At 55.8% G+C, this 255,410-nt stretch overlaps 6 protein-coding genes, 2 long non-coding RNA genes and 2 pseudogenes across 17 annotated transcripts; 6 read left to right on the plus strand and 4 right to left on the minus strand.

The window, feature by feature from the left end:
• The first annotated feature begins 14,521 nt into the window (after positions 1 to 14,521).
• Positions 14,522 to 24,606, plus strand: B9D1 (B9 domain containing 1). The gene is made up of 7 exons (XM_059908402.1): positions 14,522 to 14,648; positions 16,135 to 16,203; positions 17,641 to 17,752; positions 21,315 to 21,411; positions 22,232 to 22,294; positions 24,089 to 24,156; positions 24,368 to 24,606. The coding sequence occupies exons 1-7, from the start codon at positions 14,586 to 14,588 to the stop codon at positions 24,508 to 24,510; spliced, it is 615 nt and encodes a 204-aa protein (XP_059764385.1). The 5' UTR covers positions 14,522 to 14,585; the 3' UTR covers positions 24,511 to 24,606.
• A 954-nt stretch (positions 24,607 to 25,560) lies between these two features.
• Positions 25,561 to 94,541, minus strand: EPN2 (epsin 2). Of its 4 annotated transcripts, none has more exons than XM_059908399.1 (9): positions 94,454 to 94,541; positions 60,574 to 61,337; positions 45,214 to 45,326; positions 43,660 to 43,752; positions 42,675 to 42,864; positions 32,554 to 32,727; positions 32,190 to 32,276; positions 30,090 to 30,302; positions 25,561 to 28,228 (listed from the first exon to the last, which is right to left on the minus strand). In XM_059908399.1, the coding sequence occupies exons 2-9, from the start codon at positions 61,166 to 61,168 to the stop codon at positions 27,930 to 27,932; spliced, it is 1,764 nt and encodes a 587-aa protein (XP_059764382.1). In that variant the 5' UTR covers positions 61,169 to 61,337; positions 94,454 to 94,541; the 3' UTR covers positions 25,561 to 27,929. The 4 variants fall into 4 exon arrangements, with proteins under 4 accessions (XP_059764382.1, XP_059764383.1, XP_059764381.1 ...); XM_059908400.1 differs by lacking the exon at positions 94,454 to 94,541 and adding an exon at positions 70,497 to 70,572; XM_059908398.1 differs by lacking the exon at positions 94,454 to 94,541 and adding an exon at positions 64,430 to 64,541.
• Positions 65,081 to 67,013, plus strand: LOC132354593 (peroxiredoxin-1-like; annotated as a pseudogene).
• LOC132355555 (uncharacterized) lies at positions 69,195 to 70,462 on the plus strand. The gene is made up of 2 exons (XR_009499655.1): positions 69,195 to 69,596; positions 69,706 to 70,462. It is a non-coding gene; the product is annotated as an uncharacterized LOC132355555 (long non-coding RNA).
• A 4,635-nt stretch (positions 94,542 to 99,176) lies between the features above and the next one.
• Positions 99,177 to 109,480, minus strand: LOC132355032 (uncharacterized). 3 transcript variants are annotated; one of them, XR_009499513.1, is made up of 7 exons: positions 109,025 to 109,480; positions 107,167 to 107,265; positions 106,171 to 106,261; positions 105,719 to 105,835; positions 101,579 to 101,679; positions 101,330 to 101,425; positions 99,177 to 99,887 (listed from the first exon to the last, which is right to left on the minus strand). It is a non-coding gene; the product is annotated as an uncharacterized LOC132355032 (long non-coding RNA). The 3 variants fall into 3 exon arrangements; XR_009499511.1 differs by having other exon boundaries at positions 101,330 to 101,483; XR_009499512.1 differs by having other exon boundaries at positions 99,177 to 99,914; positions 101,330 to 101,483.
• Positions 109,481 to 118,606: 9,126 nt separating this feature from the next.
• GRAP (GRB2 related adaptor protein) lies at positions 118,607 to 138,658 on the plus strand. The gene is made up of 5 exons (XM_059906913.1): positions 118,607 to 118,755; positions 124,630 to 124,727; positions 128,873 to 128,995; positions 136,232 to 136,400; positions 138,384 to 138,658. The coding sequence occupies exons 1-5, from the start codon at positions 118,678 to 118,680 to the stop codon at positions 138,567 to 138,569; spliced, it is 654 nt and encodes a 217-aa protein (XP_059762896.1). The 5' UTR covers positions 118,607 to 118,677; the 3' UTR covers positions 138,570 to 138,658.
• Positions 138,659 to 139,714: 1,056 nt separating this feature from the next.
• SLC5A10 (solute carrier family 5 member 10) lies at positions 139,715 to 205,718 on the minus strand. 3 transcript variants are annotated; one of them, XM_059906908.1, is made up of 16 exons: positions 193,266 to 193,417; positions 192,245 to 192,316; positions 191,877 to 191,981; positions 191,497 to 191,556; positions 190,714 to 190,818; positions 184,760 to 184,865; positions 184,383 to 184,463; positions 182,752 to 182,957; positions 177,268 to 177,403; positions 147,049 to 147,156; positions 144,508 to 144,658; positions 143,302 to 143,380; positions 140,734 to 140,902; positions 140,395 to 140,610; positions 140,154 to 140,211; positions 139,950 to 140,037 (listed from the first exon to the last, which is right to left on the minus strand). In XM_059906908.1, the coding sequence occupies exons 1-16, from the start codon at positions 193,377 to 193,379 to the stop codon at positions 140,034 to 140,036; spliced, it is 1,770 nt and encodes a 589-aa protein (XP_059762891.1). In that variant the 5' UTR covers positions 193,380 to 193,417; the 3' UTR covers positions 139,950 to 140,033. The 3 variants fall into 3 exon arrangements, with proteins under 3 accessions (XP_059762892.1, XP_059762890.1, XP_059762891.1); XM_059906909.1 differs by lacking the exons at positions 143,302 to 143,380; positions 193,266 to 193,417 and adding an exon at positions 205,561 to 205,718 and having other exon boundaries at positions 139,715 to 140,037; XM_059906907.1 differs by lacking the exon at positions 143,302 to 143,380 and having other exon boundaries at positions 139,715 to 140,037; positions 193,266 to 193,415.
• Positions 155,049 to 183,234, plus strand: FAM83G (family with sequence similarity 83 member G). The gene is made up of 5 exons (XM_059906906.1): positions 155,049 to 155,666; positions 167,755 to 167,922; positions 174,754 to 174,878; positions 175,555 to 176,806; positions 182,218 to 183,234. The coding sequence occupies exons 1-5, from the start codon at positions 155,145 to 155,147 to the stop codon at positions 182,611 to 182,613; spliced, it is 2,463 nt and encodes an 820-aa protein (XP_059762889.1). The 5' UTR covers positions 155,049 to 155,144; the 3' UTR covers positions 182,614 to 183,234.
• Positions 205,719 to 205,800: 82 nt separating the features above from the next.
• On the minus strand, positions 205,801 to 239,871 carry PRPSAP2 (phosphoribosyl pyrophosphate synthetase associated protein 2). Of its 3 annotated transcripts, none has more exons than XM_059906910.1 (12): positions 239,774 to 239,855; positions 235,128 to 235,222; positions 234,735 to 234,885; positions 233,809 to 233,861; positions 231,179 to 231,245; positions 227,492 to 227,664; positions 225,160 to 225,275; positions 218,681 to 218,736; positions 213,572 to 213,720; positions 211,645 to 211,715; positions 210,327 to 210,473; positions 205,801 to 206,493 (listed from the first exon to the last, which is right to left on the minus strand). In XM_059906910.1, exons 3-12 carry the CDS (start codon positions 234,851 to 234,853, stop codon positions 206,335 to 206,337), a joined length of 1,110 nt encoding a protein of 369 aa, XP_059762893.1. In that variant the 5' UTR covers positions 234,854 to 234,885; positions 235,128 to 235,222; positions 239,774 to 239,855; the 3' UTR covers positions 205,801 to 206,334. The 3 variants fall into 3 exon arrangements, with proteins under 3 accessions (XP_059762893.1, XP_059762894.1, XP_059762895.1); XM_059906911.1 differs by lacking the exon at positions 239,774 to 239,855 and adding an exon at positions 239,182 to 239,640; XM_059906912.1 differs by lacking the exon at positions 235,128 to 235,222 and having other exon boundaries at positions 239,774 to 239,871.
• Positions 239,872 to 248,207: 8,336 nt separating this feature from the next.
• LOC132355829 (uncharacterized) lies at positions 248,208 to 252,532 on the plus strand (annotated as a pseudogene).
• The last annotated feature ends 2,878 nt before the right edge of the window (positions 252,533 to 255,410 follow it).

The following is a 255,410-nucleotide window of genomic DNA, read 5'->3' on the forward strand; positions in this document are numbered from 1 at the left end:
CCAGGGAAGCTCTCACCAGTATATTTGAGGGTTCCAATTGCTCCACATCCTCACCAACACTTGTTATTTTCCTTTTTTTTTTCTTTTTTAAATTGTAGTCATCCTGGTGGGTGTGAAGTGGTATGTCATTGTGGCTTTTATCTGCATTACTCTCATGACTAATGATGTTGAACATCTTTTCATGTGCTTATCGGCCATTTTTCTTCTTTGGGGAAATGTCTGTTCAGTGTCTAGTCAGTTCCTTTTCTGTTTTGAATTGTGTGATTTTCCTTTTTATTGTTGAGTTGCAGAGTTCTTTATATAGTCTGGATATAAGCTCCTTATTAGACGCATGATTTACATATTTATTCCCATTCTGTGGGTTGTCTTATCAGTTTCTTGGTGGTATCATTTGAGGCACAAAAGTTTTTAATTGCAATTAACTCTGATTTATCTATTTTGCCTTTTGTCACTTGTGCTTTTGATGTCATGCCTAAGAAACCATCTCATTATTTTTTAAGTTTTTCATTTTTAATTGTTACTTATTTATTTTTTTGGTGGTCACATCGCGCAGCTTGCGGTATCTTAGTTCTTGGACCAAGGACCAAACCCAGGCCCTCAGCAGTGAAAGCACGGAGACCTAACCACTGGACCGCTAGGAAATTCCCATCTCAATCTTTTTTACAGCTGCATAGTACCACTTTACAGATATAATATATTTAACCAAGACCCTACAGGTGGACACTTTTTGCTATTGCAAACGATGTAGCGCTAAAGTATCTTGAACACATCGTTTCGTGCGCTGTGAGTCTAAGCCACCCAGAAGCGGGCGTGTGCCAAGTTGAAGAGCGCTGCACTCCTGACTCTAACAGGGTGTCAAATCCCTGTCCTTACAGATTATATCACTTTAGGCTCCCACCAGCAGTGTGAGAGGAGGAGTCACACGGTGCCATTCATCACGTGCTTGTACCAGCGTAGAAACACCTTAGTAAAAGCAGGGAAATGAAAGAGGCCCAGGGGACATGACTCCAAAAGAAGAAGGGGGAGGGAGAGGGGAGGGCAGGGGGGAGCGGGAGGGGACGGCAGGGAGAAGGGGGAGGGGAGGGCAGGGGAGAAAGAGGAGGGGAGGGCAGGAGAGAAGGGGGAGGGGAGGGGAAGCAGGGGGATGGGAGGGAGCGGGGAGGAGGAGGAGAAGCAGCAACTAAGCTGTGGGAATGAAGAGGGTCTCGTGACACAGACCACCACTCAGCCCTCCTGGCCGTGCCTCCTGCCTGGCCACATGCGCATCCAAGTTCACCATTCCTGGTTTAGGCCACTGGGAGCCTCCGAAGAGGTTTGAGTAGAACGCCCTTCAGAATTGCCTTCCTGAGAAATATTTCTGGCAAACTGTGTGGAATGCATACTTGAGAAGAGGCTGGAGAAAAGGAGATTATTATGCTGTCCAGGTGACAGCCCTGACGGGGCTCTGGACCAAGCAGTGGCAGTGGATCCCTGAAGACGGATGTGGAGGGAGGTGAGAGCAGGAAGCGTGGGTTGTGTCAGAGCTTCTGGGGAGACAATGGGGGTGTCACCAAGATCCAGACCCCTGAGCTGCATGGTGGATGCGGGTGAGGCCATTCAGCTACGTCCAAGCACCTGGTGAGCCCCGTCTCTGATCCCAGCCCCGGAGGCCCTCCTGGGCTGCAGAGCCTTAACCCTCGTCATGTTGGGGGTATCGGGGAGCCCCGGATGGTGGACTCCTTCCAACAACCTCCAGGGACCCCCCCTTTGTCGATAGTCCCAGCAGATGTTCGGGGTGGCCTCTCATTGGACAGGCTAGTGGGGGGCGTGGGAGGAAGCATGCTGATTGGCCAGATCTGAGTCACCTGCCCACCTCTGGAAGGGGGAGCGGCCGAGGGCCATTCTCCCAAAGGAAACCTGGGCTTTAAGGAAGGACGGATGGATGCCAGTAGGAATGAGATGTGCCCCACTCATCTACACCCCGCTGCCGCCAGAGGAAGTGCAGGGGAAGTTTGAGGAGCAGAGAGCGGGGTCTCCGTCCGGGAAGCTATCCCGACATGACTGGCTCCCCTCCAACCCCAAAGCCCCTTAGTTTTCAGAAGACACACTTTGGGATCAGGAACACCTGAGTTTGAATCCTGCTCTGCCACATCGCAGCCAAGGCATTCTTTACTGTGCATTTCTGTGTCACAACCAGGGACATGTGGTCCCGGCCCCTCTCTCACCAGGGAGACCAACCCTCACCCGGCAGTGGCTGCCGCTGTGGTCGGCGCTGAGGAGGGGATGCTCAGGCACCGGGGGTGAGGAGGGGACCCTTGCTCAGGTGGGGAAGTCACAGAGGGACATCCAGGTTGGGACCAGCCCGGTGAAAGGACCAGGAGGAGGGAGGAGGGGAGGGTTACGCAGAGGCAGCAGCAGGTGCGAGTGAGCTCGGCACACATCTAGGCACAGAGAGACCCGCGTGGAGGTGGCAGGGGGAGGGGCACACAGAGACGGGCCGGAGAGGTGGGCAGAGGACCACTGTGCGGGACCCCTGGGGCCCTGACCTCAGTGTCCCCGTCCGCAAAGTGGGGATGTTCAGACCTCCCTGGTTGGGTTGTTTTCTGGGTTTGAGAAATGACAGCCCAGCCAGGAGAGCCCCAGGCATGGGCCTGGCCCTCTGGAGGTGCTGGACCCGACGTGGTCACTCAGGCGGACACCCCCAGGCCCAGGGGCATTCGAGCCGCGTCTTGGGTGTGTAAACAGTTCTACCCTCACCTTCTTCCAGAGGGAGCCGCTGTCCCTGTTAACAGCTGAGAAATGGGGCTCAGCAGGGGAGGGGGTGAGTGACCTAGGGCCACGTGCAGGGTGGGGGTGAGTGACCTAGGGCCACGTGCAGGGTGGGGGTGAGTGACCTAGCGACACGTGCAGGGTGGGGGTGAGTGACCTAGGGACACGTGCAGGGTGGGGGTGTGCAGGGAGGGGACTGCCTCCACCTCTGGGACTCCCGGTACCCAGCTCCACTCTCCCCGCACAGACACGCCTCTGTGGCTAAGGCCGCCAGCCTTGAGTCACCCGGTGAGCAGCTGGGGCCCCCGGGGAGGAAGCCCGCGAAGCTCACACCCGTCTGCAGAGGCCAAGGCAGCTGCGCCAGGACCCACTGGTCAGCCTGCGGCCCCTTCCCCCTTCTCCTTCCCCACTTTCCTCAGCTGGCCCTCCTGCTCCTGCTCCTAGCAGAGAGGGTGGCCTGCGGGCCCTGTGGACAGAACACCCTTCCTAAGAAGGGGGCCAGCTTAATGGATGAACCTGCAAAGGACGCTACCTGCTCTCAATGGGGCCCTCAGCACCAGTGGGACAGGTTGGTGAGGGGAGTTTGGGGGCCAGAACTCCTTCCGTGAGCCCTCAGGACCCACCACAGAGGTAACAACTGAGTTAAGACCCCCTCGGCTGGTGACTTCAGAAAGCCTCAGTCTCCCCTTCTGCGTAGTGAGGGTCGTGATTAAAAGAACATGAAGAGCTGGTCTAAATTACAACTGGTTCCCGGCCTGCTGTCAACCACGTAAACGGCAGAGGCTGGGGGCAGGCAGGACTCTGGGCAGGCTGGAGGGAGGGCCCCCAGTCAGGGGACAGGGCAAGCCAGGGCAGCTGGTTCTCCCAGCCTTCAATCTGAGACGATCAGTTAAGATTGCATCAGGCTGCAAATAACAGGAAACCACCAACCATGGCCTAAACACATGAAGATTTGTTTTTCTTTCATCACAAGAAATCCAAAGGACTTTGTTGACCTCAGTTTAGTGGCTCAATAACACCTCAGGGACTGAGGCTCCACCCTTCCGATTGGCTGTCATCCTCATGACATTTTGCCTCTCTTAACTCATGGCTGCAAAATGGCTGCTGCACTCCAGCCATCACATTCATGCTCCAGGCAGGATAAAGGATGAAGGGAGAAGGATATGGCACTACATCTGTCCCCTGTCATCACAAGAGCAAACAACTTCCTGGTAGCCCTCAGCAGATGTGCACTTACATCTCCTTAGACAGAACTGCGTCACATGGCCACCCCTACCTGCAAGGGAGGCTCAGAAATCAAGTGCTTAGATAGGCACATTGCTGCCCCCCAAATCAGGGTTTGTTAGAAGTGGAGAACAGATATTGAGTAGGTAGCTCACAGGTGGAAGGGGCAAAGCCACATCTACTGATCAAGAGGGCAGGTGGGAGGTGCCCTAGTGCCCAAGACCAAGATAGGACTCTTCTCGGGGACACTGGAGGCTGGGAGGCTGGATTCCCTCACTCAGGGTCCACGGCCTCCCAGTACAGACCACCCTCATCTCTCCCGGCCCTGGGGGCTCCACGCTCCTTCCCAAAGGTGGCGGGTGCCAAGGCCCCCCTTGGCCCAGAGCCCGTATTGCAGGTGATGAGCAGTGCGGCAGGGGTGGGGGTGAGGCAGGTGCTGGGCGGCAGCTCCAGGTGCCCCTCCCATCTGCTGCAGTGCTGCCGAGCCCTCCGGGCCACACAGTCACACTGTGACACGCACACGCTGGCACAGTCACGGCACAGTGCTCATGTGTACACGCGGTCCACTTAGGCTGCCGGATCACAGACACGCTCCTGCCCACCCAGGACGCACACAATGCGGGGCACCACTGTGCACACACATTCACACACAGGGACGCACACACAACAGCGTTCACGTACGCACAGATCTGCACACGCGGGCACGCAGGGACACACACAGATACACGGCCCACTGGGACGTACGCTCCGGGCACACGCACACTCGCTCCTCCCCCGCTCCCTCCGTGTGCATGCCGGGCCTGTTCTGCCTCAGCGCCCAGAACAGCCAGGCCAGCTCCGTCCCCACAGGTTGTAGGGGAAAGAGGAGGGAACATTTCTGCCTGAACGTGCCCGCCCCTTGGGAGAGCTGAGCCTGGGGGGCTGCCGAGAGGGGAGCCAGGACGGGCAGGGAGGGGGCTGCTGCGGGGGCCCGGCGGCAAGGCCGGTGGCCGGAGGGCAGGGCAGACCTGCCCCCAGGACGCGGAGCCGGGCAGGGGTCGGTGCCGTGGCTCGGTCCCCCGAGGCGGGGGATACTCCCCAAGGCCAGCCTGTGGGTGCGTGGAGGCGGCAGCAGGAAGCCTGCGTGCGTGGGCTGACCTCAGGGCCCGGTGGCTCTGCCTTGGGCCGTTTGCGACTCCTCAGCACCCTCTCCTCAGCCCTGCTTCCACCACCTGCACACCCAGGCCGACCAGGACCCTGGGGGCGGGTCCACGCTGTCCCAGCACCTGTGGCTGCGCCGTCAGGGTGCCGTCCTTGTGGTCCCGAGGGCCCAGTGGCTGGGCAAACGGTGGACGGCCTGGCCCCTCCCCGAGCATTCCCGAGGCCTGCACTGGGCCTGCCTGGGTGGGAGGGTGGAGCCAGGTCTGTTCTCTGTCCTCCGTGAGCGGGGATGACTGTCACCAGGATGCCACCCTCACCGCACACGCCTCTCCCGGCCCCTCCTTCTGGTGGCTTGGCCCAGGGCCCTCTCCTCAACCAGAACTCCTCCCCAAGCTCTGCACCGAGCACTGTCAACCCTGCTCCAGCCTGGCCCTCCCTCCCTCTCCTGAGCGCCCATCCAACACCTGGTGCTCCCCAAACACCTCCAGGGGACGCCCCACAAGCCCCCAAGACCTGTGACCACTACCACGCTCACCAACGCCCCACCCAGGCCCCCCATCTCACCCTCACGCTGATCGACCTCTTGCACAGCAGCCCCGAGTCCAAAACCTGTCACTCACCCCACCTCACTGAGCACCTGCTCTGTGCCAGACAGTATCCTGGGTGCTGGGGGGTTGGCAGTGAACACGACAGGAGCGAATCTCCCCCCCGCCGAAGAATGTGGATTTGGGCTGGGAGAGAGCAACAAAGCCACTCAATTACATGGCGTCTCAGGTGACAGGCCCCAGGCGTGGACTTGGGAAGTGCTGACGGTGGGAGGAGGTGGTGATTTTACATGGATGGTCAGGGAAGGCCAGTGGAGATGGTGACATTGGAGCAAGGACTTGAAGGGGGAGAGGGAACGAGCCCTGTGGAGATCGGGCAGCGGGAACAGCATTCTGGGCAGAAGGAACAGCAAGTGCAAAGGCCCTGAGGCAGGGTGTGCCTGGCCTGTTTGGGAATGAGCGAGGAAGCTGCAGCTGGAGCAGCCTGAGTAGGGGCGACAGGGTAGGAGAAGCACCGTTTCCCCTGCTAACTGCCTGGTCCCCGCCGCCACCATTTCTCGCCAGGAGCCTTGCTGTCATCTCCGAGTCACTCTCCCCTTGGTCTCCTCTCGCTCCTGTAACCGAGTCCCTGCACAGCAGCCAGGGTGATCTTTCGAGAAACACAGACAGGTTGTGTCCCAATGTCCCCGTCTCGTGGGATAAGGCCCTGCTCATGGAAAGTGCGGGGCAGATGGAGGAGGTGGCCGTCTAGAAGGGACCAGCTGCCCTGAGGCCGAGTGCAGGGCGTGGCGGCGGCCCCAGCTGTCTGGTTCCTGTGAGGTCATCCCCTGCGTTCATCTGCCTGATTTCCTCTCTCAGATCTGCTGGAAAAGCCCCGCGGAAACAGCTGACAGGTGTGTGCAGGCCCAGGGACGGCCGGGGTGTGGGCTGGTGGGGAGGGAGTGGTCAGGATCACCGCAGGAGGAAGGAATGGCCCTCAGCGAGCCTCTCAGAAGCAGCTGTGGCCCTCCACCTCCTCTGGCCTGGCACCTATGGGTGGGCTGCACATGAAACACAGGGTGCCCAGCTGTGTTTGAATTTCAGATACACAACGAATGGTTCTTTAGTTGTGGATGTCCAGTATTTTCATTTGCTAAACCTGGCAGCACCGGCCTCCCAGCTTCCCTGGTCCCAAGTCTCAGCCCCACATGGTGGCCAGACAGCCCAGTTAAAACCCCAGTCGCTTCACATCCCCCCTCGGCTCGAAACCCTCCAGGACTCTGAGGCCCTGAGTGATCTGGGCCCGGGGCACTCTCAACCCATCTCCTACCCCAGCGCTGTGCTGGGAAAGTGCTCCCTGAAAAAAAAAAATGTCAATAAAACGTAAAGCACTGAAAGCCCTAATTTTAGCATTTGCCGATTTCTGTGGCTGATTTCAAGCCCCCAGCACATCGCTGGGGGCAGAGTTGCACGGGTGTCTCTGGTGTGTCAGCACGAGGCCGTGCAAGCAGGCGCCAGTCTGCCTCTCTGTTCCTCAAGCACATTCTGCCCAGGGCCTGTGCACTTACTGTGCTCTCACTGTGCTGTGGAAATGCCTACCCCACATCCGTGCATGCTTCTTTCGGGACTTTGCTCAGAGATGCTTCCTTGTGCATCTACCATCTACCATAACCCTCCCCCATCACTCTCCAGCCCTTTTCTCTGCTTTATTTTTTTCTTCATAGCACTTACCACTGTCCCAAATTATCACAAACACGCTTACTTGTGTCCCCACAAGAAAGTCAAGTGCACTAGGGCAAGGGCTGTGCCTATCTTGTCTTCCACTTTACTCCAAGCACCTAGCCCAGGGCCTGGTACACAGTAGGTGCTCAGTAAATACCTGTTGAGCGAGCGATAACTCTTGGCTCAGCGAGCTTGGTCCCCATGACCTTGGGTGCTCATTTTGATGCTTGGCTGGAGCAATTCAGTCTGCCCCCAGCGTCCCATCGGAGGTGTTCCTTCCTTCTGCCCCGACCCCCTAGTGGCCACACCCCCCCACAGGAGCCGGCTGGACGCAGACAGACTCCAGCCCAGCTCCACTCCCGATCTTGAGCCTCCCTCAGCCTTGGTGCGGCTCTCTCCATCTCTGAGCCTCGTGGTTTTGTCCCCTGTGAGGGAGCATTTAACTTCCACCTCCTGAGCTACTGTGGGGACCATAGTGGCTGAATGGATGGGAAAGCACTTCGCAACCTACAGCCCCTAAAATTCAGGAACCCCCATCCACCCCACTATTTCTCAGAGGGGAAGAAATTTTGTAGTTATTAGAAACATCCCAGAACTATCACAAGTCCTTACAATCAGCTACACATGATGTAAAAGCATAACTCACTCAGCAACAGCATTTTAAAAAATCACCCATTTTCATCAAGTAGAAGACTGAGGAAGTGACTTTAACAATGCCATCTCCACTTCTCGACCGCCACGTGGAGACACTTACGTGGCTCTGTCTCATCTGGGACACTTTTTAAAAAAATCATCCTTCCATTGTCCCTTCCCCACCCTTGGGGACTTCAATCCATTTAAAAATGATGTCATTCTAAATGCTCCTAGCTCTCAGCTGTTACTCTTCCTAGGGAGCCTCTTTTACCATCCCCTGGACCCCCTTCTCCCTTCCCTCAACCACCTGTCTCTCTCCTGGGTGCCTGGGAAGGAATGATGTCCCAGAGGAAAGCACCATCTGTCCAGGAGCACAGAGAGTGGCCGGCACATGCCACCCCCGCCCCTCGAGCCCGTCAGGCCACGCCTCTGCCCCCGCGAGACCCAAAGATGGGGGATCAGATACCAACACCACAAATGGGCTTTCTTTGCCCTACATGACGTCATCTAAAAATTCACCCAACATGACAAAATTAGGAGATCTCGAGAAAACAGAGATTTCCCAGCTGTGGACCCCAACGCTTACAACAAGGGCTGGCACCTGCTGGTGGGTGTGGCTTCTGGCCCATCAGCAGGCATCTGTGAGCAGGGCTGGGCATATGTTTTGATCAACTGGGCATCTGATCAGATTGGTGGAGGCCTGTGCCATGTGAGTTATTCAGTATTGTGAATGCCACCTCACCCTCACCAACTGCCTGGGACTAAGCGCGCCTCATTATCCCCTGGATTATCTCCATGCCTGAACTCTTTCAGCACAGGAGGAAAACAAAAGCTAGACGTGGAGATGCGCTTGTTGAGATCAACAGAAGCAGGCATGGCTCTTCGTGGGAGTGAAGAACGGGCAGCTCCGCGCCTATTCTAACTGCGTCTCCCCTTCCTACCTTACCTGAGCTCAAGCTCCCAGACTCCCTTGCGGCTAGAAGAGGCCCTGAGACCCAGTTCTCGCTACTGGGGTGTGTAGGAGGTCCCGTCCGACGCCAAGTCTTGCTGGGGATGGACGGCTTCTCCCCCTGCTCCGCCTAGAACACAGCCCTGTACCTGGAGCTGAATCAGCGGTCCTGTTGTGAGGACAAAATCCACACGCTAAGCAGGTGGGGCGGGAAGATGGGGAGAACCCGGGTCCCTGGTGGTGCGGCCAAGCCAGCGTCAGTTCTGGGCTGTCTTGATGTTTGAGACAAACGAGCCTTATGTATTTAAGCCCTAATTGGCTTTTCCATCACACGCAGCCTGTCATGCCACGTGCCCAACATGTAAACTCCTGGCAAGCTTCACTAATCTGCCTGGCTTTGGCTGACACTGAGTTTATATCCAATGGATTGAAAGTGAACGGTTTTTAAAGACCTACAGTACTTTCCAGAATTTGGCCAACGATTCAACTTGCCTGTCTCCAAGCAAGCTGGACTCCGACGGCATTACTGCCTTCACCGTGGAGACCATTGCTCCCATTTGCTGAGCCCTGTGAGGTCGAGGTCTTATGATCCCCAGTTTCCTGTAAACTGAGACCCAGAGAAGTTGAGCCACCAGCCCAAGGTCACACAGCTAGCGAGGGGCAGAGCTTAGATTGGAACCCAGCTCCCCCTGCTGGTTAACCCTTGGAATAAGCTGCCCCTGGCACTTACCCCTTGAACTTCAGGGTAAAGGGAGCAAGCCGGCTCCTGGGGCTGATTTGGAGAGGCCAGGGATTCCCCCAGCCCTTCAAGTGACTCAGTGGGAAAAGGACAGTCCAGGCCATGCCCTCATCTTCCTGGTGAGACACTGGGGCCCGGAGAGAGGCAATGACCTGCCTGGGACCACACTGCAAGTCGGGGACAGGCTGGAGACAGAGACACCCTGCCTTGGGCAGCTGCCCCGACCCAGACCGGGTGATTCTGTCGTGCTGCTAGAAGCTGGGGTCCCCTCCTGCCCGACTCTAGAGCCTCCCTCTGGCTGGAACCTGAGGGCTCAGCCCTGGCCCACAAGGTCCCAGTGCCAACACCCCCCAAAGTCCTCTGCTCACTTGTTCACTCACTCACACAGTCATTCGACAAGCGCTTACTGAGTGGGCGCTCGGGGAGTTGAGTGTGGTCCAGGAGACCCGGTCAGGCCACAGCCCCTCCATGGTGGAGAATGCCCCTGCCCAGCGAGGGCTTGTCTGGAGGACAGGATGGTCCTCTGGAGCTCGAAGCTCAACAGGAACATCAGGCGGAAAGGGTGGAAGGAACAGCACGTGCAAAGACACCGTGATACACTGAATTATGCCCTTAAAAGGGGTTGGTTTGAAGTTCTGTGAATTCTACCTCAATACAAAGGAGGCACTCGTAACTTTAAAGAAGCTGGGGACTTCCCTTGCGGCGCAGTGGTTAAGAATCCGCCTGCTAATGCAGGGAACACGGGTTCGAGCCCTGGTCCGGCAAGATCCCACATGCCGCGAAGCAACCAAGCCCGGGCACCACAACTACTGAGCCTGCGCTCTAGAGCCCGCGAGCCACAACTACTGAGCCCACGTGCCGCAACTACTGAAGCCCGCGCGCCTAGTACCCGTGCTCCCCAACAAGAGAAGCTACCGCAATGAGAAGCCCGCGCACCGCAACCAAGAGTAGCCCCCGCTCGCTGCAACTAGAGAAAGCCCGCGTGCAGCAACGAAGACCCAACGCAGCCACAAATAAATAAATTTATAGAAAAATAAATAAATAAAGGAGGTGGTGTATGTGTGCGGGCATCCAGTACCGCGAGGCTGAGGGGTGCGGGAGGCAGGCAGCGGCGGGGGGACCAGAGGCACTCGACAGCCCACAGAGGACCTGGGCTTTGTCCCCAGTGACATTCCGCTGTGGGCCTGGCCTGTGCCCCCTTCTGCACGGAGCTGACAGGCGCCCTCCACTGAGAACTGTGAGGTGGGCTGGGAAGGAAGACCTACGAGGGCTGTGAGAGGAAGGGACCCCGGTTCAGATCGCAGCCCTGCCGCTACTCCCCGCGATCCTGGGAAGCCCGGCCTCCCCCCTGGAGGAGGAGCGGCGCTGCTCTCCCGGAGTCGCTATGACGTGGGTGCCGCAGAGCTTCGTGGGGTGTTCGGTGGGGGAGGGGGAGGATGACCGTGGGTGCCGGTGGCGCCGCTGGCCTCTGCTTCTCACCTGAGACGGGGGCAGGGCGGGGCTAGGGGTTCCTCCGCGCCGCAGGGGCCAAGGGCTGTCAGCAGCGCACCCCGGGGCAGGCCCTGCCCCGCGCTGCCTCTTCCCCAGGCCAGCTCCCCTTTGCCCCGACGTGGGCCTCAGGGCGGTGGTGGGGAGGGGCTGCTGCAGAGGTTAAATGTCCTGGGCTGACAGGGAGCTGCGGGCAGGGCGGGAGCTGTTGCAGGGGGGACACCCACCCCTCGAGGGCCGAGAGTCCAGACTCGGGTTCAAGTAACGGGAAGCTGTGCAGGACAGAGATGGTGACAGGTGGCAGCGGGGCCCGCGCGAGGGTGGAACCAAGCTACCAGAGCAGGGTGCTAGGAGCCCAGCTGCCTTGGTCAGTAGCCAGCTAACGCTGTCCTAACAGAAATGCAAACAGAGCTGGGCACACACCTATAGTGAGTTTCTGGGCAGGGCAAGGGAGGAAACCTCCCCCGGGGCAGACTGATCAAGGGATCAAGGGATGGGGAGAGGAGATCACGATCCGTGGGGCACAGAGAGCAGACGTCAGCGCTCTGGGACCCAGAGCTCAGCTGTGACGCCTCATTCCCAGGGTGCAGGGCCCAGGCTGGCAAACACCACAACAGGGAGGGCCCAGCCAGGTGGCCTTGGCAGGCCGGCATCTTTCTGGACAGCCGGTACCTCTGCGAGGGGGCCCTCATCTCCCAAGAGTGGGTACTCACAGGTGCCAACTGCTCTGGCGGGTGGGTGCAGCGGCCAGGGAGGGTGATGGAGAGGGGCCCCAGGAGGGGGCGCCCAGCCTCTTCACCCCCCGCTTTCCACAGCTGCCCCAGTCCCACTTCAGCGTGACCCTGGGCCCAGACTGACTGGCGCTGGACACTTGTGAGAGCAAGGCCAGCGTGGAGGAGATGCTGCTGGCCCCAGGAGGGCCCAGGGCCTCCAGGTCTGGGGGCCTGGTTCTGGCCCGGCTGGCAAGCCCACCACCTCTCAGCAGTGCTGTTCAGCCCGTCCCTCTGGCTACCCGGTCCTGGCGTTTTTTCCAGTGGCAGCCCTGTTGGGCGCAGGGGTTTGAGCCTGAGATGGTTGAGGGTGGGCCAGGCAGACAGCTGGGATGGAGCTGGGGCCCTGCAGAGGCGGAAATCCCCAGAGCCCCTGAGCCCCGAGCACAGCCCAGCTCTGGCCTGCCGCTGGCTGCCACGTGGACATGGGCCTCGGGGCAGAGGGTGGCACTGGCGCCTGCTACGCCCGGGTCAGCTTCCAGACCCACCCAGCCTGGAGGGCAGCCCTGGGCACTCTCCTCGCCCCCTCCCTTGGGCCGCAGTGTGTCCCCAGTTTCAGTGGGCGTGGCCCTGAGGAGACTGTGAGAGTCCAACGGATGACGGAGCTGCACTGAGGGGGACCTGGGGGTCCACTAAGAGAGGACGGGGAGGACTGGATGACCAGGAGGGCGGGAAGTTTTGCGGCCGGACTGGTGCCAACCTGCTGAGGGCCCCCTCCCGCCCCACCTCGCAGACCCCTACATCCCGCCCCCAGAGCTGTGCAGCACCCCGCTGAGGCTGCTGCACGCCAGCACCTGCCGAGACGCCTTCCGCCTCCAGTCTGACTGTCCTGACCCAAAGGCCAGCCTGCCCAAGGGCGCCCAGCGGGCCAGACCCACGCCAGCCCACCCCACCTGGTGGTGCAGGTTCCAGCCTGGCCCTGCACAGGCCGGGAGAGGTGCCCCACCCGTCCCCACGGTCCCTCCTAAGGCCACTAAGCCTGGTCGCCTCCCACACTCCCGGGGGACCACTGATCTGCACCCCGATGGCCATCCCAGAGACCCCGCCCCCTGGGAAGACTCCCCCTTTAGGTTCTGTGCGGACGTGGGGCAGCCTTGGACATGGCCAGGTTTGCGGTTACAGGGGGCCCCTGGTTATCTGATAATAGAAAGCATTTTGTTGAAAACTGTCTTTTGTGTAATACTGAGCCACAAGGAGGAAAGAGCTGGGCGAGAGTGGTATCATCTGTGAAGACGCATTGTAAGTGGGAGGGTGTGAGGGGTGGGGGAAGGGATATGGCCAAGGCCTGGGGGAGGCCAACTCCCACCTGAGCCGGCCTCCCGAGCCTTCAGCCTCTCTTGCCAGAGGTGTGAACACTGGCTGCCCAAGCCCCCTCCGCTGTCAAGTATCTTTGCTCACCTGAGGGGGGTGGGGGGACGGTCGGTGGGCCCAGGCTGGCTGTGACCCTTCCTTCCCTCTCCCGCACAGGTGTCCCGTGGGACCACCCTAGTCTGCTCCCAGGCTGGCAGCTGGCTGCTGCAGGGTGTGATGACCTGCGGGCCCTGCTGGGTGCTCAGCCGCCCTGAAGTCTTCACACCTGTCCATCCCTTCATTTTCTGGATCCGGGATAAGGTCTCCAACGCCACCTTTAACACCCCCGCCAAGAGGCACCCTTGGCGCTGGGCCAGGACCAGGCAAGGAAGCAGTGAGGGTCGCAAGCCCGCGGAGTCCTGGGTTTGAATCCCGGCTCAGCTCCTTACCAGCTGCTGTGACTGTGTCCCAGTCACCTCGCCTCTGAATCTGCTTCCTCTTTTGTGCACCGGAGACGTACTCAATTATTCCTCCACTCCACAGGCTGCCACCAGTGCTCACTTGTGCCAGGCAACCGGGACACGGGGTGGGCGCGGCCCCTGTGCTCATGGCGTCTGGGGGTCGGGAGAGGCGAGCATTGGCCGGAGCTGTGACAGTAATAAATGTGCAAATGCGAACCGTGCTGAGAGCTAAGAGCAGGCGGACGACCCGCTCCGGCGGCCAGGCAGTGACGTCCTGAGGCCAGTGTCCTGGCGGGGCCGCGCTCGGGCTCGCCCCTCCGCGACTGGGGGTGCTCGGGGGGCCGGGGGCGGCCCCTCCGCAGCCTGTTTCCCGCCTCACGCGGAGGAGCGCCGGCGCGGGTTTAAGGATTCTCCAGGTCCCTCCCAGGTTTGTCTCATAAACTTTTGGGAGGCGAGGGTCTCAGAAGGCCCGAGGGAGCATCCGTTGACCCCACGCAGGCAGTTGCTGGTCCCACGCGGACTCTCGGAACCGGGGACGGACCCCGACTGTCGGGGGCCTCGCTCTTGAGCCCCATGCGCGGTGGTCGTCGCCTCCGGCTCAGGACCTCCCACGGGTCTGGCGGGGCCGGGTCTGAGTGGACACACACTTCCCGCGGGGTAACCGGATCCAGGGGTGTGCTGGATCCCGCACCACCAGACACACTCTAGCCGCAGATTTCGCGCCGACAGTCCCCGCGAAGCCCCGCCTCCCGCCGCGCCGCCCCGCCTACGCCTGCGCGCCGCCGCACGCATGCACTCCCTTTCCCGAAGATCCCGCTTCCCAGAAACTTGTCCCGCGCGCCACGCCGTCCGTCTCCAGGGCAACCCGGCTCCTCCTAGCAACCGCTCAGCCCTGCTATGGCGGCCGCGGGTCCCAGTGTCTTCCTGCTCATGGTCAACGGGCAGGTGGAGAGCGCCCAGGTGAGCGGCCGTGGACCCCGCGGGGCCGCACCCGTCCCCCCAGGGCCGAGCCTCGCGGGAGGGAGCCAGCGTCTGAGAGGCTTGGCGCGAGGTCGCGCGAACCCTCCGCCCCATGTGCGGTGTGGAAACAGGCCTGGGGGGTGGAGCGAGGCTGAGGCCACGGTCGGCCGAGCCCGCGTGGAGTCACGGGCAGGGGCCTCCACCCCACGCGACCCGCGCGAGTCCGCGCGCAGCGAGGCCCCGCGCCCGCGACTCTCAGGCCCTCGGGCGCGGGTTGTAAGGGAGGTGATCTGCTTGATCTGATGCAGCGATGGTGGTGGCTGCCCCGGCCGGGGGGAGGGGGGGGAAGCGGGGCGGGGCGGGGGCGGGGTCTGTTGGACGGAAGGGGACGCTACCCTCCAGTCCCCAGCACGTCCAAAGAACCGTTTGTTATTTCTGTGTATAAGGCATAGTATATGCCAGACTCCATGCCCAGCCCCGCTCAGTCAGTCCTCACAACCACCTGTGAAGTAGGTATTACTGGCACCCTCATTTTACAGATGGGAAAACTTGCCCAAAAGCAGTGGCAGAACTGGAATTTGAAACCTGGTCTGATGTCAGAGCTTTGCTAGACTTGCCCTTCCAGGCTGTTTTTAAAATATTATGAGTATATTGTGAGGACTAACTGAGATGGTTTAGGTAAAGCTCTGCCGGGGCCTGACTCTTAGTGGGCATCTCCCGCCTTTCTGTTTCATCAGGGACGCTGCCCCAGTCTCCCACTCTGTCCACCTCCCCCTTGACCTAGTGCCCAAGACCCGCGTCCCCTCCTCTGCTCTATCCCATCAGGGCCCTCAGCTGGGCTGGGTCACATGTGTCTGTGCTCTCAGCAGCCACCTCATCCCCACTCTTCCTCCCCCTCTGCTCGGGGCCCCTCTTCTCGCAGGCCAAGCATATGCTGCTCTGTGTCCTAATAGCACCCTGCCTTCTCAGACCTTTCACTTCAGCACCATTTCCTTAGAGCTGCTCCTGTGCCTGCCCCTGTGCCGGGTGCTGGGGACACAGAAAGCTCGCACACCTGTCCCTTGCTCACAGTCTAATGGGGTTGAGAGAAATAAACAGTCAGTGCTGTGATGGAGGGAAGCACCAGGGGCTGCGGGAGCTAGGAAGTGGCCCCAAGACAGCCCGGAAGTTAGGGCAGGCTCCCTGAAGGATCAGTTTTGAAGGGTGAGCAGGAAAGCTCCAGGTGAAGGAATGGGAAGGGTATGTCATACAGGAGGCAGAGCCTGAGCAAAGGCCCGGGGGCAGTAGCGGTCCTGGACTCGCCCACATCTTGGGCCCCAGACCCTCCGCTGAACTCCATGTCCACACCCCCTGCTGTCTCTTACCCCCCGCCCCCCCTCACCAGGTGCCTCATGTGCGGAGTTACTGGTGGCCGCACCTGCCTGGCCAGCAGTCAGCCTCAGCCTGAGTCCCTGTGAGCAGAAGCTGTGTGTGCTTATTTCCACAGTTTCCTGAGTATGACGATCTCTACTGCAAGTACTGTTTCGTGTACGGCCAGGACTGGGCCCCCACGGCGGTAAGCTGGGCCCTTTGGCCTCCCAGACTCTCAGCCTTCGTGACTGGGGGGGGGGGGGTGTCTCTGAAGGCTCCATCACACCCTTTCCCCTACCAGTTCAGAACCAGTTGAGAGGTGGACACTGAGTTCAGGGGGGACCTGCATGCGAGTTTGTTCCCGGTGAAGCCGGGGCAGAGAATGCAGCGCCGCGGTGCTCCCTGACCCTCCCCCGAGGCCGTGCTCGCTCGCGCGCCCTGTCCTGGGAGCTGGCGCGTGGCAGCAAGTGGGGATGTTTGGGCAGCGCGGGTGGGCAGACCCCAGAGAGCCGGCCTGGAGGCGGCCGAGCTGCAGACACCCTGGGCTGGCCCCTTCAGTGCTCTGCCGGTCTCCTCGGCCTGTGGGGAGACTCTGGAACCCTCCTTCCAAGACTCCCCGAGGAATGGTCTGTCTCCAGGAGAGGGACGATGACATCCCTTCAGCCCGCACCACGTTACCGCCTGCGGGGCGCTGGGGCGACCCTCATGGCCGCTCTGAGCCTGGCCCCTCCTCTGTGCAGCTGAGACCATAGTGCTGTCCTCCAGGCGCCCGCTAAGCGATAACTGCCGAGTCTCCTGGTGATGGGGACGCAGTGGTGAACAAAGCCAGTCAAGCCCTGGTTCTGCTGGGTGCACGTTCTTGAGGGGGAGACAGACACGGGGTAGTAAACACTCCACGCTGTTGGCTGGTGACACGCTGGGGGAAAGCAGAGGCAAGAAGAGGAGGGATGAGAGGCCAGAAGAGGCCTCATGGAGACGGTAGCTGAGCACAGAGCTGAAGGAGGCGAGGGGACAAGCCGCGTGGAAGGCTGTGGAAAGAACTAGGCAGGCAGAAGGTGCGGAGCGTGCAAAGGCCCTGAGGCGAGGGGTGTGCCTGGCATGTTTGACCTGGGAGGCAGGGGCCAGTGAAATGGGGACAGAGAAGGGACCACATCACAGCCAGCCGAGCCACTGGTGACTTGACAGGAACACTTTGGTAGAGTGGGGGCCAGAGGTCAGATTGGGGTGGGTTCAGGGATGCAAAGTGAGAAGGAATTGGAGCTGGTGAGTGTCGACATGTCTTTTAAGAAGCTTGGCTGGGAACAAAGGGTGGGGGGGGCATAGGGCCAAGGAGCGTTGCTTTGTGACCAAGAAAGTGACACGCACACGCGTGCCGATGGTGACAGGGGAGAGGGCGACACCGTCCCCTCAGTGAGGCCGAGGCGCAGGTGGAGCTCGGGCACCGGCGGAGGGCTGGGGCCTCGAGGTTTCAGGCCCTCATGGATGAAAACCCTCAGAGACCTGGGAGCCCCTCCATTACGTCTCAGGTCCCTTCGTTTGGCAGCAGATGGTGAAGGAAACAACTCTCCCAGCTGCTGCCCAGAGAGGGGAGGGGCGTGGTAGCCCGGAACTGGGACACTGGCCGTCACTGTCGTCCTCGCAGGGGCTGGAGGAGGGCATCTCCCAGATCACGTCCAAGAGCCAGGATGCGCGGCGCGCGCTGGTGTGGAACTTCCCCATCGACGTCACCTTTAAGAGCACCAACCCCTACGGCTGTGAGTCCGCGTCCACACACGGACCTCCCCTGCCCGTGCCCTGGGCCCTCGACCAGCCTTGTCACGCGCTCTCAGCCACCTGGCTGCTTCCCCCTCCTCCCCACCCCCTTCCTGCTCATCTGTGTGCACTTGACCTTTCTGAGGTTCTGACGGAGCCGGCGAGGCCCGGCCTGAAGCCTTGGGTAGCGCCTGCCTGCGTAGGCCAGAGCCTGGCTCAGCAGTCTGGCCAGGAGGCCTGCCCTGACAGCTCTCCCCTGTCCATCACAGCTGTGCTTCTGCCAGACCCGAGCGCCCTGCTCCTCCTCCAAGTCCCTGCCCTTCTCTCTGCCCGGGGTACCTGGCCCTCATCCTACCTCTGGCCTTCCCAAAGCCCTCCTCGCCTGCAGTGTTTGCAGTGTTTGCTTTCTACCTTACCTGGCAGTTATCAGTCACTCTCACTTAATAAGCGCCAACTGTGTGCAAAGCCTGGGGTTCGCCCCACAGGGGCCGTGAATACTCTCCCTAGGTGGGCTTGGCCAGGCTTTGTAACCCTATCTGGTAGGTAGATTCTTCTCCACTTCTAGGAAACTGAGACCCAAAAAAGTGACATCATTTGCCTTCAGCTTTACACTGAGTAGCTGAGCATGGATTTGATTTCAGGTCCGTCTGATTTCACGGTCCAGGCCTTACGCTGCGTGTGGCGGGGGCTCAGGCTCACTGGGCGCAGCGGGTCTGGAGCAGAGGCTTCCTGGCTGTCCCCCTGGGCGGGGACTGCAGTCCTGCTGTCATTGTCCATGAGAAACTTCCACAGGCTTCCTGGAACAGGGCACTAGGTAAAGGACTGATCTCCTCCTGCTGAGGACAGCTAGGAAAGGTGAATAAAATATTAAAAAGCAAAACCAGAAAAACTACTTGAAGGCATCAGACAGGTAGCAAAGTAGTGGCGCTTCAGCAGGCCAAGACCCAGGAAAAAAGCAGAGCTCCAGAGACACCCCCAGCCACAGCTCCCCTGGGAGTATTTGCTGATTCCAGCAGAGGTGATCGAGATGCTGATCGAGACTTTTGTCGGCCGCTCTGGGCTGGGGACCCAGGAGCCAGGAAGATCCTGCCACCTCAGAGCTCTGAGAGAAGAGCCCGCCCTGGCCTGCGGCCCGGCTGCCCTCATCCCCGCCCTGGACGTGGTGCCAAACATCCACAAACTGCGCCTAACAGGACGCCAGAAGGGTGATCTGTCGTGAGCAAGGAGGGTTTAATCCAGAAATAAGAAGTTCGTGCAACATCTAAAATCAACCAGTGAGACTCACTACGTTAAAAAGAAAGTCGCCATTATACCCATCGATGGAGAAGATGTGATAAAATTCAACATGCGTTCATGACAAACCTGTAGCAAACCAGGAGTAGAGGAAAACTTCCTTAATCTGATAAAGGCTAGCCACAAAAACTTAGAGCAGACATCACTTATTTTAGTGAGATGTTGAAAGATTTCTCTCTCAGATCAGGATGCTTGTTATGACCACCAACATTGTACAATTCAAAGGTATAAGAATTAGAATCATGTCACCTGTCATTATTCACAGGTGACATGATTATGTAGCATTTCCAAAATAACCTACAGTAAATTATTAATAAGGGGGCATGACTGCCAAATATAAGATCAGTATACAAAAATCAGTTGCGGGCTTCCCTGGTGGCGCAGTGGTTAAGAATCCGCCTGCCAATGTGGGGGACACAAGTTCAATCCCCGGTCCGAGAAGATCCCACATGCCACGGAGCAACTAAGCCCGTGCGCCATAACTACTGAGCGTGCGCTCTAGAGCCCACAAGCCACAACGACTGAGCCCGTGTGCTGCAACTACTGAAGCCCGCACACCTAGAGCCCCTGCTCCGCAACAAGAGAAGCCCATGTGCAACAACGAAGACCCGATACAACCAAAAATAAATAAATAAGTAAATAAATTTATTTAAAAAATCAGTTGCTTTCTGTATAAAAACAAATAGAATGTGTTTTCTAGTCTGTATAAAAAGTAGAAATTGATATTTTAAAAATAAATTCTTTACAGTAATATCAAGTATAACCTGTTCTACCAGATATCAAGTTGTTATTATAAGGCACAATCACAAGAGCAGTTTTGGCACCAGGACAGACAGATCTGTAGGGGGCCCAGGGCAGAATTGAACATGTGCAGTTGATTCATGACAAAGGGGCAGAGCAGGAGGGGAAGGGAGTCTTGAGAAGTGGCCCTGGGGCAGCTGGATACAAGCAGGAAGAAAAGTGCAGCCTGATTGATCCCTGCTTTGTATCAGGCACACAAAGGCCATCCCGGATGGATACACGCACGGAAATGTGGACAGCACGGTGATACAGCTTCAGGAAGATTCCACGGAGGCGGGAACCGTGGCATCAGGGTGAGGACTCCTCACAGGAGCAGATCCGCGGGTTCCACTGTTAAAATTTAGGGCTTCTATTCATCCAAAGACATCATTAAGGGTGAAAAACCAAGCCATGGAATCCACACACACACTACAAATCAGTGAGGAAAAGACCATCCAGTTGAAAACTGGGCAAGAGGCTTGAGCAAGGCACCGCACAAAAGAGGACGTCTGAGTGACCAGGAAACAGGACGAGGTCTCAACTTTATTTTAGGAAGAACAATTACAATTAGGAAAATGCAAATTAAAGCTAAAGTGAGCGGCCATGATTCAGGACCAGAACAGCCCAGTTAGGAAGCTTGAGGACGCCAGGCTCTGGTGCGGTGCCGAGCATCGGCTCGGGACGGGAATGAGGTGGGCGTGTGGGTGCGGTGCCCCCAGGGAAGCAGCTCGAGGGAATGCGCGGCCCTGGGCAGACACGGGAGCGCGTGTGACGAGAGGTCGCGCCATCGCAAGAAGGAGACACAGCCCAGGCGTCCATGGGCTCCAGACGGGACCGAGTTCTCCTGCCCTGGAGACGTGACTCGGTTTGGATGCGTCTCATAAAGACTGAATCCACGAAGCTGGATGCAGGAATCTACGTACCATACGATTCCACTCATACAAAGTTCACAACATGGGCAGAACCAAAGGACCACGTGTGGGATGCATTCTTTGGCAGTGAAACCTTACGGAAAAGGAGTGATGACCTTTGAGACGGTGACGGGGAGGGAACAGACATCCCCCAGCACCAGGGAGCGCTTCCTCTGCGTCAGGCCCGAGCCCGGGCGTCTGGAGGACGAGGAAACCGAGGCCTGTCCGGTGGCCGCGGGTCCGAGCAGGGCAGGCCGGCGCTGGGCCTCCCCGCCTCCCGAGGATGTATCCCAGTGGAGCTGCCAACAGGGGGCAGTGGGAACTGGCAGCACTCGAGAGGAAGGGGGTGCGGGGCCTCCCTGAGCCACACGCAGACACCCCCGGTCCCGGCCGGGTCCCTGTGCGCTCCCTGGGCCTGTCCAGTGGCAGGATCGGGCAGCACGGGGCCCAGCCAGCAGGCTCGCTCCCCCACCTCCCTGCAGGCCCACACCTGGGGGCTCCCGGGCCCGCTGCCCTGCTCTCCACCCTGCACTTCCCCTGGGCTTGCCTGCGGGCTGACCCCTGCCTTGTCCTTCACAAGGGCCGCAGATCGTGCTTAGCGTATATGGGCCGGACGTGTTCGGGAACGACGTGGTCCGAGGCTACGGGGCGGTGCATGTGCCCTTCTCACCCGGACGGTAGGTCTTCCCTCCGACCTGGTCCCTCGCCGGGCCACGCTGGCTCGGGACCCGGGCACCCTCCGCGAGGCTCTCCCTGGGGCATGTGCGGGGTCCCCGGGGCGGGGGCGTGGCCCACACCTGGGAGGGGGTGTCCTGGGGCATCGAGAGGGGCGGGTCCAGCCAGAGTTCCCGGGCAGCTGGGGTCGGAGTTCAGACACTCATTCCCTCGCTGCTGGCCTGAGGACACAGATGTGTCAGACACGTGTGACCACGGGACCCTGCCCTCGGCAGCCCCCCGAGTAGTGGGCACAGATGGAGAGACGCAGCTCTCGTCAAGCACGGTGACAGGGTATAGACACGGTGTTCCAGGCACGGGGTGCGTGGCCAGGGTCAGCCGACCCTAAGCGGCGAGGACTCCCATCAGAGCAGGTGGAGGGAGGAGGCCCAGCAGGCGAACCTCTGAGGGGTGCTGAGACGGGAAGTGCAAGGCGCGAGGGGAGGGCGGAGGGGGGACGGGCGACCACAGCCGGGTGCGGTCCAGGGGACTGTCAGGGGCTTCCTGGAGGATGCCAGCGCGTTCGGGTATTTGGAGAAGGACAAGGGCCCTGTGAGGGGCACAGCTGAGCCAGGGTTGGTGTCTGTAGCCCTCGGCATCCTCCCGACCCTTCAAAGGAAACAAGGCTCTCAGGGGACTCAGCCCTGGGGGCGGGGCTCCGGCTCTGACTCGGCACTGCCTGACCTCTGGGCGCTCCTGCTTGCCGCCCCTCGCTGGAGGCTCAGAAGGCTCCGCCGCTTTTCCGTGACTCAGCACAGCTGTCTGTGAAAACATTTGTTTCAGGCACAAAAAGACCATCCCCATGTTTGTCCCAGAATCTGTGTCTAAACTGCAAAAGTTTACCAGGTGAGTCTCTTGCACATCCATCCCCCCAGCCACTCCTGGCCTCAGCGGTCGGGTGGAGGGCCGTCACGTCCCCCGCTGCCATGTCGTGCTGGACGCCTTCACACGAGGGCCCTCTGCCAGGAGGTGACAGCTGAGCAGGGACTAGAGCGGAGGGCGGGGCCGGTGGGGCTCGGGGCGCAGGGAGCAACACGGTCTCGAGGAGGTGGTGACCTTGGCGGGGCAGCCGGCGGGGCCCGGACACAGGCCTGCAGGGAGACCAAGCCCGAGGCTTCCGGCCCCTTCCCTCATCCGAGTAGGAGCTGGAGGGCTGGCTGGGCCTGGCTGACCGACTCGGGTTGGGTCAGCTCAGCTCCCCGGTGGTGGGCCAGGCCGAGGGGAACGTGTAGCACCGCCTGGGCCCCCTGGCCGGCACCCTGCTCGGGGGAGGACACTTCCTGGGCTCTGCGGCGCCTGCCTGCTGCCCTTGGGAGCCCTCCAGAAGCCACCGTGATGGGAAGGGCCAGCGTCGGCTGGAGGTGACACCACCACCCCGGGGTCCACGCTGCTCCACGGCCCACAGGGGGAGGCCTGCGGGCCCCCGTGTGAGGTCTCCCTGGGGAAGGGGGTCCCTGCTGGGAAAGCCGTCTCCCGCCCTTCGGAGGGGCTCTCGCCTGGGCCGGGCCGTGTGTGCTTGGGTTACGGAGATGGGGGAAGGCAGCTGGATGGACAGTCGTCCCAGGAGAGGGGTCCGTGTTCCAGCAGCCTCTCCTCTCGTCCCCTCTGCTGGGCCTCCGCCTCCGGGGTCCTTCCTCGGCCTGCTGGCTGCCCGCTCCCCTGCGGCCACTTCCTCTGGCCGCCGCAACCAGTTACCACGGACTTGGTGGCTTAAAACCACAGCAATTAACTTCCTCACAGTGGGACCTAGTCTCTTTGGGGCCATCACGCAGAGCCTCCAATCCGCTCTTCACACGGCAGAAGGGTTCCCTGAGACACCGCTGCACGAGCGACTCGGGCACATCTCCGCCTCAAGGCGCCTGCGGGGCCCCTGCGGCAGCGTCCAGGCTGGCGGGGTGGAGCCGGCCCTTGGGGGCTGCTCCCCGGGCTGGTCCTCAGCGTAGCCCTGCTCCTCCGATGGGGAAACCGAGGTGCAGGGAGGTGGCGAGGCTCCCCCCGCTGCCCCCCTCCCGCCCCCCTGCCCTCCCCACCCCCCTGTGCCCCCTCCCGCCCCCCTCCCTGCCCCCCGAGCCCCTCGCTGGCTCACTGCGTGTCCGTGGCCTGCTCTGAGGTGCGGAGAACCCTCTGCCTGGGTGGGAAGCTCAGACGTCAAGAGGTTAATGCTTTATGGCCTGGAGCCCCATGGGGTAGGGGCCATTATCACGTCCCCATTAAGGCGAGAACACCAGCGCTCAGAAAAGGAAGTGACATCCTGGGTCCTGCTCTGTTAAGAGGACAGTGGAGAGCCCAGATCTGGCCCCTCTGCCCACCCCAAGGCTGGTTGTTGGGCTCTGGGATGGGGCCCTCCTTCCCCAGGAGGATGGGAGGATCACACTGTCCCAGGGCCCCCCCTTCCCCACCTCGGCTGCTGTCACCTTTCTGGGATTTCTGTCTGGGTTCAGGCTGTGCACCCTTCCCAGCCCCAGATCTCCCTCTGCTTTCATCTGCAGTGAATCCCAGCTGTGGAGGACTCGATGGGAAAGCCTGGCGTCCGGCCTAGGAGGAGGGTGGTGTGGGGAAGGGCTGGAGGGGACAGCCCACGCCTAGTTCCCGCGGGACCCCAGGCGGGCCCTTGCTCAGCCGGGTCTCCTGTCTTCCCAGCTGGTTCATGGGACGGCGGCCCGAGTACACAGACCCCAAGGTGGTGGCTCAGGGGGAAGGCCGGGAAGGTAAAGCTGGACCCCTATCCCCGGGGCAGGTGGGACCAGGCGGGCCCCCCGCAGTCAGACGGCTGGATGCCAGGGGCCCGCCAGCACACAGGTGTGGGGGCAGGGCCCGGCCTGGAGGGGTGGCCACGTCCATCCGTCCCCTTGTCCCCACCGCAGCCCCTTCTCCCGGTGAGGGGCGCGGGCCCAGCTAACGCTGCCCTTCTGTCCTCAGTGACCCGCGTCCGCTCCCAGGGCTTCGTCACTCTCCTCTTCAACGTGGTGACCAAGGACATGAGGAAGCTGGGCTATGACACCGGGCCTCCGGACACACAGGGGGTCTCGGGGCCCAGCACGCCCCAGGGCCTCCCCCGGTGAAGGCATCGGCCCCCTGGGACGGCCCAGCGACCCACCTGCCTGACCTGCTTCGAGGGTGGCGGGTGTTTGTGTAATAAAGTGTCACCTTTTCACAGAGCCCAGGCTGGGGCAGCTCCTCTCCCCGCAGCAACTCCCCTGGGAGCAGGGCCCCGGGGCGGGCGCGGGCCTTGGTGGCACCAGCCGGGGTGGAAGCTGCACCAGGACAAGATCCAGCAGCTGAGCTTTGCCTCAGCCTGACCCTGGCTCACGGCTGGCGGCCCTCACACCCCGACACGCTCGGCCCTAAAACCAGCGTGTTCACCAAACAGGCGAGCCGGGCAGAACCTCCCTTGGATGGAGAGGCCCGCGGCAGCCCAGACGATGGGCTGCAAGCCTCCCCGAGGTGGGCGGCGTCACGGCGGGAGAGCCCCGCCTGCCCTCGGCCCCGCTGGGCCGCCTGACCCCCACCGGCGGCTTCGGGGAGCCCTCTGGCCAGAACGCAGGGCTCGCTCAGCGTCTTCCCCTCAGCAGGATGTGAGGGGAGCCCCGCAGCCTGAAGAGCCCACCTTAGCCACCACCCACTGCCCGGCTGTCACGGGGACCTGCCTTTGTCCCAGTTCCCCCATAAACTCAGGGCCCCCAGCTCACCGCGCGCTCTGGAACCGTCCGCCACCCCCCCATATCCTGACCCTCTTTACGTGGAACCTCCCCTCCCCCTCTGGCCCCTCTGCTCTGCAGGAGCCTCTCCCGCGTCCCCGCCCCAGCTCCCTCGACGCCCCGCCGTCAGACCACATCGCCTGTCTTTTCGTCCAGCGGCCCCGGCGCGTCACCCACCGCACGGACAGCCCTTCCTCAGCCCCCTCCCTCTCCCTTGTAATGATCTTGGCCTGTGCCCCCGGCAGCCCCCAGCCCCCTCCTTCCCCGACGCTCAGGCTCACACAGGCACCGAGGCCGGGTCGGTGGCCTTGTGAACCGCAGGCCAAGCTGGACTCCAGGCAGGAAGCGCGCCTCTCCCGATGCCTCGGGATTGGTACGGGTGGGGGTGGGGGAAGGACACAGCCAGAAACCGCATCGTGATACAAATGATAAATTATATTTATACGGTGAATAAGTATCGACAGTCAACACAAGTTCCAAACCGGCCACCCACCCCTGGGACTGAGAAAACGGCTGGGCAACACCCCTACCACGGTGCCCGGCAGGAGGGAGCTTGATGGCATGTGTCCCACACGCGTGGCAGCACCAGTGGCTTCATGATCAGTGCAACGGGCAACACGGACGAGGCGCCTGGGGGTGGGCCTGAGCCGGGAGCTGGCATGGGAGTCTGCCTGGGCCTGGGTGGCCCACTGGCTGTAACATCGGGGCCTTAAAGTCCCATCGGCAAGGGCTCCTCACTCACGAGAAATCACTGACCCCAGTAGCGTGGTCCTGTGCCCCGTGAGGGGGTCGGCCCCTACCTCCCAGGGGGAGCACCTTGCCCCGAGCCCCGCCCTGCCCCACCCTCCTCCAGGCTGCTGGGAGAGGCCGGACCGGCCTTCGTGGGTGACTCTGGAGCCCATGGTCCAGCCCCAGGTCTCAGGGGCTGGGCAGGAGGTCTGGGCCGGAGGTAGCCCCAGGGAGGAGCACGGGTGAGCTCTTCTACGTGGCAACAGGAGTGGCCTGAGCAGGCAGTTCTGAGTCAGCCTCCCGTGCCCAGCGCTAAGGCTCAGAGCTCCCGGAACCAGAGAGGGGTGGAGGGGCCCTATCCCCCCAGGAGAGACCCCCAGCTGTCAGCTGCCCTTGGTGCTAGAGGTGAGACGTCCGCCACGTAGAGTGAGACTGAGGTGCCCGCCAGGCCGGCTGACCAGACAGACACAGGACTCGGGGGAAATGGCCCTTCCCTGGGGAGAAGCAAGTCTCTTCTGGTCTTTAATTTGTGACTTACCTAATACTTTTTTATAGTGGTGGGTGGGGCGAGGAAAGCAGGGGAGAGGGAGGTAAGATTAGTGCACGTTCGCTAAAAATCTCTTCTGGGTGAGAATGATTTTTCTTCCTCTGCCAAGTAAGAGATGATTACTTCTATGTTGCAATGGGTGTCTGGAGGGCAGGTGCGTAGGTCGGGGCCAGCCCTGGGCCCTCACTCACCCTGTCAGCCTGGGCTGCCCCCGACATGCACCGCCCCCCACACTGTCCCCACCTCTACCCTGAGTGTGGAGTAAGACAGAGAGGGTCACAGACACAGGGTTCCAGAAGTCTCCTCCATCCCACGTTCCCACTGTAAACGAAGTCTTGTTAACTGTGCATGCCTTCAGTCACAAAAAGGAGTTAGCTGATAAAACCTGGTGAGTCACATTCATATGTTAGATTTTTGTCTTTAACTTTCTTCACGTTGGTTCATCAGTAAGAAAAATAGCCTCTCTCTTAGGATCTAGCCAAAAAGGCTGAAAGTCAATCAGTTTGGTAATCCACCAAAAAAAGGAGTTAAAAGAAAAGGCAACTGGAGGCTACGATTTTTTGTTACTGTTGTAGTTTCTTTTTTTTTCTTTTAAATAAACATCATCTTTTATGCATAATCAAATTCCCATATGTTTTCCTATAAAGAATTTGCTTTAGTTTTTCCATAAGGCATTTTTTTGTCTCTTCCTAGTTAAATTTTCTTACAGAGTTAAAACCATAAATAAGAGGATTTACACCACTAACATGACACTGCCAGTATCTTAATTCAGCCAGACCTGGTAAATTCTATCAAAACTAGACAGTTAAATAAGAACGACGTTATAAAAATATTAGCCAAAAAAGACTATTCGATAATTCTGCAAACTCAAATATGAAACTGTACTAAACAAAATCTGTGCAAACGTGTACAAGCATGGAGCACGTGGCGGGGTTATGCTCAGGTTAGTTTAAAGCTTGCTCTAGTGGATTTAATTCAAGAGTTGTTCCACGGTGGTGGCGTTTACTTTGAACTCACACACGAGTCAAAGAAAAGTAAACTATGCACAACCGTGTCCCCCAAAGGTCAGTGTCTGAGGGAGCCAGCACTCCATCCCATCCACGCCTGGGGGGTCGCCAGGGCTGGGGGTGGGCGCCAGGTCCCGGGCAGGGGGGCTCCCAGAGGCCCGGGGCTGAGGCTGGGCCAGCACTGAGCACCGCCGCCTCCCCATCCAAGGCCCCCGAGGGCCGGCGGATCTCCACGGGGGCTGGGCCCGCACTGCGAGGAGGTGGGGGGGGCGGCGGCCAGGCTGGGTCAGGGGCCCTCCCTCCCGACACAGGCTCGGGGACCCACGTGCCGCGTGACGACGCCTCAGTAAGCCCGCCACCTCTCGACCCTCAGGCTGAGGGCCAGGACCGCAAAGACGCCCTCTGCACACCCACCCCGCCCTCAGACCCCATCCCACAGGCGAGAGCCCCTGCCCGGCGTCCTTGGCACGCATGCTCTGCGGCGGGTCCCGGCGCGGGCACTAGAGGAGGAACGGGTTGGTTGTGCCGGTGGCCTGAGCCGCCGACGGGGGGACGCCCAGGCTGCCCACCATGTTCATCGCGGCGGGGCCCAGCGGCGGCAGGGAGGAGCCGCCGGTCCCCAGAGCTGGGTGGGAGGCTGCAGACGTCATGGAGGCCACAGCCACGGGCTCCACAGCCGGGCCGGGCCCGAAGGACGCGCTGCTCCCCAGCACCGGGCTCCCCCGCAGCTGGTTCAGCGTCAGCGGCTGCGGCTGGTTCACCTGGAAGGGGTTGACCGGGGCTGAGGCCGCGGCGGCACCTGGGGAGAGAGCGGGCGGGGCGGCCGCGGTCAGAGCAGCAGCGTCCCCGGGCCTGGACGGCCACGGCACAGCGGCCACCGGGGCGGCCCGCCCGCCCCTCTGGGCCCGGTGCTGGGACGAGGAGACTCAGCCGTGAGGAGCCCAGCGAGGGGCCAGGCTCGCGGGGCCCAGCTCCTCCTCCGGGCTGGCACCCCGGGCGCCCTCCCTCGTTCTCTCAGCCAGCCAGCCAGCCAGCCGAGCTCTGCGACCACAGGTGCGGGGAGAGAGGGGAGCCACGGGAGAGGCGGGAAGCGCGGGGCGGCCCGCACCTGGGGACCCTGGCATAATAAAGGCTCTGAGAAGTCCTGCAGTCTAGAAGCAGATGCAGCTCCGTCCTGCCCAGTGTTTCCCGAATTTCTCTCGTACCAGAAAGCCTTGCCCCGCGTTCAACAGAAACATCTACTGATACCCTGGCCAAAAACCACGGGCGCTGCCGGCACTGAGTCTCCAACTTCGCCCAGCCCCTGCTCACAAAGGCTGCCAGGAGGGCACCCCAGGCCACCAGAGAAGATGCCGCCTGTTCCCCACGAGGGCACCCCAGCGCTCTCGCGTCGGTCGCTCCTCGTAGCCTAGGAAGGGGGCTGTGCAGATCAGAGCACCCCGGCTAGAAATGAGCAGACCAGACTACAGAGCAGGGCCAGGAAGGCGCAGAGCCAAGGAGGATGGCCCTGGAGGGCCGGGGGGCTGCCGGAACCTCCTGTGTCTTGGCTGCAGCCCCCAGGCCCTGACCGGCCCCCCACGGCCTGGCAGTGGAGCTCCTGCGGGGGCCCTCGGGGCAGACCCCCGGCTGTCGGCCAGCTCTGCCCTGGCGCCACCCCCGCTGGGGGCAACCACATTCCTCACCCACCTCAGGAGCGCACGGCTGGGCAGGACCCAGGCACAGCACACACCCCGCTTCTGCCAGAGGGTCCCCGACTCAGCCTGCCAAGTCCTCAGGCCTGAGGCCAAACACCTTGAACGTGACCTGTTCCTGCCCTTGGGGAGCCCAAGGCCTTTCTGGGAAAACTCTGGGGAAGGGCCGGGGCTTCCTCAAGGAAGAGGGTTGCCTGGACTGAGAACCGAAGGGTGGGTCCGCATCCCCACCCCCAGAGAAGAGGAGGGAGATGTCCCGGCAGAGGGAACAGGACGTGTAGCGGGGGACAGCATGTAGCGGGGGACAGTGTGAATAGCGCACGCAGCTGAGGGTCTGAGCACACGGGGCACTGGGGTGGGCGGGGGCCCTGGCCACTCACTCGAGGGCCGGGGCTTGTCCTGCAGCCCACGTGGAGCTCCCGAGGGTGGAGAGCCCACCAGCAGGGAGGAGGGGCTTGGGGGCAAGGGTGAGTTCCAGCCCCAGATAAGGCAGAATCCAGCAGCAGGGGCAAAGTGAGGGTTCTTGGGGTCCCTGGAGCACGGCCCAGCAGAGGGCCCAGTTACCCTCAACCCGAAAAGGGGGCTGCTGGGCACCAAACCCAGGCTCCTCCTCCTCAGCCCCAGCACTATCCGCCTCCAGCTGGCCTAAAACTGGCGCCCGCTAGAGGGTCTCCCTGGCTGGGGCACCAAGTCAGGGGCAGCTTCTGCTCAGTGGTCTCAACTGAGAGGACAGGGTCCGTTTTCCAGCCCCCCACGAGTCCCGGAGAGGCGCAAGTGCTGGTTCAGGACACCAGGTGCTCCGCTACTGCTCAGCCGGGGCCAGCACGCCCCTGAGCCTGGTCCCCGCCTGTGGTCCCCGAGGGAAGAGTCCCCCGCAGAGGTGGAGGGGAGGTCAGCGCCCACAGGCCTGCCCCAGAGCCGCTCTCAGGAAGGGCAGACGGCCAGAGGAAGGCCGGGAAGCAAGCATACCTGGTGCCAGGAAGGGGTTGAGGGACTGTGCCGGCGGGGCTGGCCTGGTCACCAGCGAGTCCAGGTTCACCAGGGCCGCGTTGGGGCCCAGGAAGGACTCGGGGGTTTTCCGGGTGCCGCTGGGCTTGCTTGAGGCCACGGTCGGGGGCTGGGACTCAAAGGGGTCGGGGCTGGTAGTTCCATTGTTCTGGGCCGGCGGAGAGGCCGCCTTGGCTGCAAGACAAGGACACACACGGGCTGGTGAGCCTGGAGGGCTCATCCAACCCCGAAGCGTCCAGAGCAAACCCCGATGTCCCCGGACGCCGACTCGCCAGGGACGCGCGCGGCTGCCCAAGGAATGGGGCGTTCGTTGCAGTGCTGTTTCCAACAGCCCCAACCTGGAGCCACGGTCAGCCACAGGGCAGGGCACGTACAACCAGACCTGAGTCCAGGGACGGAAGGCGCGAAGAGGAAGGAGCAGGGACAGGACAGTGCAGCACGATCTCCACAAATATTAAGATGGCATTTTGGGTTGGTGGCTACACGTGAGTAGTTCACATTTTTTAAAATGTTTTCATTTTCTAAATTTTCTACAGTGAACATGAATTGCTTGACAGCAAGAAGAAAGCAAATGACTTTTAAAAATTCAGCCAACAGAGGGTGTGCTGAGGCAGGCCGGCAGGAATGTGGTTGCTCTGCTAGGGTGTGAGATGGTGATGGGGACACAGGTCCCGAAGAACCGGCGATTCTGCACTCAGCAGCCCCACGCCCAGGAATCCAGCCTCGGGAAATAATGCAAAGTGTGAGCAGGGGTTTAAGCACAGAGATGTTCACTACAGCATTATTTACTTTAGCACAACTTGAAATCAACCTAAAATGCCCTCCCCAAAATTAACGATTAAATATTGGGTTGGCCAAAAAGTTCAGGTTTTTCTGTAACATCTTACGGAACCCAGTAACTTGTCGCTGAGCCCTACAAAGCTATTTCTAAAGAATTTGTAATGTTGCAAGAAAATGTTCTCAATCCACTTTTCCATAAAAGTGGTGGGGGCAGGATTCGACTCTCTCCGGCAAGTACGAGCTCAACAACAAAGGCTGTCCGTAAGAGCTCAGAAAAAGTGCTGGGAGGGAGCACAGTGGCCACGTGTAGATGGAAGAAATACAGATGATTTTCATTGTCTTCCATAAACTTTCCCACACTTTCTACAATGGGAACACCTCCAGAATTGGCGTAAATACTTCACAGGCCCAGGGAAGGGTGCTTAGGCTTCTCCCTGAGGGGTGGGGAGCGGGCAAGGACAGTTATGCTGTACCTTGGCCTGTGGAAGAGACACACGGAATCTTGTTGCTTTTTTAATGCGGCAAAAGAAACCCCGGGAAGCAGCAGCTCTAAGTTGCTTCTGGGCCCCTGGAGCTGAGAGGGCCCAGGGGGTGGTGAGGGGTGCGAGGCTGCTCCTACCTTAGGCCAGCCCAGCCTGGCCTGCTGGGGGAGGCGGCAGTGGGAAACTGGGAGCAGGGAAGCCGGGAGAGGAGAGAGAGAGGAGAAAAGCTGCTCAGTGCAGCTGGGAGGGGTGGCCCCCGAGGAAGGCAGGCGCCACCTGGCTCTGTCCCCTCTGCCCCACAGGGCTGTGTGAAGAGGGCATCCAGCCCCCTCCCTCTGCCCCCCGGGGCCCAGTCTCTCTCCCCCCACCCGACCCTGACCCCTCCCAGCCCAGGGGCACTCGGGGAGGAGCAGGGTCTTCTGCAGAGCGTGCGTGCGCGTGCGTCGGAGATGCCTGCCCACACAGAGACCGGGTGGTCTGGAAAAGGGGGCGCCTTTGGGGAGCCGGGAAGAGGAAGGCGGGTGGAGACGGGGCAGTGGGCTTCCGCCAGCGGCCACAGGGCCCAGGGCACGAGGCCGAGGAACAGAGGTGGCTGGAGGAGAGGAGAGGGTGACAGAAAGCTCGAGGGCATTCCTGCCGCCGCCGCCCCGTGAACCCCTGAGTCAGACCCCCGGCTCCCAGGTCAGACACGTGCACATGCGTGGAGGCGCCAGGTCCCTGACTATGATGCCCTCAGCGACGGGGCTGGTCAGGGGCACAGGACGGCCCGGAAACCACCACCACCACCACCGCTACGTACCTGCTTTTTCTGAAGTTCGGAGGTTGTCAAATTCAGAAAAGTCATCTTTAATTGTACCATTCAAATTACTGAAGAGATCAAAAGCCCCTGGGGAGAGAGTGGCAGTGACTGTGCGGTGTCCCCACTTCTCTGCCTTGTGCTTCCCCATTGGGGGGGGGGGGGGCCAGAGGTGGGCTGGCGTCCGTAGCCCTCACGGGGGAGAACTTGGAGAGTCGGGGGGCAGCGGGGGTGTGGGGTCCCTGGGTGGGCAAGGAGGGCACCGGGAGGGGCTTCCCCACGCAGAGCAGGGCTCTCGGCTGCCCCTGCCCGCCTCCCCCTCCCCAAACCGAAGCCGAGGGGCCGGGGGTGGGGGTGGGGCGCTCACCAGAGGGGGACGCGGGCTTGGCGGCCGACGCTGCGGCCCAGGGGTCGGCGGCTTTCCCGGCACTGGGGGCTGGCTGCTGCGGGGCGGCCCAGGGGTCGGAGCCCCTGGGGACGGAGTGTGTGCCGGCTCCGGTGGGCACCCCCCATGGGTCGACAGAGGTGGCTGGCTTGGCACCTGTGGGAAGGCGGGGTCGGCTCAGAGATGCTCCCAGAAAGGGCTGGGCAGCCGGGGTGAGAGGGAGAGGACCTGGGGCCACAGGAGCACCCTGGGGGGAGCGCCCGGGGAAGGGAGCGCGCAGCCCCCGCGGCCTCCGCCTCGGCAGAGCTTGCCCCAGCGTCCTCCCTGCCTGCACGCAGCAGACGCGCGGTGCCTAACGGAGAGGCGCAAACAAACACCTGTGCGCTCACACATCCGCCCCTAAAGGATGGGGCAGACTCCAGTGCCCGGGCCTGTGCCGGGTGGGGAGTGGGTCGTGCATGCACCCCTGCATCCGTCCGTGTGCACAGAGCACCCACCCACCCGCTCCCCCTGCAGAGCACCTCAGGCGAGCACTACGTGGCCCCCGCGCCCCACCCCAATCGTCCACACCTCCCTCCACGAGCTCCCGTTTCGCCACGGAGGGGGCGAGGGGGCGAGCGGTGCCGGGCCCGTGAGCCGTGTGCTACCAGACGCACCGTCGGCGTGCTCTCGGGGGCGGCTGTGTTCACGCAGAGGTTTATCCGGGAGACTGAGCTGCGTTGGCGTGCAGCTGAAACGTGCTGTTTACTGCTGTCTACTACTTCATCCTGTGACAGAAGGCACGGCTGGTGTAGCTGTCACTGTGCTGCACACGCGGCCCTTCACCGCAGACACGGGCATCCGCTCGCTCCTTCCCAGGCCCCTCACGCCTCCTCTCCCACCAGGGGCCTGGTCCCCTCTCTACCCGCCTCCCTTGGGTTTTTTGTTTTCATTGATTTGACGGGTTCCTTCCACGTCTGGGTGCTGATTCCCTTCCTTGAGTTACAAACACCTTCTCCTAACTTGTGGCCTTTCCCTTCACTCTCCTCATGGAATCTTTTGATGAACAGAGAACTTCTCGCTTGGACGGAGTAGAACGCAGCAGGATTTCCCTCTAATTTGTGCTTTTTGGGACATGCAGGAACTCCACCTCCATACGCCCTCGCATGTGCCCTGGATAATACTTTTTACTTTATCCTTTATTTCCATAAGGGATTTATACAACTTTAGGGACCGGCATATTTTTAAAACTTCAGTTTCTAGTTACTTATTACCATGCAGAGAAACAACTTAATTTCGTATACTAATTTTTGTATTCAGCAATCTTGCTAAACTCTTAATTCTAATCATTGAAATTCATCCTATTTATTCTTTTTTTCTTTTTTAACATCTTTATTGGAGTGTAATTGCTTTACACTGTTGTGTTAGTTGTATCCTATTTATTCTTACAGTAATTCTAATAACTCTTAATTCCAATCACCTCATTTGCAGAAACTGTTTGGGAGTCTATGTACACTGTCACATCCCTTGAAAACGATGACAGCTTAGTTCTTCCAAGTCCCTCATTTTCCCGTCTCGCTGTGTTGGCCGGGACCACCCGTCCCAACGCAGAGCAGGGGAACGGACTGCGTCCACATCTTGCTCTTAAACGTTTACCATTAAATGGCACCATTTACCATAATAGGCTTTTTTCTTTTCAGAAGCTCTTTATCAGGTTATGGAAGTTCCCCCTTATTCCAAGTTTGCTAAGACTTCTGCAATAAAGAGCTGGTGAATTTTGTCAACCTGTTTCTGCCTCTACTAGGATGATCACATGATTTTTCTCTTTGGGCCTGTTAATATGGTACATGAATACATTTCCTAGTGATTTGGTCCTTGCAAACAATGTTTTTCATGATGTACTGTATCATTTTTATATTTTTCTCATTCTGGTTTTGCCGTTGCTTCTTTGCTTAGGGTTTTTGCACCTATATTCCTAAGTGGGCCTGGCCCGACATGTTTGTTCTCACACTGTGCACCTTCTGTCTGGTTTTGGTGTTAAGGTTATGCTAGCCCATAAAATGAGTAGGAATACTCCCTTTTCCCACCCCCAAAGGAGTCTGTATAAAGTGGAGTTGTTTCTTTCTTTTTTGTTTTTAATATTTATTTATTTATTTTGGCTGCGCCGGGTCTTAGTTACGGCACGTGGGATCTTTGTTGCAGCACGCTGGATCTTTTAGTTGCGGCATGCGGGATCTAGTTCCCTGACCAGGGATCAAAGCCGGTCCCCCTGCATTGGGAGTGCGGAGTCCTAACCGCTGGACCACCAGGGAAGTCCCCGGAGTTGTTTCTTTTTTTTTTTTTTTTTTTTAAAGTTAGCAATATTTTCTTCATTCATTCTTTTTTTTTTTTTTTTTTAATTTATTTTATTATGGCTGTGTTGGGCCTTCATTTCTGCGCGAGGGCCTTCTCCAGTTGCGGCAAGTGGGGGCCACTCTTCATCGCGGTGCGCGGGCCCCCCACTACCACGGCCTCTCCTGTTGCAGAGCACAGGCTCCAGACGCGCAGGCTCAGTAACTGTGGCTCACGGGCCTAGCCGCTCCGCGGCATGCGGGATCCTCCCAGACCAGGGCTCGAACCCGTATCCCCTGCACCGACAGGCAGATTCCCAACCACTGCACCACCAGGGAAGCCCGCGGAGTTGTTTCTTGAATGGCGTGAGAACTTCCAGCAAAGCCCTCTGGGTGATTTAGGGGGCGAGAGGGAGGTGAGTGACTTACTCGGTTCCTTCAATGATTATAGGACTATCCCTATCTACAGGTGTCCTACTGTTCTTCCGCCAGCTTTGCTGAGTCTTCTTTTTTAGTTTACCCATGTTATCTAAGTTCTCAGCTCTGTCAGCACAGAGTTGATCAAGCACCTCTTACTCTATGTGGAATCTCGGCAGGACCTGCACCTACACTGTTTGGCCTTTTCTCTTTATTGTTCAGAACTACTCTTGCCAGAGATTTCTCTATTTTATTACTCTTTTCAATGACCAACCTCTGTGTTTGTGGATATTATTCTGTCTGTGTTCTAACTTGCTAGCTTCTGTCCTCCTCACTGTTCCGTCCCTTTCACTTGACTTGGGTGCGACACCATCCGAGCCTCAGCACCTCAACGATCTTGTGCCTTTCTTCTGGACTAATGCAAACATTTAAAGCTCTAAATTTTCCTCTTACTATCACTTCCATTGTCCTATGTATTCTGATATGAAAATATCTACATTATTAATTGGTTCTAAATATTTCTGCCACTGTAATTTCTTATTTGACTCAAGAATGTAGAAGTTATTTTAAAATGTCAGGTGTATGGAGTTTTCTACTTATCTTTTTGCTACCGACTTTAAACTTGAGTGTACTGTGGTCAGAAGGTGCGTTCTATGTGATCCAATTTTCTGACGCGGCAGAGGCTTTTTGCCTAGCACGCAATCGATGCTTTGCATCGATTTGCATAAGCCTGTGAATCACGCTGCTCCAGCTTTCTTATATTCTTATCACTTTAAACAACTTCTCCCGCCTGGTTTTGTATTCCTGATATTCTCCATTCCTTCCTGAGATCTGAGTTTCCGTCCGGTTGTCTTCCCTGTCAGCTGGAAGAGCTTCCCTTGGCAGTTTTTGGGGGGCTGGAAATGGTACCCTTTCACCTTCATTCCTGAAGGATACCTTTACCGGATGCAGGATTCTGGTGGGTGAGGGTTTCGGTGGTTTCTCTGTCTCACCGTCGTTCTCAGGAGAAGGATGTCCTCCCGGTGGTCCCCGAGGACGTCATCCCACCGCCCCGATGTTCTCGTCACTGCTGGGACTCGGCCGCCGGCCTGACTGCTGTTCTTCTCTGCTCCTGGGGCGTCATCTCTGATGTCCTCTCCCTTTGCTGTTCCCAGTCTCCTGACTGCACGTCTGGGTGTGGGTTTCTCTGATTACCCTGTGTAGGGCTCACTAGGCTCCCCAGCTCTGAGAGGAAGCCCCTCGCCACAATTCTTGAAAGCCCTCTGTCACCATCTTTTCAAACATTACTTTCCTGGAACTCCAAAAAGCTGTGTCCGCATTCTGCCTGCACGCGCCCCCAACTCCTCCGGAGCACTCTCCAGAAAGCTCCGTGGCTACTCGTTTACCAGGGGTCTCCCTGAACAGCGAGCTCCTGGGGGCACCAGACGGGGTGAGAAGACTGGGCACTGCTCCCTGACCCCCATGGACTCAGCGCCCGGGGCCCGGCCGTGAAAGGGGCTCCTTGGCTTTGCAGAAGACGCAGCGCCGCCGGCCGGCCCCCCCAGGCTTGCCACGGCGACCACGACGGACGAGCCGGGACAGCCTCCCACCTGCAAGCTTCATTCCCGCCAGCCCCTGGAGACTCACGCCTGTCACCCACCGGTGGCCGGCCAGCTCTGGTGTGGACTTGGGGCTTCTCCAGCCGCCGCCCCCAAGCCCACAACCCTCCTGAGGCTTCCAGAAGCTCCTCCGACCTTTCACTCTCGTCCGCCCAGCGTCTCACGCAGAACCACCTCCCCCGGGACTGACCCCACTCTCCCAGGCCCACTTCGGCCAGCGGGACACCTGGTCCCGGCTGGAGTCACACAGCCGGGGTGCGCCCTTGCTCTGCCCGCAGCACAGCACCTCGGGGGCCTTGGTTTCCCGTCTCAACTGGAGGGAGCTGCCGGGGTGGACGCTGCGTCAGGGAGGGCACCGGACTGCAGGTTAGAAGAGCTGGGACGCGTCTGCAGAGCTGCCGAGACGCAACGGAGAGGACGCAGGATGGGGAGGTCGCAGAGGACCCAGACCCGGTGCCAGGCTGCTTCCGGCTCCCGTGGGGCCTCAACCTCGCCCACTCAGCAGCGCCCACGAGGACCGAGGGCTCACGGTTCACGCCCCGGCGCGCCGGTGCCCAGGGGCTCGGACTGGCAGCCCTGCACTCCACCCCCGCGCCTGGCCGCTGGGCAGACGAGCGGCCGTGTCCTCTCCTGCTCGCCCCCATCAGGAGACGTTCCCCGATCACCTTCCAGCACCCGCCTCCTCTTCTCTGGACGGATCCCCTGACCTTCCTCGGGAGAACTGTCCCCTCACCACTCCCTAGTCCCGGTCTGAGTGGGCGGACCCTGCGCTGGAACAGGGGAGGGTCTTCACCAGCCCCCACCCAGTCCCAGCTCCCCACTCCTGCATCCCAGAGAGGTCCAGGAGGTCCAGGGAGATCCTCTCCATCCCCGGGCTGTGAGCACCCAGAGCCGCCAGCCAGGCCTTGAGCTTCTGAGGCCAAAGGGAGAGGGGAGGGGCCCACCGGGTGGGGGCAGAGCAGGGGGCCTGGGTCTTGGTGACGCCGGCTCGGCCACTGGGTCGAGCTGGCCTGAGGGCAGAGCTACCCGTCTCCACTGGGTACAACATGGCGTCCTGCCCATCAGACGGCCTCCGCGGCCCGCTCGGGGGCACGGTCCCCACCCTGCAGCCCCCTCACCCTCTCTTCACGCAGCCCGGAGCCCCGCACAGGCACCCGCTCACGGGGGCTGTGCTCACGCCGCTCTCCCGGGCCTCAGAGAGGACCTGACACACGAAGGTGCTGGCAACTGATGGGGCCTGAGGGACCCACAGAGTCTCAGGGCTGCGGGGGCCCTGCGGTCACCCCGACTCCCGCCATGGGCACCGTCGACGCTGGAGAGCACTTCTGGAAGGTTCCGGGTAAACGTCTGATTCGGGTGTAGAAACACAGAGCTAGAGCCGCCCCGACTCTGCAAAGCCCATGCAGAGAGTCTGCAAACGCCTCTGATTCAGAGGGATTCACTCACCACGCAGCTCAGGGGGCACCAGGCCAGCGGTTCTCAGCTGTGGCCCTTGGGAATCCCCTGGGGGTGTGAGTAGAATACTGACCCCCGCACACACAGATGCCAGGGAGGGCCTGGGCATTCGCATTTTTAGAGGCTCCCCGAGCGGCCAGGATGGGCAGCAGGTGCGGGAGAACCACCCAGCTCCTGGGCCGCTCGGATCACAGGCTGGATGGACAGACGGACGTTGGGTGGGGCCGGACCCTGCCACAGACAGGCGGCCCCCGGCACCACCTCGCCCCTCTGAGCGTCGTCTGGCCCGCACGGCCCAGGCCCAGGCCCTGCCCTGCAAGAGAAACACGGCCCCGGCGACTGCACCTAGCATGCGGGTCACGGGCAGCCGGCGACCACGGGGAGGGAGGGGTCCTGAGGACAGGGTGACCCCGTCTCCCCGAGCAGGACACCCGAGCCGTGTTTTCAAGCACAGCCAGGCGTTCACTAGCCAAACAGCAGGACACAGCATCACGTGAGGAGCCAGCATTTAAGGGGGTCCAGGCCGCCCTGCCAGGCAGAGGCCATCTTGGAACTCCTTGGCCTCCCACCACCCCGGGCCTCAGGCACTGCCCTCCTGACCGCACGTGGGACACGACGGACCCTGCTGTGCTCCGCCCACCACAGCCCCGGCAGGCCCGGCCGGGCCACACACCCGACAAATAGGCGCTTGTTGAGTGACGAGAGGAGGGGAGGCTAGGACCGAGGGCCCATTCACAGGGAGCGTGCCCGGCTCCCCCCGTCTGGCTCCCCCCGAGCCCCACGAGGAGTCTCCATGGGACAGGGAAGCAGTCACATGGCGGGTCATGGAGTGAGCCGGGGCGGGGGCTGAGCCGGCCAAGGCCGTTGGAATCACAGGCCGTGAGCCCTGCTGTCCCAGGTGGCTGCTTTGTGTCTGGCAGGTGCAGGAAGTGCCCCACTGACCTGGCAGGCGCCGCTCTCCCTCCTCCCAGCCCCCAGCATTTCCTCCCGAGGCCCCTTGGCACAAGCTGGTAAAGGCAGGGCTCGCTACCAAGGGCGGCTTTCACAACAGCGCTTCTTTCATCCAGAGGGCGCGTCCAACAGTGCTGGGGAAGAGACTCTGATCTTTCTAGCTGTTTCGGGGTGGTGGGGTGGTCCCCAAACACACACTGGCAGATTCTACCACAGACCAAGCAGTAAACCCGACACTGTCTCACTCCGGAGCGGCGTCTCGGAAGAAGGAAGCAAGTTCACGGTCACCACGGTCCAGTGAGCTTGGGAGCAGGGCTGAGGCCGCGTCCTGCAGCGCTGCTGAGGGCAGAGCGCTAGCACTGCCCACGGGAGCTGACGTCTAGAGCTTCGACTGACGCCTGGAAAGGCTCCCCGCGTACGGAAGAAAGAAATGTCTACACGTGCCCACGATGTGACCCCAACCACGTGAAAACACACGGGCCCAGGGGACACAGGAAGCAGACAAGCTAACATTTTAACACGAGTTCTCGCTCCCTGTTGCAGTCTAAGGGGACTTTTCCTGGACACGAGCGGCCACAGAAGGCCTTAGCGGCAGTCCAGGATGGCGTGACGACTCCAGGACTGGGGGCCGTGAGCACTGAGCCTGCCCCTCGCTTGCTGTGTGACCTCAGAGGAATGAACAGCCTCTCTGGGCTTTGATGCTCTGTTTTCCCCAAGTCACTGGTAAAAATGCCAAGTGCATTAGAACCAAGGAGACGGCCCTGGGTTGGGCAAGTAGCAAAAGATGGCAAAGTGGCAGTCCATGAACCAACCACACGTGGCCACTGCAGGTGCATTTTGATTAGCTCCAACCATGATCTTAAGTTTTAAAATTCATTGTCAACATTTAAAAATCTGATTTCAAAATTTCAGGTTTCAACCTTCTCTTACTGCTCAATGGTTATACAAAATGTGGTATGTCTATAAAATGGAATATTATTCAGCCATTAAAAAGGAATGAAGTAGGGATGTGTGCTATCACGTGGACGAACTCTGAAAACATGTTAATTGGGAGTCACAAGGGCCACGTGTCGTGTGATCCCGTGACATAGGAAACACCGGGACAGGCAACTCCAGAGACAGGAAGCAGACTGTTGGTGGGGGATGGGCAACGGGGAGTGACTGCCTAATGGGAAGGGGTTTCCTTCTGGGGTGATGGAAAGTCCTGGATCAGTACTGATAACCGCATGCTATCGTGAAGGGCTACGAACCACTGAACTATCCACTTGAAAATGAGTAAGATGGTGAATTTTATGTCACGTAAGTTTTATCTTGATTAAAAAAATTCAGAAGAGCAGAACCACGTGGGCAGAATTCCCACGTGATGTTCAGCTGCCTCTGGGCACCAGCCGCCTCTCCCCAGCTGCTGGCTTCCGCTGCCTGCAGGTTTGAGAACCCCAACCACTGGAGGTGGTCCTGCCCCACCCGCAGGAGACCCCCCAGCTCCCCGCGAGGGTCAGATGCCTGGTCAGTCAGGACACCCAGCTCCAGGGCCCAGGCCTGTCCACCAGCCAATGGGAGGGCTGGGCAAACTTGCTGGTTGAAAAAATATGTATTCCCTCTCTCCTGACCAGATAGTACTTACCCCTGGTAAATAAGTCAAACAGTTAAAGAAAAAAAAAGGTAGAGAGGGAAAAGTCTGTCTCTCTCCCACCACTGCGATCCCCAAACCCCTCCCCAAAGCAGCCACCGACTGGACTCAGTGCTCCTCAAGCTCGCTGGCCTCACCCAGCTCCTGGAGGGACCACGCTCTCCCCCGGGCACTGAGGAGGCCGCCCGTCTGCTTACTGACCCCATACGACTTAGAAAGGGATGGAGAGTCTCTCCTGAAGAACACCCCACCCGTAACTTTACACAAGAACTGTTTTCAGATTTAAAAAAAGTCCGAGCCGCTGCCTGGAAGGGCCCATGTCCCCATGGGCAGAGCTGAGGGGCGTTTCCAGCAGACCTGCCTCGTGTGGCCACGCGTGCTCCCGGGGGGCACGGCACATAGGCGGGGCTGCTGTGGCCTCCGGTGAGCGACAGCTCTGGGACACTGGCCTGGGTCTGCCCCAGGGCACAGAGGGCTCCCACCAAAGCGGGTGTGGGGCTCTCTGCCCAGCCCTGAGGCCAACAGCATCCCCCAAGGACAAGTCCAGGGACGCCCGCCTGGCCCTCCCCTTCCCCACCCCCACCCCTGCTGCCTGTTTCACACCGGCAGGGCCCGAGCCCTGGGCCCACTACAGCACCGCATGGCCTCACGCCTGTCACGAGCCGAGCCTTCTGCGGGAACACCCACGCCTCCTCGGGGCCCGGCCACTCCTGCTCCTCCTTGAAGCCTCCTCCAAGACGCACGCCTCACGCCCGCTGGACTCCTGCCCCAGGATGCACGCAAAGACGGCCCCCGGGGCCCTGCCCACATAGCACTGCTGCTAGGCTGGCGGCCCGACTCGCCCACACCTGCCAGGGCCTGGAGGGCAGGGCCATTACCTGCTCCTGTCTGGGTCCCCGCACGGCAGGACAGAGCCTGGCATTCGGTGCACTTTGGCAAACGTCCAGGGAACCGAGCCGAATACAAAAGATGGTTCTGGTTTGGGGAAACAGAGGCCCCAAGAGACACGAACAAACTGGCACAAAATATACATTCGAGGTTGCAAGACAGAAAGCCCACTGATCAGCCATGGGCAGCAGGGTTGATGGAGCCCCCCGGGGGGCCTCCCAGAGCGGCAGGCTCGGTGGGAAACCATCCCAAAGCCTGCAGGCCAAGCCCTGTGCCCAGTGATCCAGAAGCCCATGTGCCCAAGATCTCAGCTCAAATTAAACAGAGGGCGCCACACTCCTGTCTGAATCACCTATCACAAGTTCACCTTACATTTGGCATTAAACAGAACTTTAAGATATCCATTTAGCCTCGTAAACTGATTTGCTATTGCTTAAATGACAGGTAAGAAGAATTACAGTGAACGTGTCCCCTTTTCACTAGCGATCACTTAAGCACGCTGTAATTTCTGGCTAATTACAGCACGGTGATTTAGACATTTCATGCTGTGTATTACAGTTTCTTAACCTGGGGTGCAATTCTGAGGCTGAGAGAGTTGACGCGTGTCCCCGAGGAGGGACAAGCCCTCTCCGAGGCGTGTGGGCAGCGGACAAGAAATCTCCCACAGCAGAAAACCACTCACAACAGGACGAAGCGGAGCCCTGAACCGCAGTCCCCAGGGGGGCGCTGCGGGGGGCTGCGGAGGTCTGGACACCCGCCCCACCACCCAGACCCGCTCCCACCGCTGCCAGGTGACAGGCAGCCGTGCGCCCTGCAGCCGCTGCCCCGGCCAGCAGGCGGGCAGGGGAGACGTACGACGGAGGTCTTTACCGAACGACGGCCAGGGGTCCGAAGTGCTGCCGGGGGCTGCCAGAGCGCCCCAGGGGTTGGTCTGGCTGGCTGAAGCGGAAGGGCCCCAGGGCTCCGCCTTCGGGGCAGCAGGGCCCGCGCTGGGCAGGGCGTCCATCAGGTCCAACAGCGTGGTCTGCTGCGGGTGGGAGCCATGCTGTTGAGACGAGGACCGAAGAAAGAGGACAGGTTTACCCTGCTGCCCTTGCGGCCAATGTCCGCCCGTGCCCCTCCCAGTGCAGAGGCCTTCTGGGGGGCCCAGAGGACCCGGGACTGCGCCGCCCCACATCACCGCTTCCCAGTAACGACCAGGCTCCACCCACACCGGCTATTTGCCGCGTGCCCGCCGTCTGTCGACAGGTCCTCAGGGCTTCCCAGGAGAACAGGGGTTTTGCCTCCCTCCGAGACGCGGTCCCCCGACCCACCCGGCCCGCCAGCTGCCAGCGTCATCCAGGGCTCTCTCCCGGGGCCGCCTCACCCCCCTGCTCCCACAGCCAGCCCGGCTGCCCTCAGGGACCCCGCAGCAGTGGAACAGGGAGGCCACTGGAGCCCTGGCCCTGCGGGAGGGTCTGTCTCCCAACGGGATGACGAGGTTGTCAGGGGCAGAGCCACGTCCAGTTCACCTTTAGGTCCCGGGTAGGAAGCCCGGTACAGAGTAAGGAGGACGCCGGCTTACCCTGGGCCAGGAAACTGTCCCAAAGCACTTGACACTTAGCAGCTTACAGAGCAGCGGCCGGAGCTGCGCGGGGTGGGGGTCGGGGAGACGTCACCGAGCTCAGCTGCCGGGGGATGGAACTGAGGCGGGGTCAGGGGAGGGCCCAGCCCCTCGGGCGGATGTGTGTGTCACCCGCCCTCTCCTCACTGCCGCTGGCTGTGACAGCCGCTGGGGGTTGGGCTCAGGAGGGTCTCACACACTGACTTGCCCCCCACCCCCGGCCTGTGAAGCACTCACCTCTTTTTTTCTTGGAACTTTAACTGTGTCTCTGCGGCTTTCTTCCAAGGCCATCTGCAACCTGAGGTCATCTCCCCGCCTGAGGCGCTCTTCCTGTAGAGGACAATGGGCCCTGAAGCTGGTGGTCACGGCGACAGCATCGCCACGAGTCAGGTCCTCCCGGCCAGAGCCGGAAGCCAAAGCCGTGTCGCACGTCACTTCAAAGGAGGGTCCGGGGACGAGGTGCACATCGAGCCTCTCCCACCCCAAGGTGCGCCCGGGGGGGGGGCCCCCCACCCGGATGGGGGAAGGGAAATACTTGTAAAATACTTTTTCTCAAAATGAAAATGACTTCAAAATTCTAATTATAGAAGCAATATGTCTCCTTATAAAACACAAACAACCCACAAAGGGATTAGAAAGAAGACAGAAGTCACAGGTCATTCCACCCTGCCCGCACTGTGTGTGCTTCCAGAAAATGAGTGCGTGTTTATATTTTATGATTTCTAACAGAAATGATTCGTTATACTTAATTTATATTTATTCAAGGCACAGTCAGCATATATAAACAGACTGGGCTGACCTAGCTTTTTTATACAATATAATGATTAAATATAAGTAAACACACTCACTGCGTCTTCTTTACCATAAGACAGGAGTGAGGAACTACAAGGGGCTGGCCCGTCCATCTGCCCCATTTTCCCCGTGAGTGCTCTGCACCTCCCGTCGATGGCAGGCCGCACGTCCTGAGTGGACAGAGGGGCCCTGCCGGGAGCTGGCCGCTACACGGACCTCTGGGATATTCCAGTCACCGCGGGACCCACACCTGCCTCTTCCACCCGACCCCCCACTGTCTCTCAACAGCACTGCCAAGCGAGAGGGGCCGCGGGCCTCGCTGCACTCCCTCGTCGTTTTTAACCAAAGGGCAGCAAGTCCGGCCGAAAGCGGCAGCCAAGGGCCGACCCCTTTGAAGGCTGCTCCTTTCCCTTCTTCTCCACCTTTTTTGTAAAAACCTGTATTTTTTTAAAATTTATTATTTATTTATTCATTCATTCATTTATTTGGACGCTCTGTGCAGCATGCATGTGGGATCTACTTCCCTGACCGGGGATCAAACCCGGGTCCCCTGCACGGGGAGCGTGGGGTCCTAACCACTGGACCATCAGGGAAGACCCTCTCCTTCTCCATCTTAACGTAGCGTGGGGTCCTAACCACTGGACCATCAGGGAAGACCCTCTCCTTCTCCATCTTAATGTAGCGTGTGCTTATAAAAGAAAAACTGCACACATGCCCATCTCTGAATGTCAGACTCTCATCTCCTGGGCATTTCCTCCCAGCCTCTGTCTCATCCTTTTCTGGGTCCAGATGCTCTCGACCCACCGTGCAGATCGTGGTCCGCACTCGGCGCTGAGGGGCTGTGGACACTTGGCTTGGAGCCCGGCCAAGCGCGCGGGAGCGTTTCCAGGAAGCACCTCTGACCGACGCGTCCCCAGGACCAACTAGCGAGAGCCCTTCCTCCGTGTGAGTGTGCCCGGGCCCCTCCCCACGGAGGCGCGCATCCCTGCTGGCACCCACCTGCTCGGCCACCTCTCTGCTCATGGCCAGCGCCAGCTGCAGCTGCAGCTCCTCTTCGCCGCTCGTTTGCGGCCGCGCCTGCTCCAGCTCCGAGGACACCCGTGGGGAGGTGGCTGCGGGGGAGGCAAAGTCAGCGTTAAAGACCAGCGCTCCCTGGCCAGCCGCCCGCTCCCGTCTCGCACCCACAGGGCCACCCTGGCCGGGAGAGGGGGCTCTGCGAATACGCCGCGGGCACAGCCAAGGAACGTCACAACTACGCCAGCCACGCAGCGCTCGCCAGGACAAACGCCCTGGGCGGCCAGTTCGGGCCTCTCGGGGGTCAGAGCCTGTCTCCACTGCACGGCTTCAAGGAGGGGGGCTGAGTTTTTACAACATCGAGAGCACCGTTCTTGAAAAGCTGGGTCAAAGATCATTCAAAGAAGTACAAGGCACCCCCCTCGCATGTGTAAGAATCTCACTGTATCTCCCGGTCCTAAAGACATGGAAAATGAAGACCAAACATTTCTGCAGTAACCCTGAAAATTTTTGTTTTTTAAGTAAAACTGCACGTTGACTTGAAAAAAAAAAAACCATACATAGCCATTGTTTGCTGAAGTACTTAGCTAGTTTAAACATCTGAAGCAGCACCTGCTTTGATGAAGCAGTTCTGATGAAGGGATGAGATGTGAATTCCCAGCTGATTCCCAAATGAAGGGGTCTTCGCACAACCCCACTGTGGCCAGGCTGGGCCCCCCACGCGGAAAACGCCGGGCTTTCGCACCATCACGCTTCCTGCGTCGGGGAGCCTGGGTGCCCGCAGAAACCAGACGTGAAGCTTCGGGAGCAACAGCCCAAGAGCGCGCCACCCCTGCCCGCCGCCCCCCAGGAGAGGAACTCTCAGCGCGAGGCCTGCCACCCGGAGAGGTGTGGCGCCACCTTCTTGGATGCCTCTGCGCTGTCCTCCCTCGGGGCCTCTGTGCCAGCCGCTCCTCCCCGGTCTCCAGCTCGGCTTCCCTGGCCGGTGCTCCGGGGCCGGCCTCCCGCTCTCCCAGCACCCCAGTTCTGCAGTTTGGTGGGTCACGTCAGAAGGTGCTCCTAGGGACGGGCCCAGGCTCGTCTTCCCACCATCACGTCCACCCGCAAAGTCTGACAAAGCAGCTGGCAAACACCCACCGCGTGGATAAGTGGACAGATGGATGGACAGGCAGATGGAGGGTCCCACTGCACGGCCGAGGGGTAGTTGTTAAAGATGCTCTGACTGTATACGCGTCTGCTCCCTTCTTCCGTTACGTCCCTTCCAGCAAACCCAGCCCCCAGCGCTCTCACGCAAATGCTGCCTCTGTCTACATCTCCAACCTAAGCTTGCCTCCTAGGATCTGCCTCTTTGGGAGAAAGTAAACGGTGGGGAATGATGCCTGATGTTGAGGTTTCTAGATGGCTGGTCTCTGGCTACAGTGAGTAAAACGGGAGAAGAGGCGAGATGCAGTTAGGGTCCTGGAAAAACCCACAGAAGAACGGGCGAGGCTGCAGGGGCAGTGCAGGGTGGGGGCTGTAACTGGCATCACTCTGTCCTACAGTTTAGGAAAGACACGTAAAACACACGGCAGTGAGACTTCATCTGGCACAATCATGTGGCCTGAAGCACGGTGTGCTCACTGTGATTTACTGTCAACCAAGAGAAACATTAAAAAAAAAAAAAAAAAAAGCCAGCAACCAATTGCCTCATGTCTACTCTAAGCTAGTGAACAGGTCAAACAGCAAAATGCTGCAGTTATCCAAAAAACACAAACATATTCTTCTAAATAAAATCAAGTCAAATCCCAGCCTAGTGCATCGCCCCAATTATATTTTCCAAAGCATTTCTTTAGAAATAAAGCTAGATGGTAACAGAATGTCCTCAAATCTACCTTAATAATTTGATTTCTTAACAATACACCAAAACAAAAGCGCATTTTTGGTTGGTGTGTTTCCACACTTCACCTCTGCCCGTCACAGGCGGCAGCTCTGGCCTCCTCGTGCTCTAGAAGCAACATCGCCACCCAGACCGGTGGGAACAACGGAAGCTGGCCAGTCGTGGCGGACAGTGTGGGGGGACTCCTGTGATGCACGTGGCTCTCCCGTCCAGGTCACAGCCACTCAGGCCGCCCGTTCCCAGCCTCCTTCCTGCTAAGAGTCTCTGAGGCTGCTTCACAAAACCCTCAGCTTAGAGCAAGCACGGCACATCCGACACCCTTCGTTTACTCCCAGATGGGAACCAGGAGTGAAGAAAGGGGAAGACCTCAGACCCCATCCCACACCCCAAAAAGCCCCCTGAACAGAGAGCCCCATCTTGGCAGGGAAAGCTGAACCCGGCCTAACCTGGCGGGACCGGGAGGAACGGGCCGGGCTCTGCGCAGGGCCTGCCGGAGACCTGAGGCCTCCCTGCCCTCCAAGCCTCTCAGCACAGCTGCGAAGCCGGCCCAGCTTCAAATGCAAACGTGCACGTCTGCACCCCACAGCTGACGCTGCTGGGATAGCGTGTGGCCGGCACACACGGAAACAGCTCACCACATCAGTATGGAAATTAGACAAAGGGTATTCCCCTGAACGCTGCGGTTTGCATAGGAGGAGGCACGGCTCTCGGTCACGCAGACGGAAGAATTCACAGCCACCAGCCCAGAGCATCAGCTGAGCTGCACACGGCGGTCTCAGCTGCGAGGGAGGCGTCCGGCGGAGACGTTCCTGCCTTAGTGACAGCATCTCGTCCCCACAAAGGGCCTCTTGTGCCCGAGGACAGAGGTGGTGGTGAGACGGGCCTGAATGGGCCCTTCTGACCCCCAGAGCCTGGCCCTCGCCCCACTCTGACGATCTGAGGGTCTGAGGGTCCACAACTCACGGGGACAGTGGAAGAAGCGGGGGTTCAAGGGGCCGGCCGCTCTCGGGTCTCAGGCTGCTTTCTGACCCAGCACCCTCTTGAGGGAAGACCGGCACCATGCGCACAAGCAAACCACTCCACGAGCAAGCGTGTCACCACCCTTCTCCTGCAGCTGAGACGGGCCCGTGGGGAGGAGCACAAAGCCTTCACCTGCTCGGGGGCCCCCCGTTCACCCTGTCCAGTCCACTACCCTGGCTGAGAAAGCTCGGGGCAGGGGAGGCTGAACAGGGAGCCTACACACGCCCAACAGTTCCCGCAAAATACAGGCTAAGAGGAGAACCAGAAACACGGCTGGCGTCTCCTGCGGGGCCTCCCGACCTCACCCTGCTCGCCTGCTCCAGGGACCGGCCGACCCACACCGGTCCCCAAACGCGCCCCTAAAACAAAGGCGCTTCAGATGGGCAAGGTCGGGGAATTTCGAAAGAAGAAAGCAAAGCAGTCAAGGTAACAGAAAAACAGGAAATTGCTTCTTCTCACTGGCTACGTTTTGCAGTGTTCCTAGAAAGCACGTAAGCGGTGTCTGCAGTCACGGACGCCGAGTGAAGGGCACAGACTCTGCGGACCCAGCTGGCCCGGGGGCGGCTCTGCACGGGGACTTCTCGTAAAGCGCAGGCTGTCGCCGGGTACACGAGGCACGTCTGACAACCTGGCAAGAATGCAAGGTCGCCAGGCAGCGGGGCTCCAAGAACACCCCACCTGGGTCCAAACACTGCCGCCACCCTAACAACCCCGTGCCCGCCAGCTGACGGGGGTGCCAGGGCTCCCGTCCCGTCCCCACCCTATAGCAGCAGGGGGACCGCACACGAATGGCCACCTCTCTGGGCTTCTGCTTCCACGTCTGTGAAGTGGGGGGGGGGGGGGGGGGGAGGGAGGGGTCAGGAGGACCCGAGACACAGCGGCCCCCCAACCTGGGGGCCAGGCCTTGCCCAGGTCACTGCTCTCCACTCTGCCCACAGCCACCAGACGCCCCCCTCCATCTCCCACGGCAGAAACCAGGGACTGGTACCCGCTCTGGCCCCGGGGCCTCCATGGGCAGAGGACTGCGGCTCTGGCGGCCGGGGCCTCCGCCCTCCTCTTTCTGCCGGTCTCTGAAGGAGGGGCTGGGGAGCCGGCACTGAGCCCAGGGCCAGCTTCTGCCCCCCAGTGACCAGCTTCCCGGTCCAGCTAAGTTCCTTCCTCATTACTGAACTGCAGCGAAGTGCTTACTGGGTCTTCCTCAATGTGGCGACAACTCCCTGTGTTCCACCAGCCGTTTCCTGAGTCACCGATGACCCTCGGCCACCAAGGACACTCCCACGCAGAGCTGAGGCTTTTGAGCCCGTTCCCCCAGGGAGACCCTCCAGGGCCCCCCCTCTCCCAGCTCACAGGCAGTAGAGGAAAGACTGCTTTTAGTCAAGCAAGGCAAATTAGGAGAAAATAAGCTCAGATCACCCCAGGTAACACTGAAAGAGAAAAAAGCATAAATCCATCGTGGAAAAGCCAAAGAGCTGCAAGATGTGAAGAGCCGAAAGTACCACCACAGCCAGGTGACCTTCAGGACGAGAGGGGGGTGTGACTTCATAACGGAGGGTGGGCCGTGGCCCAGCCCTGCCCGTCGCCACCACCTGGCGGCCCCGGCGACACCCCAACTTGACTGCGGTGCAGACCCCCCGTCTGGTTTCAGCTCACAGAGGTACCGGGCGGGGACTGAGGCAGCCGCTGGGCGAACCCAGACCTCGGGCCGCTCTCCCTGCAAGGCGGCCGGCCCAGCGTCTCAGCACGTCAGGGTCGCGAGCACAGCAAGACTGCCGGGACGGGACCTCCGAGCGACCGTGCTGCTGGCGGTCTCGGTGTAGACAGTCGGCTCTGAGCCGCTGTCAGGACAGTGGGCAGACAGGCACGCGGGCTGGGGTGAGACGGCCCGACGGCTGCTGTGCGCTCCGCCAGGTACGATGACGGCCTGTCCTCACCGCCACGTCGATGGGGGAGGGGAGACGCCAGAGCCTGTTTTAAATACTTCAGCGTAAAAGGAAGTGAGGGCCACCCCTCTTTTCCTGCCCCCACTCCTCTCCCCAGAGGAAACAGCTGTTGACATTTTCTTGCGATTCCACCCAGAAAACATAAACACGTGCTCTTTCCTGGCACGCACCCACGGGGCCCGTCTACTCGCTGCTGTGCCTGGGCCCCACCCAGGCTGGTGTTTCGGCCCCGGGGGACGGGGCGTCTGCGAGCATGGGCCCGGATCCAGGCCCTGCCGCTGCTCAACCCTCCACCTCGGCCTCGGCAGGACGTCCTCCACCTGCAGGACGGAGACAGAGTCCCTGCCGCCTCGGGCTGTCGTGAGGATCAGACCAGTTCCTGTGGGAGCGCCTGGCACGTGACACGTGTACCACACCTGGCGCCTCGCCGGACCCTCAGTCCAGGCGGGGTCCTGCCCCCCAACCCCCCGAAGGCCAGGGCTGAGGCCCGGAAGTGAGGTGGCTCGCCAGGGTGCCCCAGCCACGAGGGACGAAGGCTGACCTAAGGCCTTGCTCTGCATCATCAGTCCCTCCCACAGAGGAGGGAACCGGGGCCCAGAGAGGTCACAGGGCCACTCACAGCAGGAGAACTCAGAGCTAGTCTCAGAGCCCATGCCACGCCCTCCCAGAGCCCTGAGGTGCCCTGAGCACTCGGTCCTTGACACTCGCACACGCCACACCTGGCGCTTCTCCAGGCCCGAGGCCAGTCCCTGCTCTCCTGCAGCTTGTGTCCCAGTGAGGGGGGACAAGACACACACACACACAGGGGAGGTGGGCCGGGGTGGGGAGAGCCTGCCCTGTGCTCAGGTCTGACAGAGACACTGCAGAGGGGCCTGGGCGGCAGCAAGGACACCAGGCAGAAAGCAGGTGGGGGCTTCGCCTGGGTGCAGGGGGTGAGGCTGGCATAGGCAGAGCGCCCAGAGGGCCATGACGGAAGGGCCCTGGCGGTTCCGGGGGCTCTCGGAGGGCCTTCAGGAGGGTGCAAGCCGAGCAGCGACACCACCTGACCGGTCCAGGGAGGATGGTGGGAGCTTGGGCCAGGATGGCAGCTGTGAAGGAGGTGAGAAGCGGCTGGTTTCTGGATGGGCTTAACTGAGATGCTATTACACCTGGCAACGTTCCTGGACCATCCGGCCCGAGGTCACAAGAGAACGTCTGGGGCCCGGCCTGGCCTGGATGATGCCGACCCTCGGCAGCCCAAGCTCACCCTCCCGGCACGAGTGGCCTGTGCTGCCGCCCAAGCGGAGACCCAGCCCACGGGGAGCGTCCCCCTGACCGGGGGCTGGGGCACAGCTGGGCCCCGAAGCTGTGAAGCCCTGACCCCCGGCTTCGGAACGAGAGCTTATTCGGAAACAGGGCTGCTGCAGATTCATTTGTTAACGGTTAAGCTGAGGTCACACTGGAGCCGGTGGGCCCGACATCCAACGTGACAGGTGTCCTTACAAGCAGAGAAGAGACACAGGGTGGACACAAGGGGGGGGGGCCAGCAGCGAGGCCATGGGACACCAAGGAGGGCCACCACCAGCGGAAGCAGGGAAGCCACAAGGCAGGACGCTCCCCTGCGGGTTTCAGAGGAAACAGCCCTGCGGACACCCTGATTTGGGGCTTCCGGCCCCCAAAGCTGACACGACCCACTTCTGGCGCTGAAGCCCCGGTGGGCGGCTCCCAGGTCAGGGCCTCTCCCAGCGTCAAGTCTCAGGCCCCGCCTCCCTGCACACACGCCTCCACTCCCCAGGGCGGCTCACCAGCCCCTCCCCCGCACCTGGCACCTGCTCCGCTGGCCGCAGAGGGCCCTAGAGTCCTCCAGTTCCTTCCTGCCTTCAGACCACACTCCCCCTCCCGCCGCCCCCGCCCCGCCCTCAGGGAGGAAAGAGAGCCTGGGTCTCCCCGCCGCGCGGGGGCCCCGGCTCGCCCTCCCCAGCGGGACGCTCTGTGGGCAGGGGTTCTTCTTGGACGCCTAGAGCAGGGCAGGTGCTCTGTGGCCCCCAAGGTCCGCGTCCGCAGCGCGCAGAATGGGGACCTATGCCTTCTACACCCCAGACCCGCCTGTGGCCAGGAACCTCCCCACCCTGGCTTGTCCCAGGTTCATTTTCTAGTTTCGTTTCCAGCGAGCACAAAGCTGCGACTCCCAAGGGCACAGCTCACACACGCGTCACCACCACCCTGAGATACGGGTGCTGCCACCGCAGCCCACGGACGCGGAAGCCGAAGCCCAGGGAGGAAGGAGCCAGCGCGGGAGACAGTGGGGACGGACGGGGCGGGCGGAGCAGAGACAAAAGCTGCCCTGTCATCTGCTGGCAGGACTCAAGGCCCATCCTCTGCCTGAGAGAAAAGAGCGAGTCTGTGCTGCTCTCTCTGGGCTGCAGGTGAAACCCTCTCCGTTACGAGATCACCAGCTGGCGAGGTGGGGAAGGGAGGGCTTGTCCAAAACAGGAAGGGATTGTTTCTCCTCGCCCTTTTCCCAGGGGTCCCCATGGTTCCTGGTGCTCTGTCTACTCCCGTGGGAAAGTCGACCTTCGGGGGAGCACTGGGGCGAGGGCTGCACCCACAACTCCCCAGGCAGGCGCTCGGGACGGAGGAGAGGGCTTGGGACACCGGAACTTCAACAAAGACGTAACTTCTCTCTTATTAATTCAATCATAAATAAACTGAGATTAAATGCCTACATCAGTTTCTTAGGGTAATACAGACAGGAAACTCACTTTTAAAATGAGTGTTTTGATGGAAATTTCCATCTATTAAACTAGAAATGATCTTTCAAAAAATTTCAGTACCCATTTTGGGCTCAGGCGCTATCACCTGAGAACGGTCAGCCCCCCGGCTGGCAGCACTGCACCTGGGCCTGGTCCGATGGGGAAACATTTGCCAATTTCAAGAGACAGAATGATGTTCATACATTTTCCCCACTACTCTCACTTCTGGGAACTCTACATTGAAGACAATGAAGAATCCTCAGAAAAGCAGGCTTTCTGCCCGAAGACGCTTACCACGTGGTTATTTATGCCGTGAGAACCTGGAAACAACTGTGACTGGGGTGGGAATGGTGAGCGACCCCTTTGAGCAGCGGCTCCCTCAGGCACGGCAGCGGGTGCAGTGCCCACATTGGCACAGGGGACACCCAAGAGCCCAGAGAGAGCACTGCCCCGTCCCCACCGTGTGGACGTCTAACCTACCCAAACTTTAACCTTTAAAGCCACACGGAAAATGCACGCAGGAAGTGAGGTGAGAAAAATCAGGGACTGCAGTATTTCTCCTGGGAATCTGGTGGTAAGGAGTCGGCTAAGGGGTGACCTCTGGGCCACGCACCCCGTCCCACTGCACGCAGGGTTAGAACAGCCCCGGACCTGCCTGCCCGGCCCCTCGGAGCGCTACACGTGTCGCACCGTGAAGGCGTCCGCCTCTCCCGAACTGGAAGCCCGCGGAGCGCCCGGCCTCAGCTGCCGACCGTGAGCCCCCCCTGCCCAGCGCCGGCCCCGGCGCCCTCGGGCTTACAAAGTGAGCGAATGAACGCACTCACCTTCTGAGAAATGTGCTTTGAAAAAAGGTCACGTGGGTATGAACGACACGTGTGTAACACTTCTCTACTGTCTGCACGGTAGGAAACATGAGATTCCTCCTGCTCTCGTGGAACACACTTCAGACCTGTGATCCAGATCTGTCCACACAGCTGCCTCCGGGGATGTGGGTCTTGATCTGGCCTTCGCTTCCTCTTCAGAGTAAGAACCCACTGGCTTTGCTCGCAGACAGACGGCCGTGACAAAGCCGGACCACCCCCCATTCCCAAAGGCCAGGCAGCTGGGGGATGACGACATCATGATACAGAAAGCAGGGACACAAAGCTGCATTTACAACACATCTGCAACCCTAGAAAAGAAAATGCTTAGAAAAAATGTCCAGAAGGACATACACCCACATGGGAACAACAGCTGCCTGTGTGACAAGATTACGGCGTGTGTCCGTCTTCTTTTTGCATTTTCTACACCATTGGGAATGGACGGGCATTACCTTTATAATGAAAAATCTAGCAGAGCTTCTTATTTGCCGCCCAAGCCACGCTTACCAGTTAGACCTGGAGAAGTGGGCCATGGGGGCACTGGCCCGACGGGCTGGTCACCACCCCGCCAGCTGGACCACGCTCCCCACGGGGGCACTGGCCCGACGGGCTGGTCACCACCCCGCCAGCTGGACCACGCTCCCCACGGGGGCACTGGCCCGATGGGCTGGTCACCACCCCGCCAGCTGGACCACGCTCCCCACGGGGGCACTGGCCCGACGGGCTGGTCACCACACCGCCAGCTGGACCACGCTCCCCACGGGGGCACTGGCCTGACGGGCTGGTCACCACCCCGCCAGCTGGACCACGCTCCCCACCAGCAGGCCACGCGAGGAGGCTCATCCCGCTGCAACAGCCATTTCGAGCCGCTGGAAGTCGGCGAGTCGCCTGCTGACTGTGACTCTCTGAAAGGGCGTGGCCGCCGGTGGTCAGCGGAAGCGACGGGAGGAAGGGCCCGCACTGACCAGGCCCGGAGCCCCCCGGGAGCTTCGGCGCCACGCTGCCCGCGCCCGCCCCGAGGCTCCGACCTGTCAGATGTGTGCCGGGGCTCTGGGACACCTCGGGAGATTTAAAAGCTCCCGGGGCAGTCAGCTGGAGCCAGTGGCTTAGGGAACAGAGAAAGGGCAGCTGGCAAAATCGGGAACAGCATTTTATTACCAAACAAAATCTAACAACTAGGAATCACACTGTTCTAAACTCAAAGTCTCAAGATACGGTACAACATTTCCACATTTCTGGAAAAGCCCACAAAGTGTATTCGCAAAAGGCTAACGGGGCAGACACCAATGGAGATAAGCACATCACGTCAAACCACCACCAAGAAAAAGAGAATTCAGGTCGATTTAGCATGCGTTCGTTCACTGCTTACTGAGCACCTCGTGGGTCAGGCACTCGGCACTGAGCACAGGCTCCTGCTCCGTCAGTGCGAGGAGACAGAAGATAAAAGAGAAAAGTACTCTGAAGACAAACACAGAATACGTGATATACAGAGATTATCCATAAATTATGTGGTCTACTTTCCAACACAAAGAAAAATTATTCTTAGACCTTCCCTCTTATTTTTATTTATACTATAATTTTTTTTTTTTATACTATAATTTTAAATGCCCCCTTCCTTCAAGCTGGCCATTGGAATCTGGCCACCAAGCATTCATGAATCAGACATGGCCCTGCTGTGTAACTCTTACTGAGCCTGACTCAACACCCCCTTTGCTTTTTTCACATCCACTACTGACAGTCTATAAAACGACAGTTTGTGTACCTACACTTTTACGAAGGATGCTTTAAAGACAAACGGACAGGTGTAGCTATTGCAGCCACACCTTCCGTCTCCCCTGGCACACGGCAACATCAATCGCCTAACTGATAACCCCCATCAGCAGCTCTGACAGCTGTTTCAACCTCACCCTCTCTGACAACCAGAGGGCCCCGTGGAGTAACCAGCGTTACACGAGGTGGACCACACAACCGTAAAACTGCCAGGGCTCTGGGTTCAGATCCTGGCCTCACTGCTACGACCGAGTGGATCTGGGGGAGCAAGTCCACCTCAGTGTCCTCGCCAACGACCCCCGCCCCGCCGCCTCCTACAGGAAGTGAACGGGGACCGCCAGCCTCCCGCTGTTGCAGGCACTGCAGCCCCGAGCAGCCCAGCCACGCGGAGGCCTCGCCACGGCACATTGAGACCCCGCTGGGGGCCCAAGCCCAGGAGACGAGAACGAACACCTTTGACATTTGCCGCCTGGACAGACGTGTCACTAAAACTGCCACCTCCGAGGGTCTGCTGGCGCTACCAACCAGCCTCTTGATTCGATTTCCCACCTGAAGACATGACAGCCAGCGCCGGCCTCTGCCGGACACTCGCTGCCATCGAAGATCAGGGCTCCCGCGACGTGCAGAACACACCGGCTCCGGCGAGACGGGCTCCCGAGTGAGTCCCGTCTCCCGCCAAATTCCTCGCCCAGCCCCTTTGGGAGCAATCAGCCGACATGGGGCCCAAAGCCGGGTGGAAGGCCCCGGAGGTCCGGGCACACTCCCCGCCAGCTGGCTGGCCCTGCCTTCCCGATAGCGGGGACCACTGGCCGGCAGTCACCACCTCTCAGCCCTGGGCGCACCCACCCCGTTCCTTTAAAGTGTGCCCAGGCCTCCTCCGCCCCATCAGGTCCAGCACCGTCATCTCCCACCTGGGGAAAGGCAGGGGTCTCCCACCAGCCTCCCTGGGCCCGCCTGGCCCCCCACACAGCCAGAGGGTCCTCGTGAGCCTTCTCAGCCTTCAGCAGGATCCAATCCCTCCTCGGTTCCAAACCCTGCCCTGCTCCCAGCTAACTGAGTAAAAGCCAAAGGGCTTTGGATGACCCGGAGGCCCTCCACCCATTTACCAACATGTGGCCGCTCCCCGTCCCTCGGGCCCAGCCTTGCCCACCGGTCCAGCCCTCCGCCCTCCACCTGCCTGGGATGCCCTTCCAGACCTTCCACAGCCCAGCCCTCCTCCTCCAGTCCAGGCTTGTTGTGGGCCTTCCCAGCACTCGGACCACCCTCCCCACTCCTCACACGCTGGGCGGTGCTGGGTTTGGGGTTTCCAGAGCATTCATGGTGCAGCGTGCAGTACAATGCCGACCATTCACTGTCTCTCTCCCCGTTAGTGGGAAGGGGGCACACGACAGAGGCACACGGTGGGAGCTCAAAACGCCCCTTGCTGAGGGAACGAGGGACTGTGGGCGCCCAAGGCCGGCAGCAGCACGGCTAACCCGGCAGGGGGACCTGTCTGTGCGTCCAGGGCTCTGCGCCGGACCCTGCGGGGAGCCCTGGGACGGACGGGCGCTCTCTGCGAGCCGGGATCAGGGCGTCATTTCTAAGAGGGGGGTGGGTAAGAGCACGGAAAGCAATCTGAAAGCGGGCACTGAACTGCAGCCACGCGCTGCAGAGGGAGGAAAGAACTCTGCAGCTGTGCGCGGGAGACCGGAAGGAGTGAGGAGGCCCGGAGAGGAGCCGACGGGCGCAGCTCACGACAGGAAGCCCTCCTCAAACACGATCACGGTGGGCAGAGCAGCAGCCGCGGCCAAGAGTCGGCACCGCGCCCACCAGGCCTCCCCTGCGGGGCCTGGGGTCCGACTTGGGCCCCTCACGAAAGTCCGCCCTGAATCACAGCCCGCACTTCACGAGACCAGTTTCCGACAGCCAGGTCAGTGGGACTCCTCGTGCTGGATTCCAAGCCAGTGTGTTCAAAGCAGACCCACCGTGTGCCCATGTCAAGCCCGCACCTTATGCGTGGCACTCAGCTGAGGGCTCAGCAAGGAGTCACGGGACAGCCCCGCAATGCGGAGGGTGTGAGATACCGAGAGGAAAGCACTCAAAAGGGTGACACCGCGTAGCACGTGTTTGCCTAAAACTCATCCAGGGTTCGAGAAACTGTCTAAAAGCAAACTCGCTCACCCATTTTACCCTTAGTTTCTCCAGAGCTGAAGGAAAAGAGAACTCCGTGTGGGCTGCGGGCGGAGCAACTTGCCGGACGTGCGTATGCGAGGGCGCCGAGTGGGGGGACCCACGGGCCCAGGCGCGGGGCGGCCCGGGCCTGGGCTTCACGTGCAAGCGTCCCAGGAGAGCTGGGGGCCAGGGGGACACACACAGACCCCCCAGTTACTCAACGGGTAGGCCCCGGGGGCACTGGGAACCTGCGGGCGCACCAGCGGGCCCTCCGCGGAGCCTGTGAAACACGCCTCCCGACACTGCAGAGCTGGTCCTCCCTGCGGAGTCCAGTACAGACCGTGAGGGGAGCACAGGCGCGAAGGAAACATCCCAGAGCTCAACAAGGCGATCACACGGGCACCTGGGGCGGGAGGGTGGCGATGTGTGTGAGGCACGATGAGCGGAACCGTTTTCAGGTCGTCGGGAAGCGGCACAGAGGCGCTTCGCTGGCGCTCCTTCCGGTAAGAGCAGAAGAGAAGGGAAGACTTTCTTCTCTGAGGCAGGGCCCCTGGGGACTGAAGGCAGATCAGACTGAGAGCACTTCCTCGTGGGCAACCCTGAGAACTGTTTTCAGTTTAACCTGCCCCAGCTGGAGACTGTCCAGGATACACCATTAATCAATCCAAAGAGAAGCCTCATTTTCGTTACCCATTGAGTTAGGGACCTTCAAACACCGTGACCTAGAATCGCAGCACAGCTAACTCTGTTCCCCACAGTCACGGGGATCTCGGGAAGGACGGCAGTTCGCTGAGAAGCAAAAGCCATCCCATCCCATTTTCAGGTCCTCCACCTGGCACGTGTCCCCGCAATGCAGAGATGGCTCCCGGCCACCGGCGCCGAGGCCCGGGTGTGCCTGGCGGGGCGAGGCTGGAACCACACACTGCGGCCAGGCGGCCCGGTCTTCCCCACACCCGGGTCTGCGGCCAGCATGACCCCCTCCAATTCCTCAGGGAGCGGGACACAGGGAGCGCCCAGCGGTCCCCCAGGCCCTAGGTGAACAGCAGCCCCCCGAGGCCCTGGCAGGACTCCGGGCGGGCGAGGGGCAAGGGAGTGCGGGGCCGGGCTCTGGGGAGAGGGGAGGACACGGGGCCTCGAGAGGCGGGGGGAGCACCGGCTGCACTGAGCGACGGCGAGCGCACACAGCCGCAGGCCAGGCCACCGGGCCCAAGCGAGGCAGGGCTGGACCTGGGCGCCAGCGCAGCAGGAGGGCAGCCCCGGGACGGGCGGGCAGGGCAGGAAGGGCGGGCGCTGGCTCAGCAGCAGCGGCTCCTTGCTCTGACCCAGCGGGGCCCCTGTGCGGTGCTGGGGACACAGCAAGGCCTCCGGTGCTGTGGGGCAGGGACACACACACACAGTGAGTGACAGGCTGTTAGAGGGACAGGCAGCAGCAGAGGCCGGGCCCCGCGAATGGACCCTGAACACGCAGCTCGAGCTCAGGGTCTCAGGGGATGAGCCGGGACCACAGCAGCGCCGGGCAGGGCGGGGGAGGCCAAGGCCGGCAGGACTGGACCCGAGGCCCCACCCACTCCTCCCTGCCCCGGAACACCCTCGGACCGATGGACGGGCCGCCGCCTCACCTAGACGACAATGACCGCAAAAGGCAGGCCAGAGGAGCAGCCCCCAGCGCCCATACGCAGCCACTCCCCCAAGAGGAGGCTGGGGGCCCGGGACTCAGCCCACCTGCAGGGGCCTTTCTCGGGTGGAGAGCGGCTCCCTGAGGGAAACACACAACTTCGCTTCTTAAGGGCAACCTTCCTTTTATGGTGCAACCTAGCGCAGGGGCAGCCCCTAGAGCCCCTGGGGTGCAGGTTCCATTTCTTTCAAGGGGTTTCACGAAGGTCACAGACTTTGCCTCAGCAGAGCCATTCAGCTAAGTGGGAAAACAACAGGAACTGCAAATGGGACAAGCAACGCGGACCTCTCTGAGCTCGACAATCCCTGAGAAATCTCAGAGGTGGGCAGTCTGACCTTACTATGCAAATCTCCTATTGCCACTTCTCGAAATGCTACTGAAACCTGCTGAACTAATAAGCAAGGTCGACAGCGGTTTGTCAAACTGCAAACAACTGCCTTAGAAAGTAAAAAAGTTTTATGCTGACTGTTACTTATTCCAAAAACAAAGGGTACAGTGACCTGCACTTTTGTTTTCACAGCCAGAAGAGACAGTTTCTGCATCCCCCAGCCCGCAGGCCGCCAGGACCCCCGCCTCGCCACCACACTGCGAAAGCAGAGAGGCGCCATTCCAGGGACCACGTCGGCGAATGACAAGGATGCCGACGCGGCTCCCGGACCAGCCTCCGCCAGGCCCCGAACCCCACTTCTATCTTCTGAGGTCTCTTCCAAACGCTGGGCAAAGACCCAGAGCCATCGACATGCAAAACGAGAGAACAGAGCAGCCCCAGCCAGCACGGACCCAGCCGTGCGACCGAACCACTCTGGACCACAGGTGGGGAAGGCCTCGCCCACGCCGGCTACTGCAGAGGCTTCTGCCCTCTCCCTCTACAAGTGAGGCAGACACACGCCATCTCACCCCAAGATGCTCAAGCAGAACAGACACTGAGCCAGTCAGGAGACCCACAGCCCAGTCATTAGAAAGACACTGCATATGAGATGAAAGAAAGCAGATTATCCAGAACAGCCAACCCCCACTGCCAGGCAGCAGGAGCAGGCCAGGCCCTTGGCTGCAGACCCGCCCCAGGAGGAAGCAGGCGACTCGGCCTCCACACCCGCCTTCCCCGCGCCCCCCGCGCCCCAGGGCCAGCCCTGCCCACGCATCCAGAGGGTCTCAGGACCCCCGAGCCAGAGCGGCCCGGGGGCCAAAAGCGCCTCTGGGACCATAACCCCAGGAAGACTGAGGGCGCTGCCGTCGGCTGCCGGCAGCGAGAACGCAGCGAGCACGGAGGGGCCGCGAGCTCCGGCTCAGCCCCGGTGCCCAGCGCTCGGCCACTACTCACAGCCGTGGTAGGAGGCCGGCGACCCCCCGGCCTTGCCGTGCTCCTGCTCCGAGTAGCTGGTGGAGAGGTTGGGCTGGCTGGAGCCCCGGCCGAAGGCGAGCTGGCTGCTGCCCACGCCGGTGGCCACCTGGGCCATGCGCTCCTTGGTCTTGAGCGCCTGGGCCCGCTCGGCCTTCAGCCGCTCCTCGTCCTTCAGCAGGGCCACCAGCTGCTTGGCCTTCTCGCGCACGTTGACGCCCTGGTCCTTGCCGTCGCGGTCGACGTACTGGAAGTCCTTCAGGGTCTGGATGGCGAAGATGTTCTCGCGGCACTGCTGGGCCACGCGCTCCGAGCCCGTCTTGATGAGGTAGTCGAGCAGCGTCAGCGCCTTGTACACGTGCCGCCAGTTCTTGCCGTGGTCGTTGAGCCGCCTCCACACCATGCTCATGATCTCCGAGAAGGCCACCACGTTGTAGGTCAGGTCAGCGACCTCCGTCATCAGGGAGCTGGACGGGCCCCACGGGTCGTTGGAGGTGGCTTCCCGGACTTTTATTTCGGCTTCCGAGTAATTGTTCACGATGTTTTTCATCTGCCGTCTGATAGACGAAGTCGTCATCTTTACTTTCTCTGCGACAAATGTAAAGCCCTTCAAAGAGAGAAGCTTCCCTGTCCCAGGCAGGTTCACACCCCGTGAAGGTTCAGTCTCCGTAATGGGTCTGGAGCAGGGTCCCTGATGGTCATTTCCTCTGTTGGAGCCTCAGGTCCGAGAAGCCGGAAGCCATGACCTAGAGAAAGAAGACAAACGTTACTGTGCACGAGCCCCCCACCCCCAGGACGGCAAGCATCTTGCAAACAGCAGGCACTGGTCAGCCAGGGCGGTGAGTGGACGTCCTCCAGCCCCCAAGGACAGAAGAGATGCCATCTTCCCTTCAAAACTAAGATAAGATCAATATTACAAGTTAAAAACCAATAAAGTTTGGGACTTCCCTGGTGGCGCAGTGGTTAAGAATCCGCCTGCCAATGCAGGGGACACGGGTTCGAGCCCTGGTCCGGGAAGATCCCACATGCTGCAGAGCAACTAAGCCCGTGTGCCGCAACTACTGAGCCTGCGCTCTAGAGCCCGCGAGCCACAACTACTGAGCCTTTGTGCCACAACTACTGAAGCCCACACGCCTCAATGAAGAGTAGCCCCTGCTCGCTGCAACTAGAGAAAGCCCACATGCAACGAAGACTCAACGCAGCAAAAATAAATAAATTTTTAAAATGGTTAACTTTAAAAAAAAAAAAAAAAGGAATAGCGTTTAAACTCAAGTTTAAGCCTCTGGAAGGAAAGCAGTAACACTAACTACTGTTATATTTTCAAAACACTTCCACTGGATCGGCTCTGCTGCGATTGTGTTTTTTTTAATAAATTTATTTATTTATTTAATTTTATTTATTTTTGGCTGCGTTGGGTCTTCGTTGCCGCGCGTGGGCTTTCTCTAGTTGTGGAGAGTGTGGGCTACTCTTCATTGCAGTGCGTGGGCTTCTCATTGCGGTGGCTTCTCAGGAAAGTCCCCGATTGTATTTTGATTGTATTTTTCTTTCACCGCCGGGCAAAAGCCAGCTAGAACAATCTAATGCTTGTCTACACCGGCTTGGGCACCACGCTTCTAACTGCGGGGGATTCTCCGTGACCACCTCTTCTGACTTCTTATAAAGTCTCCCAATTCCCCTTCTAGAGCAGGGCTTGGGCCCTCCACTGGGCTTTCAAAAGCCTCCGGCATCTGGCCCAAGCTGTGCAGTACAACCTTACAAATAATCTGGTTCTACTCCAATTTCCTCACTTCACAGAGGAGAAAACTGAGGGTTACACATGAACAGGTCCACCCAGCTCTTCGCCACAAACACATCTCTCCAGGGAAGAAAATTCTGTGGAGCTGGAGTGAGGGCCACGCCTCCGACCACGGGCTCTGGTCCAGAGTGTGGGGATCCCACCTGGCTTGGCCACCAGTCAGCACCCAGCACTGTGCCTGACGTGGATAATAAACACTGCTGATAGATTTATGCAACAGGTTAGAAACAGTGTCCCTTCCCTCAGGAAGGCGCAATCTGGCAGGGGACAGAGGACGCAAATCCAGAACAACTCAGCTGGCTGCTGGGGGCCACAAAGGCAGGCGCGGAAAGCACTTTCTGCAGAAATAACCTTCAGGGAGGTCTTCAAAGGGGGAGACTTCCGGGAGGTGGAAGGGGAGTGGCTGCTACGTGATTCCTCTCCTGGAGAAGGAGGAGACAGCCCAGAGACCACAGGGGCCACCAAGGACAGAGCAGTGCAGCCGGGCCCGGGGACAAAGCCAGCAGCTGCCCCACACTCCACCCCACCCCAGCCGCCTCTGGGCCTCTGGCCTGGGAAGGAGCCGGGTGGCCTCGGGCCCGGCTGTCCACAAAAAGCCTTCCAGGTAAGGATCATTCCGGCCCTGGTGCAGGCGGGGAGCCCGGGCCCCCAGGGAGGACCCGCCGCCTCGCCGCGGCCCCTACGCTGGGCTGCTCCTGAAAGAGGGACGACGGACGGCCCCCCCCCGGCCCCATCCACAGCCTCAGAAGTGAGGGAACAGAGTGTCAGGAGGGGAAGCCGCAGGAAACGCCCACTCCACACAGGGAGCCAGCGGACGGGGGGGCACAGAAGCCCACCCTAGTGACAGTTGCACACGTGGCCCTCAGCAGGCCAGGAGGGCTGCTTCCTTCTGAAGCCACAGAGCGCACGGGCTTCCGCGTGGGTGGGCACAGCCTGCCCCCTCCCTGACCGACCGGCTCTCACAAGCCCTCTACCGTGTGTCCCAGGACCAGGGCCAGGCGCTCTGATGGGGACCTGCGTGCGTGATGTGACCAGGCTGGCCGTCCACGCCGGCGAGAGAGGATGGGCCTCCAACGGGAAGGGCTCCGACGTCCCAGGGCGAACGCTCGCCAGCGTCACCAGTCACACCCGAGGTCCCCAGGGCCCGCGCCCACCCGGCACTTGGTCTGTCACCCACTGGGGGCTCGGCAGGCACGAGCGCCCTGCTCCTCGGAGAAGCAGGTGGGCTGGAGGGACCCCGGCCACCTTCCTCCAGGTCAGGAGGCACTCCGAGGGAGCACGAGAGCAACGGTCCTGGGAAACAGGCCTCAAATGGTTAAAGATGTAATGAAAAGAAACCACTTCCTGGGGGAGAGATGCTGCGTCGGGCTCTGCCGCCCGTCCTCTAGGCCGGTGCCCTCCCGGGGGAGGCTGCGAGGCCCGGCCAGGGCACCCCCCGAGCCTCCCAGGCCTTTGGTGGCAGAGAAAAGGCAGCCGTTCTCGCGAGCAAGGGCTGGGTGCCTCCGCCCTCCCGGACCCAGGCTGGGAAAGGAACCCTGACAGCTGAGAAAGAGGGGCCACGGCCCAACTTGCAAGGACACCTGGTAGCAGTCTCTCTGAAATACTTAGGCTCTGAGAGGGGAAAAGCTAATGAAATACTTGTTACAGTCAGAGAAAGCACAGGAATGTACTGCGAGCAGCTGCGTGCTGTTTTCCTAAAGCTACAGAAAGGGCGAGATGGGGGTAAGCAACTCCCGAAGGGGAAGGGGCCCCAAAGGTGCCTCCGAGGAACCACCCTCAGGGCCCACCTGCTCCGCGCCTGCCTCACCTGAGACCGCAGGTGAGTCTCTGGCGCTGTGAGGGGCCGCCTGGGCCCTCAACGGAGGAGGCGGGCACTGTGGGTCCATCCCACCCTCCCCGCAGACCTCAGACCTCGTTTTCCCATTTTAAAACCTCCCCCCTCAACCCCAGGATTGACTGTAAACGCCCAGACACCTTCCTGCCAGCAAACACCCGCCGCGGCTCCCCTCAAAGCCCCGACACTCCCCAAGTGCACACCCAGACCTGAGTTCTGGTCTGTTCTCGCTCTTTTCTGAGTAGCTTGCAGGCTCCACTGTCCGAACCTTCCTCCTCGATTCGCCTTCCGTTTCCAGCTTGCTGAGCCCGCACAGCAGCAAGCAGGGGCCAAGGATGGAGCCGGAGCAGGACAGGACACTGCCCGAACCCGTGGGCCACCTGTGCCCGAAGCCCCTCACCCTGCACTTCACAGCTGCAGGAGCCCCCGCGGCCACGTGTCACCTGCAGCCTGTGCGCTCCGTCCTGGGCAACAGCCGAAGAGCGCGCTCAGAGCCTCCAGGACAGGCGCGGGGACTCCAACCAGGCCCCCAGGCACAGCTGACCCGCAGCCCAGGCCGACCGCGGAGCTGCATCCCTTAGTCGACACGCAGGCAGCCCAGCCGAACTCCCGGATCATCACCCTTTTTCGAGAGCAGCTCGTAATGGTGACCATAAAGTAACCGCGGGATCACATTTGCCGAGGACAGGCTAGGGCAGAAAAATTCTGGCGTATCTGAAAACACAACCAGAATTCGAGCGACAGTGGAGACTAGAAATAGACGGAATAAAACAGCCAATAGAACAAAACTAAAAAAAAACAAACGAAAAATTCCAAGGCTGGAGTGATGCCCCTGGGGGCAAGAAGAATTCCATAAAAACATGCTCCGAGGGCCTGCAGAGCGGGGTGGGGAAATTCCTTCCAAATCTAGAGTCCCCGACCCCAACCGTGGGAGGGAGAAGCTCTCCGTGGTCCCGCAGCCCAGGTGGGTCCCTGGTCAAAGCCCACGTGTGCCTCGGCTATCGCGCTTCTGTGATGGGGCATGGCTGGCCAGGCGCGGAGAAGATGCAATCGGTCGGGGTTTCCACCAAACCCCCACGGAGATTCTGGGGGCTTTTCAGGGATCAGGGATCATGATCAGGGACCAGGACCAGCTATGAGGGAAAGGCGGCAAACGCCCCTCGCCTCCCCAGACCTAACAGTCGCGGGCCAGGCCAGTCACAAGCAGTAGATCCCACTGAATGAACGTTCCCCAGACGGCAGCTCACACTATCTGCATCTGGCAGCCTCCTGCGACTTTCTCAAGGCAGGTGACAGCCTTCACACCCACGGGGTGGGGGGAGCGGAGGGCCAGCCAGAAAAGGAAACGTCCTCCTCACTCACTGAACACGGCATCCATATCCCAACGACTCCTCGTTGGGTAGAGAAATCAAATTTTATATCTCTATCCCAAAAGTGGGCTTAAAGAAGACTTTGCATTCATATACTGAAAGAATTGCAAAAACGAACATGAGACTTAACTTCTAGATGATAAAGCAGGTACAGTGAAACCGCCCACACAGGAAGAGCCCCGGGGTGCCAGTTAACTGGCTGTAGTGGGGTCTGACGGCACTGCCCCCATGCTGGATGACCCCTGCCCCCTCTAACCACCCCCTCAAAGAGCCACCTGGGGGCTTCTCCCAAGACACGACAGTCGTGGAACAAGCACAGGAAAATTCAATGTCAGACATCCTCCTATGACTTTACCTGTTCTTGATTTTGCTAAAAGTAGAAATCAGTACTGAAAACACACATGAGGAATTTCGTTTTTCTTTACCAATGTGGCCAATCATTCAGTCTCTGGGAAGAGCAGCCCTGGGTGCAGATTACACAGGTGTTGAAATGTGGTCATTTTAAAAGATGATGTGAAGCAAGGACCGGGGTCGGGAGACATGGTTCTGGCCATCCGACAGTGCAGTCACTTAGAAATGGGGGTGCGACAAGCTGCACCTCCCTCCCAGGGTCGAGGATCAAACACCCTGACGGCTGGGCCAAGTGGATGCACAAACGTGCCACAGACGACAAAGAATTCCGTAACGCTCCCTCACCTCTGCCACTCCTCAGAGCAGTTTTGCAAATGACCAACCACGGACAACATTCTTAAAAAACCCGGCCAGCGTGTCTCCTTCCTGACTGTCCTCTGTGGTTTGTCTGTGAGAACTGCTGCGAGCAATAAGTCTTCAGGAAATGCCAAAATCGGGCACCGTGCCCCCCAGTTCAAAGCAACTGCTGTAATGCCAGATGGTCAGTTCAAAGATACCAGCCTATCTGACTACAAAGGAAAATATGTTGTGCTCTTCTTTTACCCTCTTGACTTCACCTTTGTGCGCCCCACGGAGATCACTGCTTTCAGTGATGGGGCAGAGGAACTTAAGAAACTCAACTGCCAAGTGACTGGTGCTTCTGTGGATTCGCAATTCTGTCACCTGGCATAGATCAACACACCCAAGAAACAAGGAGGACTGGGACCCAAGAACATTCCGTTGATATCAGACCCCAAGTGCACCATTGCTCAGGACCATGGGGTCTTAAAGGCCGATGAAGGCATCTCATTCAGGGGCCTTTTTATTATTGATGATAAAGGTATCCTTCGACAGATCACCATAAATGACCTTCCTGTTGGCCATTCTGTGGATGAGACGCTGAGACTAGTTCAGGCCTTCCAGTCTACTGACAAACATGGGGAAGTGTGCCCAGCTGGCTGGAAGTCTGGCAAGCGATACTATCAAGCCTGATGTCCAGAAGAGCCAAGAATGTTTCTCTAAGCAGAAGTGAGCGCTGGGCCATTTTAGGGCCAGGCTGCGGTAGGTGGCCATGAGAGCAAAACCTCTTCTGTACTATTGTCATGCTTCAAACACAAGACCTTACACTCAGCCCAGATGTGCTGTGGGACAGGACGGGCCTTTCCGGCAGGGGTTGGGGACGCCAGCCTTGCTTCCTCTGGAGGGAATGGCCTGAGCAGTATTATGGGGCAGGCAAACTGATGTAAATAGTAGTAGGGTATCACTTTTGGTCTTTTGTAGTTTTATTAAACTTGAGCCGAGGAGAAAAAAAAAAAAAAAAAAAAAAAAACCCGGCCAGAAAGCAATCAGCGTGGAGCTGTAGAGCACACAGAAGCAGGAGCCGGGCGAGCGGGGCCCAGGCCAGGCCCAGCCTCCCGCTCCTCAAGTGACGGGGCAGGCCAGACCGGACGACCTGCCCAAGCCTCCCGTCCCCAGGCCCTTTCCGACAAGTGGCTCAATTCCCTGCCGTCTCCGTGGTGTCACGGGCAGCCCCTGCCCCAGGTCAGCCACAGAGAGGCTGGAATTCCGGCCAGAAGCCTAGCGGTGGATGTTTCTTTGGCCTGTGCGGCTTCCCGGGGGCCGTGGAGTATGAAGAGCGGCCCTCGCAACGCGCCCCCCCCCCCAAGGAAGGCAGCTGGCACACGTGTGACCCCCGGGCCAGACTCTCCATTCTAACATGCTGTGACTCTGCTGCCAGAAATGCCCACTAATGGTAGGTGGCAATGCCACCCAGAGACTGGGGGGGGCAACCGACGGCTTCATACCCACCCCACCGGGCAGGCCCAGCGATGGATTACAGTTTGATCAGTAGAATTTTCCAGCTTGAGACATTTGGGAAAAAAAAAGAGCTACATGGGAAAATTTAGAATTCCCATGATTTCATGCTTAATTTAGACCTGGCTGGTCACTGTGGTGGCGCTAAGTGCTGAGCTGTCGCCATGTCCTGAGGAGCCCGCGGGAGAGCGGAAGCCAAAGGGGGGGGCTGTGGACCCCGCAGCCAGAATCCCACAGACCCGGTTTCAGGCTCAGCAGCAACGTGACACTGTTCTCAAAAGGAGCTCAAGATGCTCGCCCAGAGGAAGCCCGCGTGCGGGTAAGGAACAGGTGCCCGCATGCTGTGTAAGTGCAAACCAAGGCCGTGAGAAGAAGGGGCAGTTGCTCACCTCGGCCCTTAAACCAGCAGGGCCGGGAGGTCACTTCCAACTCTCCCCACGCGGCCGTGCAGGAAGGGGGCTCCCACGGCTTCAGGGAGTGACGGCTGATGTCCACGGGTCCTCAGAGGCCCAGCCCAGGCCGCGCGGGGGGTGCACCAGAGCCCCAGAGACCAGAAGACGGGCGCACTGGGAAGGTGAGCTCTTCGTGTGCCACCCACGTGCTGCGCCCTCTTCCCCGTCACGTCCCTGGTCCCTGGAACGACCTGCCTGCACCTGCTGTCTCCTCCGCCTGCCACCTCCCGGCACTGCCGCTACACCGGCTCTTTCTTGTCAGCTTAGACCTCGCCTCCTCGGGACCACGCGTCACTCTCTCAAGTCACCACTTTCCACGTGCGGCAGAGCCCCTCTCTATGTTGGACAGCTTCCTGCTTATGCCCCGTTTGTCTGCTCCCCCGCGAGCACCGGACCCTGCCCCTCTTCACCGCTGTGTCCTCGGCGCCGAGGACAGAGCCCGACCCCGGGAGCGCTCTGACATGTGCTGAGTGAATGAACACAGAGGGAAAGAAAGGAAAACAGCACCCCCGCCCCCCCTACTCAGACACCGGGGTTCACACCTCGGGCCAGTCTCCCACTCAGTCTCCCTCGGGATCTCTGTCACTCGGGGCAGAACAGCTGCTCCGCTCACCAAACACGTAAAACCAAACTACGTGGTTGAAAGCTCACGACGCCAGACCCGAGGACAGGGATGGACAAGCCTGCACCGAGCACACCCCGAGGGGAGTGGAGGCCCCGAAGCCCCGCCAGCCCGGGCTCAGGAGCAGCAGCCTGGGCAGCGTGCGAGGCGAGGACGGACGCCTCCTGTCTAGCCACAGGGACCTACACCCTGCCTTTCCAGCGTGACCGGAGGCCAGGGGACGCAGCGAGGACGGCCGCTGCTCGGCGCAGCGTGACAGGGGTCCAGACACCTGCTTGCTCCCGGCTGTGCCAAGGTGAGTGTGTCTCTGAGGGTGTTTCTCAGCAGCCCCCCCGAGGACAGCCTGGAGACAACGTCCACGGCAGGGGGACGAGCCTACAGAAGCACCAAGGGCCCAGGGAGAAGGCGCTGGGCAGAAGGTGCCTGACCACACGCACAACCTTTCAACACGGGCACCGGCTCCAGCTCTTCTCCTGTGCGGCTGGCATTTCCAAGCAAGGTCTCAGATGTGCTGCTAACCCTCTGATACTAGCAGTCATCGTAAGAGAACAGGCTTAGAATAGAAACCGAAAACAGAAGAGGCTCTCTAAACAGAAACTGGAGAGTCCTGACTGAGCCCTGACTGTATGCCAGGCGCATCCACTCACTGAGCCGCGTAAGAATTCTGCGGGGAGGAATTCTCCTTCTCACCCTCATTTCATGGGCGAGGAAGTCGAGGCACAGAGAGGTAAGTAATTGGCCTAAGCTACAGGCCAGCAGGTGGCGGGACCAGGATTTGATCCCAGACCTCTGGCTTCTGGTCCCACCCTCTTCATCTCTATTCTTATTCTGTTCAGCTTCAGACAAATCCAATGCTCAAAGTCATAAGAACAGTGAATTTTTCCTCACTGAATCCGGAGGCCTAGAAGGGCCCCTCCTGTCTAGGTGCTGAAGAGGCCAAAAGATGGCAGAGAAGCAACTGTTCTCCTACGCCCTGTTCAGCTGGCCACAGGACATCCTGTCCAGCTCACCAAACCAAGCGGGCAGGAGCAAAGGTGCCGCAACTGGAAGGGGCCCAGCCCCGGCCGCGTGCGGACGTGAGTTCTGAGCGGTGTGGTGCTGTCGCGGGATCGGACCCTGGCGTTCCCAGCTTTGTGCAGCCCACAAAGAAGGGGGCCTTTAACGCTCTCCCGAGAAAGCTTCACCCTGGGACATGTCAGGTCCCACAGATGGCAACACGACGAAATCCGGCAGGGTGGGAGCCTCAGGTACCAGAAACTCCAAAATGATTTAAAAATGAGCCCTCCTGGAGGACTTCCCTGGTGGCACAGTGGTTAAGAATCCGCCTGCCAATGCACAGGTCACGGGTTCGAGTCCTGGTGCGGGAGGATCCCACATGCCGCGGAGCAACTAAGCCCATGCGCCACAACTACTGAGCCCGCGTGCCTAGAGCCCATGCTCAGCAAGAAACAGAAGCCACCGCAATGAGAAGCCCGCACACCTCAACGAAGAGTAGCCCCCGCTCACCGCAACTAGAGAAAGCCCGCGCGCAGCAACAAAGACCCAATGCAGCCAAAAATAAATAAATAAATAAATTTATTTTTAAAAAAATTAGCCCTTCAGAACTCACACCCTTAAGAAACGGTACCTCTTTGGCTATAACCGTGTCTTCTGCTAAATCAGCCACACGGGCTGTAACAACCCGAGAACGCTGATTATTCCTTTAAAACAGCCGTCATCTGAAACACCACCAGGAAAAACCGGGTCTCGCGGTGATGAAAGGTAAGCTTCCTCTTTTGGTTCAGAATAAAAGTGCAACTTCCCTCCTTCCCCTCTGCTGGAGACCTGCCCAGGGTGTTACTCTGCAACACTCACTGGGCTCTCAAATGTCACGGTCGGCCCAGAAAAGGCGCACCCGCCCGAAGCTCTTCCTGCCCCTCCTCTGTCCTCTTAAGTGTTTGTGACATGCTGTTGGGCATATACAAAAGCAGAAGCGCCAACCCCATGTGGGGCACAGACGAGGCACCCCTGTCCCCCAGGCCCCTTCCCCCTCCCAGCAAACAGCTCGGGTTCTGAGTTCCTCTGTCCCCTGCTTTTTAAAAAAGAAAATGATCTTACCACACATGTTGTACCACTTCCACAACCTGCTCCGGTGTCGATACTACGTCTCTGAGACTTGTCCACACGTGTGGCTGCGTGTCTGGGTAGCTCATCCGTGTCCCTGCCGTATGGCAGCTGCCTGTGCTCATGTGTAAGTCTCCCCACTCCCTCTCCTGTCCATGGACACCTAGACGGAGTTCACCTTTTCACCATCGTGAACAGTGCTGGTGTGTGCACGTGTGTCCCCTGGGACTCGTGTACCAAGTGTTCTAGACCACGTTCCTGGGAGCAGAACTACTCCACAGGGTGTACAAGTGTCCTCTGAACTGTATTTTAAAAATACTTTTGCTCTTATAACATCATTTCATCATCACAGCGCAAAGAGAGATGAACGGTTTAGCTGATACTAGATTCAACAAGTACTTTTCACACACTCGGTGCTTAAAGAACGGTGCTCACGGGGAAACAAACATACGACGCGGCTCGTCTGGGTTGGGACATCCACGCAACCAAGGCAGAGCCGCGGGAGGATGGGGGGACGGCAGGGCACGAGGGAGGCGGTGACGAGGCGTGGGGACGTCTGCGGGCCTCACTCGGCGCGCTAAGGAATCTGGACCTGCCGACCTTGGTCACTCACCTTCCAAATTTTTGCCAAATCCTCCAAGTAACAGTAATAATGGTTAACACTCACAGGGCGTCTCCAACGTGCCAGGTGCTGTCTTAGGAATTCTCTCCTTCATTCTTATTGTAAGCTGCACTATTGTTTGCTTAATATTTTTCTTCAAATCAATTTTTTTTTTTTTTGGTCATGCCTTACAGCTTGTGGGATCTTAGCTCGTAGACTAGGGATCGAACCCAGGCTCTCGGCAGTGAAAGTGCTGGGTCCTAACCACTGGACTGCCAGGGAAGTCCCTAAATCAATTTACTTTTATTTTTTATTTTTTTTTCCCTATCCCACAGTCTTTTTTTTTTAACATCTTTATTGGAGTATAATTGCTTTACAATGGTGTGTTAGTTTCCGCTTTACAACAAAGTGCATCAGTTATACATATACATATGTTCCCATATCTCTTCCCTCTTGCATCTCCCTCCCTCCCACCCTCCCTATCCCACCCCTCTAGGTGGTCACAAAGCACCGAGCTGATCTCCCTGTGCTATGCGGCTGCTTCCCACTAGCTATCTATTTTACGTTTGGTAGTGTATATATGTCCACGCCACTCTCTCACTTTGTCACAGCTTACCCTTCCCCCTCCCCATATCCTCAAGTCCATTCTCTAGTAGGTCTGTGTCTTTATTCCCGTCTTACCACTAGGTTCTTCATGACTTTTTTTTTTTTTTCCTTAGATTCCATACATATGTGTTAGCATACTGTATTTGTTTTTCTCTTTCTGGACTTACTTCACTCTGTATGACAGACTCTAACTCCATCCACTTCACTACAAATAACTCAATTTCGTTTCTTTTTATGGCTGAGTAATATTCCATTGTATATATGTGCCACCTCTTCAATTTACTTTTAAACTCAAATACCTGCATTAAGTAATAACGTACATGAAATCAGGTATCACTGTTACGGCATTTGGGGGAGGGGTTGTTTTTCTATTGTTTTGTTTTTATAGAGATAAAATTCACCATTTTTTTTTTTTTAATTCACCATTTTAAAGTGTACAATTCACACTCAATTTAGCACCCTCACTGTGTTGGGTAACCGTGGCCGTGGTGGGCGTTCTCATATCTCCAAGGAGACCCTGCATGTCGTCAGTCACCGCCCACTCCTCCTTTCACCCAGCCCCCGGCAGGCAACCAGCAGCCTGCCTTCTGTCTCTGTGGATTCACCTATTCTGGACATTTAACGTACATGAAATCACACAGTATGTGGCCTTTGTGTCTGGCTCCTTTCACTTAGCATATTTTAAAGGTTCATTTACACTGCACTATCTATCAGTACTTCACTCTTTTTTATGGAGGAGTAATTTTCCATCGTATGGATAGACCACATTTTATTTACCCACTTGTCAGCTGGAGGGCACCTGGGTTGTTTCCATTTCCTGGCCGTTATGCATAACGCTGCTGTGAACTTTGCGTACAAGTTTTTGTGTGGACGCACGTATTCAGTTCTCCCGGGCAGATACCAAGGAGCAGGGCTGCTGGGTCACGTGGCAGCTCTCTGTTTAACTTTCTGAGGAACCGCCAAAGGCACCATGGCATTTTGTAGATAAAAAACTATTAAGATGAGTAACGTTCAACTGCTACCACTTAAAATTATTTTAAGATACACTGCTGCAGTCAAAGCTACTGGAGTGGGTTTGCGTGTCGGGGGCAGAGAGGTGGCGCCGCCGAGGCGGGGCTTCTGCAGTCCCGATGGAGCCGCGGCAGGCAGACTGCGGGGCGGGGGCGGCAGGAAGCACGCGGAGCCCACACCGGAGGCCGGCGGGAATGGCAGGGACACAGAGGCACCTTTAACAGGATGTCAAGGTGCGGAGGGTGAGCCGGTTTCAGGAGAAGGAAAGAGGCAGAACAAGTAGTTTTATTTCAGGCGAACGTAGCTGGAGGTGCTAGCAGGACAGGCATGGAGGATGGAGACGGCCAAGGGGCAGATGGTGCCGAGGGCTGGGAGGGGCGCTGGAGGAGCCCAGGAGAGCAGGGATGAGGGCACAAGTCAGAGGAGGCGAGTGGCCATCAGTGAAGTCCAAGAAGGGCCAGGAGCGGGGCAGAGACACAGGAGAACCATCCAGCGCAGGGGAGGCAAGAGCCGAGGGTCTCAGGGAGCGACGCTAACTGACAGGGGCGCGGGGAGTCCAGAGGATGTGGCACGAAGCCAGCCTCAGGCTGGGAGAGCCGCACGCGTCCTGTTACGCCGACCAACAGCTCAGACACCCTTGTGTGGGAGCGCACGGCCCGCCCAGGCCTGCTGCATGGAGGCCCAGGCCCCCGTGGCACGACACTGAGCCCATCGCCACCACCTCCCCCTCCCGGAGCGCCCCCCGCCTGCCGCGGCCGGCTTCCGGCCCTCCCCCGCCTCTCCCTCCTTCCTCCCCCGACCTCTGGACTGCGGGCTCTCGGGGGACAGAGGCCCCGACTGTCTGCACACTGGGCTGCCTCACAGGGCCTGGCGCGGAGCCGGGCACACATCTGCCGCGGGAAGGAACGACTCGATCCCACCTGCTCACATGCCGCCCCCGATCTCGGCGGCTCTCCCCACCCTCACCTGACGCCCAAGTCCAGGACCCACAGACGTCTTGCGGAGCAGGACACACGGCCTACGATACTGCTGCGGTTTAAAAACAACAGCCGGTCGGAGTGGAAAGATGGCTGGCCCCAGCGTCACGGGTGGTCACCTCCTCCGGGAAGCGCAGTGGCGGCCTTCGAGGCCCCACAGATGCCAACCTGAAAGAGCCGCGTGGACGGAGGTGGAGCCCTCCGCCCCTCCTACGGGGTCCGCAGCGCGCCTCCGCCGGACCCTCCTCGGCCCCGCGGTCCCCCGCCACACGCTCCAGGAGAGGCCGAGGTCGGGCAAGGCGGGCGCCGAGTCCGTTTCACACTAAGTGAACACGCAGAAACAAACCGCGGTTTCCACAACGTGTGATTTTTTCAAATTCTTAAAAGATTAGAAGTACGCTGCTAAATGTCAAAACACAAAAGCCAGAAAGAAATTAAAGTTGTTATTTTCCTTTTGGTTTTATCTCCATTAGCCAAATGCGTTTGTTCAAACAATGTTTACATTGCCTTTGTGCTACTTTGTTTAGAAAAATAATAAAGGAGTGCGCTTCCAGCACGGAGGAGGGCGCATACGCAGGTCTGTCCAGAAAACACTGCATTTTATGGGAGAGCTGTCTACTTGCCCCAGAATACTCACTGGCCACCAGCCTCCTCCTCCCTCAGCCAGCCCGGGGTCACCAGGGGGAGGGCAGGGCGGTCCTTCGGCACATCCGTGCTTCCCAGGGAAGATGGACCAAGACCCGGGGAGGCCAGGCCCGTTCACTCCGTGACCGCAGGCTCCACTGCTGCTGGCCAAACTCACCAAGGTGACAGCTGCCTTTCATAACAGCCCACTGTGTGCCACATCCCGCAAAGGAGGCATTTTACAGGCGAGAAGAGAGGGTGGGTGAGCTCTGCGCTCCCTCTGCTGAGCCCCGGCGCCTGCCGGGAAAGCTCAGGGAGCCCGGTCCTCAGCCCCGGAGCTCAACGTTCCTTCCATGAGGCTGCCCTTGTCCTCTCCAAGACCGCCACACACTTCTAAGCTGCTCCTTGGAAGACTCAAGGTCTCTCCACCAACCAGCTTTCAAGGCGGACCCATCCAGTGGCAGATAATTCTCACCCTGGAGCTCCACCTTGCTAGTGACCCCTCCAGACAGGATCCTTCCCCTGGGCCCCCGGATGCCCGCTTCCCCTCTCTGCAGTCATTAGTTCTGTGCGCCAAACATTTCTAGTCCGCGGCTTCCAGGGCCTGGGACAGAACTGCGTTCCCCACCCCCCACTCTGGGTCAGCCACGGCCCCGGCCAGTAAAATGTGGCAGAAGTGACGTGTGTCGCTTTGTGTCCAGCACTTTAGAGGCCAGTGTGCCGTTCTCCACGTTCCTTGCCCAGCATGGGGGCGGTGCAGGCCCGTGTCTCTACCCAAGAGAAAGGACACGGTGCCCACGGAGCCCACAGCAACATCGCTCGTAACAGCCAGAAAGTGGAAAGGGCTTCCCTTCAACAGAGGAATGGGTAAACAGAATAATAAAACGTGGTGTATCCATACAGCGGAACAGCATTCAGCCTGAACGCGTAAGGAGGTGCAGGCACCTGCTTGCACACAGTGAACTGTGAAAACATGCCGAGGGAAGCACACACGCAAGGCCACACGCTGCTCCATTTCTACGAGTCGTCCAGGACAGGCAAGTCCAGAGACAGAAAGCAGACCGACAGTGGCCAGAGGCTGGGGGACGAGGGGAAAGGGGGTGACTGCTTCATGGGTACGGGGCTTCTTTTGGGGCTGATGAAATATTCCAAAGTAAGTACACGGATGGTTGCACAACGTTAAATGTACTAAAAGCTTTTGATATATTTCAAATGAGTGAACCTTACTGTGTGGTACATAAATCACGTTATCTCTAAGGCTGTGAATAACAACCAAAAAAAAAAAAAAAAAACGGCCTTCCATCAGCCTGCTCCACAAATGATGATGGTGACCACACACACCCTGGACACGCAGCCTCCGCTGCCAGAGGGCCACTGTTACCGAAGGAGGGGCTGGCCGTTGTCACAGCCCACACCCACACAGATGCAAACACGTCCACACCACTGTATGCTCATGCAGAAAACCTGTCTGCGGCCAGTTAACTTAAAGTCCTGGAAGGAAGCCAAGGTCACGGTTCTGTCCCAATAGGACCATACTCCATCCCAAGGCCACAGTCTGAATCTTTAAGAGGAGATGGGGGGAGGGGTACTTAAAAGAATCTGGCTAGATTAGAATAATTCCTAGCCTGAAAAAATATGTACATGGACTTCCCTGGTGGTCCAGTGGTAAAGAACCCGCGCACCACAACTACAGAGCCCACGTGCCCTGGAGCCTGTGTACCACAACTAGAGAAGAGAAAAACCTGCACGCCACAGCTAGAGAGAAGCCCAAGCGCCCCAACAAAGAGCCCGTGCACCGCAATGAAAGACCCTGCATGCCGCAACTAAGACCCAACGCAGCCAAAAACAAACAAATAAATAATAAAATTTAAAAAAATATTTACAGCTCATTACACAAGGAACCAACCTTCCAAAAATATAAAGAACTCACAGAAATTGAGAAGCAAGCAACCAATAACTCAAGAGAAAAATGGGAAAAGAACTGTCCACCAAAAAATGTAAGTGGTCCCTAAGCATATGAAATGATCAGCTCCCATTTCAGAAAAATGCAAATTAAAGCTACATCGAGGGCTTCCCTGGCGGCGCAGTGGTTAAGAATCCACCTGACAGGGCTTCCCTGGTGGCGCAGTGGTTGAGAATCTGCCTGCCAATGCAGAGGACACAGGTTCGAGCCCTGGTCTGGGAAGATCCCACATGCCGCGGAGCAACTAGACCCGCGAGCCACAATTACTGAGCCTGCGCGTCTGGAGCCTGTGCTCCGCAACAAGAGAGGCCGCGATAGTGAGAGGCCTGAGCACCGCGATGAAGAGTGGCCCCCACTTGCCACAACTAGAGAAAACCCTTGCACAGAAATGAAGACCCAGCACAGCCATAAATAAATAAAATAAAATAAAATAAAATAAAATATTAAAAAAAGAATCCACCTGCCAATGCAGGGGACACAGGTTCCAGCCCTGGTCCGGGAAGATTCCACATGCCGCGGAGCAACTAAGCTCATGTGCCACAACTACTGAGCCTGTGCTCTAGAGCCTGCAAGCCACAACTACTGAGCCCACGGGCCACAACTACTGAAGCCGGCGTGCCTAGAGCCCGTGCTCCACAACAAGAGAAACCACCGCAATGAGAAGCCCGCGCACCGCAACGAAGAGTAGCCCCCGCTCGCTGCAACTAGAGAAAGCCCGCGCACAGCAACAAAGACCCAATGCAGCCAAAAATAAATCAATAAAAATAAATCAATCCAAAAAAAACACAAAACTACATTGAGATACTCTTTACACCCGTCAGGTTGGCAAAAATCCAAATGTTTGACTCTACCTTCTGCTGGTGAGGCCGAGGGGAAACGGGCTGGTGGGAGGGCAGGGCGCGATAACCCCCACGGCCGGCTTTCGCAAAATCTATCAAAATGACAACTGTGTATTACCCTCGGACCCAGCACTGTCCCTGGGGAATGCTACCTGCAAATCCACCTGCTTACATGGGGAAGGACACGTAGGTAAGATTGATCCTCTCAGGAATGTTATGAAACAGCACGTGGGGAACAGCCGGAAGCTGCCGTATAGGGGACGGGATTTAAAACAGTACAGGAGGAGAGCATCAGGGCACTACGCTCACAGAGAGGACATGGCTCTCCACGTAGCGACATGGAAAGTCTCTAGGCTACGCTGCAAGTAAACAAGCAAGGGGCAGAATGTGTACAGGGTGCTACAAAGGGAGAAATAAGAATATAAATTTGCTTTTGCTTTATTTGCAATAAAAAACACTGGAAGGCTATTCAGTTACTAAAAGGGGTTGCTATTAGGGAGAAGGGGGTGGGGCAGGGGAGGTCAGAGGTAAAGGGTAGGATTGCTCAGAATGTACCTTAACACCTTCTCAGTTCAGAACTATGTGGATGTATCGTCCATTCAAAAGCATATATTTAAGAAAAATAAGTCCCATCCTCATTTGGCCAACAGGTCCCTTGGCCAGCGCTGGGACAGCACCAGCGTAGGCATCAGCCCGGGCTGCGCCCTCCCCCGTGAGCTGTCAGCCCTCCACCGCCAGCCGGGGCAGCTGGAGGCCACACAGGCTCGCATCTCCCCCTTCCCACCCTCAGCGTCCACAAGCCCACCCGACCCGCTCCCCCCTGTCCGGCTGGTTGGAGTGGTCCTTCTCCCCACTCTCCCCAGCGTGGCCCAGTCTGGCCTCGCCCACCACCAGGTGCGGCACCTGTGTCCTCCGCACCTGCCACCTGCCGGGCGCCGCCAGATGCAGCCCCTGGCTGCAAAGTGCTCGCGTGGACACAGATGGATGGTGCCCTGGGCAGGAGCCTCCGGGCCAGGCAGGGGCGGCGTGCGGGCAGAGCCTGCTCCCAGCAGGACAGCTCTGACCACAGCCCCCAAGCACGGAGAGGGACACTCGGGGCCGGCCCTGGAGGCCAGCGACAGAACTGCACCCTCCCACAGGGCCCTCCCTGGGCCTCAGTGAAACTGAGAGAGACACAGGGCTGCGGGGAGAAGGAGAGGCCCTCAGAGGATGACAGCACTGGTCTGGGAACTTCCTCTGAAGTGACCTGATGCCCAGAAGACGCCACATCAGTGGGTGCCGTGCCCCTTCCACATCACCTCCTGCAAGGAGAGGCACCTTAGGGTGACCAATTCCAGATTACATGCTATGAGCCTCACGGGGCAGTTTCTTTTCTTTTAAATCTCAACTGAGAGCTTGATTCAGAAGCAGTGTGCTAAAGAAGCGTTTTTTCTTTTGAAGAAGACAGTATTTGTTTCCCTCTTCCTAGTTTGAAACCAATTTTCTTTTTCTTCCCTTGCAGCGGCCTTTAAATTTCTACTGCAAGGATTTCTTCACCATCCACCGGCTGGCAGAGCAATGCAGCACTCAAATCGACGCACGCCTCCATGTGACAAGCGCGCCAGGCCGCCCCCCGCCCGGCGCTGCGCTGGCCCTCATGCGGCAGGCCCGCCGCCCTCCCGGGACGGGCGGCCTCGGGGGCAGGCTGACATCTCCTTCCCGCGGTGACTCTGTGACCAGCCAGGCGGGCAGGGAAGTGGGGACCTCTCCCCAGCGCGGCAGAGCTGCTCACGGGGCCTCTGGCTGGGCACCAGCTGCGTCCACGCCACGGGCCCCAGAGGGAACTCACTTGGCACTGACTCGTCCCGGGCCACCGTGAAGTGACCCGTGGACACACAGCCTGCACTGGAGCAGAGGGAGCCGGTGAGCCTCGGGCGAACACGCTCTTGAGGAACTGGCCTGTTTTCTCGCCTGGAGACTCCGGAAAGGAGATGCATGAGGAGGTTCATTCAGAAACGCAGGAACGATAGCGGCCCGGAAGTTGCTCTCAAAGACACAGCACCCGGCATTCGGGCCCTGGAGGTCACACAGTCCCACTCTCTGATCTACATCATAAAGGGGAACCTGGGCCCAGAGAGCAGCAGGTGACTGCCCAGGGGGGGCCGAAACGCCGGTGTTGGGCTCCTTTGTCCAGCCCTGAAGTCCTCCTCCCCACCAGGCCGCCCCGCCTACACGCCCCATCCCTCCCTCCCTCCCGCTCCCCGTCAGGGTGCCCTCCTCCCCGCAACATCCGACTGCTGAATAAGCCCCTCGTTCCCTACAGCCTCTCCCTCCCGCCCTCCAGACCCCACCACCCACGGCAAGGGAGGAGGGGACAAACCACAGGGGGCAGCTGGCCTCTTCCCAGCGTGGCCATTTGAGAGTAAGCTCTGTGCCACCCCGTGATGGTCACACAGGCCACAGAGACCCCTGGGCACTAAACAAAGAGCGGCTCAGAGAAAATAAACCAAAATATTAATAGCGATCACAGTGACAAGGCTAGCTCTAGTTTGGTCCTTCCACTCATACGAGCTTTCCAAATTTTCCTCCATGACCATTAAAACAGGCGTCCTAAACATTCCCCCTGAGACTTGGTACAGAAGAGACACCCCGCTTGGAAATCCTATATTGCATCATCTATTTCGGTCGAGCTCACTTTAGTCTTTGGAAACTATTGACAATCAGATGGTAAAGAGGAAAAAAAGTTACCAAGATTTTTGTTCAAAGTTAAAAGAACTAAATGAAAAAAACCTGGGTTTTTTTGGAGGGCGGGGGAAGAAATAATAAAAGGTTTGGTTTGGTTTGTTTAAAGAAACATTTGTTTCTCTTCCTTCAAATGTTAAAACCTACTTACTTAACATCTTGCAGTCAGGTTAGATAGTGATTTCTTGTGCTACTTACTTTATTCTTTCCTTCTGCCAATAAATTATACTTTTTAAATCAAGAAAGAACGCATTTTCTCTCATAGTTTCTTGTTTCTCTTTGAAGCAGGGAGAGGGCTCCTCTAACACACAGGTGGGGTCAGATGAGTTGCGAAGACCATGTTTCAAGTGCTCTCCTTATCCACTGGGTCTTTTCTAGAACTACATTCTATAGCAAATGGTGTTAAGCGTGACTGGGTCCCATGCACGGGCTTGTGTCCTGAACGGCCCGCAGACGCTGTCACAACGCCGTGCTCCCACCAGGCAGGCCCAAGGCCCTCAGAGCAAGATCTCCAGTCGCTCATCCCCAGCCTGTCCAGGAGTTGAGGCTTCTGCAGCGCTGGCCAAGGAGAGCTTTCCCACTGGTTCCACTGGCAAGACAACGACATAATCCACTTGACTCGGCTTCTCTGAGCTCAGACCACCACCTCTGGGTTGGCTCTCCTCCCCGACTCCATCCTTTTTGTCTATTTATCCTGCCTTGTTGCTAAAAAGATGTGAAACGGACAACAGCGGTGGCCCCCAAGCCCAGCCACATGCTTGAATCTCTGGGGAGCTTTGGAAACACACTTATGCTCAGGGCCCATCCAGCACAGTTAAAACAGAAGGCGGTGGAGATCCAGCATTTGAGAATTACTGGCCGAGAGAAAGCCAGGGAACATAGTGAAAAGCGAGTAAATGAAGAAACCCAGGCAATAGGGAAATAGAAGGGGAGGGAAAAAAAGCTGGGCCAGAAGGCAAGGTTAGAACCCAAAGTGCAGACCACACCAGAGCTGGGACAAATGACTGGCTCTGAGCTGAGCTTCCTGGTGGCCAGAGCAAAAATGATTCACACTGCCCACAAGATAGAAAGAAACCAGATTCACAGGAGAAGCTTCTCCTTGTCCTGGGACCTGAGATGAACACCTCCCTCACGTCCTCCAAAAGCAGACACACAGCATGACGCACATGAAGGCGTGCTCCCAACACCAGGACCAGAACCACCTGTGAAGTGGCCAAGGGTCCCTCTGCACCCAACACAGCAGCCCTTGACCCACACTCTGCAGCTGGGCTGCCCACTGACTCCTCGCCGGAAATAACCTCCTACCAGGAATCAGCGCCCACATATACACCATGCTACCGAATCACTGCATCGTCCAGCCGACCGCCAGGTATGTAACCAGCCATCCTGAGCTCAGCACGTGGTCACGAAGACGCAAGGGCACCGACTCTGACCATCTCACTGAGAACACGAGGAAAGGCGCCGAGCCCCGTGCCAGTGGCTCTCGTGAGAACACCCAGTCTGTCCCCGTCACTCGGGGGCAAGCCCCGCGCCTGCCCAGCACTCCCCTCACCGCCGTGCTCAGAGAGGCCACCATCCAGCCCAGGCCCGCGGCTGTGGCCACTCAGGTCGGGAGGGGCAGGGCCAGTCCTCGGACGGCAGCCTGCTGAGCGGGCCTCGAGGCCACCAGAAGCGGAAGACGGCCACGCGGGCCTGGGCGCCCCGAGCACGGCGCCGCGTGCGGTGCGCTTCCCTGATCCGTGTGTCGCGCTCCGCAGTGAGCGCCTTTAAACGTGCGTGTTAAAATCAGCGGAGTCAAGAGTCAGTCACCCTCCTGCCCCCTCATAGATGACATTTTCTTTCTGATCCACACGCCACATCACCACATTTCAAATTAAGTACTGACAAGTTAAAGCAGCAACTATGCACCACTGCCAAAGGTGGAAACAAACCAAGCGTCCATCGACAGATGAACGGACAAACAAATCGTGGTCTACCCACACGATGGAATATCATCCAGCCATAAAAAGGCATGAAGCCACTGACACTGGACCACAGGGGTGACCCTGGAAGACACGACGCTGAGTGAAAAGAAGCCAGACGCAGAGGGCCACGTGCTGCGTGGCTCCAAATAGGTGAACCGTCCAGCACAGGCAAGTCCACGGGTGCCGGGTGGGGGCGGGGAGGGAGAGGGAGTGACTGCTGATGGGCACAGGTTTCCTTGGGGTGACGGAAAACTCAGGAACTAGATGGTGGTGAGGACTGCACAACACGGAGAATGTGCCTAATGCCACTGAGTTTTTACACTTTAAAATGGTTACCGTAGTAAATTTTATGTTATATGTATTTTGCAAAAAAAAAAAAAAAAAAAACTAAAATAGCAAAATTCTCATTGTTTTGCCTCAACAGAAATGCTAATAAAATTCAACCTACATCAACATCAAGATTTTGTATAAAGATGATCGTTATTCTACAACTGAAAAAAACAGTTTCAAACTCACAGAGTATGAACATCAGAACTAGGATGGCTGGTGGTCAGTCCTCACTTAAAAGCAAGTGGCCAAAGAGTCCACGTCTGTGAGCGATACACACTGAGGCACTTATCAACCAAGTCAAGTCTGGGATTTGCTCTGAAATAATCTGGGGGCGGTGGAGAGGGGGAAGAGCCTAGATCAAAACAGTCAAAGCTGAGTGATGGGGGTTCACTGAACTATTCTATTTTTATAAGTTGGAAATCCTCCGTAACGATAAGTCTTGCTTTGTTTTCAAGCAAGTTTCCAAAGACCTCTGACCCGCTGGATCATATTCTGTGTAGACAAAAGCACTAGATGCCCCTAAGCTGTCAAACCCCAGGGGCTCAACCCGGCGCCCCCCACCTGGGCCCCACAGCACGGGGTCACCTGGGGGCAGGCCCGGCCACAAGAGGCCACATAAAGGGCTCCCCGAAAACAACCAGAGCCCCAGGTCAGACCACCGGGCAGCAGCACACGGAGGCGTCCGTTCTGGTCCTTCACGCTGCCACCCAACATGCCATCTGGGCCTCCGAAATGCCTGCCCCAATTCCGCTGTCAGCTGGGGTCCAGGCGCCGCCTGCAAACACGGGGAGCTTTCACTGAAATGCCTTTGCCAGAGCCCCAGCACCTCGCAGCACTGCGGACGGAGCTCGCCTCCAGGCCCAGGCCAGGGCCCGAGCAGGAAGCTGCCAGACCTCCCTCCCGAGACGCAGGAGGAGGCTGACACTTGTCTCTCCTTCTCCCTCTTCTAGAACTAGGTCTGCAGGGGAGGCAAGGCAGGTGTCTCCCTCCGCCTCATCCCCCATCGTATTCCCAGTGTCTAGGAAAGCACGGGGCACACGGCAGATGTTCAACTAAATGCCGCTGGGTCGTCCTGACTCGATGGATACGGCTCTGAAGGTGCACTGCAAAGACTTGCTTTTCACAAACGCCAATGCAAGAGATAGGATGGAAGGCACCAGGATGTACCAGCGTTGGGCGCCAGAAAAGCAGGGGACAGGAGACGAGGAGTTATGGTACAAACAATACCACCTAAAATAGCACCAGAGTTGCTCTGGAATGTAGAGCCTGGGGGGGCCGGGCATGGAGAGGAGGGAGGGGGCTGTGCCGGGCAGAGGAGGGTGCAGGACAGGGTCTGGAGGTGGGGGAGGGGAGTCTCGCAGGGACAAGGAAGAGGCCACGGCAGAGGGAGGTAGGAAGCTCCACCACCCTGAGTACGGGCCTGCCATGATGGGACTCTGTGTGAGGCCTTGGGTCCCCAGAGCAGGGCCCAGGCAACGAAGGGAGACGAGTGGGCACCACGGGAGGGGCGGGGGCTGCAAAGAGCTGGCGCACGCAACCCCATCCAGAGATGGCGCCGACCCTGGCACTGACCCAGTGTTGCCAGGCAACAGTGCAGGCCCCCGGCTGCCAAGTGTTCTGATTTGTCAATGAAGCCGCAAGTCTGGACTGCTATGCAAGATCTCCTGATTTTCACGTTAGCATCTGGGGTAGACAGAATAATGGCCTCCCAAAGATGCCCAATCCTGATCCCAGGTACATGGCAAAGGGGAGTTACAGGAGCAGATGCGATTAAGGTTTCTAATCAGCTGACCTTAAAACAGGGGGAGAATCCTGTATGATCCGGGGGCTCAGTGTAACCACAAGGGACCTTAAAGTACAAGTGGGAGGCAGAAGAGCCCGTGTCAGAGTGACGCGCTGTGAGAGGGACAGGACTGGCTGCTGCTGGCTTTGAAGAGAGAAGGGACCACGGGGCACAGACGGTGGACGGCCTCGGAGCTGGAAAAGGCAGGGGAACAGGGCTCCCCTAGAGCCTCCAGAAGCAGCTAGCCCTGCCTACACCGTGACTTTAGCCCCCTAAGAGCCGTGTGGACCTCTGACGCATACAACCGTGTTGCTTTAAGCCACTGCGTGTGTGGTAGTTTGTTACAGCAGCCATAGGAAACCAATACAGCAACCAAGTTTAATTTTTAACAAGAGGCACAGTACGACCCAGACAGAAAGCATTGGTGGGCTGGATCGGGCCCAGGGACCACTTTTGCCGAGCGCACACTGGGAGGGCTGAGGGCCGGGCCATCCCTGGGTACCCAGCACCAAGCCTGACACACAGCAGCCTCTCACACGCACCCCAAGGTACGGCCGGGGTCCCTCACCTTGACAATCTGGTCACAAAGGTCTCCAGGGGCTTCTGGAAAACAGAGCTGCTTGGCTGTCAGGAGGCCTTTCCCCAGGGGACCTGCTCACCACGGCATGAGGGCGCTGCCTCGGCCGCCCCCCACCCTGGGACCTGAGGAACCAGCCTCCAGTACAGGTGGGGTGGCTGAGGACCCTCTCCAACCCCACCTGCTGCGGCAAAAGAAAGGAGTGTGGACGTGCCGGGTCCCCAGCCCGCCCCGGCACCACAGCCATGACATCACCTTCGCTTGTCTCAAACCACAGAAGACCTCTGCTCACAGGAGCCTTTTCAGCTCCCCAGGCGCGGACAGAGCGGAGCTGCTCTGAGCACCCAGGGCCCGGCCGGCCGCTCACTGCCAAGGCTGTGTGAGAAGCACGGCAGGCTCCCAGCCCACTCCCGCCGCCTGGGGCCCTCTGTGCCCCAGAACTCCCGCTCTTCCTTCAAGACTCTACTTATGTACCATTTCCTCTCTGACACCCAGGTGCATTCTCAGCGTCTGACACCACTTTCTAACCGTCTCTCTCTCGGGGCTGACACTACTTGTCCCATGTCAGGAGCCACTCTCTGCAGACCATCAGCTACATGAAGGCAGGAACTTACTTTTTTTTTTTAATTGAAGTATAGCTGATTTACAATATCGTGTTAGTTTCAGGTGGACAGCACAGTGATTCAGTTATGTGTGTGTGTGTGTGTGTGTATGTACTTTTTCAGATTATTTTCCCTTATAGGTTATTACAAAATATTGAGTATAGTTCCCTGTGCTGCAAAGTAGGTCCTTGTTGGTTATTTATTTTATATATGGTCGTGTGCATATGTTAATCCCAAACTCCTAATTTATCCCTCCCAGGAACTTACATCTTGTATGTATTCCCAACCTATAGTGCATAATATATATGTGTTCAATAAACATTGAATAAAGACTGAATGAACTGGACTCTAAACTATTCTTTTCTGGAAACACCATAAATGATGATATTGTGGTATGTGTTAAATACACCAGGTAAAACCTCACTTCTGATCTTTAATCAATAAAGTGAATCTACCTAAATTAGGAGCCCTAAGTTACAGCTGTCTTTACTGTAGTTACTTTAAAGAAATGTCGTCTTATATTTTACAAGTAGTGTCTGTTGCAGTCATTACAACCAGGGGTGCAGGAAGGAACCTGGCTCCCAGGCTGGACCGGGCAGCTAAGGACCTGCTCCACAGACGTGGCTAAGAGCCAGCCTGAGGGAGGTCCCCAGACTGGTGGGCCACAGTCTCTTCTCCTGCCCTCACCTTGCTGACACTCTGCTAACCCAGCCCCGCCTTCCCAAGGTGGCTCAAAGGCAAACCTCGGCAGGCAGCCCGCTGGTCACCCGCCCATCCTCCTCTGGCACATTCCACCTAACCTGCCCCCTCCCCTCCCCTCCCCTCCCCTCCCCAGCAGCTCGACAGTAGCTCAGGGCCCCAGCGCCCCACACCTCATGACTGCGAAGGCCTCCTGCTCTCTCTGGCTCCAGCCTCCTCCCACCTCCTAATCCCTGACACTCCCAGCAGCTCCCTGAGCACACAGTTCAGCCTCTCAGCCCACACAAAGCATCAGAATCAGCTGAAGCACTTCTAAAAAACGACTGGCTCCCACTCCACGGTCTGGGGTGGGGCCCCATCACAGGCATTTTGAGAAAGCTTTCCAAGCCATGCGATCTGCAGGTGCAGCCAAGGATACGATACGAACCGCAGGCTTGAAGGGCGTCGCGTCCACCTTCCCGGCCGGCAGGGAGGCCCCGAGGTCCTTGCCTCCCCCACTCGCTCTGACACACACCCTGGGGCTGGCTCCGGGGCCGGGGCCCATCCAGCCCCAGGAAGCCAGCCTGGCCAGGCCCTCACCCACGGGAGCTATGCCACGCGGCAGGCCCCGCCAGAGGCCCCCTCGCTTGGGTCCCTACTGCCGCCGCACCCCCCAGGCCCAGGGCCGCGGCCTCGTCACAGCCAGTGGCCGCGTGGCCGCCCGGCCGCCTCGGTGCTCGCTGCTCTCAGCAGGCACTCGCCCAGCAGAGCTGCTTCTGAAGCCTGTGCCGCCCCCCCCCCGCCCCCCACCAGGCACCCACCCACGCCCGCGCCCTCTGCCTTCTTCTCCCGCCCTCTGCCTTCTTCTCCCGGACGCGGCTCCCTGTCCTGCCAGGTCCAGCTTCAATCCTACCTTCTCCCTGACTCTTCCAGACTTTTCTCCATTCCTGATTTCCTGACCAAGAATCAAAATCACAACTCAACAAACCACCAGCTTCTGTCTCACTAACATTAACTGTCTTCTCAGTTAGACTGAGTTCCTGGTGGCGAGAGCCATGGCACCTCACGAACACCCAGCCCTCTGATCCTAGAGACTACTGCCGCATACCCCCAAGGCTGACGCTGATCTCAAATGTCAGCCCTATTGTCAAGGAACTGCCCTTGATTTGATGCCCCATACTTCTACATCGACCGACTGCCTCTCATAAAGTGGCCCCAAAATTATTTCTCTGACCATCCATTTCCCAAATTTTTGGATCCAAAGTACACTCGTTATACCCCATGACAGCTCTGGGTATCCAACGGGCACTCAGGGAGGACGTACTTTCAAATAAAAATGTGATTTCTCAGCCCGTCAGTATTCCTTTATTGCCATGACTTTGGGGGAGGGGGACACAGAGAAGGGGACAGACTCTGGATAGCAACTTTTCGCTCTCATGATTTAGTCACCTCAGAGTCTTAAAGAGCTTACAGAACAACAAATTCGAGTCCAAACCTCCCGGGCCTCCCAAGAGCACAGGGCAGGTACTGACACATAGCTGTCTATCACCCCTTGACTTGGGAGCTGCAGGCAATTTTCAAACCTTGGGAAAGTGATCACACCCCAGCCTCCTCACCCATGGTACGACCAGAAAAATGACCCATTTGCTGTAAGTCATGCATTAACTGCCTGCTGAGGAAGGAGATACTTCATATTTTTACTTATACATAACGTTTTAAAACTATCGAGTTCTTCAGCATGAATTTGATCACATTTTAACAACAGCATTACCAGACCATTTTTTAGTCCTAAATTCCCATGTGTCATGTTTACAGAACAAATGTGCAGAGCTTCACGATTACAAAGTAAAAAGAAAGAGCCCCTTCTCTCAAAGAGCAATTTGGGCAATGATTTCAACACAGCTTTGCAAACACAGAAACCCTTACCAGCCACAAAGACTTCCTCCCGCAAGCCCAGCTGGGGCTCCCCCAGGGCCGTGCTCTACACACCCAGGCAGCTTCGGGTCTTAGAACTGACTTCTGCAGCCCTGGGCAGGGAGGGGAGGTGTTGCCATAGAAACAGCTTCCTGAGCTCCAAACTCAGGCAGGCATGGGACTGAATTCAGGTCCTGCCGGACACTGGGTGGGGGCATGTGAACAAGCCCAACCCCTCCGAGCCCCAGCTCTGCTCCCCCGCGAAATGCCTGCGGGGTTGCCGTGAGCGTACACTGAGGTAGTGGGAGCACCTGACACGGCTGTGGGCCGAGGCCATGGAAATAGTGTGGTTTTCCATCTGACACTGGTGGTGGCAAATACCAGCTGGGGCGCTGACTGGCTGTGTGGCCTGAGGCAGGCTGCTGAACCTCTCTGAGACTTAGTTTTTGCACAGGCAAAAAGATCAGTGGTGACAGGCCTTGGAGGATCACAATGAAAATTAAATTAACTACTGGGCATAAAAGGAGTCGCACAGGGCCTGGCGCAAAGGAGACACTCAAAGACCATCAGGGCTCACACACACCCACGTGTTTGGTTTTGATGCACTAGCTGATAATTACCTACTGGAGGAAAATAATTTTTTTTCCAAACTCTAAACACCAAAGAATATGAAATCACTCAGAATTGTTGGAGGGAGGAGTGACTTCCATTAACACCAGTGGCCGCCCCAGTGGCCCTGTGGGAGTCTGCTCCATGCCCAACGCCACACCCCCTGCCCTTTCCCAACTGCATTTCTAAAGGGCCTTGACAGTGAACATCTCGCTTGATGTGTGGGAATGAAGAACCGGCTTTTCAAACAGGATCCTGGATTTACTGCCTCTTTGAAAGGCACTGACATCTTAAGTTCCCTTCACGAAGGAAAACATCCCAACTAACCCAGAGGGTCACCACGCCTGTGACCACAGCCCAATTACAATCACATAAGAACAAGTGAAAACATCGCTTTGAGAAACCAAATTCCCTTTGCAAGGGTCATGCCATCATCTGAGCGATATACAGAAGCACCTGGGGGGCAGAACAAGGGAAAACATTGCTTTAAGAAACCAAATTCGCTTCCCAAGGGTCATGCCATCATCTGAGCGATATACAGAAGCACCTGGCGGGCAGAACAAGTGAAAACATCACTTTGAGAGAACCAAATTCCCTTCCCAAGGGTCATGCCGTCATCTGAGCGATATACAGAAGCACCTGGGGGGCAGAAGGGAGCCGCTGTCGGTGAGCCTCCGGCACAGCCAGCCCTCGCAGGCTCCCCACACGCCTTCTCACTCTGTCCTCTGGGCCTCGGTTCCCAAATCTGGCCCCGGAACTAGCAGCATCAGTAACACCCGGTAACTGGCTGAAAATGCCCATTTTCGGGCCTCACTCCAGACCCACTGAATCAGAAACTCTGGGGGAGGGGTCAGCGCTCTGAGCAGTGCCGACGCGCACCAGCGTCTGAGAAAGACCATTAGTCTATCTGCAAAGCGGTTATTATTGGCCCTCTTTAGAGACAAGGAAACCAAAGCTCAGTGATTAAAGTGCCCGAAGCCACCCAGCCAGGAGGCCCATTTGTGCCCACGTCTGATTCCAAAGCTACTTGTCACATGGCCTTTGTAGCCAAACTATCTGTACCATTTGGTGTCCTCAGCTACAGAGCCACCGAGATGTGACGATGACACTTCCTTAAGAGGGGAGGGTGGGAGTGAGAGGCGGGACGAAGCTTGCGCTCAGAAGTGATGAATTATAGATGCTTTTAAATCCACATCACGCATCAGCCCCGGATGGTGAGCCACCCCGCAGGGCGAGCCTGCTTCTCCCTGCTCCACTTGTTAGCTGGGTGCCATGAAGAGGACACCGGGGTCCCTCCACTGACCTCTGTGCCCCAATTCCTACCACTGCTTTGACCAGAGAGAGCAAGAAGCTACCCTCTCTGTCTCTAGAGGGCTGGCGCATTCCGCCCAGACCAGGACCAACAGGAAGGCACAAAGCAGCTCCAGCACCTGGGTGGGCTGGGGCTGAGTCACCGGAAGGAACCCCATGCACTCGCAGGGGGTATTATAACGGTGCCACAGACCTGCTTCAAAGGAGCCAGGCCAGGGCTTCCCTGGTGGCGCAGTGGTTGAGAATCTGCCTGCCAATGCAGGGGACACGGGTTCGAGCCCTGGTCTGGGAAGATCCCACATGCCGCGGAGCAACTGGGCCCGTGAGCCACAACTACTGAGCCTGCGCGTCTGGAGCCTGTGCTCCGCAACGGGAGAGGCCACGATAGTGAGAGGCCCGCGCACCGCGATGAAGAGTGGCCCCCGCTCGCCGCAGCTAGAGAAAGCCCTCGCACAGAAACGAAGACCCAACACAGCCAAAAATAAATAAATAAATAAATAAAATTTAAAAAAAAAAAAAAAAAAAAAAAAAAGGAGCCAGGCCAATTTTTAAAACCAAGCCCTAAATTTTGCCTCGATCAAGCAGTCCATGAAACTCTTGATATGCGAACCTCAGTACCTTCACAGATCCTAAAGTTAGGAAAAAGACAGACATCGCCTCATTCACAACTCCCAACCTTCTAAATGAACTTGATGACTTTTAGATCACAAGTTTATCCTACAATTTAAATGACTACTCATCATCACTGCTTTCTGCAGTGGCTGGTGGAGCAGCAGGGACCCAGGTTTGGTAATCACACAGACCTGAGTGTGACTCCTGGCTGGGTCAGTTCCTCAAAGGTTACTTAACCTCTCTGGGCCTCAGTTTTTCCATTCATGGATGGGTTACAATCCCTGTGTTACACATGGATGTAAAGACAAAATGAAATTATGTTCAACAGCAACAACAAAGTCTGCTCAAACAGCTTTGTATTTCAGGACATCAAAAACCTGGAAGATAGGTGTGGTCAAACAGCCCGTGGACAGAGGCTACTCAACACACCCTCTCAGCTTCACAGACACTTCACTGTGTTTCTTTTTCTAAGTTTCTATTTTTAGACACCTTGAACAAGCTAAGACCAAAGAAAATTCCATTGACAAACTTATCAGAAAGCTTGTCAATTTTCAAAAACTCAACAGATGGGGATAAACAGTCATTTCACAATGCATCTGACAAAAGCAAAACCTGCTCTCTCCCACCTCAGCAATCTTAATCAGGTCACCCCACGGTACTCCGTCCTCCTCCAACTCACAGCTGGGCTTAGAGAGAGTCTCTTCACCCCAGTACTCAGTTTCTCAGATGAGGTAACAGGTATCATAATATTTGGGGATCCAACAGACCTGTGTGAATCCCAGCCCCATCACCTATTGGCTGTGTGACCTTGAGCACAGGACTTACGCTCCTGGGCCTCAGTTTCCTCACCTGTAGAAGGGAGATAATACCCACGTGACTGACATAGGACTGCTGGACCAACAGCAGCAGTTTAGGCAAGAGCAAGACAGAACAATGGAGCCTGCAGCAGGGATGGGTAAGCGTGTTCCCTGCCCGCCCCCAGGACTCCTTACACACCTCACATCTTCAGCGAGTGCCTGCCATGCACCAGAGACTGAGCTGGTGCTGGGGAAGGAAAGGCAGGGTGATCACCGGCCTCAAAGACGTCACAGTGTCACAAGAGCCCCAGATACACAGACAGCGTGCTAAGTGCTCCAAAAGAATGCCTGGGGTGGTGAGGCTCAGGGAGCAGAGCTGGAGGGGCCCAGACGCTGGCGGAGCTGGCTGGCGAAGGCTGGACAGAAGATCTGTTTAAACAGAATGCTTGAGTGGAAAGCCCAGCAGACAAATGGGGGAGTAGGACTAGATAATTCCTCATATCCTCCCCGACTTCACTCCCCCAAATCCAAGCCCTTTGATTTCTCCAAGGCTCGGGGTCAACAGGTCCTCATGCCATAAAATGTCAACAACCACATTCATCCACGCCCCGACAATCCAACAGGAAGGTTCTGGGGAACAGTGAGAACAGCTCTCAGAAAGCTTTGAAAACTTTAACACTCTTCACAAGAGTATGACAATGGGGACTTCCCTGGGGGCGCAGTGGTTGAGAATCCACCTGCCAATGCAGGGGACACGGCTTCGCGCCCTGGTCTGGGAAGATCCCACATGCCGCGGAGCAACTAAGCCCGTGAGCCACAACTACTGAGCCTGCGCTCTAGAGCTCACGAGCCACAACTACTGAGCCCGCATGCCACAACTACTGAAGCCGGCATGCCTAGAGCCCGTGCTCTGCAACAAGAGAAGCCACCGCCATGAGAAGCCCGCGCACCGCAACGAAGAGTAGCCCCCACTCGCCACAACTACAGAAAGCCCACGCACAGCAACGAACACCCAATGCAGCCAAAAATAAATTAAAAAAAAAAACTCAAGAAGAAATAAGCTTTAAAAAATGTAAAATAAGGGGGCTTCCCTGGTGGCGCAGTGGTTGAGAATCTGCCTGCCAATGCAGGGGACACGGGTTCGAGCCCTGGTCTGGGAAGATCCCACATGCTGCAGAGCAACTAGGCCCGTGAGCCACAACTACTGAGCCTGCGCGTCTGGAGCCTGTGCTCCGCAACAAGAGGGGCCACGACAGTGAAAGGCCCGCGCACCGCGATGAAGAGTGGCCCCCGCTTGCCACAACTAGAGAAAGCCCTCGCATAGAAACGAAGACCCAACACAGCCAAAAAAATAAAATAAATAAATAAGTCAGGAGCTCTTAAAAAAAAATGTAAAATAAAAATACAGATATTAAAAAAAAAATACAGATAAATATGAGAAGATCCTGGCAACTTCTCCGACACAATCACCTGTCCCAAACACAATCGCTGGAACAAGTACCATTCAGAAACCTGCAGGCCCTTTGGGTGTTCATTTAAATAAGATGAAAACTTAATTATCAGCGCAAATTCAGTCACTGCTGTGTGGGATTGGGTATATGATTGGTCAGCACCTACCATCCATATATAGAGCTACAAGAGACACACGTTTTCTGCCAAATCTTCATTATCCTACATAACTGGGGGAGGGCATGGACAAGTAAAAACTAAAATTCACCTTTTCAATCATTGTAACCTCCTGTTCCAATCCCTTCTTTCACAGGGCATTTCCTGGAGGTGGAAAGGAAGAACTCACACTTCTCCTCTTTTCCTGTCCATTTTCTTACGTGAACGTGGAAAAGAAGAAGGGGATAACCCTGAACATCTCTCTAAAGAAAATTCTGAAACATTCCGGAGAGAGCCCTGGAACCCAAGCATCGAGCTCTGGCACTGACACTGTATCGGTGCGCGACCTTGGGCCAATCTCTCTGGGCCTCAGTTTCCCCCATCTGAACCCTCACGATGGTTAAGCCCCATCCTCCTTCCAGCACAGACTCAGATGCGTCCGCAGGTCAGCAAAACAGTGAAGGGCCCCAGACGGAGCCCGTGGGCGGAGGAATGGGTTTCCACAGGCCCCTGCCGGGGTTTCTGGGGGAGCGAGCTGCACCTCCCCCGCCCCCCCCCCCCCCACCGCCAAGCCACCGGACCAACTCCGGTCGCAAACAAAAACCTGTTGGCACGGACTCCTCTAGGAAGGGCCGGCCTCTCCCAAGGCGCTGGGCTCCTGGGGAGCCGCCCCACGGGGAGAGAGAGGAAGGGTCTCCTGGAAGACGCGGCCCCGCGCACCCAGTCACCCACCCGACCAGGCCGGCAGAATCGCCGGGCGGGGTCTCTGCCATCCCACGCGGAACAAAAGGCAGCTGGAGCCTGGCTCTGCCGCCCCCGTCCCCGCTGGGCTGTGGGGCGGGGGCGGGGAGGGAGAACCTGGTCCCTGGGGAAGGGAGGGGACCCGCGGCAGCCCAGAGAGGGACGGCCGGCATCCTGGACGGGGGATCCCTCCCCCGACTCCCGGAGGGAAGGGCCGCCTGGCCCGGGGAGGGGAGCAAAGTGCCCCGGGGAGGAGGCGCGGGGTTGTTCTAGGCTTAAAGGTAGACGGTGAGGCCTGGAGGGGCTCCCGGATCTCGGGTGGGAGGAGGGGGAGCCCCAGGCTCCGAGGATATGAAAGGAAGAGCTCCCCGAGGGGAAATGGGGAGGGGGGTCCCTGCAGCGGAACGAGGGATCCAGACGGGGAGGGGGCCGTGCTCGACCTCGTGGGGCGGGTAAGAAGGGGTCCTGCCTGAGGTGGAGACCCGGCTGGGACTGCGGGGGTGCATGCTCTGGGGGACGGCTGGTGGGGCAGCGCTCTGGGGGCGTCCGCCCGGGAAGGGGCAGGGTCCGCGCCCTGGGCCCGCTCCGGCCCCCAAGCCCCGTGGCCCCAGCTCACCTGCGCTCCTCCGGGCCGACCCGGATGCGCGGCTGCGGCCGCCACTAGCGTTGAGGAGGCGGGAGCGACGGGAGCCAGCGGAGCCGCCGCCGCTTCTAGCTCCGTTTGACACCCACACACCAGCCAACATGGCGGCCGGGAGGGGGCGCGCCGACTGCGTGCGCGCGCCCGCCGGCCCCGCCCCTCCGCCAGCCCAGGCCCCGCCCCACGCCTTTAGGCCCCGCCCCGCGCGCCCGAGGCCCCTCCGCTCCGCCCAGCCCAGGCCCCGCCGAGGCCCCGCCCCATGGTCCCGAGGCCCCGCCCCTCCGTCCAGCCCAGGCCACGCAAGGTCCCGCCCCGCGCCCGCTGGCATCCCACCCCGGCCCAGCCCGCGCAGACCCCTCGTTCCCCGACCCCAGGCCCTCCACCCGGGTACCCACGACCCCACGGAGACTACCCAGCCCTCCCACCGCGCCCCATAGCCTACGCCCCAATACTCTATAAATAACCCCCAAACCCCACACACGCGTCCCAACGACCCCAAACCACCACACAAACCCTGGCAAATTCATACCTGAACCCACGCACACGGCAAACTTCACTCAGACCCCACAAATCTCCCCACGCCTCAGGCACGTCCCACAGCTCCACACACCCTCTCCACCCCACACATGCACAGAGCACCCAGCCTGAGCTAAAACACGCTTCTCCTTGCAGTGTGCACTTGTAAACATCACCAGGTCCAGGAGGTGGAGCTGGACGAGCGGGGGCTGCTGGGGCGCTGGGTGCTGGGGTAAGTGTGTTCCCTTTGTTAAAATTCACTGATGTACACTTTAGATGTGTCACTTTAACATACGTGTTCTACTTCAATAAAACACACTCAAAAATTATTCTGAGGATGGTACACAGGCTTTGCTAGACTGCTAAAGGGGTTGTGGCACTAAAAAGGTAGGGCTCTGGGGTCACCATCCTCCCGTGAGGGGCTTATAGATCCCCTGATCAGGCTCACCCCTTCACAGGGCCTTGGGCTCTCACACAGGATCCACCTGTTCCCTTTGGTTCAACCAGTGCCCACGAGACACCTACTATGTCCCGAGCACCATGCTGGAGGAGGGGCAGACACTGGAGAGGTGCCCAGGACCTCACAGCTGCCCAACCTGCTCCAGTCAGGGTGGGGTCAGCAGAGACCCCCTCACAGCAGGGTCTGGGGACAGATCAGGGCTTGCTAGGTTGGCAGACAGCACCATCCCTGTGGCCTGTGTTCCAAGGAGGCCCTGTTTCAGGGAGGCTGTTTCCAGAAGTCCCACTCTGCCCTCACTTACAAAGACACCTAAGGCAAGTCACTGCACTTCCCTAAGCCTCGTGTTCCTGCTCCCTGTGAGGGAGCCAGATGCAGGAAGGCATCCTCTGTTCTCCAAGCTGGGATCTAGACTTCCCTTCTCTGGCAACAAGATAAGAGGGAGAGAAGATGGGGGGAAGGAGAGAGGAAAGGGGAGGGGAGAGGAGAGACAGAGAGAGACACTAACACATGTGCAAACCCATGGCCATTATTCCTTTGAAAAGTCCAATGCTGGTCGTTCTAAAGGCTAGAAACCCCTTCCTGCAGTCTGCTGCCCCATCCCAGTGCTCGGTGCCCCTTCTCCACCAGGACAGTGAATTAAGCCCTACGTGTCTGCCTTGAGGCAGGAACCTGAGCTCCCCATTTTGAACTTGGTCCACCCCCATCCCGGAGAAGCCCCTCTACCAATCCAACCCTCCTTGTGAGCCCCAGCTCTCTGCTAGAACTTCCTGGGTCTGCAGGAGAGCAGAACTTTCCCTGAAATCACGGCCCCTGCCCTCAAAGAGTTTGCAGCTCCAGATGAACTTATGCCAACATGTAGTGGGTGCCTGGTGCAGGCTTGAGTGCTTTCCATAGATTGTGCAAACCAGAGCTGCCGCTAGAACTTCCTGGGATGATGGAAGTGTTGTCCAGCTGCACCGTCCACATGTAAGCACTTGAAATGTGGCCAGTGCACCCGAGGAGCTGCTTTTTTATGACCTTATTTAACTTTAATTGATGAATTTAAATAGCCACATGTGGCTAGATGCTGCCACATGGAACAGCACTGGCCCCAAACCTCACCATAACCCCTCAAGGTGAGTCTTCTTACTGTTCGCACTTTACAGGAAGAAACTGAGGTTTGGAGAGATGCTGGGCTGGGTCACCCAGACAGAGCCCAATCCCTTCCCCACCCAGCTTGCAAGTCTGTGCCGCCACAGAGATAAGATGTGGGTTTAGGAACAAGAACTGGTTACAGATAAAGAGATGATGAGCCAACCACAGCCCAGGAAGTGAGTTGGAGAGCAATTCAGGGGATCGAGCCAGGCTGGGGAGTAGGGGAGGGCCTCCTGAGGCCGGAAGACCATCTCCCGCGTGCAAGGTCAGAGGGGACATTCCTGCATTCCTCGAAGACATTTCTCCTTCCTGCACCCCCTTTGAAGCCTATCGCCCTCTTGCACTTCCCTCTCTCGATTCATCCCCGTGAGGAGCCCTTGAGGCCAGCAGTGCTATTCCCATTTTACAGATGAGGAAACAGAGGCAGGACACAGCAGTGCTGGGATTCAAACCCAGGTTCTGCCGAATCCACAGCATGTAAGCTGTCTTGCAGAGGAGGATGCAGGATAAGCCATATGCTTTGTCCAAGGCCAAAGCTGTCCCAGGGCACAGGCACAGGAGGAAGCATGCTCATCTGCCCTTCCTAGGGTTTGGAGGTCGGTTTCAGATGCCTGATGAGGCACAGTGATGGGGGCTGGTCAGGGTGGTGCGTTTCAGAAGCGGAAAGAGATGGCTGTGCAGACGGGGATGTCTCTGGGGTTGGGGAAGGAGGGCTTCAAGGGGGAGGCACTACGGGCAGGGAGAGATGGCATGCTGTGAAGACAGCATGCACCTTCTCCTAGCGAAGATGCAGTGGGTCTCAGGGATCTTCCACCAAGGTTTGAACTCTAGATTCAAAACCATTTGTCCAGCAGGAAGAGCCTATGCTGGGAGCCCCTCAACAGCTAACTCCCTGTCTGCCAGTTCGTTGCTTGACCTTGGCCTGTCACTGCTCCCTCCGGTCCTCAGGTTCCCCATCTGTAAAGAGTAATAATCCCTCCCACCTTGAGGGATTGCATTAAGGTTCATAATGAAAAAGCGGAGTAGGAAACGCTTTGGAAACTGTAGATGGGCGTTAGCAGTGGTTCTTATTAAGATACAGAGATAAAGCTATCCTGGTCCCTCCAGGCGCTGGAAGTCTAAAAGAGCAGAGGAGTCATGAACACAAACTGAAACTAAAACACTAAAGTCACATAGGAAATCATAAGAGAAAGGGCTGTGAGAGCTGAAAAGGAAACTTCCTTCTCTCTTGCAGAGAAGGAGGGATCAAGGCAGACTTCCTGAAGTAGAGGTACTAGAGCTAGGAGATAGTAATAATAATAACAATAACACCAAAGCAGCAAGCACCATGCTTTGCATGGATTATCTCATTTCCTGTTCATAACAACCCTGAGTTTTAGACCATCGTTATCCTTAATTTACAGTTGAGGCTCAGAGACATTCAGCGATTTGCCCATAATCACACAGCTAAAAAGTGGCAATGCTAGAAAAGTCAGGCCTGATTCGAAAGCCAAACTCTTGAGAGGAATTTGAGTAGACTGAAGGGAGAGATCCCCTCTCCCCTCCAGCTCCAGGTACATTATCAAGGCCAAGCCAATCAGAGCATCTCTCCTGGTCGTAGTGATTGATTCAGCAATGGGCACATGACTTAAGATGGGCCAGTGAGACTCAAGCCCTGGACTTCCACAGAAACCACTGAAAAAGAGGAGGCTGTTCTCCCCACCCCACCCCCATCGCCCCCACCCCCGTCAGGTTGCTGAACTAGTGTGATGTAAGCCTGGAGCAGCTTCCCACTGGGAGAGCCAGGCTGAGAATGAAGCCAACACAGAGGGGGTTAGGGAGGAGAGAAAAGACAGATTTCTGCTGACATTGTTTGAACACCTGGAACCAGCCATGCCTGAAGTTTTAACCCTGGACTTTTTAGCACATAAGCCAATACATCAGTTACAACTATTTCAAAAGAAAACCCAGCTCAAGCTGGCTTAAATGATAATTGGATTTAATTGGCTCATTTAACTAAAATCTCCAGCTTCAGGTGATCAAGGTTCTGGCTCCATTTCTTTGACATATACCTCCTAGGCATGTCATAATTTTCCTGGGCTGGTGTCTTGACTGGCTGTAAATTGGCTGTAGCAGATCCATGCCTCACATCCGTAGCCAGGGTAAGACAGTGTCTCTCTCTCCAAACCAGGAAACTGATACCTGAGCCTTGCTCTGATTGGAAGAACTTGGATCACCTGCCCATCCCTGAGCCAGCTGTGGGGAGTTCGATGAGGAATCAGGGTGATTGGCTTAGGCCCATCAGGGCTCCCCCCTGGAGGTGGGGGGGCAGTTATGGGAGGGGAACACACACTGGGGAGGTGGACAGCACGACCACCACTCAGCTGAATTCTCTTTTCTCCCTCAGCCAGTTGACTTGGTACCCAGATTCCTGACAATAACAGTCATCAACCCCATTTCCAAAGAGTTTTCATTTAATTTTTTGACGGCTCCAGGCTTTTTTTTTTTTTTTGGCTATGCCACACGTGGCATGTGGGATCTTAGTTCCCCGACCAGGAATCGAACCTGCGCCCCCTGCATTGGAAGCACGGAGTCTTAACCACTGGACCACCAAGGAAGTCCCTCCAGGCTTTTATATTTGCAGCATTTACTGATAATTCTGTTGAGATTTGCATAACACCTTTCTTCCAAACCTCTCATCATGCCTCAAAAACAAGTTTCTATGACCTTCCTCAGATTTCCTCCCAAGGGCATGAAGTGTAACAGTAAAAAACAGCATCAGCTTAATATATAGTTTTCAATCTATGACCCAACATTTGTAGTTTTTATTGGCCATTACTCTTCAGGCTTTTTCCCCTATAGTGGTGAACACTGCAAACAAGACAGGCTTTTTTTTTTTTTTTTTTGGCCACGCTCCGCAGTATGTGGGATCCTAGCTCCCCAACCAGGGATCGAAACTGCACCCCCTGCATTGGAAGCAAAGAGTCTTAACCACTGGACGGCCAGGAATGTCCAAGACAGGCCATTTTTTTTGGTGGCGGGGGGCATGCTGCCCTGGGTCTTCATTGCTGCCCTTGGGCTTTCTCTAGTTGCGGCGAGCGGAGGCTACTCTTGGTTGCGGTGCGCGGGCTTCTCATTGCAGTGGCTTCTCTTGTTGCGGAGCACGAGGTCTAGGTACGTGGGCTTCAGTAGTTGGGGCACGCGGGCTCAGCAGTTGTGGCGCGCGGGCTCTAGAGCACAGGCTCAGTAGTTGTGGCACACGGGCTTAGCTGTTCCGCGGCATGTGGGATCTTCCCGGACCGGGGCTCGAACCCGTGTCCCCTGCGTTGGCAGGTGGATTCTTAACCACTGCGCCACCAGGGAAGTCCCAACAGACCATTTTAAATTGTTTTCTTGAATCTACACAGACTGAAACGTCTTACACGCATTATTTCAGTAAACAGTCACCACTGCCCTGTGAGATAGGTAGGCACTTCTGTTATCACCATTTTACAGAAGAAAAAAGTGAGGCACAGAGAGGGGAAAAATAGCTGCTGGCCCAGCTGAGGAGCGGCAGGGCTGAGATTTTCACCCAAGTCCAAGGGAGTCAGGGACTGGCATCTCCTACAGAGCACCCCTTCCTTGGAAATGTGCACGATATCTTTCTGCCAGAGACTGGCTGAGTGCCCTGAAGAGGCCATAGCACTTCTCTGGCCTCAGAAAGGTGCTGTTTTTCCTTCCTCAGAAAATTTCTGGATGAGTTGGGTGCCCTCCACCTTCATAAAGCTTTCAGCTTGGGTCAAGATTTGAAACATAATCACCCAAAGCTATAACTCAAAGACATCTGCCCAGCCAGCAGCATTTGAGCTGGGACTTTAAGGGTGGCTAATTATTGGTTATGCTGAGAGCGAGGAGAGCAACCCTGGCAGGGGGCAGGCTGAGCAAAAGACCAGGAGGCAGGAAATCATGGACCAGTGGTGCCATTTAGCTGGACCACAGGATGCACAGAAGAAAGAAGCAGGGGGTGAGTCAGGAGAGAATGGCTGGAACGAGCCTGGTCTCATGTATTTCTGCTAACTCTGCAGCTGCTGAGAGCAGCCTTCTCCATTAGCAGTCAGGGGCAGGCATATCCCTGGCTGGCCAATGAGAATTCACATCTCCATGGCCATAGTCATTGGTTCAGGGCTGGGCATGTGACCCAAGCCCAGCCAATAAGAGCCATCCCCAGGATTTTAGCTAAAACCATCAGAAAAGTGGCCCTCTCTGCTTCTGAGATTGTGGGCACCAGGAACCATAAAAGCTGGAGATGCAAGGAGCCCTCTTTGTCACTTCACAGACACAATTCTTAATTGTTCAGACCAGTTCAGACCAGCCCAGAAAAAAGTCAGAGCTGTTGAGTCAGGCTGGCGTCATCCTAGCTTTCTTAAAGGACATCTCCACTGTTGCCTCAAGCAAAGTTTTCTTTTGACAGAAACCTCAAAGTCTTTCATTCCTTTTTCTCTTCTTTCACTTATTCTCACCCTCTCTTCCTTCTCTCCTTCCTTCCTTTCTCTTTCTTTTCACATCTCTTTTTCTCTTTGTTCCTCTCTTTCTTCATTATTATTATTTTTTATTTAATAAACATCTTTTAAAATCCTTTAAAAATGCATGCACACATTCTACAAATACCTGGCCAGTACTTTTCAAAACTGCCAAGGTTGTGAAACACAAGAAAGACTAAGAAGACAGACTTGAGGAGACTAAGAACACAGGACAACTCAATGCAATGTGGTGCCCACTCATACCTGCTTCACAGTACTGAGATGATGGACAGAAAGCATTTAGTCCAGGGCCACATGCAGAGTGGGTCCTCATAGGCTCAGGCTCAGGACTCAGCATTGCTGGAAGAATGTCAAGAGGGCTGGCCTTGGCTCTGGCTGAAGGGGCCCTGGGCCAGGGCTGATGGAGTGGAGTGTCAGGATCTACCAGTCTGTCCAGAGACCTGGGAACACATCTCCAGACTGGTTCTCCCTTCACCCTCTCCTCCGACTCACCTCTGCTCATTCATGCAACTGTCCTTTTCTGAGCTCCTCCTAGTGAAGCTGGGACTGGAGCTGAAGTAGGCTTGTGCCAGGGCTGCCAGGCTGTGGAGAGGCTGACACAGACACAGCAGTTAAGAGGCCAGGACAGAGGGGTCCCAAAAAAGAGGGCAGGAGGCCAGTGACTCCAAAGGGTGAGACAAGGCAAATGTAGGGGCCATCTAGACCAGAAAAAGGCCAAAAAAAAAAAAAAAAAAAAATTCTCCCAATCCTTTTCTTTCTTCTGCTTCTTTCTCTCCTTCCTTATTTTCTTCCTCCCCTCCTTTCCTCCCTCCCTCTCTCCCTCCTTTCCTTCCTTCCACTTTTTTCTTTAATTTCTTATAAGAAAAAAAAAAGGCGGGTACATAAAGCAACTTTGTTATCAATTTTTGTAAATGTGCGTGTCTAAGAGGTACTGAGCGGAAAGATGAGAATAGAATTGCATCTTCATTCTCCTCAACTGAGCGGCCGGTTGTGATGCATCTTCATTCTCCTCAACTGAGCGGCCGGTTGTGACCGCCCACACCCCCAGACAAGGGCAGGAGGGACACCAGCCTGGGCCCTCCCGGGCCTCTCCCCATCGCTGGTCTCTCTGCTTCCTTGTGCTCCCCACTGGGTGGATGAGGGGCTGCCCTCTCCAGGCTCCTCTGTGGGCACGCCTCCCCCGATCCTGCACTGCAGCTCCACCCATCACCTGGGGTTCCCCAGATGGCCTGCATATGCTGGCCTCTGAGCATCCGTGTGTGCTGTTCCCTCTGCCTGGAGCCCCCTCTCCACCTTTCGGGATCCTTCTAGAAGTCAGCCTGGCTGAGTGCCCACAGGCTTTTAGGATCCGGTGGTCATCCTGCCCTGGGAGCCTTCCTGGATGCCACGGGCATCCTGGCACCTGCCTCCTGGATGGTGACAGTGTAGGTTCTGCACCCCGTGGTCCAGCAGCTTCTTGGAGAGGCGGAGCTGGGACTGGCCTTCCTTACCTGTGTCTCCTCCCCCTGCACGGTTCTGGCATAATTATGCTCACACGGAGCATAATGTCTGAGTATGTTTGTTGAGAGTAAACGATGGAAGACAGGCCGTCTCTGGGGGAAGGCGCTCCGCAAGCCCAGGGGTATCCGACTGTGGTCAGGGGGTGGGGGGCGCTTGTAGCCGCACCCGGCACCCCACACAAAGAGCGGTTTTGGGAGCCAGGGTCCAGCCGCTGCTCTGTGCTGGTGACCCCGGACCACGGCAGCACACAGGGACCCTCAGAGCCTCAGCTTCCTCAGCGCAATTCGGGGGCGGGGCCGCCGCGCCTTGCTGGCGGGCTGCTGGGGAGACCGAATAGCGTCACCCGTCCCAAGCCCTCCAAGGACTTTGCACCACACTTAGAATCAAATCCACAGCCCCGCCCCACCGCGGCTAGAAGGCCTGCCCACCCCGCCCCTGCCCCGTTCTCCCCTCACTGTGCCAGGAATGCCCTCCCCCACACATCCGGACGCCCCGTGCCCCATCCCCTCCAGTCCGTCTCCCCCGCGGGCTTCCCCGACCACTAAAATGGGGCCCCCTCCTCCCCCCAACCCCGAAGCCCGCTTACCCTACACGCCTGCCCACGCTCCTGCAGACTTGAGTCACAGCCTGCCCTGTCCACGGGGGGACTCCAGGGCTGTCTGAATCAGCCTGGCCTGGATTCCAGTCCCAACACCACCCCTCACCAGCTGTGAGACTCTGGGCGACCCCCAAACCCACCCTGCGCGTCTCCCATCTGTGAAGTGAGGTGTGAAGCACCTGCCTGGCAGGGTGACTGTAAGGACGGAGCAGGTCTGGGAGGCCACCTTCCCTGGGCAGGGTCGCTGCACGCAGTAGGTGTGACACCCACGCGGACATCACCACGGCGGGCCCCTCTCCTAAGCACTTCCCTATGATCTCCTTCAACCTTCACACCAATCCAATTGGAAGTCACCCTCATGATCACATTTCGCCAGTGAGGAAACTGAGGCACAGGAAGGCGAAGTGACACACGTAAGAGGTGGCAGCCTGGGGCTTGGAACCCAGAGTCTGTGCCCTTGCCCACTCCCTCCACAAATGGGGGCTGTAAACAGCACTTAGAGTCTGTCCTGTGTGCATGGGAACTGTGCTCAGGGCAGAAGCTCAGTCACATTTGAAGACTCACTACCAAATGTCTGCATTTGGCGCCCCAGAAGCCCAGCTAGAACAAGGATTCAAATGGAAGTTGTTTGTTTGGATGTGACCCCAGGAATCACCTTTAGGGGTGTGGGGAAATGAGACAGGGACGGGGAGGAGCCCACAGCTGTGGGTGCCTGACACAGCCCTTTGCTGTGTGGTCCTGGACCAGCCACCATCCCTCTCTGAACCCGTTTCCTCTTCTATAAAGGAGGCCTCAGCTACCCAGGAGATAAAGAGTGGGAGGTCTCCCGGGACTGAGAAGGGTCTCGGCTGGGCTCCCAGCCGCAGTCCGAGCTCCAGGAAACAGAGGCTGCCCCAGCGAGGGCTCTGTGTGGGCGCAGAAGCCACAGGAGGGCAGGCACAGTGCCCGGGCTGTTACCACAGGGGCTGCAGAGAAACCACATCACAGCCGCCACAGCCTCCACCATCCCACAGCGACTTCCGCTGCTGCCTCTCTCAGGGAGCGTCTCCTCCCGGCAGTCAGCTGTCCCCTCCCGGCAGTTAGCTGTCCCCTCCATCAGCACCTGCCCCAGGTGGCCCGGCAGCCTTACCAAGGGAGGCTGGCCACTGTTCCGGAGGCTGTGCAGCTGCAGGCCCGCTTTAAAAAGTTACGGACACTCCTGCGGTTGAGCTCACGTCCCTGCATTCCAGCACTTGTGACTTCGGGCCAGTCACTTCCCTGCCCTCATCCTCAGCGCCCTCCTGATCTAGTCCACTGTCCGGCAGCCGAGCCTCCTGCATCCTCTCGACTTTCAGCCTTTGCACTTGCTGTTTCCTCGTCAGTCGTGCAATGCCCTTGAGGGGTGGGGGGTAAGCCCTCACTGGCCACCCTCCTCAGACTATCACGGCACCTTTCACCTCCCATCACCTACCCTCCCTCAGTAGCTCTGAGCCCAGGTTGTGAGGTAGTGCTTATCCCTTCGCAGCCTCCTCTGACTCCCCCACTGCAAAGCCCATGAGAGCACAAACTTATCTTGCCTCCTGCCAGACCTCAGGGCCTAGCACAGGGACTGGCATACAGCAAGTGCTCAATAAATGCTTGTCGAGTAAGTGATTTACTGTCTGAAACACTTATCCTTGGTCAATGGCTTGGTCTTCCAGGACCAGACTTAAATGTCACCTTCTCCAGGCAGCCTTCCCTGATTGCTTCCCTGATTCCTATTCTAGGTTTTCAGAACCCCCCGAACCTTTTTCCAAATCACAGTCGCCTAGCCTGTCAGGCGTCGCCGCCCAGTTACCAGGACCCCAGACCGCCCCCCACCCCCCCCTTCTCCAAGCGAGGAAGAGAGAGCTCGAGGGAGAGGAAGGAGGAGGCGCAGACTGTGTAGGAGGTGGCGCGGGTAGCCAGGCACTGCCCAGGGCGGAGAAGTGAGCAAGGCCCGCGGCCGGAAGGAGGTGGGGGAGGGGCGGGGAGGTGGGTGGTGGCGTCAGGCCCGCGGACAGCGTTGGGGGGGGGGGGGTGCTGGTATTTCCTGAGGCCGCCCGGAAATGCCTGGGGCCGACCTGGGGCCCCAAGAGGGGGCGGCCGGGGAGGTCCACACCCTCCCTCCACGCCCCGCCGGGCTTAGGTCACTGCGAGCCTTGCAAGCCTTCCGAGCAGCCGCGGGCGTGTTGCGGGCGTGTTGTTCGGTGCCCGTCACAGAAAACTGAAGCCCAGAGGCCCAGGCTGCGCCCTCCAGGCACCGCCACCCCGCACCAGGCCCCGTCAGGGCTGCGTCAGCCCCAGCCCCTTCATCCCACCAGCGGGGAGGGACCAGACAGGGAGGTGGAAGGGGCGGTGGTTGCCTGGCTGACCCCGGGCCTGCTGGGCCAGCAGAGGCCAGCTCCTGGCGCTGGCGCCCCCACCGGGACCACAGAACGGCAGGCTCCCGGCGCGCCCCATTTCACACGGAGACTGAGGCCCCAAGAGGGACAGGTGGAGGAGTCAGAGCCCATCCTGGGCTGGACAGCTTCTACCTGAGTTCAAATCCTGCCGCACCTCCTGTAGCCGTAGGGCCGGACACGCTGCTTTGCTTCTCTGAGCAGCAGTTCCCTCCCCTATGGTGGGGATATAGCCGGGCCTGGCTCAGAGGACTGCAGTGAGAAATAAGTTGATCTGTGTAAATCACTGTGTAGAGCACATAGTGTGTTTTCAATAAATGCTGGTTATTATCATAGAAACATGATCAGGCCTCCCCCACCTCCAAACAGAAAGCCTCTCCCCTTGACCTTTACCCTCCACAGACTCCTGCCTAGCCTCTCCTTTTCCCATGTCTTCTGAGCTCTATCAAATACACATCTTCTATAAAGTTAAGCATGTGTTTGACTACAAAAAATAGAAAACAGATCAGAGTGGCTCAGACAAATAGGAGTGCATTTTCCCCCATCCCAATGAGCTTGGAGATCAGCTATGGCTGGCACTGCTTTACCAGGCCAGTGATGTCAGGGTTCATAACTCTGCAATTTCTTGGCTTTTCCCTCTTGTTTGCAAGATGGCTGCTACTGCACCTGGTGTTGCATCTGCATTCACATTTAAGACAGGAAGGAAGAGGAATGGTTACGTTTAGGGTGAATTGAAAGCATTTGTCCCTTTTATCATGAAGAGAAATAATTTCCCAGAACCTACCCCTACCCCCCAACCCCACCCACTCCTTAGATCTAATCAGCCAGAACTGTGTCACATGACCACTCCTAACTGCAAGGGAGACTGGGAAAGTGAGTCATTTCTCCTCTCCAGTCTCTTAAGTGGAAGGCAGCAGGGGAGGGGGGGCTGGGGATGGCAGATAGATAGGTCAGTCAGCCGATGTGGCTGCCACACTTTCCCTCCATCTCCCTCTAGCTCGACCACTCCCTAGGCCGTGTTCTCCTAGTCACCCTGACTGTCTTCCTCATCCAGTGGCCACCCCATTTCCATTTCTCTTTGGAAATCGGAAGCTCTGACAACTCTGGGTCTGCCTGCACTTCTGCAGGGCAGCAATCTGCCGATGCTGAGCAGGGCTGCCCCGTTAGGTAGGACATGACTGTTCACCTCAGTCTCTACCACTCCCTAATGTCCCACACGTATTCGTATTTCTTGTCTAGCTCTAGTTGGTGTTGGAATTTGCACCCCTGAATTAATGTATTCATTTTCCCCTCCCTGACCTTATTTCAGGGAAATAACACACAAAAACATCCTTTTAGGTATTTCATGGGTGTGTAGCAAAAAGTTTCCTTTCCACCACAGACCCCAGGCACCCAGTTCCTCTCCTTAGGGGTAAATAATCAATACCTTATTTAAAACTTTAGAGATATTTTATACACATACAGGCAAATCTACCTATATTTCCCATCCCCCAACCCCTTTTTCGCTCAAATGTGAGCATATACTACACATTGTTCTGCACTTGGTTTCCCCCCAATTTACAATATCTAACAATATCACTTACACATCACTTCCTGGGACTTCCCTGGTGGTCCAGTGGTTAAGACCCTGTGCTTCCACTGCAGAGGGCACAGGTTTGATCCCTGGTCGGGGAACTAAGATCCTACATGCCAAGCAGCAGGGCCAAAAAAAAAAAGAAAAAAGAGAGATCACTTCCTATCCACACACAGACACCCTCTTCATTCCTTTTTCTGGCTGCAGAGCAAGTCCCCCTCCCCCTTCTTTGAGCCTCTGTTTCTTCCTTCCTAGAGGGGGTCTGATAAATAATACCAACCCCAGAGGACCAGTGGGAGAATCCAGAAACATTGGTTTACGATGTCTCTGAGTCTGGGAGACGAGGTTTATTGCCCACCCTGCTGAATGTGAGGTGAGAGTTTCCAGAACCAGGAGAGTCAGAGGCACCCAAGGGGAGCCCATGGAAAACCAGCAGTCAAGTGCTTTATGTGTATTGTTTTATCTAATCCTCACAGCAGTCTTCTAAAGGAGGTGCTATGATCATCTCCATTCTACAGAAGGGGAAACTGAGGCACAGAGCAGCTAGGTGACTTGCCTGGAATCACACAGCAGAGAGTGGTACAGTTAGGATTTTAACCCACAGCTGCCCTTCCAGTGCCAGCACCAGGCAGCTGGGCACCATCCCCTGACCCAGGGCTGACCACCCACACCCAGATGAGCAGGCCCCAGGCTGAAGGCGGCCCTCCAGGTCACTCTGCCTGGGGGGAGACGTCTGGAGCCACATTTGTCTCTGTGCTCAGAGCAGGTGAGATTCAGGGTCTCTTTATCCGTGGTATGGGGCTGGGTCACTCAAGTGACATTAGGGACCCAGAGGCTCTGGAGCCAGACTGCTCCATCCCAGCTGCGTGGCTTTGGACAAGTCTCCTCCCTCTCAGAGTCTCAGTTTTTTCATCTGTAAAAGGGGACCAAAAATTGCTCTTCAGTCATGGTATTGTTGGGGGATAACTTAACTAATAAATATATACATCACTTAGGAAAGTTCCTGGAATATAGAAACATCCAAAAAAAAGTTATTATTATTATTATCATTGACAACACTGTCCCTGGAAGCTCTTGCAGCAGAAAGTGGGAGGGTCACCCAAGGAGCCAATCCTTTCTGCTGGCCTTGGACCCAGGACCTGGAAGGGGCTTCAGGCCACCCCCCGACACCCCGTTCTAAGGGGATCAGACTCAGGCCTAGGGAGAGGCAGCCTCGGTGAGGCAGGCCGGGTACCGGTACCGGTACTGTAGGCGCCCCCCTGCCGGGCCCCCAGGCCCCCTCCTGCCTGGCCCCCTGCCACCCCTCCCCCATCTCTCCAGGCTCTCAGGATGAGGTCACCTCAGCTTCTCCACCAGTGACCACAGACCTTCCAGACGTGCAGGCAGCCCCTTGACCTCTGACCTGCAGGGACTCCAGGCTCTGACCTCAGGCTGTGACCGAGCAACAGTTCTGCCCTCATCCCCCCTCCATGCGGAGCAGGGGAGGGGGCGCTGTGTGGGCCCTGGGGACGCTCCCTGGCAGGAGGTGGACCCCATTGTCCAGACCTTCCCCGGTGGGGGAGCTGGGGCCTGGGGGGTGCCAGCAGGGGGGCCCCCCCGTGGGAGCACCCATGTCCCCGTGTCCACGAGCACCGGACAGGCTAAGCGCTGCGCCTCCCCCCGTGCCTCCACCCCTTGGGGCCTGAGCGCGCATCAGCTCCGGGGGCCACTCCTGCCGTCCGCCCAGATCGCCGCGCTGCGCCAGCTGCGCGCTTCCCCAGTCTCGGGGGGCCTCCCGGGCCTTCCCGCCCCTCCACCGGCTCCACCGGCACCCCCGGCCCTGCTCCAGCCCGCCGCCCACTCATTTTGCAGGACAGTTAAAAAGTTACCTCCTGGGAAGCCTGCCCTCATCCTGCTTCCCTCCTCAGGCTGGTAAAGGTCTTCCGGCTCCGGGAAGCCCGCTCGGCAGGATCTCCCCGCCCCACCCGGTGCGGACCCTCTGGCCCTTTCCCGCGGGGTCAGCCCTCCAGCCCCGGGCGCCCTCTGGCGGCGACTCTCAGATCGCAGCGCCCGCCGCCCGCCGGGGACGCAGCCTCGGCGCCTCGGGGTGCGGGTGCTGAGCTGGGCCCTGGGATTCGGCAGATCCGGGGATGAGCAAAGTCACCGCCCCAGGACGCAGACAGGGCCTAACGACAGTCAAGCCGCACAGGGTGCGCTCTAAAGAAAGGAGGGGGACCGAGCGTGGCCGAGGAGGGGCTTCGGGCGGGGCATGCTGGGGGCGGCCTCAGAGGGAGGGGAGGACAGCGGTGTCCCCGCCTCGGGCTGTCGTGGACGGCAGTGTGTACCACACGCGTCCCTCCGCGCCTGCAGCCTCCCTCCTCCCAGTTCTCCGGGCTCCTCGGCTGGTTCCTCCTCCTCTTGCTGGTCTGTTCATGTCAGGGCGCCCCTGGCGCACCCGGGGCCTTTTCTCTGTCTACCCTAACTCCCCGGGGAGTCCAGAGGCTCTAAGCACCAGCTATGCCCTGACAGTTCCTAAAATATCATCCTCGGACCTGGCCTCTACCCTGGACTCCAGGCTCACGCATCCAACACCCCCGCATCTGGAAACAAGCTCCCGTCTTTCCACCCACCAGCTGCTCCGTCTCTAAGACCTCTGTCCTGCCCGTGGCTCAGGGCAAGAACTCTCTCTCTCTCATTCCCTGCATCGGGTCCACCAGCGAATCCCATTGGCTACCAGTAGAGGGTACCTGGAATCTGACCCTGGCCCCCTCCCCACCCCCAACGCCGGTCACCTGGACTACACAGTGCCCTCCTCACCTGCCTCCTGTCCTCCACCCGTGACCCCAGTCTGATCCCCACCCCTAAGTCGGACCTCATCCCTCCGCCTCTCAGGACCCTGTCTGGGCTCCCAGCTTGCCTGGAGTCTTACTGTGGTCTGTGAACCACCCTCAGGGCAGGGCCAGGTTTTGTGGGGCCTGAAGGTTCTGTAATATAGGAGGCCCTCTCTAAGAAAAAGAACACAACCTTACAAATACAAAACGAGGGAACCTGGGAGGAAGGGGGAGTCAGAGTGGCAGAGAGTGGTCTTAACCAGTTGTGATGAAGATAGCTTGCTTGTCTGGTACAGGCTCTTCGGAAAGCAGAATCTGCATTGTGAGGAGTGAGGAGGGTGGTCACCCAGGGGACATGCTGGCAGAAGCAGGAGGCGGGCAGGGAGCTGGGCCTCTGTGGACACCCCTCGAGCCCCTCGTTTCTGACGTGGGCCCTTTCCCGTAGGCATATGCTACTTCTGTAGAAACGTTTCCTAAGAGGACAAAATGAATTAAATACAGGAAATTAATGAAATATTATCAAAGGAAACATATTACATCTCCAACCTGGGTTTCTTGCAAAATGTTTAAATTGCCTTTTTTAATGGTTTGCTATGAACTACACGGAGCTCCAGGAAAGGCACTTGCACATTTTACAAAAGCTGTGACCACGTGAGCTCATTGCAAGGTCCCTGCCAGTGCCTTGGACACCTGGGCAGCTGAGGGGACTGCAGCTTAAGCCCTGTTAGCTTCTCGGTGAATTTGCCCCCGTCCCCCTGCCTGTCGCCTCCTGGCTTCATCCCCCACCCCTCACCCAGCTCCTGCCACACTGGCCTCCTCGCTGCTCCTCAAACCCCCGGCACGCTCCCACCTCAGGGCCTTTGCACCTGCTCTTCCCTTTGCCTGGAATGCTCCTCCCCCAGGTCTTCCTGTGGCTCCCTCGCCTCCTTCAGGTTTCTGCTCAAGTGTCACCTCTTCAGTGAGGCCTTCCCTCACCACCTTATCTAAGGTGATACCCTTCCCCTCTCCTACTCACCTCCCCACAACCCTGCCCTCTGAGATGGAAGCAGTGCAGGTGATCAAATGAGGGCCTCCTGGGAGGCCACCGAGCCTGGGGCAGGAGCCGCACTGGGACCTGAGACTGGGAAGTGGTGATTACGAGGACGAGGTGTTCAAGGCATAAGGAACAGCAGTGAAAAGCCGCAGGGGACTGAGGTTCTGCAAGCCTCAGTTTCTCCATCTGTAAAATCAACTTAGTGACACCTCAGAGGCAGGTGAGAAAATACATCTTGAGCATGTATGCAGTAAGTGCTCAATAAATGTTAGCTGTGATTGTTACATTCAGTTTGCTTCCCTCCGCTGTGAGAGAAACTGTGAGTGAATAATTATAGCTATTATGATAGTTAACCCTGGCTGAGCTCTACTGTCTCAGTTTGGGTCTCCTAAAACAGACCCTGAGACAAGAATTTGGGAGCAAGGAGTTTCTTTGGAGGTGACCCTCGGGAGTCCCTGCAGGGAGATGGGAAGTGAGATGGGGGTGGGAGGAGAGCAAAGGAGCAGGTCCTGCTGCAGGCAGCTGCTCCTCAGAGCCACGGGGGGCTCGGGGGACGGGTAGAGCTCACCCCAGAGTCATCCGCCAGGGGCTGGGAAAGGTGGCATTTGTCCTCGTCGGATGACGTTTGCTGCTTTGCCCTTCACCTTGGCTGAGTGTTCTCTGGCAGCCAGAGAAAGCCCTCAGGTGCTCGAGGTGTAGGGTTGCTGACTGCAGCAAATAAAAATACAAGCTTCCCAGTTAAATCTGAACTACAGATTAACAATGAATGGTTTTTAGTATAAGTATTTCCGGTGCAATATTTGAGACATACTGAAAAAGGACTCATTGTTTATCTGAAAATCAAATTTATCTGGTGTCCTGGGTTTTAGCTGGCAACCTTTTGAGGTGGGAAGCCAAGGGCTTGTACAGGAAATTCGTGGCTGGCTTGGCGCTAGCGGGGCTGTTAGCTGGAGACTCGGCTCTCCTTTCCCATTACTGCGCTTCCTCAAAACATGGCAGCTCATTCCAAGCAATAGGAATCAGAAGGTTCTGGTTCTCTGGATGTCTGGACTCAGAAGTCCCAGAACATTACTTCTGGTGCGTTCTACTGGTCTGGGCCAGCCCCGATTCAAGGGGTGGGGAAATAGGCTTCACCTCTTGATGTGGGAATGACGGGTGTCTACAGGGAGGAGAGACATTGGTGGTGGCCATCGTGGGGATAGTCAACTGCAGTGGGAAAGCATTTCCTTCTTTCCGTCTGTCGATTACGTCCAGGTGAATTCTCTGCACAGTGTGAGGGCAATTCAAATTTTTCCAGTTATGGGTTGTGACCCCTTAGCGAGTTGTAAAATCAATGTACCAAATCCAAACCTGTCAGTGTTAAAATATTCTTTTAATTTGCAGTTTCTGAACATGCACAAAAATAGAAAGTATGAGCCCCCTGTACCATCACTCAGCTTCAATCTCCACCAACATTTTTTACACATGTGCATCTACCTGCCTTTGAACACTTTTTAAAAATAAAATAAAGTGGGGTGAGATAAATTAGGAGTTCGGGATTAACATATACACACTACTATATATAAAATAGATAACCAACAAGGACCTTCTGTATAGCACAGGGAACTATACTCAGTATCTTGTAATAACCTATAATGGAAAATAATCTGAAAAAGAACATATATATATATATAAAACTGAATCACTTTGCAGTATACCTGAAACTAACACAACATTGTAAATTAACTATATTTCATTTTTTGTTTGTTTTTAGATTTTTTTTGATGTGGACCATTTTTAAAGTCTTTATTGAATTTGCTACAATATTGCTTCTGTTCTGTGTTCTGGTTTTTTGGCTGCAAGGCATGTGGGATCCTAGCTCCAGGACCAGGGATCAAACCCGCACCCCTTGCACTGGAAGATGAAGTCTTAACCACTGGACCGCCAGGGAAGTCCCTACTTCAAGTTTAAAAAAAGAGGGAAAAAATAAAGTAGATTGAATAAAATAGAATAGAAAATATCCGAAAAATAAGGGTATTATTTCGTGAAATTGTTGTTTCATTTTTATGTATCTCCTGGGTCGGAATGTTAAAATGTGTTTGAAAAAAACGCTTTTCTGTTACTTAGTTAATATCCGATTTGAGCAAAGAGCGGGCCGTGCACGGTTTTTGTAAGAATCAGTATCCAACAGCATTTCATAACATTGTCTTGGTTTTATCGTAGTTTCCTTGTTATTACGTGTAAAGCGACACTAATTTTCCACTTAAGAGTATCGATGTGCAAGTTCCCCCTTTCAATACATTTACTGACATTTTAAAAGACGTCCTCAAAAAAAAGTCATCTGTTCATGGAACCGTTTTCAGTTTTATTAAGTAGTATTAATTCAGGGAGGTGGGGTGCAAGTCCGAGAGTTGCACGAATGACGTGAGGGAAAGGCCGCCGGCCCTGGCCTGGCCCAGGCCCCAGCCTGGACCCCCCGCCCCGGTGGCTCGGCCCCCGTGGGACCCCAGACCCCGCCTCACTTCTCAGACAGGAAGGCGGCCTGCAGTTCCGAGAGACGCCGCGGGAGGGCAGACGCGGCCGCCGACCGAGGGATGCAGGCAGAAAGGCTGCGGCGCCCTGAGACCCGGGTTCGATCCCCGGTTCCTCCGCTACCCAGGCTGCTCCTTAATCCCTCCCCCGGTAAAACGGGTTCCTGTAAAGGTTAAATACCGTGAATATAACATATAGTTTCTGAACCCGTTTTCCCCGCAACTTCATCTCAAATCGGAACTGTGGACCTCCCGCAAGAGCTGGGGGAGGCCATTTAATGAGCTGGAAGAATTTAAGGAATTTTTATTTAACTGGTGTGTGTTACAGGAGAGCGTGGGAGCAGAGGAACGACGTGATTAAACAATGCAGAAAAAAGAAAAGAGAGAAAAAGAAAAAAAGAGAAACTACACTTAAAGAAAGCTACCTATAATCCTATTTCTCATCAGTAAGCATAAGGATATTGGTATAAAGCTTTGCGGTCTTTTTAATTTTTTAAACTGCAAACACACATACACAATTATAAATATATGAATATTTGCCCACAAACTCAGGGGTGCAAGAAATGTCACATTAGTTCACTAAAATTTTTTCTTTACTTTAAATAATGACTTGTTTTTATAAAAGTAATACATGCTCAACAGAAAGAAATCCAAGCAATTTAGAAAGTACAAAGAAAATAAGCAGTAGAACTTCATCACAAGTGGGACTGTATATTTCATGAGTATGTTATAGAGTTCTCCCTACCCAAGAAGCTGCACTCACTTCTACAGGATGAATGAATAGACAAATGTGACTATTAAGAGTGGGGGTCATGGGGCTTCCGTGGTGGCGCAGTGGTTGAGAATCTGCCTGCCAATGCAGGGGACACGGGTTCGAGCCCTGGTCTGGGAAGATCCCACATGCCGCGGAGCAACTAGGCCCGTGAGCCACAACTACTGAGCCTGCACGTCTGGAGCCTGTGCTCCGCAACAAGAGAGGCCGCGATAGTGAGAGGCCCGCGCACCGCGATGAAGAGTGGCCCCCGCTTGCCACAACTAGAGAAAGCCCTCGCACAGAAACGAAGAAAAAAAACTGGGGTCATGATCCATGTTTTTTTTTTTTTTTTTGGGCGCACCACCGTATGTGGAACTTCCCCCATCAGGGATCCAGCCCACGCCCCAGGCAGTGGAAGCTCACAGTCGTAACCACTGGACCGCTCAGGAGCAGTTATCGAATGAACAGGTCTTCTCTCCATTCTCCTGGTAAACCATCCCCCCCACCCCCGCAGGATGGAGCCCAGGGAGGCCCCTCGGGTGTTTCAGTCAGTGTCTGATAACAAAAGCTCCCACCAAGCCTCCCTGGAGCATCCGAGGGTCTGGTCCAGTCTCGTAACTACTGAGCCCCAACTTCACTGGACTGCGGTCCCCCGAGCCGCCACCCCGGCTCTGGGCCTGGAATGGGAGGGGGCGGCCAGTTCCTGCCCTCTGTCCTCGTGGCCTGGTCTCAAGCTTCCATTTCTGACTCACCCCGGACTAGCGCGAGGGGAGGGGGCGTGTTTGCTGCAGCTGCTGTGATGGGTCACCACAAGCTTCAGTGGCTTCGCAACACAAGATTATTCTCTACCTTTCTGGAGGCCAGAAGCCCCGGCTCCGCACCACTGGGCCCGGGAGAAGGCGTGGGCAGGGCTGGCTCCTCCTGGAGCCCCGGGGCAGAGACCCTTCCCTGCCTTTTCAGCCTCCTGAGCTGCACTCCTGCAGCCCTCGGCTCCCGGCCCGTCCTGCGTCTCCCAGCCAGCAGCCGGGCATCCTGCTTCGGCCACGGAACCTGCTGCTTCTGCCTGCCTCTCACGGGGCACTTGAGATCACATTTGGGGCCCACCTGGGTAACCCGGGCCCACTCCCCACCTCGAGATCCTCAACATAATCGCGTCTGCGAAGTGCCTTTGTCATCCGCGGGAACGCTCACAGGCCCAGGGGTCCGGCCCTGCAGGTCTTTGGGCCGTAATCAGCCTGTCAGAGGGGGTTAGGGCCTAAGGACTGAGATAGTCTTATGTGGCCGGTCCCACCATGGACTGGCGTGGCCAGTGGCTAACAGTGATTTCTCCTCCTGGGGGCGGCTTTTGAGGGGCCTCCCATGGAGACCCAGCTGCAGCCCGTGATGGGGCTCCATGCTCTCCCAGCTGCCAGCTCTGCCACCCCCTCATTCTAGGCCCCAGCATCCACCCTCAGTTGGGGTGCCAAACCCATCAGGGGTCCTCCCAGTCAAGCCCCACTTGCGGGGTCCTGGGTGGTCTTGGGGAGCTGGGCGCACGTGCCCTCCTACCGAGATTTGCTGCTCACGGCCCACCCCGGCCCCGCGGCTCTCCTGACCCCCTGCAGCGGCTCTGGGCCACGTTGCACAGGGATTCTGGCGCAGGCCAGCTCAGCTCTGCCGCCTGCGAGCCGCAGCCCCTAGGGAGAGCTACTCACCTTCTTGTACCTGACTCGGCACAGAATAAGTACTTTGAAAAACAGAAAATGAGCCAGTCCCCAGGCCCTCAGGCCCCAGAGGACACACACTCAGCTTCAGAAGGGGAGCCCTCCCCCCTCTTGCCTCCAGGCACCTCAGATTTGGGGCGGGGTGGATTCCCCCCCCCCGCCCCCACTGCACCATTCTGAGGCTTTGAAACCTCAGCTGAAACAGAGCCGGAAAGAAGCGCCTTCTAACATCCTGTCGTCCTGGGGTCTGGGCTGACAGAGCAGGGGGTGCTGGGGGAGAGGCGAGGATGGGCCCTGGGCTGAGCCTTGGCTGCTACCGCCCCCGGCCCTGGCCCTCGGGGGGCTCCAGGAAGGCGACGGCTTCTGCAGTCTTCCCCTTATTTTCCCTCAACTTGTTTTTTTTTTGTTTTAACTAAACCTTTAATTTTGAGATGTCTGTAGGGTCACATCTATCTTACCAACTTTGTACATGGAAAACTTTCAAACCCTAAAAAAAGCTGTGAGAATGGCACGACATCCACATGTCCCTCACCTGCATTCACCGATTCATATCTGATGGAGTTCGTGGTTTTTAATCTACTAATCTAATCTAAAATTATCCATAGCTATATAGATACACATAGAGATAAACACAGAAATATGGACTCACTCTGTCCACTAGGAGATAGGAGATATATTTATTATTATTATTTTTTAATTGGAGTATAGTTGCTTTACAATATTGTGTTAGTTTATACTGTACAGCAAAGTGAGTCAGCTATACGTATACATATAGCCCCTCTTTTTTGGATTTCCTTCTCATTTAGGTCACCACAGAGCACTGAGTAGAGCTCCCTGTGCTATACAGCAGGTTCTCATTAGTTATCTATTTTATACATAACATCGATAGTATATACACATCCATCCCAACTCCCAATTCATCCCACCCACCCCTTTCCCCCTTGGTATGCATACGTTTGTTCTCTACGTCTGTGTCTCTATTTCCCCTTTGTAAATGAGATCGTCTATACCAATTTTTTCAGATTCCACATATATGCGTCAATATATGATATTTGTTTTTCTCTTTCTGACTGACTTCACTCTGTATGACAGTCTCTAGGTCCATCCATGTCTCTACAAATGACCCAATTTCTTCCTGTTTATGGCCGAGTATACAGGAAATATATTTCTAAAAAAACAAATACATATATATATATAATGAGTTTATACATATATAATGAATTTGTGTGTGTATATATATATATATAATGAATTTGTGATATATATATAATGAATTTGTGTATATATATATATATGAATGTGTGTATATATATATATAATTTTATTTTATTTATTTTTTTCCTGCCTCTGTCTGCGGAGAGGGCCTGGAAACAATGACACCCCCGTACTGAGGAGCACACCCAACACCAGCTCAGTCCTGGCTTCTAAACACCATCCCCCACTGAAAATACCATCTTCCACCCCTCAGAGACGCCTGGTGCCAGGGCTGCGGCAGAAGTCCTGGAAGAGCATGAACGTACCGTCAGAGAGATGGGAAGAGCTCAGAGAACGGTGGGGATGAGTCAAAAGGACAAGGGGACATCTCGAAGGGGGGTCCCACTGGCCAAATCCGGGACAATGTAAGCATCAAAATTAAATAATAATAGTAATAGATCATAATCCATTGACTAAAATCTGAAAGCATGATGTAACCCTATTGATATAAATGAAGGAAGAAAAACTCTTTTTTTTTACAGAAAAAACCCAATCTGACTTCAGGCTGATTCATCCAATACCCGTCCAACAACACAGGGCTCTTCCTCACCTTCCCCTTCCAGGTCCAGGTCTCCCTCCTTCCCTGGAGAGAACCCTGGTTCCAAACAGCTTTGCTGTATTTAGTCGTTTATGGTGTTTCCCACGATACTCACACACCTGCCCCAGAATTACCACACTGATTCCACTGCCCATAGCAAACCTAAGCAAAGGTCAAGATTATTTGCAGTCCTTGTTGACCTTAGGATTGCCATCCCGCTGAAGGTGCCCGCTGTTTAAATCAGAAGAGGCACCTTCTGAACTGGGCTTTGATGGATGAATAGGAGTCTCCTGGGAAGAGAAAGGGGAAGAGAGCACCAGGCAGAGGGCCTCGCATGTGGAAAGGCTGGAGGACGAAATGGACACGTGGGGTGTCCCTCGGCTGTGGCTGGAGTCCGTGTTTGTTCAGACGGTAGGGGAGTAGCAAAGGATGAGTCTGGAGAGCTGGGGGTGGGGGTAGCGGCTTGGAAGGGCCCTGGTTGTCAGGCAAGGAGCTTGGGGTCGATGCAGCAGGCAGTGGGAAGTCACAGGAGGCATCGGAGCTTAGAAACTGTGGAGGAGACATCGGCAAATGCGGGGGGTTGGCTGGGACCGCAAGACACAGTGTTTGAGCTGGGGATGGCTTTGCAGCGTTTCTGCTCTGGATCCTCAGTTTTATCATCTGTAACGTGGGTGCAGGAGGAGGACCCACTCCCAGGGCTGCCCGGGGACTCCCTGGGGTCTGAGGTGGGGCTGCGGCTCACACCCCCTGTTCTGGGACATCTCTGCTTCCTGTTTCTCCTGTCAGGGGAAGTCTCAGTCTCAGCTTCAAAAGCACAAACACGCTCTCAAAACAAAGGAAGACGGTCCTCGACTGCAGAGGAAGCAGGAAGCTGCTGGCCCTGCTCAGAGCCCAGCTGCCGGGGCTCGGGGACAGCGGCATGGAGTCCGTGGCCCTGTACAGCTTCCAGGCCACAGAGAGCGACGAGCTGGCCTTCAACAAGGGGGACACACTCAAGGTAGGGTGGCCAGAGCCGGCTCAGCTGGCCTCGCATGGGATGGGGGGGGTGCTTAAAACCAGGGCCCGGACAGCCCCCCAAACAGAGTCCAGTCTCTGGAGGAAGACGGGCCCGGCTTCTCCAGTTATCGAGTCTGTGACTCTGGACAATCCACCTCCACCCTCTGAGCCTCAGTTTCCCCATTTGGGAAATGGGGAGATAGTTAGTGATCCCTCGTTTGGGGACCATTGTGAGGATTCAAGGAGACATTAGCACAGTGCCTGGCAGGGGTTGATTCAACACCGTTTCCCAGGAAAGAATTTGAAAAGACAGCTGGGGAAAGAGAGAGAGGAAGAGGCAGAGACGGATGCAGAGAGACAGAGAGAGGGTCTTGGGAATTAAGTACACACACTAACCTATCGGGGCTAAAACAACAATGATTAGGGGTCCAGACGAGCTTCCCTGCAGGCAAGAAAGGGGAAGATAAGCCTCAACACCGCTCAGGTCCCTTGTGTGGCCTCTTGAGGAACACACGCCTTCCGGGGCGACCCAGGCAGATGGGCTCCCGGGCTCTGGCTCTCGGGAAATGTCCCTGCTTACAAGTCTGCATCTGGAAGCAGAGCTCAGGGCCCTGATTTGGGAGGGGCCGTGCCACAAGTCGGGCGCTGGAGCTGCCACCAAGTCACGCTCAGGAAGCCCCTGCCCTTCGCTGGGCCTCGGTCTCTGCACCGGCGCAGTGGGCATGAGGCTTCCAGTCTGAGCCGGCGCCCAGGGAGGGGCAGGGCCCCCGGGTGCTGACCCCGTACAGAGCCCCAGGTCCGAGCTCGGCGGTACCCATCAACGTCCATTTAAGCTGCTGAGGCCCCATTTCACAGGTGACTAAATGGGGCACAGGCAGGCGCCACAGCTTGCCTGGTGTGGGGTCAGAGGTGAACCCCTGTCCTTTGACTCTGGAACCTGCGTTCTGAACCCCGTGACACTGAACAGCTGGGCTAGGTCAGGAGGTGGACGGTTCCAAGAAGAACCGCATCTTTTTGAGGGTGTCCCCCTTCCTCTGTGCTGGGATGCCAGCCCTGGGCCACCCTGAGTGGCTGGTGGGGGGAACCTGTTGGACGTGTGGCCAGCTGGGGATGGGGCAGGCTTGACACCAGCACCATCTAGCACGAGACTCTTGAGATCCAGGTCTGTTTCAGAGGCCTCGTTTGCCAATCCGAGAGCAGTTTGGAGTCTCTAGTTCCAGACTTTGGGGCTTGAGAGGCAGTGGAACAGTGGGGAACTTGGAATGGGGTGACCGGTGGGTTCTACCTGAGGCTCAGAGGGATGAACCAGGGTGGAGGGAGTAGATCTGTGGGGTCCCCCAAGGCAAGTGTTGTAAAAACGGTGACATCCCCGCTTCCCTCCTGGATGCCTGCACTCACCCCTGCCCACCCAAGATTGGCCAAGTTTCCCACTAAGCTTTGATAGAGCGTTGGCCGACTCCTGCTGCGTTTGCTTCTAACCGAGGCTCCTGAGGGCAGGGACATAAAACAGTGCCCGGCACAGGGTAGGCCCTCAGCAAGACACGGGGGTGTCGAAGGAAGGAAGGAAGGAAGGAAGGATTGAAATGTTAGCCGAGACCCCGGCTAAGACCCCAATGGGACTTGCTCCTTGTGTCCGTGGAGACCCAGGAGGGGACCTTTCAAGGAATGACAGGCCACCGGAGGGGCTGCCTTTTCCTTCCTTCATTCAACAAACCCTTGTCAAGCTCTCAAACACCTGCTCAGCACCAGGCATTGTCCTAAGTGCTGAGGACACAGCAGTGGACAAAGCCCAGGCCCTGCCCTCCCGGAGCGGACGTTCCAGAGGGTGAGTGCCGTCAGGAGGTGACAAATGGGTGGAAGAAATCACCTGGGGAGATGGAATGGAGAGGGTGGGTGGGAGGGAGGCGCAGGGGGACAGCTTTAGATGGGGGGGGGGGGTGGCCAGGTCAGTCTCTCAAAAGAGATGACACCTGAGCTGAGATCTGAAGGACGAGCAGGACCCAGCCACGCAAAGAGCCGGGAGAGGGGAGTGGATGGAGAAAATGCAGCAGGCGGGGCTGGGGGCCGTGGGTGGGTCTGCAGTGTGGACTCGCCCTAGCTACCTGCCCAGGGGTGGCACAAAATATCACACAGCCCCTAAGAATGCTCTTTGGGGAGGCGGGTGTTTAACGATGTAAAAATGCTCGTGAAGCAGCAATGTTAAGTGGCAAAAAGGCAGAATGCAAAGGAACAGGCACAGAGAGTCAACTGACCGATAATCAATAGATATTAGTTTTAGGGATGGGAAACTGACATTCATGCGTTGGATTTGTGCCTAGAAAAAAGCACCAGAAAGAATGTCTTGAGGAGCTAGCGGTCAATCCTGGGAGGCATGCTGTGAGCAAGTCACGCTTCCTTGTTCGCACCTCTGCCTTTCCTCACAGGACAGAGATGGGCAAGTGATCCTTCCAGGGCCAGACGTGGAGTTAGGGTCCTTCCTCTCACAGCTGTACAGGGGCCGGGTCAAAGCCTGCCTTGATTTAAGATTTTTCTTTTAATTTAAAAAAATATTAAAAACTTTTGGCCATGCTGCACGGCATGTAGGATCTTAGTTCCCCAACCAGGGCTCGAACCCGTGTCCCCTGCATTGGCAGGTGGACTCTTAACCACTGCACCACCAGGGAAGTTCCTAAATAGACTCTTTTCAGAACAGTTTGAAATTTACAGAAAAATCGAGACGATGGTACAGAGGAATTCCAATCTGACACCCTGCCCCCCCTCCCCCCGCCCACACACACTCACACACACCCACACGCACACCCTTGGTAACATTTTATATTATTAACCTGGTACATTTGTTACATTAATGGAGCAATATGGATACATTATGATTAACTAATGACCATATTCAGAAATTTTGATTAATTTTGATTTTTTAACATATTCCTTTAAAATATTCTTTATCTTGATCCCTGACTTTTTTGGAGCTCCCTTAAATTTTGTACCCAAAGTGCCTCCTCACCCATCTCAGACTAGCCCAGGGTCTGATTTCTGTAACCATGAAAATGTGGCTGCGATGTCGCCCCGTGTCCCCTCTCCCTCCCCCGGGCCGGGGACAGCGGGTGGGGCTGGTGGCTGAGCTCCACGACCTGTCCCTTCGTCCCTTCGTGAGCATGTTTCCTGCGCACTGGCTGTGGGCCAGGCCTGGCCCGGCCCAGCAGTGACCGGCGGACACGCAGATCCCGGCCTCTGGGAGCCGGTAAGCTCTTCCAGTCTGAGCTCTGCTCTTAGACGAAAGCCCGGTGGCACGTGGACGCACTCTGGACAAGGGGCCCCAAATGTCACTTCCCTGGAACAAAGGCCCCCTCGCCGACGGGCAGGCGTTTCTGGGTGCACAGGACCCTGCTGCGCCCCACTGGAGGAAAGGTGTGGGTGGTGGCTTCACCTCCACCTCCTCACACACAGCCTGGCCCCCAGGACCCAGACTCGGGGAGCCCACGGCCTCTTGGCATTTCCACGGCGATGGCCCGACCCAGCCACCCTGAGCTTCCCCACCTCCTCCCGCAGCTGTTCCGCAGCTGCTGGCGGTCACGACTGCCTGCCCGCGCTCAGGCCCAGAGCCTGGGGTTGTCTCGGCTGCTTCCTCTCTGTCTCGTGTATCCCGCCTGTCAGCCGCTCTGCCAAAACCTACCCCAGATCTGACCACGTCTCAGCAGCCCCAATCCGGGCCCCGTTCACCGCTCACCTGGGCCTGCTCCTCACGGCCCCCTTGTCCCCTCGCCCCAATCCCGGAGTACAAGACCTTCAGGTCCTCACCCTCCCCATTCAACTCACAGCACTGCCCCCCGCTCAACCGCAGACACAGGGGCCTCCTTTCTGCTCCAGGCACAGAGCTTGCTCCCACCTTAGGGCCTTTGCACTGGCTGTTCCCTCTGTCTTGGACACTGTTCCCCACATCTTCTCATGTCTCATTCCTTCCTGTAATTCGGGCCTCAGCTCATGTGCCACCTCCTCAGAGAGGCCTTTCTTGCCCACCCCCACCTGTCCCCTGTTGACAATCCCCCTGCCCCCAACCAGGCACCTTCCATCTATGTCATCCTGATGTATATTTTCAGACTACATAGCAGAACATTAAATTACCTTGTTTACTTCTGTCCTTCCTGTTTCTTGTCTGCCTCTGCCCACTAAAATGTGACCTCCTGCTTCCTGCTATATCACTGGGCTGGGCACAGCGCCTGGCACGCAGGAGGTGCTCCGTGGCCGCACTGGCCAGGGGACGGCGGCACAAGACAGCACCCAGGAGAAGGGCACTGCAGGGGCAAAGCAGGGGCAGGCCGAGGTGTGAGCTTCACCAGGGAGGGTCGGGGATTCCCATGTCTCAGAGGGTCTGGGGGCTTTGAACAATGTTAACAGCAAGAATTCAGTTAATACAACCAATCAGAACATTTCTGGGTCTTTCCTTGGAGTGGAGGTGACAGGAAAACAAAACCAAAACAAAACTGGGATAGATTAGATACGTCACATCCACATGTCCACGCAGGATTTTGCAGGTCACAAAACACTGCCATGTGCCGTGTAGGCCGTAGATGTGCCCGTTTTACAGATGTGGAAACTGAGGCCAGGGCTGTGGAGAGAGTCAGAGGCAGGCAGAGTGGTCTAGAGCCCGAGGTTCCCAAGAATCTTCACTGAGTCTGTGATCCGCAGGCCCTAATTTTCTCATTAAGTTGGGGGAGTTTTTTGTTTTGTTTAGTTTTCAGCAAAAGTTATCCTGAGTCAGCCACCTGCTTCCGGCTGTCCCTGGGGACGCTGGTCTGGCCCAGACTGCAGGGGCAGGAAGGAGGGGCTCAAGGGACCTGGCAGACAGACGAGGGAGGAGCCAGGCCTGGGCCCAGGGGGCAAATCTCAGCTCCTCTTGGTAAAACCAAATCATCTGAGTTGCTGTCCCAGCCTTTGCTCCCATGGTGCTCCCTGCTTGGGCTGCTGATCTGCGTCTGATTCTTTGTTGCAACCAATATCCCCACTGGGGTTGACCTGACGTGGGGACCTGTCCTGGGACTTAGAGGAGAGATGGCCCCCGGGTTGGGGTCCAGAGACAGTGTGGGAGGAGGCATGGGGTGAAGACTGGGGTTGGGGGGCCCCGGTCCTAAGACCGCTGCCGTGTGGCCCTGCTCCCCTCCCCTGTCTGGGCCCGTGTCCTCCTCTGTGAAGTAGCCTTTGGTGAAGGCGGCCTCGGGGGCCGGTGTGAGAAGGGGTGACACACGGCGAGCCTGCCCAGGGAGTGGGGAGGGAGCCCAAGCGTCCTGCTGGCCGCCCTCCCCGCGGCCTCCGCCACCCACCCGCCCGCCCGTAGCGGCCCCCCGCCCCGCCCAGGTTTCGGTTCCCCTCGGCCCACCTGCAAGGCGACGGGGAGTCTGCGACCCGAGCAGCCAGGCCTCGGCCTTGCGCAGCCCAGAGGCCTCTCGTTTGCTCCCCGGTGCCTGAAGCCCCCGCCTGATCGTCACCCCTGAGCTCAGACGTGAAGCTTGTAAATGCGAGTGACCCCCGTGACCACCGCTTGGCGGGGCCTCTGCAAACCTACCCCCGACCCCTGGCTCCGTGCCTCGTATCAAATGCTGTGGGCCCCCCATGCTCAGGGCCACAGCTCAGGGACTGAGGGGCCCCGGATCTGTCCCCCAGCTCCCGGGGGTCTGGGTGGCACGACCTGAGAGTCCAGCCCCAGCTCCCCGCCCAAAGCTCAACCCATCAACCAAATTCTCCTCTGTGACCCCCGGACCGTGGAATCACCCTGCGACCTCGCTCCCCTCTGGGAAGTGGGCCCCAGGGCTGGTGTGGGCCTTCAGCAGGGGACAGCCGTCGCTACTAGGTGACCAGGTGACCGTGTCTCTCCCGCCCGCAGATTCTGAACATGGAAGACGACCAGAACTGGTACAAGGCCGAGCTCCGGGGTGCAGAGGGGTTCGTCCCCAAGAACTACATCCGCGTCAAGCCCCACCCGTGAGTGGCCGGCCCCACCCCCGCATGTCCGCAGGGCCCCCACCCCGGCCCTGAAGCCAAACGTCCACACCCAGCCTGGCCCAGGCTGAGCTGAGCTGCCTGCAAGTCCTCAGCCCCGCCTCCCGCCATCTGTCTGGGGACCCCCGTCCCTTCCCCGAGCAGAGGTGGGGGACAGACATGTGGGAACTTGTCCCAAGTGGTGGCAGTCAGGGCCAGCCCAGGCCACGACACTGAGGACCTGGGACACCGGAGAGCATCCCAGTAGGGGCCCTGGAGAGGACAGGGCCTTGGGCGCTCAGCCGGCGGGGCCCCTGGCTGCTGTGTGGCCTCAGGCAGACCCCCGCTCTCTCTGTTCCTCAGTTTCCCTATCTGCAACACAAGGAGGGCCGAGGCTCCTCTAAGAGGCCGACTCAGCCCTGTGCCGGGGTGGGGAGTGAGGGGCCATGGAGGGGCGGGAAGGAGGCAGACCTGTGGGCAGGGGAGCTGGACATGTGCCGAGCAGAGTCTGGGACAGGGCAGAGCAGGAGTCACGAGGAGCCCAGGTGTCCTCGGGCTTGGGACCAGCTGGCCCAGGGAAGCCCCCGCGTCAGGCTTCCAACGCTGAAAGCCCTGTTCTCAACCCCGGAACAGGCCTAAGTGGCCAAGAATCTGGGAAAAACCAACTGGATATTCATGGAGTGGTGGCTGAAGTAGCCCCAAGTCACAGTCGCTCACTCGGTCATTCGCCAGACACTGGCCACTGCCTGAGGGGACCCACCTGGGTGATGCTGGGGACACGTGATGAGATGCTGGGGTCAGAGCAGTCGTGTCCTGTGGAAGAGACAGGACATAAAGAAACTATGACAAGGGAAGGCAGTCCACATCGAGATAATTAACCAGGGAGGGCTTCTCAGAAGAGGTGGCAACAAGTGAGGTTTTGAAGCATGTGTGTAGGAGTTAGCTAAGGAGAAAAAGAGAAGGGCATTCCTGGGAGCGCGAACAACGGGAACTCCTGGCAGTGGGACCGGCAGGAGGGCCTCAAACGCCCGGCGGAGGGTGGTGGGAGCCATGGAGGCATTTGAGCCAGGTGGGGAGTGGTACTCCTGCAGAGGTGAAGGCAGGTCAGGGCCCGTGTGTGGCTGTGGGGTGGAGGGGAGGGAGGTGCAGGGCCTGGAGGTCATTTCCTCTTTATCTGTCTTCAAGTTATTTCCAAAGCTGCCACCACCTCGGACTTCCTGTGTTGGGCAAGGACCCGACCCACCCAGGTCCCCTGCCTGGTCTCCAGGCCCGCAGGGTCCCTCTGGGCTGTGTGACCTTGGGCAGGGGCCTGTCCTCCGGCCTTAAAGACTTTCTGTCATAAAGGGAGAGAGACAGCGAGAACCTGGCCAGGGCCAGGCCAGCAGAGGACACGGGGGGAGCGGGAGCCTCCAGGTGGAGGCTGTGAGTCGGTGAAGGCCAGGAGGTTGGGAGGTGGGAGGCCGCTGAGAAGCCTAAGCAGAGGCTTCTGTTTGCTCAGGAGGAAAGAAAAGCTGATAGATTTTGGGGCCACGCCTGTCGGGGCAATGCTGGTCGTTCAGGCAAGCCTCCACCAGGGCAGCTGGGAGCCATGGAGGGTTCCAGTGTCCGATGGCCCTGGGCTCCCTGGGGCTGGCTCTGGCCACTTGTGTCTGAGACAGAGTAGGGATGGGGGACAGGCCCCATGCCCACCTGCCTGAGGCCGTGCCCAGATGCATCCTTGGCTAACCTCAGCCCCTGCCCTGGCCCCGAAATAGCAGTGGGGAAAGTCCAGCTCTGTGCCTGACTCAGCCCGTTGGGCTCCAGGGTGTGGGTCGGGGGCAGGGCAGGGGTCCCAAGGGGCCTCGTGTCTACACCAGGCCACTCCTTCCCTGAGCTCCACCGTCACCTCCGCCTGCCCAGGGAGCCCATGGAGGGGGGGGCGTGATGCAGACCAGCTGCTCCCAGAGCCTCTGGGCCTCATGGGCAGGGGTCACCAAGGCACCTGACGCAGCCACGTGGCCGGTGGGCGTTAAGAAGGGCTTCCTGGAGGAGGGCGCGGTCTGCTGGGCCTGGGAGGTAGAGTAGAAGTTTGCTGGGAGGGCCGCAGACAGGCTAATGGGTGACACATGGGAGGAGTTCACAGCAGCGGCGGTGAACACCTGCAGGCGGCAGCGCCCTCCTCCTCCCAAGGGCCCTGCGAGCTGGGTGTTCTCATCACGGTCTTGTGGGCAAGGAGGTGGCGGCACAGAGAGGTTGAGTGGCTTGTCCAGGGTCACGCAGCTGGCAAGAGGCAGGGTGAGATTTGCCGCCAGTGCTGTGGGCCCCGGCTGTGCTCACTGGGAGGGGACGGGGGAACCGTAAGAGCAGCTGGGGGAGGGGGGTGGGCTGGGGGAGAGTCGGAGGCCAGAGACTGGCGGAGCAACTTTTGGGGATCCCTGCCCTTCCCTGGGCCTCAGTTTCCACGTCATTACAATGGGGACTAATTGAGGCGTCCACGCGTGGAGCGAGCTGTGCTCTGGGACGTCGGGAGTGCTGTTCTCCCGCACTCTGTACCCGAGCCACCGAGGACCTGGTAGGGGCAGGGCGGGCCTCCTCGAGGCTGCTGTTGCAAAATCCTTTGAGGGTGACAGCCGCCCACACGCTGATGCCTCCTGTGGAGTTTTGTGGGTTCTTTGGAAACTCCCACGCAGGGCCCTGTTGGACCCCTGCTCCTGCGGCGGCACTGCACCTGGGTCCTGCTGGGGGGCTCCCCGGAGGAGCACCCTTCCGGGGCCCCCTGAGCTCAGCCTCGCCTTCGAGGCCTCATCCGGGACTCCCAGACTCCAGAGACCCAGGCCGAGCTCTCGGAGGTTCCCTGGAGCCCCGCCTTGGGCCCCCACCTCCACTGCCTCCCCTCCACCCGCCCAGAGAGGGGCCCAGGGTCCCCCCCATTTTGGGGGGCAGCGATGGGCTAGAACCTCACTTCTGGGTGGGGGGGGGCTCTGAAACACCATGTCAGGACCAGGACTTTATTTCGGACTGGAAAGCGGGCAGAGAGGGAGCCGGTGGCACTGCCACTACTGGCGGCCCCGGGCGACGGGCTCTCCCTGTGGCCAGAACCCGGGAGCCGGCACCCGAGCTGAGCTGCATGTTTGTCCTCCTCCCCTCAGTCATCACTTGAGAATATCCGGAGCCCAACCTGCCCCGCACACAGGCCAAGCACGTTAGTAAAAAGCCCTCGGAGGAACTGCAAGGGCTCACACGTGGCTGGCGGGTGGGGTTACCGGCAGGACCCGGTCTGTGTGCACCTGAGCCTCTGTGCTGGGCCTGGAGGGCTCGCTGTCAACATCCTGATACAACAGGAAAAGTTCTGCCTCACATCCGCCCGGGGCCACGCTCAGACTCAGGAAGCTCGGTTGAAGGAGGGAAGGGAAATTGTACAGGGAAGGGAGGCTCCGGCGGCCCTCAGCACCAAGGTCCCACCGTGAGACTCCACCTGCTCTGGGCCTCAGTTCCCCCACCCGAACCATTAAGGGACTGGGCTCAAATCCGGGGACCGAGAAGCCAGCCAGAGACCACCTGGATCCTCCGAGGGTGGGCGAGCCCCAAAGAGCACAGTGGGCAGGGCTGGAAGAGAAGCTGGATCCCAGCCTCTCACCCCTAGGCCCTGCCAGACTCTCAGCATTTACAAGGCACCTTCTGTATACCCAGTTCTGTTTGGTCAGAGAGAAAAGGGACTTGAACCTGTGAGAAAAAGTCCAGGTGGCCTCAGTTTGTGCATCTGTGAAACGGGTACAGGGAGAGACCCTTCCTCACCAGATCAAAGCTGCTATTTTTTTGGGGGGGGGTCATCTTTTAAAATATTTTTTTACTTTTAAGAATCTGAAATGGAAAAGCCCAGCTGGGGTTGGCTGGGTTGGGGTTCACCGAGGTGTGTGTTTGCCTGGTGTGGTGGGAAATGCTTGGGCTCAGGAGCCAGAATGCTGGGACTGGGCCCAACTCCTGCCTTTCACAGCGCATGACCTTGGGTGCGTGACCTTGGGCGCATGACCTTGGCCTCTCTGGGTCAAGTGGGTGCCGTCGTATTTCCTGTGTCTCGGGACTGCGGTGAGGACCTGGCAGTGTTGGGTGCCTGGCATAGGGGCAGGGTAGCCTGGCCTCCCCCGCCCTCACCTGCCCCCTCTCTGCAGGTGGTACTCGGGCAGGATTTCCCGGCAGCTGGCAGAAGAAATTCTGATGAAGCGGAACCACCCGGGAGCCTTCCTGATCCGGGAGAGCGAGAGCTCCCCAGGGGAGTTCTCTGTCTCTGTGAAGTGAGTTCTGACCCGGGGTGTGTGGAGGAGGGTGGCCAGGGACAGGCCTGCAGGGTGTGGAGGGAACGACAGATGCCTGGAAGCAGGCGACCCTCTGGGGGTCGGGGATGATGCAGACCCCAGGGTGTGGCCCGGAGCTGGAGGATTCGACGCAGCTTGGGCTGGCTGCGAGGCCTCGAGTGCTGGGCTGAAGGGTCGGTCGGCCATTGTTCCATGAGCAGCAAGTCACCAGGGGAGGTTGATGTGGTGGGACTGGGGGTGGGAGAGCAGCAGGGCACCCAGGGCAGGTGTCCAGGATGTGCTCCGGACAGGGTTCCCCTGTGTGTTACACAGTTGACAGGATGGACCCTGGCGCCAGGCTGCTTGGGTTCAGATTCTGGCTCTGCCATTTCCTGACTGTGTGACTTCGGGCAAGTCCCTTAACCTCTCTGTGCCTGTTTCCTCACATGTAAAATGGGTTATTGCAAAGAACATATGAGTCATTCTATTTAGAGCCATCAGAGTAGTGGCTGGCACGGAAGCAGGGTGGCAGCCTCTGGGCAGCTCAGAACCCAATCCCAAAGGTCACAATCGGGCAGTGGAGGAATCCAGGCTGGAAGGAAGGGGCAGGAACCGGGGTCGGGGGTGAAGGGGTCAGGGCCCCAGCTGGTCTCTGTCCTTCCTACTCCCAGCGCCTGGAACGGTAGGATCTAGGTGCAGCAATTCAAGGAATTGTCACTGAGCTACATGCCACGTGCCAGGCTGTTCTAGGGACTTGGGAAATGACAGTGAAAAAAAAAACAAAGTCGCTGCCCTTTGGGGTTTATGTCTTAGTGGGGGAGACAGACTGAACAAATGAAAAAAGGAGACAAATGAATATAGCAGGAGCCAGTGGGCAGGGATCTGAACCTGGCAGTGGAAGCCGCCTGGGGCCGGGGAGTGGGGATCCGGGAGGAGAGGCTTCCAGGCAGAGGGAACAGAAATTGCAAAGGCCCTGGGGTGGGAATGCGCCTGGGGTGAGTGGGGCAGAGCCAGCAACGGGGGGTCACAGCCAGAGAGATGGGCCTGACAGGTCCCGATGGGAAACCCCAGGGCAACAGGGCCCTGCAGAGGGTCCCGAGCAAGGGAGATGGGTTTGACGCCTCTGGCTGGGGGGCGGGGGGAGGCCCTGGGAGGAGCCGGGCGGAGCCAATGGCGCTGGGACTGGGGTGGGGAGGCGGCGTGGGTCTGTGAAGCGGGACCACCGGCAGCACCACCGTCGGGTCGCTGTGGGCACTGGCGCGGCGAGGCTGCCGGCCGGCCGGAAGGGGCGGGGTGCGCTCGGGGCAGCGTGGCCTCTGGGAAGCAGTGGCTGCTCGAGGTGCTGTGTGGCCCCGCTCGCGTGTCCCCTTTCCTGGAACTGGAATGCTTCACAGCCAGTGGCTGGCCGATTTTCTAAAGGATAAATGAACACAGGGTGGCTTTGATGGGTAAGGTGGGGGAAGTCCAGAGCCGGGCTCAGGGGGATCCCCACAAGGCAGCCACGGACTGGGGGGTGGGGGGGGGGAAGGGCTCCTGGCTCCAACCAGCCTGGGCCTGGAGGCTCCTGGCTGCAGAAACGTATCCCAGGGGAGGCCTTGCCCGTCCTTTCTGTGAAGAGCTCGTGGTGTGTGGTCAGCACACCGGAGCCCTGGGAGGTGGGCGTCTCCCCTTCCGGGCCAGGAGGCACCTCGTTGGGGGGACCACCAAGGTCAGGAGGGCTGCTGGGGGTGGGTGATCCCACATCCCGGGGGTCACAGCCCTCACCCGCTCCTCTCCAAGCTTTGTCATCAGCCATGGCTTTTCTCACTTCCGTTTCCCCTGGGAACAGGCTGCCATCCCGACCGACGGCAATGGCTCTCCTCCTCTTTGAGCCCCTCTTCCTCCATCTTAAAAATGGGGGCGCTGCTAGTGGGGGCGGTGGGAGACACCAGTTCATGGCCCTGACCTCCCACCCCGATGGTTGATGGTCGTGGGCGTCTGGAGCCCCTAGCTCGCCCCTCCCTCCACAGCCCAGCGGGTCGCCCACAGAAGCAGGAAGTGGCGGTTTTCCCTGTGCCGGATCCCAGGGCCTGGCATCTCTTGGGAATGGTGCCAGCCGGGCGGGCTGTTCTGGCCTCTAGTGGCTCCTGGAATCAGCTCCAAAGCCCAAGGTCACCCAGCATGGCCAGCGAGCCGATCCCATGGCCTGAACGTCCGTCCACCATGGGTGCCCCGGCGTCCTGCCCTCTCCTGGCGTCTCCCTGAGCGTGCAGCCCCGCCGCGCCCCGCACAGGGTCAGCCCAGCCAGCTCAACCCGTGTATATATATGTGTGTGTGTGTGTGTGTGTGTGTGTGCGCGTGTGCGTGTGTGCAGGACAGGGGAAGAGTCCCCGAGGGAGTGGGGGCCCAGGGTCTCCACGATGCCTGACTGAGGGAAGTTCAGTGGCAGCAGACACTCCACAGGGTGGAGGAAGTGACATCTGAGCTGGGCCCTGAAGCATGAGTAGGAGTTTGGTGCACAAAGAGGGGAGAGGGGATGCCAGGCCCAGGGAACAGCATGTGCAAAGACCCAGAGGTGGGGCGGAGAGAGGTGGGCTTGGACAGCAAGGCATTTGTCTGACCGGGAGGGGAGACAGGCAGTTCTGGAGAGCCAGCTCCAATGCTACCTTGGGAAGGGGTCTGGGAGTGTCCCTCTGAGAAACCCCAGCACATGCCCCCTCCCCCCCACACCCCAGGCACCCTGGCCAAGCCCCCTCCCCCAGCTCAGAACCGGAACCTTGGGCCCCAGGGCTCTGGTGTGCACACAGGACCACCAGGTGGCGCCCTCCAGCCTCAGTTTCGTCCCCCAGGGCCGGGACCGTGTCCTGCCCCGACTCTGATCCATCGTCTCTTAGGGGGGCCTTTCAGGGCCCTTGGAGGACCACTGGGCAGGGATCAGAGCAGGAAACAGACTCAGGGCAGCTAGGAGGGGGGCTTTTGAGCAAGAATCTCAGCTCTGGTACTTCTCCTGTATAACCCTGGGCAAGGTACCCCAGCCTGTTTCCTCGTCTGTAAAATGAACATCTATGTAAGGTGCTTAGTGTGATGCTGGCACACAGTGAGTCCTCCCCAAATGCCAGCTATGTAATCATCATCATGTTGACCCTCCCAGGGCCACACCGTGCCTCCTGGCCCACGCCCCAGGGTCCCGGGCTCTTAGAGAAGGGCCAGTGGCCACACGGGGGCGGGGAGCCCAGTTCTCGTCCTGGCCTTGCCCTGGACCTGCTGCGTAACCTCAGCAGATTCCGTCCCCCTCGGCTGTAACATCCTCATCTGCCACGTGGAGATAGTAGCCCTGGAGATCATGAAGTCCAGTGACCCGATGGCCACCCTTCTGGGTGACGGTCACGCAGATCTGTGTGTGAGAGCATTTCTGTCCTCGCTGGCTGCGCTCCTGGGGACTCTGACCCCGTATGCGTGGCATCTCCTGCACGCTCATGCCAAGCCTCATAAAGCTGTCAGAGGTGGGGTTTACGGGCCTTGTTCTGCCTCACGGAGTGATGGTGGCCACGGCTGGCTGCCCTTTACGAGTTTACAGGGGGCTGTCCCCCTCCACCTCTGGGAGCATGTCTGAGCTGGTGGCCAGTGGGCCGGGGCAGGGGCGCACCGCCTGGGCTGTGTTACTTTTGCCCCACACTCTGCTCCAGGCTGCTGTGGGCTTCTTTGTCAGAAATGATGGTTTGCTCCCAAGTGAGATGTTTTACTTCTTTTCAGGCCAGGGGTGCCCTGGAGTCAATGGTGTGTTTGCTCTGCTGCCCTGGTCGCTGAGCCCCTACTGTGCGCCAGGCCCTGTGCCTGGTGCTGGGGATTCAACCTCCAACAAATCGGACGAAGCTCCCTGTCCTTTAGGCACTCACGTTCTACTGGGGTGACTGACAATTTTATACATGTATGTATGTATGTATGTATGTATGTGTATATATATAATTTTCTAAACGATTAGTAAAATATATAAAATCTTTGAAGATGATAAAGGCTCTTGGGAAAATGAAGCAGGAAAGAATGGGGGGGGGCACAACTTTATGCCCTCAAAGACAGGGAGGAAGTGACCCTGGAAGCCCAGTGTGCAGGTAAGGAAACAAAAGCTCAGAGACGTGCAGTAACTTGCCCAAGGTCACACAGCCAGAAACAGTGGAGCTAGAGCCCACTGACCCTCTGTGACCTGAAAGACCAGGTCTACCCTTCCACTCTTCTTCCCTGAGGCCTAAAGACCCAGGAGGAGTCTGTCTCCACTGGCAGTCCCAAGGTCAGTTGGAATCTATCTCATGTCGGTTGCTGGACAGGGAATCCACCCCCTCCCTTTTCACAGACGGGAAAACTGAGTCTAGAGAAGGGCCATGCCTAACGGAGATCATCCAGCGGGCAGTTAGCACCCTGGCCTCCACCCGGGGGTCCACAGGCCCTGATTGGGGATGGGGGGTGGGGTGCTGGGGCTCCTGACCTTACCCCAGCCTTGTTTATCCTCCCTGGGCTGCCACTGTCACCTCTGCTGCTGCCGCCACCAAGCCAGAAAAACCTGCTGGGCAGGACCGGTGGCTGCTAGCATCAGGCCTTTCATCCTTGGGGTCTTCTGACAGCCCAGGGGCCAGGCCCAGCCCTCATCCCCCTGGGTAGGTGGACATGGGGGTCACACATAGAGACAAACACACCCATGGCGGCTCAGAGAGGGATGTACACGTCCGGTCCCTCCCACAGAGCAGGGAGGGACACACGCACACACCCCAGGCTCTGCCCACTGTGGTGCACCAGCTCCAGGTGCCCCCTCTTCTGGCCGCACCCGGGCCAGCCCACCGCCCCGTGCCCAGGTCTGCCCTTCCCTCCAGCTCAGGAGGGCTCACCCCACAGGGCCGTCCCTCCTCGCTCAGGGGCCATCTGGACTCAGACTCGGGCCTGGGGAGGCGGGAGACAGGCTGGCTAGGAGAGAGAGAGACTGCCCAAGTGCTGGGTCCTCAGGCCTGTCACATGGAGGCGGGTCACTGGTCAGGCCAGGGGCTGGCGCAGCAGGACGGCCACACCCGCTCACAGATGCAGCAGCCCAGCTGGGCCCCGCTCTCCCACCACGAGCCACGCACTGGCTTGGGGGCTGGACTACGAGAGCGTCCCAGGTTTGAGAATCTGCCGATTGTCAGGCTGCAAGGTTCTAGACCTCCTGGGTCCCTTGCCCCCTCCCCAGGTCTCGCCCCCTGACCTGGGTGTGATCAGGGAATGCTCCCTTCCGGGTGACCCTCTGGGTAAGATAAGCTTTTGAAGATAAACTTCAAACACCAAAGTGTTCAGGGTTGTGCTCATTTGGGGCTGAGATCTTTTCAAGCCTCCCACACTCTCGTCCGCCTCTTACCCAGAGGATGGGGGCCGCCCGCACCCCGGGCTTCTTCTCGGGGCCGGCACAGAGTCAGGGCCTTCTGCCTCCCAGAATACGGTCCAGGGACCGGAAGAACCCTGAGCCCGCCGGAACAGGGCACTAGGGAGACCCAGGCTCGGGGGCGGCCTCAAGGGCCAAGGCTGCAGCAGGCCAGACGGGGCAGGAGGCGCCTGCCTGCCCATCCTCCTCCCATCCCGGGACACGGACACGCACACCCCACAGCCGACAGCGTGGCGGCCTAGTCACCTGGGAACAATGCCTGCTGACGGCACACGAGCGGCTTTGCCTCGGGCTGGGGATGATGGCTGTGCCTGGTCACAGAGTCTCAGGCCTTCTCTGGCCTCAGTTCTGTGGATGGAGCTTGCTGCCCTGAGAGTGGACGCGTGTTAGAGGGGCTGGGACCACAGCTCAGAGCCGGGAGGGGAGGGTCCAGGAAAAGTGCAGCCCGTGAGCACTGACCCCTCGGGCCATGCTGCTTCGCCCCTGAGCCCAGCCTCTCCCGACTGGGCTAGAGCTGGGCCGCCTCCCGTCTCCCTGCCTTTGGGTGTCTGTGAGCAGCGGGTTACAGGCAGGCTGTACAAGGGGCCGAGGAACCCAAGGAGTCCCCGGACTCTGACTGAGGGCATCTGAGGCAGCTCGCAGAGGTTGGGCCATTTTACGCGGGCCTTGAAGCATGAGTAGGAGTTTGATTCAAGAAGAATTTGGGAGAAATAGTGTATGCAGAAGCCTGGAGGCATGCTTGAAAGTGGAGAGAGAGGTTCTGTGTGGTTTGGATCCTTGACTTGGGCAGGGTAGGAGGATTCCCCCCTCCTCCCATCCCAGACACACACACAGAACAGAAGGTATTTACCTGGAACAAATCTCTCTCTATCTTAAATCTTGCATCTTAACCTTTAACAAGGCAGCACACCAGCCCCAGGGCTGATAGGTGGAGGAAGTGAGCCACAGGCAGGGATGGGCAACTGGGGGGATGGACACCATACTCCTGTCCACGCCCTAGAAACACTTGGACTGTGGGCCTGCAGGAACTCAGGCTGCCCCAAGCCTGCACAGCCCGTCCTGGCCTGGAACGTGCCGCGTGTTCCAGGCAGGTCCCTCTGCCCTGCTGGCCCGTCTGGCAGACGCAGGCTATCCCTTCCACCGGGCTGGAAGGCACTTGGTGGTGGTGGGTTGCAAGGCTGGGCAAAGGCTGGGAGAGGAGGCATCAGAGAGTACTTGAAGGAAATGAGGTTGGACGTGTCATCAGAGCCAGAACTGGAGACTGAGGTGTTAAGATTTTGCCCTGAGGGCAATGGGGAGCCATAGAAGGTTCTTGAGGTGGGAGTGGATGTGGGGCAGGGAAGGACAGGAAGCATCCCACAGGCCTGAGCTCCTCTCACACCGGCAGGATGGTCTTAGGACTCACCCCTCAAGGGACTGTAAGGGCTGGGAGGGGACGAGGTGGGGGAGGGAGAGGAGTGTTGAGGCTGGGGGACGTTGGAGAGAAGAGATGCTGTCTGACCACCTCTCAGAGGAACCATTTAATGTTGCCAGTACACGAGCACTTCCCCAGAAGGGAGGTATTATGAGGAAACGGAGGTTCAGAGAAGTTAAGTGATTTGCTTAAAGTCACACAGCAAGAAAGTGGCCTGGTCCAAGGCCCACATCCTTTACTCCACGCTCCACTGCCAGGTGGGGACTCGCCGCGTCTTTCACAGAGCCGGTCAATGGGGCCTGGGACCCCCCCCCCTCCCCCCCTCCTCTCCTGACTCCAAGCCTCACCTGGAGAGCAAAAGGCCTGGTTCCGGGGGGCAGGGATGGGGGGAGGGCCCAGCCGCCGTGGGCCCCTCTGAGGTGGTCTGTGTCCTCCCCCCTAGCTACGGGGACCAGGTGCAGCATTTCAAGGTGCTGCGTGAGGCCTCGGGGAAGTACTACCTGTGGGAGGAGAAGTTCAACTCTCTGAATGAGCTGGTCGCCTTCTACCGGACCAGCACCATCGCCAAGAAGCGGCAGGTCTTCCTGCGGGACGAGGAGCCCCTGGACAAGGTGGGTGAGTGGGGCGGGCGGGCGAGGGGGCCTCTCCTCAGGGGCCCGACGCCCCCTTCCCACATGGCAGGAGGTGGGTCCAGCCCCGCTTCTAAAATTCTGTCCTGGGCATTGCAGGAGACAAGCAGGGCTGGGAAAGGGGAGGCGGGGAAGGAAGGGAAGGAGCAGGTGGAAACTCCCCGGGCAAACTGAGCCAGCCCGTTCTCAGCCAGGAGCAGTGCGGGCGCCCGGCAGGTGCTCAGTGGTTGTTTGTTGAATGAGTGAAGGTACTGACACCGGCTGAGCCTCCTGGGAGCTTCCTGGTCCCCACGTACAGGTAGGACACTGAGGCTCAGGGAGTGACGTGACTACCCGAGGCCACCTGCCGGGTGGGGTCCGCGCGGGCTTCTGCTCCGGAGGAGTCGGCCTGGGGTGGGGCGCGGGGCAGCGTGAGCGCTCGTGGGCAAGGTCCTGGCCGGGTGGAGCGGGGTCCAGCCGCCCCTGGTCCTCCTAATAACAGCGATTTGCCAGCCAGCTCTTTCGTCCAGGGGCCCCGGGGAACCAGCTCTCACTCTCATTAGGATGACGACACCAGCCAGTGGGCTTATTGGCCCCGACGTGCTGTTTTGCTTGGGAGGGGGTGTCGGCAAGGCCTGGGGCTGGAGGTCGGGACCCTGGACAGCCCAGTGAGCTTGAGCTCTGCAGAGGACGGGGAGCACGGCCGTGGCCAGGGCCTGGGGAGGGGCTGCCGGGCTGCGGCTCCAGTCCTGCCCGTTCCTAGACTCCGCCGCCTCGCCGTGTGTGGCCTTAGGGCCGGTTCATCCCTCACCTGGGCCTCAGTTTCCTCTCGGTCCAGTAGGGTGAACCCTGGGATCTGATATGTCGGGGAGTAAACAGTGTCTCAGGAGGAGCCCCTGCCCCTGCCACGCACCCTCCGTCCCATCAGCGCACTCGGCCTGCCCCTGGGGGCCGGGCCGGCTCTGAGCTCAGTCTCAGGGACTCTTCGCCCCAGTCCCCACTGGGCCTGCCTCTCAGACCTCCATCCCCTCCCTTCGCTGCCTGGGCCAGCTCTGCCCTTGGAAAGTGTGAGGGGGCCAGGATGGAGCTGGGGGCCGCCGGAGGGCTCCCCAACACCCACCGCCTCGCTCTGGCCTGGCCCTGGGGTCACCGGCCCTGCAGGGCGACTCCAGAGCTGGCTCAGTCCCCTGGGACCCACGCCCCCTCTTCCTTCCTGGGCAGAGAACCGCTAATTAGCCTGTCCGTGATCCTATGGCCCGTGCCGGATAAGATTCCGCAGGCTTGGGGCAGAGAGCCTGGTGGGCAGGCAGGGCCGGGGCGCTGGGTGTGATCCTCATGGCGCCAGGCTCACGTGCCAGCAGGGGGCCCTCGTCCAGCTGCCATCCGAAGGGGGGTGGGTGGGCAGGGAACCAAGTCCCCCAGAGGGCAGGGGCTCACCCAAGGTCACCCTGGGGCATAGATGAGACTGGAACCAGGCCTGAGAGAGCGAAGCAGTGTAAAGTGACATCCTTGCCCTCGAAGCCTGGCCAAGGGCAACAGCAGTGAACTACTCGTAGCTACGCGTCACTTTATAGTTTATAAGGCCTGTTCCTGTGGTTCTAGGGCCTGGGGTCAGAAGTTACCATGGCTGCTGCAGAGTCAGGAAAGAGACCCCGAGGCGGGCAGGGACCTAACTAAAGTCCCATGCTGACGCCCAGGACTCAGGTCCCTTGACCACTGGCCCTGTGGTCCCGACTGGGCCGCCAGGACACTGGCTGTGCCCTGTGTAGACACAGGGTCTGTGCCGCAGACATGCAGGGGCGGGCAGCGGGAGGCCCACAGGTGGGGTGGCCATCGTCTGGACCTGGATACAGAGCTGAGTTCAACCCCAATTCTGCCCGAAAGACCCCTCTCCACCTGTGGGAAATCGCTTATCTTGGGGCCTCCGTGGGGACAGCCCGGCAGGGGCTCCTGAGGAACCCCACTGACGGCTCCCTCTCCTCGCAGCCGCCCCGGGCCTGCTTTGCCCAGGCCCAGTTTGACTTCTCAGCCCAGGACCCCTCCCAGCTCAGCTTCCGCCGTGGTGACATCATCGAGGTCCTGGAGCGCCTTGACCCCTGCTGGTGGCGAGGCCGTCTCTGCGGGCGCATCGGCTTCTTCCCGCGGAGCTACGTCCAGCCGGTGCACCTGTGACCCAAGTGGGCCCAGGGGCAGAGCCAGTGGACCGGCCATCCACCGGGCACTGAGGTCCAGAGAGAGGACACGGGCACCCCCAGCCCAGGGCCTTGGACTGGAACGTGGGCCTCCTGACTGTCCGGCCGGCCTCCTGTGCTTCATGTCAACTGGGACGGGCCCAGCGCCCCGGAAAGACCGCCGCATTCAGGGCCCGTAGGTTAGGGGAGCTCCGGGGCCTCCGCCGGCCTCTTCCCATCGGCTATCAGCTGTGTGATGTCACAGGGTGGCCGGTAGGGCCTGCCCACTCCAAACACCAATGGCACCACCCCCAGGGAGGGCTGAGGACCCCTGGGTTCCACCCGCTGGGGGCTCAAGCCAAGGAACCACGGGCTGGGTGGGTGACCACCCGCTGGGCCTGCCCTCCCCTCCATCCAAAAGCCCCAAAGGCTGGCTACTGGGGAGGTGGCCAGGGCCCCGCACACCTGTGCCTGGACTTGCTGGACAGACTCGGAGACTTTGGGCTCCACCTGGGATCCAACGCCCCTGCCCACCACAGACACTTCGGGGGAGGCTGGAGGCCCTGAGGGAGGGCGGGCAAGGGTGCACGAAATGGAGGCTGCTGCTCTTCTGCTGGCCCCGCGGGACGGACGAGTTCTGAGGGGCCAGCCCTGGACGTGGCCACCTGGGAGACATAGCTGCACCTGCCCTTACTCGTTCAGGCCCAGGTTCTGCCCAGACCAGGGCCTCGGGAAGCGTGGGGGACTACAGGCCAGGTGGGGAGTTGGGGCCAGAGCTGGGCTCTGAGGGCCAGCGGCACCCAGAACGGGGCGGGCAGCCTCGGTGGAGCCCCAGCTTGAGGAAAGGCAGGGTGTCCACGGGGAAGGTGCCGTCAGCGCGGTCCTAAGCAGGGCAGCCTGGGGCCCTTGGGGAGCAGGCAGACTGAGGGGGCTCGGAAAGGGCTTTGAACGCCAGGCCGGTGGTGGAGGGGCGGTGAGCAGGGAGAGGGGAGCAGGTGGGATGGGGGTGGAGCCAAGGGAGGGGGCGGTGAGGGGCTCCCTCTGCCCAGCGCTGGCCCGAGACCCTTGGAGCCCTGAGCTCTGGCAGATTCGCTGCTCACGACCTGGGCCCGTGAACTCAAAATAAAAACAGTAGAAGAGTAGAAGGATGTTCATCAGAAATCTCATTTTCTTTCCAATTACGACTACTATTTTTGAAGTATCACACATTCTTTTCTCCCATTTTCTCCCTAATTTTTCAGAGCTCCTGCTTTGCTGGCTCAGCCAGCCCCTGGGCACTGACCTGCCCTGTGGCCACGAGGGGCGCACCCTCCTCTGGGCCTCCGTATCCTTGGTGGGGAAGGGGGGCGTCTGGGGACAGTGTCAGGCGAAGTAGGCGTAGAAGAAGATGTTGACGCACATGAGGAGGATGGCGTTGAAGCCACAGACGCGGGCCCAGAAGGCATGTTTCTGGGATGCTCGGTGGTCACCTGGAGGGGGCAGGAGGAGGGGACAGATGAGGGCCACAGGGTCCCAGCCGGGGCCCTTGCCTCCAGCCCCACCGTGGGTGGGAGTGAGGGGGAGCGCCTTAGGGTCACACACACACCTGTCTTGGCTCCTGAGGGCAGGTCCTGAGCCAGGGTCCACCAGGTAAGGTTCTCGATCTGCAGGGAAGGGTGAGGGTGAGGGTGGCGGGACGGGGGTGGGCCCAGACGGGATCAGGGGTCCGTGATGGAAAGAGGGCAGCCAAGTTCAAAAAGGGCCAGGAACCAGGGCCAGATGGGGTTACGGGTCCAGAGCTAGAAAATTCCTGAGTCAGAGAGGGTCAGGGGTCAGGACAGGCTCACCTGGACGCCCTGCGGGGGTGGCGTCAGCAGGCTCCCAGCCACCACCACAGCCCCGCTGAGCACGAAGAGAGCCACAGCGAAGTGCAGGTAGTGGACGCCGCGGAGGATGGCAGGCCGCTGCTCGGGGCGGCCACAGGGCGGGGCCGGGTGCAGGAACTCCAGCACCAGCCTGGTGGCACCCACCGCCAGCCCCGCCATCAGGCCCCAGAAGGCCCCCTGGGGGGAGAAGGCAGGGCAGCTGGGGCCTTGGGAGGAAGGCCAGGGCTCCCCCGCACCCAGGCACACGGGCGGCGGGGGGAGACGTGCGCCCAGCCCCACCCCAGCTCTCCGCATCCCCACCTGCTCGTTGGCCCGCCGCCAGAAGATGCCCAAGACGAAGACCGCGGTCACCGGGGGGGCCAGGGAGCTGGTCACCGACTGCATGTAGATGAAGAGCTGCCCACCGTTGGAGCCCTGCAGGACCGGGATCCAGGCCACACTCACGCCAATGAGCACCACGATGACCAGCCTGCGGGCGGCAGCAGGCGGGCCGTCCCTCGAGGCCTCGCCTCAGCCCTCCCTCGCCTCCCCCTGGCCCCAGAGGCTTGCTCTCCATCTGTCCCCTGCGGCTCCGGCTCCGGCCTCCTCCCTGGCCCCTGTCCACTCCTCCAGGGACGGGGCCGATCTTGCCCTCTCCGGACCCTTCCATGGCTCCCTGCCGCTGGCAGGAACCGCCCCGACTCAGCCTGTGTTCTCCCGCTCATCCCTGGGGTCTCACAGTGGCCCCCGCGCCCCCCGCTTCGCCTGCCCACCTTGAAGGCACCGTCCCACCCTCTCTGTGCTTGCCGTCCGTCTCCCACTCGCTGTGGCGGCGGCAGCCTCACACTGTTAGATCACTGCTGCATCTCCCGGCACACAGCAGGTGCTCAATACACATCCTTGACGGCACGAATGACCCCCTGCCCTCACATTCAGGCCAGACTGACCTCCCTGCGTTCCTCTAACCCTGGTGGGCCTTTGAAGGAGCCGTGGCCTCTGGCTGGCACCCCCCCACCCACCCCCGACAGCCCTTGGCTGTGGACTCACATCCACTACTGGACGACCTCCAGCCCGAGTGCAAGGTTTGGAGCCCAGCGGTCTCAGCTGCGAAGCCCCTTCCCTGCCCCACCCTGCGTGGAATCTTCCTCTCAGCTCCTGCCTGCCCCCCGCTGGGCGTGCCCCCCCCTCCCCCGCAGCAGGGACACCCTTCACTCGTTCCTCCACAAGGCATGCATGAGGAGCCCACCGGAGAGCAGGGCGCTGGGTTAGGGACCCGGACGTGGTGACGAGCAGGCCTGGTCCCTGCCCAGCACCCAGAGTGGAGCAAAGAAAGCACGAGCCTGTTATCCTGCGCTCAGGCCTGGGCTGAAGGAGCCCAGAGGAAGCATCCAGCCAGGAAGGCTTCCAGGAGGAGGGGGCCCTGCAGCTTTGAAGGGGTGTGGAACCTGGCTCAGGGGACAGCGCTGGGGCGAGGTGTCCGTATGCTCCTCCCTCGGCTGTGTCCTGGGTCAGCTGGACGCCCCTCACCCCCAGAGGTGGGTGATGCGTGAGAGCCCCTGGCACCCCAGACAGCACAACAGGAGTGACAGAGGCCCTGTGTGCAGCTGGGGCGGGCCCGCCTGCCTCCTGGCCTTCCCTTCCAGGCCTGAGGGAGAGGGTGGAGGAAGGAGGCGGCCCCTTGATTAGGGCTAATTAACCCTCCGCCTGGCAGGCGGCCGGCGCTGCCCTCTTCAAAGGCACAGGCAGGCTCCACCCCGCGCCCTCCTCCAACAGGCCCCGTGTCCAACCCCAGACTCAGCACCTCTTGCGGGGCTGGTCCCCTCCAGCCCGGCCTGGAGCGGGGCCCTGGCCCTCTGACTGCCCTCTTGGGTTTGGTCTGATGACTCAGCCACCAGCAGGCTGTCAGAGGGACCCCAAACCCAGAGGCTGTTCCTTCTGCCTGGAATGCCTCTCTCAACTCCTCCCCCAGCAAAACCCCTTTGTCCACCAAGGCCCAGCTCAAGACCCTCCTCCTCCAGGAAGTCTTCCTGACACCCTGCCCCCCAACCACCACTCTGCCGTCAGGATGACTGGCCCCTCCATTGCCCCTGGGCTGCAGCCATGGTTGCAGGGGAGCCCCTCAAGGGCTGGGGGGGCTCTGAGACCTCTCTGGGTCCCCTATGTTGCCCAGTTTGATGCAGGGTCCCAGGGAGGGCCAGCAGTAGTCGACTGAATAACAGAGAAAGGTGGACAGAAGGGGCTGCAGGGGAGGACCGGGGGGTGGGGCTGGGGGCTGGCAAAGATCGGGGCCCCAGGCATGAGGTGGTCACGCCCCCAGGCTTATGATAGCTCCTCTGGCCCCCCCAACCTGAGGAGACCTGGGTGGGGGGGGTCCCCAGCGTCCCCATGATGGCCTCATCCCGGGCTCAGGGTGCCCTCTGCTGCCCTGTGCTCTGGGAGTCCCATCTCTCCTTGGACTGAGGCTCCAAAAATCCAGACCCCACACAGCTGGAAACACAGCTTGAACAGTGCTGTTAGGCAGGAAGCAGGCTGGAGGTGTTGGGGGATGTCCTGGTGCTTCAAGACGGAGGGGTGGTAGGGCTAAGCCCTGGCCGCACACCCAGCACTGGGCCCTTTCCACTCCACCGACCTGGCAGCTGAGATAACTGGGGCCCAGAGAGGGTGAGCAGCTCGGCCCACATCACACAGCCAGGTGCCCACAGGCAGGCTGGCAGGGCCTGGGGCGGGCTTGCCTGGGTGGATGGGTGAGAAGGAGGGTCAAGGGTGCCATGTGAGGGGTGAGCTGGCATAGAGGGGAGACCGGCTCAGGACTCTGGCTTCAGGTGGGAGCGGGAGGCTGGGAAGTAGCAGGCAGGGGACGTGGAGCCACCAAGGGGGGACTGAGGCTACCGGTGTCCAGGCTAGGGGCGCCGAGGCACACCCTGGGCGGCAGGAGGACGTCCGGGTCCCAGTTCCCGGGAAGCCGGAGCTGGAGGGGATCAGGGAGGAGCCGGTCAAACAGGAGCTGGGAGAGGTGGTCCAGGTGCCGACACAGAAGCCGCCTGTGAGCGGAGGGAGAGGCTCCCTGTTCTGGAGGAGGAGGTCTGAGCTGCACAAGAGCTCACACCTGCCAGCTGGCATGTCCCGACAGAGTCCGGCTGTTTTGCATCACTGGGATGACTGCCCGGACCTCCAGGAGACCCCACCCTGAGGATGGGCGCCACAAGCTCCCGGCTGGAGGGGCCGCTGCTGGCCAAGCCCAGCACCAGAGCGCCGGGTCCCCCTCGACCGGCACAGTGGGGGCTGCATGGCTTGGAGGGAGACAGGCAGGGTGGGACCCCTGAGAGGGCATCGACTCCTCTTCATCCATCACTGAGTTTCACCCCTAAAGGACTCCTGGGTACTCGGCCAAGCTTGGGGATGGAGGGCTGTGCCAGGCACAGCCCCCCCTCCCCCCATGGGGAGGGGCATCGGGACACCAGTGGGACCGACAAGGCCTACATGTGCTATGGGAGCGAGGCTATAGTTCCTGTGGGAGGCTTTGAGGGGAGGGGGCTCATTCCTTGGTCAGAGGTATCAGGGAGGGCTGCCTGGAGGAGGGGCACTTGAGCAGAGTCTAGAAAGATCAGGTAAGTCATCACGGTAATAAGGAGGGGACAAGTGGGGCTTGGAGGAAGTGGGCAGAAGGTCAGTGGGGCCAGGGGCACAGGGGCCAGAGGGACAGCTATGGTGTGAGTGTGGCCACACCTGAGTGCTGGCTCTGGCCTTCTCTGGGGCAGCTAGGAACCGTCAGGGGGGCTAGGGGCTCAGACCTGGGGAAGGCAGATCTCTGCGTGGTTAGGGAAGGGGGCTCTCCCTGGCAGATTCCCTCAGAGAGTCCGCTTGGGGTAAGAGATGCATCCAAGATGGGGGTTGTGGCCGTGAAGGGGTGGCCAGGAGAGCGAAGTGGAAGGTGGGAGGGGTAGAATGTTCTGGTCTCTTCTCTCCTCTCCTTCCTGGTGTCGTCCTTTCTCCAGTTGGCAAACTTCTACTCATCCCTCAAAGCCCAGCTCTGCTGGGGCCTCATGGGCTGGTGATGGGGCTGGGGAAGCCCTCCTCCCAGCGCCTCCCCCATACCGTCCCACCAGCAGCAGCTCCCGCTCCCCGGCGCCGGGCCGCAGCCACTTCCAGATGTCCATGGTGAACAGCGTGCTGCTGCTATTGAAGATGGAGGTCAGCGATGACATGAGAGCGGCCATCATCACAGCGATCATCAGCCCCCGCAGGCCTGGGGGGACAGGGCCTGCTGTGACCCTGCCCGGGCCGCGCCCCCCGCCCCCGGGAGCCCTCCTGCCCAGGCCCCACCGTCTGAGGCCCCTCCAAGTCCCTGCACGTAGAGGCCCAGGAGGGAGGAGGTGGGGGGGTTGGAGGTGGTGGGAGAGAGACCCCGACATGGGGGGCTGGGGACAACAGCGGGGCCCCCGCGTCTGCTGCCCGAGCCTGCGGGCTGCTGGCAACGGGGATCTGCTTCTACAGGGCTTCCCCTTGACCCAGCACTGTCACACCCAGACTTCATTCGACGGTGAGGAGGTGGAAACTCAGGGAGGGGAAGAGAGTTGCCCAGGGATGCACAGCAGGCCAGAGGCAGAACTTAGGGATGGGGTGGGGGAGTGAGGACAGCCTGGACGGGACCCTCAGCCTGGAGACCCCACCCTGGGCAGGGCCCAGGGGCCCAGGGGCCCAGGGCCTGGGGTTTCCTGCTACTTCCTGTGCGTGGCCACCCTGTCTTGTTGGCTCTGTGAGAGAGGAGATGTGGTTGCCCAAAGAGGAGAGAAAAGCCGCCCTGCTCACGGGCTGAAAACGAATAAGGGGCCCCCATCGAGGTGGGCGAGGCCCTGCTGTGCAAAGCCTGCTGGGGGTCATGGGCTTGAGAGGGGCTGCGTGTGCAGAGGACTCAGTGATGTGTGGCTTCAGGCTGGTCGCCTCCCCTCTCTGGGCTTCAGTTCAAGTCTGTCTCCAAGGCTTCCTGTGCTTTTTCTTCAAGTGTCTAAGCACCTCCTCCACCTCTGCAGATTCCCTGTCTGTCCTCCACACCCGCTTCCCCCACCCCAGGATAAGCCACCTCCCCTGAGGGCTCAGCCTTGCAGGTGCCATTGCTTGCCTGGCCCTGGTTCTGCGTCTGACCTGCTGTGTGACTTCCAGGCATCCCATTGCCCTCTCTGTTCACTTAGGCTGACTGAGATGGGGCCCAGAGAAAAGTGAGTTAAATCATGGTTTTCCCCCAGACATTTCTCCAACCTCCTTCCCTTGCTCGGGGAGGTGGATTAACTTGGGGCTTATTCTCCTCCCATTTCTCACACAAGGAGCTCAAGGCCTGGAGAGGGGTTACGGCCCAACAACGGCTGGGTGTCAGCCAGCCCCCAGAACAGAAGGGGCAGGCGAGGCCCCGGGGTGGGAAGCCACAGCGCGGCCAAGCCCTGTGCCGGTCAGTTTCCCTGTGCGGCTGTGTTTAATCCCAGCAACCATGCTGAGGGGTGGGAAAGTGTCATTATCCCCAATTTACAAACGAGGACACTGAAACTGCGAGCAGGGAAGGGACTTGCCCCAAGTATCTTAGCCAGCAAGTGGCAGAGCCCAGGTCTGGTCTGGAGGGAGGGAGGGAGGAGCAGGGCGGGGCCAGGAAGTTCCCATGGGGGCAGTGGCGGGGGAGGACACTGAGAATCCGGAGGTGAAACCAGGCTGCAGAGGAAAGCCGGATCCTCTTTTTGCTTAGGTGGGACCACACCCCTTGCCATGTGTTCGGCTTGCACACCTCCTGTGACTGGGAACTCACCACCCCATATCAGACTGGCAGGGAAAGTGGAAAGGGCCAAAATCTGCCCCATGTTCTCTGGCCCGCAGGGTCTCAGGGGTCGGCAGGCTCGAGGTGGGTCTGGGGCTCCTGGGTCCCCAGCAGAGTCAGCAGTGGGTTTGGGGCCAGAGAGGCTCGGGTTTGTGTCCCAGCCACAAGCTACAAACCCGGGACAAGTCACTTTCCTCTCTCTGTGCCTCAGTTTCCCCATCTGTAAACCGCAGCTAAGAACTCTGCCTCATAACCTTACAAAAGAAGCAGTCTGTGATAGGGCCTAACACCCAGCGGGCCTGAAAGAGGAGACAGTGGCAGCCTTTCTGGAGGGACGGGCCAGCACCGGCTAAGAGGATGAGCCCTGGGGGCAGACCGCCCGAGTTCAGAACCCAGCTTCGCAGCTCACTTGCCACGTGACCTTGGCCAGGGCACCCTGGGTCTCAGTGTCCCCATCTCTGAAGTGGGGATGATGAGGGACTTCCCCGGTGGTCCAGTGGTTAAAACTCCACGCTTCCACTGCAGGAGGCGCGGGTCTGATCCCTGGTCGGGGAGCTGAGACACCACATGCCGTGCAGCGTGACAAAAAAAAAAAAAGAGTAAAGTGGGAACGATGATCACAGCGCCCAGGGATCCTGAGAAGAGGACGTGAGTTAGCCCCACGTGACGCCCCGGGCACGGTGCCTGGCGCACGGCGGGTGCCCTGTGTGTTTTCTATTGTTATTACTTTCCTCACGTTCTGCTCATCCCACCTGGATGTCACACAGAGTCACGCTGGACCCAGAGTGGGCTCCACCGCCCCCAGGGCTCCTCCCCGGACCCAGCTGGAGCCTCACCTGTGGGCATCAGCTCCATGACCAGCTTGGGGTAGGCGATGTTGGAGCAGCCAATCTCGGTCCCGCAGGCCCGCAGGCACTCGGACGGCACCACACAGCCCACGTCATCTGCGCAAGAGGGATGCCTGGTGTCCCCCGCCCGCCCTCCCTGGGGTGAGCGAGCCCCGGGCTGAGGACAGGAGCCCGTCCGCACCTGCTCTGTCGCCATCTGCCACCAGCTGCTGCTCGGCCCTGGGCCTCAGTTTCCCAGCCTGGGTGACGAGGCGGGGGCCGGCCTCAGAGACTACTCTGGCCCTCGACACCCTCTCCTCCTGCCTGCTGCCCACCCCATGACCCCCGCTCCCTGTCCCACACCAGGCCGGCCCCCCTGCAGGGCGGCCCCGCCCAGGTGAGCAGTCCGCCCACCGTCCAAGCCCCTCTGGGCGCTGGTCTGCCTCTGCCCACCTCCTGCCCGCAGCCCTCCTCCCCAGAGAGGCAGGTGGAGGCCCCCCACCCGGGCTGGCCCCTCAAACAAGAAGGGAGCCCAGAGCTCTGCACAAGACCCTCCAGACTCCCAGCTCCTGGGGCCGGTCTCCTTCCCTGCCCCTCTCCCCGCACCCCAGCCTCCTCCCACCCGAGCCTCTGCGCTGTGTGCTGCTCTCCCAGGCCTTCCCAGGGGCGGCTCAGAAGTCATCGCCTCCATCTGAACTAGCCCCCCTCCCCCACGACCCCTCCCCCCTCATCACTCGTTTTCATCGCTTCACCTCCCCTGGAGGTGGTTCTGCTGCAGACCCTCCCCCGCGGCGGGGGCAGCACCCACTGCTCGCCCTCTGAGTGAACGAGGAATGAGTGGGTGGCCCAGACCGGGCCTGAATCCGAAATCCCAGACTCCCCGCCAGCCGCTGGAGCCGGACCCTGTTCAGGGCCTGAGCGCGGGGGGCCTGGCTCCCGGAGCGGGCGGAGGTAGCAGACCTAGGGTCGACCCCACGTGCTCTTGTTCCTCTGGGAAACACTCTTTAAACACCTTTGACCCCTGCCCCACTGGATTCTCAGCAGGGCCCGCAGAGGAATGCGCAGAGCAAGCAAACGCAGAGATGCGATTATGGGGAAAGTTCAGAAACAGCAGCCATCGCTCAGCCGCTCGGGCACAGGGGCCTGTTTGGGGGGTAACGTTTCCACGCCTGGGCATTGATGTCCCCGTGACTTGGAGCCCCTGCGCGGACCGGGCACTCCTGGGCTAACGCCCCTCCTTAGATGCCCAACCCACCGTGGAGGGTCTCAGGCCCCCTCCCCGGGGCCAGAGGGCCTGGAGCGGCATCACCCCCTCCCCCGTGACCCGCGTCCCTGAGCGCCAGGCCCCCACCCCTGGCACCTCCGGCTCAGTGTGTCCCACTGTCCTCCCTCCTGCCACAAGGTGGGCACCAGCTCCTCACGGCCTCCCTTCCATCCTCTCCATCCTTCCAAAGTCACCGCTTTGCTCACATCACTTACTTCTCAGGAACCCCCTCCCCACCTCCACCCTCAGAGCCCACGGCTTCCTGGAAGAAAGTCCTTTCCATGACATTCGAGGCCCTGGACAACTGGTCCCAGGTCCCGTCATCCCAGCACCGCGCGCTGGCCACCCTGACCTGCTTGTATTTTTTCACACACGCCCAGCGTGCTGACGCCTCTGTGCCTTTACAGATGCGGCCTCCTCCTCCTCTTGCTGCTCTGTCCCTACCCTGATTCACCTCCCGCCTCATGGCCTGCTGCAAAGGGCTTGCTCTCCCACGCCTTCCACAGCTCGTCCCCACCCCCTAAGGCAGAATAGCTTCCTCCCAAGGGCTCCGAAAGCCCAGGGTTGAATCACAATAGTTTGTTTGCATATTTTACGTCCTCCACCAGACTGAGAGCTCCCCAAGGGCGGACACTGGCTTTGAATCATCTCCTCTCCCAGGTATCACCCTGTCCAGGGCTGGGCCCAGAGGAGATGCTCTGTGAACATGTGTGAATAAATAAATGAGTAAACAAGTGAATGGTTGGGAAGAAGGGGAAAGGCACAGAAGGAGAGGAGGAAAGGGAGAAAGGACCCCACAAAGAGCTATGGAGGAGTTCAGGCACTGTTTGATCCAGCTGCCCTACCCTACCACCTCCCACCCACAGCTATGCATACGAGAGAATTCAGGAGCAGAAAGGGCATAGCTTGCCTAGGACACATAGTCAGACCCGGGACAGAGCCTGGGGTCCCACGGCGGGACTCTGGGGCCACTGGGGTTCAGGTGGGGGCAGGTGACAGGTCCCTCGTGACAGGTTCTGGGCTTGGACTGGCTCGCTCTGGCACCTGGAGGACTCAGCCCTCCTGGGAGGGACAGGTGATGCGTCACGGCCACATAATGGCTCAAAAAGCCCAAGTCAGGAGATTCTGGCTGAGTTTATTCAGCCTGTTGCAGCCCATTCCAGGCTGCCAGGATGGGGCCCCGCCTCTGGGCACCTCGGGCTTGCCTGCCTAAGCAGCAAGCAAGAACCACCTCTCCTTTGTGACAGCAGCAGAGGTGCTGCCACCTAAACAAAGTCTCCCATTTGTGCCAACTCAGGAGTGAGCAGCCCCAGGCCAGGGGGACCAGGGGACTGGGCAAGGGGCCTGGCCTTGCCTGAGTACCGGATTCTACGGGCCTGGGAGCTCCCCGCTGGGCTCCACCTTGACATCAGCACCACTATCCAGCCAGGGCCCACGCCAGAACCCTGAGGGCTGCCTCTCTCCTTGCCCCCCACGTCCTCCCTCCCTGCGGCCAATGCCAAGTCCAGCCACTGGGCTTGGGGACCAGGGGAGCTGCACCACCTCCCCCCTCTAATCCACCTCCCCTAAAACCGTGACTCTGCCCACTATCCTCCCTGCTCACAGCCTCCTGTGGCCTCCATCCCCTGCAGGAGGGATCGTGGGACCCTAACTGTGCACTACAGCCTCTGCCCCCTTGGCCACCCCGACCACCGCCAAAATTTCACCCTCGACTCCGGGCCTCTGTGTCTGCTGTTCCCTCTCCCTGGAACACCCTTCTCAAAGCCAGGGAGCTCATACTGATTCCTCCCAGCTCGTTGCGGATGTCTGGGCTCTACAGGCTTTGAGGAAACACCCTCCACGGCACCAATAACTCTGTGACTTGTGTCCTTCCTGCCTCTCGATAGACTGTGACCATGAGGCCCATGGAGGAGCCTGAATTCCAACAGCGCACAGCACAAGCCAATGGGTGGCAGGTTCTGCCTGTGTTTGTTGACTGACTAAATGACCCTCTTCCAAGCTGGTCATTGGACACACCACCCCGAGGGGTAATCAAGGTGCTCCCCACTCCCAAGCAGGCCTGGCTTATCCCTGGGAGCCAGTTCAGATGCTGATATCACAGGAGGGAGAACACAGACCTGGCTCTGAATCCAGTTCTCCCAACCTCTTACTATGTGATCCTGGGTATTTATTCTCTGGGGCTATTTCTTTCTCTGTAAAACCCTTCTGGGGACATCCATAGGCCAACAAATCAACTTCAATCTAAATTTCATACCTTACACAAAAAAATTAACTCAAAATAGATCACAGATTTAAATGTAAAACTATCAGACTTCTAGGAAAAAAGTAGGAGAATATCTTCAGAACCTAGGGCAAGGTGAAGAGTTTTTAGACTTAACATCAAAAGCATAATCCCTTAAATGAGAACTTGATAAAATAGAGCTCATCAAAACTAAAGCTTTGGTACTTCCCTGGTGGTCCAGTGGGTAAGACTCCACACCCCCAATGCAGGGGGCCCGGGTTCGATCCCTGGTCGGGGACCTAAATCCTCCACGCATGCCGCAACTAAGAGTTCACACGCCGCAACTGAGAAGTCTGCATGCTTCAACTAAAAGATCCTGTGTGCCGCAACTAAGACCCAGCACAGCCAAAATATAAATAAATAAATACATATTTTTAAAAAAAACAACTAAAGCTTTTGCTCTGTATAAAACACCTGTGGGAAGGATGAAAAGAAAAGCTGCAGAAACAAATTCAGTAAAGTCGCAGGAAACAAGATCCATACACAAAACCAGTATACACTAACAATGAACTATCAGAAAAGGAATTAAGAAAACAATCCCATTTACAGTAGCACAAAAAAGAATAAAATACCTAGGAAAAAATTTAACCCAAGGAGGTGAAAGGTCTGTACACTGAAAACTGTAAGAAAATGAAAGAAATTGAAAAAGACACAAAAAAATGGAAAGATATTCTATGCTCATGGATTAGCAGAATTAATATTGTTAAAACGTCCAAAGTGATCTACAGATTCCGTGCAATCGCTATCAAAATACCAATGATATTTTTCACAGAGATAGCAAAAACCATCCTAAAATATTTGTATGGAGCCATAAAAGATCCTGAGTAGCCATAAAAGATCCGGAACCTTAAGAAAGAAAAACAAAGCTGGAGGCATCACACTCCCTGATTTCAAACCAAATCACAAAGCTATAGTAATCAAAATAGTGTGGTATTGGCACAAAAACAGACACACAGATCAACAGAACAGAACAGAAATAAACCCCTCGCATATATGGTCAACTGATTTACGACAAAGGCGCCAAGAATATACAATGGGGAAAGGACAGTCTCTGCAATAAATGGGTGTTGGGAAAACTGGACAGCCACAGGCAAAAGAATGAAACTGGACCTCTAGCTCACACCACATGCAGAAATCAACTCAAAATGGCTTAAAGATTTGAAAAAAGACCAGGAACTGTGAAACACCTAGAAGAAAACATAGGTGGTAGCTCCTTGACATCAGTCTTGGCAATGATTCTTTTGGATTTGACACTAAGAGCAAATGCAAAGAAAGTCAAAAACAAACAAACAAAAAACCCCAAAAACAAACAAGTAAAAAACAAGTGGGACTTCATCAAACTAAAAAGCTTCTGCACATCAAACGAAACAATCAACAAAACGAAAGGGCAACATACAGAATGGGAGAAAATATTTGCGAATTGTGTATCTGATAAAAGGTTAATATCCAGAATATGTAAAGAACTCATACAACTCAATAGCAAAAACAAAAACCCACAAACAGACCCCAGAAATCTGATTTAAAGATGGGCAGAGGAACTGAACAGACATTTTTCCAAAGGAGACGTACAAATGGCCAACAGGTACATGAAAAATACTTGTACAACATCGCTAATCATCAGGGAAATCATCACACCTGCAAGAATGGCTATTATCAAAAAGATAAGAGACAATAAGAGTTGGCCAGGATGTGAAGAAAAGGGAACACTTGTACATTGTTGGTGGGAGTGTAAATGGGTGCAGCTACTATGGAAACAGCATGGAGGTTCCTTAAAAAATTATAAATAGAACTACCATATGATCCAGCAATCCCGCATCTAGGTTACATATTTTAAGGAAATGAAATCACCACCTCAAAGAGACATCTGCACTCCCGTTCACTGCAGCATTATTCACTATAGCCAAGATATGGAAACAATCTAAGTGTCCTTCAGTACTTATGATAAATGGATAAAGAAACTGTGACGCTTATATATATAAGAAAATATTATTCAGCCATGAGAAGGAAAGACATCCTGCCATTTGCAACAACGTGGATGGACCTCGAGGGTGTTATGCTAAGTGAAATAAGTCAGAGAAAGATAAATACTGTATGATATCCCTTATATGTGGAAGCTAAAAATGCCAAACTCATAGAAACAGAGACTAGAATACCATGGAGTACCAGGCAGCAACAGAAAGGAACACAGCCATACACAATCACAGAGATCACAATCTCTGGTGATTCTCTGGATGAATCACCAGAGAACAGATCGGTGGCAGCCAGGGTTAGGGAGAGAGGTGTGGGTTTGGCTGTAGAGGGACAGCTCTGGATCTTGATTGTGATAGTGGTTACACAAACGTACACATGTGATAAGGTTGCACACATCTACGCACACATGCACATAAACGAGCACACGTAAACTGGTGAAATCTGAACGAGGTTTCTGGCTGTGGTATTACTGCACTATGGTTATGCAAGATGACACCATTGGGGGAAACTGGGTGAAGGGTGCATGCAAGCTCTCTGTTGTTTTTTTTTAACAGCTTCCTGTGAATCTATAATTACGGGCAGGTAGCTGGAGGGCTGGAGGCCCTTCAGCCCTGAGAGCCAGGACTCCCTTCATGAGCCCCAGGGCCTCTGTGCAAGGGAAGAAAAAAAGGAGAAGCTGAGGCCAGAGAAGGTCTTGTCTGGATCCCCAGTGGCAGAGGCTGTAAGTCAGCCTTCAGGACTCCCAGGGCAGTGCTCGGCCCTGGGACCACCTTCCTCCCCCTTCTGACCATGTGCAGGGGCGGGGGCGGGGGGACGCAGGTGTGTGTGCATGTACCTGGGAAGGGCTGGGGGCACTTGAAGGGGCACCATGTTCAGACACAGTGTGAAGCCCCCGGGCCAGGGTGGAGTGCGGGACTAGAGCGGTCAGCGATGGGGGCCACAGGCATGCTGGGGCTGGGACACCGCATCTCTGCTCGGGGCAGCAGACCCAGGGAAGACGCTGACAGGCAGATGGATGGTGGTGAGGGTCCTGGGGGAGGGGGGTTCATGGGCCCAGGCCCAGTGACATCAACAGCTGGCTCTCTGCAGCAAGAGCAGTGTCCTCGGGGCCCCAATCCCAGCTGAGCACAAAGCAGCTCCAAGCAGGGCGGGCGAGGTGATGGTGGTGGCATGGCTGGGCCAGGTGCCTGGCTGACTGCCCGTGGCATGCAGCGGGATGCGGGCCGTTGTCAGGCCAGGTTTCGTGGGCTTTGCTGTCCCCACCCTGGCAGCCTGCTTTCAGATGTGGTCCCCACACGCCCCCAGAACCGGGATCCCAAGCCCCAGGACGCAGGGCAGAGGGCTGGGCCTGACCCCAGCCCACAGCCGCCCTCTGAGGCCCTCCCTGCCCCCGGGCTCATCATGCAGGACCGGTCCTGAGCAGGCGGGGCTCCCAGAAGGGAGCAGGGCTGGGACCTAGAACTGGGTACCTGCTCTATCCACACCAGGCTCTGTGCAGGCTCCTGAGGTCGGGTCAGAACTGCCCTACCCCTGCCTTGGCGGCTCCCAGCCGGGTCCCGACCCTACTTCCACAACTGGACAGCTGAGCATCTGCATGGACTTCCGTCCCACCTGGGAAACCACACAGTTCGGGTGGGACCAGGGTTACCAACAGGCTGGGGGCGGGGTGTGCTAAGGCTGTTCACTTGCTGTGTGTCCTCAGAAAGAACACTGCCCCTCCCTGGGCTGCAATGTTCCAGGAGCTCTTGGACTTCCGTCCCTGAGCTGTTCAGAATTCGGCTACCTGGGGCTGGTGGCAGCGGAGGAGACAGACACACACCGCCCGACGTCTGTGTCCGTCGCGGGTAGGGGTGAATCGGTTTCCGGCTCCGCCCCCGGTCGCACGTCACCACAGGTGGCGGCAGCGGGGTGGGCGAGGCGGCACTGAGTCACAGGCCGCCTGTGCACCCGCTCCGCCCGCGCCGCCCGGTAAGCGAGACCTGACCCGCGCCCCCGACCCCGGGCCCCCCCCCCCGGCGACCCGCCCGCCCGCCTGCCCGCTTGCTGCCCCGAGCCTCCTCCGCGCAGGCCCCTCGGGCTGCCGATCGCGGCGCCGGGGGGCTTTCGAGACCCCATCCCATGCCGGAAGCCCTCGGGATGCGGGGCGCCGCCGAGCAGGGCCAGAGGTCGTCGGAGAGCGGACTCCAGCCTGCCCCTCTAGGAACCTTCTGGGAGGTCCCCTGCCTGGCCTAGTTCCCCCCAGAGGTCGCCCAGGACCGCTGGCAGCTCCAGAAATCCTCCGGGATGCTGGCCCCCGGCCCCTGCAGGTACCGGCACCCGGGGCGCGAGGCGTGCCGCCCACACCCCCCGCCCCCCGCCGGCCCCTCCTCCGCGCGGCCGCCCCTCCCCGGCCCCGCCTGCACTCTGACCAGACCCTGCGGCCCGCCCCTCCCGCAGGCTCCCGGGGGCAGAGGATCTGCGGCGGCGGCGGCGGCGGCGGCGGTGGCGGCGGCGGCGGCGGCGGGAGGCTCCAGAACGCGCTGCGCCCGCCCGGCGACCGGACTCCCGACCTGCTGAGCGTGCGTCCAGCCCGCGGCAGAGGCGCCCGCCATGGCCTTCTCCCAGGTGCAGTGCTTGGACGACAGCCACGTCAACTGGCGCTCCAGCGAGGCCAAACCCGAGTTCTTCTACAGCGAGGAGCAGCGGCTGGCGCTGGAGGCCCTGGTGGCCCGCGGCCCCGACGCCTTCTATGAGGTGCTGAAGCGGGAGAACATCCGCGACTTCCTCTCGGAGCTGGAGCTCAGGCGCATCGTGGAGACCATCGAGGTGTATGACCCCGGCTCCGAGGACCCCCGGGCCAGCGGCCAGCCCCGGGGGCCCGAGGACGGCGGGGTCGGTGACGGCGAGGACGGCAGCGGGGAAGGGGGGGCCCGCACCGAGGCCGAGCCGCTGCCCTCGCTGGAGTACTGGCCCCAGAAGTCTGACCGCTCCATCCCGCAGCTGGACCTGGGCTGGCCGGACACCATCGCCTACCGGGGTGTGACCCGGGCCAGCGTCTACATGCAGCCCCCCATCGACGGGCAGGCCCACATCAAGGAGGTGGTGCGCAAGATGATCAGCCAGGCCCAGAAGGTGAGCCCGCGTGAGTCCCCGGAGAGGAAGCGGCCCGGCCCGGCGGGCCTGACCCGCCCCGGCCTCTCCTGCGCCGAACACGCTCACTCAGAGCCCAGCCTGGTCTCTTGGCTGCCTCCCCTCCTGCCTTCACGGGGCTCCGTGGTTTCTTTGCAGAGGGGTAGGGCCCCTGGGTCCTGTGGCAGGTGACAGCGGCTGCCCCGTCTCAAAGGGCCTTTGTGCATTGTTGGGGGGTGTTGCTGACTTCCCCAGACCTGGCGAGCAGGTTCCCCAGGAGAAGGTGCTGCGATGGGGTGGGGCGGGGAGGATCTCGCGGCTTTCTCTCACTGCCCCTCGGGATGGCTCTGATTCACACCTGAGAAGCAGGAGGCTCCCAGGCACACAGGCCCACATGCCGGGAGCTTTCTGGCGATGCTTTTGTGGGGTGGCGGAGAGAGGCTGGGGCGGGAGGTGGGCATGGAGACTGAGAGGTGGCCTGAGTCCGTCTGAGGCTGGCTTGGAGATCCAAGTTCAAGCGTGCCTGTTTCCTGGCCGCGCTGGGTGACCCTCCCTGAGCCTCTCGGTGAGCTTTGCAATGGCAGAACCTTTCCAGGCTGGGATGTGAGGGATGGCAATGGTGTGGTCCCCGGGGTGGGAGCGGAGCGAGTCCAGATGAGGGTGGTTTGCCTGGGCCGGAGGAGCCTCAGGCATCGTCCGGACCTCCCCTGGAGCGACCCCTGCCGAGCTGTGCAGTGTGCCGGCGTGGGCAGCCACTCGGCTGGCACACTGACACGCGTTCTGAGAAGGGGTCTCGCCGCTGGCAGACAGCCAGGCCATGGCTGGTGAGCCGGTGCTTCTTCACGCTTCCATGGTTTCAAAGCACGTTCTGAGATGACTGATAAGGCCTGCCTCGTGAGCTGTGTTGAGGAGGATTCTGAGGCCAGGTCTGGGCTCAGTAGAGAGCAGTGAGTGCTCAGCAGTTCTGTCCTGGCCTTGGCTTGTGGGGCGAGGTATGTCTAGCGGAGTCTAACCCTTTCACTCTTCTGGGTCCGCTCAAGACCCGAACGGTGGCTTTGGGGACCGTCCTGGCGGACAGACAGGGGCCAGGGGAGCTCTTGGGCACAGAGCACAGAAGTGGGTAGGAACTGACAAGGTGACCATGGCTTAAGTTTCCAGAAAGGTGGAGTCCCTGTCCCCCGAGGGGGCTGGCCGGGTCGGATAGCCTGTGTTGGGGGGCCTGGCTCTTGGCCTGGTCCCAGGGGAGCTCTTGGGCACAGAGCACAGAAGTGGGTAGGAACTGACAAGGTGACCATGGCTTAAGTTTCCAGAAAGGTGGAGTCCCTGTCCCCCGAGGGGGCTGGCCGGGTCGGATAGCCTGTGTTGGGGGGCCTGGCTCTTGGCCTGGTCCCAGGCAGCTCTGGGGCTTCGGGTTTCTGTTCTGTAAAATGGAGGTGGCGAGGATGAAAGCTGTGAGGATGGAGTCCGGTGACTGAGTGAGGAAGAGGTGGAGGAAGGGGGGGAGGGGCCTTCCCAGTTTTCAGGCTGAATAACCCACACCACTCCTGCTGTGGGGTAGGAGGGTGCTGCTGATGAGGGCGCCTGGCTGGAGGTCATGGGACCCAGTCCCCGGCGGGGGGGGCCTGGTGGGATCCCATTACCCAGCCTCCTCTCCCTTTTTAAAAATGGGGAAATTGAGGCCCTGGGTGGGGACTTGACCTGCTGTGCTCGGGCTCCTCCCCGCCCCCCCATGGCCCTGCTCCCCACCAGGAGTAGGACAGAGGCAGATCCCAGATCCCAGACTGCGCGGGAACCGCTGGAGAGTCTAATCTCCCCCAGACAGAAAGACAGACGGCCTGGCCCAGTGATGGGGCCAGAGAGGGGAGCCTGGGGCCAGGCTGGGCACCGGGGCCGCCTCCCTGCGTCTCTCATCTCTACGGCCGGAGCCGAGACCCAGCCACCCCCTACAGTCCCATGCCCCCCCCGTAACTTAATATGCTCCCCACGAGAGCCCCCCAGGATTATCGGCATCACCTGTGTAAGGTGACAGCCAGGAGGAAGTCCGTCCCAGGCCTGAACCCCGGTCCGTGTGGTCCCAGTTGGTGCTGTCCTGCAGCCCCCAACAGGTGGGACAGGTGGGCACTGCCCCCTGCTTTCATCCCTCCTAGACGGAGCTCACTGATGCCACCCCTGCCCACGCTCAGACAGCAGGGAGCCACAGGCCCAACAGGAGGGGCCTCAGAGGCCAAGTGCCTCCTCTCAGACGGGGACACCAAGGGCGGAGGACGGGGATTTGTTCACATCTGACAGCACCGAGGGGAGCCAGTCCCCTGCCTTCCAGCCTACATCTTCCCTGCCATGTTCATCCTGGGGCCCACGGCCAGTGTGGGGGGGGTGTGTGCGCGAGCTGCCCTGGTAACCGTAGGTGCTGTTTATTGAGTGCCAGGCACGAGATAATCTCGTGTAGCGTCACCTGTTCCATTTTTAAGATGTAGTAACTGAGGCCGCACTAGTTAACCCCTGCCGAGGTCACCTGGTTAGCTCTTGGGTGGAGGGGTGGGGAAGGGACCAGACCTGTGCTGTCCTCAGACTCTAAGACAGCTCCCCTGCCTGTCCTGCCCTGGCCTTGGCAGGATGCAGTAAGAGGCAGGGCAGGGAGCGGCAGCTCATCCAAGCCACCTGCAACCCTCCCATCTCCCCTGCTCTGCTGCTTCCCAGGCTCGCAGGGGCCGGGCTGTGACGCTGACGGATGCTGACAGGGTGCTTTGCCTGGGCTGCCCGCCCGTCTGCCGGGAGCTCTCCCTACCTTATCTCTCCCCGTGAATCACCTCCTTCCCCCTCAGCCCCGCGTCCTCCTCTCACCCCCAGTACCAATGCAGGGACAGTGGCCCCTCGCACCCCCTGGGATGGAGATCCCGCCGTCCAGCTGCCTGGACAAGACGCTGGCCCCCTGCCCACCAGGGCGCCTGGGCTGGGACTGGTGGTGCTGAGTCAGGGCGGCCCAGCCCACTGCCTCCTCAGCCTGACCTGTCGTCAGCACAGCGGGCCGACCCTGGGGCAGGGAAGTGACACAACACACATTCAGCCCGTCCCGCCGGGAGCGGCTGGGTTCCCGTCAAGGCTAACGCTGAGTCCCCTCATTTCCCAGGAGATTAGAATGGAACTAATGGGCCACAGTGCCAGGAGCCAGGGGTGCTGGGGTCAGGTCCCTGCTCTGCCTCCACGGCTGTGTGACCTGGCACAAGCCCCAGTCATCCCATCTGTAAAATGGGTATAGGCATTGAAACCTCTTAAGGATCCCTTCAGCTCTGACACCCTGCTGCCCTGTCCTTCTGGACTCCTCTGGGACAAAGACCAGTGGGTCCAGGGTCCAACTCCACCGGCTGGGTGGCCCTGAGCAGGCCCCAGAGATGGAAGGTCATCTGCTTGCCCCTCCCCCAGCCCCCGGGAGCCAGTGATTTATCCAGGGAAAACCTGCCGTGGGGTTCCAACTGCATACCAGAGGCCGGGCCTGTAGCATCACGCCTAGGCTGCTGCAGCCTCTGCAAGACAGGGGTGAGGCTGGACTGGGTTGGGCTGGGACTGGGGAGGGCCTGCCTCGGCCAGAAAAGGGGGTAGATGCTCTAGCAAGTTGTTCATGCAGGAGATGCTAAGCAACCCCCCCAGGATCCCTTCACCGGGGACCCCAGGGGCGGGGGTGGATCGTGTGCGCGTGAGGAAACGGGGGGAGCACGAAGGAGAGTGAGTGGTGAAGGCTGGACCAGAACCCGGATCTCGTGCCTGCCAGGCCAGGGGCACTAAGATTCTTGCCCAGGGCCACACAGCAGGAAGGGACTGGAAGCAGGTTCCACAATGCCCGACTGACCCCACGTCTCTCCTGTCAGGCCCCTGCCTTCCCACACTGCAGTCCTGGCTCACGGCTTGGCCCCAGGAGAATAAAAGAGCTTAATGAGGCACTTATTAAATACCAGCTGTGCATCAGGTGCTGAGCGGGCACTTTATCTGCCTGGATCCTCCCAGCTCCATGGTGTAGGTACCGTCCCTTCCGTGCAGATGAGGAAACTGAGGCTTAGAGGGGCTCACAGAGGGCAAATAACCTGTCACCGAGCCGATCACTGGAGGAGCTGGCCCAGAGCCCAGCTCTGAGGTCTCTGAGCCCCCGTTTCTCTGGAGAAGCGGCGCCTTGGATGTTCTTTCTGAGCCCTGCCCGTCTTGGGAGCCCTGGAGCCTTGCTGCGGGCCCCCAGCTTGACTCAGGGCAGTAAAAGCATTTTCACGAGGCTCCTAGACTCTGGGCTCTGGCAGGGGCACAAGTCTGACCACACCAAGGCCTGGTGAGCACAGGGTGATGGGGCGCCAAGTCCCCTGGGACCAGGAGGGGGGCTCTTGCTGTCCCCAAGCAGGCGGTACCAGCACAGCCTCGACGCCGTGAGAGGCCCCAGGGGCGGCCCAGTGGGCTGTTCCCAGGGACACACTGGAGCCCAGAGGGGCAGCGCCCGCCCAGCCTCATGCAGCGGGTCTGGGGAGCACTTCCCAGCCCGGGGCCCCACCTGCCAGGTGGCGAACCGTCTGATAACATAATCCCAGGGGTCGGCTCCCGTCCTCTCCCAAGGCTTCCTACCAGCGGTGTTTGCGTCTTAATTGAGTCTGGGGAGTCAGGAGCGGCTCTGCCAGCAAGGAGGGCTGGCACCTCTGGGCTGGGTGCACGCCAGGCTCCTGGGGCGCCCGGGCACTAGCCCCACCCCGGCCGGCACTGCCCTCCCTCCCACGACCCCGGGAGGCAGGGCCTGTCGTCACACTCATGTCACCGATGATGATACCGAGGTTCAAAGTGGGCCAGGGCCTGCTGAAGGTCACACCAGAGTCTTGGGTGGCAGGTCTAGACTGAGCTCCTGGTCTCCTTGGTCCGGCAGGCTCGCCCTGCAGCCGAGGGTCCTCCCCCGGGACCAGCAGAGGCGGGCAGTCCTCTCAGAGGCCCCTGGTTCACCCGGCCCCTTGCCGCATGACCTCGGGCCTCACGTTCCTCATTTGTAAAATGGGGATTGGGCACTTGTCTTAATTAAGGCAATAACAGTCATGAGAATGCTCAGCGCGGGGCAGGACCGCGCCCTATTGGGACCACGCCCCACGTCCAGGCAGGCCCAGCTGGTGGGCCGCACCAGCCTTCTTCGTGAGGTCCCGGTGATCCCCAGGCTCACGCCCTTCCCGGATTAAATGTCACGTGGGGCGGTGGTGGGAAGACAGTCTTTGGTATCACAGGACCCCGGCCTGAGCCCCAGCCACGTTGCCCAAGTTAGCCACTCCGCCTCTCTGACCCTCTGTCCTTTCCTCCTCAGTGCCACGTGATGCCAACACCTGCCCCAAAGTTGCGGCAGGGTTTACATGGAAAAAAAGCGTGGTGTCTGGCACGGGTTCAGTTCTCTTCCCTCTGCCCCCATCCATAGCCCCGTCCTGACAGCCTCTCCCTGGGAGTAGTCTGGCTGGAGAAGTGGTGAGCCCCCCATCCTGGAGGGGTTCAAGCAGGGGCTCGGGGGAACGCAGCAGAGAGAACGTGGGGCTCCAATGACCCAGGAGCCTCTGCCCTGCCGGGCTGGCTCTGTGACCTCGGGCAAGTCCTCTCCAGGCCAGTCCCTGGGGGTTTACGATGCTCCATGACCCCACAGCGTCTGTTGCTCTTGGATCCTGGAGAAGCTGAGCTTTTAACCATTTTCGAATTTGTGATTCTGCGATTTTCCAGTTTGAAAATCCTTGGCTTGTGCCATCCTCTGAGACTGTGGGGTGGTCTGGATCCTGTGCCTGGGAGCTTGGAGGACTCCGAGGCCCCTGGGGGCTGGCAGGAAGAGGGAGGGGCTTCTCTTGTCTCATCCGCCGGGCACAGCCCTGGTCAGCTGACCCCCATGCTCTGCGGCCTCTGGTCTCTGCAGCATTCCTGAGCTGTGGTGAGGAGGCTGCCGTGTATCTGGGGAAGGCCAGAGACTCCGGGCAGGGCCAACGCCACTGGGCTGGGTGGGACCCGCTTGCGCTTCTTGACCCCTTCCCACTGCGGCTCCTTTAATTGGCCTTAATGAGGCTTCTGTCTTAGCGCAGAGGGAAGGTGCCAGAGCTGATGACTGTCAGAGGGGTGGGACTGCAGGTCTTCCAATCTAACTCCCCCGTGACTGAGGAGAAGGGAGGTGCTTTGCCACGGACCCCGCCGCCCGTAAGGTGGGGCAGAGCCCCGGGCACTGACTCTCCGGGCAGTGCTGATGGCCAGGGCTTAGTTTCAGGACCCAGGACGGGCTCTGGGAGGTGGTGGGTGGAGTCACAGCGAGAACCCCCTCCAAGAGAGGAGCCCAGGAACAGGAGGCCTCTGCCACCAGCGGATTGTGGGAGGGTGACCGCCCCCCCCACCGGAAAAGGGACAGCTGTACGAGCGTCAGCAAGCTGGTCCTGGCTTGGGTCGGCATGGTTACCACGAACACAGACTCCCTCCCCGTTTTCCCCGGGGGGGCTGGGGCTCCCAGGAGGCCTCCTCCCCAGGCCTTTCAGGTCCTGCTAGCACCAGGGTGGGGTGGGGAGTGGGGCCATGTCTCCGTGTGGGAAACTGAGGCACAGCAGCCAGGTCTGCCCAGCCCTGCTGCTGGGGGAGGGGGCAGGGGGCAGGAGGGGTGCTCTCCCTGTCTCCGCTGCACACCCCAGTGAGCGAGGGGCAGCCTGAGCCTCGCTGCACCCTGGGGGCAGGTGCAGCCCCTGGGGCCTCAGCCCCTCTGTCTGTGCAGGGGTGGTGACAACTCCAGTGCAGGTCGGCCTGTGTAAATTCTCTCAGCATTTGTGTCCCTGAGGAAGTCCTTATTTTCGTCTTTGGTTTTGAAAACTATTTTCACTGGGTAGGGAATTCTGGGTTAATCGTTCCTCCGTTTAGTTGCTCCGGTGTCCTCTGGCTTGTGTTGATTCTGAGACGTCTGCTTATCTTTGTTCCTCAATATTTGATGATCTTTTCCCTTCTGGCTGCTTTTAAGATTTTTCTCTTTGTCACTGATTTTAAGTGATGTGATTATGATGTGCCGTGGTCTGTTTTCTTCATGTCTCCTCTGCTTGGAATTCATCGAATGTCCTGGACTTGGGGATGAACAGTTTCCATCAAATGTGGAAATGTTATGGCCATTTTTTTTCAAATGTTTTTCTGTCCCCTCTCCCCCACCCTCTGCCTCAGGACCTTCTGAGACTCCAGTTACACATACTCTAGACCTGTGAAGTTGACCCAAGTTCACTGATGCTCTGGTCTTGGTTGTTCAGTCTTTTTTTCTCTGTGTGTCATTTTGGATCATTTCTACTGATAGGTCTTCAGATTCACTAATCTTTTCTTCTATAGAGTCTAATCTGCTATTAATCCCATCCAACGTTATTTGTCATCTTAAATGCTGAATTGTTTCACTTCTTGAGTTTCAATTTGGTGTTTGTTTTAAAAAATCTTCCATGTCTCCAAGTAACTTTTTGAACATATAGAATGCAGTTATAACTGTTTACCCTTCTTTGTCTGACAGTTCTAACATCTGTATCCATTCTGGGTCCACTTTGGTAGACTTTTTTCCTCATGTGGATCATTGATTTCCTGTTTCTTTGTGTGTCTGGTAATTTTTGATTGGATACCAGACGTGATGAAAATTTTATGTGTGGGAGTTTTGTTTTTTCCTTTAAACATTTTGGAGCTTTGTTCTGGGATGCAGTTCTTGGAAACAATGTAACACTTTTGAGGCTTGCTGTTAAGCTTTATTAGGTGGGACCAAAGCGTATTTGGTTCAGGGTAGGAGTTGGCAAACGATGGACCAAATCTGGTCTATGCCTGCTTTTGTAAAGAATGGAATGGAGATGTATGCATTTGTTTATTAGCTGTCTGTGGCTGTTTTCAGAGTTGAGGGGTGTGTCAGAGACATGTGGCCTGCAAAGCCTGAGACATTTGCTCTCTAGCCTTTATAGAAGAAGCTCACTGGCCCCTGGTCCAGGGCCTGTTTGCCCACCGTGTAGGTCGTATCCTTCTGAGGATCCTCCTGTGTGCCCTGAGTGTTCGAGGGGCCTGCGCGCTGGCCGCGGGGACGTAAACGACTCCTGGTCCTGTGTGAGCGTCGGCCGTTGTTCCCGCTGCTCCTTTCCAGCGGGCCTGTCCCAGCCTCGGTGGTTTCTTCCTGTTCGTGTGCTGCTCGGTCTCCAGCTGAAGCCTCAAGAGGCAGCTCCCTGTAGGTCTCTGGTCTTTGCTCTGTGCAGCCCTTTTCTCTTCTCTGTCCTGAAAATTCTGGCTGCCAGGCTCTGAGCAAACCTCGTCTCCTCAACTCAGGGAGCCCACTGGACCCGGCTGTGGCCTGGAGATGGCTGGGGCAGTCCTACAGCTGACCTCGCTCGTCTGCCTTCTGCCAGGGGTCATTGCACTTGCTGTGCTGCCTGTTGGCCGTGGCTTCATAGATTCTGCCTGGTGTTTATTGCTAAGGCAGGTGGGTAAGTGTAGGCTCCGTTATCCCGTCATGGCTGGAAGTGGAACCCCAGCTCTTGAAGGCACTGTCCCCACCTTAGGACAGTGTGCAGCATGCCCTATGTGTTCCTGTGCGTCACTGCCCTCCAGCTGGCACAGAGGGAAGCAGGAGACGCTGAGCTGATGACCCCCGGCCTGTCCACCCCGAAGGCTCTGGGGGTCAGTGAGGAGGCAGGAAAGCCACCGCTGCTGTCTGCTGAGCGCGGCTCCCGGGAGGGCAGTCTGGAGCCCATGCTGCCACCGTCCTGTGTCCATCTGAGCCTTAGGGTCAGACAGACCCAGAGATGCGGACCCACTTCCTGCTTTTCCAGGTGGTGAAAGTGGCCCAGTGAGTGCCAGGGACTTGCCTGCTGTGCACTGTGTCTGCGGTGACCTCTGGGCTCCAGGGCGGGTGGGGTGTGTCTCTCTCCCCTTCCGCTGGGGAGCACTGTGAGGGGAGAGACCCCGGCCGGCTCCCTCTGGGCCTCCTGCAGGCATCTCCGTGGCCTTGGAGGGTGGGGCAGGCAGGACAGGTACAGAGGGAAACTGCCCACGCCGACCTGGGTCTCAGGGTCCGGGCCTTGGGGAGACGGCATGCCACTCGGTGGGTTGCTGCCGTTTTTCCAGAAACACAGACGCGGCACTTGCTCGTGGCAGCATTTGAGTCAGGGTTTGGAGGATGGGAAGGAGTTACTGGCGTGGAGGAGGAGACGAAGGCGCCCGGCCAGGAGGACTGTGTGTGCGGCTGAGGCGGGGTGTGGGGTGTGTAGGGAGGGGCCGTAGGGTCAGAGCCCCTGTGGGGTCAGGGCCACCGGGGCGAGATGCTGCTGCAGATGCTGGGCCCGTGGCCAGCGGTCTTCCAGCTGCATGCAGACCCCTGGCCACCTCACCCCTGCGCCTCGTCCCCCAGCCCTGCTCTACCCACTGGTCCTGTGAGTACGCGTCTGCTCCAGCACGGATTCTGTGGTCATGGGGGGGGGGGTGCCTCTAAAGCGGCTGTAGGGGCGCCGGAAGCCTCAGGCTGAGCGTCAGCCTGGCGAGGCGGGAGCCCCGGGTTGGTGGTGCAGAGGGAGGTGGGGCGTGGTGGTCAGAACTGCCTCTCCCAGACCCCTAGACACAGCCAGGTGCTCCAGCGGCCCAGACAGGCTGTGCGGGGCACCCTGGCAGGGCACACGGACTCAGGGTTCCCTTGGCAGGGACAGCCTTGGGTATCACGTCCGCCTTCCTCCCCATTTCACAGATGAGAAAACCGAGACCCAGAGAGGATGCAGCTCACCCAAAGCCTGGAGCCCGGAGCTCCAACTCTGTCCTTGCCTGGGCCCCGGGGAGGATGGGGGCACCCACTCTGGCGCCCCTGACCCCTCCACCAGCACCAGCAGCAGGTGTTACAGGGCTTCAGGCTGTGTCTGCTGGGGCGGCAGCCACAGGTGGGGGGGTGCTGCCCCATGCGCTGGAGCCCCCCAGGAAGCCCCTGGGTGATGGAGGTGCGCGTGGCGGGGCATCACCACGAGTCCCGTCACCTCACTGCCATCACCTGGGGCCAGTCCCCTCCCCTCTCTGTGCCAGCGTCTGCATCTCTCACGGGGGGGGGGGGGGGTGTCCACCATCCCAAGGAGATTTGGGGGATTCTGGAACCATCAGCGGGAGGACCGGTGGGAGGCCGCGAGGAGGCCGCAGAGCAGCCCCGGCTGCACAGAGCGAGGCGGGGGTTGGGGACCCAGGCAGGAGGGCTGGAGTGGCTGTGGGCTTGTGAGGTCCAGACAAGAGGGTCCCTGCTGTCACCCCTCCCCTACCTCGGGGTCCCGTCACCCTCGACCGGTGGAGCCCAAGGGCGTTGTGAGCCCACCAGCTCTGATACTGTGTCTCATCTGTCCTCTCGTCCACCACCTCAAGCAAGCTCTGGCCTTCGCACATGTCCTGGGACATGGAGCTCACTGCCTCGCAAGACCCGGCCGATTTGGGGCCAGAGAGCGTACCCCCTGCCCTAGTGCTGCCGTCCACCTCCCCGCGGCCCCTCTGCCACCGCAGCCGCTGCACAGACTGTACCTGCTCCCCCTGCCCTGCCTGAAACCTCCCTCAGAGACTCAGACAGCGAGCTATTTTTCCCCAGGGGCCAGAGAAGACCCTGGGCCTCACCACCGGGGAGCCCTGGCTGGTCCCACATGAGAAAGTTGGGCCTGGAAAAGCGAAGTGTCTGCTGAGGGTCACGCACAGACCCCGTCCGTGGAGGGCAGGGCAGGGAGGAACCCCAGGAGTACCGGCTTTGGTGCCAGATGGGTGACCGGCGCCAGCAGGGGCCCGGGGCCCAGGAGGAGCCCAGAGGGGCCTGCAGGGGCCAGCTGGGGGAGCTCACGGGAGTGTGCAGGCTCGTTCCCGGCAAGCCCCAGGCCACCCGCCAGGGCACACTCCTGGCAGGGGTGGGGGTAACCCTGGCTCCCTGGCGGGCCTGGGTAGGTTCTAGCCTGACTGTCCCCCGCTTGCTGTGTGGCCCAGCGCACGACCCCTACCCGCCTCTCTGGGTAAGGCTCCTCTAGGGGGTTCTCAGACCCAGGATGGGGCCCTGGCGCCGGCTTTGGCGGGTGGGAGGGCTGGACGTCTGTTCGGGTCAGCAGCGTTGGGCCCTGGTCTGCTGTGTTCCCCTGTGCTGCCCAGTGGGACGGGGAGGGGAGGGGAGGAGCGACACTGAGGGCCAGGGCCTGCCGGCCACTGAGCCCTGCCAGGCCCCAGCGCCCGCTGACTACCCCACTCCCTGGCCCTGTGCTACGTGTGCCCCTTCCCTCCTCGTGCCTTGGCTCAGGCCAGGGCCCTTGCCCGCCAGGCCTGGGCATATCACTGCCCGTGCTAGGCAGTGGCTGGGCTGGGCTGGGGTAGATGTACTCTGACCTCTGGGGCCCCACCCTGAGCCAGTGCACAGGCTGAGGGCAGCTGTTGTGGCCCAGGTGTGGTCAGATGACAAGAAGAGCACATGCAGCGGTCTGGGGTGTGTCCAAACCAGAGGAGAGGGGGCAGCGAGGGAGCCTGTCCAGGGACCCAGGGGTGACCTCGGTGGGCAGCCCGGCTTCTGCCTTCCTCCCTGCCGTGGACACATCTGGCCCATCTCAGCATCCTGGGGTAGCAGGCGGAGGGCATGGTGTGGCCTGCCCCGCTCGGGAATGCAACCCAGGAATAGAAACAGGGCACCTGGCCAAGCCCTGAGCCCCCGGGAGGGGCGAGGGCTGCCTGGGGGCTGGGGGCGGGGGCAGGCGCTCAGATCTCAGGACGCGCACCCTTCCCACTCCTCCCGCGTGCCTCCTGCAGCTTCCCCTACACGTTCCTCGCCTGGGTTTTGTTTTCTGCGGTCTTGTGTTACGGAAACAGCAGCCCGCAAACTGTGCCCCTCTCCATTCCCTGCTGCCGGAGAGTCCAGCCTGCGCCACCCACTGGGCATTTCTACCCTGAGTGTCGATCCTACGCCTGCAGCTTCAGGGCCAGGAGAGCCAGCACTTCCGTCCCAGTCCCGAGGCCGCAGGGAGCAGGGCCAGGGTGGGCACCCGAAGAGGGTGGCGGGCACGGGAGGGCCAGGCGTCCCGGCGAGGCACCTGTCTCCCCGGCCACGTGCCCTGACAGCCCCGGTCTCCCTTCCTGCTCACAGGTGATCGCTGTGGTCATGGACATGTTCACCGATGTGGACATCTTCAAGGACCTGCTGGATGCTAGCTTCAAGAGGAAGGTGGCCGTGTACGTCATCGTGGACGAGAGTAGTGTCAAGCACTTCCTGCACATGTGTGCGCGGGCCCGCATGCACCTGGGGCACCTCAAGGTGAGCCGGTTCCTCATTCAGTCGGTTGACAAACACCTGGAGCGCCTGCCTTGTCGGTCCGGATCTGGGAGCCTAGAGTTCAGTGTCCTAGAGCCGCCCGCCAAGTGGTCACGCGGCCTCTGCCTCAGTGCCCCAAGGGACAGGACACTACCTGTGACCAGGTGCTGAAGCCCACGTGAGGTGCTCCTTCACAGGTGTTTCGAAGCAGCCCGTGCCGCAGTGGTTACCTGTCTTGGCTTGCTCGCCTCCAGTGATAGGGTGTGCAACCCCCGGCTCTGGCAGCAAGCCCCAGCTGGCCAGCTCCAACTCCCAGGAAGTCCTTTCTTGGTTTTAAACCTAAATCTGTTTCTGTATAATGTCCACGCACGGGCTTTAGGATCCGGCTCCAACGGGGGAAGCTCCCTTGGGCTGAGGTCGGGGAGGGTTTCTTTGGTGGCTGCAGAGTTGAAATGGACTTGAGGAGTGAGCAGAGTAGAAAAGGGCTTCCAGAGAGGGACACCGGGGACAGAGGTGGAGTCGTCAGGTTGGGCCTGGGTTCTCAGCATTGCTGTGCTGTGTGTCCTAGAGCACGTCACCTCCCCTCTCTGGACTCCGGGATCTCATTGGTCCAACAGAGGGGCCGAAGACCCGTGTGGCTGGGCTCTTCTGCTCAGACACCCTGGCGTTTGGTGCCTTGCTTGGGGGTGGAGGGAGCCCTCCTTCCGCCCAGCCATTGCTTGTCACCTACTTTGTGCAGCTCACTCCCCAGAGTACAGATCAGTATGCGTAACGACAGCTAATACTTCCACAGCTCCCGTCCCAGGCACGTGACGTGGTTAACTCAGGTACGCTCACGGCAGCCAGTGGGAGGGGGCAGCTGTTCCGCTTTACAGATCAGGGGATGCAGGCACTTGCCAGGTGTCACTCAACGTTAGTAAGCGAGGATAAGGGGGGTGGGGGCCAGCACCGAGCGCTCTGGCCGAGTCACAATTCCTCAGGGCAACGCCAGCCTGGTTAACAAGGGGCTGGGCTCCCGCGCCTGTTAAGTTGTCGGCATTGTCAAGTGATGCCCAGCCCAGCTGAGACCTTTCAAGTGGGTGTGAGCTCTCTGGGCTGCGAGTCTCTGGCTGTTGGGACATTTTTATGTGGCCTCTCTGGTGGGTTGACCCCAAGCCCCGTGCCCGCCCGCTGTGCTGCCCTGCCTACCGTGTAACTAGCACCGAGAGCCGGCTCCCGGGGCAGACAGCTCAGGCCGGGAGGCCCAGAGTGTGGAAGAGGCATCTTTTCAAAGGTGACTGCAGGGGCCTCAGCCGTGTGGGCAGCAGATCACAGAAACTCAGGGCTCTCCATCCAGCCCTCTGCCGTGCTCAGGAAGAGGCTGACGGGCCCACTCCCCCTGAGCCCCTGCCCCATGCCCGGTGGGGACCCTGCACACCTCGCGTCCCTCTGCCCACACGCATCCCCCCGCATGCGGACGAAGAGGCAGGGAGGGGGCCTGTCTGTGCTGAGCGGGGATCCAAACCCTGCGTGGCCGCTCCAGAGGCCTCTTCTTAGTGGGGAAACCCAGATGCCAGCCTCCTGGGAGGGTTCCACCAAGTCAGGGCTGAACCTAAAAGCCAGTGACGGGAAGCTGGCACAGACAGGGCCACACACCCTTGGTGCCCGGTGCCCTTGGCTGAGGCCACATCTAACAGCGGGGCCGCCCTGGTGCTGCCCGCACAGGCTTCCTGGCTGCCAACCCCCTGACGCCGGGCCTACCTCTCTGAGCCTCCAGGGCTTTGTGACCACAAGGACACCTCACCAGGTTGTTTGAGGATGAAAGCAGAGGAGACAGTGGCTGTAAAAGTGCCCTGAGCTAAGGAGAGGCACACAGTTGCGGCAATAACAAGAGTTATAAACCCCGGGCCCTGGGCGGAGGGCTTGAAATGAGGCTACAGCTCGGGGCATGGAGGGGGTTTCTGGCCCAGCCTGCCCTTCTCGCCACCTCCCTGCGCTGGTGAAGGTGGCAGGTCCGCAGGGTGAAGTGCCCAGGAGCCTGACGCTGTGGGATGGCCAGGCGTCTTCACGGGAAGGAATGTGTGACCCTGGCCACCTCATTCTCACCTCCGAGCCCGCCCACTCCCAGCCTGGGCAGGTGGCCAGAGGCTCCTGTGGGCCCAGTCCTGGCCAAGTGTCACCTTGTCTAGAGCCTGCCTCCCTGCCTGCAGGCAGGCTGGGCCCAGACCTGTCTCGGGAGCACTTCCTTTGCTGGTAATCCCTGGGCCCGCCCTCGGCGTCCACTGCCCCTGCCCAGCTCTGCAGCAACCTGCCCTCAGGTCGTGTGGGCCCAGGGTGTAGGTTGTGCCTGGTGGGGTCATACTTGTGACCAAGGGGGTGCCGGGCGCCAGGAGCCAGGCCTCGGCCCCAGCTCTGCCCCTGCACTGTAACCTTAGGCAGAGACACTGAGGTTTCTGGGCCTCAGCCTTCTTGTCTGAAAAATGGGAATATCGTCATTTATTTGGCAGGGCTGCCGTGAAGAGTCAAGGAGGCCACGTGGGGGCAGGGCACTCGGTCACGAGCTCCCTTCCTGTCCTACCTGCGGTTGGGGCAGCTGCGGCCCCTCCCGTGAACCCCCAGCTCTGGTCTGAGTGCCAGGGGGCTTCCCTTCCCTCTCTGAGCAGTGGTCTGGCTGGGGACTCCCCCAGTCTCCCCCTCAGGGCAGCCCCCCAGCCTGAACCCCTGAGCTCACACAACACATTCTGGAAACAGCTGCAGTATCGCTTGGGTCCCTCCCAGTTTCCAGGTGAGGCGGGAAGACAGGCACCAGCACCTCCCCGGCGCGAGGTCCCCAGCCGTCCCGAGCGTCCCCACCTGCCGGCTCAGCTGGGCCCCGACTCCCCCAGGCAGGGAACGTGGGAGTGAGTGCCCGTACTACACACGGGAACGGGCCTTGAGAAGACGACCCAACCCTCATCCCAGGGCCCAGGGCAAGCCACACTTGGGGGTGACACTGGGTGCTGAGGGATGCCCAGGGCCGGTGGGAGCCAGGCCTCGAGGCTCGCAGCTTAGCACGGGACCGGAGCTGTGAGCTGCCTGGCTGATGTGAAAAGCTAGTCTGCTTTGTGCAGCTGAACTGGAAAAACCAGCAGCCACTTGGGCGAAGGCTGGACCCATTGCTGATGAACAAAGAACCCCCAGGCAGTGTGGCCACGGGAAGGCGCTGGGTGAGTGAGGGTGCGCGGATTCCGGCTCATGCTGGACAGGCCAGCACTGGCTCCGTTCTGGTGCCCGGGCCTCCTCCTCCCCCGACCTGCCTTCTCTGAGCCCGGCCTGGCTCTGTAATGGACTCAGGGCACTGCTTCTCAACATCTGGCAACGTCCAGAGAGGTTTTTAATGGCCGTGACTACGAAGGTACTACTGGCATCTGGTGGGTGGTGGCCACGGATGCTGTTCACAGCCTGCAGTGCACAGGACGGCCGCTAACAGAGAACCACCTGGCCCAGAACGCCACAGAGCCAAGCGGCCTGGCCCAGGGGGAGAGCCAGGAGTCCCCCAGCCCTGCCCTGTCCCCTGCCCCCAAGGGTGCTTCCCATCTCAGCTTCACAACAGCCCGGGGCAGGCCAGGGTGAGTATTGGTCCCCCCACCCCATTACAGAGAGTGAAACAGGCCCTTTAGAAGAGAGCAGAGGTTGGCTGGCACACGGGGACACGGCTCTCTGTCCCTGACCTGGCGTGATCTTGCTGTCACTGCTCAGGCCTGCTCAGGATGGTCTCTGGGCCTCCCCACTCCTCCTCCGGCCCAGAAGGTGCCAGCAGACCCCTGGAGGGTGAAAGAGCCGCCAGGGTGCAGCTGCAGGCTGTCCTCAGTCCCAGGGGGCCGGACCCTGTCCACTGGGAGGCCCTGGGGCAGGTCACTCCTCTCTCTGAGCCGCCTGACCACTGCATATGGCCGACAATCCTGGCCTCCCCGGGCCTGAGTCCACACCATTCCAGATGTTCTCCTGTCCTCAGTGTCGGTCCCTCATTGGCCCCCCACCAGCCCCCCGAGAGGAAGGGATCACACCCCCGTCCCACTGCACGGCACAGCCCCCTCGTCCCCTCTAGTTTAGGGAGCAGCCGCTGAGTGTTGGGCCCCTTCCCGGCCCCTCCCCCGATGCACTGAGTCTTCACAGCAGCCCTGAAGCCGGGGGTGGGCAGGCCCATTTCACAGACGAGAACCCTGAGGCGTGGGGAGGCCAGGTTGCGTCCATTTGCACCAGGACTGGAGCCGTGTTTGACCAGAGCTCGAGAGCGACCCATCCGCTCCAGTGGGGGCCTGGGCTTGTCCCCCCGGCTCCCGCCAGCCCGGTGTGAGCACAGGAGGCCCCGTGGAGGTGCGGGATGTGGTGCTGAGGCTAACCCAGCCCTCGTGCCCACCACGGCCTGCCCTGTACACGCTTGGGGCAGAAGCACCCTTGGAGCAGACGAAGCTCTGCCATCCTCCCCAGATGTCCCCTCAGGGGCGATCACTGCGCCCCTCACATGTGAGGACATGAGGCTCCAGAGGGTCTGGGGACTCGCCCAGGGGACCCCACTCGCCCTCCCGCTGCCTGCCGCGTGCTCTGCTTCGGGCGTTCCAGGCTCAGAGATAATGCGGCTTTGTGGGATCCTCCACCTCCGCTGGCCCGAGCCCTGGCGCCTGAGACGTTACCTCATCTGGGCCAGGCCCCACGGGGCGGTGCCACCCACGAATAAACAGAAGCTGCAGAGCTGGGCTGCGGTCGGCACAGGTGACAGGGGAAGGCCTCACAGGATCTTTGCTCAGAATTCCGGTCCCCAAGCGTGCTCCGTACTCAGTACAGTCACAGACACTAATTGTCCTGGGCCTCAGCCAGCTTCCTGCTGCGCAGGCTGTGTGCACACAGGCGGCTGGGGGAAGGGCGGGCAGGGGAGCCAGCCTGGGAGCAGAGGCTTCATCTGCCTTCTGGGCCAGGCCCCACGGCCAGGCGGGCATCCGTGGGACCTGCCCCTCATCCTCTGTGGGTACTGCCCTGAGGCTGCCCCAGCTGAAAGGTCCGGGACCCATCACAGACGGGACGGGCGCAGGAGCACCCAGGGCTGTGGGCTGGAGTGGAGATGGCCTCCAGTCCTCTCTTTTCTCCCCTCTGCCCCTGCCCGGACTCAGGCCCACGTCCCTCACGCGCAGAAGCCCTCCCTGTCCTCTTCCTCTGCCCCCTGTGCGTTGCACGCACGTTCCCCGCGGGACGCTGGAACTGGACGGCTCCGACCCCTCACTCCCTGCCCTAAGCCCTCTGTGGCTCCCTGCTGCCCCCGGGCCCCACCAGGCCCCTCAGCGGCCGTAGGGTCTTTCATCGGCATCTGTCTGGGCCCACTCTGCTGGCTCCTTTGCCCGCCCCCCTCCCCCGAAGCCCTCCCATGTCTGAATCAGGCCTCTGTAGTCCTGGGTCTGGGGTGCTGCGTCCTCTTCCCACCCGACCCGCTCTTCCTTGTCTTTCACACGTCAGCCCAGACGCCAGCCTTCCCGGGAGGCGCCCCACAGCTGGGGTCGTTACTCATCTGCTTCCCTCTCTCCGCCAACGAGGCATCCGCGTCACAGGCATGTCTGTGTCTGCGCTGGGGACCTCGGCAGGGGTCAGTGAACGAGTTAATAAGCTGGGGCCGGTGAGTGGGTGAGGGTCAGGGTTAGGGGATGTCGCAGAAGATGTAACAGACCAGCACCCCCCGTCGGCACGGACCCCTCCGGAGGGAGTGAGGCTCCCGTCACCGGGGCCTACAAGGGGTTTCTGTCCTGGGCAGGCGTCAGATTCACTGGGGCTTGTGTTAAAAATGGAATTCCTGACCCCAGTCCCCCTGAGTCGAACCTGGGGCAGCTGCGAGCCTGCGTTTCTAACACACTGTCTGGGAGGTGCTCGCACCCCCTGAGCCCAAGTCTGCTTCCTGCCCTGAGGGTCTACGCTGGGGTGCCCTCAGCCGTCCCCTCGACTCTTGGGGGTCAGCCAGGCTTGCCCCGCCCATCCTGGGGTCCCCCCGCCACAGGCTTTTCCCACCTGCCCCTCCCGCGGAACGAGAAGCTCTCCTGATGAAAGGGGAGCCAGCCCCTGGCCCACACACATCCACAGGCTTGTGCAGAGAGGGAGGGCCCTGATGTCCAGAGAAAGGCAGGAGGGGCCCAGCCTTGACACGGGCCGCGCTGGGTCTGCGTATGACGCCTGGGAGACCCCCTCCGCCTCCTGGCTCTCGGCTCCCCTTCCGTGGTTTCTCAGGGCCTTTCTAGCCTGCTCTTGAGCCAACAGTGCCAGCACAGGGAGGAGGGATGTGGCCATTTCCTGAACTGCTCCTGGGTCCCAGGCAGGGGGCTGGCCCACGGGGAAGTAGGGGAGTTTGCCGGGATCCCTGCCCACAGTGCGCAGGGCTTAGGGGGACAGAGAGACAGCGGTGCAGGGGAGAGGCCCGGCTGGTCACCCGTCCTGGCAAGGCCACCGATCTGCCCAAGTGCAAGACCCAGATTCCCTCAGGGCAGCCCCCTCCCCTTCCCAAGCTGCACAGCCCCCAGCCATCAGGGGGACCTTCCTAAAATGTGTCCGCATCCCCCTCCTGCTCGGGGCCCTGCAGCAGCGTTCTCCAAGCTGGCCCGCACATGGGGCCTGTCCGGCTGGGCTGCCCTGTGGACGCCCTTCAGGCCACACCGAGACCATCCTGCAGCCCTTCATCTCCAGCCCCCGCCCTCCTCCCACCCCTTCCCACCTCGGCGCGTCCCCACGTGCACCGCCCCTTTCCCCAGGCCCCTCGGCGCTCCCCCAAATCCCTCCCTGAGCCCGGGCAGGGTGGTCAGTGCTGGGTCGTGTAACTCCGCCCCCTGTCCCCCGACACAGAATCTCAGGGTGCGGAGCAGCGGAGGGACCGAATTCTTCACGCGGTCGGCCACCAAGTTCAAGGGTGCCCTGGCCCAGAAGTTCATGTTCGTGGATGGAGACCGGGCCATCTGCGGCTCCTACAGGTGACTCTGGCTTTCTGGGGGCCGGGGGAGGGGTGGCTCCAGTTCCCAGCTGGTTTCTGCCCTTAATCCTGCCTTGTGACACCCCGGTTATTCCAGTTCACTGGTCCCCAAACTGCTGAGGTGTGAGTGGGGCTGGGCATGCCCGCACGCTGCCCACCCGTCTCGGAAGCAGGCAGAGCGAGGCTTTTATCCGTGAGACTGTTGTTCCTGCCTCGAGGTGTCAGCAGCCAGAGGCGGGGTGTGGGCCAGGCCGGCTGTGTCCTCCCAGGCCCACAGGGCGGTCACTCGGAGAGCTGCTCTCAGGGAGGGGCCAGGATGAGGACGGTGCGGTCTAGCTCTGCCAGCCCTGCCACGCAGGGGGCAGCAAGGCGGGGGCCATCCACGGCCACACGGGGTGGGCACAAGTCACTGTGCCGACGACCCCCGCTGTCCAGGCTGCACACCCGCAAGGAGCTTGCCGCACAGGCGCTGCCCGAGGTCCCACACCAGGCCTGATGCTGGGGCTCGGGCCCCGTCCTCTGCCCCTGCTCGCTTCTCTTTAATCCCTTCTGTGGCCACGGTCTGATGGACGCTGGCCTGTGCGTGCACGCGGGTGGCGGGCTCGGGGCTGGGGGCTGCTCCCTCGTCCCGGGGCCCTGGGCCCTGCGCCTGACCAGGCTGCCGCCCTTTGTTGCAGCTTCACGTGGTCGGCTGCAAGGACGGACAGGAACGTGATCTCCGTGCTGTCGGGCCAGGTGGTGGAGATGTTCGACCGGCAGTTCCAGGAGCTGTACCTCACGTCACACGGCGTCAGCCTCAATGGCATCCCCATGGAGAAGGAGCCCGAGTCCGAGCCCATCGTGCTGCACTCTGTGGTCCCGCAGGTGCCCTCGGGCACCATGGCCAAGAAGCTCGTCAACCCCAAGTACGCGCTGGTCAAGGCCAAGAGCGCTGATGAGATCGCCAAGTTGTCCTCCGAGAAGCAGGAGGCCGCCAGGACCCTGGGGGTGCGGGACACGGCCCTAGCCGAGCTGCCGGGAGGCCTCCCCGAGCCGTCCCTGCCTATCCACCAGGGGCTGCTCAACCTGGAACGGGCCAACATGTTTGAATACCTGCCCACGTGGGTGGAGCCGGACCCGGAGCCCGGCAGCGACATCCTAGGCTACATCAACATCATCGACCCCAACATCTGGAACCCCCAGCCCAGCCAGATGAACCGCATCAAGATCCGGGACACGTCCCAGGCCGGGACCCAGCTGTGGAGGCAGAGCCAAGACTCCAGCCCCGCCCCCCAGCCCAGATCCCCCCAGGATGGGGTCCCAGCCGAGAACAGCCTGCCCCAGTGGGACGCCGAGCCATGTCCTCCTGTGCCCAAGCCCCGGACAGTCCCGGTGGCAGACCTGCTTGCCCAGGAGGGCGGCGGTGTTGGCTGGGCCCTGGAAACCCCAGAGGGGCGGGCACCCCATAACCGGACGGACCACGGTCTCCCCAGGACGGCAGGCCCAGGCCACGCCCCGCTTCAGCGCCAGCTTTCTGTGACCCAGGATGACCCCGAGAGCGGGGGGCCGGTGGTGCCCAATGGGCTAGAGGAGGAGGAGGAGGAGGAGGAAGACGACGATGACTACGTGACCCTCAGTGACCAGGACAGCCTCTCGGGCAGCTCCGGCGGTGGCCCTGGCCCCCGGCGGCCCTCGGTGGCCCCCTCGTCCACGTTGGATGAGCGTTCTGAGGTGACGGAGCGCTCGGCCACCCTCCGGAGGTGCCGCTCAGAGCAGGTGGCCAACGGGCCAGCCCAGCACCCCCGCCGACAGCTGAGCACTCCCCACATGACCCGTGGGACCTTTGGTGGACCCCCGGGTGACTCCTCGTGGGCCCAGGGTCAGGAGAGAGAAGAGGCAGGCGCTCTGAGGAGGATGCAGGCCCCACACCGGGCAGACAAGGAGGCACAGGTGGGTCGGGGTCCCTGTGCACCAGGGTCCTGGGAGCGCCTCCCCCACGCCTGAGCACCCAAAGGGGCGGTCTGCTGGGCAGCTGCCTCCCCAGGTCATTACCCAGCATCCCACAAAGGCAACCCGAGCCAGCTACCAGGAGCCGGAAGGAAACACACTTAACACACCCAGAGGTTTCAGGGGTGTGGTGTTACGTGGGTGGTCTGCTCCCTAGTTTGTGGATGAGGCGATGGCGGCGGCACAGAGATGTTCCTTCACACCCTGAGATCACACAGCAGTAGGCAGTCTTTGCCCGGACCTTATGTCAAGCCACGTCCGCGTCGATCCCTTTGACTGTGGCCCTGGGGACCACTCCCCTCCCCGCTCCCCCAGGCCTGGACACAGCTTGCCTCTGTCCTCGACCTCTCCTCCTGGTGACCTCTGCACCCTGCAGCCAGCCCAGCCCCCAGGGCCCGTCCTACCTGGGAACAGCACGCGGCTGATCATGCCCGGCATGATGATCAGGCCCATGGGCAGCATCTTGAGGTAGCTGGCCAGGATGGAGCCCCCCTTGGCGTGGTTCAGGTCCCTTGCGGACAGTGACCGCTGCACGATGACCTGGGGGCAGGGGGAGGGAGTGAGCCCCAGCCTCCTCGGGATTTCTCCCCCGTGGGCCTCAGGGAGCGCGTGAGATAGGCGCTGTCCCACTAGCCCGAGACCAGCCTGAGACAACCGCGCCCACCCTGACACCCAACAGCATCCCTGCCAGTTGTCTGAGCACCTGGGGCCAAGGTTCTCTCCGGGGACTCAGTCTCCCCATCTGTCGAGGAGGGAAGGTGTTGGTCCTGACCAGCCCATCACCCTGGCAATTGTCAGGGCAGGAGGAGACCCTGGGTGGGTCGGTATCAGGGACACCCTCCCCACCTCCTGCACCCTCACGAGAGGCTGGCAGGCTCATGCACGTGCCAAGAGCAGACGCTGGATCCAACTGTGCTGTGTCCCTGGCAGAGGTCCGGAGTTTTAGGACCTGGGTTTGGGGAAGCTTGCGTTTCAGTAATGGAAGGAGCTAGAAGCTGCAGCATGAGGGCAACTCCTCATGTAGCCTCAGGCAGCTCCTACCTGGGTCTCAGTTTCCAGATCTGCAGAATGGGAGGGGGGTAGTCGGAACTGATGGCATCTGAGATCCCTCCCAGTTCTGACACCATGATTCTACTTTTTTTAAAAAAGAATGTGGGACTTTAAACAGCTTTACTGAGACATGATTCACACACAGTTCAGCCACATAAAGTGTGCACCTCCATGGTTTTTAGTATGTTCACAGAGTTGTGCAACCTATAACTTTTAAATACAAGTATTTTTCCTTCGGTGTTCTGCAGTTTAAATCACCTCCTGCAATTCAGAAGTAGGAATTCTTTGTGATTTTAACTTATTTTCCAAACATGCGAGTTTGACAGGGAGCTCCTAGCATTTCCCTCTAGACACACCTCTTGGTGAAACATTAATTACAGGGTGCCAGGGCAGGGCAAGCTCTAAAACACATGTTTCTCTGGTAGAGCAGGCAGGGATGGAGTCATTTTCAAAGCTCTCAGGGTGCAGCCCTGAATTGAATCCACTGGAATATCCCTTGGTGTCCATTGGGAGACTCCACCCTCCCCGGCTCATCCTCCAGCACCTTTTCATCAACGGGAGAAAATAACCTGGGTTTACATCAGAGCAAAGGGGCTGCCAGGGCATTCTGGGAAATAGTGGCTTGTAGCCTGTTCTTCATCAGAGGACCTCAGATGCTTTCTCTATGTGATCTTTTCCATCTTTTCCCAAGGTCTTACCTGGCTGAAGATAGTCAGTACTTAATAGCTGTGGACCTAGTGGGCCATGCTCGATCTAATGTCTGATGCGTAGGGAACAGCTAACATCCAGCGGAACAAATGCAGACTCATCACGTCAGGCGTAGGAGTGGGAACAGCCTTTGTTTTAGGAGAAACCTGTTTCCACCACTGTACTCAGACTCCCTCCACTTTCACAAAAGTGGTTTTTGTAAAGGCCAAAAATCGCGAGTGTCCATCCTCGGAGGCCCTCAGTGCTCCTTTGTGTTTAGGGTCCTTAAGAGAAACTGTCGTGTGCTTCTTCAGAGGCCCATCTAAATGTCTCAGAGAAAATGAGATGAAAGTTTGTACTCCTGTAAAGGAGCTCTGGATCAGGGGTGATTATCCCTCAAAATTTAGGCTTCGGTGCAGTTTGTCTGTGACATTCACCTCAAGATCCAACAGCGAAGGCACGCCCTTGGAGGTGTGTTCACTCGCACTTACTGTGGAGCGCGGCCCCACAGAGGCTCCCTAGCGCTTGGATGCTGGCTGGACCGCGTCTAAAAATAGAACTCTGGGACTTCCCTGGTGGTCCAGTGGTTAGGACTCTGTGCTTTCCCTGCCGAGGGCGCGGGTTCAATCCCTCGTCGGGGAACGAAGATTCCACAAGCCCCGTGATGCAGCCCAGGGGGAAAAAAAAAAAAATAGAACTCTGACCTGCCCGGGAAGCCACCCCGTTATGTACAATAAACAGCTCTGAGAGCCGTGCGGGAAGGCTGACGGTTATCTCCAGGAACCGCTCAGGAGGCTGCACGAGCACTGCTGTAACAATCAGCCCCAGGTGGCCAGGACCTAATTAATAACTGACAGCATCTCTAACTTTTGTCCCCTACTCGCTTCCTACCCCCACCAATCACACGGTCGCCCCATCTCAGTCACCACCTCCCGCGTCCCCAGGCTGCGGCCTCCCATCAGGGCCTCCCATCAGAGCCTCTGCAGAGCTCCCCGACTTGTCTGCCTGCCTTTCGGCCTCTGCCAAATGCGAGGGACGGAAGCTGCCTCCCGTTTGCCGTAGCTCAGAATAAACTGCCTTTGCTTTTCTTTAAAAAAAAAAAAAAAAAAATGACAGGGTGCCAGGGCTGGCGGCGTGGGGTCCGCAGGGCCAGCTGATTCCAATCCACGCCGGCTCCTGTGACGCGCCATAAGTCCTTTCCTCACTTTGGGCCTCAGTCTCCCTGTCTAGACAGTGACGGGGTCAGACGTGCTTCTCTGTAGACCCTTCCCCTGTGATTACAAGAGCCCAGGGCCGCGCTCCCCACGGGAGAGAAGAGTTTCCCTAAATCCCTGCGCGTCTTCCCTTATTTTACTCCGTGCTCTGGGCGGCCAGCCCCGGGAGGTGGGCGGGACAGCCGTGGTCGCCCCATTCTACAGCTGGAGAAGCTGAGGCTCGGGGCCCCAGCAGGCAAGGCCGGGGCCTCCCCGGCAGCGTCCTCCCGGTGCCTCTCCGCACAGGCCCCGCCGGAGGCCAGCTCCCTCTCCCCGCCCGGCCACTGGACCCCCCCGAACCGCTCTGTCCTCGCCCGCGAGATGGTGACACGACCCCCGACCCGCAGGGTTGCTGCAAATCCTGGATGAGGCCGCGTGTGGACGGCCAAGCCCGTGCCTGGGTGTCTGGCCGCGAGTCACCAAGTTTAGGCGTCCGTCAGGGCCACCTCGGGGTCAGCTACGGCCCGGTGCCACCCAGGAGCATTTGGACCCCTTGGCTGTGAGATGGGGCCAAGAGAGCCCACGGGGACACGGGAGAAGCGAGGTGACGGGGCCCATGCACTTGACACTGCGCCTGGCCTGCGCAGGAGCCTGGACAGCGGTGGCCGTCATGAGGACTGAGGCGGCTGCTGCCCGGAAGGCAGCCCGTCTGAAACTGCAGCGGCGGCAGGCGACGAGAGGGGCACCGGCACCACGGGCGCGGGCGGGCCCCAGGGACCCTCTGGTCTGCGCGCCTCCCAGGGGTGTAGACTGAGCGGCTGAGGTCAGGGAGGGGCGTGGCAGCTCCCTGCCCACGGGGCCTCCGCCTCCTGTTTTATTGGATTTGTTGGGTTCTGATCGTCACCTACGCACCGTGGCTGAGCTGGGAGATACTGAGAAGTCTAAGGAAAACGAAAAGCGCCCGTGGCCCCAGCACACACACAGCTGCCGCTCGCCGCTGACCACACCGTGGGTGTCCCGGGGGCTGAGTAGAGTCCTGCCAAGCCCCCAGGACCCAGTGGGTCGGTACCTGCGTGGCAGGGGTTCTGGTCCAAGGCCCAGCAGTCGCCCAGGCAGACCCAGCCTGAGCAGGAGGAGGATGGGGAGGGAAGGCTGAGGCCAGGCGTGGGCCCCCAATGCTGGTGGCACTCTGGACCCCCTTGGGGGTCAGCTGCCTCCTCGTGTGACCTTCTTATCCAGGAGGCAAGCCCAGTCCAGCCCTGACCTCCAGGCCACTCGCTCGGCCTTCGTGTGAGCGCTGACTCACTTGGCCTTCATGGGAAAAGCTCCTGAATGCTGTCCCACCCAGAGACGCCGGTGCCACGCCAGGCCACGCTGAGCGCGGAGGGAACGAGAGGTGCCCTGGGGTGGAGGGGCCCCGGCTGGCCCGCAGGGCGGTCCCGACAGCCCCGCACGCCCTCCACCGCCGGCCTTCCCGCCAGCCCTCGTCCACCCCGGCCGGCGGCCCTCAGCCCTCCCAGGGTGCAGACGCCTGTGGTGGGCGCAGCCTACAAGGGGCTCTCTGGCACCGTGGCACAGATGGGAAGACTGCGGCCCAGCCTCACGGGTTTCTGGACCCTCCCAACCTAGATCGCTTGCCACTGTCACAGCCCAGGCAGGGTCTCCCGGCCCAGCGAGCGCGCGAGACACCCACGCTCGGCAGACGCAGAGCGCTCCTCGCCGGGCAGGCGCTCCACCCTGGGCCTCGGTGGCCTGGCCTGTGGGCGGGGCCGCCAGGCCCGCCTCGCAGGGATGCTGCCCCCTTCACCCCACCGTGACGGGCTGGCTCTCTCCCGGGTGGGGCCCTCGAGGCCATGGGTCCAGAGGCGAGGACGGTCATCAGGCCCGTGCCCGCTGAGGATCCGGTGCTCACGAGGCCCCTTCCCGCCCAAGGGCCACCTGGAGCTACCCGTGGCCCTCGAGGCAGGCAGGGCGGGGGCATCGTCTGCTTCTGCCCAGAGAGGGAGCAGGGCCGCCTGGTGCCCCCTGGCACGTGCCCAACTTGGGAAGGACTAGAGTCAGACTCCGGAGGAAGACCTGGCCGCCACCCTCGCCAGACACGCGGGCCCAGGTGGAGGCACTGTCTCTGACGTCCCCGTCCGTCCCTCTCACGGAGGATGTGGAGGAGGAGGGCAGGGGCATGGGAAAGAGTGGGCGCTGGCCTTAATGCGACCACGCAGGCAGGACCATCCCCCTAGGACACGTGGGGAAACCGAGGCACGGAGGAGTGGAAGACACTTGTCTAGGACCACCAGTTGGTGAGTGGCAAGGCCAGGAAGCAAACCCAGGTGGGCCGGCTGCAGTCTGCCTGGCAAGGGCCCCTCGGGAAGGGGCAGAGCTGCCCCAGCCCCCGGTCTCACTCGCTCTGCTCTCTCTCTCTCCCAGGGCCAGCGGTTCCACCACTACGGAGTCCCAAGGGATAAAGATGGCTTCCCGCAGCCGTCGAGGACCCTGGGACCCCCGCGGTACCACCCCGCCGCCGATGGCGCCCAGATCTCCAGCAGGAAAGCGGGCCCGGCTGTGGCAGGCCCCCAGCACTGGCAGGCCAAGGGTGGCCCGGGGCCCTGTGCGCGGCCGGGTCCTGGGACCCCAAGACTGGCCCGAAACGCCAGCCCCGAGGCCGACGGCAGGGCCACCGAGGAGCATCCCAGCCCCCTCGGAATCCCGTACTCCAAACTGTCCCAGTCGAAGCACCTGAAGGCCAGGATGGGTGGCGGCCAGTGGGCTTCATCCAACTCTAAACGGCAGCCCCAGGCCCCCCGGGACTGCAAGGACCCCTAACACCTTTTGCCCGGGCCTGAAGCCACGCCATCCACGGCTTCCACCCCAGCCCGGGCTCACCGTGCAGGTGTTCCCCGGCCGCCCTGACTTCCAGAGCCACCCTGGAAGGCAGGAAGGTAGGGAGGGCGGCGACCTCACCTGGTCGGTGCACCAGTACCAGGTGGCCATGATGGTCAGGCCGAAGGTCATCCCGGTCCACGGGAGGTCCCCCGTGTAGGGGTCTCGGAACATGTGCATGGCGTCTGCCCGCGGCACGTGGCAGGTCGTGTTGGAGATGATCCTGGATGGGACGGCCCGGGCGTAGGCTGCTGCCAGCTGCTCATACCCGCCGATCTGCTCGAAAGCTGGAGGGGGCGGGCGGGACAGGCACGGTTGGTGGCTGGTGGCCGTGACTCCCAGCCCCACTGCCCTCATCTCGCAAGTAACTTCTTGATGCATGAAACTCGACTTTTTCCCACTTCACCTTTTCCAGTGTCTGGAAAGGTATGGAGGTAGAGGGTTTTAAAAAAGGTGAATTCAAAGGACTATTTTATTTGTATTTAAAACAATAATATTAAACGAGCATTCCACACGAGGGCACCCCAGTGTCCTGCCGGCCTCTGGATGCCCACCAGCCTCAGGCGAGGAGCTCTCTGCCAGGCTGTCGACTCAAGGAAGCAAACGTGTCTTTTCTTGGCATTCTAGGACCTTCCTGAGGAATCTGAAGGGCTCACGTCCTGACCCAGGGGCTTCCAAAGGACATGACTTCGGCAGAGCTGAGAATGGCTGGGGGATGTGGCACTGAGAGGGGACACAGAGTCCCCAGAGGGGCAGGGGCGCCACCAAGGCTACACTGCCAGCCGGCCGGCGCGAGCCAACCACGTTCGCCCCCTCACCGCTCCTGTCTGCCTTGGGGTCTGGGCCCACCCGGGGCTTTTGCTTTGTCTGTGGTCACTGCCCCGCCCCCGTCCAGACCAGGCCTGGCTGCCTGGGTGCCTCTCCTGCAGGGGCTCCGGGGACACGGGCCCCTGGTCTGGGAGGAGGCTGGTACACAGAAGGCCGGGCAGCCACAGGCCCCACCCCCCCGCCTTCCCCAGCAGGCAGCCCGCTGCCCGGACTCTGGGCTCCCGGCATCAGTGCCACCTGTAGCCCAGGCCAGGCCAGGGTGAGTGCTCAGAGCGAACGGACGAACACTAGACACGGGTCGGAAACTGCCCAGCCACAGGGTCCTAGAGTCTGAGTCTGGAAGAGACCGTTTGCCCTCTATGGGATCCTCCTGGCTCTGCTTGCATACCTCCCGGGATGGGGATCTCACTACCTCTGGGGCGGCCCCCCGAGCTTCCTCCCTGTTCACAGACCAGGAGATCCAAACCCCCCTGCTCTCCACCTTGCCTTTGTCCCGCTGGCTTCTTGAGATCTTGGACATGCTTTGAAACAAGGGGGGCAGATGTCCAGGCAGGTCTGTGGTCTCCCAACTGTGTCTGCACAGCCACCCGCAGCCCCGCCCCCGTCGAGCCCCGAGCCCGCGTGGGTGCAGACGGCCCTGCCTCCTGAGTCAGGTCTGCAGGCAGACGCCAGCCGGCCCGGAGCTGGTGACAGAAGTGCCGCTGGGCAGCAGGGGTGGGAGGGGAGCAGGCCTCCGTCACCCAGGGGAGGCCGGCGGGGGGCTGACGGCCTTGTGGCTGGACCTCGTGAGGCCACCCACCCCCCGTGCGGACACCGGGGCCCCGACAGGGCGGCACCCAGACCCCAAAGGGCTCGCTGCTGTGACAGCCCCCACGGCCTCTCACCTTTGACCGTCAGGATCACGGCTCCCACCACCATGATGAGCGTTTGCAGGGCGTCTGTGTAGATCACAGCGGCCAGGCCCCCTGCGGATGGAGACAAGAGAGCTGGAGGGGCCCTGGCCTCGACGGGGGAGGGACAGGGAGGTGACCAGAGCTCCGGGAGGGACAGCTGTTCCACATCGACGTCCCCTGCCCTTGCACGGGTGGGTGAGCTGTGGACGCAGCAGCCGGGCCAGCGGAGCCAGCTGCAGAAGCCCGGGTGCCTGACACGAACTGGCCAGGTCCCAGGCTGTGGGAGGGGGCGGCCCCCTGCGCCCCGCCAGCCTCTCGGGTTCCCGTGTGTGTCCACAGGCCACAGCTGCCGCCCGCAGGCGCCGTACCTGCGATGGTGTACAGGGCCGTGATGGTGAGCGTGAGGATGGTGGACAGGTAGAAGCTCCAGCCCAGGCAGATGTGCACGAAGAGGGCCCCCGCGTACAGGTCCATCTGGGGACGGGAAAGGGGTGTGTGCAGGGGCCCGAGGTAACCGCGGGGCCCGGAGCGCCCACACCCAACGTGTGGCCTTGGTGCCCCATAGAGGAAGAAGGGGAGACACCCCCCAACCTGCCAGGGACTGTCCTGAAGGGAAGTCCTGGCTGTGGGCAAGCAGTGGGCAGGGGACGTGGCTGCTGTTCATAAAGTCCTGAGCGGCCCCTGCCCACCAGGGAGCAGTGTTGCCGTTCAGTCTGGCCCCTGCCTGGGGATGGAAAAGGGGGAGTCCGGGAGGGCTTCCTGGAGGCGGGGGGCCCAAGAAGACGAGTGGGCCTCCATCTCCAGACCCACGTCTGTCTGGGTCCCTGTCCTCTGCTCCCCGTTAGGCAGGGCACCCCAGGAAGAGACCAGATGTGTGCCAGGGGTGGGCTGGGGGGACAGAGGGGCCATCTTGCTTATTGACCCCCCATGGGGTTGACACTGAAGCCAGGACCACGTCTCAGGCCGAGGCTGCTTCCTAGGGCTGAACTGGACACAGTCCTGCCATCCCAGGCCCTGGGGCAGCACAGGGGCAGGAGTTGAAGCCCTGGGACGAGTCTTCCAGCCTCAGCACTGGAATGGGCCTTAGGGACCACAACCGCCCGGCCCCCTCCCAACCACTGCGCAGCGGGTGCCCGGGGAAGGAGGGAGGACCCCATCCTGTGGGACCTAGGGGCTGGGCCAGGGTCCCTCCCCCCACAAGTTTCCAAAACTGCCATTCTGGGCTTGCTTAATGGCAGGGAGATAACCCAAAATGCAGCCTTTGGGGCCAAGAGGCTCCTCAGAGAGCTGGGCAAGCCCGCAGGTTAGCCGAGTCGGGGACAGTCTGCCCGAGGCCCGGGGCACCGGCCCAGCTGGGGGCTGACCAGCCCCGCTCGGAGTCAGGCTTGTGGAACCCCTGCTTCCCCCAGGCTCCTCCCCTCCCCTCTCCTGGAGAGGGCACCCGCCAGCGTGGGCACTCAGACAAGGTGTTCTCGGGAGGCGGCAGCCCCTCACTCTGGTCCCCCCACCCCCCGGCTGTGAGTGTGTGTGTCCACCTCCAGCCCAAGCTAAGAAGCCCAGAGCTGCTGAATATCAGAGCAGGAAGGACTCTCCAAGCCCCCTGCCCCATCGGACCAGGGACAAACTGAGGCCCACGGAGGGCAAGCGACCTCCCCAAGGCGACGCTCTGGCAGGTATCAGAGATGGAGGGGACAGGCGACGGAGCAGGGGGGCTCTAGAAAGCAGCAGCCCCTCCTCCCACCTGGCTGTCCTCCAGCCACTGCTCAAGACCACTCCCCGGACCCCATCTGCCTCAGAGGACAGCCCTGGTCTGTGTGCCCGGCCTTCAGGCTCTGGCCACGCATCCCTTTAAGCCCAGGTAAGTCCGGTCACACCAGACTGGCCGACATTCCACGCCAGGCACTTTGCTGCCTCCAGGCCTTGGCTCGCCCAGGTCCCTCTGCCCTGGGGCCTCCCAGTCTCTGCATCTCATCGCACAGGACTCAGCCCGCCCGACGCCCTGCTCCCCGACTGCTCTACTGCTCAGGGACTTCCTTCCAGGGCAGCGGATCTGAAGAGTGATGCGCGGGCAGCGGGAACAGCACGGGCACAGGTGTGGAGGTGGGACTTTAGCCGCCGTCCCCCCTGGGGACCCTACGCAGCCGCTGCTGGAGGCCAGCAAATGTGCGGTTGCCTGCCGGCTCTAAAGGAGACACCGCGAGGAGCCTCAGACGGCCCCCCGGCAGGATCTGACCTCTCCTTCTGCCGACGGAGCTCCCTCTCCTGGGGCCCCATGTGAGCTGCAGCCTGCTAGAAGCTAAGAGCCCCGCTCGGACCTGGGCCTGTGTCCCTGGTGAGCACGTCGCCTCACCTCCTGAGCCTCTGGGTAAAGTGCGGGTGCAGATGTGGAGAAACACAGGCACTTGTGCTCGGCCCCCTCTGGCCCTGCTGGCTTCTGCAGGCCCCGCGCAGGGCAGGCCGGGGAGGCGCAGGCAGGACCCCTGAGGGAGCCGCTCCACTCCACAGAGCGGGGCACGGGCGCAGAGGCACGAAGCGACTGGCCCAAAGCTGCACGGTTGTGAGCAGGGCCGCGGGCTGCAGGGCTGACCCTCGGGGCCCCTGAGAGGGTGGACCCCCCTCCCTGCACCATCCCACGGGCTTGCAGGGGCCATGAGCCCCGGACACGGGAGGGAGCTGGGCTGAGCTGACCTGAAGGCTAGGGCTGATCCGCTGGCTCCTCACAGCTCCCCACAGGCACGTGCCCCCTGGCTGGGCCCTGCCCTGCCCTGGCCACCTTCCTGCACGGGACCCTATTGCCCCCTCCCTTTGTGGGTAGCAGAGAAGCTGGGCAGGTCCCTGCACCGACACTTACCACGCGTTTACCCTAAATCATCCTGTGTCCCTGACCCCCAACCTCGCCCATCTCCACAGAGGCTGTCACTGTCCCTTCAGTGTTCTGGACACGTCTCACCTTTGCCACACTCCCTGCACCCAACCCACCGGCCACGGCTGTTGATTCTCCAAAGTACTCCTGCCCGCCTCCACTGTCCCCGCCCTGGGCCCCATCCCTTTGAAATCCCCTCGCTGGTCCCTCCTGCACTCGGCTTGTTCAGAGGGAGCTCCGAGGTCTCTGCATCTCCACTCACGCAGAATGAAACCCACCGCCCGGCCCAGAGGCCCTGCACGCACCCTCTCCCCAGCCCCACCGGCTTCCCTCAGCGGCTGGACCACCCTCTCCAAAGCAAGCCTGTCCCCTGCTCCTTCTCTTCCGTCCAGATTTCAGCCCTGCATTTGCTGCGCTGATCACCCTTGTACCACTTAGTGTGGATGCACGGCTCCGTTTACTTATCTCATCTGCCTGGAAGGAAAGGTCCTTGAGAACGAGAAATGGGTTCATCATGGGTGCCCACCCAGGGCCTGGCACACAGCAGGTACTCAATAAACAGGCACGTTTGCATAGACCAGGGGCTGGCACACTACAGCCCACAGGCCTGATCCCATCAGGCGCACTGGTGTGTCTTTCAAACGCCAACAGCAAACTTCAGTGGTGTGTAAGTGGCGTGCAAAACTGAGCATACTTTCTATCTGGCCCCTCACGGAAAACCTAGCCGAGCCTGACATGGATGATTCCATTCAGTCCCATGAGGTGTGCCGGGCACCTAGTACCACTGGGGATACACCAACGAACAAAGAGAAAAAATGGGGGAGGCGGACCGTGGCCATTCTGATGAAATCATTCGGCGTAAGAAGGTAGCACGTGTGTGAAAGACAGGGGGCGCAGGTCTGCACCTGCGGGGCAGCCGAGGGCCTCGCTGAGAGGGTGAGATGTGAAAGACCTGAGAGGCAGGGGCGTGAGCCACATGGATATCCAGGGGAAGAGGTTCCGGCCAGAGGACACAGCAGGTGCAAAGGCCCTGTGGCAGGGTCAGGCCTCGGGTGTGCTCGGTGTAGCTGGAGTGATGTGTGCGTCGGGAGAAGCAGGAGAGGTGAGGGTCTTGTCGGCCACGGTTGGCCTTTACCCTGAGTGGCCTGGGGTGTCAGGCCGGGTTTCTCTATTTCCCAGAGCACATGGTGATGGAGCTCAGTTCCCCCCAAGCTCGTGTGAGGCCCCCTGCCACCCATGACTTGCTCTCTCTGCAGGCCACTGTCCCCACCTGGGGGCTGGCGGCAGGCGGGCCCTGTGGTCTCTGGACAGGCTGCAGCTGGTGAGGGTCCTGGGTGTGCAGACATGTGGGGGCGTTCTTTGGGGCTCCACCCAGTGAGGTCAGGGCCTCTGGGGGCCGGCTGGGCACACACACCGCAAACAGCTTCAGCCCAAAGCATTAGCTGGGGGGCCCCAGTCCCTCCCAGACCCAGCCCAGCCATCCGCATTCCTCCTGCTTCCCTGTCCGCTTCATCCAGGCAGGCCCAGCATCGGCACTGAAGCCCCAGCCTTGAGGTTCCCCATTTTACAGGTGGGCAAACTGAGTCATCCCATCACAAAGTGGAGTTTGAAGTGCCACGTCCTGGCTCCTTCAGCACCACAGGGCAGTGGTCGGGCCCACTGGGCTCTAACGGTTGTCTCTGCCCGATTCAGCAAGTGGTGACCTTGGGCAAGTGGTGGCCACTCCCTAGGTCTCAATCGTCTTGTCTGTAAACAGGGCTGCGCACGAGGTGGCCTCTAAGGACCCCCCACTTTGCCCCCCAACCCCGCCATTCTGGACGTCCTGCCCAAGCTCTGAGTGTGAGGTGTGAGCTCTGCCTCAGAGCCACCAGCGGGACGAACAGGGGGGTGGGCGGGGAAGGAAGCCCTACGCCCAGGGGTTGGCCTCGCCAGACTGCCCCCCGCCCCCCGCGCAGTCCATCCTCCGGGGGTGCCGCTGGCACTAGCACAGACCTGACCGCGTCACCTCTGCTCAAAGCCCCCAGGGCCCCTCGGGCACTCCTCACTCATCTCTGACGGAGCCCCCTGGGCCAGGGCCCTGGGCCAGGGCGGGAACTGCCACCCAAGAGCCAGCTGCGGCCCTCAGGTCTGGCTCGTGTGATGGCTGCTCCGCCTCAGCCGCCACCGCTCCCTGTCACCTCCCTCCCAGCCCCTCCTCTGCTCCCGAGGCGCCTGGCCCCTGCAGTCCGGGCCTCCGGACAGGACCACCCCAGACGCGCCCCACGCCGCGCACCTCTCTCCTTGGCGTTTGCGCCCCCCTTGCCGTCGGTACCCCCTTCTACACTAGACCCCAACCAACGCCACCCCAGCAGGCGCCGCCAACCCCTCTTCTGGCTCTGCACGGTCCCCCGCCCACCGTGACACACCTGCGTCCCCCTGTACTGAGGCCCTGCTGCCGGGAGGCGGCCGGCACGGGGGGCACGGGGGGCGCGGGGGGCGCGGGGCGCGGGGGGCGGGGCGGGCGGGGGGGGAGGAGCCCGCGTGGGAACCGGGCCTGCGGGGCAGCGGCGCCGTCCGGTCAGCAGAGGGAAGGCCCAGGGGAGAACTCTTAGGACCCGTCCAGGGAAGAAGGCGGCGCCTGCCCTCTAACCACCCCGAGACCCACCCAGAACGAGACGTGCAGCTCCGGTGGAGGCCCGGCCGGCCGAGGCTCCCGGGGCTGCAGCGGCCGCGGAGGAGGAAGCCCCGGCCACGCCCGCAGAAGCGCCGGGCCGGGCGGCCAGGCCTCACGGGGGAGGAACCAGGCCCGGGGCTGGGCGGGCTCGCTCGGCCGGAAGCAGGCCGCCCAGGACCCGCCGTCCACCTCTGAGCCCTCGCAGGAGCCGGAGCTGGAGCGGCTGGACGGCCTCAGGGGACCGGCAGGCACCCAGGACTCGGGAGGGAGAACCCGAGGCCTGGTGCTGCCGCAGAGTCCCCGCGCGCTGGGGACCAGCTCCCCGCCCTCCCGGCCTCCGTCTCCCTACCTGTGAAACCCAGGGTGTGGACAGGACGCGCCCCACGCTGGCCCTCCAGCGGGGCCAGGCCCCCAAGGGAAAGGGGGCGCCGCGGGGTCAGCCTAGCGGAGGACTGACCACCACCCGGCCTCACGGGCCAGAGACCTCGGGCTCTGGGCGCCCCCTAGTGGGCGGTCCCGGCTCACCCGGTGCCGGCCCTTAACCAGAACCCCTGACACCCCGTATCCAGAACCTGGGCAAAACAGGAGTCACAGGGCCTGCGTTCTGCCCCCACATTCGCCGGCTGCTGAGCCCAGCCCCAGGGTGCTGGGCCAGCTGTGTGACCCTGGGCAAGTCAGTGTGCCTCTCTGGGCCTCAGTTTCCCCAGCTGTTAGACAAGGCAGAGACAGATCAAGGGATGTCAGGTCCCTTCGAGGGCCCCAGAGCAGGGATGTTCCAGCCAGAAGCTGGGGGTGAGGCAGCTCACCGATATCTTGGTGAAGACAGACAGCAGCAGCGACAGGACAGACAGGTACATGCGTATCCGTTGGCCTCCATAGCGCTTCTGGATGTATTCAGGCATGGTGACAATCTGGCGGGGGCACAGGGGCAGGGGTTAAGCATGCTGCGAGACCACGGCCAGTGTTCAGGACCAGGAGCTTCTCACAGTCCCAACACCAGGCCTGGAATTCCAGGCTAAGCGTTCCGATCACATCCTGAGGGGCTCAGGCCGGGGCATGGCAGCCTGAGACAGGAGGAATGGATTCGGGGGACTGTGTCTGGGGGCACAGGGATGAGTTTGCAGGCCGTGGTGACAAATCCAGATGAGCTTCGGCTGGTTGGGGAAGCTGGCTGTGCCAGACTGAGACATCCAGGAAATGGGATCCCCTGGACTTAGTGACAGCCCAGCTGGGGCTGAAGGAGCGGCAGAGTCAAGGACAGTGTCTCCTGGGTGTGCCACCCAGGTGTGCAGCCCAGGTGTCTCACCCAGGTGTGCAGCCTGTGTGCTCGGGTAGATGCATCAGCCCCCAGAGGCAACACGCAGGTACAGGAGAAACCAACAGACGAGGCCCATGGGCTGAGGTCCGAGGGGACCTGTCTTCGTGGGCTGATGGGAATGATAGTTGGACTAACAACAAACCCAGAACTGAGAGTTGTGGGTTCACTCACCTTGTGAGTGAAGCCAGGGGTCCTGCCCATCACCACCACCCACTCCAACCAAGGCCCGGACGCAGGTGAGGCTGTCCTGAGGCCCCAGGAGCAGACTAACCTCCGAGGAGATGTAGATGGGCACGAACACCCACGCCAGGGCCAGCAGCACGTATGTGGCCTGAGGGGGACAGAGGCAGAGTAAGCACAGCAGACACCAGGGGTCTGGAGGCCTGAGTTGCCATGAGAACCTGGGGCGGCCCGCTCCCCACCCCCGCAGCCCTATAAACAGATGGCCAGGCAAAGGCTCACGGCTTCCCGCTGCTCTTCAGCATTCTGAAGACCCAACTTCCCCAGGAACACCGCCTGCCTGGACGCTGGGAGCTGCCCCTCTGGCCACGGAGGGGTAGGCTCTGATGCAGCCCCATCCAGCGTCTCTCAAGGTTGCTGTGCTTCCTCCCACGGCCCCCCACAGCCTGGGCCCGCCTTCCAGGAGCTCACGTGCCACTCGAAGCCTGCCACCGCCAGGCCTCCAGCTGCGCCCGAACCCGCCAGTCCGATGAAGAGGCCCGAGCCCTCGCTGCTGGCAAAGAGGGAGGCTCCCATCTGGAGGAGAGAGAGGAAAAGGATCTAGCAAGAGGCCCACCCCGACTCCGAGCCCCACCTTTTCCACGTTTTCCAGCACCCCAGCTTGGGGACCCCCTGCCAGTCTCAGCTTGCCCCGTCACTGCCTGCTTGGGCTGGCCTGGGGGGTGACCTTGGGTGAGGAGGACACACATAGTGACCGCAGGGATGCAGATGAGGGCTGACCTAGAGGTCAGATGCGGCCCCACCGGAAGGAGGGGCGGGAGGAGTCAGGGTGCACTCACCGGCCCCCATGTCATGTCCCGGCCCGCCAGGAAGTAGCCGCTCACCGTGTTCCTGCTGGCCCGGCACGAGGACTGCAAGGACAGAGGTGGAAACTGGAGCCCTCGCGTGGCTCATGCCGCTGTTGCGGAAACAGTCCGCTGGCTCCCCAAAGAGTTAGACGCACAGATTATCCCGGGACCCAGCAAATCCACTCCCAGGATACAGAGAACTGAAAACAGGTGCTCGAGCAGGTGTACTCAAATGTTCACAGCGGTGTTATTCACAACAGCCAAAGGGTGGAAACAGCCCAAATGCTCATCAGCTGCTGGCGTTAGGAGTAGACAGGAGGAGGCCCTCCCCTCTGTGCAGGGTCCTGGGGTTCACTGGGCAAGTCCCTGTCCCCTGAAGCCCCGGGGTTCACCTGTAAACGGGGCTGGCCTCTGGCCCGGGGCTGTGAGCGGGTTAGGGTGATGTGCACAGTGCCTGCATAGAAGGGGCCCCGCTGCAGCCTCTGATGACCTAAATCACTTCTCTCCTATCAAAGGTGGGAGAAACTGGCTTATGAACTAGGCTAGGCTGCTGGACACGGAGTTGTCAAAACAGAGACTCCCAGGTCCTGCGCGCCGCGCCCCGCCCCGCCTCTGGATTCTGGCCTAGCTGGTGTGGGTGCAGCTGAGAACCCCTGTGATTCTATTGTTCAGGGCAATGTTCGCCCTGTGAGTCCATCTGACATCGGAGGTGAGGCCAGGAAGACGGCGTGCTGTGCCTGGGCCACCAGCTTGTCAGCCGCATAGAAGGCCCGGAGCCTCCCACTCGGCCTGCCCTTAAAGAGACTTCCTATTCCTCACTTTAGAGACTGAGAAGCTGTTGCCAAAGAGCGAAAGGGGCTTGGTCAAGGTCTCCGACAAATCTCTCCCGGGGCTGGGAGCAGGACCCCGCAGGCACCAGGCCTCCAGGGAGAGGATGCAATGCCCAGGGACGTGCCGGCCGGTTCCCACACCCCACCGCCCACCCCAGCTGGTACCACCACCATCCTCTCACCCAGATGCCCACGGCCACGTTCAGGGCAAAATACACGGTTATGATGGTGATGTCGACCACACTCAGCTGCGGCCCGGGGGCGTGGGGACCGCTGGTAGAGTTGTCCGCAGCCATCCTGCAGCAGGGCCAGCTCGAGCGAGAGGGACTGAGGCCAGACCAGGGCAGAAAGGGCTTCCCGGCAGGAAATAAATTGATGATTAAACCGAGCCGACGGTGCCGTCTCCTGCCCACGGTGTGGCCGCGTGCAGGGAAGCTGCTTCAAAGTGCAGCTACATCTCCTCCACCCCCAGTGGGGATCGAGGGAGTGGGGAGCGCTCGGGGGAGGCTTGGGAAAAGTAAAGGGAGCCTAGTGGATCCAAAGGTAACCAGAATAGTCCCAGAAAGGGGTCGTCACTGAATGGGTGGCTGAACCTGTATGTAATTCGGATAAGAAGCACGGAGGGTTGGGGACAGATGCCCCACTTCTGGGGACACTGCCAGGATGGCAGCCACATCCTTCTGCAGCCAGCAGGCCGTGAGTGGACCGAGAGGGTCTTGGGATAGTGACTTGCGTCACGTGGTTCACTCCCAGCCACGGCAGTCCTGGTCCTAGAACATCCTTCGTTGGACAATAAAGGCCTCTCACCAAATTTCCTGCTCCCTTTTCTAGACCAGTGATCAGGCCAAACCGTCCCATCCTGACCATCCTCTTGGGTCCCCAGGGTCTCCCAGGACCACAGATACTGGGTCCCAGTATCTAGCAAGCGTCTGCCAGGGGCTGAGAGCCACCATGCTTAGCTTTTCTGCACACTGTCCCCTTTTGCGCTCAGAGTAGGTGGTATGGGTCACAGTCAAGGAACGAAGGCAGGAGGCTGGCCACCTGTCCCTGCATGACCACTTGAGGGCCAGGGCTGGGCTTCAGCTCCACATCTGACCCCAGATGCTCCCCGTTGGTGGCAATGATGTCTCTGGTTCCACTGGGTCCTTCCTGCTCAGATGCTTGCTCACTCATTAAATCAGTGTGTACAGCCGGGTGGGTCTCAGCGTGTGACATTTGGAGTTTAACCGGGACACGCAGCCCCTCCAGAAGTGTTAATGAGTGAACGGCTGGCACTGGGAACACACTGGCCTGCAAAACCAACTGTGCCTGTTACTCGGTAACCAAGGCGGAGGGTTTAAAGATTAATCCCCTCACATGCAGGACTAGACAGGGAAGAAAAAGTAAGTCACTGCTTACAGTAAAGTCAGGCAAGCTCAGACCGCCCCTCCCCAACTACCCTCACCTTCAACAAACTAGCCTCTCAGGTGGTTTTGCTTCCCAAGCCATTGCTAGAAATGTATCGTGAATCAAAAGATCACTTTGTACTGGTCAGAAGGACACAACGGGATAATGTCCAGATTTATTAAACTGGTCTCCTAAAGATGCAGTAGCTGAAAGAACAGTTATTTGGTCCCCGCTCCTCAGCCTGGGTCTCGGAAGGAAATAAACCACTTAGAGACCACCCTGCCACCCCCTCCACCTTCTGATCGAAAGGCCTGGGGAAAGGAGGCCAAGAAGAGCTGATGGATGGCGACAGGGAGAGGGCGGCAGTGGAGGAAATGAAGGGATCCTTTATGTCCTGTTTACAAACACCACTTCTGACACCAAATGGGTGTGGGTTTTCTCCACTCCGGCCAATTCTCCATCCCTCTGAACACCAACTGGGTGTCCTGTGACTCAACTCAATTCTGACATTATCTGCGAGTTAGCGCAGACCCCACAGGCTAAGGGCTCAGTCCGGCAAAACTGCTCCCACTTCACATGCCAGGTGCAAGTCCTGGGCCTCCCGTACTTCTGCTGACCGTCTGTAAATTGGGAGCTCCCATACCCCTTCTTCAGGTTTGATAATTTGCTAGGATGGCTCACAGAACTCAGGGAAACACTCGATTACTTATGATTGTTATAAAGGATATTTACAAAGGATTCCGATGAAGAGGTCCATTGAGTGAAGTCCAGAAGAGTCCTAGCAGCAGTGTGTTCACCAGCCTGGGACAGTGTGTTCCCTTCATCGTGTGGGGCTTTTATGGAGGTGTTGTCACCTAGGCATGATGGATTAAATCACTGGCACTAATAATTAGCTCAAGATTGAAACTTCCAATCCTCTAATCATGCCGTGGTCTTTCTGGTGTCCAGCCCCCATCCTGAAGCTCTCTAGGGGCCACTGGATTGTATACTTTAAAATAGTTTAAGTGGTGAATTTTATGTTATGTGCATTTTACCTTGAGAATAAAAAACATAGGCTTCTGGAATTTAAAAGGCGTTAGAGGTCTTGGCCTCCTGCAGAGATGTACTGAACCAAGGTAGAACCCAGCACCTATTAAGATTTTCTTCAAATAAACAGCAATACAATACTAGTAGGGGACTTAAATGCCTCACTCTAACAATGGATAGATCATCCAGACAGAGAAGCATAAGGATACAGTGGATTTGAACAACACTACAAACCAATAGACCTAACAGACATATGCAGAACATTCTATCTAATGACAGCAGAATACATATTCTCAAGTGCATATGGAACATTTTCTAGAATAGACTATATGTTGGGCCACAAAAGAGGTCATAGCAAATTCAAGAAGACTGAAATCATACCAAGTATCTTCTCTGACCACAGAGGTATGAAACTAGAAACCAATAACAAGAAGAAAACTGGAAAATTCACAAATGCATGGAAATTAAGCAACACTCTCCTGAAAAACCAATGGATCAAAGAAGAAATTATAGGGGAAATAAAAAAGTTCCTTCAGACGGATAAAAATGGAAACACAACATACCAAAACTTATAGGTTGCAGCAAAAGCAGTTCCAAGAGGGAATTATATAGCAATAAATGCCTCAATTAAGAAGCAAGAAAGATCCCCCCAAAATAACCTAACACTATGACTCAAGGAACTAGGAAAAAAACAAATGGAGCCCAAAGTTAGCAGAAGGAAGGGAGTAACAAAGACTAGAGTAGAAATAAATGAAATAGAGAACAGGAAAGCAATAACAAAGATTAACCAAACTAAGAGCTGGTTCTTTAAAAAGATAAAAAAATTGACAAACCTTTAGCTAGACTAACAGAGGAAAAAAGAGAGAGGACACATATCAACGAAATTTTAAATGAAAAAGGAGACATTACAACTGATACAACAGGAATACAAAGGATGACAAGAGGCTACTATGAACAACTATATGCCAACCAACTGAACAACCTACAATAAACGGAAAAATTCTTAGAAACATACGAACTACCAAGACTGAATCAGGAAGAGATAGAACGTCTGAACAGACCAATTCCTGGTAATGAGATTGAGTCAGTAATCATAAATTTCCAAATGAAGAAAAGCCCAGGACCAGATGGCTTCACTGGTGAATTCTGCCAAACATTGGAGAATTAATGCCAATCCTTCTCAAAATCTTCCCAAGAACATCAAAGAGGAGCTTGAACACTCTCAAGGTCACATGACAAGGCTAGCATTACCCTGATGCCAAAGCCAGAGAAGGACGCTACAAGTAAAGAACCAATATCCCTGATGAATTTAGGTGCAAAAATTCTCAATAAAATACTAGCAAACCAAACTCAGCAGCACATTAAAAGGATCATTCACCATGATTAAGTGAGATTTATACCTGGGATGCAAGGATAGTTCAACATATGGAAATCAATGTGATAAATCACATTAATAGAAAGAAAGAATAAAAATCATATGATCCCTCAATAGAGGCAGAATAAGCATTTGACAAAATTCAACATCCATTCATGATAAAAACTCTTAACAAATTAGGTACAGAAGGAAGTTCCTCAACATAATAAAGGCCATGTATGAAAAGCCCACAGCTAACATCATACTCAGTGGTGAAAGGCTGAAAACTTTTCCTCCAAGATCAGGAATAAGACAAGAGTGTTCCCTCTCCCCACTGCTATCCAACACAGCACTGGAAGTCTTTGCCAGGGCAGTCAGACAAGAAACAGAAACAACAGGCCTCAGAACTGGAAAGGAAGAAGTAAAACTGTCTCTATCTGAAGATGACATGATATTGTATGTATAAAAAATCCTAAAGACTCCACCAAAACAAAACAAAAACAAACAAAAAAACCCTGTTAAATCTAGTCAACAAATTCAGTAAAGTTGCAGAATACAAAATTAACATACAAAAGTCAGTAGCATTACTATACACTAACAACAAATTACCTGAAAAGGAAATAAAGAAAATGATCCCATTTACAATAGCATCAAAACCAATAAAATACTTGGGAATAAACTTAACCAAGAAGATGAAAGATCGCTACTCTGAAAACAATAAGACATTGATGAAATTGAAGAAGATGCAAATAAATGGAAAGGTATCTTGTGTTCACAGATTGGAAGAATTAATATTGTTAAAATGTCAATACTGCCAAAAGCCATCTACAGAGTCAATGCAATTCCTATCAAGATTCCAATGGCGTTTTTTAGAGAAGTAGAAAAAAACAATCCTAAAACTTATATGGAAACACAAAAGACCCCAAATAGCCAAATCCTGAGAAAGAAGAACAAAGCCGGAGGCATCACACTTCCTGATTTTAAGCTATATTATAAAACTGTAGTAATCAAAACAGTCTGGTTCTGGCATAAAAACAGACAAATAGACCCATGGAACAGAACTGAGAGCCCAGAAACAAACCCAAGCATGTACAGTCAACTAATATTTGACAAGGGATCCGAGAATACTCAATGAGAAAAGACAGTCTCTTTAATAAATGGTGCTGGGAAAATTGGAAATTCACATGTAAAAGAATGAAACTAGACCCCTATCTTAAACCACTTACAAAACTTAACTTGAAATGAATTAAAGACTTAAATGTAAGACCTGAAACTATGAAAAACTCCTAGAAGTAAATATAGTAAAAAAAAGCTCCTTGACATGGGTCTTGGCAATGATTTTTTGGATATGACACCTAAAGCACAAGCAATAAAATAAAAAAACAAGTGGAACTATATCAGACTAAAAGATTTCTGCATATCAAAGGAAAAAATCAACAAACTGAAAAGACAACCTACAGAATGGGAGAAAATATTTGCAAACCTGTATCTGATAAGGAGTTAATATGCAAAAAAAAAAAGAATTCATACAACTCAATAGCAAAATAAATAAGTAAATAAATAAATAAATAAAATTTAAAAATCTGATTTAAAAATGGGCAAAAGGCCTACATAGACATTTTTCAAAAAAAGATATATGAATGGCCAACAGGTACATGAAAAGATGCTCAACATCACTAGTTGTTAGGGAAATGCAAATCAAAACAACAATGAGATATCACAAAATGAAAATTTCAAAACATTGCTGAAAGAAATTGAAGACCTAAATAAAATGGAAACACACCCCGTGTTCATGGATTGGAAGACTTAATATTGTTAAAATTGCAATACTCCAAGTATTTCATTCTTTTGGATGTTATATATTTTGGGGGGGGCAATTACTTGATATACATCATACATTTATTAGTGAATATCCCTCTGAAATCAGCTACAATATTAAAAAAAATAATGATTGCACTATTTGGTCAAGCAGAACCAGGAACTTTCATTAAAAAAAAGTACAGGACTTCCCTGGCAGCAGTGGTTAAGAATCTGCCTGCCAATGCAGGGGACACAGGTTCATTCCCTGGTCCGGGAAGATCCCACAGGCCACGGAGCAACTAAGCCCGTGCACCACAACTACTGAGCCTGCGCTCTACAGCCCGTGAGCCACAACTACTGAAGCCCGCGCGCCTAGACCCTGTGCTCCATAACAAGAGAAGCCACTGCAATGAGAAGTGCGCACCACGACGAAGAGTAGCTCTTGCTCACCGCAACTGGAGAAAAGCCTGTGTGCAGCAACAAAGACCCAACGCAGCCAAAAAAGAAAATATAAATAAATTTATTTTTAAAAAAGTAAAAATCTGTTAAAAATTTCAATTAGTATACACATATATATAACATACTGGTTATGTTACATGCTACAAACCAAGGTGAATCCAATGGAATGGAAAAAAACATACATTTTCTTTTTAAAAAATATTTATTTATTTGGCTGCACCGGGTCTTAGTTGCAGCATGTGGGCTCTTAGTTGTGGCATGCAGGATCTAGTCCCCTGACCAGGGATGGAACTCGGGCCCCCTGCATTGGGAGCACGGAGTCTTAATCACTGGACCACCAGGGAAGTCCCTCAAAGTATTTTCTAATTCACCTTCTGGTTTCTTCTTTTATCCCACTGGTTTTTAAAAAATGTTTTCTAATTTCCATGCATTTGTGAATTTTCCTGATTTCCTTCTGTTACTGATTTCTATTTCATTACACTGTGGTCAGAGAAGACACTTTGTATGATTTCAATCATTTTATTGAGACTTATTTTGTGGTTTATCACGTGGTCTATCCTGGAGAATGTTCTATGTGCACTTGAGAAGAATGTGTATTTTGCTCTTGTTGGGTGTATTTTGCTTTTGTTCTGTACATGTCCATTAAGTCGAATTGGTTTATACTGTTGTTCAAATCCTCTGTTTCCCTATTGATCATTTATCTAGTTCTATCTATTATCTTCAGAGGGTGCTTAAGTCTCCAACTATTATTATTGAATTGCCTACTGTCCCTTCAATTCTGTCAGTTTTTCCTTCACATTTATTGGGGGCTCTGTCGTTAGGTGCATATATATTTATAATTTTTATATCGTCTTAATGAACTGACCCTTTTATAATCATATAATGTCCTTCTCTGTCTCTTGCAGGAATTTCTGTGTTAAAGTCTACTTTTTCTGATATTTGTATAGCCACCCCTATTCTTTTGGTTACTCTTTTTTAAAAATATTTATTTTTCCTTATTGTTTTGGCTGCATTGGGTCCTAGTTGCGGCACATGGGATCTTTCATTATGGCGCGTGGGCTCTTCTTTGCAGTGTGTGGGCTTCTCTCTAGTTGTGGCACATGGGCTCCAGAGCACGCAGTTTCTCTAGTTGAGGCGCACAGGCTCAGTAGTTGTGGCACACGTACTTAGTTGCCCTGTGGCATGCGGGATCTTAGTTCCCTGACCGCGGGGAGCGGCAGACAATCGGCCTGAAGGAGCGGCCACGGCACCAGCTCACAGGAGGGCAGTGACGCGGACGCCTCGCCAGGGCTTCTGTTTCTGTTCTATTTCTTTTCATTAAGACTGGAATCAAGCTTATGTGTAAACTATTGGTAATTTAAGTTTCCTTTGTGTCATTCAGTGTAAAACTGTCTAATTTGAAAAAATGTAGGTTATGAAAAATAAAGATTTAGGCACTGAAAAAAAAAAAAAAAAAAAAAAAAAAAAACCCGAATCCCCTGCATTGGAAGGTGGATTCTTTACCACTGGACCACCAGGGAAGTCCCTCTTTTGGTTGCTCTTTGTATCAAATATCTTTCCATCTTTTCACTTTCAACCTTATTTGTGTCTCTGGAGACAATTCTTTTGCACACAGCATATAGTTGGATCACTTTTTAAAAATAATTTTTAATTTCTTTTAACATTGTGTAAGTTTTGTTTGTTTGGCCACACTGCATGGTTTGTGGGATCTTAGTCCCCCGACCAGGGATTGAACCTGGGCCCTAGCAGTGAAAGCACCGAGTCCTAACCACTGGATCCCCAGAGAACTCCTAGTTGGATCATTTTTTTAAAATCCATCCTGCCAATGTCTGCCTTTTGATTGGAAAGTTCTATTCATTGACATTAATATAATTACTGATAAGGAAACACTTCTGCCAGTTTGCTATTTGTTTTCTATATGTCATATCTTTTTTAGTCCTCAATTCCTCCACTACTCCTTTTTTGGTGTTGCATAGATATTTTCTAGTCTACCATTTTGGTCCCCTTCTCCTTTCTTTTCCTATGTATTTTTTACTTATTTTCTTAGTGGTTGCCCTGGGGATTACAATCAATATCCTAATACAACGGTGAATTTTACTAGTCAGCTTGGCTAGGCTTTGGTACGCAGTTTTTTGACAAACCAGTCTAGGTTTTTTGTTTTTGTTTTTTTTTAAAGACTTTATTTTTTTTAGAGCAGTTTTAAGTTCACAGCAATATTGAGCGGTATGTACAGAGATTTCCCACATGGCCCCAGCCCCCAACACGCACAGTCTCTCCATTATCAGCAACCCCACCAGAGCGGTACATTTGTCACAACTGGTGAACATACATGGACACATCACCACCCGAAGTCCACAGTTTACATTAGGGTTTACTCTTGGTGTTGTACATTCTATGGGTTTAGACATATGTATAATGACACATATCCATCATTATAGTATCACACGGAGTATTTTTCACTGCCACAAAAATCTTCTGTGCTCTATCTAGTCCTCCCTCCATCCCCACACCAACCCCTGATCTTTTTAGTCTCCATAAAGACTGTCATATAGTTGGAGTCATATAGTATATAGCTTTTTCAGATTGTCTAATAAGATTCATTTTAGTTTCCTCCACATCATTTCATGGATAACTCATTCCTTTTTGCTGCTTGAATAATATTCCACTGTCTGGAAGTACCACAGTTTATTTATCCACTCACTTACTGAAGGACATTTTGATTGCTTCCAAGTTTTGGCAATTATGAATAAAACTGCTATAAAATTCCATGTGCAGGTTTTTATGTGGACGTAAGTTTTTGACTCCTTTGGGTAAGTACCAAGGAGCATGATTGCTGGATCACATGGTAAAAGTGTGTTTAGTTTTCTGCCAAAGTGATTATTTTGCATTCCCACTAGCAATGACGGAGTTCCTGTTGCTCCACATCCTTGTCAGCATTTGGTGTTGTCAGTGTCCCAGATTTTGGTCATTCTAATAAGTGTGTAGTGTATCTCGTTGTTTTAATTTTTAGTTCCTTGAAGACATGCAATAGAGAGCATCTTTTCATATGCTTATTTGCCATCTGTGTATTTTCTTTGGTGGTGTCTGTAAGGTCTTCAGCCCAATTTTTAATCGGGTTATTGTTTTCTTATTATTGAGATTTAACTGTTTTTACCAGTCCTTTATCAGATAAGTGTTTTCCAAAGATTTTTCTCCCAGTCTGTGGCTTGTCTTTCACTCTCTTAACAGTGCATTTCACAGAGCAAAAGTTTTTAATTTTAGTTAATTCCAGTTTACCAATTATTTCTATCATGGACCATCCCTTTGGTGTCATATCTAAAAAGTCACTGCCATACCAAGGTCATCTAGGTTTTCTTCTAGGAGTTTTATGTTTTTGACTTTTACACTTAAGTCTACATTCATTTTTTTTCCCATGTGAATATCTAGCTATTCAAGTACTACTTGTTGAAAAAATTATTTTTGGTCCACTATGTTGCCTTTGCTCCTTTGTCAAAGACTGGTTGACTATATATATGTGGGTCTATTTCTGGGTGCTCTCTATTCTGTTCAATTGGTCTATGTGTCTTTTCTTTCAACAATACCACACTTGTGATTATGGTAGTTTTAGAGTTGTCTTGAAGTGGGGTAGTGTGAATACTCCAACCTTGCTCTTCTCCTTCAATATTGTATTGGTGATCCTGAGTCTTTTATCTCTCCATGTAAACTTTAGGATCAGTTTGTCAAAATCCACATAATAACTTGGTGGGATTTTGATTGGGATTGCATTGAATCTTTTTATTTATTTATTTACTTTTGGCTGCACTGGGTCTTTGTTGCTGCGTACGGGCTTTCTCTAGTTGTGGCGAGCAGGGGCTACTCTTCGTTGCGGTGCATGGGCTTCTCATTGTGGTGGCTTCTCTCTGTTGCAGAGCATGGGCTCTAGGTGTGCGGGCTTCAGTAGTTGTAGCTCGTGGCTCTAGAGCACAGGCTCAGTAAGTGTGGCGCATGGGCTTAGTTGCTCTGTGGCATGTGGGATCTTCCTAGACCAGGGCTCGAACCTGTGTCCCCTGTACTGGTAGTTGGATTCTTAACAACTGCACCACCAGGGAAGTCCCTGGGATTGCACTGAATCTTTAGATCAAGTTTGAAAGAACTGACATCTTGACAATTAGTCTTCCTCTCCATGAATATGGACTATCTCTCCATTTATTTAGTTCTTTGATTTTTCATCAGAGTTTTGCAGTTTTCCTTATATAGATCTTATACATGTTTTGTTAGATTTATACCTAAGTATGTCATATTTGTGGTGCTAATGTAAATGGTATTGTATTTTTATTTTCAAATTCCACTTGTTCATTGCTGGTATATAGAAAACCAATTGACTTTGTATCCTGCAATCTAACTATAATCACTTATTAGTTCCGAGTTGGGGTGGAGGCATTGTTACTCTTTCAGATTTTCTACATTGATGATATTATCTGAGAACAAAGCAGTTTTATTTCTTCCTTCCCAATTTGTGTACCTTTTAAATCCTTGTCATATTGCATTAACTTGGCTTTCCAGTACAATGTTGAAAAAGAGTGATGAGAGGAGACATCCTTGCCTTATTTCTGATCTTAGTGGGAAAGCTTCTCGTTTCTCACCATTAAGTATGATGTTCACTGTAGGTTGTTTGAAGATATTCTTTAACAAGATGAGGAAATTCCCTCTCTACTCCTATGTCACTCAGTTTTTATCATGAATGGATGTTGGATTTTGTCAGATGATTTTTCTGCATCAATTGATATAATCATGTAATTTTTCTTTTTGTAGTCTGTTTTTGTGATGGATTACACAAGTTGATTTTCAAATGTTGAGACAGCCTTGCATATCTGGGATAAACCCACTTGGTCATGCATAATTCTTTTTATACATTGCTGGAATTGTTCTGCTAATATTTTGTTGAGGATCTTTGCACCTATGTTCTTGAGATATTGGACTTTGCTTTATTTTTCTTGTAATGTCTTTGTTTTTTGTAGTAGGGTAATGCTGGCCTCATAGCATGAGTTAGGCACTATTCCTTCTTCAGCTGGAGGAGGAGGAGCTTGCAACAATGGGGGAGGTGAAGTAACAATGGCTACCAGCCTCTTTGCACTTCTTTGATCAGAAGCCGGTATCAGCTATCAGAGCACAGATCCCTGCTATCTGGAGGAGGGGGCCTTTTTGCCTATCCTGGTTCCCACAAGCTGGTACAGACTGCTCCAGGAATGTGTGCAGAGCTGCCTGCCACAGGGCTGGGAGTGGGGGCCGGGTATCTCCAACTGTACTAAGTGCTGGTTTTGACCAAAATTAGCTATAATCTACTGTCCAACACTTCCCCTGGAAATTGCAAACCTTCAACAGACTCCAGAATTCCAAAATCATCAGATGTTATTTGCCATTGCAACTGTCCAGGTGGAGAGACAGATTCCTGGTGCTTCCTACTCCATCTTCCTCAAATCCTCTCTGTCTGGTTCATTTTTATTATTTCTCTCTCCTTATTGATATTCTCCATTTGGTGAGACATAATTCCCATGATTTCCTTTAGCTCTTGAGCATGTTTAAAACAGATGACTTCAAGTCTTTGTCTAGTAGGTCTAAAGTCTGAGCTTCCTCAAGGAAGACCCTGTGTATGGGCCCAACCTTCTTGTTTCTTTATATGCCTCGGAATTTTTTGTTGTTGTTGAAAACTGGTATTTTAAATATTATAATGTGAAAGTCTGGAAATCAGATTCTCCTCCCTCCACAGGGTTTGTTTGCATAGTGGCTTTTCTCAACTGATTTTGTAAAGTCTGTATTCTTTGTTGTCTGTGGCAACTGAAATCTCTGGACAGTCAGCTAGTGAGTCACCACACACTTCCGTAAAACCCTGAAACCAAAAAAAAAAAAAAAAAAAAAAAGAGAGAGAGAGAACAACTCTCCCAGTCTGTAGATGGGCTGTGTGTCCTGGGGCATGCCTTCAACACTTTGCCAGAAAATTTACAACCTGGCCTTGGCCCTCACTTCTTGCTTACACAGAACCTCAAGGGCAGCCAGAGGTGCGAGCTTAAAGGCTTTCTCAGGTCTTTTCTGAGCATGCACTCAGAAAGCAAAGGTGTAAGGTTTTTTGGAAGAAAAAGTAATCTTTTTCTTTATAAGAAAGTCTTAATTCTTTCTTGCATGAATTGGAGGGGACTGCCATTACATGACCTTAGTGGCATAACTCATGGGACCCCAGTGTCTCCCAGCCTGATAAACTCTAAGGTAGAGTTTTGAGTTCTGAACTCTGACAGACAATATTAGATGCTTGACACTGACAAGGGTCACATCGCTTGCCCTCTGTAACCCCCTCCCCGCCAGCATCTCATTCTCCAGAGCATGCAGTGCTGCATTTTGTTTAAACAAGGAGCAGAACAAAGATGCCACGCCAAGGAGCCACGCCAAGATGCAGATGGCAGCTCACGCCAACTCCTGACCTGCCCCAGTGGCTCACAGCTGGTGTTCCAATTCCTCTCCTGCTGCAGTCAAGTGACTACGCGTCGAGAACGTGCAGGGTCCTGGACAAACAGAACAGGGAAGATTACATCCCGAAGAGATGACTGCATCACCCCAAAGCTGCGGAAATCTCAACAAGCTGGTGAACATTTCAACATCCACAGCATGTACATTCAGCTCTCATTTTATTTTAGTTATAAAACAATTGCCAAAACACAAAGTTAAAAAAAAAAACACACACACAAATACAGTTTTTATTCCTTCTTTTGTTGCAGAAAATAAATAACGGTCACATATTCCATATGCGTGTCTATAAAAGCATTTCTAAAAATGTAATTTACTGGACTTCACAGCATAATCTTTTTGGCTTTTCACCTGCAGTATCATACAGTATATCATTTTACTTTATTAACTTTTTAAAGCACCTGGGCTCCAGCAACTTTGGGAAAAGGTTGTTTGTGAGCTTAAAATTTTTTTTCCAAGCTATTTTTTCAACAGGTAAACTGAACACAACCAGGTCTTAACTTACTTTATTTGAGAGGAGAATATAGTTTTTCTTTTATAAAAACTGCCCCCATAAACTCACAAACACCCAAATGGACTTAAGAAGTTGGTCTATCTTCACAGGAATTAACAAAAGGAAGGAACAAGACACAGACGGTCCCTGTGAAACACACCAGCCAGGCATGCGCCTCACGGTGCCTATTCTTACTATTCCAGTTTGGCCCTCGAGAGTTTTAAGAAAGGAAAGCTGCTCAGTCATCTAAACCTATGTTTCTGAAAAGGTAGGACATGGACTCCCCATTGTGAATCCGACGGATGGCTTCTGAAAGGATCATGCTTATATCCACAGTTTTAATTTTGGGGCACTGGAGCTTCTGGATTTCATGTGGAATTGTATTGGTAACCACCACCTGCAAATCAAGAGAAAAACAAGAGATCATAAAACCAAGTAGCTTCCTGGCTTGACCTGAAAATCTGATATATTCTCACATCTCTGAAGTCCTATTTACAGGAGGACTGTGGGTCTACTGTGCCTTCAGCAATGTTTTCAGTCAGTGTGAATGCTACCTGTATCTTAGGTTAAGGTTTGAAAACCTTACACCCACTATGACAGCTACAGGCAAAAAGACAGATAACAGCAAGTGCTGGCAAGGACATGGAGAAACTGGAACCCTCATTCACTGCTGGTGGGAATGCAAACTGGTTCGGCTGCGTTGGAAAACAGTCTGGAGGTTCCTCAAAAGGTTAAACATAGAGTTACCGTGTGACCCAGCAATTCTCCTCCTAGGTAGACACCCAAGAGAAACGAAAACATCTCCATTTGCAAACGTGTACATGAGTGCTCATGACAGCATTATTCACAACAGTCGGAGTGGAAACAACCCAAATTATGAACAGAAAGCAAAAAAATTACACGCATACAGTGAAATACTACATGGCAATAAAAAGGAATGAAGTACTGACACCTGCTACAACATGGATGAACTTGCAAAAAACATTATGCTAAGTGAAAGAAGCCAGAGATAAAAGGCCACATATTATATGATTCCATTTATATAACATGGCCAGATTAGATAAACCTATTGCAGAGATAGAAAGCAGATTACTGGTTGCCTAAAGCTGAGTGGATTGAGAAGAAATGGGGAGTGACTGATAATGGGTATGGAGTTTCTTGGTGGGGGGATGAAAATGTTCTAAAGGTGACTGTGGTAATGGTTGCACAATTCTGTGAATATACTAAAAACTACTGAAGTATATACACTTTAAATGGGTGAATCATATGGCATGTGAATTACAGACATCCCGCACAGCCCCCATCCGAGGTTTCACTTTCCACAGTTTCAGTTACCCACGGTCAACCTCACTCTGAAAATACTAAATGGAAAATTGCAGAAATAAATAATTTATACGTTTAAAATTGTGCGCTGTTCTGAGTAGTGTGACGAACTCTTGGGCCGTCTCACTCCGTCCGGGATGTGAATCGTCCCTTTGTCCAGCAGATCCCGCCCGTTAGTCACTCAGCAGCCATCTCGGGTATCAGACCACAGTGCTTGTGTCCAAGTGATCCTTATTTTACTTAATTTTACAAAAGTAGTGAGGCTGGCAATTCAGATATACTAAAGAGAAGCTGTGAAGTGCTTCCTTTAAGCGAAAAGGCAAAAGTTCTCGACTTAAGGAAAGAAAACTGGGTGCTGAGATTGCAAGGAAAGAAAACTGGGTGCTGAGATTGCTAAGATCTATGGTAAGAATGAATCGTCCATCCGTAAACTTGTGAAGAAGGAAACAGAAATTCACGCTAGTTTTGCTGTCACATATCAAATTGCAAAAGTTGTGGACACAGTGTGTGAAAGTGCTTAGTTAAGATGAAAAAGGCATTAAATTTGCACAATAAGGTATATTGCCATAATTGTTCTATTTTATTATTAGTTATTACTGCCAATTTCTTACTGCGCTTAATTAATAAGTTAAACTTTATTGTAGGTATGTATGTACAAGAAAAAACAGACTATACATAGGGTTTAGTACTATCCGTGCATGGTTTCAGGCATCCACTGGGGGGTCTTGGAAGGTCTCCCCTGTGGATAAGGGGGGACTACTGTATATGTCAATAAAGCTGTTATTTTTAAAAGATTTGATGAAAATCAAAAAGGGAGAAACAAGCATTTTTCAACAGCTACAAATGGAAAAAAAAATACTCAGCCTTCTTAAAAAAATAGATGGGAATATTTTTAAAGTTATTGTTTATAATACATACTCCCTACTTCCAAAATAAGCCTCAAGACAGCTTATAATAAAAAACGTACATACACCATGAGATTGTTGAAACAGACGATCAGGAATCATTGAGAACCAGCAGCAGGGCCATGAAAACCTAGCCCATCGTAATTACTGTGTGACTCCTTTTCTGTTTGATCTTCCTGGTAACTAAGGCAAAAATGGGAACATGAAGGGTCATGTAAGTCTCATGACCTGTAAAAGAACAGTTCCCACAGGAAAAACACCTACCCACTGGTATCAAACAACAGAATTTTCTGCCCCATCCACACGGCATCAGCGTGAAGGGTGATCCCAGGCAGGGCTGCACCTGCTCTGAGCCCAATGGCTTGGGGACAGTGCCCCCAGGAGGAAGTGAACCACCTGGTCACCTTGGAGGGTCAGTTTTCTCACTAGATAGCCACCCTCAGTTGGGAATGAATTTTCCAAATGTATTCTAACCACTTTTAAAAATAACAGCTTTATGGTGATATAATTCACATACTATACAATTTGCCCATTTAAAGCATACAATTCAATGACTTTCAGGATACTCAGAGTCGTGATTAGTATCTCCCCCAAAAGAAATACTGTACCCCCTTCGGCCACTCCTCATTTCACCCTTCCTCAAACCCTGGCAACCACCAATCTATTGACTTTATAGAGGCCTATTCTGGACGTTTCATTTAACTACTTTTAATTAAAAAAACAAAAAGAAAAACACTTCAAATCTTGATTTATCAACTCCAAGCCCTCCTTACTGGCTCCTCTTCTGAAAGACAGGGAAATCAGCCTATCTCCACTTCTCCCACCTCCCACCCTGTTGATCCTGCTGTTACTTTTACATTGTTCATAGCTTTGTCATCTACTGGGCAACGTGCTTTGTCTACAGGTGTATATGGAACCCAGCTTATCCATCGGTTACTGACCCGACTCCCCGGTATGGGTATCGGTGACTGAGCCCCATGGCCCCCGAAGGGCCCCCCTGCTGGCCTAGGATGTGCGACCTCCGCGTCCGGGGCTTCATGCGTCCTCTCCAAGGTCCACTCTGTTCCGAGGGCCTGGCTGCAGCAGCCCCCCACACGCTCTTGCCAACCTGCCCACACACAGCACCCGCGAGAACCCCGCCTAGCGCCACGCGGACAGACCAGTGAGCACTGCCGTGGGCCTGAAGTCTTCCCGCTTTATGTGTGTTTCGTGCAGCAGAGAAAGGAGGCCGGATCGAGCTGAGCCGTGCGAGCCTGGCTTTCTCTCTGTGCTAGAGCATCCTGAACCCATCAGAGATGATGAGCATCGGGCCAGGCTCAGGGAGAGCGGCTGCTGAAGAGGAAAAGTGTGGGCCTCAGCAAAGTAAAAGGAGTCCGACTAACTGAAGATTCAATACCCAGGAATATACAGGAGACAGCATTTCTGCTTCTTAAAAGATAATAAAAACGTGATTCACACAATCAACCCGCACAGCTAGCTGGCCCTTGGAATGAGGGATGGACAAAGGAGGGCAAGGAAACCTGGCCGGCCTCACTTCAGCCACTCTGGGAGCTGCAGGCAGTTTAGGAAGGCGGCCCCGTGTGCCTTCCTCTCCCGACGTCATGCCACGGGCGTCTGTACCAGGGAGAGAGCTGGGCTTTAGCATCGGGTAAACTAGGGTCTCAACCCTACGAGCTGGGGCTCGTAGCTGCCTGACCTTAAGAAGTCACTGAACTTTTCTGGTGCACAAGTTCTCACTCTCCCTGCAGGGCTGTGCCGGAGCTCAGGGACGGCATGTGCCCAGCATTAGGCAGTGCCGTCAGGGCCAGGGGCTCCACTTACGAGAGGCACTAAAACTATCACTCGCTGCCACGGGCAGAACACAAAGGCTGCAGGCAGTGACACGCAAACAGAAAACACTCTTAACACAGGGCAGCTCACTCTCCACCTGCTCCCGTGACCACAGGTCGGGACGGGCACGGGCACCAGGCAGCTGTGCCCACACTCAGCCCGGCTCTGTTACCTCATCGATGGCAGATTCCTCGATCAGTCGAGGGGCGTCGGAGGACAACAAGCCGTGAGTCGCCATCACGAAGATCTTATACGCACCCCTTTCCTTCAGGGTCTCTGCTGCAGCGAGGAAGCTGTCCACGTCATCAATGATGTCGTCCTGGCATGAAAGAGTCAGCAAGAGACATGAACGCTTTTGTAAAGGCGGGTCTAGACCACGGGGAAAGAGGCTGGACTAATTCTACTGTGACACACCTGCTGTCCACGTTGACGTGTCCAGACAGCGCGGTCACCGGGCTCCCGCTGCATTCCCTCCGGGCCTCCCACAGCGCAGGACAGGCGCCCTGGGCCTACAGTTCTCTATCCCTACCGTCTAGAGCTACACCCCACCAGGCAGGTGCTCCAGAAATACTCACCCTAGATTTTTTTAATGCATAGTAAAGCACCTGTTAGAAGATGCTTTTGACTCTAGGTGGTTCTTTCCTCTTTTCTTGCTACTTTTCCTTATTTTCTAAATTTTCTGCACTGGGTGGATGTGAAATGTGTTTCTTCCATATATTTTTATAAGGGGAAAAATAATAATAATTATTATTTTAACAAAATACTCAGAGTCCAGTGGCTTCTAATCTCATAGACTCTCAGTATGAGATAATAGAAAATATATACATTGGTCTCTTCTAAAGCCCTTTTACATGTTTTAGCGGTAAGAGCACTAGAGGAACCTCTTGTCCTGATGAGGCGATGCCGGGCGGGCTCCTGGATGGGGACTGGTCACCAGAAAGACCAGGGAAGCTTGGAATTTGCAGCACCCGCACGGCCAGCCCCAACGCCTCCAGAGAGGGGAGGGGGCTGGAAATGGGGTTAACGATCCATCAGGCCTCCAGGAAGAAGCCCCCATAACATCCCAGTAGCACGGGGTTCGGGGAGCGAACCAGGTGGGTGAACATTCCACACCGAGTGGGTGATGCACCCCAACTCCACGGGGACCCTCCCCGGCCTTGCCCTGTGCCTCTCTCTCTCCATGTGGCTGCTCATCTGTGTCCTCTGTCACATCCTTTAATTAACTGGTGAACCTAAGTGTCTCTCTGAGTTCTGTGAGCTGCTTTAGCAAATACTCCAGCCCAGGGGGGTCCTGGGAGCCTCGGATTTGTAGGCAAGCCGAACAGAAGCTGTGGGTCACCTGGCGAGTCTCAGTTTTTGGACCAAAGTAGACATTCAGCACAAGGCGCCCGTGAGACCTACCTGGCACCGTCCCCAGCATGACTGGCAAGCCAGTCAGCAAAGCACCAGCGGCAAGCGCGACAGAGCGACAGGAAGAGAGGCCTGCGTACCACAATGACGGCGGTCCTTCCTCCCACGTCACCGACCACTGTGATCGGGGGCTTCTCCTTGGGGATCAGCACTGCCCAGGACAAAACACGCACACACGTTTCTCGGTTAAGAGCCAAGCCGAGGCCTTAGCAAGTTACTGTCTCATGACAGAGGCCCAAGAGACCAGCAACAGAAGGGAGCTTCCCCCACCCGATAAAGGGCAACTATGGAAAAATCACTGCTAACGTCGTACGTGATGAAAGACCTTTCCCCTAACATCAGGGACAAGACAAGGGTGCCCACTTTCACCACTGCTATTCAACAGAGCACCGGATGTGCTAGCCAGGGCAGTTAGGCAAGAAAAAGAAATAAAAGGCATCCAGATCGGACAGGAAGACTTAGTACTGTTAAGACGGCAATGCTCCCCGAGTGGTCTAGAGACTCCATGCACCCCGTCAGAATCCCAACCTCTTTTTTTGCAGAAATAAACTGACCCTAAACTGCAAAGGACCCCAAAGAGCAAAAACAACACGAGGGACTCACTGCCCTCAGGAACGTTCTGCTGCCACCTTATCCCCGTGTCTTCCCTCCAGGGAGCTTCGGTGGTCAGGGTGGCGTCCTTCCTGGCCACCCACGGCCACACACAAAGCCCAGCCCTTGCCTCTGCCATCCTGTTCCCAGTTGAACCCATGCCTGAATGCCTTCAGCCTCCACCTCAGCTAACCGGGATCCACAAGGCCCAGCTGCAATCTCGCTCCTTCATGGCCATCCCAGGACCGTGTTTCCTTCTCTGAGGTTTTTTGTTTATAAATGAGCAAACTCCTAGGCAAAGTGAGAACCCGAAGGGGTCCAGAATACCCCACAGTGGCATGAAAATTATTTTAAGCTGAAGGCATTTGAATTCCTGAAGTCCCTTATCTGCCTAAAAGCAGAGCTCCCCAAAAGAACTCAAAAGAATTCAGTTGTCCTAAACCCCCTCCCAGCAACAACCGCAGAAGACTGGCTCTCATCACCCAGACCAGAAGTCGGCACCACTCCTACACAGACACTGTCACACACCGTCTTGTCTCCCATCAATCCTCCCTGCGAGCCACTGGCCCTCCCATCAGCGCCCTTCCTCTGCTCCCCCCTTCCCCTATGAAGACCATATACAAGCCCCGAATTCCAACCTCCTCTTAAAATCTATCTTTTCTCTTCTTGATCTGTCTTTTGTCAGTTTTATTTGCAGCCTCCTGAGCACTGAAGCTACGGAGGGTAGAGGAAAAGTCTTTTCTCCCCCGCAGACTCAAACAAAAGCAGTATTTTTTTTTAACTGAAAAGATGTTATTAAAGTTTGAGGGAAGTTTCTTAAAAACAAAAACAAATTCCTGCATAACTCTACCACCCAGTCACAACCACGTTCATCCCTTCATCCTTCGTATTCCCTCCGGCCTGGGCAAAAGACAGGCCTACACTCCTGTATTCTGCCTTATTCACATACATTCCATACATTTTTCTCTTGTTTCCAGAGTCTTAATTATTTCAAAGAGCTTCATAATGAGTTGTGCTGATACGACATTCTTCACCAAGCCCAGCCCTCTGGTGAACCATTTAGACTTTTCCAATATTTTGCGTTAGAAGTAACACTACGGTGAATAACTTGTGCACCAAAAGCTTTCTGCTTGTGTTAAGCTTTACTCTACTCTAGGACATGCTACTGAATGCACAAGTGAAATCCCTGACGTGCCACAGATGCGTCTAAACTGAGCATGTGCATAGGTCTTGGTATGACCAGACAGACTGCTTCTAAGAGGCCACCAGAAGTGCACTTGTCACAGCCAGGCCACGAAAGGTATCAGTTTTTGCCAATTTAAAAAACAAAAAGAGAAGTAGTACTTCACATTCGAAAAAAAAATTAAGTCAGCCTTAAAATCAAAGAGGAAAGCGACCCGGGGGCGGCACACTTACTGGGGATCTCCAGGCTGGGGTGGATGGCGGCGGCGCTCCTGACCATGGGGGGGGAATGCCGCCCGTCCACCAGGTCGGACTCGGCGTCCTGCGCTTCTCCGTGAATCACCGCGATGCCCAGTCGCAGGCGCTCAGCAAAAGACTGTGCCCTGGAGGAGAGCAGGAGACCCGTTCACAATCACGCAAAGCTGGTTTCTGATAACATCTACGGAGAAACATCACGGGAACTTTAAAAAGGTAGTTTCCAAAAGGGTTAATGAGAAAGGAGAATGAAATAATCTTAGATTCTCAGAATCCAAGACAAAGTGTGGAGACCCCACATGACCACACATCCCCCTGGCAGCTGGGCCTGGTGTGCACTCGGCCAGCGAGTGAGCCCGTGTAAGTTATAAGTTAGTTCACCTCCTCTAAGCCTCCGTTTCCTCACTTGGAATTGTTAATTAATTCTACCTATCTACCTAGTTAACAGTGAGAACCAACCACATGATACAAAGTGCACTAACTACTCATCAGAGTATGAAGCATCAAGGTTTTGTTGTGTAACTGAGATACGAGACACTGTACACACTTAAACCGTATGATTTCATAAGCTCAGATGTATTTCTATATCCGTACAACCGTCAGCACAACCAAGTCAGTGAAAGTATCTACCCCCGCCAAACGTCACCTGTGCCCCTCTGCAATTTCTCCTTCCAGCACCAGCTACCAGTGAGCTGCTTTCTATCACCACAGTTCTACCTTTTCTAGAATGTCGTACGTGGAATCGGAGTCTGTAGTCCTTTTTTGTCTTTGTTCATTCGGCATAGCGGTTTGGAGAGTCGCCACATCGCACATCCATCAGGAGAGCGTCCCTCACGTCGCCGAGTAAACAGTCCATGCTGTGTGTCTATCACTATTTGTCCAGTTACTTGTGGATGGACTTTGTTTTTTTTTTAAGATTTATTATTTATTTATTTCATTTATTTTTTGGCTGCATCGGGTCTTCGTTGCAGAATGCGGGATCTTTCTTTGCAGGGCATGGGCTTCTCTCTAGCAGTGGCGTGTGGGTTTCCTTTCTCTAGCTGTGGCGCGTGGGCTCCAGAGGGCGTGAGCTCTGTAGTTTGCGGCACGTGGGCTCTCTCACTGAGCTCAGCAGTTGTAGCACACGGGCTTAGTTGCCCCACGGCATGTGGGATCTTAGTTCCCTGACCAGGGCTCGAATCTGTGCCCCCTGCATTGGCAGGCGGATTCTTAACCACTGCGCCACCAGGGAAGTCCCTGGATAGACTTTTGAGTTGTGTCCAGTCATGAGTTGTTACAAAACCGCTGTGAACATTCGTGTACAAATCTGTCTGGACTCATGTTTCCTTTTCCCTTGGTGTGACTGGATCACACGTTACCGTTTCCCAAAGTGGCTGTCACACTCCCACAAGCCGTGTGTGAGCACACGGCCCTTCCACGTCCTCGCCAGCTGGGCCGCTGTCAGCCGTTTCAATGCACCCATCCCAGCGGCATGCAGTGGGTCGCTGTGGTTTCAGTTTGCATTGACCCCTCATGACAAATGGCGCTTATCTGCCACCTATATATATGCTTTGGTAAAGGGTCTGTTTCTCTTTTGCCCATTTTTTAGTTGGGTTTTTAGTTCTCTTAGTAAGTCTGGAGAATTCTTTATATATTCTGTATTTAAGTCCTTCATCAGACACATGCTTCACAAATATTCCCTCCCAATCTGCGCTTTCTCCTGTTATTCTCTTAATGATGTCTTCTGGAGAGCAGTTTTAATTTTCATGACATCCAATTTAACAATTTTTTCCTATCAATTGGGCTTTTAGTGTCATATTTAAGAAATCTTTACCTAAACCAAGGTCACAAGGATTTTTTTCCCTCTGTTTGCCTCTAGAAGTTTTATACTTTCAGGTTTTACATTTAGGTATATAATTCATTTGAAGTTGATTTTTAAAAATGATGTGAGATATGGCTCAAAATTCATTATTTTGCACACAAACATCCGATTATTCCAACACTTTTCATTTGTTAATAAGACTAGCCTTTCCCCATTAAACTGCCTTTGCACATCTGCCGAAAATCAGTCTTCCAGATACCTGTGGGTCTATTTTGGGACTCTATTCTGTTCCACTGACCTATTTTTCTATCTTTATTCCAATACCACACAATCACGATTGCTTTAGCTTTATAATAGGTCTTGAATTCAGGTAGTGTTAGATCTCCAAACTTTGTTCTCTTTTTTCAAAGTTTTTTTTTTTGGGGGGGGGGGACATTATTCTAGTTTCGTTGCATGTCCATATGAATTTTGGAATCAGCTTGTCAAATTCTATTTAAAAAAAAAGCCTGCTGACATTTTGATTGGGATGGTGTCAATTCTACAGACTAATGTAGGGAGGAGATACGCTATCTTAACCATATTGAGTCTTTCAAGCCACAAACACAGTATATTTCTCCATTCATTTAGGTCTTTAATTTCTCTAGGCAATGTTTTATATTTTTCAGTGTGCAAGTCTTGAACATCTTAGGTTTATCCCTAAGTGTTTCACTTAGTTTGATGCTATTTGGTTTTATTTTTCATTTCAGTTTTCAATTGTTCATTGCTAGTATACAGAAAGACAACTGGTTTTTGGACAGTGATCTTATATCCTGCAACTTTGCTAAAATGACTTATTAGTACTAACAGCATCTTTATAAATTTCATCAGATTTTTCTAAATAAATAATCATGCCACTTGCAAATTAGGATTGTTTTGCTTCTTCTTTTTCACACTGGATTCCTTTTCTTTTCTTTCTTTCTTTTTAATTGCACTATCCAGAAGCTCCAGTATACAATGTTGAGTAGAAGTAGGGAAAGCAGACATCCTCTTCTTGCTCCTGATCTTAGGGGAAAGCAATCAGTCTTTCACAGTAAGTGTGATGTTAGCTGTAGGTTTTTCATAGATATCATTTACCAGATGAGGAAGTTCCCTTCTATTCCTAGTTTGCTGAAAGTTATAATCAGGAAGAGAAATTGAATTTTATCAAATGCTTTTTGCACCTACAGAGATGTATTATCCTTTTTACATATTGTTAGCTTATATTTGCTAAAATGTTGCTTAGAATTTTTATACCTAGGTTCATGAGGAATATTGATGTTTTTCTTTTCTTGTCATGTCTGTGTCTGGCTTTGCTATCAGGGTAATGAATGCCTCATTAAGTGAGCTGGGAAGTACTAGTTCTTCAATTTTCTGGAAGAGTTTATGTACAGTTAGCATTATTTCCCCCGTAAATGTTTGGTAGAATTCACCACTGAGGTCTTACTCTTTTTTCCATCTTCAGCGCCTAGTGCGCAAAAAAATGTTCAAGTGCTTAAAGATCCAGTAAGTTCTCCCAACCTTGGTTTTCAAACATCAAAAATTCAAAACAAGTTCCTTACAGCCCACAAGAACAGCTAAAAAGAAACAAAAACAAGGGCTGTGGTCATAAATTAGGGATTCAACAGAACCCCATCATCAGGACCACCTGCACTAGACACAGCCAAGGCATTGCAATGCCACAGGGAGGCACTTAAAGGTACGACTGTGCTCCCTGGTGGAACAGAATCTCCCCTGTGCCATGTTTCCCGTCTGCACTCCACGACCAAGGAGAGCTTTGTCACAGTGTCTGCAATCAGTTCAAGAAATTTAAATTGATGCTACATCCATTGCAAATTACTTTCTTAAGAAGTTACACTTTCCTCCCTCAGTAGAAGATGTCATTACACAGCACATGCAGTTAAGTCTTCTGTGGTTTTGAAAAAATCTCAAATGCACATAAAGAAACGTCTGCTGGTCTGGCACTTCCTACAATGAATCTAATTTATATTTCCAAGGAAAAGACAACAGATTTCACAGGAGCAGAGCTGTACTGCATAACCTGATCCAGAAAAGTGTATCTTTGTGTGTGTGTGTGAATATTTTTACGTAAGGAAAAGAGGGAGACTCTCAGGGGGAGAATTTTTTTTTTAATTTATTCTTTATTCCTTTTTTTTTTAAATTAATTAACTAATTAATTAATTTTTGGCTGTGTTGGGTCTTAGTTTCTGTGCGAGGGCTTTCTCTAGTTGTGGCGAGCGGGGGCCACTCTTCATCGCGGTGCGCGGGCCTCTCACTATCAGGGCCTCTCTTGTTGCAGAGCACAGGCTCCAGACGCGCAGGCTCAGTAGTTGTGGCGCACGGGCCTAGTTGCTCCGCGGCATGTGGGATCTTCCCGGACCAGGGCTCGAACCCGTGTCCCCTGCATTGGCAGGCAGATTCTCAACCACTGCATCACCAGGGAAGCCCCGAGCACTGATCTTTGATGCAAAAAGATTACAACTCGCTGAAGGCTCAGATGATGGTTAGCATTTTTTAGCAATAAAGTATTTTTAAATTAAGGTATGTACAATGTTTTTTAATACATAATGCTATTGCACATGTAACAGACTACAGTATAGTGTAAACATAAAATTTTATATGCAGTGGGAAACCAAAAATCCATGTGACTCACTTTACTGTGATATTGGCTTTGGCAGAGGTGTGGAACCCAACACACTATCTCCAAGGCATGTCTGTGTGTGAAACCCTTTCAATTCAAACACAACTTTAGGTTCTGTATCCCTGACTCATCAGTTACTCCAGGTTATATGTAACTCTCAGCACTGCCCCATTTGCACACCTTGTAGTGTTTGTAAATTCTGTAAAATGTCACCTTTTAACACATACCAATCCAGCCTCTCGGCTGGGTACAATTCTGTTAATAAATTACTGAGTTATCTGAATAAAAGGCAGTAAACAACCTCAAAATACATTCACTGGTATTTTAAAGGGCAAATGTGAAGATGAACAACAAGCGGCCGCCTCAGCACCGGGCTGGGATTCCCCAGTCCTGGACGGCTTCTGCTAAGAAATGTGATGGTAGTCACAGACTGGGACTGGAAAAAAGGGAGGAAAATAAACCATCACTTAATACATGGAGTCAGCAGACAATCTTTTAAACTATCAGTTCACAGGATAAAAAATAAGAGACACAGTGGGAATGGCTGAGATAGAATCCAGAACACCTGGGATTCGACGGGGCTGGGACCCCTGGGTGCGGCTCTGTGGAGCAGTCGTGAGCTCCCACCTACCTCTTAGCCGAGGCTGGAGACTTGGCCACGATCACTGCATTTCTGTAATCCGGGATCTGTGACAGAGGAGAGGGTGGGGATTACTGCCATGTCTCTACAAGGCTATTCACACCAATACCCGGTAATTGATAAAAATGAACATTCCAACAGACTCAAAAACGTCATCTGGTCACTTCAAAGTTTTCCAAAAAGACAGAAAGTTCAAAGTAAATTTCCTCTTTAGAAGATGAAGAAACGCCTACCTAGGAATAAAAAAAATTATTATCAAGGCATGACTCTCATAGACCTATTTTAAGAAAAAAGTAGGGTTAATCAGTAATTAGCTCATATCTATGTGGCAGCAAAGATGTTTTTATAAAGTCAACAGGAAGGCCTCTCATGAATCCCAGTTACATGTAATTTCACAGGGCAAGGATGATATTCATCGAACCTGAATTCAAGGCACCTGTTGAATTCCAAATAAGTGCGGTCCAAACAAATAACTACTTAATGTGTCTCTGTCACAGCATAATGAAGAAACCAATTTGTTAAAGGAATCAGCCCGCCTAGTACTGTTTCATAAAGATATTAAGAGCCCTTAAGAAAATAAGCAAAACATCAGTCTACTTTGGAGTCCTTTACTTTAAACATTTGAAGTGATCTGTACTAGGATAATTACAGTTGAAGATATACACCCATTACCAACTTCTGAGTTTAGAAGACAGAACTACTTTTAAGCTGAGCAGTAGTTTGTTGTTTCTGATTTCATCTTGACAATATATTCAAATTATGTTCTTAAAATCTAATCATTTCATTAAATTACACTATTTCATTCAAATATATCCCCACTGATTTCTCACAATTATGCTAGATCAATGAACTTTAATATAAGCGCTTAATAACATCTAGCACCTTGTACAATACCTAGCACATGGGAAGCACTAAATAATCAATACTTAGTAAACAAAAAACTTATTAGTTTGAACAAGGCTCTATTATAGATATATCCACATGGATAATAAATCTCTACATCTGATCCATCTATACACATAAAAAGCCTAACTTATCCAACGTTATCAGGGAGTAAGGTAGCAAAAAATATTTTCATTTAGGCGTTTTCCTTATTTCTGCTGGAAGTCTTTCTAAACTGCTTTATGCACTTCTTTGCCTCATCAAACATCACCAGACAGCACCAAACCCAGCTAAGAGCAAAATAACAAATGAAGAAACAGTTAATAGAGCAAAGAAAAGGAAACTTTAAAAGAAAGGACTCTTTAATAAAAACAGGTCTATTTTCTCCTCAGGAGTCAAAACAGGAAATCATACACATAAAGAAAGAACAAGTTGTTACGAAAATGAACCAAAAAGAAATCTAGACGGTGGAAGTTATTATGGTCCAAATAAGAAACTCAGCTGGCTGAAGGGCAGGAGGGACACAGCTGAAAAAAAACCGTGGGTGAGATTAAGCCATGGAATTTTCCCACCAGGCAGCATGTAAGAATGCAAAACTTGAAAAAAAAAAAAAAAAGTTAAACAATATACAGACTAGATCCAAGATTTTCAACTTCTAACAGTTCCCAAAGAAAGGAATGAAAAAATAGAAGGGATGAGATACTCAAACTTCAGCAAACAAAATTCATAGAGAATGAAAGGGACCCACTGAGCATCTAGTGAGGTGAATGAAAAAAGATCCACCTGGACACACTGTGCTGAAATTTCAAAACCACAGCAAAAAGATAAAACACTGTTTTACATGGGGAATTCTGTCCAAGTGTAAATGAATACAGCCCCTTCAGACAATTGCAATTTTTGTAATATCTATTAAAATATGAAAAATGCAGATACTTTTCAATTAAGCAGTTCCACTTCCTAATATAGCTCAGAAAAACACTTGCGTAAGTACTCAGAAGGGCAGGTACAAGAATTTTCAATGCAACATGACTTAAATATATTTTGAAAATAAAATATTTCACTTAAAAGAGTGAAAAATTAAAACAACCTAATATCCAAGCAAGAGGGAAATGGTTGAAAAAACTGTGGCTCATTTAAACTTGTGCTTTAAACATCGAAACAGGTAGCTATTTAAATTTAAATTAATTAAGCTTAAATAAAATGAAGGATTCCATTCTCCAGTCACAGCAGGCACATTTCAAGGACTCAACAGGTACCTGCGGCTGCCATTCTGACAGCAGATAGAACACTCACACCATCGTAGAATGATGATGATACACTATGTAGCAATCATGAAGGAAGAAGTAATCCTATACAGCTGAACACGGGAAGACCTCCAGGCACCAGCACAGGAAAGGAAAGAAAGTTACAGAACAACACAAACAATCTATCAATGTGTTTTTTTGTGTGTTTTGCTTTTTTTCCAAAAAGCCCCCACAAATCAATTTCTGTAACTAGGTGTATAGAAATGGGAGGTAAATCGGAGGCAAAGGTCTGAGAGGATTCAGGACACTACGCAGGCTGGTAACCAGGGTGAGCCCTGCAGAGGGCCTGGGCCCAGGCTGGTGGTCTAGGGAAGCTGATCGTTTCATCACTTCTGTCAGAATTTCCCTAACTGCCACTGTAAATGTAAGTTTTCATTTTTCACATTTTAGAAGATTACTCTTATTAGTCTTATCAAGTGGAGGGGAAAACACACCACATGTCACGCAAGTCTGACTTCCAAACCCTGTAGTAATTTCCCCGGAACCATTAAGGGAAAACATCACCAGGGCCACTGTGGGACCACAGAGAATCAAATTGCCTGACACCCACACTCCTTTGCTACCACCCCTGCCTGTGTCCCTGGTTTTCCATTTCTTGCCAGATCTCATTTCTCTGACAGTGAGAGTGAACTGGTATAAAGACACTAAGAAGAACACAGGGGGGAATAAAGCAACCCAAGAATCAGAAACAGGATCACTTTATAAGTTCCTATTTTAAAAACTGATGGGATGGGATCTCTCGATACACCACAAAAATACACTTGGTAGCCTCCCCTCTTCATAATTTCCTTAAAAAACCCTGGTGCAGACCAGCGATTACTAGTACTATCACTATAATACGTAGTCATTTTTTTTAAAACAAGCACTATACTTAATCAATACCCAAACCTCTTCTGGGCTATATTTTATTATGTCTACAGCTTGGATGTCTTACACCCAGTGCTGCCTTACAGCCGCTGTCAGCCCAACAGCAGCTGCACTGTGTGCTTTCACCCCTTCGCGTGCATGAAGGTGGCCACGGTGTTCCTATGGCCTCCATTCACATGAATCACAGGCACTGTTGGTTCTCTCCGGGCTGGGCTTAACTGCCATTTAAAATGTCGCCAGAAAGAGCTCACTATGATTCAGCATTAAAATGACAAGTTACCATGCATGCAGAAAGACAGGAAGAGGGCAGCACGATGTGAATTTCATATTCATGAATCAAAGGGTCAGCACTGGAGGAATGACCGCAATTCCATGTTTTCTTGCAAGGCAACAATCAAATGCTTTCTGGGGCCCACGAAAGGAAGGCTCCCTGCCAGGAGGTGAAGCCGCGGAAGGACTAAATCTGAAAAGGACGCTTAGCGCACGCGCAGCAACACGGCCAAGGCTGGAGAACGGCTTCCAGGCGACGAGCATCCATTAGCTGAACGCCCACTTTGGGCAGAAAGTGCTCAAATTCCCCTGACAGCCCAAGAAAAACAGAGGGTGAGCTGTCACATAGGATGACATCAGTGTCAAAGCTTGCAGAACAGAGCCGCTGGGTGACACGAAGGCAATGCGGCACGCCAGGACTGGCAGTGCTTCCTTCTTTCTTGATGACGTGAATAACATCGACCCTAACTGACGGCAACGTAGATTCAGTAAAACATGGTGAATCTACCCGCTGCCTGAGAGACTCTAATGCATGCAAACAAAAGGCACAAAGCAAGTACATACACTATAAAAAAGTACACAGTGAGCTCCCATACAGTATTTCATTTTCTATTGGCTGTTTTAATTTATCTCTATGAATGAAGAACAGAGAATTTAAAGCTAAAACATCTGAGGTTACCACTGTTAGCTCACCAGCAGAAACAAGGACCCCACTTCCCTAATCTGCTCAACCATGAGCAGTGTAAGAGGGTTCAGGTCCGACTTCTTTTCAACAATGAAACCTAAGACGGGATTCTTCAAGTGGCAGGCAGCCTTGCACCGAGGCAGACGCCTACACGGAGGGCAATGACCTTGGCCTGACCTCTGGATCAGCGCCAAGGGTGCTGTGGTCTTGACTCACCAGGCCCGCAGGGGCCTCTCAAGAGGCGCTCTTGCCACGTACGCCTCTAGATGTCAGCGCACAGCACCCGTGGTGTCTTGGGAGGAAACGTCCCCCAGACCAAAAGATGAGCACTAGCCTATAAAAGTGTACACCGACTGCTCTATTTCTTCCAAAACTAGAGGCGTCATTGAGATGGCTCTTCCCGGGACCATGTTCTGTGAACCCCAGCCTTGCCCTCACGCTCCTCCCTCTGCCTGGACCCTTTTCTTCCTGTGAGGACAGGAGCCGCGCTCTCGCATCCTTTCTCTCTCAACTGGGAATCATATTCAGGTAAATTACATTCATATTGGTTTTTGAATGTGTTAGAGTTTGTATGTTTCTTGTGCATAACTTTAAAAAAACAAGTAGAATATTTTCTAGTGTTCCCTTTCAAAAATACTTCAATCCATTTTCACTACTGAGGGCCTATGTTAGTTTCTGGAGGACGGGGAAGGCCTGTACTCTTGACAGAAAGAAACTGCTCAGAAATCTACAAACTGCTCTCTTTTAAATACTGTTAAAAGAGTTCTCTGGAAAAGTTATTAAAGAGACAAATAATTCACGTGAGGAAAAGAGTTCCTAAAAAAGCAAAATAGCTAAGTGCATTATAAGTTAACATTTAAAAAGGCTTCTTAAATAATGAGTCACAAAAGTGCTATTATATCCAAGAATAACAAATGTAACTATATTAAAATTACATGTCTGATTTGTCCCAGGAACACGAGTGATTCAAAATGAGAAAAATCAATCACTGTAATATATCACATTAATAAAATGAAGGAAAAGAATCCACATGATCATCTCAAATGATGCAGAAAAAGCATCTGACAAATCCAACACCCTTTCATGATAAAAACACTCAGAAAACTAGGAATAGAATAGAAGGGAACTTCCTCAACATAATAAAAGGCATTAATGAAAAACCTACAGCTCACATCAGACTTGACAGTGAAAGGCTGAAAGCTTTCCACCTAGGAGCAGGAACAAGACACAGATGCCCACATTCAACACTGCTACTCAACACCGTACTGGAAGCTCTGGCCACAGCTATCAGACAAGAAAAACAGGCACCCAAGTTAGAAACGAAGAGGTCAAACTGTGTCCATTCACAGATGATATGATCTTACATGCAGAAAACCCTAGAGAATCCACATACAACACAAAACACTATTAGAGCTAATAAATGAGTTCAGCAAAGGTGCAGGATCAACACACAAATGTCAGTTTCGTTTGTATTCACCAGCAGTGAACAGTCCAAAAGGAACAACTCCATTTACAATAGAGCCAAAAAATAAAATACCTGGGAATAAATTTAACCAAGGAAATTGAGAGAGAAATGAAACAAGATTCAGGATAGTGGTTCCCTTGGGCGGAAGGAGGCAGGGGGAAGGGACACAAAAGGACCACATGTGTGGACTTAAGTTATTATGATGATGCTAGTTTTCTTGTTGGGTGGTAGGATCACAGATGCCGACGACTACAGATGGATGGACAGAGATAAGGCAGGTAGAGGGACATGTAAAAGAGGCCCAGGACCACCCATGGACCAATGATGACAGTGAGTTATTTGTCACAATCACGACTAGGTGATTCTAGGTACCTGAGATCCAAAAGAAAAAAAAAGCAATTTTAACAGCCTAGCAAAAGAAATAAATTGCAGATTAAGAATTTAAAAATACACCAAATTCAGTGCTTTGTGACCACCTAGAGGTGTGGGATAGGGAGGGTGGAAGGGAGACGCAAGAGGGAGGAGATATGGGGATGTATGTATACGTATAGCTGATTCACTTTGTTGTAAGGCAGAAACTAGCACACCATTGTAAAGCGATTATACTACAATAAAGATGTTACAAAAAAAAAACAATGGTGTGTTAGTTTCAGGTGTATGGCAGGGTGATTCAGTTATGCATATACATGTATCTATTCTTTTTCAAATTCTTTAATTGGGAGCTTGGGATTGACATATACACGCTACTGTATTTAAACTAGATAACCAACAAGGACCTACTGTATAGCACAGGGCACTCTGCTCAGTATTCTGTAATAACCTAAATGGGAAAAGAATTTCAGACTGAAAAAAAAAAAAATACACTGTATTACATTTATAAAGTAAACAGTACTTTAAGCAGAACACATCAAGTTTTAATCCTTCATGGACAGCCCAAGGAAATCGAAAGGCATCTTTCAGCCTTAAACAGAATGTTAAAAAGTTTGAGCTAGCTCACCTCTTCTTGAATATACTGTAATAAGAAGGGAGATGCTCTTAAATTATCAACAGGAATATTGAAGAAGCCCTGAATTTCCTTCTGGTGTAAATCCATAGTAATAAGATGAGTCAGACCTTTGAAAATAAAGCAGACACAAACACACAAATAGTTTCATAACCAGTTGCACTGTATGAATAAGTACTGCATAAAACAAGACACCATATACAATAAATTACTATTAAAAATTGCTGTCATCAAAAACGCAGCGTCTTTATTTCTCAGATTTTTTTTTAGTACAATGAGATTATGAGATAAAAGAAAATATAAATATTGGTCTCTGCCCTGGGTCCCAGCACGGAGCTCCTAAGACCCTTGCCGTCCCTGCAGTGCTGAGCGCACCAGCAGCATCTCCTATTCTAATATCTGGTCTTTGACCCCGCCTCTGACACAGAGCTCCTGACGTCTTATGAATTCCTTAGTTACAAGAGCACCAGGAGTATCTTTGGTTCTAATGAGGCGACCCAGGATGGGCTCCTGATGGGCGCCGGTCACCACCCCCACTCTCCAGAGAGGGGGGACGGGCTGGAAATGGAGCTAATGAATGATCGTGCCCTTGTGAGGACGCCTCCATAAAGTCCAAACAGCGCGGGCTTCGGGGAGCTTCCAGGCGGGTGAACACGGGCACAAGCCCCTCCCTATACCCTGCCCCACGCACCGCTTCCACCTGGATGTCCACCTGGATCCTTTATCATGCCGTTTTATAATAAACCGGTGAACAGTAAGAGACAGTGTTCCCGAGTTCTGTGAGGAGTTCTAGCAAATTAATCGAACCCAAGAGGAGGTCGTGGGAACCTCTGATTTATAGCCAACTGGTCAGCACAGGTGACAACCTGGACTTGCAGTGAGCGTCTGGGGTGGGAGGGGTCAGGGGAGCAGGCACGTGGGACCGAGCCTTAACCCGTGGGACCTGACGCCATCTCCAGGTACACAGTGTCAGAGTGAAATTGCATAACACCCAGCTGGTGCCCTGGAGAACTGCAAGGTGTAGGGAACACGCCTACACATTCGGTGACAGAGGTGAAGTGTTCCCTGAGAGGAGGAAAGGAAACTCAGAGGAGGTGGGGAACTGGGTTTCCCTCCTCAGAAGGGAAAGATTGGGTGGCTTTTCTTACACAGAGATGCATGCTTTTCACATCAATTTAAAGTCTTAAAACAGCCAAGATCATAGCAATGAAGAAATGTCTCTGATAATTCTATGAGAGTGGATTTCATCTCCCCGAAGTTTTGTCAATAGGCATGACAAAGCCATATTAAGACAAATATTTGTCTTAATATATTAAGACAAACTGCACAGGCCTGTCTGTAATTCGAAAAAATGAAGAATCTTCATCCCATTGGCTCCTTAAAGGATATTTGAAATGGAAATATATATATATATATATATATATATATTTATATATATATATTTATATAAACATACATATAATTCAACTGGAAAAATTTTTTAAAGCAAAACTTGCCCAAATGAACAGGAAAGTGAGCCTGGTGGCCCCCCAGGAGCAAGCCTAGGAGGGAAGGGCAGGCCTGCTCCCTCCAGCAGAGTTCTCAACTGGGTATGCTCTTCAGGTTGTTGGGGTTCAGGTTTGTTCATTTTTTGTTTTGGTTTTGCCTTCTTTGAAATGCTACAGTAGAAAATTTATTCTGCAGTAAGTGTCTGTGTTAAAATGTAGTGATATGGGGACTTTTTATTCTTTTCTCTCTGTGCAAACGCTCTGTGATATGTGCCTTCTATAATCATACACACATACACAGGCACACCCGTGCACGTGGGCGCAGACGCACACACACAGACACACACAGACACACACACACACAGAGTAACAACTCTGAAGATTACTTAGAAACAAGGAGGAGACACTTAGGATGTTACCTAAAAATGCACAACACAAAATAATATGTATGGTCTGCAAAGTATGCCAGTGTGTACTGGGAAAGGGAAGAGATGAAAATAAAAATAGTTGCTGTGTTATTAGAGTTGTTGATTCCAAATGCCTTCTTCCCCGTTAAAAACAACCTAAATATGATTGTAACTTGTCATTTCAATATTAATTTTTTAAACAAAGAATTTAGGAAAAAATAAGTTGTTCTCACCAGCTTTGTGTTTAGGAAGTTGGGAGCAGGAGAGAACTCTGAGCGCTGCTGTCTCATTACAAATTAGCATCTTAAAGCTGTATCACTATTTCTACTCTGTTCAACATTCTAATTTAGTTAAGACAATGCCTTACAATTTCTCAGGTAAAACTAAAACTCCCAGACCCCCAGTAAACCATCAAGTAGCTGCCTTTCTTACCAGCTTTGCACATCATGGAAGCTAGCAGTTTGGAAACGATGGAGCCTCTCTTTCTCATCTTGCACTGTTTGCTGTAAGGAAAGTAGGGGACCACGCCGATGATGCTTCTGGCACAGGAGGTCTTACACGCGTACACCATGATAAGGAGCTCCATGATGGTGGTGTTCACATCCCTGGAACCCAAGGACAGAAACCAGCAAGGAGAAACATCACATACACGATGACGCCTCTCGGCTCCAACTAAGCGTTAGCCATGTGCCACGCCCGCCTCGACCGAGACAGGCTCTAGACACAAAAAAGAAACCACATCCCTCTCTTCTAGGGCCTCCATCAGTCGCCCCCATGCTGCCTCTCAGCCGATGACCCTACTTCCTTTTCCACTGAGAAAAGCACTGTCAGAAAAGAGCCCGGGGCCCCCACCGCCACATGCGCGCGCAGCCCCCAGGTCTGCCTGCCCCGAGCCATCAGCCAGAGATGAACTTTCCACACCAAAGTCACTCTAAAATAAGCCCTCCCGTGACGCAGGGATCCCATCCCCCCCTGCCCACTGAAGCAGGGCTCCGGCTATCCCCCCAGCCACCCCATCAATGTGTCACTCTCCCCGGCTCATACCCGTGGGCCATTTCTCCCGTTAACAGCAGCTCAGGCCACTTTCCCCACTGCCCCATTTCTTGGCTCCCCTGTGCAGCACATCTCAAGACGGTCGTCCACACTTGCTTCCAACTCATCTCTCTCATCCTCTCCCACACACGCTCCGATCCAGGTCACCGATGACCTCCACGTGGCCAAGGCCAATGCTGGGTTCTCACTCCCCCTCTCTCCGTCCTCGCCCTGACACACTCCATCACTCCCCCACCGCTCCCCTCCCGCCCCGCTTCGTTTCCTCTGCTGGTGCCTCTCCTCCCCGGCTTCCTGCCCTGACACCTGATCATTTGTCCTCTTCTCCCCTCTCCTACCTCATCCCTCGCTCGGGCTTCTCCTCCAATTTCAGAGCTTTGTAAATGCTGGAGACTCAAATTTATAGCTCCAGCCCAGGCTTCTCAAGTCCAGACTAACAAATTCACCTGCTTCTTGACAATGCCACTAGAAAGTCTGTTAAGACATCTCAAAACATACCCCAAACTGAAGTGCTCTTTGACCGGCAAAGCCTGCCTCGCCATAAACCTCTGCCATCTCAGTCGATAGCAGCTCTGCTCCTCCAGTTTACTCAGGACGAAACCCCCAGAGGCGCCCTTAACTGCTCTCCCGTCCAGAGTGACAGCAACTCACCACTCCACTGCTGCCCCGGGGCCGAGCCTCGACCCCCCACAGTGACAGTGACAGTGACAGCCTGCCCCCGCCCCCGGCAGTCCCTCTGCAGCCCCCGCTCTGCACAGCGTCCAGCTGGAGCTTCAAGTCAAAGGCAGATCGTGCACTCTGCTCAGGAGCCAGCGACGGTTTCCCGTTCTGCCCACGGCAGACGCCCAAGGCCCTACAATGGCTCCCGAGGCCCCTTCAGGGTCTGCCCCCACCCCCGCTCTGCGCTCCACTCCTCCTCCGTGCCCTCCCCTCACGCCAGGCCTCACGCCCACCTGAGGGCCTTCGCTTCAGGGCTCCCTGCCCCTGCCTGGAGTGCCCTCGTCGCCGGCTGGCACCTTCTTCCAGTTTTTGTCAGATATCACCTCCCCAGCCTGCCCTCTCTCCATCCTTCACCACCGTCACGTCCGGCTCCTTGCCATGCTGTTTTGGTTTTTACCCACAGTGGTCATCATCTTCTGACAAACTAGATAATCTACTTATTCATTATGTTGCCTGCATGTCCTAGAATATAGGCTCCATGAGGACAAGGATCTGTGATCTATTTTAATCCTTCACGCATCTCACACACCTGTAACAGCGGCTGGCACATAACAGACATTCAATAAATGTTTGTGAATGAGCGACTGCGTGAAAGAGTGAGGGAAACACGGAACATTTGCGTGAGTAGGTTCCCTGTTGATACCTGACAACAAGCCTGACATAGGAAGAGTTAAGGGAGCCTTTCAGAAAGCATTCTGTGAGAGGGGTAAGAGCAGGGGAACCAACAGCGGGTGTGAAGTTACACCACGTTCCCAAACTATACTCCCAGGAACACCATCTTTCTGTGAGCTGGTACAAGGCTTTCCGTCACTAAATTCAAGTAATAACTTGTCTGAATTACAGGAAAAGTTAAGTTAATGGACAGAATTTAAAAATTTTCTTATTCTTTTAGTGCCTACCACCAGTCTACACTAAGGCAAGGTAGAAGGTGTATCTGTCAACACCAAATCTCAGTGTTAACTGTTTCTTGAAGACCACAATATCTAAGCTTTCTGCAACCCAGACAAGACAAGCCTACGGCACATTCTGGAGCACTCCAAAATGAGGCACGTGGAGAAAATTAAGGGAATGGTTTTGGCTAGAGGAATAAGAAACTGACAAGAGGCAGGGCAGAATGAAGAGTATTGAAATGCCCAAAAATACATGTAAAGGAATGAGTGAATGAAGGAATGGAAAGAAATGAAAGGTATAAAAGTACTGCAAACACCCGGGAGCCAGAAGGACGTCAGCTGTTCTGTGCTCTGCACTTTCCCCTCCTTGATGAGGGCTGGGCAGGGAGAGCGCTCTACCAGCCTGGCGTCTGGCCCGGGAAAGAGAGCGGCAGCAGGGGCAGCACCAGCTCTCGTCCCCACAGCCCAGCCCTGCCGAGGGTCCTAAGCGGAGGCAAGACATGAAGCCAGGGCCCCGCCGCAAAGGCCCCGCCGCAAAGGCCCCGCACACTTGCGCTCCAGGACGATGGGAGGCAGTGACAGGTCCCCTTCGGCTCCTCCTCCCAGAAGAGTCAGATGGCTTCGAGATTTCATCCCCATGAACCAAAGACCAGGACAGAGATGTTCAAAATTTAGGTGAAAGTACATGTGTTCCAAGTCTAAATTCTCCCCAAATTTGGCTCTTCTTCCCTTTCTTTGGTATTTATTTTACATATAACCACAAATTTAGCTTGCAGCAATTTCTGGAATCTCTAGGCTAAAAAATGTTGCACTACACAAACCGATTTCTAGACATTATTAAAAATTGTACTGAGTTAAAAATTTCATCTATAGAGGCCTTCAGGGACACCTGTGGACAGAGTGGCATTTGATCAAAGAGCGGTGCAGACACCCTCACTGCACTGAATCTTCTATCCCCAGCGTACACATTTGTGACCTCAACAATTTCCAGAACACACGGCTATCAAATGTCACAGGAGACAGGAATGCACATGCCTTCAACACACCGTCTATCTTCTCAGCTCCTTTAATTTATGCAACAGGACAGTACGTTTAAATTATCTGCAGGAAAAGCTTTAAGAACCCCAAGTAAGCAAATACCTCTCCTCCCACCTGTTTTCTTTTTTGGAACTAGAAGAGCTTCCCTACAAATTTTATGAAATTCTGGCTACTGAGAGCAAATGTAATGGGCTCTCTTATCGTTAAGTGCCTCCACCCCAAAACCTGGTTATTCCCACCCTTGAGAACACTGAAAGAACACAAAAAAGTCAGCAGCTATGTCAGAAAAATTAGCAGAGTAAGATCATGCCAATTTTAAAACAATCGTAACTCTCCCTGTCTAGGCAACTCTTATTATTCTAAACATTCATGCCCAAACAGAGGCCCGGAAAGCAACATTTCTGTTGGATAAGTTACTCACTTTGAAACAGTTTGGATGATGAAAACATCTTTCCCCCTCACAGACTCTTGAATTTGTACTCTTGTTTCTGGCAGGAAAAGGGGAAAAGAGAAGAAGGGTGAACAAGGCACATAACTTTAAAAAATACACACAAAAAACCCTGCAGCATTCCCCAATGTTGTAAAATATGGAAACTGGACCTGTTTCAAAACTCACTAGGTTTTCAGTTCTATGAAGGATAACGAACATAGTTTGATTAATCACACCTTTTAAACATGTTAAGTTATACGACATGCTTAAGAAGGAATCACACTTGTCACTTAAAACAAGTAAATCGCCCCTCCTCACTTCCTGTACATAAACAGCGAGTGCTGGGCTGCTCTGAGCCCCGTATCCTTACAGGAAATGACAGACTCCTTCATTCAACCAGCAACAATTAAGAACCTGTTAGGCACAAATGTTAGAATAACATTGTGAAAGTAAAGATAAATAAGGCCCAGTATCCCTACTCTCAAAAAACTTGTGATCAGCCACAGGGAAACAATTAGGCAAATCCAGAGTGGGAAATTCCACAAGACAAACTCTTCAAAAAGTCAATGCTGTGGGAAAAAAAAGAGAAGGTGAAGGGACTGCCCTAGTCTAGAAGAGAATAAAGAGATATAAAAAACACATCACTTGAACCAAGAATCCTGGTTTAAAAAACAAACAAAAGGGACTTCCCTGGTGGCTCAGTGGTTAAGAATCCGCCTGCCAATGCACGGGACATGGGTTCGAGCCCTGGTCCGGGAAGTTCCCACATGCCGTGGAGCAACTAAGCCCGTGAGCCACAACTACTGAGCCTGCACTCTAGAGACCGCAAGCCACAACTACTGAGCCCACGTGCCACAACTACTGAGCCTGTGCTTCTAGAGCCTGCAAGCCACAACTACTGAGCCCACGTGCCACAACTACTGAGCCTGTGCTTCTAGAGCCTGCAAGCCACAACTACTGAGCCCACGTGCCTAGAGTCTGTGCTCCGCAACAAGAGGAGCCACCGCAATGAGAAGCCCACGCACCGCAACAAAGACCCAACGCAGCCAAAAATAAAAAATAAATAAATAAATTTATAAAAACAAAAACAAAAAACAAAAACCAGCTAGGACAACTAGGAAAATTAGAATGTACATTAGCTATTAGATGATAGAGAATTATCATTAATCTCTTTAATGTGACAATGGTAGCGTATCTACATGGGAGAAAGTCCTCCTTAGGAGACACATGGTCAAGTATTCAGGGGTTAAGTGTCAATGTCTGCAACTCAGTTCCAAATGGTCCCACAAACACACATTCATACAGCAAAGTGTTACCTGCTGAATCCAGGTGGCACTCATTCATATGGGTACTCATGGCACTACTCTTTCACATTTGTTACAGGTTTGAACATTTTCATTAGAAATGTTGGAAAAAATAGAGTACATGTTTACAAAAGAGTGTGGTACCATGGAAAGAAAACGAGCTTGAGAGACAGGGAGGTTGAGCTTTGAATCCCGACTCTGTTCCCTCTGGGGCCTCGTTCCTAACGTCACCCCTGAACTCGGTTCCTCAGTACCTGGTAACAGTAAGGATTCTACAGACGTTAGTTCCCTCCTTCCTTCCCCTCGTGCATGAACCGGGGGGGGGGGCAGGCTCCTCCTGAGTCTCCCGCCACCAGCCTCCCTCAGCCCCGCTTCTACACTAGACAAAGGACTGCATCCAATTCCCTTTAGCAGCAAAATCTTCTCCCAACTCCCTGCCTATTTCCCTCAATTATACTTGTTTCCCACTGAAGCCACATGGGGGATCTTGGGAGATAGGGAAGAGGAGGCAGTAATGGAGAAATAAATAGGGGAAGAGCAAATTTGTGCCTTTTCATCCAAGCGTCTTGTAAGTTCTCTAATATTTAAGTATTTGACAAAATCCTGCAGTGGAAAAGGAGAGGGAACCAGTATTTACTGAGTGCCTACTATGTGCCAAAAAGTGTGTTAGGCACACAAATTATCCCACTTAATCCTCAGAACAGCCCAAATTATTTGCAGTTTAGACAGCTAAAATAACTTGCCAAGGAGAAGTTGTCTGACTCTCACACCTATGCAGGTCATCTGTCACTCCTGCTAGAATGATTTCAAACATCCGCCATTTCTACACAAAGTACAAAAGCTAAATAACACGTGATTTTCACAACCTGAGGTGTTTATGCAACATCATAAATCAGTTAGCAAAAAGCACTTCCTGACATGACATCACGGAGTCTAGCCCAAGGCAGTGCAGGCTGGGGTAAAGAACACCCACCACCCGATACCGTGGCTACACAGGGCACACGCACCCGCCTAAGGGGACGGATTCAACCAAGCGCTGAGCTAATGCTTCCTTCAGCTGGACAGCTTGTTCACGCACCCACGCAGTTGTTATCGGATGGCGTCTAAGGACTAGACTTTAAGCCCCAGAATTCCCTGTCGAGCTGGTGTTAGTGGGAGCGGGGACACCGCGCTCGCCCACCTTGCCTGCCTGTCTTCCTGCTGGCAGAACTAACTGGACACTGAGGCTGACCGTTTCAGCTATGGCAGGTGAGGGACTGGGCCAGCACGGCGTGTACCACAAAAAGGCCACCGTCACGAAAACACAGGATCACTCACCTCTGTCAGGCTCCTGGTAAACTTGCACTTTGCCCATCTCCACCCCCAGCCGCCTAGGGAAGAGAAAGAGGGAAAACGCTGAAAAAGTAATAGAACAGATGCAACATCTTTACTATTAAGGCTGATTTAGAAATTGATAAAAATAAAACAAATTTTTAAAAATAGAGGTATTCCTATTACGAGATTTAAAGTGGACGTAGAATTGTCACCTAACCCATCACATCCCCACCCTATGCCAACCCAAGGCGGCCTCTCGACCCTGTCCTGGGCTCCCTGCCCTCCAGCCACATTCCTGTTGTTTCCTCTGCCTGGAGGGCTCTGCCCCAGACCTTCACTTGGTGCCTATTCAGGTTTCTCAATTCACATTCCATCCCCAGGTTTTAAAGGCACATGAGCACTAAGGCAGAACAACCTGCCCTTGTCTCTCGGTTCTCCCCGCAGCGTTTACCGCCATCTGAAGTGATCTTGTTTGTTTGTTTTGCTAACTTGCTTCTTGCCTGGCCCCTCTACTAAAGAAGGGTTCTGACTGGCTTGTTCACTGTTACTCCCCAGTATCTAGATCAAGGTCTGGTACACAGCAGGGGCTCCATATTTATTTAATAAATAACTAAAATTATACTGAACCGTAATCTATAAACTATCTTCATATAGCATATACCCTTCATTGTTCTTTATACTCAAATAATTCTATACATATGTAGCACCTAACACAATCTCTGGCACTCAGGAGTCACTCAATAAATGTCTGCTGAATGAATGTGTAGGAGTGACAACAGTTTACAAGAAGGTGAGCCTTTAATACACAGATGATAAGCAGATTAACTATAAAATATCTGCTTTCAAATTTAACAATCAGTGCCAATCCATTTATCAAATGTAAAACACCACATCATGAGTACAGATTTTAATACTATGATTATACTCACTCAGCGATTTTCTTTGAAAGCTCCATACATGATGAATTAGAATTTGCCGAAAACAACACCAGACCCCCTTTGGTTATGTTCATCTTGGCTTCTGATTCAGGTGGCGCCACACAAAACATCAAAACCTTCTTGGTTTTCCAATTCTCAGAGCCTGGAAAGATACAAAATATATTAAGAACTGTCATATGATATGAAATACACCTGAAAATTTTTTAATAGCAAATGACTTAAGCTGAAGGAAATTAGTTTTTACCATGATGGAGTCTTTTATATTAAACATGTTCATAGACAAATAGAAAGTCTATTTGAGTTTTAGGGTTCCAAATTTATGGAAAGATGCTATCATATGACTCAATTATTTTCATGACCACTGGGAATAAATGATAAACTTACAAGAAAGGTGGAGCTGAAGAGCTCAGTGTTTTACTGTTTGCTGCTTAAAGTCAATTACGACAACCTCCTTTAAGTCTCTGACAACAAAATTCCTCCTGGATTGACACACAGAAAAATGGCAAAGCCATTAGCAAGGACAAGGACTGAATGATCCTTAAACAATGAATAAAAAACCCGTCCATGCCCAGCTTTCCCTGTAATGCCTGTTCACCATGAAACCTCCCCCTGGCCTTGCAGCTGCCCCAGGTCCTGTCTAAGCCTGACCTTGTCATCTGCATTTTTTCTCAACTGGAACACAAGGTTGACCAGGTGACCATAACCTTGAAGGAAAGTGACTCAGCCACGCAACTGACCAGCAGCGGGGCACAGACAGAAAGAGCCTGGCCTAGAGGTCATCAGAACCCTCCATGCTCTCCTCCTCCTCCCACTCTCTGAGCCGAGTGTCCTTATGGAGAAAGGCAGGCATGGCTTAGACGCAGGAGCAACAATCCACTAGGCCTTCGGGGACGGAGGCGCCTTCCCAGCAAGCCCACTGCATTTCCCCAGTCATATGTTTACGTGGGTGGCTCTGGGAAGGCTGGTGGACGGGAGCAAAAGGCTGAAGCCAATTATCTTATTTGTTATTCTGAACTTTTAATTACACAAGTAATAAACAAATACATTCTCCTTGTAAAAAAAAAACTGAAACATCAGAGTTTAGGCTGACGTCACTAGCTCTGATCCCAGGCTCCTTCCCACCCAGGTCCTTGGACCTGACAGTTCTTATTATTAGTTTGAAAGAGACACCATCAGGCTATTACGCGTTCACACATGTGATCCCCATAAAAAATACATATAAAAATTCATTTCTAACATAAAAAGGGATCATCGTACAAATCAACCTATAATCTGCTTTTTTAAAGAGCAATGTATTTTAAGATCCCAGGTAGAAAGTATAGACCCATCATGTCCTTTTTAACTGGTGCCAGTGTTCCCTGGTGCAGGCACGCCACACTTAGCAGGTCACCAACCCCAAGAGGCCTCCTTATGCATGTGTGTGTCTCTCTCTGCAGTAACTGCCAGTGGGGGCCAGTGGGTCATAGGGTGGGTCACTCATGGTCTCCCACGCAGGCGAGGAGAGCACATTTCCTCTTCAGAGGCATCCCTCAATGGGAAACACAGGCCATCCCAATGCACTTGACCTAAAGCCTATGAATTACAAACAGAAATGTATGAACAGCTGGCCAAAGCCCTAAGGAGACCAAGAAGGACCACTGGTGTGTACCGTGGAAAGTGGCTTTGGAGCAGGGATCGGCAAAGTACAGCCCACGGGCCAAAACAGGTTATTTCCGTAAATAAAACTGTATTGGAACACAGCCATGCTCACTGTCTACAAGTTGTCTGTGGATGCAGTGGTAGAGTTAAGCATGGGCTGCAAAGCCTAAAATATTACCTGGCCCTCTACAGACAAAGTGTGCCGACCCAGCTTTACAGCATAGCGTGGGGCAGGGTGACTGGTGCAAATGAAAGAAATAACATTTAACCATCAACACTCAGAATCGGAGGAGATCCTAGGTGTCTTCCAACACCACCTCTCAACTCTTCTATGCCTGTGTTTAGGAACAGAGTCTGGAAAAGGAAACCACAACAAAAATAAAACTCATTCTCCTGTAGTTATGAATACAGGCTTTGGAGTCAAACCCAGGTTTGCATCTTAGCTCCTAGTTCCCCTTAACTCACTGTGAGGCCTCGCATAAATTAAGTCACTCTCAGCTTCCACCCCCTCATCCATGCAACTGCGAATACTGACCGTACAGGGTCACTGTAAGATTAGTTCCTGTACCGCACTTAACACAGTGCCCCACATACAGGATACGCTTGGTGAATGGAAGCTCTGATGAGTCAACTTGTTAATATTTCGGTTATCTACCGAACGAGTACATAATATGCATGGGATGGCCACCTTTTTACATCCCCTAACCTTCAAATAAGAAGCTTCTTAAAGGACAGCAGTGTTCTTGAGAGGACGTGGAACACTGAGAATCAAACTATCTGAGGAGAAGGAAGACATCTTGGAAGTAACTCAGTCCATCTCTAGGACTCCTACCAAAGAGCCACTCCAGATACCTGAACAGCCCCGGGCCTGATGCCCACATCCTGAGGGTCCAGCCATTCCAAATTCTTCCTTAGAACACGCAGATCCCTCTCCCAGCAGCCTCCCCCTCCTGGGCCTTGTCCTTTCTTTGAAGATTTACGGGAAACCCCCAATTCCTTCTCCCCAGGGCAGTCCTCGACCTATCTCAAGATGGCTCTCTTGCCTCTGTGTATTCTCTTTTCCTGGAACCTTTCATTAATGGTCATGGTTTAAATGTCCTTCATCACTGACTATGGTCTCTAGGGTTTCAGTCTCCAGATACCAGGTTTCAGTAATGGAAACCTAACCTAAGACCTCAAAATGGCACAGGCTGGGAGTCCCTTTGGGAACAGTTATCAGTATAGACATGTTCTGTGACTACCCATCTCACAAGTCGGTCAAACAATAAAACTAGTTGCTAGTTTTAGTTCTCAGGCCATTGCTAGTTTTAGTTCTCCTTTTCCTATTGGAAGTTCAAGTTGTACTCTTTACCAAGCTTTAAGAGTTTTAAAGATTATCCTCGTAAACAAGATAATCACCAGGATGGGAATGGAAGAAGGCTCATTAGTACAAGACTATAGTGCTAAATGGAGGGTAAAGAGAACATCCCCATTTCCCCCCATAAACTACAGGTGCTTTTACATTTATCCTAAATTCACTCTAGCATGTGTGAGAATTATATACAACACATGAAAACACAGCCTTTTCAGAGACTCTCAGAACCTTACGAAAAGCAAATCATATTCCTCTTTGCTTGAGACTGGGCAATCTGTTGAGTCTCATGAAGGAAACCACTCTGAAAGAGCACTCGCTTTGCAAGTGCTGGCAGTCATTTCAAAACGACTCACGCACATCTCAGATGAGGAAGGCTGGCATCAAAGTGTGCTGCTTTCCATCTAGTGCGTCTGCTGTGTAAATACCTCCCATCTAAAGATGGCTGGAGTCACAGTGTGAAGACCTGATTTGCCTCCCCTGCTTACCAGCTACGAGTCCTTGGCCTTCCCCTTCTCGACAGCAGAGATAGATGCTTGGTTAAAAACAGCTTCCCTCACCAGAATTTAAGGTCCAAGACAGCAGAGATTTTTTCCACTATTATGTTCTCTGCTGTACACCCAGGGCCTAGAATAGTACCTGGCAGAGGGAGAGGCTTAACAAATGTTGGTCAAATAACAAATGTTTGTTGAATAAAGCCTGATCTCGTTGAGTTGCAATGATTAACACATGGAGTTGAAAGACGTCTGCAAACTAAAAGGTGTCAGAAAATATAAAGAACTATTATTTTTATTAGTGATGTACCTCACTCAAAGAAAATTTGCTTTTTGGGGGTCAGTATTGAAGAGAATTAGAAGGGTGAAGCCTATATGTAATTAATCGTCCAGGCCTCTGTGACCCCAGGCACCTGGCTGTCTCTTCATCAGAACGTTTTCTTTCGGCTAAATACCATTTTCTGAGGGCTGTGAATTCTTACGACAACTCAATAAAGCAGGTACTACAAGTCCCCTTTGAGACACGAGATAAGTGACGCTTGAAGATGAAGACACCTCCTCAAGGCTGCCCACCCGGAAGCAGCAGACACCAGCTCAGCTTCAGCCTGTCTCCCAACACCACGGAGAGTGACCCGACACCCCGCATGTCAGGGGGCGAGGCAGACAAACACCCAGATTTAGAAATATGTGCGTAGTAAACACGCCTTGTTTGGAAAACAATTTATATCACATGTCAAAGAAAGAACACATAACTCTGATCCAGTATTTCCCCTTTGGAGAATTTATCCTACGGAAAGAAAGAAAAAGCTCAATGACGGTCACTGCATGGTTTTTCTAAGAGGAGGAACACTGAACATATGCAAAAGTTACATAATGGGGTAATTAAGTAAAACTCTGAATATACATTCAATACAATAAAAACGGTAAATATCCGGGACTGTACGAAAGTGCTTACGTTAAGTAAGAGCAGAACTGCATCTCCTCGAACCCAGACTGGGTAATAATGGTACAGACGAGGTCGGGATAGGAATACGGACAAAAAGGGTAGGACTTCGTGGGGTTCAATAATGTGGGTGAATCACATATTTGTGCATGGAACACTTTTAAACATTATAAATCACATTTTCTCGCCCCCCAAATCCCCATCCCGAATTTCCCATTCCTTGCAAAAGCTAAACACCCAAACCGCGTCAATGTTAATAAAAGGGGGGGGAAATCGGTATCATCACTGTGCAGTATCTGCTGGAAACCATTTAAAAGCAGAAGAAAGCCTTAGAGCTACATCCCTCTCCTCACTCAAGCTCCGCGGGGCAACAGAAAGGCCCGCGCCGCAAGGCCAGCCCAGCATCGCCAGGGCTGTCAGTCTGCGCGTGAGGCTGGGCTTCCGCCCGCAGCCGCAGGTCCCGGCCCGCGGACCCCGGCGAACCGGACCGGGCTGAGGGCTGCGCGCGGCCGGGTCCCCGCCGAGCCCCCCGCCCCTGCACCTGTGCCCCGCAGGGCCGGCCCGCCGGCCGCGCCACCACCTTCGCCGGCTCCCGCCCGCCTACCTGGCCCCGACCCCAGCCCCGGCCCCGCCGCAGCCTCCGCTGCCGAATGAGGAAAACGCCGGTGCCCTGACGGCCTCTCCAAGAGCAAAATGGCGACTCCGGCCCGAGAACTGCGTGCGCAGCGACTGCGAGACCTGGGGGCGGGGCCGTTCAAGGGGGCAGGGCCACGTGGGGCGGGGCCTCGGGGGGGACCATCCGTGTGAAGGGCGGGGCAGGGAAGGGGTCCACAGAGGGGAGGGGCGGGGCCTTCGAGCCTAGCTGGAATACTGCAGGCCGGGCGAGGGGCGGGGCCATGGGTGGGGCGGGGCTGACTGGAGGGGTGGGGCCAGGCGGGGAGAGGGGCGGGGAGAGGGGCGGGGAGAGGGGCGGGGAGGGGTGGGGCTGAGCCTCGACAACCCGAGTGCGGACTTTTTTTTTTTTTTTTTAAACAAATTTATTTATTTATTTTTGGCGGCGTTGGGTCTTCGTTGCTGCGCGCGGACTTTCTCTAGTTGCGGTGAGTAGGGGCTACTCTTCTTGTGGTGCGCGGGCTTCTCATTGCGGTGGCTTCTGTGTTGCGGAGCACGGGCTCTAGGTATGCTGGCTCAGTAGTTGTGGCTCTCCGGCTCTAGAGCGTAGGCTCAGTGGTTGTGGCGCACGGGCTTAGTTGCTCCGTGGCATGTGGGATCTTCCCAGACCAGGGCTCGAACCCGTGTCCCCTGCATTGGCAGGCGGATTCTTAACCACTGTGCCACCACGGAAGCCCGCGACTGCGGACTTTGATGTCTGGAATTACAAAAGTCTGGGTTCAAGTCTTTACTGGCCTGTAACTTTGGGCAATGTCACTTCACCTCCCTGAGCCTCAATTTCCTCAGCTGAAAAATGGAGATGATAGTAGCACCCATCTCAGGGGTTGTTGTGAGGATTCAGTAAAATAACACCTGCGGAGCTTCCAAAACAGTTCCTGGTGCATAGTAAACCCTCAGTTGTTATTACTATTATTTGCTTTGTTGCCCTTTCTTCTTTTATCACAAAGTAAGGAATTGGTGCTTGCCTTAATTCCTCATATTTAAGTATGTTTAATATATATATAAAACATAATAATAGCAAACACGTATGGAGCACTTACCATGTGTCAGGCCAAGTGCTTAACATATATTAACTGTAACTTATTTAATCCTCACAGAACTATGAGGTAGGTGTTATTATTATCTCCATTTTAATAGTTGTGGGAACTGACACCCTGACGTTAAATATCAATAACTTGCCTAAGGACAAACAAACATGGACAAGAACTTCAATCCAGGCGGTCTGGCACCACGGTCTGCACTAAGCTAGACGCTATACCACGTCGCAGTTCCAGTTCTGCTTTGGATTTTTCACTAGAGTGAGGCTTGAAATCGTTCGTGAGAGGTGGCACGGCCAGCTAGAAGCGGCCGGACTCAAATGGAGTCATTTAAGACATTTCCTTTGCCTGACAGCTTCACGGGGTCATACCTCTGTGAAGGACAAGGCCCGTGAGCCCACAGGCAGATTCGGGTACAAAACTGAATGCCCTTACTTTGGTAAGTGGACTTTGGTTTCACCCACTGCTTCTGCACAGACCCAACCCTCACGCACCCCACCTCCCGGCTTCAACTTGCGTTGGCTCCACCCAGCACTCCAGGTTGCACGTGACTGGATCTGACCAATCAGGGCCACTCATCCCCCTCAGCTCGCTGATGCGCTCCAAGGACAGGCCACTGAGCCAATGGGAGCCCAGAAGACGCAATCTCGCGCCGCAGTGGGCTACAGAGCCAGTAAATTCCCTCCACCCTCTGAAGCCAGGGGCCTGCGTGTTGTCCCCTTGCTTACTTCTCATTGTTCTTTCCCACCAGCCTGTTCCTCCATCCCTGAGCTATAGGGCACGTACACATGCTGTTCCTGCCTCCAGGAATGCTCTTCCTCCTGCTGCCCTCTCCCCTCATTAACTCCTACTTAAACACCTAAGCACAATTGTCATTTTTAAGCCTTCTCTAAACCACTCCCCTTCTCAAAAAAAAAAAAATACTTTTCCTTCGTTAGGCTTATCATGATCGCTAATTATGTATTTATGTGGATGGTCATTTTATAAATATCCCCACCCCAGCCCCTATAGACTATAAGCCCGTACGGGGAGGTCCTTTGTCTCTTTTGCTGATCCCTGTTTGCAGGTACCCAGCACGGTACCTGGCACAAGTGTGGTACTCAAGAAATGTCGGTACCATGGGTGATCTCAGAATTACCCTCCCCCCCATGGAAAGGAGGAGGGCAGTAGCACAGAATTGTATAGTATTTGCACCACGCAGGGACAATATTCCTGATAATTTAAAAATCGTCTCTGCTGAGCCAGTATGAGCTAGCTCGCACATACCATGCTCCCAGCATTTGGCAATGAAATTGTTAGTTTCTCAATCAATCAGTTTCTCCTCGTTGCAGGCACTTAGCTTACAGTTTCCCTTGCTCTATTACACCAGATACCACTTCTCCATCCACTTCCAATTCTCCAAAGACTCTTCTGAAATCCTCCATAGGCTGATGTCTCATCTCCCTTCCTCTTTATCCTTGGGGTTTAGGCCATGGGAGTGAGCCATGGTGGACATCCAGCCCAGATGACCCACCAGTGGCTGCAGCCCCAGTCACTACCTGACTGCAACTCTATGAGAGACCCCAAATGAGAGCCACCCAGCTGAGCCCAATCAAACCACAGAAAATTGAGAGATAATAATAAATATTTGTATTAAGGTGCTGAGTTTGGAGATATCTTGATACACGTCTATAGGTAATGAGCAAGAAAGGGGCAAAACCAGAATCTAAAGACTGGGGTCAGTTTCACTCTAATGCGGTTTTGGTTAGCCTATTGCTAAGCTTGATAATCGCTTGCCCACTTGGAGGTTTGCAGAGTCTGCATATTATGGAAGTGCTCAGTTTGCCTGTACCACATCATTGACCATATTCAAGGGCCAAACTGCTGCACATAGAATATGAATCAAGACACCTGATCCTAAGACATTTCCCTTCAACATTTTTTTAAAGGAAGGAAAAGCATCTTTGCTATAGTTTTATAAAGATTTTTAGTGGAGTGGTAAGCCAGAAACCCCCAGTCTGCGTCCAGCCTCCTCTTTGCAGAAATGACCTCAGCCAGAGGGGTGAAGGCACCTCTCTGAGCTTCAGTTTCCCCATCTGAAAAATGGGCACTAAGATCAGCAGCCACGTGGAGATTCTGGGTGGGAATGACTTTTCTGTGGAATCAGTGAGTTTTGCAGCTGCCTCTCCGCCTTCGTGTCTCTGGCCATCAGGAATGAATAAACAAGGCTTTGGTTTTCCTGCAAGCAGAGGAGGATGGCAGCTTGTCTGGCCATGGGAGGGTGCAGAGGCCAGGGGCCTGGTCACTTCACAGGGAAATTGGGAAGTTTCCCACATTGTGTTCTTTCCCTCATCCTCCGGATTTTCTCCTTTTTTAACCCACCCCCCATGAGAAAAGCTTCATTATCTTTCATGATGAGTAATATTTACATGTTATAAAAAATTCAAACAAACATGAAGAAAAAATTTAAAAGATATTTGCCATTATCTCACCATGGAGAGATAAGCACTTGACTTTTTTTTAACCTCCCTATTCCACTTAACAATTTATTATTTTTTAATTAATTTATTAATTTATTTACTTTTGGTTGCGTTGGGTCTTCGTTGCTGCGCGTGGGCTTTCTCTAGTTGAGGCGAGCGGGGGCTACTCTTCCTTGCTGTGCTCGGGCTTCTCATTGCGGTGGCTTCTGTTGCGGAGCACGGGCTCTAGGCACGTGGGCTTCAGTAGGTGTGGCACGCGGGCTCAGTCACTGTGGCTCACGGGCTCTAGAGCGCAGGCTCAGTAGTTGTGGCGCACAGGGCTTAGCTGCTCTGAAGCATATGGGATCTTCCTGGAACAGGGCTCGAACCCGTTTCCCGTGCATTGGCAGGCAGATTCTTAACCACTGCGCCAGCAGGGAAGCCCCTCCACTTAACAATTTATTGTGGACACGGTTCATGTTAATGAATTAGGTCAATGTCATCGTCGCATGTGCCATGGAGTAAAGAGCAGAGACTTAGGAACCAGATGGCCTGTATCCAAATTCCTTTTCCTCTACTCACTGGGTGTGTGACCTCCTTTACCCCTCTGCACTGGCTTCCTCACCTATGAGATGGGAATGACCACAGCTTCCACCTTACAGGGTTGTGGTGATATCCAAATGAGCTGTCACCTGGCACACAGGTGCTAACCTCTCACTGCAGCCACACTTACTGTCAGCCGTTGTGATATGGAGGGACCGTGACGTTTTTAACCCATCTCCAATTCTGGGCACTTTTTACTAATATACACACCTGTCTTTGCACCTTTGCTCAAGTATTTTCTCTCAAAGACAAATACCATATGATATCACTTACATGTGCAATCTAAAATACGGCACAAATGAACCTATCTATGAAATAGACTCACAGACATAGAGAACAAACTTACGGTTGCCAAGGGGGAGAGGGGGTGGGGGAGGGATGGAGTGGGAGTTTGGGATTAACAAAGGCAAACTATCATATATAGGATGGATAAACAACAAGGTCCTACTGTATAACACAGGGAACTGTATTCAATATCCTGGGATAAACCATAATGGAAAAGAATATGAAAAAGAATGTGTATATATATATATATATATATATATATATATATATATATATATAACTGAGTCACTTTGTTGTACGACAGAAATTAACACAATATTGTAAATCAACTATACTTTGGTAAAAATATACATTTAAAAAAATTTTTTTAAGTATTTTCTCTCATTAAATTTCTAGAAGTGAACTTGCTCGGTCAAAGGATATGCCCTTTTACAATTTTGTTCCCCAGAAATTTTGTACCAATTTACATTCTTGCCAGAAAGGTGAAGAGTGCCCTTTTCCCCTCATCCCCGCCGACACCAGGCACTAGCCATTCTTTCACTTGGCCAAGTGGATGGTCAATGTTTCCTGGGCATTTACAATTATTTCTCCACGTCCAGCTGCCTGTAGCTGCCCTGGCCACCTTGCTAGCTGAACTTCATCTCCATTCACTCACTCAGCAAATATTGAGAACTTAGTGCATGCCTGGCCCAGTTAGAGCCGGGCTACAGCAGAGACAACAGGGCGCCCACCTCGGGAGGCGATCCACCACATGGTTATAGCAAAGCGTCTGCTTCAGTGCCCAAGAAACTGTGCCGTATAGGTGAGATCTCTATACATAAATATAGAATGTACATTTTGTAAGTATATGAATGATATTACTATTATCACTATATATGACTCATTATCATTACACAGATCATGATAATATTGCATATTATCATGATCGTTTTCAGCCATAGGACCTTAGAAGTCACTTCTCCTCTCCAGTCTTCCATTTTCTCATCTGTAAACAGGCACAGTTGAGAGGAGGGGGTGGGACAGTGTGTGTTCGGAGCCTGGCAGTGAGGCTGTAGCGGCCTCCTCCTGCTGGCCATGCCCAGCCCAGGCCTGGGACACGAGCCTCTTGCTGGCCTCCCGCTCTCTGCAGCTGTTCCCTGCAGCACGTGGCTGGCACTGAGCTGAGCCACAGCAGCACCCTAGCTGCCAGGACCGTTTTAAGAAATTACTCCCATGATGGAAAGTGCAGAGTTGAAGGCTGATGATCTGCCACAAGCCACCTCCCAACTCAACTCCACTGGGTCCCTCCCAGCCTGGAGTCACAACAAACACTCCCCAAACCCTATTTCTCAGGCTCAGCCCTCCGGGTCCCTCCCTCTAGGTCCAAGGAGGGGCATCCTGAGCTGCGTCTTAGGGCCTCCTGACCCCCTCCCCCACCTGCCCTGCCACTGCACCAACTGGAGACCCCCTTTGCCACCATCCTGCTGGCAACTTCTCCTCTCCCTTCACTAGAAGCCCCTCCAAAGGAAACGGAGGGAGGGGGGCCCACCTGGTGGTGCTACACCTGCCTTGGTGCCCTCACTTCCTGGTGCCTCCCTCCCAGCAGTGAAGCTGGCCACCTCCTTCACTTCTTCCTGGGCTCTTGCCACTCATTCATATTCTGTATTTGGTGGAGGTGGCAGCAAACAGAAAGAAGTTTTTCCCCATTCGCATCCCATCATAAGTGTTTATATTAGTCAGGACTCTTGCAATGAAACCCGATTCACACCAGCTACAAATAAAGGAGCAGGGACTCATCAGTTTATGTAACTCAAAGGCCCAGGGTAAAGGTTCAGGTATGGCTGGATCCTGGACTCCACGACCCCAGGGTTTTGTCTTTCTCCATCGTGAAGCTCTGTCTTCTCTCTTCACTTCCACGGCTTTATTCTGAGACAGGCTCCACCCATGTGATGGGCCCTCACTTGCAGGCTTATCTGGAACTGGATGCTTGTGGCCTCAGTGGGGGAGAAGTCCGGGCTGGTCCAGGGTCCTTTCCAATCTATGATGAAGAACTCCAGTGTCACACATACACACAGACGTCACACACGCTCAAAGGTCCCCCACGTGGATGGCACACCCAATCATAAGTCGCACACTCACCCTTACACAGATGTGACTCAGTATTCACATGGATGTCTCACACACCCTCGAATCTTTCCCATTTAGATAGTATATTACAGTTGTATAAATGCCCACCCATGGAGGGCTAACTCATTTAGATTTCATTTATGTGCCACTTTTTCACATACCTCTTACTTAAAACAGGGTGCAATAAGTCTGATGTGTGTCAGAATGAAATAAAATAGTGCAGAGTCTTTGTAAGGATTAAATACATTCAATTAAAAAACAAACAAAACCCTGCCTACATCAAAAGGCACAGACTGAGAGGAAGTATTTACAATATGTATATCTGACAAAGGACTTACATCTGGATTATATAAGCACCCTTAAAAATCAATACTAAGGTTCACTTCACACCTGCTAGGTTGGCCTTAATGAAAGTATTTTAAAAAAAACAGAAAGGACTTCCCTGGTGGCGCAGTGGTTAAGAATCTGCCTGCCAATGCAGGGGACACGGGTTCGATCCCTGGTCCGGGAAGATCCCACGTGCCGCGGAGCAACTAAGCCTGTGCGCCACAACTACTGAGCCTGCGCTCTAGAGCCCGCGAGCCACAGCAAATGAAGCCGCGCGCCTAGAGCCCGTGCTCTTCAGCAAGAGAAACCACCGCAATGAGAAGCCCGCGCACCACAATGAAGAGTAGCCCCTGCTCGCCGCAACTAGAGAAAAGCCCGTGCGCAGCAATGAAGACCCAACACAGCCAAAAATAAATAAATAAATAAATTTATTTAAAAAAGATAACAAGTATTGGTGAGGTTGTGGAGAAATTGGAACACTCCTACATTGCTGGTGGCGATGTAAAATGATGCAGCCACTCAGAAACAGCTTGGCAGTTCCTCAAAAAGTCAAATATAGAGCTGCCATGTGACTCATCGGTTGTGCTCCTGGACATCTACCCAAAAGGACTGAAAACAGATGCTCAAACAAATACTTGTGTACACACGTGAAAAGCAGTATTATTCATAATAACCAAAGGTGGAGAAAACCCAAATGTCCATCAACAGATGAAAGGATAAACAAGTGTGGTGTCTACACACAAGGGAATTTTTTTTTTAATAAATTTAATTATTTATATTTGTTTTTATTTTTGGCTGTGTTGGGTCTTCGTTGCTATGCGCGGGCTTTCTCTAGTTGCGGTGAGCAGGGGCTACTCTTCGTTGCGGTGTGCGGGCTTCTCATTGTCGTGGCTTCTCTTGTTGAAGAGCACGGGCTCTAGGCGCGTGTGCTTCACTAGTTGTGGCACGTGGGCTCAGTAGTTGTGGCTCGTGGGCCCTAGAGCGCAGGCTCAGTAGTTGTGGTACACGGGCTTAGTTGCCCCGCAGCATGTGGGATCTTCCCGGACCAGGGCTTGAACCCATGTCCCCTGCATTGCCAGGCAGACTCTTAACCACCGCGCCACCAGGGAAGCCCCCGCACAAGGGAATATTATTCATCCATAAAAAGGAAGAGACTACGACACAAGACACTGCATGGATGAACCTCAGAAACATGAAGCTCAGTAAGAGAAGCCAGACACAAAAGGCCACATACTGTTTGATTCCATTGACATGAAACGTCCAGGATAGGTAAATCCATAGAGACAGAGGCAGATTGGTGGTTGCCAGGAGCTGGGAGGAGGGCAAATGGGGAGTGATTGCTTAATGGCCATGGATTTTCATTTTGGGGTGATGAAAATATCTTGAAACTAAACAGAGGTGCTGGTTGCACAATACCGTGAAAGTACTAAATGCCACTGAATTGTACACTTTAAAATGGGCCATGATGGAATACACGTTATTCAAATTTCACCTCAAGAAAATCAACAGTAAGAAAGTAAATAATCCAGTTTTCAAAATAGGCAGATGATTTGGACAGATGCTTAAATAAAGAAGATATACGAGTGGCAAAAAAACCACAAAAAACAACACATGAAAAAATGTTCAATATCATTGGTCTTCAGAGAAATGTGAATTAAAGCCACAATGCTATATCACTAAACGTGCACGAAGATGGCTAAAATTCAGTTTAACAATAGCAAATCCTGATGCGGGTACAGAGGACCTAGGACTCTCACACTTTGCTGGCGGGGATCTAAGCCAGTACAACCACTCTGGAAAACAGTTTGGTGGTTTCTTATAAAGTTTAACATAGAACTCCCGTAAGACCCAGCCATCCCATTTCCAGGTATTCACCCAAGAGAAATGAAAATGAATGTCCATCCAAAAGCCTTGCACATGAATATTCACAGCAGCTTTGTACAGAGTCTCCCCAAACTGGAAGCAACCCACACATCCCTCAGCTGGGGAATGGATAAACTGGAATCCTGCTCCTGGATGAGTCTCAAAAACTTTGTGTGAGTGAAAGAAGGCAAGACAAGAAAGACTGCAGACCGTGTGATTCCTTTCGTAGGGAATTCCCGGGAAACTAATCTAAGGGGACAGGAGGCAGGTGAGGGAGGCCTGCAAAGGGACAAGAAGGAACTTTTCACAAAGACGGAAAAGTTCTATTGTGTCCTGTAGCACGACAGTGGTCCGTACAGCGATTACATTGTGCTTTATGTAGATTACACCTCCGTAAAGTTTATTGGTAGCAACCGGCCTGGCCCTGAGTGCAGATCCTCTGTCCTGTACGCTGTCCGCACTCATTTCCTGCCTCTTTCCCTCCAAGCACCACTCCCCCTGCCCGTCCCTCACCCCGGACCGTGTTCAGGCCTCCGTGTCTTCACCTCTGCTGTCTTGTTCATGCTCTTCCCCTCCCAGCTCTGCTTGCTGAATCCTGACCCCACTGACACCCAGCTCTGCGAAGCTTCCTCATCCCACCCGCTTCCCTGACATGTGACTTTCACTTCTCTTTGGGCACTTAGAGGCATAACCCGCCAGCCAGGCCACCCATGGCGAGGCGATGGATGGGGGCAGGAGAGGGAAGACTTAGCTGAGAAGAGGCTGGAATGTAACGGACTCAGAGTCAGGGGCACGGAGGGACAGTGCAGTAACCGCCTCCTCAGCCCACTGTCCAGCAGGAGGGTGAGGGAACAAGTATGAACCCAGGAGGAGGGTGAGGAGGCAGGCATGGGCCAGGCTTTAGAACTCAGAAGAGCCAGAACAGGGGCTCCTGCTGATTCAGCCTTTGATCCTGGGAAGGCAACCAGGGTGGTGCATCAGTTAGAACACAGCCGCGTGTAACAGAAAACTAAGTAACAGTGGCTTATGTAAGACAGAAGTTTATTTCTCTCTCATATATGGCAGCTTCACAGGGTCCCAGGGACTCAGGCTGTTATTAGCTCACCACTCCACCATTCCTAAAGATTAAGCTTCACCCTCGTGATTCAAAATGGCTGCTAGAGCTCCAGCCATTACAACTGCATTCCAGGTCAGCAGCTGGAGGAGAAGTCCAAAGAAGGGCCTCTTCCTTTTAAGGACACTTCCCGGAAGTTCCAACACATATTTTGTCCACATTTAGCCCCATGGCCTCACCTAGCAGCAGAGGAAATGCTGGGAAATGAAGTCTTTTGCTGAATTCATTGTGGCTCTCAGAGAGTATTGGCAGTGGTTCTTTTTTTTTTTTTTTTTTTTTTTTAGTATTTATTTATTTTTATTTGGCTGCACTGGGTCTTAGTTGCGACATGCAGGATCTTCGATCTTCCTTGTGGCATAAGAACTCTTAGTTGCGACATGTGGGATCTAGTTCCCTGACCAGGGATTGAACCCGGGCCCCCTGCACTGGGAACCTGGAGTCTTAGCCACTGGACCACCAGGGAAGTCCCTTGGCAGTGGTTCTTAAACTTGAGCGGATGTCCTAATCAACCGGAGGGATTGTTAAAACTCAGAGTGCTGGGCCCAACCCCAGAGTTTCTGACTCAGTAAGGCTGTGGTGGAATCTGAGAAACTGTGTTTCTAGCACGTTCCCATGGATGACGAGGCCACTGTGCAGCGGTCACACTTTGGGAACCACTATCTAGGACCGCTAAGGATGAAGGACGACGGGACGTTGGGGAGGTACTAGCCATCTCCATCACAGGCAGGGCGGGGACCCGACCGCATCCCACAAAGGGCCACTAGCAGCGTCACCACCTCCTTGCGGTCGCTGGCGTGTCCTCCCACCTCTCGCACTTCTGCCCACTCTCCGCGCACCGCAATGGAAGAAGGATCGCCCGCTGGTCATCCATAACGACTCTGGCACGTGCAAAGCTGGCTTTGCTGGGGATGAGCACCCCCCCGGCCGTGTTCCAGTCCGTGGTCTGTCGTCCCCGACACTGGGGCGTCATGGTGGGCGTGGAACAGAAGGATAGCTACGGTGGGGGAGGGGGCCCAGAGCAGGCGGGGCATCTTGATCCTCAAGTACCCCGTGGAGCACAGCATCAACAGCAACTGAGAGGACACAAGGGACACCTAGTGCCACACCTTCTACAGAGAGCTGCAGTGGCCCCCAAGGACCACCCGGTGATGCTGGCCGAGGGGGCTGCCACCACAAGCCCAAGGCCAGCCGTGACATGACCCAGATCCTGTTCGAGACATTCAACACGCCATATAAGTGGCCATCCAGGCCGTGCCGTCCCTGTGCGATGCCTCTAGCTGCACCTCTGGTATTGTTGTGGACCCGGGGGGTGGGTCACCCACATGGTGCCCATCTCCGTGGGTTTACGCCCTGCCCCAGCCTTCCTGCGTCTGGACCTGGCTGGCTGGGACCTCATGGTGCCTGGCTACAGCTTCACCACCATGGCTGAGAGGGAAATCACGTGTGACATCAAGGAGCAGCTCTACTCGTGGCAGTGGACTTGGAGCAGGAGATGCCACCACTTCCTCCTCCTCCCCGAGAAGAGCTGCGAGCCACCCGACGGTCAGGTGCTCACCATCGACAAGGAGCGGGTTCTGTGTCCAGAGGCGCTTTTCCAGCCCTCCATCCTGGGTTTGGGGTCCTATAGCATCCATGAGACCACCTTCCACTCCATCATCAAGGGTAACGTCCACATCCAGAAGGACCTGTCCGCCTTCATGGTGCTGTCTGGTGGGACTACCGTGTACCCCGGTATCCTGGGCAGGATGCAGAGGGAGATCAGGGCCCTGGCTGCCAGCAGGATGAAGATCAAGATTCTCACTCCCAGGACCTCCCTGGTTGTCCAGTGGCTAAGACTCCGCGCTCCCAATGCGGGGGGCCTGGGCTTGATGCCTGGTCCAGGAACTAAGATCCCACATGCCGTGTGGCACAGCCAAAAAAAAAAAAAAAAAAAGATGCTCACTCCTCCCGAACACAAGTACTTGGTGGGGATCGGGCTTCACCCTGGCCTCTCAGTCCACCTTCCAGCAGATGTGGGTCAGCCAGAAGGACCCGGCCTCTCGATCGTCCACCACAAATGCTTCTAAACAGACTGCAAGCAGATGCACAGCATTTGCTGCATGAGTTCATTCAGAAGTATAAATTTGCCCTGGCAAGTGTACACACGTCGTGCCAGCCTCATGAAACTGGAATAAACCTTCGAAAATTGTCCTTGAAGCTTATATCTGAGATTGTAGAACTTGCTGCTGATTTTGACCTTGTATTCAATTCTTGCGCTGGTGTATGTTTACTACCCTGTGCATAACTTTGATCTAAACCCCTAGTTACAGGCGGCTCTGTCACTTCGTGGCTGAGGTGAGAAAATGTTTATGGAAGAGAAATCGTTGGCTGGATGAGAATCTGTGAGACTATGAATCTCCCGATCTGTGCAGGGTATTAACATGTCAGAACTGCCTATTCCAGGATTTCTCTAGAGGCTGGCAAGAGTCCTGAACCACCTGTCATTTCTGTCTTGCCGGCCTGACAGAGTCTGGGAAGGTCCAAGCCTTAGGACCCGCTTTCCTTTCTTACTTGATGTTTTCCTGCCAGTACACTGTGGGTTGTTACTAGCCTTGAGTTAGAAAATGGTTTGCATTTACACCTGTACATTTATTCGTCCTTTTAATTTATGTAAGATTTTTGCACACAATTCTCAGTTCCTTAAGAGGTGACGAGAAATTTTGGTTTTATATTGTCATGTGAGAACATTAGGCCCCAGCAACGCATCATTGTGAAGAAAAGTGCTGCAGTAAACCGAAAAAACAAAAACAAAAAACAAAAAGCAACAAACAAACAAACATACAAAAGACCCTCTTTCAAGGCTTTCCCTTTGGAGGCTCACTCCATATCCCCTATTGAATATACAAAAAAGCACCCACATATCACAGAAAATATAATCCTTTGCTATAAAATAAAATTTGAAAGGATTTTTATGGTTTTGCTTCTGAAAATATTTGGCACAAGTGGTTCACTCAACTTAGGATTGACTGTAGTTTCTGAGCAATCAGCTTTCATCTTACTTTGTGGGGAATTCTTGCAAAATGAGAGAATCTACATGTTTTCTGCTGTCCTGAAAGTTTTATGAACACGAGATTTAATGATGAAGAAATTGACTATAATGTTATATTTTGTAGGCATTTAATTAAACATTTATTAATCTTGGTTTTACAGGTTTTAAAAAAATTTTTTGGATGTAACAAAATAAATTTTTAGATGTCAAATATAAATGAAGGCCCTTGAAACAGTCATAAGTCCTGGACTTGGTGCCAAAAGAGCGTGCCAGACAAAGTGGGAGCTCTTCCTGGAAGCTGAGAGTGTGGACCCTGCAGAGGCTCCTTCACCTGTAAATCATTGCAGGGTGGTCCCATGGGAGGGAGCAGCTGGGCCCCGTTCATGGCCAAGGCTGGAGATGGGGCCAAGGCAGAGGCTGCAGGGAAACAGGTTCTGTCTCAGCCTCAGGAAGCTGGTCAGAGCTGCCGACAGAAGGACTGTCCTGTCTGGGAAGCACCACTGGAATGGAAATAAAGATTTCTCTGTAGGTCAGGAGAGGCTCGGTTCTGCTGCAGTAACAAATGAGCCCCAAACCACTAGGCTTCGACCAACAAAGAGTCCTTTCACATACTCTGAGTCCATCGTGGGTCACCTGGGAGCTCTAATCCACATCACCCACACTTGATGCCCCAGCCTGAAGGAGCAGCCCCTGTGTGGGGCACGGTCCCCGGCACAGGAGAGGAAAAAGAGAGAACTGTTGCTAGTTACGCATCAACCGGTAAAGCTTCTGCTGGGAAGTGACACATGTCACTTTTGCTCGCATCTGACAAAGATTCTCTCCTTGACCAGACTCTGCTCAGGCTCCTCTGAGTTCTTTTTCAACTAGCCTTCGACTTTTAGACTTCAGTGTCCATCTCTGCGTTGTCCAGTTTTAGCAAGAGTCTTGCTAAGTCAGTTTAGCCAGAATCCCCCATCCTCTGTTACCTCATCACCCTCCATATCTAATCCAGTTCCTCATCTTCCACCAACCCCAGGTGATGCGCCATCTCCCTGACCTCTCTCCAGCAAAGATCTTGTTTAGCCAGAATCCTCCCTTACCCCTGTTTCCTTTTATCAATTTTCCATCCACGGACTCCACCCTGCTCCTAGGTTATAAATTCCCACTCTACCTCGTCGTGCTTGGCGGCGAGCCCAATCCGTCTTCCCCACTGCAAATCCCCACTTATCCCGATGACCCCTCTTGAATACAGCCTGCCTTACCAGTCTTTAACAGGGGTCAGGATGAATCATTTTTTCTTTAACGCATCCATTGGCCAGAGGAAGGCAGGTGACCAAGAGTGCTGTTAATGGAGCAGGGACGGAGAGGTCTCCAGCAGAAAGTGGCAGTGCACGCTTGTGAATAATAACGCAATCCTCCACCACTTTCCTCTGAGAGAGAAACCCACAGGCAACTCTCTGTGAAGCAGACCCCACCCAAGACAGCTGTCTTGTCTGTTAGGTGTCGTGCAACCACGTCTGGGGGGGGCGGGGGAGTCACTTGCCTGAGGTCACAGAGCCAGGAAGTGGTGGATCATCAGAAGTTCCTCTCCCTCCCCCACTTTTAACCTCTTCATCCATCAGATCATTTCTGATTCACACACCTGCCCTTCAAGCCAGTGTGAATGCCTGACTCAGCTGGGGTAGGGGTGGGGAGTCACAGAATCTCTCTGTTGGGGCTGCCTGTTTGCGTGAGATGAAGGTAACCTGCCCCAGGCTGAAAGGGCATTTTATGCGTGAATCTCGATGAGTTCCTTTTTAAAAAATATATTTTCACCATGTCATTTATTTGCATAAGTACCTGTAATGGCTTCCAACTGCCAACCTTGGAGTCTAGTCTGAACTCACGTCCCCTCTGCCAGCCGTACTCAAAGGTGGTGTCAATTTCCCTCAGGATACAAAAATTGGGGTAATAGTAGGAGGGGAAAATGGGTACTAGGAGAGCAACCAGCAATAGCCGTTAACATTTACCACTGTGATATGCTCTTCCTGCAGTAAAAGCAATGCCGCACGCAGATGAATTACCTGTCCCAGTTTCCTTCTAGTGGGACCGTGTGACAGTGTTCTGGACAATGGAATGTGGGCAGAAGTAATTTACACCGCTTTAGGGCTTGGTCCATAAAAATCTCCAGTCTCACGACGTCAAAGAAATCCAGAGCCTGCCAGTAAGTAGTTAAAGTGGTAAAAGCAGGTTTTACTTAACTATTGCAATAGGGGGTGTCAACTACAATTGGCACTCGCCACTGGCACTTGCCATCGGTAATCTACAAGGATTAAATCATGTGCTCTGCAGCTGCTGATTTGCAACACCCCCCCTGAAAGGAGTTCAAGGTGGAGAGCTGAAATGAGGTCCTCTATGCTCTGGGAAAAACTGGCAGAACAGGTCTTCAGAGAGTTAAATATTTTCAGGAGCTGATTTTATGAGCCCAGTTCTTGTATTTCCTCATATCTAGAAAAGCACTAAAATCCTTCATGGTGACAACTGCTCCTCGTGACTAGCAGAAACCTGCTGCAAAAAAAAATGTGCTCGACTGCATGTACTTCCCCTTCGCCAAAATCACATATATCCTGACCTTCCCCTCTACCTCTTTGGAGCAGTTTCTCAGAGCTCTCTGAAATGCTGTCTCGCGGGCTGCAGCCCTCATTTTGCCCCAAATAAAACTTAACTCACAACTCTCACGTTGTGCAATTTCTTTAAGTCGACAGGGGAAAAGGGGCCTCATGATAAGACTGGGCTCAGCTCTGAATACG

This window comes from Balaenoptera ricei, chromosome 20, assembly GCF_028023285.1.
Source record: "Balaenoptera ricei isolate mBalRic1 chromosome 20, mBalRic1.hap2, whole genome shotgun sequence".
In the NCBI taxonomy this organism is placed as follows: domain Eukaryota; kingdom Metazoa; phylum Chordata; class Mammalia; order Artiodactyla; family Balaenopteridae; genus Balaenoptera; species Balaenoptera ricei.

What these genes read in the sequence shown, in the direction of transcription:
- B9D1 (XM_059908402.1), top strand. Translation starts at nt 14,586, where the DNA reads ATGGCGGCCGCGGGTCCCAGTGTCTTCCTGCTCATGGTCAACGGGCAG. An exon ending in GAGCACCAACCCCTACGGCT is followed by an intron (nt 17,753 to 21,314) that starts GTGAGTCCGCGT and finishes GTCCTTCACAAG; the next exon opens with GGCCGCAGATCGTGCTTAGC. An exon ending in TCAGGGGGAAGGCCGGGAAG is followed by an intron (nt 24,157 to 24,367) that starts GTAAAGCTGGAC and finishes TTCTGTCCTCAG; the next exon opens with TGACCCGCGTCCGCTCCCAG.
- EPN2 (XM_059908399.1), bottom strand. Translation starts at nt 61,168, where the DNA reads ATGACGACTTCGTCTATCAGACGGCAGATGAAAAACATCGTGAACAAT. An exon ending in GCCGGCCTCCTACCACGGCT is followed by an intron (nt 45,327 to 60,573) that starts GTGAGTAGTGGC and finishes CCTCCCCCGCAG; the next exon opens with CCACCTCCCCACGGGTGTCC. An exon ending in GTTCGGTAAAGACCTCCGTC is followed by an intron (nt 32,728 to 42,674) that starts GTACGTCTCCCC and finishes GCCTTCCCACAG; the next exon opens with GTGCCAAGCCAGCCACCTCT.
- GRAP (XM_059906913.1), top strand. Translation starts at nt 118,678, where the DNA reads ATGGAGTCCGTGGCCCTGTACAGCTTCCAGGCCACAGAGAGCGACGAG. An exon ending in ACAAGGGGGACACACTCAAG is followed by an intron (nt 118,756 to 124,629) that starts GTAGGGTGGCCA and finishes TCCCGCCCGCAG; the next exon opens with ATTCTGAACATGGAAGACGA. An exon ending in GAGTTCTCTGTCTCTGTGAA is followed by an intron (nt 128,996 to 136,231) that starts GTGAGTTCTGAC and finishes CCTCCCCCCTAG; the next exon opens with CTACGGGGACCAGGTGCAGC.
- FAM83G (XM_059906906.1), top strand. Translation starts at nt 155,145, where the DNA reads ATGGCCTTCTCCCAGGTGCAGTGCTTGGACGACAGCCACGTCAACTGG. An exon ending in TGATCAGCCAGGCCCAGAAG is followed by an intron (nt 155,667 to 167,754) that starts GTGAGCCCGCGT and finishes TCCTGCTCACAG; the next exon opens with GTGATCGCTGTGGTCATGGA. An exon ending in TGCACCTGGGGCACCTCAAG is followed by an intron (nt 167,923 to 174,753) that starts GTGAGCCGGTTC and finishes CCCCCGACACAG; the next exon opens with AATCTCAGGGTGCGGAGCAG.
- SLC5A10 (XM_059906907.1), bottom strand. Translation starts at nt 193,379, where the DNA reads ATGGCTGCGGACAACTCTACCAGCGGTCCCCACGCCCCCGGGCCGCAG. An exon ending in GGTACTGGTGCACCGACCAG is followed by an intron (nt 177,404 to 182,751) that starts GTGAGGTCGCCG and finishes CCCTGCCCCCAG; the next exon opens with GTCATCGTGCAGCGGTCACT. An exon ending in GAGCTGCTGCTGGTGGGACG is followed by an intron (nt 140,903 to 144,507) that starts GTATGGGGGAGG and finishes TGCCGCCCGCAG; the next exon opens with GCTGGTCATCGTGGTGCTCA.
- PRPSAP2 (XM_059906912.1), bottom strand. Translation starts at nt 234,853, where the DNA reads ATGTTTTGTGTGGCGCCACCTGAATCAGAAGCCAAGATGAACATAACC. An exon ending in CCCCAGCCTGGAGATCCCCA is followed by an intron (nt 211,716 to 213,571) that starts GTAAGTGTGCCG and finishes TGTCCTGGGCAG; the next exon opens with TGCTGATCCCCAAGGAGAAG. An exon ending in AGGAATCTGCCATCGATGAG is followed by an intron (nt 206,494 to 210,326) that starts GTAACAGAGCCG and finishes CTTGATTTGCAG; the next exon opens with GTGGTGGTTACCAATACAAT.